This window comes from Nyctibius grandis, chromosome 1 (assembly GCF_013368605.1).
Source record: "Nyctibius grandis isolate bNycGra1 chromosome 1, bNycGra1.pri, whole genome shotgun sequence".
NCBI classification, from domain to species: domain Eukaryota; kingdom Metazoa; phylum Chordata; class Aves; order Nyctibiiformes; family Nyctibiidae; genus Nyctibius; species Nyctibius grandis.
This window is the reverse complement of record NC_090658.1, coordinates 31,291,048-31,579,405: the sequence shown is the minus strand read 5'-3', so window position 1 is coordinate 31,579,405 and position 288,358 is coordinate 31,291,048. Positions and strand designations below refer to the sequence as shown.

The 288,358-nt window shown below is 42.7% G+C and overlaps 3 protein-coding genes and 1 long non-coding RNA gene across 7 annotated transcripts; 3 read left to right on the top strand and 1 right to left on the bottom strand.

Annotated features, from left to right (window-relative positions):
* Positions 1–2,798: 2,798 nt before the first annotated feature.
* CALM2 (calmodulin 2) lies at positions 2,799–16,542 on the top strand. The gene is made up of 6 exons (XM_068400039.1): positions 2,799–2,906; positions 7,382–7,412; positions 12,863–13,006; positions 13,080–13,186; positions 14,075–14,210; positions 15,642–16,542. Exons 1-6 carry the CDS (start codon positions 2,904–2,906, stop codon positions 15,668–15,670), a joined length of 450 nt encoding a protein of 149 aa, XP_068256140.1. The 5' UTR covers positions 2,799–2,903; the 3' UTR covers positions 15,671–16,542.
* Positions 16,543–54,824: 38,282 nt separating this feature from the next.
* On the bottom strand, positions 54,825–244,653 carry TTC7A (tetratricopeptide repeat domain 7A). 4 transcript variants are annotated; one of them, XM_068423941.1, is made up of 20 exons: positions 244,491–244,653; positions 241,582–241,745; positions 239,757–239,925; positions 219,039–219,169; positions 217,246–217,367; positions 209,832–209,910; positions 206,430–206,590; positions 205,935–205,998; positions 195,696–195,833; positions 195,181–195,264; positions 183,517–183,621; positions 172,619–172,736; positions 165,413–165,470; positions 161,455–161,527; positions 150,889–151,049; positions 117,547–117,663; positions 113,502–113,599; positions 106,877–107,011; positions 95,184–95,386; positions 54,825–60,099 (listed from the first exon to the last, which is right to left on the bottom strand). In XM_068423941.1, the coding sequence occupies exons 1-20, from the start codon at positions 244,651–244,653 to the stop codon at positions 59,878–59,880; spliced, it is 2,565 nt and encodes an 854-aa protein (XP_068280042.1). In that variant the 3' UTR covers positions 54,825–59,877. The 4 variants fall into 4 exon arrangements, with proteins under 4 accessions (XP_068280042.1, XP_068280115.1, XP_068280280.1 ...); XM_068424014.1 differs by lacking the exon at positions 244,491–244,653 and adding an exon at positions 242,454–242,468; XM_068424179.1 differs by lacking the exons at positions 241,582–241,745; positions 244,491–244,653 and adding exons at positions 221,688–221,742; positions 238,977–239,033 and having other exon boundaries at positions 239,757–239,846.
* LOC137677055 (uncharacterized) lies at positions 177,105–183,345 on the top strand. The gene is made up of 2 exons (XR_011050212.1): positions 177,105–177,380; positions 183,213–183,345. It is a non-coding gene; the product is annotated as an uncharacterized lncRNA (long non-coding RNA).
* A 1,151-nt stretch (positions 244,654–245,804) lies between the features above and the next one.
* Positions 245,805–250,317, top strand: MCFD2 (multiple coagulation factor deficiency 2, ER cargo receptor complex subunit). Its single transcript, XM_068405033.1, has 4 exons — positions 245,805–245,888; positions 246,671–246,819; positions 247,532–247,691; positions 248,881–250,317. The coding sequence occupies exons 2-4, from the start codon at positions 246,677–246,679 to the stop codon at positions 249,010–249,012; spliced, it is 435 nt and encodes a 144-aa protein (XP_068261134.1). The 5' UTR covers positions 245,805–245,888; positions 246,671–246,676; the 3' UTR covers positions 249,013–250,317.
* The last annotated feature ends 38,041 nt before the right edge of the window (positions 250,318–288,358 follow it).

The window sequence follows — 288,358 nt, the reverse complement described above, 5'->3', positions numbered from 1 at the left end:
GACTCAGGCAGATGTGCTGTCTCAGTACAGCCCTTCCACACACTTTTCATCAAATCTCTCGGGACCCGTTTCACGTGAATGTTTATATACCTCATCTGCATGGATTCCTTGAGCCTTGGCACCTGAGTAACCTGCCTGCGAAGGTGGGTGTCACGATGTTTTGCCTTTCCAAGATACTGTGAGGATGAAGGACAGACACCAAGAAAAGGGCTCGGTGACTCAGGCCCAGCAGCATGCACCTGCGGGCGTTTCATTGCCAGGACCCAAGCTGGCATCTCCACAGACGGTGGTTTTGCTCCACAAAGATGCACCAGCACTCTGCTCTGCTCCAGACTGGAGGGTGCGACATACATGCACCCTGAGCGGTGCTATGCCACTTCTATCCCAAATCTAGAACGGGTGATGAATTCTTTGGTCAAGAACTTGTCTGCAGTGATTCACACCTCTGGGACTGTAAAGAAGTTGGGAACGTCAGAGCAATCCTTAAAACTGAACCAAGGGGGGCATGGGGAGGAGTAAAACCGCTTGAAGCTGTCTTGATGCCTCATCTATCTGCATTGAGCGTAGCCTGACCATAGGTGGGGATTTGCTCCTACTTCATATCGCAGGGGTACGAGGAGGTGTGCGTAACAATAACCCTGGCATTTATTGCTTTCTCTGGAAAGTATTTTATTCATCTAGGTATATATTACACATTTTTTAAACGTTATCAGAGTTTGAAAGGACAATAGTTTAGATGTGCTTGATTTGTAGACTATAAATACATCTAAGCGGAAAGGAGGCCTAAAAAGCTAACATACCACAAAATAGTAACTTCAGATTTTAAGGCTGAAGGCCAAATTTAAGTATACAGTGTTGCTTTCTGTGTTCCCCATGATCATAAAGTGAGGTTGAGAGGAGGAGAGGCACTGGGCTTGATGAAGGGGTCTCTGACTATGTTGAGAAACCAGGCCTGGTTTTTCCCTTTTGTTCCTGAACTCAGGGGACACGTGATTACCTTTGAAAAGACAGTCAGCCTGAGAATTTAAATTAATATTCTGAGGGAAAAAAAAACAGAATTTTTGTTAGGAGTTTGTTCATGCCAGTCCCCTCCCAAGCACATCCTATTTATACAGCCTATAAAACAAAACGACTGCGAAGAGCAGAGATGAGTGAAATCTCGTTAGTGTGTAAAGTGAGAGCCGTTGCTCTAGTTTGTGTAATAACAGTAATGAGTAGATAGGTATAAAACACTATTCATTTATAAGTACTTTTTAAATATCAGCTAAATAATAATTGCAATAGATATGGAAGTAGGTAATTTTGACTGTGACTGATAATGTTTTCAAACTTGGGTCATAAAACTCAAGACTTGGGCTCCCAAAGTTTCATATTTATGGTCCCAAAATAAGCCCTGTGGTTTTCGGAGATGACAGGTAGGGCTTTCACTGAACTCAGCCAACACTGCAGCTATTTGTTGAATTATCTGTTGATTTTAAGTACACTATATGCCTTTGAAAATATATTTGCAAGTTTGACAATCTTGTCTGAAGTAATTTGCCCAAATACATCTTAGAGAAAACCCTGGTAAGTCTCGAGATTTTAGCTCAAGAGTTGCTGGCCATCCGTCCTTTTCAGGCACAAGACCAAGGTGTACGTTTGTAACAGGGGAATCTGTTCTTTTAAACAATGCTACCAGCGATGAGGCATCTCTGACTTGCAGAGTGAGGTGGGAATTTTTCTGGACTGTGCTGGATTCAGAGGGAGTCTCATTTAGGAACGCTGTGTGTGAGGCTTTCCGGAGCACACCGAGATAAGTGTGTGATTCAGAACATTCTTGAAATGTTCTGGCAAGGCGCTCTCGGGGATACATTTCTCAGGTGCGCTTTGCTTAGGTCTCAGGGGAACGCGCCATGAGAGGCTGCAGCCAAAGCCGGGCCATGGCCCCGCTTCGAGGCCTGCGGCGCGGGGTCTGCTCCCGCCGGGCCTTCCTCCCCGCCCCCGCAGCGGCCGAGCGACAACGCCCGCCGCGGCCTGCACGGTTTGTCCGTGGAAGGAGGCCGCGTCAGCCGCGGGGGGCTCCGCTCCGGAGCCCGCCCCGCCGCCCCGCTCCGCCCCGGGCCCTCTGCGGCCGCCGCCGCTCCCGCTCCCCGCGCGCGTGTCCGCCGCCGCTCCCGCTCCCCGCGCGCGTGTCCGCCGCGGCAGCGGGGCGCTGGGGCTCTGCCCGCCCGGCACACCCTGCCGGCCCCACAGGCCGCCCGCCCTTTGCAAGCGCTGGGAGTGGGACAGCGGGGCAGGCCGCCGGCGGCGCCCCCCGGGTCGGGCCCGGCCCCGCCGCACCGCGCCGCGCCAGGCCAGGCCGGGCCGGGCCGGGCCGGGCCTCGCGCACTGCGGGCGTGGGGGGAGGGGTAACCGCTTCCCAGCCCAGACTGTGCATGTCCAAGTGACGCATTGCAGGTACGAACCCGCCAATCAGCGCCCTCCTTCTGGAGTCGCCGCACCCCTCGGCATTTTTTTTCTAAAATCCTCTTCCACCCAGAGAAATAGTCCCTCATCCTGCCCCCTCCGGCACCTCCTCCCGCTGTTTCACAAGCGCAGCCCCCCTCTTTCCCGCACCTCACCCCCTCCTGCGCCGGAGCGTGGGTGACCGGGGGCAGAAAGGGGACTCGCTGGGACTGCGGGGGGGCCTGCCGAGAAGAGCGCGAAGAGCCGGGACTTCTTTCGCAGCTCCGTTCCCTGGCGGGGAAAGGAGAGGGGGGAGGGAGCGGCGCGGAGCGATCCGGGCGGGCGGTGAGGAGGTTTATGAGGCACTGCTGGCGGCCGGGCAGGGCTCAGTGTGAGGCGAGCCGTAGAGCGGGCGGGTAGCTCCTGTCCCCCGTGCAGTCGTTAGCTTCCACCACACCCCACAGCCAGGCCGGGCCACCATGGTGAGTCCCTGGGCATCGGGTAGCGACAGGGCTCTGCGGGTGCTGGTCCGGGGCTCGGTGCGGGGAGGGGGGGGGGTGCGAGTGCCTGTGGTTGGGTGCGGATGGGGGGGGGCAGGTGGTTTGGCTGCTGTGGGGCGAGGTCGCCTGCAAAGAAGGGTGGGGGTAGGGGTGAAGGCGTCTCTTGGTGTGGCCGGTGGGCTCAGCGCGGGCAGGCTCGGGTGGAGGGTCGCGCTCGGAGGCGCCGTGTGTGTGGGAGGAAGTGGCGGGGGACGGATCCCGCCCGGGTCCCTTTCCCGCCCTGGGGCGTTGGTGCGGATTCAAATTTCAAACTGCCCTTCGGTGCGGGCGCCATGACGCTTTGTCGGGCGGGGGGGGAAAGCGGCAGATAACGGTTCCTCCTGGGAGGACACCCGCGTAGGGGGTGCCGGGAGGGGGAAGGAGGCTGCCACGATGGCACCAGCTCCACTTTCTTATCTCTTCCTGCCCCCCCTCCCCGGCAAGCCGGCGTGTGCGGCTGAATGGGGCTGGGGAGGCGGCGGCTGCGGCGGGCGCCCAAGATGTCGGGCTCGCGAGCGAGGTGTGTTGCGCCTGGCAATAATGCACTGCGGAGCCCTGCAGCTTCTGAGCAGCATGATGATGAGGGGCAGGCTGCCTCACTGCACCATCTCCCTCCTTGCTAGACCTGTTGTCAGCTCGCGTTGCAGCCGCTCTCCCCTGCCGATTTCATGATAACGCCTTGCTGTCGGTGGCTCTATTGAACGAGGGATTTGGATTTTTTTTAACAGTTTTGGCTTCCCGTTTTGGTCATTGCGGTGGACAGTTCTGCATTTTGTTGATCAAGCACAATTTCTTTTTCCTAGTAGTACATTTGTTTAGGATTTTAATCAATTATTGAGATAGAACGCATTTTGTGGAATTGGAGAATTGTTTCAGATTCAATCTAAAGGATATGAGTTTAGCTTTTTTTTAATTAAAACAATTATTGAGTTGTTGGATATTGAAACACGTACAAAAAGGAAAACTGTCGCAAAAGCAAAACCAGTGACCACTGAGTACTATCTCTGCATTAAGAGAACACGCAGTATAGTTGAATTGCCTTTTCATTCATTACATGCTTTTAAGGAATCAGATCACTATCGTCTCGCCGCGTCTAATGTGAACGATGGGTACTTAAAATTAAGGTTTTTTTGTAGTGCCCTCTCTGGGCAAAGAAACTAGGTGAACAGAAGCCCGAGTTTGTCGTTTTGTTTGAATTGTGAACCTATATAGCAAACCATCTATAAAGGAAGAAAGCAGTGACTCTAGCACCAAAAGACTTCTACTGCTTTTAGTTGTCATCTGTACAGAACCAAAAATGGAGTATCTTCAAGCAAGGTCTATATAAAAATGGGTGTGTCCAGGAGGCACAGTGACACTTTGAATGTGGTTATAGTTCATCCTGACAGACCAGACTGGCTAAACCTGTGAATATATGTTGTCCAATACTGCACATGCTAGATAAAATAGAATGCTTTGCTCCTAAAATAAACTAACCTACTAAAAGCATAATTTTAGCTCTTATACGCTAGTCTGTCTAGTTCTCGTTCTTCAGTTAATCTTGCCAGAACAGAACTGTCCATTCAGATCTAACACCTGTGAAATATACCAAAATGCCAAGTTTCGGAGGGGGACAGTGTCATCTGTTCTGTGATTAGCTGATAGCTCTCTATCAGGCAGTGTTAGTCGGCTCTGTTGAGGATCTTCCAAACTGATTACTGCATAGCAACTACAACTGTAATGAAACACTACCTCTAGAGGCTGCATGTGCTGCTGAAACTGCTGCATACACAACAGCTCCCCTTCTTTCCGAGGAGGCTTAGATTCTTTGTCAGGCCCTCAACATAATCTGGAGGCGGGGGGATGGGAGCTATTTCAGTGAAAATGAAAGTGCTGCAACATGAATCGGAGAATGCCGTGTCAAAGCTGTGGTTGTCCAAGGAGATTTTCGGGTGGATCTTGGACATACTAAGGAGCATATCAAAACTGCAGCATAGGCGTGTTCCAGTTGTGATTTAACTGTTTGTTTCTGAAGTTGGGTTGCATTACTGAAGCTGTGTGTACTGTCACATGTATGGTGTGTGAGTATCTAGCTTAAGTTCAGGACAAAGAACTCTGGAAGACTGCTGTGGCCTGTAGCTCACATGCATGGATCCGGGCTGATAGCCCTCCACCTGAGTGGCACGGGAGGGAGTGATCTGGCAGACTTGCTGGCTCCGCCTTTTACCGCTGTTGCGCAGAAGTCCCTGCAGAGCCTAGCACTGCAGAGTACAGATGGTGTTTGTTCAACCTTGCCCCACCTCCTAGCTTATCTTTCAACTGCCATGTACCTGTGGCTTCTAATAAGCTTCGTGCTCTTGTCAAACCCTGTACCTCTTACAGGTACTGACAAAGCTTATCCAAATTTATGGTTAGTGGCTGTAGGATGTTTTAAGTTGCTGGAAGAGTTAGAGAGGAAGAGTTCAGGAACACTTAACAGCTTAAACACTGCTTAATGTCATGTCTTTATATAAAACTGTTTATATAAAACAGTATGTGACTCAACTTGGTAACCCATAAGTATTGACCTAAATAAACTAGGTTCTTGCTACTTAAATCTGATCTACAGCTTTCTGTGGATATAAATATCCTACAGAAATGTAGCACATCATTCTCTTTACTCGAGCAATAAAAATGTAAATAGCATGCAAAGGTATGGATCTGTCTGCGTTAATGATATGCTCCAGACAAGTGGAAATCTGTTAGGCTTCAGGTAATTGACCAGCAGAACGCTGCCATCTCAAAGCCTAATGTTGAATTGGTGATGTTCTCGGCAGTTTTGCTGCCACCCTAGACTGTCTCATTATTTTTTTTTCAAGATTAAAAGTTGGACTTGCATGGAAATACTTCCTACAGCTAGTGAAGTTGGAACAAGTAGAGTCCAGAAGTGCAAATACCCATTGGCTGCTCAGTAGTGTGATCTTGATTCTCAGAGTAGGTGGGCCATAGGTGGTCTGAGAAATTGCCGAATGTGGCCTTTATTTTGAGCTGCTGCTGTACCGTATGCATATTTTTGTAAGCAGTTTAGCTATTGTATGGTTGCTTGAGGAGCTAACCTCACTTCTGTTACAGAAAGAATAACCAGAAGCTGGTAACAGAAGTTTGTACGCAATATAGAAATGTAATTCAAATTGAAATTAGTAAAGTAAAAATTAACACGTGGTGTATATCCCTTTTTCTAGGTATTTCCTTGGCAGGTGGCTAATGTGTAGAGAGACCTTTGGGCACAGCTAAAGACTGAAGATGTTTCTAACTGTCAATATTGCAGTAATTATAAATAGGTTGTTGTTGAAATGGTCACAATAGGAACAAAACTAAAAAAGCAGTGTTGAACTTAGGCAGTGAGTGTGTCTTTTCTGTATTATAAAGGGGTTTTTTTGACTCTTCAATGGAGTACTATGGGGTAAAGAGCCCAAGGAGCTTCCTTGAAGGAATTGTATGGCCTTGTTACTGCAACTCAGCTGAAGCTATTCAGAATTTATGTGAAGAATCAGCTGACTTGAAAACCTAAGGAAAGAATGTCTGCAGTCCTCAAACACCTTTGTGGTCTTTCAAGAGTGAAGTCCACTTTGGGTTTGGCCTCAAAGGCTGAGGTTTTTGTATTGCTGTCGAATCCAATTGATTCAAAACTGTGCAGTGATAGAGCAAGATGAGGTATAAACTGGGGCTTACCCAACTGATACTGAAATTATATGCCTTACACCACTGAACCTTCCTCTGTTGGCCCTGTAAACTATCTTATGCTACTTGAGTCTGTAGAAAATAGTCTTAAAAAAAAGTCTAGACAGCCTTATGACAAATGCATTGAAATTACCAGTTTGCGCTGAACCTGCTAGTACTGATTATATGGACTCTGTTTTTTACAGCCATGTCTTGGACATGAAGGTTCATGTTAGTCAAAGGGATGATTTAATTCTAGAGGAGTGTATTTTTCTAATTATAGCATTGTAACTTAGCAAAAGAGACTAGTCTGCCTTAAATTTGGGATTTGGGGGTTACTGCTGCATTACTTGGTCCTGAAGTGTTTCGTGTTACAAATGAGGCTAGTTTGCCCAAGTATTACGACCACTAGTCTGCTGTGTTAATGAGTTTTTAAAACTGGTCTAGAGGGACCTGTGTGCCTTGGAGTTTGCTAGTGTTTGGGTAATTGATTGATACATATGATAATACATTATTTGGGTGTACTAGACACTGCAGGGTCAGGAAATGAGGTCAGGCTGCCAGTTCTTACTGAGCAAGCAATCCTGATGACTTTTGAGCTGTGTTTAGTTATAACTATTTCAGAATGCTACAGATAAGTCCTGAAGAGCAGCTGCCATATTCAGAGGTCTCTACAGGTCTGTGTCTTATTTTGCCTTGAACTTTTGCCACAACTGTAATGATATTCTCTTTTATTGCAGGCTGATCAACTGACAGAAGAGCAGATTGCAGGTAAGGTTTTTATGTGCTGTGTTGCTACTCCTACTTGACCTGGCACATCTCTTAATCCAGTGACAGTCTGTGTTACACAAGATATTTAGCGTTCTTAGCTACTAGAGAAGTATTGTGGAATGTTTTAATTTGTCACCTAAGTTTTAAAGGCTTATCTACTGTAAAAGCACCATGGATATAATGAATCTGAAGTTTTGTCCTCTAGAATAGTTAGACAGTCCTCGGAACTTTACTAGCTAGTAGACTTGGGACTCTTTTTTTTTTTTGTCATGGCTATAGAATTGTCCCAAGTGCAGACTGAAAAGCAGTGGCGGGGGTAAATCTTGGGGCAAGACTTGGAATCTGGAGTGCTCTTCTGACACAGGGCAAAAATAATTTTACTTTGCAGTCTCCTATCAGCAGAGATGTTTCAGAGTGGCTGTTTTTGATGACAGCAGAGACCTGCTTCATGATGACAACTGTTGATATTCCATATTTGGAACTGCATTGTGTACTTGGACACAAGTGTTCTGTGCACTGCTCTGGTGGTCTGGTGCTTCCTCTGAAATGCTTAAACAAATACGCATCTCTTGCATCTTAGTATTGGCCCCCTAACAGTGGTTTCTATGCACTGACAATTGTCTGCTAGTGGCTAAAACTTCTTGTTATGTTGCCTACTCATGCAGGCTGCACAAACTAATATCTGTCACTGCTCTTGGAAGACTGATTTCAACTTCAATAATTGATGTGACTTAAAGCTGGTAATACAGAATTCTGTACTGGGGGGAGCAACTCTGCCTGAGGAGGATTTCCAAGCTCTTGATCTTGGTTTTGTACATATTTGTATATATTTGGTTATTTCTATTATTATTGTTATTATATTCTTTTTCATTATTATAGTTTATTAAAACTGTTTTAACTTTCCAACCCATAAGTCTCTCTCCCTTTTCCCTTTCCCTTGGGGGGGGGGAGAGGGTTAACAGAGAGCATCTGCCACATGGTTAATAGCTGGCCCAGCTTTAAACTGTGACACACATGTACAGTGTTAATACTAGAAAGTCTCGGTGTGCATAACTGTCATGTGAAATGATTTTAGAGGGTGTTAGGGTCTGCTAATCTAATAGTACTAGGTCAAGCATACGAATAACAGCCTGGAAGAGATGTTGCTATTTAACTATGATGTATCTCTTGAAGACACTTTATTAAACAATAGTGTCATAATAACTAGTTTGTTTTTACCATAATTGCCAAATTTGAAGTGTAAGAACATTCTTCTGTAGCTTTTAGACTTCAGAAGCTTGCTTTAACTCATAGGGGACTAATTATGGTTTTGTGGAAAGTCCTTAGTGTATTTACTTGTTGCCATGGTACTGTCTTATGAGTAAGCACAAGCCAAATCTAGTTCAACTCAAGATTTTTTTCTGTAAGTGACCTACATATCTTAAGGGTTTTGTGATCAGTTTAGTTGGAGCAGGCTTTATCAGTTGTCACTGCTGTCTTTTCAATAATGGTTCATTGTTGCAGTTCTTAACTGTAGAACCTGTATTAGTTGATGTGGTTGATTATAGGATATAAACAGGAAGCTTATTAACACTACCTCAGGATTAGTGCAAATGTTAGCTATTCAGTAATGATAGTATAGTTCTCAGAGCCCAAAGTGAATATTAATAAGTTTGTCATACTGGAATAGAGGGTTTTCATCTGTGTGGAGAGAACAAAAGTATAACTTAGTGTTAGTATCCTGTGTAAAATGGCCTGCCACTTTCAGTTCAGCTCTGGTATTTCATGAAGCGGATGTGTTTGCAAGTAAACCATAAGCCTCTGATGTGAAGACAAGCCCACTGCTGGTCTGTTAAGGAACCATCCCTAGTACTGCTTAGGAAGAGTTGCAGCTGACTAAGCAGTCTGCTTAGTTTCTCTGAAGGCCAGTGTCTTGCATGGGAAAACTGTTACAGATACAGTTTGCATGTTTTACAGAGACTGTGGTTTTAAAGGCTTGAGCCCTCTACCATTCCATTTTGGCTTATCTGAAGATACTTAGCTTTTGATTTGAGGGTGGGCTTAAAAAACGGTAGTAAAAGGTAGAGACAACATTTCCTTTCTTAAATAGAAGGTGAAAGTAGTTAAAGCAGCCACTTCTGAGCTTAAAACAAATCTTCCACCTCTGCTGTGAAGCACCAGAATACAGTTGTTAAAGATTCCAGATGTTCTTATTTCCTGTGGTAACTCATTCTTATAGAACCGAAGCTTTTTATCGTTATAGGTAGGGGTGAAAGACTTCCCAGGTTTTGTTCATGTGAAAGACTGACTTTGAAAGCTGAGTAGGTACAGAATGTGAATGCTAGTTGCAGCTTCATTCAGTGAGAATTGAAGTTAGAGTCAAATGGGTATCCCTTTGGTTAAGTATTGTATTAAAAGAGGTACATGGGTCAGGACCATTTGATGTGAGTGTTGGGGCGGGAAAAAAAAAATCTAAAGATGCTTTTGTCCCAAAGCAGCTGATCTAGTGAGCTATACTTACTTCCACTAGACCTCAAAGTGGTCTAAATGGTCTCTCTGAAAAAGTAAGTCTATGTATGGTGTTCATTATGCCTTGTTCCTTTAGTGTGCTGTGGTTCTCAGTTGGGGATCTGACCACAAGAGTTACTTAGAATTTATTTCATAGTAGAAATAGTCTTGTTTAAGTGTTGAGCTCCTGGTAGCTGTGAAGAAAACAATTGACATTCTCCTATAAAAGTTCCAGACATAGCTGGCTAAACTGTGTGAGAGTCAGAATGGTAGTTCTGGTTCTCTGAACATATTGGGTCAGTGAAGATTGCCACTTCATCTGGAAAGGTGATGTGTGCAGAGGTGCCTCAGAAGCTATTGTTAAATAGAACACTTAGAGCTAGTGTTAGAACAGCTCACATTCTGTTGGCCTAGCCTTTCTTGTGTGGGACCTGGAAGTACTCTTTTCTCTTGATGCAGTGAGGTTTTCAGAAGGAAGGAAAGGCTGAAACCTCGTAGGCTGGCCTGAAGCTGAGTGGTTCTGCTGGTACTGTCCTCAGGTTTCTGACAGGTTAACCTTACCTAGGATACAAGAAAATTTCCATTTCCGTTTGATATGGAGGAGTGTTGAATAGAGGGAGGATTTGCTTTACATGCTACTTGGAGTCATAAGGTGTTTAAGTGTGGGAGGTGTGTTTTATAATCTCATGCTGCAGGAAGCCAGAATTGAGTTGCTCACTAAACTTCAGTATTTCATAGCTGCCTTCACTGGCCATTGTGGCAGATCCTCCAAAGCTATGCTAGGGTGTTCTTCTGGTCTAAACTGTATCTGCATAGGTTGTTAATCCTTTGTCCTAATTACTGGAGGTGGTTCCTAGAAGTGGTTAAAGAGGTATTTTAACTGTATTCCTAACTTGATTCAGTATTTCAAACAGGAATATGCTGCTGATTTTTGACTCAATTTACTTTATGGTTATGATTTATAACTGGTTGGTTGTTAGCCTACAGCTTCTTTAAGTAAAAGGAAGGTAAAGAGCTGTCCTTTGAGTGGTTCATTTCAAGTGTTCAGAATATACTGCTGAATGGCCCATGTTGTAGAAAGCAAATCTTTGAATTTTGTGTAACAAGTCAGTATTACTTTTTCTAAGCAGGGTCATTGCAGTACTGTGAAGTCTGCTTCATATTTGGGTTAGTGACAGTTGACATTCAAGCTCAGGATGAAGTGGTTAACAGCTAAACATTTTGAACAACACTTGAGTACCTGACCTTTGAAGACTCAGTGTTCCCCTTTTGAGGTCCTTCCATGATACACTAGGAGCTTCTCTACTAGGCTTGACCGAAAAGCCTTTTCTTCCCTGGTGTAAAACTTTACTTCTAACAAACCTCTCTGTTGCCTCCAAGCTGACTGAAACTAGCCCCAAAGACTGTTTGGAAGTTACTGTAGGTAGAGGTTATAGCTGTCTGTTTGGGTAGGCCTGTTTCTGCTTTGTGATTATACAATACTGGCTTGAAACTTTTGTCTGGTCCTGTGGCAGCTTTGCTCTGATTCTTATGTGCTGAACAGTGGGAGTTGGCTTTTGGAACACTTTAAACTGTTAGATGTAGAAGAGTGGATTTTTCCTGGATGGGACTCAACTGTGGCTCTGGTATTATAGCTGCCTTCATGAACTATAAAAAGCCTGGTTTTGTAGTTGCATTTTCAACACTTGCCAGCTTGTACTAGTCTTGAGTGTTTCAGAGTACGAAATGGATGAAGTAAGACTTCATGCAGTTCATGTGAGAACACAACTTTTACTGTTGTCTAATTCTGGTCTGTGAAACCCACCATCTGGAAAGCTGGCTGCTTGGAAGTATTTCTCATGCAGGAGTACCCTTGAGCTAAGGAGTTCTCCAAAGGCATGATCTCTGGTGCCTTGAAAGCTATAAAAGAACTGAACTATACAAGGGAATAGATAAGTTGTTCGTGTTTAACTGTAATTTGTGTATGAGCTACTACAGTCCAGTGAGCTAGTTTAACGTGTGTAGCCAAAGACAAACAGATGGTGTGGATTAAAACCAATTCCATTTTTGGACTGGACAATTAAACATTTTATGCTTGTATTAATATTGCTGGCTACAATACAGCCATTGTAGGGGGTTAAGAGGTAGCATTGAAACACAGTTAAGCAGTCTTAAAACTGTTTTTGACTAGTTCCATGAAGGCTGTTTCAGGGTACAGCAGGGCTGAAGCCGTTTTCTAAGCAACTTTTCAGAAATTAAGACTCCAGTGATTTTTCTCCTTAAACAACTGACTGGAGTCGTGTATAAACATAGGCTGAAGAACTGCAGAAATCCAATGGGAGAGAGAGCTGGGAGAAGTTCCTTTTTAGCTAGGTATGGCCAAATGCGCAGACCTGTGGTGCTGGGTACTGCAGCTTCATGTAGCATATACTGTTCAGACTTGCATGTCCAGCGGAAGTGAATTATAATGAGAAACTATTTTTAGTTTGGTCTGATTATACCTTTTCCCATTAAGTCGTATCCTCTTTTAGTAATAGAAGTGCGATTAAGCTGTAGCATTTGTATTTTGAGTACCATTTTTCATCTTAAAGTAATTTCATATTGTTTTCTCATGAGATAAAGAGTTCCTACCAAGGATGTGGATTATTCTAGTTGCAGATAGCTGTTCCTTTCAGCTCTGTATTAGGGATCCTTGTTCAAGATAGATAGTTAACAAACATCTGAGTACTTCTGAAATGGATGAGCTACCATCTTATTTGGTCAAAATGTGGTTGACTGGTAGATTGGCAGGTTGTTTTCCAGATGCTGGTGCTTCCATATTGGTGTTACAATTATAGCAAACTGAGCAGTATACTGAAATTTTATTAAGATAATGAAATCAAGTTTTGTAATTTACAGCAATAAGCAGCAGTGGATTCTTATGTGATTAAGTAAACTGAACATTTCAAAGCTGAAGGGATTAACTCCTTTTTTTTGTCACACAGAATTCAAAGAAGCTTTTTCACTATTTGACAAGGATGGTGATGGTACTATAACTACAAAGGAGTTGGGGACAGTGATGAGATCGCTTGGTCAAAACCCCACAGAAGCAGAGCTACAGGATATGATCAATGAAGTAGATGCTGATGGTAAGATTTTACTAGTAAGTAATTTAATAATGTGACTAAAACGTGTTTTTCTAACAAAGTAACTATCTTGCAGGCAATGGCACAATTGACTTTCCAGAGTTTCTGACAATGATGGCAAGAAAAATGAAAGATACAGATAGTGAAGAAGAAATTAGAGAAGCGTTCCGTGTGTTTGACAAGGTACTAAAATGTTTATCTTAACAAATATTTCTGTCAAAAACTCAGTTTGACTTCTAATGAGCTTCCTCAGTGAATTGATGGGTATCTGCAGTCCTGTCATCTAGAACCTCTAGGTTCACTAGTCACCCTAAAGTTCCAGTCTACTGTGGTGCTGTACCTGAAAGTCAAATAAGTCATTGTGATAGTGGTGGGTGATACTTTTAAGCTACCATTTGCTATGATACTAGAATACTTGTACAAGACTGGCAGGGAAGTTGCTTAAATGTTTAAAATCGTAGTCTTTTAAATCTTTGACTTAGTTTTTTGACTCATTTAGCAATTTACTTAGTAAAGTTACTCAGCTTCTTAAGCAAGATGTACTTTTAAACAAAATCTATGATGTTAAGTACCTTGGGGTGTGGGGGGGCAAAAAGTCAGTCCAGACTTTGTATACACTAGTACTTAGATATCCAGCTAGTGTCTCAACTAGAATGAAATATGTGAAAGTGGTCTCTGAAGGCCTTGTGGCTTTGTGCTAGACTCCCATGAAACAGGTGAATGAAATAAGTAGCTTCTGTTCTGAGAAATAGACACTTGAACCAGGCATCTGTCTCCTAAAAGGGTTGCAAAAGGTGCTGGTTGCTTTGTCAGTGATTAAAAAAAGTCTCAGGATAAAGTCTCAGCCAAAGTAGACTGTATTGGGTAAGTTGTTTTTAAAATGTTTTTAAGACTAAAATCCTGGACAATAATGAAGATATGCTTACAGCTCTCGCTTGCTGTGTGCAAATGCTAGCGATTATAGCTCTGCTAACTTCTTAATGTTCAACTGTTCTGCAATATTCTTAAGTTATAGTTAAGTTACTAGGCCTTACACAAGTCTATTCCAGTCTTCCTTTTTTCCCATACCAGGATGGTAACGGTTACATTAGTGCTGCAGAGCTCCGTCATGTGATGACAAATCTTGGGGAGAAGCTAACAGATGAAGAAGTTGATGAAATGATTAGGGAAGCAGACATTGATGGTGATGGTCAAGTAAACTATGAAGGTAAGGAGTTGTTAACCTATTCTTTTTGTGTAGTGCTTTCATGCTGGTGACTGTGTAGATGCTGTTAGCTGCACCGAGTTTAAATAGGGCAATGTTCAGATGGGATCTTCTCAACAGTTAAGTGTTCCTATAAGCTAATGTCTTTTAGTATGTACATCGTGTACATCTAAATAGGTTTAAGTTTGAGTGGGTTATTGCTACCTTTGTGCCAAAGGCAAAAAATGACTATTCAACGGTGCAGTGTAAGAAATAACTTTCTAAATCTAATGATGTCTAATGACCATTAGAATAAGGAAGCTAGCAGAGATGGTCATGTACTGTTCATACTGTTCTGTTAACTAATGAATGTTGATCTGACTGTAGCAAGTCACTCACTTATTACTGCTTTTAAAATTACTAATTAAAGGGGGAAATCCTCTAAAATATGCAGAAATCTCAAGGCCTTTAGAAGACCTTTTAAGTGATTTCACACAAATCAGCTGCAGCAGTAGCTTATTTCTATTTCCTTCTTTATGGCATTGACGAAGTCATGCAAGCAGGAGGAGTTCTGTTAAACAGTTGCTTGCAGCTCAGAAGCACTAAGCTTGTTTTCATTTTAACTTCCTGAACATCTGAAAAGAGCTGCGTTATTTTCAGATAATACCCTTACTGTTTCTGAGGTGTAGGTGTGGCTTCCCTTTAAGGCCTTTTTGGTTGTGGCCTCAGGATGAGCACCCCTGTGAGTGAAAAGGTGTTTTTGTGAACAAGGCTGCTACTCCATAACTGCACTTGCAAATAGGCTGTTTAGAGGCTGGCACTAGAGAGGGTAGGCATCCTTGTTTCCAGTTGCTCTTTTGAAACTTGAACAACTAGTTAAGCCCTCTTAAGTTCCCAGTTTCTTTTTGTTATAGTACCCGAAATTATGGTTCACCAAGATAAGTGAAGAATCCTATTTTGTGGGATCTAACTTCCAATGTGCTGTGAATAAGCAATGATTCAGTGGCTTAAAGCCAGTCAGGCAAAATAGTAAGACTTGAGCTATTCTGCTTTGAAAAAAATTCAAACCAACACAATGTCTTGCTTGTACACCTGCTTAACTGATTGTCACTTCAGCAAGATTTCTACTGATCTTAGTCATTCTTGGATAACTTGTCCCTATCTGTATGTTGGTGGGTATGAGGACCCTGTAATGTTCTATTTTGGAAGTAAGGCTGTTCACCAGTGCACTGAGGGACCAATTTTTTTTGATAGAAGTAGAGGCCTTTTGCCATTAAAAACAGGTGGGTTTTAGTGTGATTGGTGGAAAAGGGGACTGCTGTGAAGATGCCTTTTTGAATATAACTGAAAACATAGTTTTGAAACTGTTCAGCACTGGTAAGGCAGGTCACTTCTCAGATCTTGCAGTTCACTTTTTTCTCTGAATAACTCCTATGCAACTCTTTCCTTTTACAGAGTTTGTACAAATGATGACAGCGAAGTGAAGACATTGTACAGAATGTGTTAAATTTCTTGTACAAAATTGTTTATTTGCCTTTTCTCTGTTTGTAACTTATCTGTAAAAGGTTTTTCCCTTACTGTCAAAAGAATATGCATGTATAGTAATTAGAAGGCCATTCCTCCATGTTTTTCTCCTTTATCTTACTGTCATTGTTCTGATTTTTGGAAAATTGATCTAAGTAACAAATGTTGCATGTGGCTTACTCTGGATATTTAAGCCCTTCTGCACATCTAAAGTTAGATGGAGTTGGTTAACTGAGGGAACATCTGGGTTGTCTGTTTAAAAAAAGTAGCTTTCTTAGACTTAGGTATGACTAGTGTAACAAGTTACATAAAGTCAGCTAGGGTTTAGCATGCATTAGCAATTCCTTAGTTAAAGCGACATGCTGGCTCTACTTCTCCAGTACATAAAGGAGTTTATTCCACTTTCTGTGATGGAGGATAAGAACTCTTGCAGCTAACTGCAGGATAAAACCATGTGAATAGTATATATATATATGCGGCTAATGCACTGTAAAAATAATTCTCCTAGCTTACTTCAGAGTAACTTGTTTGTGGCCATACCTGTAACATGTTGTTGAAATGTGGAGTCTTAACATTGTGGACGATTGACAGTCAACAATATGAAACTTAAGTTGCACTAATGCAAAACGGGTGATTTATCCAGGTACTCGTACACAAGTTTTTTTTGTACTGCTGGTCCTGTACCAGAAAACATTTTCTCCTCTTGTTACTATGCTTTTTAAACTTTGTTTAGCCACTTATTTTCAAAAAAATCTGCTTATGGCACGATTTGCCTCAAATCCATTCCAAGTTGTATATTTGTTTTCCAATAAAAAATTACAATTTACCCATACTGTTTCAATGTATCCTTGAATTATTTACAGGAATTGTTCAATAGAGTTGCTGCTCTCTGTGTTTCAGTATGTAGCAGTTTGGTTTGCTTATGCAATGGATTGGCTGTCTTAAAATAGCTTGGAAGGTGAAAACTTAGTCCTTAAACTCTGGCCCTTAATAGTATTGTTGACTTGAAGAAGCTTTCTTACTAGTAGTTTAAAATGTATTTTACAGTCTTGTGTGGAGCTTGGTGCTTCAATAAACTTACCGTAGTGACTGACTATGCCCACTATCTGTAGACGTTGTGAACTGGATGTTGACCTAGTTCAATAGTTGACCTAAAATTAAAATTCCTTGTTCGGACAACTAAACCTGTTTGCTTTCTTTTAATTATTTTGGAGTTTATTCCCTGTCAGCTGCTACATTGGGGTCTCTTAGTCTCACACCTGGGCTTTTCTGGAACTGCTGTGTATGAGTTGCCATTCAGGATGCAGTCAGCTCAAAGTACAAAAGGAAAACATTCTCTTACTGCTCTGCTAATGAGCATGATTGTGCTTCTAGCACTAGTTTTTTGTCAAGGTTTAAATTTTTTTTTAAAGTGGAAAACAAAGGACAAATTCAAGACCTCAAAAGAATGCTAGAGGCTGTTGTGCCCCTTGCCTCTCTACTCTCCCAACAAGAATTGACTGATCTTGCATATGATTATCTTGTTTGGGGATTCTGGTTGCCTTTAAACAAAGCATTGGCCCCTGCATCTGGTTACCCTCACTTGTCCCAGCAGAGCAGTTACCTAATGTTTTAAAACTGTTCTAATCATCTTTGAGTTATTTATGATTACAGTGAACATGTAAAATTAGGACAGCTGATCAACCTGATTTCAGAAATACTTGATCAAATGGTTATGGTCACTGATCTTAAAGCCCTAAGGACTATAAGCAGCTCCATTGGTTTTCCAAAGGAGGCTTGCCCAAAATGTTTGAATTGCCAGCATCAGAGTTCCTTAGAATTGTTGTTTTGCACTGGCAATCTGATTCAGGAAGCTTATGCAGCCTAAATATTCTAGCAGTTAAGGTTTGCTTTCTACAAAATGAGTGACCAAATAAACACTTCCTATCCAGTCTTCATCCTGTGGCCTGGGAGCTTGGGGACAAGACATAGGTGCTTAAACCGGCACAGGATGAGGAGAATTTGATGGAACCATCAGAACAACCACTTCGGAGTTTGAATTGCAGGAGTATTGGAAGTGTCCTTTTTAAAGGTAAGTAATGTAAACAAGGATCTGACAATTTGTACTTGCCAATCTGGTGTCTTGACTTTCAGTAGCCTGGGAATCACACTTTGACCCATAGTCTTCTGCTACAACTTGGCATGCGTTTGGAAGCATCTGACTAAGGTAAAAAGGAGAGGGTCCTCCCTGTTATGAAAGACTGCTTTGGCTAAGATAATTGCCTTTTGTAAAATGAATGGGTGAAAAATGTGTGATGAGAAGGCCACCTTTATTTACTGTCATTTTAGGTGCTCCCTGTTCAGAGTGCTTAGTCACAGGAATCAAAGCTGATGTTTTGTTTAGTGTGTCTGTGTTGCTGTTACCTAAATGAAATGCCTGATTTCTAGGTTAATACTGAAGTCTTGTAGCCCAGTTTACATCATATTTCAACTGTAGAATGGGGGCAGGTACTTTTCAATACTATTGCTAATGGAAGAATGTCTTCTGAGGTATAGTCTGTAAAGTGTGGTGGAAGTTAATGGCATTGATCACTGGAACCTTTTGGCTGAGGTGTGTTTGCAGGTGCTTTTGCTATTGTGAAGCAGGTAGCCCTTAGGTCGCTCTAGGCAGACTTCTGGATATGTGTGTATGTAGGAATATTCCGAAATTTCAAGTTCACCACCTGGTAGCTTGTTAAGATACAATCCTTCATCTTGTTTGTTAAAAACTAATGGTACAACACTGCAGTAAAACACCTGGTGATGCTGTTTTATTCTAAACTGAGGGGCGAGGTGAGACATCTTATGTGTAAAGACTGCCGTTTCCCTCATGTAGACTTAGGGGGAGATCCTATCAATGCCTATAAAAACCTGATGGGAGAGAATGAAGACAGAGGCAGAATCATGTCAGTAGTGCCCACTGTTGGGACAAGAGGCAATGGGCACAAATTTTAAAAGATTAAGTTCTATATGAACAGGAGAAAACACTTTTTACTATGAGGGTGGTCAAAGATGGGTTGTGGAGTCCCTGCAGATTCAAACTCCAGCTGACAAGGTGCTGGGCAGGTGGCTCTGGCTGACCCTGCTTGAGCTGCAAGTTGGACTACGTGATCTCAAGAGATCCCTTCCAATCTAAATGATTGAGGTGAAAGTGCCCCTGCTAGCTTGCTAGGCTTACTGTGGTGTGCAACCCTACCTTCATATGGGGGTGTTTCCCTGTGAAGGAAGATGTGTAATTGCTTGTGTGTCTCTAACTCATTCTAGTAGTGTTAGGAGGCACCAAGCAGGACTGTAGAAGACCTGTGTACCTCAAGGCTGTGAGCTGTCCCGAAAGTAAATACTTCCTTAGTCACTTGTATCTGTGGAATTTTGGTGGGGGAGTGTATCCCTGGATGAGGAATAGTAACCGCTAAGCTTGCAGCCTGTGAAGATATAGCTAGTAAATTAGGCATGGCTAATGGGTGAAGGAGACAGTAAGTGAGGATTAGGAGCCTGCTAATAAGATCAGTCTAATTATTTGAGGGAGACTATAGCTCAGAAGGTAGATGAGCATATAAGGCAAGAGCACAGCTGATGGTACCCCCTGGAGGTAATGCAGACTGGGTGGGTATTTAGTCTTTCAAATGGGGCCATTGGTCTCTAAAGCCTTGACTCTGCAGGAGTAAAGTAGCTAAATCTGCTGCATCTGAGTGGCCACTTCCAGGAATTGTTTGGTAACAGCCTGGACACAATGAGTAGCAAAATGGTTGCTTTCTTGTATTTAGGTATATCACCTCTGTTATATGACTATACCATGTTCCTTGGATGGCAACTCAGTCCAATTAAGAGAAAAGCTGGGTTAAAATGGTTTACTAACTGTTGTGTAAGTAAGGGGAGCTTCCATAGTTCAGGATTAATTGTTACTGCTGGCCATTTCCAGTGGGGGTGAGTGGGAAATACTAGAGAGAGTTTAAAAATTCTCCTTAAAATACTGCATTTAAAAATGGCTTTTCCATTGAAGTCTTCATATTGTAATGGATACTTAAGGAAGTTTCATTCTAATTCAGAGTTAGTCTGTCAAATGATAAGGCTTCTCAGTTAAAAATTGTTCAGTTTATCAAAGAACTACTGTAAAAATGAATCTTGAAAAGCAATCTTTTTTTCCAAGTGAGAATAGTAGGTATTTGAGATGACAATGTATATGAATACACTGGGGTGTGCGGTCTAAGTATAAAAAACCTGTCACATTCAGCCAAAAGGGACAACGCTGGAAAAACTTGCATACTGCATAATAGATCTATGCTTAACAGAACTTTGAAAAGGGGAGAGAATTATTTTTGTGACAAGAGAGTGAGCATGTGATACTGGACTCTATGATACAATAACTCTTACACCTAATATTATTCAAAGTCCATTAGGAGTGCCGGCATTTGTTTTCCCAAGTAACTGTTATGCGTGATGGAGCCCTGCTGTCCTGGGGATGGCTGAACACCTGCCTGCCCGTGGGAAGGAGTGAATGAATTCAGTGTTTTGCTTTGCTTGTGCGTGCGGCTTTTGCTTTACCTATTACACCATCTTTATTTCAACCCATGAGTTTTCTCACTTCTACCCTTCCAATTCTCTCCCCCATCCCACCAGGGGGAGAATGAGCAAGTGACTTGTGGGGCTTAGCTTGGGGGTTAAACCAATAAATAGCCTTAAAAAAAAAAAAAAAAACCAACTTAGTAGCCACTGTTTCTCCTAATATTAACTAAATTTGAAGCCTTTGAAAGAGACCATTGAAGCTCCCTGTGTCCAAAGTGGAAAGGCAGAGTCTTGTTGCTGCCAAATCATTCACACAGAATAGGAAAATCATAATTTAGACACTCATGCGTACTCCAAAGCTCTATGGTCAGTGTAGTCTTTACATTGATTCAATTGAATATGCTTAAAAATAAAGCTGCTTAATGGATTAGGATGTGTGAAAATCTCCAATAATTTAGAATTGATTCACAAAGCAGTGTAATGTGTCACTAGAATTTTTTTCCTTTCTGACTGGTAGAATTAAGACAGACTTCATAATTGATTTGCATTTTCATCTCTGAGAATGCTAGGCATTTTTCCATGGAATTAATATTGGCATTTATTTATATGTACGTTACTTTTTAAAAGGCTGCTGAAATAAAAAGTATTAAGAGGATTGTCTTCTGTTGACTTTTGCTATGAGGAAGCCATCCCCACCAGCCAGATTAATGGGCCAGTTTGCAAGACCATCTGAAAGCAAGAGCAAATGAGCGCTTAGCAATTCTTCCTGTTGTTTTAATCATTTGTTGTTATTAATTTTTGAAACAGGCTGTGATGCCCAGGCTAAACACGGAGGAAAGTTATGCCTCTCTGCTAGCTTTTCCATCCTTTTCCCACCCCCTTGCTATAGCATTGTAACTGGATTAATGCTGTGGGGGTTTCTGCAAGCAGTGGCTTCCCCTAAAACCTTTTAAAATCCTTTTGTGTTTTTTTTACTGGGCTTTGGAAGAAATGCTACCAAAAAATGTCCTTTACTTCTGGCAGCTTTTTCTTTCCCTTGAATTTGCCCATGTTCTACTGTTCCTTAAGGAAGCATTAACTAAGGAGACACATCTCCATGTACCCTGAGGAAACCTCCATGTGGTCTAGGCTGGAGGTCCCTCCTAGAATGGCCCAAATTGCCATACTGTAGATTCATCATTTATCTGGCATAAATTGCACTTGAGGATGGGTTTTATTACCAAGGTTCTGATAAATCCTCTTTGGCTACTGAAGAGAGGTATAAAATGGTTTTGCTGTTTTGCTCTTATTAAAAAGTAATCTTCACTACAAAATCAATGAAATTGGGGAAAATTGTGGCGGGGGCAAGGTTTCATATCCATGGTCCTTACTTTCTTGGCTGCCTCTATCTAAAGGTAAGTCTGCCTGCCATGTTAGCAGTTAAAAAAAAAAAAATCATTTGTTTTCTAGTGAAGCAGATGGGAAGCATCTACATCAATCCCAAGATCTTATTCTGCATCTGAGAGAAAAGTACCTCCTTGCAATCTATCTGTGAAGTGTAGGCAAGCAGCTATTGAGGTAATTTGCTGAATAGTCTTAAGCAAACTGGCAGTTTTCAGAGAACATCTGATGCAATTACATTTTTATATTGGAAGCCTGGGGAAAATGCATCCAGTATTCAAATATGTGTTTATTTCTTCCTTCAGCCCTCATCCAGCCTTCTCTTCCACACCTAGCCAAAGCAGGATGCTTTCACCAAAAATGCTGATAGTTACATCCATTCACTGTTAGCACAGTAGGATGAAAGGAGTCTCATGAATGGTGTCCTCTACTTTAGTCACACTTCGTTTCCTCAAAGGGGAGAGGCAGACCCTGCCTTGCCAATCATGTTGAAGGGCAAAATTTCCCTGCTGACATATACCTCTGGGGAACACTCTTGAGCCTTTCCAGATGAGAGATTTCACTTAGCCTGTAAACATGTACATAGTGCTGGATTGATTAGCTATTTCAATAATTTTCATAAGAAACCACTCTCCTCCATTTTTAATAATTTCACTGATGAAACAATTAGGATCCAATATCAGTTTGAGTTTTCATCAGTCTTTGACTAACTTTTAATTAAAATAAAGACAAATAGAAATGAGGGTTTACATTTCCAATACGTCTTCAGAGAATAAAGTGCACAAGAGATTCAACCCACCTGCTTACTCAGCCGATGCTAATACTAGGTAGCTATGCAGTATAAGATTTTCTTCAAGAAGCCCAGCTCAAATGAGTGAAGCCCACACAGTTTTAAAGGAGAAGGCAGAGAGTATCTATAAACCAAAAGCTAATACCTCGCTACAAAGTGTGCTTCTGTGTACTCTCTTCCTGCTTTTGTAGATTTGACAGGGAAAAGCCACATACTCACTTAAAAACACCAAGAAGAAATCCCAGCATCTTACGTTCTAAAGACAAGGTAAGCATTTATGTAGATACGTACATATGAGAGAAACAAGTTGTGCCTCACTTTTGGAGTTTAAGTGGGTGAAAGCTCTAGGGATCACTCTTAGTAGATAATACGTGACCTGTATTGTCTACTTCACCTGAGCTTTAAAATAAGTTCCTCAGAATATTTTGCTTTTGTGTTTTCACAATTTTCATGTACAAGAAGTATTTTTTGTTCTCCCTAGGTAGAGATTTGAGTGGTGTAGTCAAAGGTCCACATTCTTGCATACTTGCCCTGTTTCCTCAGTTCTTGCTGCCGGTCTCCCCTTTGTGGATGCAAGCAATCCCAAAACAAACCTGCATATTCAACTTCTGAGTTTTTCTGCGAAAAGCACATCTCCTTCCTTGACTTAATCTTATTTTATGTTCAAAATATAGAGCAGGTGGGTACTTCTCTGGTCCATGGTCATTCTTGTGAGAGAACTTCATCTTGCCAACAACCAGAGCAGAGGCATCGGACTCTGTTCAGCTGCTCTGAATGCCACTGCTCAACAGTTGCCTTCATTGTGTCCTCTTGGATGATACTTTTGTCCTGAATCTCTGTGCTTGAGAGAGCATGGGCAGCAGGTGACTGTCTCGTATGATGGGTACCCAGCAACAAAACTCTTCACCTCTTGACCAGAGTTTTTACCTCTTCAGTGAAGCTTAGAAGGCTCTTCAGGGCACCTACAGAGAACTGTTGGATACAGCCTATGTAAACCTGTTGTCAGGCAGAAAACAGCCCTGTTTCAGATCCTTAATATTGCTCATGATGCATGTATATTCTAACTTGCTCATCAGGGGGAGGGCCTGTCCTCTCTGCTAACTTACAGCTCCAAAGCAGATCCTAGCCAGGAAATCCTTTTCCAGACTTACTTGCTCTTTGGCACAGCACAGAAATCTCAGTAATGTACGGATGAAAACAAAAATGGCATATGAATTTTGAGCCATTCAGTCAAGCTATCCTGCAGCAATGAGTCTGACAGAGTCTCAGCTCAACTTAAGAGGTTTTTGGATTTTGCCATCTCTAATTCTTCCATTTTTGCTTGAAGACTCAAGTATTTAATTTTTATCCTAAGTGTTTTTTTCCCTGAATGTCTTCTGATAAAGGATGATTATGGTAAAATAAATATTTTTCCACTATTCAGAGCAGTTTTGTAAGATCATTTAACTAACACTTTAGAAAAGCGTTGGAGCCTCAGCTTTATGGGGAGCTGTGCTTAAGCAGGATCAGAACCTTGGAAGATACCTATGCAAAACCATGGACCATACTTGTGAGTCAGATGCTACCTTCAGCTCCACCATATTGTTCTTCTCTGTCATGTGAAGTCTGGGAGGAATCAGTAGATTGAAGGTCCTATCCTCCTCCTGTCTGTGATGACTTTTTCTTCCAGGATATTAACACTACACCAGGACATTAAACCCTCAGCTCTCTTCCAGTTACCAGGTTTGCATGCAAGTAAGTAAATCAGATGAAAATTACATGGTAGGAAAACTGATTTATGTTTTTCAACATTGAAGCACACCTGTGACTCCCATTTATATGCTTCAACCACAGGCCATTGAAGTCCCCCACTAATTTCAGTGGTATCTGGATCAAGCCCTCAGTCAGTATCTTGACCACCTATGGGGTAGGTCCTGATAAGTATGTTTTTAAGGATATGCTTAGCTTCATAGATAGAAACCGTTGCAAGAACAGAAACAGTACCAACAGTGCCTCAACTCACCATAATTGCTTCTTTTTCAAAGTCCAGGCAGTTCATGTTTCATTCTGCTGTCCAGAGGTCCTCAAAAATTTACTTCAGTAAGTACGATGCAAATGAATATTTCCACTAATAAAATATGCATGGCCATCTCAAATGCAAAACATGTACATAAATTGCCATGTGTCAGCTGAGGCATAGGAGCTCTATGTATGGCCTGAGCACATGCGAAGTAATTCAAACCAGCTTAGTCCTCTGGATTGTCGGCTCAGACAGTGCTAGGAGGGGCTGCCTTATTTGAATAAACTTGCCTGAGGCTGGAGATATTGATAAATGAGATCCAGTGAATCTCTCTGTTACAGCCTAAGAAGCTGCCTTCCCCAGTTATCGACTCTAGTCCTGGCTTGGAGGTTGCCCCTTTCCACAGCAAAGCTAGCAGGACAGGATGTGTGCCCCACCTCAGCTGCTTTATTGCCACAGTCTGCTCCTTACTTTAAACTGCAGGTGAAGCGAAATTTAAGCTAAACCAATGGACTTCTCACTGAAGCTGTTGAGGCATTAACTATATTCTCTTCGTTTGACTTCACTGTGATCATGACAGCCTCAAATATGGGGATAGTAACTCCTTAAATTACTGCAGAAAGGCATAATAAGCTCATCTATTAACACCCCAACAATCAACAGTAACTTCATCTCAACTGGTGCGTGAGATCCTGTTACCCTCATGACCCTTTATTCCTATGCCTGTGGCCTTTGCAGCACATGTGGTCATTGATCTCTTAGCACAGCTGGTGAAGAACTGTATAGCAGGAATTGTCTTTTTAATGGCAACAAGACTGCTGCTGGAAGAAAGGTGACACATCAGCTTGAGGTTACAGGATTTTGGCCAAAATGTCTTCAGAAGGCTACTAAACCGCTTCAGCTTTCTCTTTGACTACTTTATCTTGAAGGCCCTTTATGGTGTGCATAGTGAAAAGTAATATATATTGTTGCTATTGTTAACCATCCCTATAAAAATTGACAAACAGTATTTTTTTCTTTCCTTTTAAGGGTTTAAAAGAACTAAAAGCATCTGCCAGATTTAGAAGGTGTATTTTGGCGGTGTGGCTAAGATGAATTCAGATTGTAGATGAGCCAAAGTATGAATATGTCCGCAGCTGAAAACAGGAGCGAGTGGACTGGATGCATATCATGCCTATGTGGCAGAAAAATTATTGTAAAATTCCTTTCTTTCTTAAATTACAATTCCATAAAATTTAAAATGCCTTCAGCCCTTGAAGTATCAAGGCTGATCCTAATCACTTCAGTAGTAGCATGACTTCTCTGGCCTCTGTAATACAATTCCTGATTTACTGCAAGAGATCAAATTCAAGGCCACCGCAGCTCCATTTTACTGCTTCACTCAAAATATCCTGCATGTTGTTTATTAAATTGCCAGCTATCCCTACACAGGCAATCCCAACCTGGGTAACTATGAGCTAGCTGTACATCCCATCTATAGACTCTCTACCTCACCAAATAGCCCTCTAGTCACACAACTTCCAGTAAAAAAAAAAAAAAGAAGACAGTATGATGTATTCTCACTGAAGAATGCTCAAGTTACTCTACCATTGGAGTATTACAGAGGGGGCAATTGCTTCAGATTAAACAGCTGGTATCTTAAGTTTACCTGACTGAACTTGCTAAATTGGAAATGAAAGTATTACTGCAGCCTCTTCTTCCAGCAGAACTAAACGATGGGCTGCGCTGAGCAGCTGCAATCAGCACCACGCTTCACAAAATGAACATCTGTCATGGCCCGAGTTAGGCACCTGAGGGAATCTCTACATGATCTTCTGCAGGAGGGCTTAGGCTTTCTCTGTCCACGTCCCATGCAGGTGCAGGCTCTAGGCTGGAGAGAAGCTGAGCAGCCATGTTAGGGTGGCAATGAGCATGAGCGGATATTCCCAGCCTCCCAGAAGGATTATTGGATCAGGTCTGGCACTCTCCTGATGAGGGCTACGCTTCTGGCTCCAAGTGGCTAATGTCTGGGAGATGCAGCTCAGCAGAACCGGTGTGTGACATAGGAAGGATCGGTGGAAGAGATGGCCAAAATATTGCCTGGCCTAAGCATTTCACCTCCCACAACTCAGCATGCTGTTGACTGTAAATCTGATTCCTAGGTGCTTAATTCCTCTCATTTACTTCACAGGGATGACAGGCACCTAACTCAGCATTGTGAATGGCAGCATTTCCTTTTGCATGTAGGTATGGCATTAAGCGTTACAACATCTAAGCCCCTTTTTGGACATGGCACTAAATATCTGTGTTATTTTGGATCTTCCCTGAGGACCAGAATTTGATTTTTTTTTTTAAAAAAAAAGTCATATTTTATTAGGAAACATGTGTTTAGGGCTCTATTAATCTCTCTACAGCTGACACTCAAGCCCATCTGTGCAGCAATTTGTTACAATGCTACTAAACCTGGCACTTTAATCATAGGATGCCAGTTCTTACTTCTCTGTTGTGAAGCGAACACAGAGTCATCACTGTTTTCTATTTTTGCATGAAAATGATTCACAGTGTAGAATGTACTGTACTACAAAAGGGATGGAAGAAAATAGTTCCATGCTACATGTTGGGAGACAGAAGCAATTGCTTGCTGCTGTGATTCATGCGTGTACTGCCCAGGCATTCCAAAAATGGCTTTCTTCACAATTAGCCACAAAAATCTGTAAACCATAAAAGGAAAACCATTGGTCTCACAGCAAGTGATTCCGGCTGGCTGCTTGAAATAAAGGAAGGTGATAATTCACAGAGTGGGTGAAATGTCAAAACTTATGGGACATTGTCTTGTGATGAACTTCATAACCGGGCAGCCCAAACTGGCAGACTTTGCTCTTAAACTGAACTGTGCTTCAAAAATCCGTACGGTCTGATGAGAACAGATCACTGATACTTAATGGTTTGACTATGGCATCGGTGTCCTGTATGCACCATTTGTTGAGGACAGGGGCACATATGGGATGGCTGAGCTGCAGCCCTGCACCTCTGGGGAGCTGAGGGGCTGCTGCCCACATATTCCCTGTGGAAGAGACTTGGCAGAGAGAAGGCAGTGAGTAGGCTGAGCCCTGGCAGATTGCTTTTCCCCAGCATGACTGAAAAGTGAAAACACCCCTGCTGAGAGCACTCAGCTGGATGTCAGCTGAAATGTGACTGATGCTTCCCTCAGCATGTCTGCATTTTTGGGACCCCCCCCTCAAACTTGGCATAACCAGGTGTGTCTCAAGCACAACATGCTCCTTGCAAGGCTTTATATGAGGTCTGAGGATCTGTCATCTTTGAGTAGGACAAGTGTGCAGTAGCTGGAGATAAGGTGAACTACAGCTATAGCCGATGATGCCCCTCTTATAATGTATAAGCAGAATATTAACGCATACCTCCTGAGAGCCTTTGACATATACTTGGGAAAGACTCTGGGAAAATATATGTATATACACAAATATAAGTATAGAAGGTCCTCCTGGAAAAGGCAATTTATTACAGCTGCTAATTCACTTTTTTAAAACCAGAATCAGCAGAGATAATGCTTGTGTACATTTTGTCTTTTGCCTGTCAGGAGTTCATGCCTAACTCAGCCATGGTCTTGGCTGTGTTTCTTACAGTAGATAGACAGGCCCTTTTCCCTTCTGGGGCTGAATCTCTCTGCTGATAAACAATCTCAAGGTACCAGTAACTTCTAGATATCCAATGGAAATGAGAAGAGGGTTTTTTATCCTGCAAAACAAATTATCCATTCTTTATCTGTCACGTTTATAGTTTTAGAAGGAATGGTATCTTTAAGAAATAAAGTAAACATCAGTACAGTTCCTCAGTGTTTATTTGAAAGTACAGCAAAGGATTGTGTTAACACAAATTATCATGGGACAGACTTTCTCAGTTAAGTAAACGCTCACCTTTTATTTGAAAATCCTTTAGGATCTCATTAACTGCTCCATGCCAGGTGGCCCATTGTGGTAGGAAAGCCATTCTGAGTAAACAGCAACTTCTTAAATGAGTTATAGGTACTGCTATTATACAATGATTTGCAACAAATGATCTGTAACACCCTTTAAAATTGCGCTTCCAGCCTTGGAATTCCAGCCCGAATCTGGTGTGCTTTATTGACGGCCTAGATCTGCTTGGCTGCTGATTTGCAGAACAGCTTTACACTTTGTTTATTTTGCTGTGTAATTGTTCTGTGCCAGAAACCTTCTCATTTGACTGCAAGCTAACAACTAGTTATAAATGGCATCCATGCTGAGGTTTTTGATCATATACCCAAAGTAATCTCATAAGCAACTGCTCCCCTTCTAAATCTCACCATAATAATAACGACACAAACTGATGCACTAGTGCAGTGCCACTGTCTGTGGGGGCTAGCTTTTCAATTTCATAAATGCATATCAACATCCTGTGAGTGGCTTAAAATACAGTTACGGTCAGGAAAAGGATTTTGTAAGAGCAACGTCTCTGTGTTCTATATTCATTCTGAGTTATAAACATAGCAGATTACACACAAGTCCTACTTTCCGGATTTTTTTTTTTTTTAACCTGGTATTAACTGTCAGGAGAAAGCTCTATGCTACTAACAGTCTCATGTCTATTGCTAAATGTCAGCTTCTCCACATATAAGAATATTTTTTATCGCTTCCACAGTTTATATTTCCAACATTCGTTTCATTTAAAAAAACCCAGTCTTTTAACAGTCATGACTGCAAGGGTCTGTGACTGTTGGGATTAAGGGCTCCTGTTTGTTTTTCTGGGGTCCCAACCATGCCAGGAAATGCCTTTCCCGTTAATCACATTTGCTTAACTAATCAACCTCAAGCCAAATTTGCTAAGCTTATAAATTAAGGGCTCAGTCTTTTGTTAGCTGTTACTCAAGGAAGTTGCAGCACTTTTTGGTTTAGCTCAGTGAGAAGGATCACAGGCTCCAAAACCAGTTTGGTTATGCTTTTCCCCTTCCCTACTGCTAATTGCTGAAAGCCTAACCAGGTCTCTGAAGCTGCTTTGTAGCTCCGGGACAGCCCTGCAGCTGCTGGTGAGGGTCAGAACCAGCACTGCCCCAGAGATGCAGGCTGCCACCATCCAGTAGGCTACGGGCTTGATCTCCTGCGTTTGGCACCCTCTTCCCTTCTCCACGGTCCAATTACAGCTGTCGTACTTGTGAGGCTTCTGCCTCGAGCACTCTAGTCCACTTCTGAAAAGCATTGAAGCTTGTTTTTGTAGTCAATGGTCACTGCAGGGTTCATTTCACCACTTGAGTGGTATGCTGGCTTGTTGTGGATTAGGTCCATGGCTGTCTTCCCTCAGAAGCTCTGCTGCTTGCTTTCCCCAGAGCACACCAGAAACTTGAGTTTCACAGGAAACCTTCTTACCCTTCCTCGTTCCAAAAGCAGAAAGTAATTTCTCTCCCCTCTGAACTTGCTTGATCAATTGGTCTTTTCTTTGATGAAGGAGAAAACATAAATAATTTAAGAACCATTCCCACGTTGCATAACAGCATCCAGCCAAATGGATTTGTTCATATCTCCCTCTGACCAGGATATTAAAATCTGCCAAATGTATATAGGAATGTCTCTGCAAGCCTTGCCACTTCCCTGGGAGGCTGCTGCAAGCCTGTTTCAATTGTTGGCTATCGAAAGTGGTATTAAGGTGCTTGTACCTTCTTTCTTATTTCTCTTTTGAAGCGTACAAAATAGCTATTATTAACCACCAGCAATTGAATCCTTGTCCTAGAATAATAACCCATTAATGAAGCAGTTGTAGAATGAGAATGGTAGTATTTGTAATGACAGGGTGCAGCATACGCTGGCTAGCTTGTAGGTTGGCACATACTCTACCTACTACCACAGCCATTTGAGGTCACAATGCTTCAAGAGCCAAGAGATGTATAAATATCATACTAAGTACTGTGGCTAAGATCCAGGTAAGGAGAACCTCAAGAAGGTATCTTTCAGGAAGGAAAATTGTTTATTTCCTATCTATATTATGAAAATTAATAATCGGCTTTTATGAGTAGTCCTTAAATGGTCACTGGGTCACGATCAGTGTGATTTATCAGCTGTGCAAGTAACAGTAACCATGTGCATGAGATCTTCCAAAACTCTGGTCTGTTTTGGAGAGGTGGCTTTTCAGAATGCTTTTCATTCATAAACCTGCTTTCCTTTGTCATCCACCACCTCTGTCATGCTCTTCCCATATTGCTTACTCTTTTTTTCATCTTATCTGTCTTGCCCATAGTGCTGTACTTAGCTTATTACTAATTTTTATTTCAAACACACCACCTTTGATCTGTCTGATCTTTTATTCTAAATGATTGACATGAGAAAAATTGTGACATGAAAGCTAGGGAAAAAGCTGCTGAAGTTTAAGAAAGAAATCCAGTAAGCTCCCTTCTTTTGTAATTATTTATTGTATTTTATATTTACTATTTGTCATAAGGTTGGTCTTTAGGATATGGGAGCCTAAGCTTCTCATCCTAGATGACAGGAGTACTTGATGGCACATTTGGATATTCAAGCTGATGGAGGCAAACTCTTTGTTAGACTGCAAAGGAAAGACATCATGCAATTTTTTTTTACTGTGCATCTTGTGACATTTTAGATTTAAATGGAGCTTAATGTGGTTCATGAATTGGCCTTAAATCATCTACATGCTGTCACTAAGCATTTTCTTAACAGCTGTTCTTTCCTTTAGTTAATTACTTATCAAATGTCAAAATGTGATGGCTGAGTGAAATGTCCTGTTAACTGAACAAACCCTAACTTCACAATCCTTTTCTGTAGACAAACAAAATGAAGTGCTACATGAAAAATCATGAGATGTTCTGACTGCACAAAAGCTTCATTTTTATGCCTGAATAAACCTGACAATCAAAAATAACGGAGGGGAGCAGGGAGAATTAATAAATATACATTACCCTACCTAATGGTTATGAACAGGCTTAGACTGGACCACAGCTGTTAAAGACCAAGTTGGATTTTTTCTCTGGAGACAAATATAAAAGGCTTTTATTCAAGATTATAACTCAAAACTGGCTAGTGGAAGTTGCTGGGTTGTTTTTTTTCAGTTGAGTATTCCAAAATCCTCTTGGTTCACACAGCAAAATGTGTGTTTTCATTCAAGATGGGACTCATAACCTGAAACTTCTGGAGAAGCAGGCACAGTTGTTATAGTTCATCAGCATTATCTACATCTGCTATGGCTATAAAATTATTGTTTGGCTTTGGTTTGGAACAGGACTGAAAATTGAAGAATCTGTTCAAAATGTAGGCTCTAGCTCATTTCCCAGTAAAAAATAACATGGCTATTAGAAAGAAACACATAAATACAAAGAAAATGCATTACATAATATGCTAGAGCTATTTTAACATCACTGTTCCCCCCCGCCCTCCATATATTTTGCTATATATTTTCTTAATGGCTGAGATCAACTTCCAAATATAACTAGAAATGCCTTTTCTGGATTGCTTTTGATCGTTTTGCTTGCAGAAATCTCAAGTTTGGGCTTAAAGTTAGGTGGGAATATGCAGAGGAAAGCTTGAGTTACAGAGTAGTTTACTGTTTATGTCTGCAAACAAGTGATGTGGATAGGACTTCAGTTTTGTATCAGGAGGAACTTTCCTAAATGCTGCTCCTAGTTAGTTCCCCTCTCACTCTGAAATAACAGGAGATGCTGAAATAATGTGAGAGTTTTATACCAGTGCCTATCAAGATTAATCAGAAATAAGCCTTTAATGTGACACTGACCAAAAAAAAATGTGAGGCTACAATCTGTTATATATATAAAAGTACTTTAGCTCAACAGGATGAGTCTACTTTTATTTTATACCTTGCATTTATTTCTGTGAATGCAGAGCAGGGATCAGAGCATTTCAAGAATGAAATACCTGTTTGTAGCTCTGCTCTGGAAAGTACAGATCTCATTCGTGCATTAAAAGCCTACAGGTTAAAAAAACTCTAAAGAAATGAGCAGAAGAACCTCGCTGAGCCCTGCAGCTGCTCTAGCTGTTCGATGAACCACAGCAGGAGGACTATGGTAAAAAAAGATGACAGGCAGCGTTTTGCTCTGAGGACCAGAAAAGAATGTGTCAGCATGAGTTTCTGTACTCTGCGACTGTGTTAACTCAACAAATGTGAGTATGACTCCCAGGAGAGGGAAAAGCAAGGAAGTAATATAAAATGGTCTATATCTCTACCGGTCATTCACAACACTAGTGAGGGGAAGGGTTATTGTCCGCAGTGCTGTGAGCAGTCAAGTTTTCCTTTGATTCTATATAAAAACATGAGCTTATTTATCAGTCTTTTGTTAGTTCTTTCCCCTCAATGAAATATCTTTCCTTGTTAGGCGGGAAGTATGGCCTATCACGGGAGTCCAGGGAAGATATTTTCTTTTCCAATATCCTTAGCAAGCATTTCAACTGGTAACAAAGGAAATCTTACTCCTTTTCGTTGCTAATTATACCTGAGAAAACAGTTGCATCTATTGTTTATAAGTAGCAAGTTACGCTGTGTAATCTGAATGCAGTCTAAACAATGATGAAGTATTTAGAAATCACTTGGTAGTGATGCACCAGCAGATAATGGAGTTCTCAGCTTCTTGTTTACATTACAGCATCCATATGTAATGCTTGATAATGTATTTGCTGTGACATTGGCATGGTTATCTGCATCAGTTAAAATGAGTGTTAATTTATAATCAGCTGTGATTGGAATAGTGTTCCAAGGCATTGAATTATTCACAACAAGAAATGTTCCATTAATCAATCCAAGAGACTAAAGGACAGGGTTTTTTTAAAAAAATATTTAGCTGGCTAGAGATGCTAATGATGTTCTTAGGCATTTTTTTAAATCCTGGCATACAGTGAGCAGCTACATTTCTTCAAAATCCCTGCTTATTCTGAAACCAGTACTCATAAGAAGTTTCTCCCTTGTGCATTGGTTTCTTTAGAAGTGCTTGCATCAGTAAAAGTACTGTAAGTAGTATGGAGGGCTCAAAAATTAAGATATTCTTTTAAAGTGCCACTTGGAAATTAAAGAGACCCCTGAAGTGAGAAATAACTATCTCCTTTTACTTCTAAAAATGCTAGTTTGGCAGATAGGAGGCTGTTTTTCTTTGGTTACGTGCTCATTCTGTGAGCTGCACTGAGGACGTGCGGGATGTGTAGCACACTGTAAAGCCAGGCTGCTAGAAACTGAATGCATGAAGCAAAAACTCTTAATCAGCATCAGTGCTCATTCTTTATTGCTTGATTGGGGCGATCTTGGAGTTTCTCAGAGCTACTAGGCGTGCTGTTTGTTTAAATAAACGAAGTAGCAACAAACAAACTTTCAGCACACCGAGATGATTCACATCACAGCTACTGGTGCTCAAAATACTGTGAGCTACATATGTTAAAGAATACATTTTAAGGGCATTTATCTAACTGCAAACAGCTTTTACTCTTGATTGGCAACATAAGGTCCGTGAGTCACCCAGCACACTTAATCACTGTGGCTAATAATTGGAGAAAAGTAGCTCCCCATGGAAGCAGTTGTGCAATGTTGATTTTAATAGGTCCTTGCCCAAGCCTACCCTTTTCCATGATGTGAGGGCTATATCCTGGTACCTCTGCCTCATTAATAACCCCAGTGACTTCATTGTGAATGAAACATGGAGTATTGTGAAAGCCCGACTCCACCAGAGACAGTGGTAAAACACGCATCGTGTGCAGTGAGGACAGGATCTCACCTGCAAGGTCTCACTCTGTCCAGCGCTAGCAACTGACAGATGAGGATCATGGGGCCAGTGTTCTCTTTTGTTCTTACTAAGTGAATAGGGTGAAACACTCACCAGCCAAGCTGATACCTGTCTCAAACGCAGAGGTACTACTTTATGTCTTTGAGTCTCAGGTGCTTTGTATTGGCTTACGCAATCTGTCTTTTTTATACTTCAGGCTGAATCCTTCTTTCAACCAAGTATTTCCACAAAGTCAGTGGGAGCTCTAATCCCTACTTTGAATCCGGCAGGATGGGGTTATGAAAGCAAATCTTGCAACCACTGCACTGAGACGTGCAGAAGTACCAAGTTTTGCCCAGCTGAGTCTCCCCTGTAGGACCACGGAGGCTGTGTGTGCTCAGGACTCTTGGGAGGGCTTACCTTAATCTGGCAGAGCAACGCCTGGTGCAGGATTCCTGCTGCAGCTCACTTGTAAGATAGATAGGCTTCGCAGTGCTGTGACTCAGCTGGTTTTATTTGTGGCAGAAATGTAAATGTCTGCGCTACAAGGCAGGAGTTACACGAGAAGCTTTGAGTTCAGGAGGCTTAGGAACCTGAGGCTGCCACTGTGTTCGGGCACATAAGTCCCTGAGTAAATTTAATTCAGATTTTACTCCTAGCTAGGGTTGTTCATTGCCTCTGTAAATTAAGCCACCTTATTTGGGTAGCCAGTATGGTTTTAGAAGACTAATATTAGATCCCCAGATTAGAAAACTTTGACCTCAAGTTTTATTTAGGATGTAGGACTCTCATGAAAATTGCAGCACAGAGTGAGGGGAAAAAATGCAACATCTGGTCTGTTTTTATAGCTTCTACATGGTGGCAAATCCATTTAACTAAGCTGTACAAAAAACATCATCACTTCTGCTTAATTATAAATCTGTTGCATATCATTTTGGTTTTTGAAAATGAATATGGATAAACAGACTTACCTCTAATCTATATTGATCTCTATCAAGAGATGAACAGATGATGAACTTAAACCATCCAGTTCTATCAGTTCTATTCCAGTGCATTTCCCATCTGTACAGAAATGGAAAAATGTTTACTGTAATTAAGACCAAACACTTCAAGTAAATGATTATGGTACTAAGCAAAAAAAAAAAAAAAAAAGAGAAAAGGAAAAAAAAAGTAAAGAGCAAAATCACGTGGGAGAAAATGTTGTTCTGTATTGCCAAGGTCAGAGACACCAGAATACAGAGGGCAGGAAACACGCTCGTCAGTTTGAGTAATGGCTTGTGTTCTTCCTCTTGGCAAAAATGCATAAAGGTGAGCATATTGCTTAACATCTATATGCTTCAGGTTTTTTACCTCCTAAACGGGGATAATAGCTCTCTCAAATGGATCTGGGGACACTTTAAAGGCATCTGGTTTGTTTTTATCCTGATACTGTATTAGTCAGAAGAAACACTCACTCATCTTCCAGGTCTATCACTAATTTGGGAAGGACACACAACGGGAGTGCTGGAGGAGTGGTAAAATTCAAACATGCGGCATGCTGTTACGAGAGACAAAACAGCAAATGACACCGATCATAAGCTGCAAAGGCCAAGAGGGCATCAACCTTCGTTCCTTGTGGGCAGATCCTCGCTGGTGTAGGTTTATAAATATCACAACATCTTGAAATTTCTGTCTGCCAGGAAAGCATTTAGTGCCTTTAGTGGATGAAGAATTCCCCACCAGGATGACGGAATTTCAGTTCCAGAGCAGTATGTGACCCGGTTGGCACTTGCGAGTCCTGTAATCTGTCATGCTCATCTGCCTAGATTTGGAGAAAAAAGATCTCTATTTCCTCTACTTTCTACTCATCACCACTTGTCTGATGTAACTTTTCTTCTATGTAAAGTATCTGAATGGCAAACAACTCGATTAACATTACATCCGTAGGGATATACCTCCAGAGATGATAAACCTCGGTGACGATGGGCTTGGGTCTAGTGAGCCAATTGTGAGAAGGAAATATGAACAAAGACGAGACTGTTTTCAGTTTACCCAAGTATAAGCACAATGAAGGCTTCCTTATCAGCTATGACTTCAATTCTCACAGGTGTCTGGATAGTCAAGCTAGCCCTGGGGCCAATTAGCACCTGCTGTACTCCACACCTCTGAATAGCCCTTCGTTTGATGAATGTTATTTAGAAAACCACAAAATGCAACACAATGATTCTTTCTCCAGAGACAAGAATCATTACAGCACATTTATTTCTTCCTTAGAGAAGAAAATATATACACAGCTCTGTTTTTCTTCTTGATTTCTGAAGCTGCAGAAGATCATTAGCTTATTTCAATGTCTTATTCCATTTACATTCTGTTTTACAGTCCTATAAAATACAAAATAACATGAAAAATCCTTGTATACCTATATAGATACAGAAGTGTTTTATGTAAGACTTTGCACATTTAAAGCCAAAGATTTTAAAAAGAAATCCAGTGTCATTTATTTGTGCTTGCTTACTTCCATTACTTTTCAGCTTGGATAATACCAATTAGATGGTTTATGATTATTTCACATTGAATTTCACTCCAGGCTCCCTCTGCACCAGCATAGCTCTTCAGTGGTTGAGTGGTTGCAAAGTTGCAAATCCTGTGGGGAGAAAGTTTATTTCTTTGTTGGAAGATAGAATTTCTTTTGGAATTTTTTAAAATTGCTGCTGCCTCCTGATTGATCCTGGGCTTTATCACAGACTCATTAACATGGAGGCCCTGGTACTGTAATAGATGCCTTGGCAAACCCCTGGTCTGGCTTGGAAATCCTTACGATGCCAAAGAATTAAATCCCATCCCCATTGAGTGCCAGGAGTGAGAAATGACTAAAAGAAAATAAGATTTAAAATGTAAGTAACTGAAATAAGAGTTCGGCCTTACTGAGTGAACCAAGAGCCCGGGAATCCCAAACCAGTGCACAACTCACATACAGAGAGTGACTTGCTGTGTGCCCTCAGCACACAACACACTGTGGTCCGGACACGAGCTCTGCAAAGGAGGCAACAAGCAGGTGCTCACTTTTAAAAAACTAGTATATTCTCATCTTGTGTCTCTTTCTTAGCCCTTGACTTTGCAGAGATTTGTGTCTGTGCTTCCCTCTAAGTGCATGAGTCGATGCACTGAAAATTGGATCATACATGCTTGTAAATGAATAAAATCTGGGGATCTTCCTGGACGTTTTTTCTGGGCTTTCTGTTACTGGGGGCAGTGTGGCTCAGCAGTGTACTCAGGGGGGACTGAAGAGCTGTGGTGACCACGGGCAAGTCACTTCATCTTTCCATATTTTGACTTCCCTACCCATCTATAGAGACGGTGACACTCTCACCCTTTGAAGACTACTTTTGAGATCTCTGGGTGAAAATAGCTATTCAAAGGCATTAATTGTTACTGACCAATACATTGCACAGAAGAGGCTCTGCTCTTGTTTGGAGCTTTCAGACCCTTTTGTAACACGATATTCCTAAAGGAAGTCCTTGTCTAACAGTGCTGGGAGTTTACTGCTTGCTCCTTCTCCCTTTATCTGATATTTCTTGTTTTCCATTTGTGCGGGGAACACCAGGGCCTGGAAGCTATACACCCACAAGGTGGTTTCCCAAGCAGCCATGAACTATTGCTGGCTTGGGTCAGGAGCACAGCACCTGCTTCAACTTGCAAACTAGTGGCAGGGATACAAGGAGGAAGGCAGCTATGTCCCTCTCTCCAGACACAATTTCTCACCTGAGAGAACCTGGGAGGTGGTTTGGAAATAACCACAAATGCAGAGGGAGTCACAGGCCATGGGGCTCGGGTGAAGGAAAAATATTCAGTGGTGTAGGAGGAAGATGATGATTGAAAAGTTTTTCTAAAAAAACCTGGACAGCCCTCTGGCAGGACAAGTAGAAATAAACCTGATGACAAGAAACCGTGATTAGGTAAATGTTAATCAGAAATGAAGGCTCTAAAAGTAAGGGAATGTCCTTTTAGATAGTAATTAAAGAAAGTGAAAACTCTGGAAGTTTTATTTTCTGGCCTAATTTTAGGGTTGTACTTAGGTCAATGTATAATTTAAAGGACTTCAGTGGGAATATTTGTGCTCTGAGAGCTGTGTGTGTGTTATGTATCTGTCGGAGCCAGGGGCTTTGGCAGGAGTGATGCTCTCTGTGCTGGTTAAGCTTGCTAAAGTGTTTTTAATTCTATTTTTGCTTCTTCTCTGGCGCTTACAATTGCTTACAACTTTCTGAAACTTCACGTACTGAGCTGAACTCTTCCAGATGGTTTGCTTTTGAAACTGGTTTCATGCATGTGGGCTTGAGGGAAACCAGTTAAGCCATTTTAGATCAGGAATGGCCTTTATTTCCATGTGCTGGCTTTAAATATTTCAGAAATGCTTTCTAACCCATACAGTTGTTTTCAATTAGAGGTCAGCCTTGCAAGGTGCACGGACCCTCTCTCCTCATACTTGTAAGACTGAACACTTCATAGGGATGTAAAGTTTACCTTTTTTGTTTTACCTTTTTTTGGTTCTTGTCATTTTCTTGAAGTAGTCCTAAAAATACACAATAGATTGTTCATAGGATGATACAGTGTGCTGTGTTGCCAGTGTAGGTGAAGATTTAGGTTTCTGCTTAGATGAGTGAAATAAATAACTGGGCCTTAATACTACAACTGAAGTGGGATACAGGCAAGGGAAACTGCAGAGTAAGCTTCTAAAACGCAATATATAAACTCACAGTGTATTAAATTCATCACCATTGCTCTTGCTGAAATAATTGAAAAATGTTACAGCTATGTAATTCTTCTCCATGCAAGGCTGAACAAAGTCTTGGAAAGCCTTGCATTAATGGAGAGGGATTGGTAGGACAGGGTATGTCTTTGCTGATGACAAGCAAAGGCAAGCAAGACCTTCCCAGAGGTGTTTTCTTTGTGTGGTTCCTGGTGATCCTCAGGCAGGAAAAGCTTTCCACAAAGTGCTGTGGCTGAGACTCACTTGGGAAACATTGAATGGCTTTTGAAAGGCAGTAAAGACTTCTGCTCTTAATTTGGCAATCGAATTTGTATGGTGGCTTCGGTGTTCTGCATGTGACTGTCTCATCTGCTGACTGGTGTTAGCAATGCAGGTGCCCATACTGATGTACTTGTATTGATGTACTATGCCAAGAAGGTCCCCAGCTGCTGAGAGGGGGAAAAATCCCTTCTTGTCTCAGCTGTTGCTTTACATCTTTCTCTGGTGGCACGGTTTCCTTAACAGTGGTGAAAAGGGCCTGTACCAGAAACTTTGGGGCTGCAGTGTGTCGTGTCCTCAGGCCACCATGCGGAAAGCAGTGAGCTGCCATTGGGAGCAGAAAGGTTGGTGCGGCCAGGGGTTACCACCCTGCCCAGGGAAGCCCTGTGAACAAGCCATCACAGAAACGCCTTGTCCTTGTTTCATTGTCTCTCACAGCTTTCCTAAATCATCTTCTCTGTGAAGTTCCTCTCGGCTGATGTGGTGCTTTCCACCTAGCCTGGAGTGGAGGTGGGTCCCCCCGATACACCCACGGGAAAAACTGTGTTATTTCTTTTCCTTATGGAAAGGCAGAATGAGGGTGGAGCAGCTGGGTGTAGCTGCCTCAAAGGAAAGTAAGGACAAATGGAGAAACAAATGTAGGGGTGGGAGAGCCACCCTTATCAGGCATCATGAATCTCTCTTTCATTGAGACACATCAAAGCAGAGAGCCGTAATATCTGCTGGTATTTCTTGCTACTGGAAAACTTCAGAAGAGTTGGAGCAGCCCAGAGCAGACTTGTCCCCAGTATCAGGTGGGACTGGTAAATGTTCCCGTCCCTGGGATGGACAATGTCTTTGCAGCCTGTGAATTCATAGTGATGTTATTGGCTCTGGTAATCAGTAACTAGCTAAGGATATGAGATAAAGTGGTTTCTGCACTTAAGCACATGGGAGCCATTTTATGTACTGGAAATAGCGTGGTCTAGCGCTTATCAACCCGTTCTGCCCGTGCCCCCCCTTGCCATTTTTGCAGCACGATGGTCCTAAAGGGGCAAGGGAAGAGGCTTGCTGTGGGGGTCTGCACGCTTCCTGGCTTGACTGCAGTTCTGCGTAGGTATTAAGGAAACGCAACTTGTATTTCAGCCCCTCTCTGAGCCCTGGTGCTTGTCCATGGACAAATTGCATTCCCATTCTCTGTTAGCAAGCCCAGGCATTATCTGCTTAGGCTGTGAACACTGGAAGAAAGGCCCCTGCGGCTTTACAACGCCTAGCCCAGAGGGAATCCAATCTCGGATCATACTTTGGCCTTTCTTGAAATTTGAATAATTCTAAAGGTCGCTCCTCCTGTGGAGGCTGGGAGAAGCTTGCACACGAAGGAAGTGGAGAGCTTAGGTGGCCATCTGCTTCTGTGTTGTGAGCACTCGTAACATGCAAGTTGCCCAACACCACATTTTTTGTCAATCCCTGTAAGTAATAGATTGCTTTGTGCTCCAGCTAAATGACTGGGATAAAGTGTATATAGAAGAGTCTGATTATACCTACATGGGCTTCTGCGCAGACGAATTATATGCTGCTCCTTAGTGTTGGGCAGCACAAAGGTTTCTTGACTTGCCTTACTGCACCATGTCAGAGCTGCCGGCTGAGTTGCTGATGGGACAGGTCTGTCCAGGAGACCTTTTGCTCCTCTAGCACATAAAGGACTTGGGAGAGCTTTCAGAAATGCTGGTCCAGGAAAGGAAATTAAGTCTGAACACTGTAGCCAACCTGATCCTTTCTTTGCTTGCACTGGTGTTAATTAGGTGTGGCTTCACTGTGGTCAGCAGAGTGTTACACTACAGAGACAGTAGGAGTGGAGAAGAACCCTGAGCACACGCTCCCTGCCTGCTCGGTGGGACATCCAACAGCCCAGTGAGCTGCTGTCCTTCCTGCTAAGTGTCCTTAGGCTTGACTTAAGTTTTCTAGGAAAGGTACTAAGATCCTGATTCTGAAGCCCTCCCACCCACCCTGACTTGCCCCAGTGTGGAGAAGTCAGTAGCTTACATACTTGTGCCTTACCACCAACAACACTTCGGCTATTGTCCACCGAAGACAGCTCTTGACTTGTGTCAGGTTAAGGGCTAGCCTTTGCTCTCAGGTTACCTTTACTGCGAATGGATCTGCGGTGCCTGATTTAATGAGTCCCTGAATGGAAGGAAAAGACTGATGAATAACTCAAACCTGCAATCTGATCTGCAGGGTTTTGTGCCACCGCTTATGTTTCTGCTCGTGTAACCCTGGGGTTCCCCTTCGAGTAGGGGAGGTGGTTCTGCTGTTCCCTCATCTCCCCTTTGAATACAAACCTCATGGTCCATGATACTGGTATTCCCATCGTGTAGTGAAAATACATGCTCTGATGGCTTTCAAATAAACAGGTAGCTATAGAAAATAGTAGCGCTCAGCAGAGATCGACAGAGATAGGTGCCTGTGAACTTGGTACATTCAACCTCCTTGTGTTGCTGTTTGTCTGAACGTGGCTCCCACTGTACTGATGTGGCTGCCTGGTAGGTAGCAGGGGATGCATGGCTGAGTTTTCTTTATAGCTGCTTTCAAATATTTATCTGCAGGAGCATAATGGGAGAGCTATGTTTCCTCTTGTCATCAGAATTTCAGAAAGGATTTTAATCCCCTGTGCTCCTTTTGCTCATGGAGCCCTGACAAAAGTGGCTTGATCCTGCTGGCACAGGACCATCCCTCCTTCTTCCGCTCTGTCCTCAGCAGGGATGTACTCGACCTTCTCAGACTGAGAGCATACCAGGAACATATCTATGTTTCGGAAACTTGGCTGAATCTGCTTTTATGAGCCATAGGGTACAATCAGTGAGATCTAGAATCATAGAATGGTTTGGGTTGGAAAAGACCTTAAAGATCATCTTGTTCTAACCCCCCTGCCACAGGCAGGGACACTTTCCACTAGACCAGGTTGCTCAAGGCCCCATCCAGCCTGGCCTTGAACACTGCCAGGGAGGGGGCAGCCACAGCTTCTCTGGGCAACCTGTCCCAGTGTCTCACTACCCTCACAGTAAAGAATTTCTTCCTAATATCTAATCTAAATCTACCCTCTTTAATCTAATAGGGGTTTTTGCTCTTTCTCTTATTTTTCTTTTCCCTATTCCTCCATTCCCTCTTTTAACTGATAAGAAAATGAGTAAAATGGAGGATATACAACTCTGACTCCAGTGCAAGATGTGTGTCCAGCACATCCCAGAACTGAGCACCGATTTCACTCTTGCCAGCACAGCCATTAACATCAGCATGTCTTAAGATGATACAGGCCTGACTGCAGCTTCTGTTCTAAGTGCTTATGGCTCATGAAGGGTCTCAAATGAATTGTCTGAAACCTGGATTAAAACCTTAAAAACTGCTGCAAGCCTGGTGTACTGCTCAGTTTTAAGTCAGTGCTGAGATGATACCGGTTACAATAGAGCTGTCCACAGAGACCGCCTTAATGTGCTGTCTGCTCATTACTGTTTAGTGCTTCACATTTCCTCCAGTCTGAAGGGCTTCTCTTCCTTTGCTGTAGCTCCGACCGGGCATTAAGAGTTTCATTGTGTCTTTGGAAGTAGCTGGCACCGCAGCAGCCGGAGCATCAGCGTGCCTGGCCTTTGCGTTAGTGATGGTGTTACAGGCATGTGCTAACAGAGGTAAGGATTGTGTGGGATTGTCCTCTGCCTCCCCAAGCCCTCGGTGTGATGATGCAAGCTCTTAACAACGTTGTAAAATATAGTTCAGCAATTATTGTGAAACTAGCGCGAGAGCCCTACGCCGAACCACCTGCCTCTCAAACTGCCCCTTTTGCGAGGCGCACGCATGGCTGCGGTGCTGGTGTGCAGAGGACGAGGCACAGCAACGTGCGTGTCGCTGTGTTGCAATATGCCATGTTGCGATACGCCGTGTGTGCACCCGTGTTTTCTTAGGGCGTGTGAGCGGAGGGGCTGCAGCCTCATCACCTGCCGCCCCGCACGCCAAACCTGGCTGTTTCACAGCTGCCACCCCCTGCCTCAGTCAACACATCCCATCCCTGCTCTAGGCAGGAAAGCGGTTCTTCTCCCCTCAGCCCATACACGAAGTGAAATTGATCTTCCTGTTTCACAAAAGAAACTCTGCAGAGGAGGGGATCCTTTAGCTGCAGAAGGCCACTGCGAGCTCTCCACAGCGAAGCACAGTCGTCAGCCCCTGGGGCTGGAAGGCCCAAGGAGGTGAGAAGGGCCTGTGTGTTCGCCCGTCTTTCCAGGCCCAGTTATCATATAGATGTGTATTACATATTTACATTGTGGCTTATAGTGGGTAAAGTACAGCCTGGTAACTGGAAGGGAAAAAACTCCACTGTACCGTAACTGAGAAGCATAACCTTGGACTGGCGGCTGCCATCCAGTTTGAGGTACAGTACTGGTGTTAAAGCTTTGCCTTATTAACTGCTTGATAGAATAGCTGGGCTGGTAGATACCAAGATGGTATCTAAAGTAATGTTTAAGAAGTGTGTTGGTTTTTTTTTTTCCCAAAACAGGGCTCCTTATTAGTATGCGCAGACGTAGCAGTGTGTCAGGGGAACACCTAACGCTTGCTAGATAAACACGTACATTGCTGCTCTCCACGTGGGAGGAGCAGCCACAGAACTGCATCACGCTGAGTCCTGTTGGGTGCTCCTCCATCTGCAACCTACTTGGTATGCAAAGACACTTTTTCTGCAGTGAAAAAGCTTTGATTCATCCAGGTCGAGATCACTTTATTAGCATTCCAAAAATACTAAGAGCCTATACAGCTGATAACCTTCTGCTCAGTTTGATCATCTGCTACATATGTGATCCCAGCAGAGAGATGGTTTGGGAGGGTGTGTTTATTGCTTTGCACTTAGCAGATACAGATATGCCTGGCAGTTTCACAAACATGTCCTTGGTTAAAGTCTGTAGCTAAGCAATAGTTTAAGATAAGGAATATATACAAATCCCCAAATGTTCAGGTTTTAGGGCTTTGGGCACTTGTAGGAGAGAGAGAGGTCCTGCTTTTGTCTGAAGCACCTAAAAGAAATGTTAATATTTGTTAGCCTGGGAACAGCATTAAATTGTAAGGATCTGCAGTATGTCCCCCCTCCTGCAGCCAGCTGCAGCACACAGCGGAATAAGCAGGTCAGATGAGTAACCAGCTGCACTCCCCATCTGAGGTGACAAGGTACAGAGAAAGGACAACTCCTGCTACCTATGCCTTTATTTATGACAGACTTTTGCACAGGGAGATGATGGGGAGGGAGCCAGAGCCTTTCACCTCTTATCGCTCTTTCTGCTTCTGTGCATGCCATCTGAGTGGCCCCTGTAGCTAAAGGCCACCTCGGCAGTACTTCTGTCACCCACATTGCCTTATGCCCATCAGCCAGCAAGTCACTTTGTAAGGAAAGGGGAGCCCTCCTCCAATGGCTGTTCTGTGCTGCTCACATCTCATGGATCATGTCATAGACTTGGGCTGATTTAATCTAAAAATGAACCTGCTTCTGCATTCTCCACCTGCCCTGAAGTCACCCGGTTTCCACTCATGCCCCCCCAAGCAGTTTTCTCTGCTTTACAGCCTGCCTTCAGTGGATGAAAGCAATGCGGCGGGAGCAAGAGGTGAGCTCCATCCCTGCATCTCAGCAAGAAGCCTCATGGAAAGCCTTCTTGTCTTCTGCTCTCCCCGTTTCTCCAGTGCATGTGAGGGAATCTCCTGGTAGCTACCGGAGCTCGGCAGCTGCCGTGGGCTTGAGCTGAACTGACACATAGGGTGCAAACAGGGGCATAAAGTATATGTGGCTGTGTGATGCATATTAAAGCGATTTCAGAGGGTAATGTTTCCCTGACTATATTCTTAGTAATGGAGAGAAGTGATCTTCCCACCTTAGCTGTAGGCATGTTCCAAGGCCCACTGAAGAGTCTATCAGAAGCTGGATGCAGTCCTGGCTCCAGAAGGCCTCAAAGCCTGGGTCTGCAAGGGCCCCGTCCCTGATCCACATGGCCAGCCTGCACCCTGCGACTCTGCTCCATGCAGAGGCCCCATGCCGTAAACCTACGAGCGAGCACATGCTGTCTCCTGTTGCTGACTCTCAGTGGCATATATAAAAACATGCCCAAGAAATGACTGTGTTCCTTTGGGAATAAGGAAGGACCAGCCTGGCTAAAATGAGAGGAGAAAGTTTTATATCCGTGTAGTTACTAACTCTTTATTTGGAAAAACAGAACTGTTTGTCTGGTGCTTCTTGGACCTTTGGCTTAATATTAAAATGGCCTTCGCACAAACCTTCTCCACCTTCTTCCCAGAGAAGGCAGAAGTTGCAGTTTTCTTTCCATCAGCTCTTGCTTCAGAGCAGATACTTAAAACTGGGCTGCAGCTGCCCTCTCTAGTGAGGCCACGAATGAAGCAACTGCATTTTAGCTCATGAGATGTTAACCTCTCAGTCTACAAGAGGTGTCACTAAAATGCCAGCTGGCAAGAGGTCTAGCGAGCCTCCCTCAAGTATGTCCTAAAGCAGGCAAGGGGTCTTCCTTCTCATGTGCTCTTCCCAGGTCTGAGAGGTCTGAAGCTCTGGCTGGTGGGTCACTTTCTCTCCTCCCTCCCTACCTGCTAGCACAGAAGGTGTGTGTTGGGGTGGGAGGGACTGGAAAGAAGGAAAAGAAGCTCTTTTCTTTTGGTATATCTACATGGTTCCTCCAAAGCCTGCTGCCAAACACTGGCAACATCATATTCTGCCTGTGGCCTTGCTTTGCCAACCTCCTTTTCACAGAATCACAGCGTGGTTGAGGTTTGAAGGCACCTCTGGAAACTACTTAGTCCAGCCCCCTTCTCCAAGCAGGGTCAACCAGAGCAGATTGCTGAGCTGGTGGGATTTTTGACTATTTCAGAGGGTGTATGCCCAACAACCTCTCTGGGCAACCCATTCCTGTGCTTGACCACCTTCACTGAAAGGAGTTTGGTTTCATGTTTAAATGGAATTGCTGGTGTTTCACTACCACCACCAGCACACCCTCGTCTGAGCTGGGCCAGGAGTTCCTGCCTGCAGGTACCTGCTCAGAGAAGGAAGGATTGCCTGCCTTTGCGTGCTGTTTCTGGGATGCTACATTTTTTCCTATGTCTACTAGCTACTCTTGTCTCTTCCAAGCAGAAGAAAGTGGCAATATCTCCTCTTGGTTTCCAATAGATTTAAAAGTCTGCTCACAAGTTTCTTACAGACATGTGAATCGTATGTACAAAACTCTATTTGAAGCACAAGCTTATCTATTTACTATGTACTTTACAGTCTCTGGTGATGGTGTTCTGGACCACCTTTGTGCTTTGCTGCCAATGTGAATGAAGGCATCTTGAGATTGTGCCCTACCTTTTCTGCAAGTTACTTCTTAACCTGATAAGAATACTATTATCATACAGCCTCTAAAGCCCAAGAACACAAATGCCTGGGCTGCTGTTAACAAACATGGTGAGAGCTTTCCTGTGTATTCTCCCGGGAGGGTTTGATCATGAAAGTTACTTTTGTTATACCCTATTCCACTAAATACATCTCCAATTTTCCTGTCTCTACATCAAATGTTACATGTTAAGGAGCCTAGAATAACAGCTGCTGCCACTCATGTTAACTGAGAGGAGCACAAGACACTGAAGTGTCTAGTTTCTCATCACTTACGGGACGGATAAAAGTATCTGTTGTACTGACTAGTCCATCAAATATGAATGATGCAGATAGAGTGGCTGTTTACACACAGTGATCTATTTTAGTTAAATTGAAAACACACACAGGGGAGTGTTTCAGCTTTGTGGATAGAAAACACTGGAAACGTTTTTTTTTTGTTTCGTCGTTTCCGTTTGCTGGTAACAATTAGCTCTCAGGGGTGCCCAGTCTGCGGCTGGGGGAGGATGAGCTCTCTTCTTCTAGGACGAAGATCCAAATGTCGTTAGCTATCCAACCAAATCTGATGAAATTGAGGACGACGTGCTTGCCTCCCTCCCTTTAACACTCTAATTTTACCCGAATACCCAACTCTCTTGTACAGTGTTAACACAAGCATGTACAAAACCAGTCCCTCTGGAAGATGACAGCAATTGTTTTGTTTAATGTTTAATGGCTTCCTCTCCCTCTGGACTCCGTGCCAGTGCACATTGTAATGAACAAGCTCTGGAAGAATATTATAGCCTCACTTCATCTATTAGGACACTTTACATAGAAATCTATTTTGCACTACTATGAATTATATAAACACACAAATTAAAGATACATATGCAATAACTGCTCACAGAGACCATGTCTGCAGCAAACTCATTAGGAGAACGAATTACTCTGTAGAAAATCACTTAACCTTTGTGGATTTCCTGGTACTGTGTTTATTAATGCCCTTGCTTTGTTTTGAAGTAATATCTCTGTGTTATCTGAAAACATGCTCCAGATTTGAAAATTAATGTACGGCATTAAGGTTTCCTCTGAACATACTAATTAGGTAGAAAGCAAAAAGTGAGGTCTCATTCTGCTCTCCCACATCCGTGTATAAAAGAGTAAGGATGTGTCCCCCTGTGCAAAGACTTTCGAAACCAGAACCAAATGATGCAGGGCTAAACTCCTTTGCAGGAGGAAAGGAAAAAAAAATAAAGGGCTTTGGTTCCTGTGGGCAAATGTTGATTACAAGTGGAAAGCTTCACAGAATAGCCTTTATCAGGATTTGCCCACAGGGCTCTGTGGCTAATGTCTTGCTGTGGAAAATATTTCTCCAACAGCAAATGGAGAGGAGGGAAAATAGTAGACTAACTTTTTGGCAAAAAGTCTACTTCGGTTAGTCAGAAAAACAATGCTCAACATGCACATGTTTCTGTCAGGAAGACTGCTAGCAGGAATATGGCAACTCTGGTCATTTTGCAAGCAGTGAAAACAGGATGCATCAGGAATAGCCTGCTCGGTACAGAGTAACCCACACAGAAATGCGCTGCCGCAGGAAGCTGTGTGTGTGCAGAGACCTGCACCGGTAGATATTTTGAGTGGCAAAGCATCTCTGAAGCTTTATATAGTATTTTTGCAATAACAAAAGCTAGTGATTAGTCACTGAAAACTCCAAGTGACCTCAGTAACATGACTTAAGACTCGTGCTGTGGCCTGTCCTGTTTAGTGGGAGAGCTGTGACCCGGGTAACTGAGGAGAAGCTGTTGCAGGTTTATGTCAGGGTGACTCACTTGCCATCATGCTGCTGACTGTGTGGACATATGGGACTGTGCAATGAAGGCAAGGGGAAAATTTCATTCAGCAGGTTTTAAGTCTGTAGCCTTATTTCAGGGACGTACTAATGGAAATGAAAGCAGGCAGTGACTGATGCATATTGGAGCAGACTGACACTCCTTGAATCTGTTGTATTTGGGATTTGTGGCGTTGATACTGCTTCGGTGGCACAGAGTTGCTTCTACCTTTGCTGGAAAAATACACGTTGTCATATGCATGCTACATCATGCTTATACTTTATATAGCTGCAATTATAACCCTCCAGAGTAAGTTAGTAGAGAGCAAAGGTTATTGACTTCCACTGATGTGTTCCAGGTGATATTAATATAAATAGAATAAAACTTGGCCTTGAAGGGAAAGCTTCAGCAAAGGGCTACTTGGAATAATTAAACCTATCATACAAGCCATGTCATCCTGAAATGAATTGACAAGCAATATTAGCCTGACCGACGCTCCAGCTTTCTTACAGGTCCGAAGCCCCGGCACTTACTGAAAAGGCAGCCATCAGGGTGGGTGTGGTCCTGAAGGCCAGTACGCTATAGCTGGCAGCATGTCTGTCTTGCAATTACTTAACTGGAGAATAAGTAGGAAACCCCAACTTTTGCTGTTTCTGCACGTCAGCATCATCTGCTGCTTTATCCTTTATATGTTGTGAATTTGGTATGGAACAGCTGATGGCAGGAGAAGGAGGGTTGGGGATGGAGGGTGTTGCATATACTGCCCATAAAGTAAGCAGAAGACCTGGAGCAGGGGGAGGAATCAAGGTGACAGAGAGGAAGATCTGAATTCCTGCAACCTCTGTGCTCTGCTCTTTCACTTCCACCTTAGAAAAGGAAGAAGCTCGTAAGAGACTGCTAATTTAGAGAGTTTATGGATTAACAGACTTCAGTCTCCTATGAATTATGTGAATGTTCTTATTTATTGCTGGAGGTTATAACAGGTTAACCCTGCATATTGGGATCATAAGATTTCTCAAGAGTAATACAAAGTGTTTTACACATGGGCGGAACAACTGAAGTGTCTAGTCTGTAAAAGCTCTTGATCCAAATGCTGTAATTTGCAAAGACAAGTGAAGCAAGGTTACTTATTTCTGGTGGAGGCTTACAAGACGAACATACCTGGAACCTATTTAGATTTTTCTCCTATTAGAGGAAAGGGAGAAGAAGATGATATTAAAGTAGATTAGTGGTATGTCAACCTTTTCTCTAAGAAGAAAATATGAACTTTAGAACTGTTCTTTCTAGTGAAAGCAAAACAGCTCCGATTTTGAAACAGATTTCATTGTCCTGGAGCTGATGTCCTGGAGTACAATGATTTGGAAGTTGAAACTAAAACATATCTTTGTATATCTATTCAGCGTTATCTGATCACAAATGAGTATTTCCTAACTATAGCAGCAGAATTAAAGTCTTGAGCAAGAATGCTTCCTGGATACTGAGCATCTCTTTATATATTAGCTTTTGCATAATGAAGTTATGGGACCCACTGTATGCAGATGAACATTTCTATTTCCATAGTAGGTTGGTAACAACATCTTTCTTTTATGTGGGTTGACTGGAAGCACAGCTGCTTAGTTGGCATTTCGGTTTTCCTGGTGTAGTTATCAACATGAGTGATAATGTGCATACACAGACTTGAGAAAGTGGACAGACTGTCAAATCCATTGATCAAATGTTCAGAGAGATAAAAGTTGAAGACATTTTTCAATGCTGTAAGACAACTGTTAGTCTCTAATTCAATAGTGAATGGTGAGCCCTATAAGGTGAATCCTCTAACCATTCTTTTGCAAAACATGCATGCTCCTTGTTTTTACAGAAGTTTGGGGTTTTTTGTTTCCTTTTTCTTAAAGCTCTTCAACATGCACACAATCTCATCTTCCACCTCACTCTCCCAAATGCAATCATCTCTGTGCTGATTGACCTAAGTGATCACCATGGTTTCCAATTTAATTCAGGTCCCCAAAGAGGCCTTTTAATTAAGAAGCTCGAATAGAATCTAGGAGAAAACTTCTAAGGCCTCAGTCTTCAGGCTGTGAGCTACAGATCCCGGGGGGTGTCTATGGCCAACTAGTATGGGACCCTGAACACGTCCTTTTTGGAAAGGTCATATCCTATGCAGAAATCTGCATAAGTAAATCTTACAGTTGTCGACATCCCATGGAAAATTCCTAGGGATCACAAGAAGTTGAAAAGCTCCATAGTAGGCTGCTATTGAGCAGTGGGTAGCGACCGAGAGAGCGGTGAGTTGGAAGCAGGTGCACATGGAAATGTCTGCATGTGAAGCTCTAACCAGTCTGTGTAAGGTACTCAGCCGAGCTCACAGCCCACGCAAGCACCGGCACAGCCAGGGGAACTCTGCCCGTGTTGCAGGCGCTGCAACTATGGGACTTTGCTAGTGCTTTGCTATATGTAAAAGCACACTTGTTTTGGTAGCAAGACTCAAAATATTCAAGAACTAAGTTTTACCCAGTGTGTTTGAGCCAGCCACAGACGTTAAGCACTATTACCTGAAGTGCAGATGTGTACATGGGTGGGATTTCCAAAAGTACTTGGGATTGGTCTGTATTTATTTCGGTGGGGACGATCCCACCTTGTGTGCGCGTGCGCATGGAGCAGTGTGTGCTGATGTTTACTCAGCAGCTCGTACTAATCTCCAGGAAACAACTTGTGCTTGCTGGACTGCGGGTGCAATGTTTGGTAATGTTGTGCAGAAGCACTTTCACACCGGGAGCTCCAGCACTAGCCGCATCTGAGAACAAAAAGTGGGACTGGAAAACACTTCTAAACTCTTTCAAGTATGGTATTTGCTGAAAAGTAAAGTTCCAGAAAACTGGAGCCACGTATAAACTTGAGATAACTTTGGCGAATAGTTCTTGGCTGGAAGACAAAAAGGAAAATTTAAATGTTCTGTGTAGATTGTTTCAGGATTAAACATCTTGAATTTTTGTTTCAAAATGCTCTCCCTTCTGGCAAGTCTCTCAAAACTTCTGGTCATATAAATCTGAGTTATTGAAGATACTACTTGAGGACTCCTGTCAGAACAATATTTTGTATAATTGGAAGTTTTTTTAAGCTCTTTATTTAGTTGAAAATCTCTGAAGTTTTCCTTTGAAATGTAGCTTGAAACAAATTATTGTTTTTCAGCTTATTACTTCTTGGTTAGCTGGCTGAACAAAAAGCGCTTTGCAAGTACCCAAGAGGGAATGATGGGAAAACAGAAGCTGTTCATAAACAAAAACTTTGGTTGTGCTAAGCCATCCCCTTCACACAGCCGCACTCCAAGACCAGACCTGGATGACTTGTGCAGAGGTACCTGTACCTTCCTGTACCTCCTAGCTGCACCAACAAGTGTCTAATGTGGGCCACTCTGCTGATTTATAGAAGAAGTCACATATACTGCATGAATATAATGAATGAGTGGAAACTTCCCTTAGCTTCGCCTCTGCAGAAGAAACCTGAAAAAAAAAGGGGGTTGAAGGAGGCCCGTGCCATGCTGTGACCAGGGCATGGTAGTCACGGGTGGGAGGCAGACTGCGGACAGGAACAAAACCCCAGCCATAGCAATTTAACCATTTCTGTGCAGAAAACCACCCCTCTCTCAGCTCAACTTCTGGCAGACTTAGTTTTTCACCTGGTGAAAAATGGGGATGAAACACCTCCCTTGCTATCCTTCAAAAAACACTTCAGTATCCTCCAAGGAGATACAAGAGCAGCATCATTATAACTGGGACGTGAATTGCTCGCTTGCTGGATTTAGCAGCTTCCTGTTTTGGAAACCCAAGATATCATCTCAAATTTCTGTTTGTCGTCAGCTTAGAAGAAGAGCCTCCAAAGCTGCAAAGCCTCTGGTGAGGCAGCGCTTCATTTGCTAATTGTCTCTGCCAGACAATGCCATTTACACTGCGCACAAAAGCACCTCTAACCTCCACTGACCAGAAAAATAACTATATCCTTGAACTCCTAGCCTTCTGAAACGGTACCTGGCATTGCAAACCCAGGCTGCGTTATGTCAGCTGCTCTCACAGGACAACAAAATACAGGAATGCTCATTGCTGATTGATTATTTTACAAACATCCCTGTTTCCAGACCTAATTATGATATCGTAAGCAACTGCTTTATAAAAAAGATGCCTGACTTGTCATACAAAAAGGTAATGAATCTTTTGCTTCGAGGTGCGTGCTGTCCTTTGAGAGGCAACGAGAGCTGGGCATGGGACTGGCACCTGCCGTAAGCACATGGTGGAAGAGTCTGGCCCCGGGCTCTCAGGCTGCACTGGGGTCTCTGGCTATGGCACAGGGTAGAGGCAGAAGTAAGATTCAGAGGGGCCTTTGCAGTCAGGAGGCTGGCGAGGGGCTGCTTGACGTTTGCTTTTATGCTCACAGCCTGTTTTTTTGTTGCGTGTTTCCATCAGAAAAGCCAGCAAACCTGGGCTTTGCCTCTGTGAGAGCTTTCCAGTAAGGAAAATGTCTCCTATTTTACAGTTTTCATTGCGCTTTTTTTTTTAGACATGTTACAATGCTTGCCATTTTTGCTGTATAAAATTCAAGTGTTCTGTTCTGTTATCATCAGCCAGATGACCACAGCAGCTACATCAGTTCTAAATGGGACCAGATCTGAAAATGGCAGCTCTGCACATGCAGGGGAATGACCTGTAGGGGTTTTTTCCTCCATAATTCAACACTTACTTAACTTGGAGCACTGAGAAATCCTTTGATTCTTGTTCTTCAGTTGGTGGACCTGTGGGGACATTTTTGGCTGTGAGGTGTTGCTCTTTGTTTTGGAGACAACATAGCAGAGGAAACTGGCTCAACAGCCACACAGCTCAGTTAAATGCTATAGTGACTGCTAATGGCAACAGAATAAGCCAGTGATACCCAGGGCTACTTTCTCTAACACCAGTCTTTAAAGATCATTAGGCTACATGTATTTTTTTTTTCCTTGTTCCAAAGAATGGTTCAGGCACATCTGACTGGGATATGACATCTCCTGAGGGATGTGGTTAAAGACAAAGTCAACATTGCTGCTTCAGGGACTCCACAAAAAACCTGACAGCCAGCGACTATTGTGGAAGTGAGCATCTGGGCAGCAGCGGCGCTTCTCGTCTCTCTTCCCTTGCTGTTTATGACTGCTAAATATCAGGGCTTCACACACGGCAGGAATATACTGTATTTATCTGAGCTGGTTTTACCCATTCTGCAGCAGAAAGACAGAAGCGGAGGTATGAATCAATTATTAAAAATTATATAAAATATATATTAAATTATTAAAAATTATTAAATTACTCATAATGACCTTTCAAGAGTATCATGTCAAAATTACCACTGAAATATAACTTGGTCCTCTGCAAGGGAAGAAGTGATTCTGAATTAAGGGTGGAAAGTACCCAAACTGTCTGGAGCTCTTCCTAGCAAAAATGAGGGGTGAAAAAGCTTATTTCTTCCCATTTAAGCAGAAAGGGAATATAAAACCCCTGTGTGATACAGAGAGGAGAACAGGCAATGTACTGGCGTTATGATGGAAGCAAAGAGAAGTGGTTTCCCTCGGAGGGGAATGAACAGTGAAATTCGCCAGTTTCGCTGGGGTTCAGCTGTACGCCTCCAGTTGGGCTCCTGCTCGGAGGGGCCGTGGCAGCCTTCTCCCTCCCTCTGCCCCCGCAGAAACCCCACACCACTGTTTCACTTTCTCTCTGTATTGTGGGAAAGAGAGGGGGAAAAGTCAGAGCTAGTATTTTGTTCGCTTCAATTTCCAGTTTCGAAGACTTGGTACTAACAGCTGAAGGACTTAATTCTGTTATTGCCGCAGAGGAGCCTCGTTCTGCTTGAGTTATACTGAACACACTCATAAAGCAAAGCAGCCACAGTTATGAAGAAATGCTCTTCAAAAACCCTGTCCTTAATCTCATTTGAGTATGAAACTAAGGAGCTGGCTTTTTAAGAAGGCCCTCTTGAAGCTTGCCCAAAAGATTAATGTGTAAATGTGAAGAATGCTCTGGAAGCTCTTGAATGCAGGCATTTTGTTTCCAAATAACCACAGGAGTAACTGTTTGTAGCAAAAAGATGATTAATGGCATTGTGGCCAAAATAAGGTGAGTCGCTAAACTTGACAACATAGTATTTGCATATTACCTCGATGTTAGAGTTTCTCACACTACCTTTGTTTATTTTTACTGGAGGAAGCACAAGAAATGCATGATGCTTGCTTAAATCTCCATAAATCCAAACATCTGAAGCTACATTATTCCTTTTTCCTGGCTCTGTTCCTCTCTGAAAGCACGCTGCTTGCATGCTCACTCTCGTTTTTCCCATGAACTACAGGGTGTAGGCCAAAATACCCTTTGCAACTGGTAACTTGCTAGGCACACTAGGTTCCAGTTAATATAACAAATGGTTGTTTCATAATGCTTGAAATATCCGTGGCATGAATATATTAAAAGTCCTGACATTGGCAGGAAATATGAGGAGCATTTTTTGTTTTCCACAGGGTCAATTTTATTCATCATCTGGTGAAAATGTCTTGCAGTGACAAAAAAAGTTGTTACACGGAAAACCGATTCCGACAACCACGTTAACAGTACGCGAGTGGTGGGTAGGAAACGCTTGCGTGCAAAAGCTGTGCACCTCTCTGCGCACCGGCTTGGAGAGGCTCTTACTTGTACCATCACAGGCAACGGTGCAGTGTCGCATCCCTATCAGTGGTTTTAGCCACAGACTGGCATGTGTTTCTCGGGGGAAACGAGCCGGATCTTTTAGCATCCAGTTACTTGGGAACCTGCCTTGGTCTGCTGGAGCTGAAGGCACGAGCCAGTTCATTAAAGGCAAAGTCAGAGGAACCATCTCTGCAGCCGCTGGGTCAGTGGTTACCTCCCCACCTGCCAACACCACCAAGCTGATGGATGCGTCTGCATCTCATTTCTAAGACAATAACTCTTTATCTGACCAGGCACTGGTATCCTGCAGCACTGAACAACAACAGCAGGGAGACTATCACCTGAGGCCAGGCTTAGGGAACAGTCAGAGGGTTGGGTAAGGCAGCATGAGCGAGGGGGTGCTGGCCAACAAGACCAATGTGCAGCTGGTGGCAGCGGCCACCTCGCAGGTGAGAGCAGGCACCAGGGCGGTGCTGATGGGCACCCAGATGGGCACTGCAGTTGTCTCTTTGGGCATAAAGCAGCTCTCCTTAGCCAAATATGTGACATGCTGGGGGAGGGAGAGACATCTCAGCTACACATGCTCGTTGTGTAAATGTCAAATATGCCTGTAATACAATTCCATCAGAGGCAATTACTGCTGCACTGTGGTTGCTCTGGGGAGCCTTCCTCTCCTAGGCTGAATTGCAACTATCAAATCTCTGTTGGTTTGGCTGAAAAAAGATCACGGCAGTGATGTCTTTTCACTAAAAAGGATCGTTTCCCACTCTGCTGTCATTAAAACGAAATATAAACTAGCCAAACTCTGTCTTCACCAAGACTCTCTGAAAATGGAACATTTTTTGGATAAAATAACTGTAATTCAAACTGCAGCAGTCAGTGCTGTGCCTACTTTGGTACCCAGCCAGTGAATTTTAAAGTAAACACCCTCCAGGACTGTTCTCCATTTGGATTTATTAGTCATTACCAAGAAAAGATAATTAGCGCTTCTGAAGCGTTGTGATAATCAGTAGCACGAACTGTTACCAATAGAAACGGACTGGGGTAGGTACTTGTGTGGCGCAGGAATATGGCAGCACTGTTGTACTCCCTGTACAGAATGAGTACACCGGTGGGCAGATCCTCAGCTGGAGGAAATGCTCATAAATACCAACAACTCTAGTGGAGCTAATGGCAGTTTAGACGGGGTAAGGCAGGGATGGGGGGTTGTTCCCTGGCCTGTTGGGCTTCTCCTCCTGTTATCCTGGAGGCAGAGACATTTTTGTTACAATATACAAACCTTCTTGTTGGTCAAAGGCAAGGGCAAATACTACTCCTTTACTATGTAACGGAAATACAGGAGCTAATTATTTTTCTTTTGTATGCACTCTGACAACACAAAGGAAAATAACCTTGTGGTGGAATGAGAGGAACCTGGATATACCTGGATCCTTTAGGCAACGATGCCTTTTTTCTCTTCCTCTTTCTAAACGAATGAGAAAACTCTGTTGGACTCAAGTCAGTGCTAAAACTCAGAGAATTGGTATTTCACTTACTGTTCCCCAAACCTCCATTACTTGTGATCATCTGTAATAATCATATGAGGGATGGGATGTAAATCTTGTGTTCTTAGTCTCAAACCCTGAGCATTAAGCATGCCAGTCTCCCTGCTACACAAAGTATTACTTACTGAGCTGAGGAAAGCAGATCTATTACATTTATCAACATTGCTATCTAAATAAATACTACAATACATAGGCTTGTCTGAAGTAGTAGCCTTTGTTTTTCTCTACCTGGAAGTATAAACAAAATCCATGCTGAAGAACAGAGCTAGTGTGTAAGCTTGGGAAGGCTTCTGTTTTGGTGAGCACTAATAATAAATGTAGCTAGAGGATTTACCCACAAAATACTTGCAAGTCTGAAACCACCACCCTTTCCTGCACTGTACAGAGCATTTCAGGTCAACGTAACACCCCTCCAGCCAACTGGTGCTTTGTATCCTCTGGGAAGCATGCAGCAAATCTCAGGATCGAGTCCAGTTTGTACTTTGTCTGCAACTGACACAGGGGCTGCAGTGTGCTGTGCTGGTAGCGCGTGTAATTCCTATTGATGCTGATGGCATTGACTTGTGTACGTCTCCCTTGCCACACCTGACGCAGACTCTTAGGACTGCAATTCCTATGCCAGTAACACTCCTTAGTGCACAGGACAAATACGGGACCACCCTGGCAACGTCTGACTGGTTGATACACTCGAAGCACTCATGCACGTTTGTACCTCTCCTAGGAAGACGACTGCTGTGCAAGTCTGATTATCACCGAGATGAAGTTCATCTGATGGCAACAAATGTGACGGGCTGGTGGCTCTTTACAAGCTATGCACGCGTAAGTTTGTGAGTGTTTGCTTCTCAGCTGCTGCTGAGAAACAGGCGCCCTCCTGCCAGGTCACAGACCAGCTACGTTACAGACTCTTAAAGCGGTTCCTCTGTCACAGGGGTGGCTGCATAGCTTGTACCCAAACAGCTGTCCAGTACACAGAAGTTGCTACGGCAGCGCTTTACAGACAGACGTTGCACAAGAAAGTGGTGATGTCAGACCACACTGACTCTTTTTTTGTGTGTTATACAGAAGGCTTGCTCCCACCCTGGGAACTGTGGAGCAGAACAAATACCAGAATATAATATCTATCTACCCATCTATCTCTACTTAGGTCTATTGTCAGATTGCATCTGACTGTGGAACTGGGTTTAAAACACCTGGGTACCAATTTACATATTATGTCAACAACACCACCTCTCCCCCTCCCCTTCCCCCTTTCCCACCTGCAGTGCAGAGTAAGCCGACTTCATAGCATCCTTCACAGCAAAATGGGTCTCTGCTGCGTCTTTCTGTCTTCATGAAACTCATTTAATTCTGGTACTTTAACACCTACTCCTTCCTCTGCTGATGGTGCTATTGCAAATGAGAAAAGCGGCCGGGTAACGCTGTCTCCTTGGAAACCTGCCTCTGGCCTAAAAAGCCCGGTTTGGTGCCTGTGTGGCACTGGAAAACCAGACACCTCATGGCCCGAGCACCTCTCATGGCTGGGCTGCTTTCACTCCAGATCCCTCAGTGAACAGAAGAATAAGCTGGGCTATTGCACCAGCAAGATTTAATGGAAAAAAAATAATATTAGCCTGGCAGTGCCACAGGCTGCTGAGAGAAAGCGGAGGGCAGCGTACTTCACTTGGTGCGGACGCCTCGAGGGGAGGCTGGGGGCAGGAGCTCTGCGATGGTGTAGTCTGGGGGCAGTGCAAGGAGCCCACCTCTCCATCAGCCTGCAGATTTCCAAATAATTGTAAACAACACTGACTTCAAGTCTGCTGCCATAGCCTCAGGCTCTTTAAGAAATAACCCCCACTCATTTATTGCCTGAGGATATTATTATTTCTGGCATGAACTAGTTGCAGATCACAATACTGGGCAGCATTATAATACAAAGTGTGTTTTAGTGCAAACCCACTTACGAAATAGTCACAAATCTTCTTTGGACAGGAACGGGCACAGAGCCCCAAGCTTTTGTGTAGAAAAGTGCCCGCAGCTCATTTCTGCATCGTCTTCATCTTGGGACTGGTCTGGACGGGGTTGGCTCTCATGTGTCGTGTGACAGCACAGTACACCTCTACCTCACTGCCGAGGCCCGGGGGAGGTCAAGCAGAGCTAAGGAGCAGCTTAGCAGGGGGTATGCCAGCTGCGTCCCCTGGCCGTGCCAGTCATGGGGAGGCTGCACAGATTATGAGCTGTTCAGATGGCTCTGGAGATCACTCTTACATCTGATACCATATGCAAAATGATCCCACTCCGCTGAAGGCTCAACTCCGTACCCCTAATGTGAAATTTCTACAGTCGATCCAAAGATTTGGTTCTAAGAAAGAAGTAATTCATATATACACATACTGCCTTCAGCATACTTTCCCTTAAAAGACTGCTGCCATCTTTTATATAATGAAAAGATGGATATGAAAATGTTTTGTGCCAGGCATGGCAATGCAGTAAAGCAGAGAGTTCAGTCACTATATACTGGTAATCACTATATTCCTCACTAAAAGTGATGCAATAGGTGATTAATAACAATGAAGCCCAGAGTTTATAATTAGCTACTTCATGTAAGGCCTTTCAAAAATATGTAATTTCAGATACATAAATGTTTTTAATACTGGTTCAAGTGTGAACTGATTTGGTCTTTGGTCTTTCTGCTTTTGTGAATCATACTGCAATAGCAGCTTTAAAAAAAAAAAAGTATTTTTAATTTAAATTGGTCTAGGCAAACGCCACACAAAATATAGTGAGTACATGTAATATATAAGAGCAAGGCAGGAAAAAGGATTATCAAAATAGCTGAAATAATTATCTAAATGGCATATACTGCATGTCTATGAGGTTTAATTGTCATTTCTATCCTGTCAGGTCTGTGTGGAGGCAGCCACATGCTTAAGCACAACTTGGCCAAGTTAGCTGGTGCATTTACTGTTTAGAGCAGGTCTGGGCTTTAATTCAGGGCTTGGGGTTTTTATCTTTAATGAAAATTGAAAGGTGCAAATGCTTAGAACAGCTATACCCTAGCATGATCTATTCTACAGACAGTCACCTTGAACGAACACTTTGGTTTTAACTTACACAGGAGGTGAGCCAGGCACCCGTGAAAAAAAAGGCATTCTCTATTTCTGCCTGTTGCATATTCTTCTACAGTTAGGCTTGTCTCAGCTAAGTGTGTAGACCTGAGCCCTATCCTGGAATTATTTTGCCCAGTTCCAGGTTACAATGGCACTTTTCTGTTGGGCTTTTTCTTTGTTTATTTGTTTGGTTTTGGTGTTTGTCCATTGAATGAAGGTGCTTAGCTGCAGGGCAAAGCTTCAGAGCTCCCTGGGTATGACAGTGAACGGGATGACAGGACTGCTGGATTCGAGGTCCAGAGCGGTGAGGAAGCATTCGATGGCTGCTTCATTTTTCCCCTGAGCTTGCAAGACCTCTCCAAGGCTGTTCCAGGCCCTGTGACTGGTGGTCTGGATCCGGATGGCATCTCTGAGGACTTTCTGGGCCAGTTCCCTCTGCCCAAGTCTGCTCAGCACCAGGCCCTGTCAACAAACAATAGATGAGGAGTTAACAACGGCACAAAACAGAGGAAGAGACGGAGCGCCCTGAGCTCCCAGCAAGCTGGCAGGTGTATGAGTGCAGGCACAGGAGACCTAGGAGGGGATCTCCACCTATTTCTGGAGAAGAGTATTAATCAGCTGTTAAGCTCTGCTTTTTTTGATTGTGATGTCTAATTTAAAAAAACAATTGTGAAAATAGTATTTTTTTAAGCAGAGACTGATTCAGCTCTGCAAGTGCTCCTGCTGCATGTTACTGGGAGAGCATATACTAGTGTTATAGAGAGAAAGGCTACAGGCCCTTTAAGCATCCCTCTCTCCTTGAGAAGGTTTCACTGGCTTCTAATTCCCAAGAAAATACACACAGTTTCCATTACACTGAGTATCTAAATAACTCTTGCACATCTGGAACATCCAGCTGAGGATGAGGTAAAGTCTCTCAGCTCCTACATCTTGACAACATAGAAAGACTTTTCCTCTTGACAAATGGGGCTAGAGGGATGTGGCCCCCTTCCAGCCTTCTAGGGGCAGGCTGTACATGACAGCACGGGGCCCTCTGTCTTCTTGCTATTTGGACTCTGATGTAGATCCTAAAGCAGCATGGGGGAGGAGAAGGATGGAGGAACCTTGTTTAAAGAGCTGTCCTTAGGGTAAGAAAAGACACAAGTGGGTGTAACCATCTGGAAGGAACAGGAGGGGGAGGATGAAAGAAGTGGTAGGAAGAACATGTTTTCCTATAGGGCTTGCATGGATGCATCTGAACCCACGAAGCATCTAATGAGCCAGACTCCCTTTTAATTATACAGCAGTCAACCACACTGAGCCCAGATGGTCACGAAGGCTTTGCAGGCCACAATGCATTAGTGGCATTTTTCTGCTTCCTTCTGAAGGTGCACACACCAGGATAGACCTCCCACCAGTTTGATCCAGGTGTGGCCTGGGGAAGAAGCAGCCAACACTTCCATGTCGTCTGCAAAGCTCTGCATGGCCTCTGCCTCCACCCACCCGCGGAAACGCTGGGAAGTGAGATGACTGCCTGACTTCATGCTTTTCCTGGGACTACGTAGTATGTGGATGCATATATATAAAGAAAAGCATTAGCTTCATCTTTAATGTGTCTAATTGCCTTTAGTTGGTATGAAAAGACAAAAGAAACCTGAAATCTCTTGCAACTAGAACCCAAGTAAATTTCTAATGGAAGAAGGGTGATACTTTTGGAAGTAGTGAAGAATTTTCTTTTGACTTGTTTTGTTTGCTTTTCCATTAGACGCAGGGTGCATCAGCATTACTAAGACCCTACAGCCAGTGACGGTACTAATACCTACAGAAACACATTACGGTGCCTGAGAAAAAAGTTAAGAAACACCCATTTAATCAACTATCGGCACTACTGTGAAAAGTTTCACTGCCTCTTTCTTGCCCATAACCTTGACCTGAATAATCAACTCAGTATCAAATCTGATCATCTAAAGATGCAGTGGGGATATTTTTTTTCTTTAAGTTTCTCTTTCTGCTGGAAAATGGCGAGACAACAGGGCCTAATCTTACCATCCCCTTGCGAGCAGGCACAGGTAGCACAGAAGTACCCTGATGGGAGAGGCTGGCTCCTCAGAGGTAGCTGCCCGGAGACGACCACAGGCATGTAATGACAGACGGGAAGGAATTTGTGCAATTATAATTTGAGTCACCCGCTTGACAGGGATAATGAGGTACAGAAAGGGCAAGTAGTGTGGCCATAGCAAATCTGCTGCTGAGCCAAGAATAGAAGGGAGCTATCTCAGCTCATGTTTGTCCTCAGCCACAAAACCACTCTTCCTAAAAACTCCTCCTGTTGCGCTGACCGAGCAGAGCCGACTGTGCTCTCTGGTGGCCGGGGAACCATCGCTGTCCTTACCCTGACGCTAAGCAGCATCGAGCCTCTTGACGCTCCCAGCCGGCTCCTGGCCCTGGAGGCATAGGGGCGAGAGAGCCCGTGCAGCTGCTGTTTGTCATCCCTTTCCAACGAGGAGGGGAATTTCCTCCCCGGCTGACATCTCGCGCCTCTCAACAATGTTGCAGTGAAATCCACCTCATCGTAAACCGCTCGTGCCGCACAGCTCCCTTGTCTGCCCCAGCACCCTTGCTGGTCAAGGACCAGAGGCTGGCATGGCTTCCTCCTCTACAGCTCCCCAGCGTGGAGCCGCTGCATTTATGTTGCCTGTACTTGAGGACCCTGCAGATGTTCTGCAGCACTGGGAAGAGGCTGTACGCAAACCCCAGGTATTGTGTTCACCTGGGGAAGATGCTGAAGCTGATGCCCAACAGTAAATGCAGCACATGTGAACATTTGCTCGTTGGTATTCAGTGCTTTCAAGCATGCCAGTTTAGATGAAAAAACATCTGGGAACCCTCAGAAAGGGTGATCTAAGGCTCCCCAAAGCCAGCAGAAAGCCTCCTGTTGATGCTGCAGTATACTGCATGAGTGAAAAACTGCTACATGTTTTTGGGGAGAAACATAGGAGGAAACACTTGCTAAAGGAGGTAAAGATTGCCCCCCCTCCTCCTTGCTTACATGTATGACTGTTAGTGCCAAAGGCTGCCCAGGCCCATGGCCCTTCCCAGGCATGCCCATCATCTTTCTTCCCTCTTGTTCTGACTAGGAACAGCCCCATGTCTCCCTCTTGCCCACACGCCTGGATTTCCATGTGGTGTGGGCAAAAGATGCTGTGCTTTAGGCCTCAGCCCAAGTGGATGTTGGGCTGTGGCCAATCTGCTCTCCAACCCAGACCTGACAACGTTGTCATACCCCAGCACTGAGACCTACTCCTTCACCCAGCGTGAGCCGCGACAGATGGTGTCAGACTTTCCAGTGAGGCTTAACTGAACCGGCAGAAATACGCTGCTGGATGTTTAAAGGAGAGGTTGAACATCATTAATTCTGCGTGCAGGAGTGTTTCTTGCTTTGGGTTGCCTCTCTCCCCTCCTCCCCATCCTGCTCCTTGCAAACCACAAGCATTTTGTGAGAGCTGGAGGCTGCACAATCCACAAGCCTCACAAAGACGCAGCACTGAGCACTTCAGTTTCTTGTTTCCCTGAGGTATTTGCACTTGAGAGCTTCTCCTTGCTACTGAATTTCTTATTTCCCCATGGAGTCTGGCTTGCTATAAACAATGCCTGCATGTTGTTGCTATGTAGGTCCAGCTGGAATCTGCCTACAGTGCAAAAGAAAAAAATTATATATAAATTCAGAAAGCCACCCACTGACAGGCAATTTGCATTTTTATCTGGAAGGTTTTTTTTTTTAAAGATTTTTCTAATGAAAGTTCAGTTCCTGAGTTTCTATGGAAACTCATCTGCTTGGTGTGCATGCATAATTTCATAAAGTCAGATCTCAGGAAGATGAGCAATTAGTATAAATACAAGCAGGAATGTGATTAAGGGTTTCATCCTCTTATTCCTGAAGATGGAGGGTGGGGCTGGGTTTTGTTGTCTTTCCTTGGTTTGTATTTGTGTTTTTGCCAAATTAATACAGAAACTCGTGTACAAGGTGGCCTTGCTCCTCTGCCACCTCCTGGCTAGCACCGGCACTTCTGGTTTTGCCCTCTAAGTATGGTCTGCTCTGTCATTGTTGTTGGTACCAAGTCAGGCCCTAAGGAGCAATGAGGACAGGCTTCTTTTTAAACTCAAGCATATTATAAGTAGTAAAAAACCCCAAACCAACCCAAAAGGTGTGTGGGAATCATTTTGCTTATGAGGTCCTGTGGGCAGCACGTCACTAGGGCTTGCACCAGGCCTGTGCTAGCCACGCGTAGGCATTTCATGAGCTGCTCGTATTAATATAGCTGTATAGCGCTTGGATGCTAACTCACTCACTCAGGGAGGTCTGAGGGTAACTTGTGCAGATTGATTTAGTTTTCTTCTTTAGGTCTGAAGACATACTTCAGATCTTGTAAACAGAGACAGAGTAGTGAAGGTTGCGCTTTCAAGCCAGACTAAAAGACAGCGCTGAAAGCACCGGAAGAAATTCATTTGAGGTGAAGGGCTGTGGCACAGCAGAGCTGGTACAGTCTAGCGGTGCACGAAGGCAGAGGGGAGATAGCGAATTTGGTTTGCTGATTTAGGGTGCCTTATGCTAGCAGCTGGACTCCTGAATTTATTGTTTTTAATTTCAGGGGACAGGGGGTGCATATGGGAAGCTTTTTCAAAGGTATTTTTGACCTTGACCACATGCAAACCAAACAAAATCTAAATCACTTCTATAGAGACACCAGTGTGTCTCCCTTGGAAACTCCCTTGGACTCCCTTGCCTTCAGTGATGTGATACTTAGTAATTGATACTTGAGTGAGGCTATTTTTGTTTTAGAATACCAGAGCCATATTTCAATTTAAGTTAGATGAGCAAAAGTGACTTGTTTTCAATTTCCACTAATAAAGAAAGTGAGCATAAGCCCCTCTTGAAGTCCCACTTCAGAAGGTTGTGAAATTTCTGATCTGTGCCTTTATTTCCTTGAAGTTTGACAAAACCTTCTCAAAGGTTGTTAGCTCATAAAATTCCCAGAAAATAGTGCAGAAAAGACATTATGGAAGACTACAAAATAAGCCTCATGTACAAGCTAGAGTTTATTTTTAGTAACGAAAGTCAAAACTTCCTTTGAAAATGTTTAGTTCAAACACCTGATGAGCAGCAGGGAGTTATCCTGAATCTTGGTATCCTTGTCTCCTTCCACTAAGGTGGCACAGATTTACTTGTTCTTTCCTTTGGGGCTTACATTGGAAAGGCATGTCCAGAAAAACGTTTTATTTCATACCTGGAAGATTGCTTTTTGTTTTGTTTGCATGGTCAACTCATTCTTGGAGAAGCTGTATAGGTGGTCTAGCCTCTATCTTTATCATTTACAAATTGATTTTAATAATTACTTTAAATGCAAGTTCTCTCTTTCTTTGCATGAGACTCAAATTCCAAAGTGAGGTTGTCTCTGATGCTTTTCTCAACTGAGCCGAGCATTTTCGCCCATTATTGTCTAAATACCCAAAGAAGTTTCCAGAACAAATCAGACTTTGCAGGCTTTCCTGTAGGGCTTCTGCTAGTGCATTAGTTAATTAATTTCAAGGTAAATGGGGTATCCTTACTGTCTACTCCAATCTGTAATACGGACATGTCACTAGTGGTTAGTAGGAGGGCAATCAGCAGCTGGCAAGATGAGGGCAGGCTGCAGAAAAGTGCTCGTTCAAAAGTGTGCTTATTCAGCAGAACCCTACAAAAAGCCTTTCGAGATGCATTTGGCATCTCACGTATACAGTCTCATGTAACAGAAAAATCTGCACTGCTACAGGGCAACACGCTTCTGCAATTATTTAGCAATCAGAATAAATTGTAAGCAAAATCTGTTGCATAAACCATGAAATATCAGAGTCCTTTTAGAAAATGGCAAAGATTAACCCTGGAAATCCTAGGTCTCCTAGAATAAAGACAGACATGTAAGTAGCCAATTGCTCTGTGATTCTTTCCCCCTGCGTTCATGACCTTTGCATTTCTGAGGAGCCAGGATTTTTTTTAAGCTGTGAGCAGTGAAGTGAGTTTTTGTTGTACTGTCACTTAGCCCGCAGCGGCTGGCAATGTGCGGGGTAGCTAATCACCCATTTTGCTGATTCAGTCCAAGGTGTGGCAAACCTGAGCTACACATCTGAGCTTTGTTCTCTGAAAATACACTGTAGGAATACATGGAGCAGTCAAGGTCTGCTCACCAAACAGACTGAATTAGAGACCGTATCTTAATTTGCTGCCCTAACGATGGGTGACTGAGATCAGCTTCTGGAGGAAAGCTCGTCTTTCAGTGTTTCTGCTGCCTCTTTTGTTGAGAGCAGCTTTTCCTTCTCTTCCTTCCCCCTCCCCAACTCCTCCGCCGAAGCTGCTGCATCCCCTGTCAGTCAGTGACGCTGAAGTGCTGCATTTGATAAAGCAGAGGAGGGGAAGGAGAGGGGAGGAGAGGGAAGGGCAGGCAGGGCCACTGCAAAACACAGCATGTGGAAAGGAAAAACGAAGGAACAGCACCGGAGGCGGGGAACTGGCAAGTGCTGGGAAAAGCGAAAACCAGAGTTTGCATCACGATTTGTAGCACTTGCAGCCTGTGGGTTTCAACTCAGTAGGTTCAGCCTGGAGATTTCAGGTCTGGTACTGCAGGCACCAAAGGCAGCCTCGCAGCAGATTGCTGCTTAAACTTCACTGCAGCATCTTGGGGCGCTACAGATAAGTGTGAGCTAAGAGAAGAAATGAGACTGCAAGGAGATATCAGGAGAGACACTAGCTGAGTGTGAAGGCCAAGTGCAAGGTCCTGCACATGGGTAGGGGCAATCCCAAGCACAAATACAGGCTGGGCGGAGAATGGATTGAGAGCAGCCCTGAGGAGAAGGACTGGGGGGTAATGGTTGATGAGAAGCTCAACATGAGCCGGCAGTGTGCACTTGCAGCCCAGAAGGCCAATCGTATCATGGGCTGCATCAAAAGCAGCTTGGCCAGCAGGTTGAGGGAGGTGATTCTGCCCCTCTACTCTGCTCTGGTGAGACTCTGTTGGAGCAAGTCCAGAGGAGGGCCACAAAGATGATCAGAGGGCTGGAGCACCTCTCCTATGAAGACAGGCTGAGAGAGTTGGGGCTTTTCAGCCTGGAGAAGAGAAGGTTCTGGGGAGACCTTCTAGCAGCCTTCCAGTACCTGAAGGGGGCCTACAGGAAAGCGGGAGAGGGGATTTTTACAAGGGCAAGTAGTGATAGGATGAGGGGGAACGAACTGAAAGAGGGTAGATTTAGATTAGATATTAGGAAGAAATTCTTTACTGTGAGGGTGGTGAGACACTGGAACAGGTTGCCCAGAGAAGTTGTGGATGCCCCTTCCCTGGCAGTGTTTAAGGCCAGGCTGGATGGGGCTTTGAGCAACCTGGTCTAGTGGAAGGTGTCCCTGCCCACGGCAGGGGGGTTGGAACTAGATGATCTTTAAGGTCCTTTTCAACCCAAACCATTCTATGATTCTATGAAGACAGAGATGTCTTAAGCCCACCACAGACTTGGGCATGCAGCTATGCTTTACCAACCATACCGAGGTAGCTTTGGCAGGAAGAGAAGAAAAAGCAAAAGAAAGAAAAGATCAAAACTGGTGAAGACCCGAAGAGAGGCACATCCTGTTCTTTAGCTTGCCAATGTGTTTTTCAAGGCAGTGTATAATTGCAAAGGCACCATATCACCCAGCCCCCCAGTGAGGCCAAGGCAAGCCCCCCACCCTGCAGAAGGGAAGCACTGTGCCAATGCTGCACGCTGCCCTCTGCCCAGGCTCGCTGTCTCTATTTGAGTTCATCAAATGTTAGCAGGGATGTTTGTACCGTGTTTGAAGCTTAAATGTGATAAAACATTTATTGACATAAAAAGCAAACCCTAAGGCAGTGTTTGAAACCAGGAGGCTCTGATCTCTTCATAGGGAGGGTCATACAAGCCTAGGCAGAATGAAGAGTTTTTCTGCCTTGTTGGATTGTTGTCACTTAAGCTTCATCCAAAGCAAAATTGTTTGCTGCATGCTGAATATTCTCTAGATAGTTCTCCCGTTCCTGAGCCCTACATGGAGATGAAGCAGCAAGCAAGGAAACCTAACAGGATGCCTCGACCACATGTTTGAGACTAACTAAATGCAGCATTTGTTTCGCACTCTCTTTTCCTAAGGAAGGCAAGTTTTCTTCCAGCCCTGATCTTAGCAGTTGTCATAGTAATGCTGCAGTAGAGCGCACAGTAGCTTCAACTCGGACTCAAGCTCATGGTGTCATCTGTAAAAACGTGCACTAAGAGAAGGTCTCAAACTAATAATAAATAGTAATTTAGAATAGATAATTTATAATTTAAGGTCTCAATTCTGTTATGCACTGTACCTGCTTCCCTGGCAGAAAGCCGTGTTGAAATTAGTGAGATTCAGCCTAGATATATCCAAGTATTTCAAAACGTGCAGAATCACAAGCATCAGCAACGAGAGAAAAGGCATGCAACATACATGCAGGGTGCCGAAGAGTGGCAGGTAACCTGCTGGCTAAAGCACTTGACTAGAAAGCAGTTGCTGTGCTTCATTAGCTGCTAATGCATTTTGCATTGAATAATCTGCCATTACTCAGGAACAATTCAGAGAGCAGGGACAGCATTAAGGGACAAGCTTTGGGAGGCAGAAGTCCTGAGTTTAAGTGTTTGCAGGCTGAGGAGGGTTGAGAACTTGCCTTTCTTGTGCTCAAGGGGTGCATGCTAATAACTTCTAGCAAATATTTTTAAGAAGTCAGGGCAGCAGGTAAGCACCCCGATTGCCCCCAGAGGGGGAAACAGCTCTCGGTCTCTATTTTGATAGTAAGCAGGTACGTATGTTCTGTTGCACATAGCAAGATGTTGCTGCATATAGCGGGGGAATGTCTAGGCGTAAGACTTGGTCACCCAATTAATCCGAGTGCTCACAATGATGTGCTGTGGCTGATGAACAAGGAATTTCTGCCTGCTTAGGATTCTTCCAGTGCCAATGTTGGATCTTTCTCCAATTTTTAATGCACTGCTTTGCAACACAGGAGGGGCTGATGTGCACATTTCCCATGAGAGTTATCTTCCCCTCTCTGTACAGAGTAAATCTTGTCTGAACGTATGAGTCACGAACAGGTTCTCCTAGATAACAGCTTCAGCTCTGCCAAGGGTCTCTGTGAACCTCAGTGCCACAGAACTAATCGCCAGAGCAAGCACCGCATTCAGTAAGTCTCTGAGGAAGGGTGTAGCGCGGCGAAGTCACGGCTGACAGAAGCACATAGCGTGCCAATGTAGATCGCAGCAGATGTCTTCTGAAAGGAGAGTTGAGATATTTAAAAAATCTTAATTTGCTTAGTTTTCCACTACTGGCAGTCTCTGGGATAGCACGTTATTAATGACATCCTCCGCACAACTACAGCCGGAGCCTCAGATTGCAGTATCGCAGCTGAGCGCTAAGCTAGCCGAGCTGCTGGGAAACACAGAGCGAGCTGGGCAGGAACACACTGCTGTGGTCCAGACGGTGCCTCTGGCTTCTGCTCCGGTGCCTCTGATCCCACAAGGAGCATGTTTCCTTATCATCTCTTAACATAAAATCTCTCATAAATCATGAATCTCCATACACAAAGAGATTTTGCTGAATCACAGATAGCATTTTCTGTTACATTCTCAGAAGAGGATGAATGATGAAACTCATTGAGAAATAAATAATTAAAGACTTCTGATAAATACTTCACATAACATCAGCGTAAATGGAAGCTCCAGCAACACTGGAGAGCTGTTATGTTTTCACGTTTCCCATTTGTTTGGCAAGAAGGGACTTCTGCTTCCTTCTCTTGACTGCGGCCAGCTCAGTGTATTGGGACAGCTTGCTGAACACCTGGAGGTCTTGCTAGTTCCCATCCCGCCCCTGTTTGTGCACCTATGTCTTATGTACCAAAAGGCAACATACTCTGTTATTGTGTTACACACTTTTATATACTATATTACTACAGTCTATCACTCTGTCCTGTCTTTGGTATGATAACAGGTAGCCTAAATAGCACAGAATTTAAACTAATTTAACTGGTTTCCCTGTTTGTGAAAAACAGTGTTTGAAGGTTGAGTATAAAGGGGATAGTCATTCCACCCCTTCTGACAGTTCCCTGAGGACTTTCTGAAACACCATTTATGAGTTCAGCTGTAGACCATCTTGACTGCTACAATTTCTAGGTTTTAATTTGATCTCAGAGCAAAGCACAGCATGAGGACAATACTGATTAGTAGAGCTGCAGTGGTATCTTGAGGGCTGTGAGTGGTAAATGACAACTAAAGCTAGTAATCTTCTGGAAGATTAGGCTGGAGCTCAGTGGAGAGGCATCTGCTGCATGGAGAGATCAGGCCAAGGACAACGTTTTTAGGCCTGGATGCAAGTTTTATTCTACAGAGATGACTGAACTACCCCAGGAACTCAAGGGGTTTAAGAAATGTATCCGGTTCTTCTCTTGTAAGGTGTTACACACACTTTAGAGAAGGGATCAGAGAAGAGCTAGGGAGTTTTGTCTTTCAGGAATTTATTTTGGTTTCTAAAGTTATGTAAACAGCCTGAATAATGTGGTAATGAGCACCTCAGGGACAGGGAGAATAACTTACCACAACAGAGGAACGCAAATGATTGGCACAGATAAACAGGAGCTACAGATTTCCTGGAAACCAGGATAATCCACCTCTGAGAAGCAGAGCACCAGCCCTCCTGCTAATGGGCTGAAATGTCTGCGCTTCGCAGTGGATCAAATTTGCTCCTTCCAGCGACCCCAAAGACCCCAGCAGGTCTGGTCTCTCCCTGATGAGGGAAATGCACAGTTCCCTCAGGAGAGGAAATGCTCACTTGTAGTGTCTAAGTGACAGCTTTGATGGCTTCAGTGTCAGAGAATCACTTATCACCTTGCTTGTGATGGCTCCACTGTCTCCTCTGGATGGAGGAAGGAAGGCTGGCAACTGCAGAGGAAGAGAGCAGACAACAGACCTGCGACACAACTCTGTCAGCTCCGAACTGGTGCTCAGGAGCCGTGATCCTGCTGCACAGCCAGGGAGTTGCTCCGCTGGCTGGGCTACTGAAGCTGCCAGCTAACCAGTGGATTTGCAGGGAGAGTGGCAGGGGAGGAGGGAGGTTTCCGCAGCAAACACAAACGAGGAGAACAAAGGGTTTGCAATTCCTTGGACAGTGAATGTGCTGACACGCAAACTTATTAATGTAAGCATCCAAAATGTTCATTTCTCCTGTGGGAGCCAGTGAATAGAGGCAAAGACAAGTTCTCTCCCTCAAGCTCAGCTGCTTCAACACAAAAAAATTGAGTTAAGAGGCTGCTCTAAGGATCGCTTTTCCCCAAGGAGAGCTTAGAGCAGTTATTTTGGGATATCTGAAGTGCAGGAACATTCCTGGGATTCTGCAATAAGCCTCAGAGTTGGGAAAACAGAATCTGCTAACCAGCCATGGTTTGGAAGGAGGCTACCAATCACCTCCAAAAGCCAAACGCTGCTTTACCGTTGTCCTGCTTGGTGGAGCTGCAAAAGGTATGTGCCAGACAGGCATAATATCCATTGGCAGAGCTTCTCTTAGGGTCAGATTAGAATTAGTTTTGATCGCCCTCTCCTCCCCAGCCCATAACCCACTTATCTGGGACTTGGAGAGTACCACTGCCGTACCAAAGGGCAGAAAGCAGCTGTCCTGATCACACTCAGCACGACTGGGGATGCTTCCTGCAACCACAGCCTTACGCACGACGAGCGTGTGATCACTTGACGGGGAATTCCAGTGGAGAGCACCGTCCCACAGGAGGCTGCGCTGATGGTCCACCAGCAAGTGCTGCGCTGCTGACGTGCCATTTTTGGGAGGAGGTGTAACTAGCTATGTCACCCTGCAGAGCAGGCTGAAAATAGGATTGCACTCACTGTGCCATGTGGCTCAGTGGTATGCCAGGACATGTATTTTTAGGAAATTCCTCCTTTGGGCAGAAAGGGTGAAGTGCTTGGCCTGGTTTGCAGGCTGCTGGCTTTGCCCAGATCTTTCATATTAGGGTGTGGGAGCATGTTAGCAACCAGTTGGACTGTGGATGCCCTTAGTGCCTGGATACAGTGCTAATCCTAGTTACCTATTGATCAGGGTGGTTGTGGAAGGGTAAAAGATGGCTGGTCTGCTGCTGTGCTTTTCTTTGTTTCAGTGCATTCATGCTTGTTTGCTTTCTTTGCTGGTGCTTTTCAGAGAGGGAACTGACCTCCAACAGAGCAGGGATGGAGAAAAAAGTGAGGAAGATCAATGTCTTGGGAAGAATATGGTCTCTGAGGAGCAGCAATAAAAATGTACCTTGCAGAATGAATGTGTGAGGGGAACAGGGAGCTCAGAGAAGATAGCTCATGCAAAGAAAGAGAGAGAGAGAAGGACAAGCAGACATAAGTAGGGGATTTAAATAAGCTCCTGGAGAGGCAAAGAGGAGTCTGACTTGGTAAGGTACTTTTTGGGTGCAGCATAATGAAAAAATGCAGTACATCTCCATGCCCAGCCAGTTACTGACGCACAGACAATGCTGTGACTTGTCTGACCGCAGGAGAAGGACGAGGTAAGGCAGTGCTGGACTCAAAAGCAAATTCTTCTCTCTGACAGACACTTGCCAGCTTCCTCTTTTCCCCAGAACATCATTCCTATCAGGCAGCATGTGTTCAGCTCCAGCATCTGGGTTGTGATTTTTTGGCAGCTGCACAAAATCTCTGCTATTAAATCCCACCTGCCAGTCTCATGTCTGCTCCCACAGACCTTTGCCTGTTAGCAAATGTTTCAAAATCACACTGCCAGGCACAGAACATCATTCTGCAATCCTACCTCAGGCAAAAACCCTCACGCAAGGACTCCTTTGAACTTCAGTGGGCTGCAGGAGGGAAAGGCTAGAGGACAGGCCTCTGGATTACAGGCAGAAATATTCATTTAGGTCACGGTTGCACTGCATTCTTTTCAGCACTAATGTAAAAGTTATTTTTCCCCTGAATTATCTGAATAATACTATTTTGTCTGTGACATTTTAAGAAGCTTTCTTTTGAGACGTGTTCCGTGCTATAGCTGTGCAGTAAGAGAATTTGTGAACTTTGTTCACCAGAATGTGTTCATGTGAAGTCGTTCTCTCCTGCTTTACAAATTCTTCCTTTCCCTTCTCTTGCTTCTTAGCAGTCTCAGATGAGCAATGCCACCGATGTGATGGGTGCATACTGTAGATCGCTTCATTGTTGAAACAGTTCATTAGTAAACAAAATGCTGAAATACAGCTTGCTCATCTATCCTGGATAAGAGAACTATCCATAGAAATAACTGCAATTTTTAATTCTCTATGGGGAGAAAGGACTTAAATTTCCACATAAATCATCTGCTATAATATTTCACAATCTGACTTTCTTCAGTGTGAACCCAGGCAATGAGGCTGCGCTTTTGGTGCAAAGGACAATCGCTCTTGGAGATGGTCTAAGCTACTTGATTATGGTATCTCTAAAATTGCAAACAAAAGAGACAATCAGTGCTTTTTGATGTGGACATCTGTCAGCAGAGAAACAACTGCTAATTGTCATGTAATAACCATGCCAGACACTTCCACAGCAGTCATCTTTCTGGAAGTCAAGCATGAAAAAAACTGTTACTCATCCAAGCACCAAGCATATTTTGTCAGGATCTGTCCGCATTTCTGTAACTGTTTAAAACTCCAAAGTGATATGATGCTCTTTTATAGATGGATACTTGAGATCAAAATATTTACTCAAAATATAGCAGTCATAATTGTTTCGTTGGCATGTGATTTAAGGTATTTAGCTTTATACTCTAATACTTGCATTTTTGTTTTAGAAGCAATGTAGGTATACTGTGAAAAGGTGCTGATATCCTCACATAAATAGAAGCACATGGGATTTATAGAGAACTGGTTCAGCAGCAGAACTATCTAGTTGCACTTCACCATTCAGAGAAGTCCTTGCTCCTACAGAAGCACCATAGGGGCTGTCAGTTTGGCAGGTACATGGCTCTACATGAGCTCTGAATAATGTTAAAGCAGTACAGCACAGTCTAAAACCATGTGCAGGGAGGAATAGCTAATTCTATTTTTATGAAAGGATTGACTCTAGACAGCCTGCCATCTATAGAAACCATACACGTGATTTCCTGAAGCATCTGCATACCTCCTTTGCAGGCACGGGCTCATCTGCCTGTCACTTAATTCAAGAGAATGGAAAAAATAGTTGCAACCTCTCCAGAGACAACAGGTAAGGGGATGACTTGTAATGACTACTAACCTGAACCAGGTTTGAATTGACGAAAAACTTCTGTAAAGTATCTCTTGTTTAGACGGCACCAGAGCTGCCTGCGCTACAGACCAGTTATTTTGCTGCTTACATAGTTTGGCAGTAGTCTAATGATGGATACTGTATTTGGAGGTGGGAAAAATGAATTTTCTGGAGAACTGACAGAGGAAAAATACTGGATCATCAGGAAAGAGGGTAAAATGAATCTCTCATGATTTTCAGCAAACCAGTGACAAAACTCAACTTCCTAAATATAATGAACTGGGTAGCTCCTGCAATCACACAGAAACATACACATAAGATACATTTTAGTGCTGCCCACAGACCAAAGCAAAAAAAAAAAATCACAAAGATTGTGAAGCCTTTTTAAACCATGTAGAGTGAAGAGGACATTTACAGAGCAGTACAATCCCTAGCATTGCATCCATTCCTAAGTCTAGCAAAGCCCTTTCACTTTAGTGAGGCTGGTCTGCCTTTGTGCTACGAGGAACGGGCATGGGTATGTCCAATGAACCAGCCTGCATCTCTGAGATGCCCAGGGAAGCAGCAATGTGGAAAAGACCCGTCGTGTATCAGTATGACATGAGTCCAGCACTCATGTGTCGGGGGAGCACTGGAGACAGCAAGTGAGGGAGAGGGGCATCCTCAGTTGTTGTTGTGTCAAAGCCTCAACAAAACACAGGCTCCAGCAGCAGCTGGATGGGGATGATGCCCTTGTAAAACATTTACATTTTCAGCAGGATGTTTCTAATTAAACTCAATTGGTTTGCACACCTGCTGGGAATGACTGCTCTGCACCTCATCTCCCTCTCCTACTTGAGCACAAAGAGGATGCAACTGCCTACATAGCACACATGGCTACCACATAGCACTATGTTCCTTTTGTGCACTGACAGCAATTGAGAAAATGGATGGCAACAGACGTGTTTTGTGTTTCCTACTGTTTTAGGAAGCACTTTTTTTTATCTTCTTTTTTTTTTTTTTCCCCCAGAGCATAATACTGCTCAGGTTTCACATCCCTTTTGCAAGACTGGGGGATTGACAGGGCTTTGTGTATTTTCCCGACTGTAGGGCATCATGATTGATGCCGGTAATAAATCCCTCAGGACTGAGGAAAGTACCTGTACGGATCCTGACTACTATGATCAAATCGATGGGGAAAGGATGGCACTGAAGCAGGCTGTGGTTAGTAGTGCAAGTCAGAACAGCCAGCTGTCACTTACTAAACACTTCTTAGCCTGTCTTATGAGCACAGCCTGATTTGAACGTTTTAAGAAAGGGTTTTATGGATACTGTGTTATATTGTCTGAGGTATTTATGGTTTTGCCCGGGAAGGTCTAAGACAACCAAACCTTCAGAGAAAGATGCTGAAATTGTGCGCACAGGCAGCAGGACTTCTAGTTTGTGATTGCTGTCCTAGGCTCCCTTTCTGCATCTTTAGGGAGTCAGCACTTGTCAGTGAGATGTAAGTCATGCCTCAAAAGAATACTTGAATGTATTGGCCTTGTTGTACTGCGGCATTGCCCTGCTGTGAAATGAGAAAAATGCATTTGCTGTGCCGTGGCAGCAGGTCAGCATCCCAAATGTTCTTCCCTCCAACAAGCTCACTGGGTCAGAATAATTCTATTTTGGATTGTACAGGACAGTCTCCTGGGTAACACGCTTCACAGCAATGCTTGAGGGGAACACGCCCTTGAATGCAAGGCAGTCAATGAGATTCGTAATTACTGTGTTTTATAACCTCGTTCATTCAGGCAGGGAAGGATACTGCTGAAGAGATCTCAAACAAGAGAAATGGTAGATTTGCAGCCACATAAATAGTTGTTAGTGTGATTTGAAACCTGGATGGCAGAAGGCACTCTTTTCTCCACTGTGCTGTCCAGAGTAACACAAAAAATGCACAGGCTAGTTTTAAACTCAGGCAGCAGTAGGGCATAAAACTCCCACTTCAGCTACCCTCTCCCAGAGAAGGGGGATGTAAAATCCACTCTGTATCACCGAAATCTTCTGACTGCATTAAGCAAGGCCTTGGCTCAAGGCCAGGTCCCAGCTGTCCCTGTAGTGATAATGACCACCCTCCCTCGGGGTGCCCAGCACAGGCAGAATCCAGCTGCATTTTCACACACGCACACATATAAATTGTCTGAATATGGTGGTGTTAATGCTTCTGGGATGATGAACCAAACCTATAGATGTCTCAGCAGCAGTAAGCTCCGTGCAGAACACGTTTTATTTTCGGAAGAGCCTGGAGGTAAAAAAAATAAAATCTCCTGGTGCAGTTTATCTGATGCTTTGTTTTTGAGTGTCCTTGATGCATAACAGCATGCTATCATCTCTAAAGATTAAAAACAATCTCTTCTTATTGCTCTGCTGGGTATTTTCAAAGAAATTCATGCACAGATGAAAACAAATAAAAACAATGCCGAATGGCTCTGCAGAGATCCTGGGCCTCTAGTTTCAGGTAGTCTGGAGACAATTTTAAACAAACACAGATCTCTTAAATCCTTGGCCAAAGCTCCAGTGAGGACGTGTTGGCCAAACTTCAGTAGCTTTAATGGGGTTGAGGCTGGTAAGGATTTTCAACATCATCTCCATTTTGCATTTTTCAGGGTATAGCTTAACTAGGATCTAGAGCTTATCACATGCAATACTGGATTTTCATTATTTTTTAAACTGGAGCTTCAAGTTAAACAATAACACCTTTGTTCAGGCTTGGTTTAAACAAAAATTTAGAGTACCTAGGTTGGTTTTCATGATGTTAAGGTCTGGGTTTTTTGATGGACTAAGGCACGGGTGGAGAAAGTCACCCTCCTATCATCAGTGCAGGATTGGGGCCCAAAATGACAGAATTAAACGCAGCATAAACCGAGAGCGCCTCAGGCACTGACGAAGGAACAGTTCAGCTCGCTTCAGTTAACATGTCTTTTGCTTCTACTCACTTGGCTTTATTGTTCAGAGGATCTGGCCCTGTACAAGAATGAAATCCCTCCCACAGCCCCCATTCTGCTTCCAGCCTTTGCTTCTGACTAGCTCTGATGGACAGCTGCAGGATTTTCTTAAGGAGAATCCTGTGTGACACTGCTGCACCTAGGAAAAGTCTGAAAATAGACTTTTTTCTTTTTCTTCACTCCTGCTTAGGCACTAACTTTGCTCAGGCTGAAAAATTCTCTGCAAAGATATACTTGAGGGTTTGGTTTTTAAAGGCTGGGCAAACTCGTTCACAGGGTCACCTGCAAGGCAAAATCACTCCAGACAGAACTAGCATAAGATACTTGTGCCAAACACATGATGCAAGTATTGATTTAGGGGTGCTGGTGGTATGGAGGGTAACAGGGATAATGTTGAATACGAAACCATACTCTGTTGCTGACGAACAGCCGCACAACGCAGTGTATCGCAATGCATAGGAAGGAAGCCACAGCAAGTCACGTTCAGATTGTACCTGCTGCACAGTTTCACTCCATTTTTTAAAAATCTTTTATTTTTAAATTAACTTTATACCTGCTATGTGTTCCCCACCTGTTTTACTGCCATTGAAGTTTGTTTGCTCTTAAGTCTGTTGCTGGCTGGGTGTTGAAACTGCCCTCAAGTTTTTGGACAGTAATATCTAAAGGAAACCTCTCATGGCGCTCCCTCACCCTCTTTAAGGCATTAGACTCGTTGCCTATCAAATACTTTATCCTTGTTAACCTTGGCCATCGCCTATCCTTTGTTGTGAGGCAGGGCTGCTGACCACAACTGCTGTTAGTGGGTAACTTGTGGTGTAAGAGTGCTAGCAGGAGCACTTATGATGTACAATATCCAGAAAGCCAGTTGCTTTCAAGGCTGCCTTTGCCTCTTCTCCTTCAGAGGGGAATTACTGAAAGCAGAGCTGCTTTGTTTGGGATAGTTACTTTTATCTCTTCCCTGGTTTACCTCTTTAAGTGCTGATTTCCCAACATCCTGGAGGAGCTGTGGAAGCATCAGGTTCTTGTGTTGCGTGCAGTGAGGGACAGTAACATTCAAGCATGGTTACCTGGGCTTGTCAAAGCAGTGCTAGCCACCTGGGGAAGGGGGTGGCATCCACACCTACACAGCTTCTTCCCTAACCCTCTTCCTTGGGAACAACAAATCCTATCTAACATCTCAAGCCTAGGTAGTGTTAAAGGCAAAGTGTAGGTTTTTCTTCCTTGCCCTAAGGGATATGCTGCCACAGATACCTAAAAGCCATCATAATTCCTTTTAATTTGAAAGGTTTCATCTTTCACCATCAGCTCTGTGGTATCGGAGCAAGGGAAATCTCTTCTAAAGGGAGCTCTTCTAGTAGGAGATGCAGAGTAGCAGTCCCTCTGGTTCTTCTCAAACTGTGACAGGCTCTATGACCACTGAGATGGAAAAATTTTGCAAGTTGTCTAGTTCAGAGTATGCAAAATAGCAGGGCTGAACTTCCAACAAGGCTGCTCTTCTCTCCCTGTTTGATGCCAACTTGTGCAAGTGAAATTGAGTAGTGCAAGACTATCAAGATTTAATGTATTTGCAGAATTTCAGTTGTATGAATTTGATTTGAAAGCATTTGCATTACATGTATATATCATGACTTGTCACAGCTGCCTGCATTGACACTACATTATGTGAGCGTTCCTATCCCAGAGACAAGCTACATTGATAAAATCACTTAGTCCAGCTGACCAAGCTAAAAATAAATTTATAAAAAATAGGCTGCCTTTTGCCTCAAGGGTCTCAATATATGCCGTTTTCACTTTGTGATGCTGCTATTTTTGATGTTGCTGTTTTATATTTGCTGGTTTGGGAAAGCTGCTTTCAAACAATGGGTTACTTCCAAACCATTTCCTTTGATTGTTCTTCATTCACTATTGAAAGTAACAGTTTAGTTTAAAATGGTATATGCTTCCAGTCTGTCTGATTTGCTGTGTCAGCCAGCAACTAATATGTAACAGAGAATTTCTCAGAGAACACAAAATCTATGAGCTGAGATAGTCTTCTAATCACTGTTGACTATGGTGATATTCAAAGAAAAATCATTTAAAGCTGCAGAAATGTGAAATTAACACTCATCTCAAATACTTGCACAATCATTTATCATTCGCGAAAAGCAGTTCTGAGCTTTCAAGGTTGCTCGTTTGACCTATTTGTGGTATTCTAGGAACAAGAGCAAGGAATCCTAAAGTGAGGGTTTCTGCTCCTGAAGCCTGGAAATCTCCAGGGCTTGTGGGTTTTATCAGTCTCTCTCTACATTTATTTACTTTTCTTGCTCTCAAGGCAAGACACTTTTCAAGCAAACAGGATACCAAATGGTCCATGAACCCGGTGCCGAAGATACTTCAGGCAATTTTGCTCTTAATGTGCATGAAATATGTGCAGAATCTCTTACTCTCACTGACGTCACAAAGAGAACTGATATCTGCTTGTACCTGCAGAAGCCTGTCCTGAACTATCCTCGTGTACATAATCTCAGTTCAGAAAAGATTTAAAAGCTGTGGGGTCTGGCTGTATGTTAACAAGTCTACAAACTCTCCTACAACATCAAGCTTTGGGCCTCATAATGCAGTATGGGATCATTTATGACTTTAGAAATGTTTTACTGTGGCATTTCTTTAATTTGACCTAGCTTCATTTGTCATTATTAGTCACTCCTGTACTCTGCTGAGCTGCAAGTGACAGCCTCAAAGAGAAAATATCACTGCCTGCCAATCTGGCACAAAAATGACTATAACTAGAAGTTCAGAAATTCTTGAGATTTTGTTTAGATGCAAGAGAATAATACTGCTCCCTTATTAAAAACCACACAATCCCATAGAAGTGTCAAACTTGCTTGTCATTAGCTGCTTTGGGGAACACTGCCTCGGGGAATATTTACAGGAAGGACAAAGCTAACCTTTCTCCTTGTTCAAAAAAATAATCACAATCTTGGAGCTGCTTGAGAATTTATATTAAATGCAATTCATAGTTCATCCTTCGCTACCAATTAGGTTTGGCTGGGTTGCTATGTTATGCATGAATGTGCTGAACAAGTGCTATCTTTCAGCCGCCCGCTGCCTCTTTAGTGCTGGTTCATGTCATGTTCAATGCAGGTGTTAAGGTCTGCAATACATAGATTGGCTTGACAGGTTGTGGAGAAGAAGGGGGAGCTGTTGCCTGGACCACAAGGGGAGACAGAGACCACAAGGATTAAGTTTACCACTGAACGGCAACGGCGTTTGCCATGCTAATAAATGGAGTAGCAGCTTTTCATGACCCGCAGGGTTAACTGCCCCAGATACACGAGAGCACGGGTAGTGGTTTACCAGTGGCTCTCCATTTCATGTATCCAGCGTTGCCCTCACTCAGCCTCCTGCTCTACTTGCTTCAGGATCACTAACTGCTTACAAACAAGGCTTCACTCTTTCAACACATTAGAATCCTCCTGTCCTGGCCTGGCTAGTTCTGCAAGGAAAGTCCTCTTGAGAATCTAGCTCTTCATTTTCTTACTCTGCTCCACCCTGGGGCACAGCCCACTTACCAAATGACATTGGGGATCTGTCCCCTTTCCAAAGCACCAGACTCCAACCAGAAGAGATTGCTCAAGGGATGCAGGAGATGCTCCTTCCATCTAGAGTTTCATAACCAAATTTGAGCCTGTTAAACCAGCTGGCACTGCATTTCTTGTAGCTCTGAGGTACACAAATGTGTGTGTGTACACACATACACACACATTTACTTCCCTGCTGTAGGCCACAGCAGATGCCAGAACCATTCCCACAGCTTGCCTGTTTACAAACAAACACTGAAAGCACAAAATCACGAGATCACACCAGGGTCCCTCCTACCAAAGGTGTCTTACTGCAACAGCTTTCCAATGACTAGTGACTTCCCAACAGGCTTAATTTTATCACATTTCTCTGATTTTGTTCATGTTGCCTTGGGCAATACCATTCCTTACTGTCTACAATGTGGAAAAAAATACTGAACACTGTGTGGCTTTCTGTACAAAGGGCTCTGTGGATTACTGAAAAATTCAGAGTTGATACCAAAATCTCAGCGTAACTCAGAGATGGCAGCTCTATATTTTATTTAAGCACTGACCAAACTTAATCTTTTACTTATTCTGAGTGTAAAAGTCTTCCTCGTTGTAACTGATCATTACGTGTGATTTGCCTCCGGTCCTTAATGACACAGGTCTTGCTTGTCACTTCAGTGCCGCAGTCTTGCTGGAGCTTTAAGAGGAATCGCATTTGCTGAGCAGTGACATCTTGCACCTGGGATGGAATAAGCCCATGCAATGGTACAGGCTGGATGCCAACTGGGGAGAAGCAGCTCTGGAGAAAAGGACTTAGGGATGCTGGTAGACAATAACTGAGCAGGAGTGAGCAGGGCACCCAATGTAGTGCTGAAGGCTAATGGCATACTGTGCTGCATTAGGTAATACAGCACAGCAGACTGAAGTAATTATTCCCCTCTAGTTGGCATTTGTGAGACAGGATCTGGAGTGCTGTCACCAGTTTTAGGTTCCCCAGTACCAGAAAGATGATGACAAACTGGAGAAGGGTAGGTGGAGTGCCACTGAGACGGCTGGAGGGGGACCATGATATTATGAAGACTCTCAGAGAGGAGCATTTATTCAGCCTTTCCCTCTCCAGGCTAAGGAAGTATCCAATTGCCATCTTCAGATACCTAATGGGTGACTGGAAAAAAGATGGGACTAAACTTTTCTCAGAGGTGCTCAGTTGCAACAGATTAAGGTGCAGCAAGGGAAATTCTGGTTGATTAGCTATTAAGAAAAAACTCTTCACAAGGAGTGGTGCAGTGTCAGAACATAAACCCAGAGAGGTGATGGAATATCCATCCTTGGAAATACTCAAAGCTCAGCTGGACACGGCCCTGAGCAATCTGCTCTATATTTGAAGTTGGCCCTGCTGTGAGCAGGAGGTGGGACCAGACCACCTCCAGAGGAAAAGTCCTTTCTCACCTAAATTCTTTTATGATTCTAATGTGCCTCATGACATGTGCGCTAAGACATTAAGCACACTTAATATATCATCACTTGTGTCAGGTATCATAAATACTTTCATCAGCTGGAACACTGCCAAGCTGACTCAAATACTGCACACGTTGTCTAAATTAAAAAGGCACATGGCAGTTTCTGCGTATCTCAATTAGCTGTGTACCATGCACGTTGACATTCAAAATTAGCTGACTTCCCATTAGTGAGGCCTGTTCCCCACTCAGTTCAGGGCTTATATTGAGCTTGCCTGGTTTGTTTGTTGTAAAACTTACTAAGGCCCTCCTTCAGAGTCATGTTAACCACAGTTTGGATTTTGGGGGAATCAAAGCAAAGCTCACACAGTACAAACCTAATGAATCAAACCGTAAAAGATTAATGTTCCTGAATAAAGCAGCAAACCTCACATAGAGCTCCACAGACCTGCCTCTTCTTTTATTGCTCTGCTCTTAGGATGTAAGAGGAGCAGTGGACAGTGATGTCTCTCCCACATTGGCATTTATTATTGTAATGCTAAGTGCTAACTCCTATCACCCCAGTAATCCTGTTTGAGAAGCTCTGCTACAGCATTTACATTCTTATCTTTGTTTAGTCAATGCTGGCAAATAAAAGCACAAACAAATAATCTCCACTGGACAGCCTGGCACTACTGAGATGCTGCCATGTGTGTTCCAGTTGATTTTTATTTGCAGTCTCTTACGCTGGTGACAATCTTGGAGAGCAGATACAGCTCAGTAAGTGATGCAACTGTAAACCTGATGTTTTTATGAGCCTACTCTTTGTATTAAAATGAATGCTGAACAGGTGAGTGTAAGCAATGAGAGAGCTGGGCTAAATACGAAAACGCCAATGCAGTAATTTGTCTGGAACAAGTCAATGTAATTTCACCTCATTTCCTGCCTTAGCCCATGCACCAGATGCTCAACTGCCTCACTTGTCTAATTTAAAGAGCTATGTGATCTATACAAACACAGGCACCCACTTTAATTGCACAGTCTCCTTTTATCTTCAGGGGAAGAACAGAGGTAGACTCTGCCACAAAGCCATGCAGAGCAGGAGCCTAACAAAAGGGGCTCTGCACCAACCTTGGAGAAGTCCCTCTCTCTGGGCAACAGGTGGAAAGAGTGACCAATGCATCTACCTAAGCTAAAGGCTGAGAACTAGGCAACATGAGTTTTTACCTACGATTTAAAAGCACTTAAAATGGAACTGTCACCTCAGACTCTCAGAAGTGAAGAGGAAGTATAAAAGCCCATTGTTTTGTTTATTTCTTACAAAGCCGATGGCTGTTAAGTAAAGCACAACAGAAGAATTCCTACCCACCGAACTTCTAAAAATACTAGTAATGAGGACCGAGTTAGGCAAACACTATATTTGACAATGCCAGTGAACTGCATGACTCCAGAGAGCAGCCCCCAGACAGAGATGCTCAAGCCTGTTTCTAATTAAGCAGTTCCCAGTTGGTATGCTGCACCCAATGAGTGTCTCCAGTCCATGCGCTTCCTGATGGAGGAAAGGCTTGGCTAACTACAAAGGTCATAAATCTCCCCACTGAAAGGTGATCAGCTTGAAAATCCCCTGTTGTTCTGTCAGAAAGCCATACAGAAGAGTTGCAAATCCATTAAATTACATCTTGCAGATATGTATCTAAGGAGAATACATGGCATTTGGTGATATATGGAAACCACCGTGTTATACCTTCAGACAGCTTACACAAGTATCTCTTTCCAAATTAACATTCTTGCCATCTGATTCTCATTAAACTCACTCAACGGTTCCATTAATCTTGTATTTCTCCTCCCAAGGGATTAACATTGATTTTTTTTGTCTTGCACACACACAGGAAGGTCATTCTGTTTCCTACAGGGTGGATTCATTCAATAAGGAACTACACTATTAAATCTGACTTAACGTTATTGTCAATAGAGCTGAGCTGCCACAATGCTGCTTATTTTTAACAGAATTTCAATGCAACTCTCCTGAGTCCACCTACATCCATCATTCCACTCCATGATATACATAAGCCACTCAACAACTCATTAAAAAGATATATAAAAAATGGAGGTCAGGGCTGTGTTCCAGGGAAGCCCTACCAACATTCAGACTCTACCTCTAATTTAAAAAAAATAATAAAACTCAAAACAATTAAAAAATGCTTCTGGGAAAAGAAGGAAATAGGAAGACAGGACAGCAGGTGGGCTTCCAAGACATTTTTAGCTGGACAGTCGAGGTTTCAGGTCACATGTGAGGACAGTATGAATTTGGTCACTGATGCAGGGCAGCCTGCATGCCTGAATGGACAAGCACTGTTTTGGGTTTGGTTAAGTCCCACTTACAAGGACCTTCAGGGCTGCCCCCTCCCTCCCTTGTAAACTGATCAAGCTCCAGTATCAGAGGGGTCAGATTGTTCTTCCCACATCTTGCCCTGGAAGTCTGCTCCAGAACCAATCTGCACCGATGGCTGGGAACCCTCTGCAATCTCCAGTGCTGATTTATAGCAGATAAAGCTGCATCCTTTAGTTGATTCAGCTTTTCTCTCCCCACAGCATTCACTATTTGTTTCCACATGTACCTGCAGAGAGCAAATGTATCCCTTCCCAGTCTTTGTTTTGCTACCCTGACAAGTCAAGCTCTCTCTTGCCCATCCCTGACCATCGTAGGCGGTTTGGTTTTTTTTTCCCCTGCTTTTTCCAGTCGGGGCTTCTCCCTTGTGAGCACTTTTGCAAAAAACATAGGCAAAAGTCACATTAGCAATATTAAAGAGCAGCTCATTGATAGATTGGAGCTTTATAGAAGCATGGGAAGGACGAGAGGAAAGGAGCAAGAGGATTGTTTTCAACATGTGAAAAATGCACAAGTTTAGATGTCACAAAGAACAAACAGGAAACGTGTACTAAGTTCCTGCCTCAGGAGCTGAATTTTCCAAAGTGCTGAGGAGTTCCTCCCAATTCCTTGGTCCTGGATTGTTTGTTCTGTTGTTTTCAGACGCTCCTTCAACACCACTGGAACAAGTTTCTGACCTAAGTGCACTTTTGGATTCTTTGTAGTGAATTTTACCTTTCTTGGATGAAATAGCAAATAAATAGCATTGAAAGAGCATTCTGGGGCAGATCAAGGTTGGGCTCACCTACTGCAGAATCCGCAAGGCAGAGAGGGATGGAAAAGGAAGAAACAACCTGTTGAATGGCTAATGGAAGAGAAAAGAAGTGATTTTAACTGTCTCTGAGCAGTCAGTGCTTTATCTCAGTATTTTAAAGTAAGCAGCAGTCTGTGCTGGCTCTTCTACGTCCCTTCCAATTCTTTCCCCTCCCGTTCTCTCTTATACATATATGTATCACCATTTGCCTGTTCTCCAAGCGTACTAGAGAAATGCAGTGCATTGAACAGAACAAAAATTGTGAAAAAAACCATTAACAGCATATAGGGATTTCCCCACATTGAGGGAAAACTTATGGAGTGGGCTGAACTGTTTAAAAGTTTTGTACTATCAGAGTAGTCCAAAAATACCCTGCTGGAGACTAGGACTTAGCAAATTCACCCTTCCAGTGTTTTCTTGTACACTCCATATTAGGTAGACCTAAGAGAGTCCCAGAGTCTGTAGCTCTTCAAGCTGCATCACAGAAGACGTCACTGGTCTTCCTCTGGGTTGCTAGAATCTCCTGTTGACTGTCACTATTACTTACTTAATTAAGAAAGGAAGAAAAAAAACCCCGCACTTTGTTCAAGGTTGCTCCATTTTTGGAAAGGCTGGTAATGACTGCCTACTCAAATGCTTTTTCTACATTTAGGTCTGTCATGTCGCTCTTAAAAATCCAAACCCCTTCTCACCAGGGGAAACTGCAGAACTGTACTGGTACAAAGATGTTCTGCTTGCACTGAATTTGCAGAGCAGAAGGATACATTCACTGTCAGAGAAAGGAAGCACCCTCCCTCCTGCCCTGCAAAAAGCTATTTTTTGCAGGCGTTGTCATATCTTATCCCCAGGAAGAGAAGAAAAGAGGGCTGTGCTAGAAAGTCGTCAGAGTCACATTTGTTTCTGTTTACTCTCTCCTTCACAGCATCGCTGTAGCAATTTATCAATGCAATGGGGGGCAAGGCACAACACACAGGCAAGGCAGACTCCTCTAATGAAAACAAATCCTTGTGAGAGGAAGAAATAGTTCACAGATCTGTCTCCTAAATCCCACTCCCACCACAATAATGTTTTCATCACTACTTACATTTAGGGACATAAGGGTACTCAGAGCTGTAAAGCACGTCATTTGTGCTGAACAGTTGCAGTACCTTGCCCAAAATAATTTGTGGTCCAAAAGCCCAAATGAATAAAGCACCACAGGAATCAAGACATAATTAGAATAAATAAGATTTTGCGCTTACAGAGCGCCTGTCATCTGCAAGTATGCACAGATATTAATTAAGCTCCACAAACCCCAGATGAAGTAGATTAGTAGCTTCATCCCTGTTTTACAGAGGTTTAAAGTGTGACACATAATCGGAGCTGGAAGTGCAGCGGAGCTGGCGGTGCCAGGGATGGTGAGAGCCAGGGCTCGTGAGAGCCAGGGCTCCACCTCCGCTCCAGCCCTCTCCACTGAATTGCCTTCAATGGAAAATGACCGAGTTGCAGCTCTTTACTCTCTGGAAGAGGAAGGACCCACCCTGTTGCACAACAGTAGCAAAGCCCTACCCTGAAGTGTTTTGATAAAAAACATGAAACAGTGCTCAGCTTGGGAAGAGAAACCAGGAGGTCGCTTGCTCTCATACATTTGCTTTGGGTGCTCTACCTCGCTCTTTCTGAAACGCCAAGAGATCACCTCTGCGTCAGCATCCCCCACAAACAGTCCTAATAATGTGGCTCGTGGCTTCTCAGGACACGGCATACATAACATCTTAAGTACTTTAATCTGTGATGTTGTTTTTTATTTTTCTATTTCTATTGCATTGTATTATATTAGAACTCAGAAGCCACACTGACCTAGTATCACACAGACACCATGTAATTAAAAACTATAGTCAATACATACATCAAAACCCTAAAATAACCCTCTCTTGATGCACGTTTTACATACAGAAATCCTGGATAATAAATAGAAATAATAAACACATCTGATACCATCCAAAAATATTTAAAGTAATAAACTCAATGTATATATGTGTTTAAGAAAAAAAACAACACTTCAAAAATAGTGTTACTAGTAAAGCTTCAATTGTTTTGTATGTCAAAGAATAGTTAGAAATTCATTTTCCTGTCATTATCTACTGAAATTCAAGTTCTTATGACCGCAATTTCTTAAAGATTCTCTTCAAGTCTTTAAGTAGTAGCTGTGATAATGAAAAATATTCTCAGTATCATAAAAGTAGTACAACTGTCCCCTTAATCAAAATTACCCAGCCCCTAACTCTGCTTCTCACCTTTGCAAAAACACGAGCAGGGGAACATCAAATGCAGCTAGGAAGAAATATCCCCAGAACAGATAAAAACAGGTTGCTCATTGTGTCTCCAGATACAATTATCCACCTAATTACACTTAGGATGAATGCACAGTTTTCCTAACCACAGGGAGATGCATTTTAATTGTGACGTTTGATTCTCTGTACACAAATACAAAAAACTGAGCAAGCAATGTCACTAGAAAATGGAAACAGATGACTGCATACTTATCGACAAAATAGCAAACAAATTGGATAAACTATGGACATAAAGCATAAATAACACTATTAATGTGGAAAGTATGCTCTTTTGTTCCCACATTTAAGCACAGAAAGCATTCTAACTTCAGCTTTCAAGGTAAAAATGCTTTTACTTAGGTCCTAGCTACCTTACAAGACATACAGACCTCGGTATGATGGAGCTATGATAATTTACCCATGCTGAGAATTTGCCCCATGATTTATATGATTACTTCATGGCAGCATGAAACAAATCCCCAAGGAAGTAACGCATGTCATCCTTAAAAATATTAAGCAATCAAGCCGTGTTTTTATTATAGGAATGGATGCCTTTGAAAACAAGGATGCATGCACCATACTGTGAGGTAAAATGAAATAAATGAACAGAAATAATTCATTTCCATGTTCTAATCAGTGGAAACTGTAGTCTTCAAATTATCCTGATGCTACCAAATGCGAGTCTGGAGACAATAGTTTGACTCTTCTGCTAAAATGAACATGAAATTGCATCCTAAGTACACAATGAACACCAAATTAAACAGTCCAAGACTCTTTGTAAAGGCTCTTTTTATTCAGCCCTTGTATCCAACTGAACAATTAAGAGCAGAAGATTTAAACAAAGCATCATATAGCTCTTAAACACTCAAATCTAATCAAAAGCAGTGTACTTATCTTGGGCAAAAGGAACATAATCTATACAAAAACCTGTTCTCAAGCAAGCTCTTCAGCTTCTAGCACTACCAGCAGAGAGAAATTTGTGTTCCACCAGCTAAAAGGATGTCTCTGGCAAGCAGAATGAAGAATATATATCAAAGACTATAACTGCATGCTTGCTGGCTGTGTTGTATTCACGGACTGGGACACTGACATCTCTGCAATGACCCGAGACAATACTGTTATACTGCTCACTGCTATTATAAATCATAATCCATTCATTAGAGATGCTGACCGTTCAGAAAAAATCTAGCCCCTACAGGCTAGAGGCTCCCTACGAGGAGATGGAAACAGAGCTGTGATAATGAGATCAGGTTAATACAAAACATTTGAAATAGAACATTGTATTTGTATGAAAATGTATATAGGTAATAATTATATGAATAGAAGACCATGGGACAGTGAGGGTTTTTTTAACACTGAGTCTACAACACTGCATTTGAAGCTAAGCTAATTTTTTGTAAGTGCATTATTCTCTCTAGCCTTCTCATCTTAAAAAGAACTGTAAGAAGTTCAGAGAGAGGCAACAGCAATAATCAAAGGAACGGGACTGCTTCGGTGATAGGTATTTATAAAATCAGTAATGGGAAGGGGGATGAATAAGAATCAGTGGTGTGTTATGTCTTCCAAAATAAGAACAACGTGCATCAGTGTGCCTAGGAAGAGCTGCATCAAGAACATACAAAATTTGGCAATTCTTTGTACAGCAGAAAGCAGACCTGTGGGTCTCCTTGCCGAAAGGTACTGTGAATGCTGAAAGCTAACACAGACTCAAGACAAGTTCACAAAGGAGAAATCCATTGTGAATTATTAAGCAAGCAGAATCTATGTCTACTTTAGGATGTCCCTGAGCTAAGTCATAACTTTAGAAGTACCATATATGCCTGCCCTGCTCTTATTCTTTCCTAGGCACTTCCTTATGCTGCTGTTGGGAGAGAAGGACTAGTTGAACCTCTGGTCTGACCCAGTACAGTCATGCCAATGTTACGTTTAGTATCTACTTGAAGAAAAAATTCCTGGTATTAGCTTCAGATTCACTTTGGGGGGATGACTAGATGGAAAGCAGCTTTGCAGAAAAGGACCTGGTGGACAACAAGCTGGCCACGAGCCAGTGATGTGCCCTTGCAGCAAAGGCAGCTAACGGTATCCTGGGCTGCATTAGGAGGAGTGTTGCCAGCTGGTTGAAAGAGGTGATCCTTCCTCTCTACTCTGCACTGATGAGGCCACACCTGGAATACTGTGTCCAGTTCTGGGCTCCCCAGTACAAGAACAACATGGAAGGTACTGGAGAGAGTCCAGCAAAGAGCCACTGAGGTCATTAAAGGACTGGAGCATGTGTCATACAAGGAGAAGCCGACAGAGCTGGAACTGTTCAGCCTGTAGAAGAGAGGTCTCAGGCAGGACCTTATCAATATGGTTAAATATCTGATGGTAAGGGGTAAAGAAGATGGAGCCAGAAACTTCTCAGTGGTATCCAGTGACTGGATGGGCACAAACTGAAATACAAGAAATTCCATTTAAACATGAAAAAAGCTTTGTTTATTGTAAGGGTGATAAAACACTGCATCCTTGGAGATACTCAAACCCCAGCTGGACACGGTCCTGGGTACCATGCTCTAGCTGAACCTGCTTGAGCAGGGGGTTGGACTAGATGATCTCCCAAGATCCCTTCCAATCTCAAGCATTCTGTGATTCTGCTATGTGGCTGATACTTCCCAAACTGCATTTACCATAGGAACTTCTCCAAAAAATAACCAGGCCTTCCTAGGGAAAGGCCAAAATCTACACTAATCTCAGAAAACAAGGGTCACAAAACAGCCTGCAGTCAATTTGTTGGTGCAGCTTAGGTGACTTAAACTCAGGTGAGTGGGAAACTTGTTTTTCCAGCTTCACTTGGAAGATACTGTATGACCGTAAAGCCCTTGGTGTGGCTGCCAATCTTATGTTTTGTGGCGCAAATCTCTCTAAGAAAAAGCAGAACTCTTACGATTAGCACAACTGGTGTTACCTGTGTATTCTACTTGACTTGATTATGGAACAAATCAAATATATTTTCACTAGATTTTGTTTTCCACCCATTTATGTGGTCACAACAGAACGCAGAAATACATTATGAAGAGTGCTTTCCATTTTCACCTTCACAAAAACTCACCAAACAAAACCCAATATATACTTTACTTTGTTTCGCTATCAAGCATAAGGATGAAGCAGTGCAGACAGCTACGTGGCGTTCTGATAACAACATTATCATCCTTGCCCTGGCCTTCAAGAGAAGTGAGGAATCATTACAGTCTTCCACTGCAATCAATAAGACTCAAGTATGAAAGAAGCAATTTTTTTTCTTTGATTTTTTTTGTTGTTTTCATTAAAACTGGCACAGTGACGGACATGAGGATGGCCATTTCCTTCCCTTTTAAATACACAACTCTTTTTCTTCTTCCCTGAACTAAAACATGTTGAGAGTTGCTCTAACTCGACAAAGTGCTATGTGAGATGAATGCTGGGCAGGAGTCTTCTGCATATCTCAGTATGTTTTTAGTTTATCTTGCAGTATTACATATGGAGCTTTAGGACTCAAATCCAGCACGCTGGCATTGATTTCCTCCTCCTCTGAATCAAAAAGGAGAATGGTACTGAACGCACTGGGGCTGGGAACTAGCGAATTTCAATGTCTTTAGTGACATACAGGTAGGTGGATTTGTGTATCGTTTTGCAAGGAGGTGTCATCTGACCCAGCTTACGTTATATTTTCTGACTTGGTTGGGCACACGCCAGTTTTGTTATCACTGTCCCAAAGCTGTGTATATCATGATGTTATATAACCAAATTTGGTACATACTGAAAGAAGTAAGATGTAGTTATTTGGTTTAGAAATGTGCTGTCAGAGATTAGCATCTGACATGGCTGACTAGTCACAGTGTAAGACAAGGGGATGCGAGCTAAGCTCTTGTTTCTGGACCAGTGAAGATACTTACTCAGTGGAAACTCCATCCGCCCCCCTGGAAGGGAGAAGTGCTCTATGATCTTTGCAAGCAGGCCCCAGAAGGAGCCTGTGAAAGGGAAGAAGAAGAAAAGAACAGAGCTAACAGAAACGCGTGAGACAGAAAAGGAGAAATGTGGCAAAAAAACCCTAACAAGTCGTATTTCCTAAAGAGAGCTGTGCTCTTACAGTACGTACAGTTTCTAAGGGCCAAGCCAAGCTAATTGTTTCTGACAGCAAACAGTTGTTCAACCAAAGGAGTAGCTCCACACCTCACCAGGAGTACTTTGGTACCTAAGTAAGCTCTCAATAGCCCCAAAAACTGATTCTATGTAGTTTTTTTCCAAATGAAAGCACAACTCCTCCACAAATGTGCTTCCTTAGATTAGGTATTAGCCAGTAGTATTTACTTTGTAAAGGCCATTGGTGGATTCTAAATACAGGCTTAAGGATCCTGTGGCATGACTTGCAAACTGCAAGCGCTAGCAAGAAGCCGGGTCAACTGTGTGGTATTTTCAACGTGCCTGCAGTTTGCTTACCACAGTATTGGACACCAACTGCCAAGAGACCCCGCTATGAAGCGGAGCGTGCTACCCACCTCATCAGATGCAGTCAGCACTGCAGTCCTGCTGTACGGTGCTGCTCTTCCACACAGCAGTGTGCTTTATATGGAAAGCACACTGATTTGACAGCTATTGTAAACACCCTACAGTCACAGTAAAACGCCACCGTTTTCAGCTACGCAGAGAAAGAACTTGTGTTTATTATGGTGGTGACTCTACCCTGTGTAAAAGTGAAGTTATTGACAACCAATGGACTCATTCATTGCTAGATCTGTGCCCTTCATTTAAAGCCAGCAACGCTCCTCAGGTTGGAATTTTCCAAATATAGCTTTGACAACCCAGTTCTGCGAACCCGGGGGAAGAGACATGACTACTTTGCTAATTGATGCTGATACACCAGGGAGAATCAGCACTGTCTACAGCACAGTTTTCCCTTAAAGTAGACTAGGTCAGTTGGATGGCAACTGCACTAAGTCAAATAGTAATTCTCACAACCAGATCCTCTTTCACTAAATTATTACACATCCACAATAGTATTACTACAGTGGGAAAAGTATGTACTCAAATGTTTGGGGAGACCAGCACTGAAACAGCATATGTGAATCTTAATTTCAGCTGCCTGTGCATGTGTCTTGCATAGTTTCAAGCCACTTGGAACTAGCTGATAATCTAGTTTGCCCTCTTGCATAACCCAAGACATACATTTCCCTCTGGTAGGGGACTGAACATACTGTGCTCAAGAACTTGTATTTTTAATAGCAGTACAGCTAGTACTTGGCTAATACATACATTTCAGAAAGGCATCCAGTCTTCTGATGGCCTCGAGGAGATGCAGAATGTACCACTTCTTACATTATATCCTCAATTGCATAAACCCAGTCTTAAGTTCTCCATGGGGACAACTGTCTCTCATTCAGTACACAGGACAAAATCACTTAGCTAGCAGCCATTCAGTATTTTATTTTTGCCCTTTTTATTTGATGCATAGCCCTAAAAGCCTTGTTTACTGCACATTATTCCAGCTCTGTTCTGAAGGCAGAATGATTAATTTCTTTACAGGCTTTTCTGTAGTGCTCATCAGATGCTTGTAACTTCTTATGTGCAATTTCCTAGCTTTTGGAAAAGCATACAAAGGAATGCCATTATGTGGCATCCTATAGCTACTGCCATGATTCATATCAGCAGGGATAGACCAGACCTTTGCTATCATAGCTAACAGGTGTAAACCACAGGCTGCCAGCATGGCCAAGCTAAAGGAGATGAGGCACACACTTAAGCAAAGTGATTTTCACCGATACTTGCTGGCACCAGGATGGGAAGATTCAGAATTTTAAGATGACTGAAGGCTATGGAGTAGAAGTACTCTTACATGTTCATGCTCCTTTGTCTCTCTCATAAGACTGGCCCCTTTAATTCATCCTTTCCAACATGCCCACCCCTCAACCTATGTGTCTCGGCCTGGTTCCTTAACCCAGCCTCATTCCTCTTATCTATCCAGTCTTATCCAGTGTTACCTATCTTATTTTCTATCTATCCTCATTCCTCTCACTTTGTAATTGAGTTTATCTTTCCTCTTCCCTACTTACTTATGGACTGAGTCTCTGCCCCCAAATTCCACATCTCACTGTCTTTTTCACCTCTCCTAAATTTTACTCCTATCCTTGACTAAGAGATGATGGAGCTTACTGGGGTTTGAGGGAAACGAGCATTCACAGACTCCTTAGAGGTTTCAGAAATACGTATCTACTAAGCACGTATAAAATGTGTTTTTTAAAGGTTATAGCTTGGATAACCTAGGAAGGAATTTCTTAAGGAGGGTAAAAAGCACATTAATATGTTACAAAGATCACCCATTCCTGACAAAACCTGGAGACACTAAGGCACAGTAAAGAAGACGTCACAGAAGCATTTAATGTCCTTTCTTTAGCCTTGTTTTCAGAAAGTTAAGCCATGTTGGGTGACATTTTCCAAGAGTAAACTGGGCCAGAGCAGATGGGCATCTCAGAAATTTTTATTCCAAATGACTAGTTTCAGAAAATTTTAAGCAACTGAAATGGGAGGACACAGTATGTGGTTCTGTCCATAAAATACGACAAAAATGAAAGCTATTAGTATCATGTTGGCATCTAACTCGATGGCTGCTCTGATATCAGTGACTTGTCTGAAATCATGACACTAAGCAAAGAACGTCATTCTATCTTGCCAGTTTCTTACTGACTGCTTTTGTAAAGGATGGATCACAGCAACAAAGTAACATTATTGCCTCATATAAGCCTGATATGTGCATAGCTGTTTTGTAACCTTCTCCTGACATATGCACTAGCTATTCATTTGCTGGTTTTGCACTGAACATTCGTTATTACCGAATATCTCATCCCTTGCCCGTAGATTCCGCTATTTTCTCTCAGTTATAGCTTCACTTTATGTTTGTCCTGTTATGCGCTGATATCCTTTCAGTTTTGGAGTTGCCTGCAAATCTCATCAGGACCAGATTTATGCCAGGAAATACAAATCTACTAGCAAAGACACAAAGTGGTCACACGGATACAGAATTCCTGTAAAAATGAAATTACTCAAGAAAGACTTCTAAAATCCCAGAGAGACCTAGTAAGGGCTACAGTTAACAAGACACATAATTGATGAAATATGATTAACTGTTCTGATTTCATAAGAGAAGTGGGTTTTGGTCTTCCACAAAGCTCCCTGTATTATTATTATTATTATTATTATTATTATTATTATTATTATTATTAAGGTCTAGGCCCTGTGTCTGTAAGTAAGTTTGTTTTGGGGATGGTGCAACAGAAAAAATACTTCCTGGATGGGAGTGTTACCAAAAAAAACCACAAATGTGGAGTCACTTCGCCTACAGAAGGCTGGAGCTAAGCTGCAGCTTAAGATAGTAACAGATTAATTTTGTCGTAAATGCACAGTTTAGCTTGATTTGAGTAGACACAAGACTCCAGCCCAAGGTTTGCAAACCCCATGTATATCTATATTCTACAGTTATTTAGTTCAGATCTTTCAAACATCAGTGTACTGCTTATTTAAAATGTGTAACAGTTAGTAGGAAAAGCAGGAAAGACGAAGCAGTGAATTGACTTCCAAAACTATCAGCCTTTGTCAATTAAAATATTTGCTTTTGACATAAGTCCTAATTAGTTAAAAACATTCAATCCAGTCTTAAAATAGAGGTTCAAGCTACCCAATTTATTCTTGGAACAGCCACTTGCTCTCAGGATTATGAAGACAATGGCATCCAGAGCAAGCATGAGCCCTCTCCCCTCTTATTACAGTTAATCAGGAACATAAATACTATAATGGAGCTGAGCCCCTGCAAACTCACCAGGCTGTGCATAATTTCCACTCCAGCTGGATTCACTGTGAGCGCTTCATCATACAATTGCCTAGCCTCCTCCAAATTGCCTTTCATCTCTGCAAGCCTCCCACGCATGTACAGTACAGCATGAGATGTGGGGAAAAGACTAGCTGCCTCCTGGATACAAAAGCCCGCTTCTTTGAGATGCCGTTGTTCCATGAAGAGTTCAGCTAAAAAAATAAACAAAAACAAAAACCAAAAACCACCCTACCATTAGTTGAAATAATTCAGAGACCTTTCTTCACATTAATTACATATCATCTCCCTTAAGCATATTAAAACATGAGGCCATGATCCTGCACAGTGCTTACTACTATGGTTAGTGCTTATTATCACGAGCTGATTCACTGAACGGATCTTTTTTAGTGCTAAAGGCTCCGTACAGATGTTCATGGACATCTTTAGGTGTTGTCCTGACAGAGGACGGCCTTAAGGATTCCTCAATCAGGAATGTAAACAGTGCTGAACTGAGCCCTAAGGAAGCAGGGCTGGTAGCCACTTGGAGCCATCATATGTATTTCCAAATAATCTGGGGAAAGAAAGAACAGAATAAGCCATCACTGTCTACTGAGAACTTTAAACATGTCAGAGTAATAGGATACATCTGACTGAGCTGAACATTAGATAACTTATTTAAAAGAGTATTTCCACATTTTAAAAGACGATTAAAAGTTTTTCTCTCTGCTTATTTGTCTAGTTTATGAGATAGCTGTTTCTTAACTTTTCAGAGACTATTAAAATCAAAAGGCTTTTATCACAGAAACTTATTCATATTGTGTATTCACACATTTACTTCCTCATACATACTCTATAGAAAAACAAAAGAGAGCTCTTGGAAGAGACTGCTTAGTCATTTACTTCTTCAACTATCAGCAACTATCTTAGTGGTTTTCTTAAGAAAAAAAATGTAGCAGGCATACTAATGTGCTTGACTCAATTTGAATCAAATAATTTCTCATGTTAAACATAAATTTCATAACATATCTCATGGTTAAAATTTAACATTTCTCAGGATCTGGACTAGATCATCGGTGGACTAGATGATCATTGTGTTTGACTAGCTGATCATTGTAGGTCCCTTCCAACTGAAATAGTCTATTCTAATTCTAGATTTATAATGCATTAAATCCTTGCAAAAGGCTTCAAAAGTGATACTCAGTTTTCACTGCCACAAGTAACTGAAAACGGAAACTGTGTTTTTAGAGAGATACATACGTATGCATGTATGTATGTATGCACGTATGTATATAAAATAATTCTTCACACAGCAGCCATTGCTTTTTGGTCCATAACCTGTTTGTGTTCTACACATTATCACAGCAAAAGCTCAAAGTCTAATTTTTTTCTTAATGGATGTATTAATGCAGTATTGACAGTTCAAGAGTCCAATTTGAAATGACTACTTCAGGCTCCAGATTTAGATAAATAATTCTGAAATTAGGTACAACCTTAAATGCCCTGACTTTTAAAGGCAGTGAATATTCTCAGGAAGTCTCGGGGGGGGGGGAAATTACCCTGAAAATTCATCTTAAATAGCTTTGAAACTCAGCCAGTTTCAAAACACTGGGAGACCCAGATGACTGTGGGACTTGGCATGCTAACAAGGAGCTTGCTGGGTAGAGGTGAGCAGAAGGGCATCTCAAAGGCAGTTCTGCTTGACCATGAAAAGGCCCTCCTTGGCCTATCTTGACACGAGACGGTGACCACAAATAGCACTTCTATTGGCACTGAAAATGACTGTGTACTGAAAGTGACAGCATGGCTGAACACCTTCCACGTCTGAAGGGGTCCTTCCAGAAGAGAGTGAGACCTGTCGAGAAAATGCTCGAATATTTCTTAGCCATCCCTAGGTTGCACTACAGATAAATGTCATTCTCCAAGGGCTGTCAACATGAAGCAAAAACATTAGTTCCTTGGTAAGAGCTATACTCTTTAAGAGTGACTCATATACATTTCTCTCTGGTTAATCATTGCAAAATCTCAGCATGCATCCTTCTCTTGGCTCCAAGAGGCTGCAGCTATCTATAATAACAGAAAGCAAGGCCATGTACCTTGTCAAGCTGAGTACGTGCGCAGCCTTATTCAAATGTTTGTGGGAGGACAGTATTTTGCTTGCACTTCCAAGGAATGGAGCATTTTCCTGCCAAGTGCTGCATAGTAGTTGACGCTGTGCATGTGACAATAATGAGGATGGGGATGTGCAAAGTGACGATTCACAGCCTGAACATAAACACTTCATTTGCAAAGTTAGCACAAACTTTGCGGCACAAAAGAAGGGGTGAAATCCTGGCACTGTTTGAAGTCAGCAGAAGTTCTCGATACTGCCGTATTAAAAGCTCTATTAGCAACTAACAGCATAATGAGACCGGGTTCAGTTTCAGAAAGAATCAGGAGCAAGGGGGTTTAGATGTGAAATCACGCGCAGCCGGTGTTTTAATCCATACAAAATGGAGAGTACTTATTCTTTCTTTCAACAGTGCCTGTAGATCTTCTTCAGTAATAACAATTATTTAGAGGAAGTGCAGCTACACAGAATCTAAATAAGATCTACGAATTGTATTTTATGGTATGGTAATGTAGCATATTAAAGTTCAGTCCATTTCTTTGCAGGCTCAATAGTCAATAAAAAAATGATTTAATGGTGTGGGAGGCCTAATTTGCATAAAAAAAAGAATGAGAGAGGTGCCTTTGGGTTATGAAAGGAAAGGAGTGCACCCACCCAGCTAAAAATAGACATTAAGGGAAATCATTTAGGCCTGCATTAAAATGTGTTTTCTGTAAACTCATTTTTCACTTCTATTACATACTCATTTTATTTACAGATTAACAAGACACATTTATGCAACATGGTATAAAAACACAGCTAGAGGCAGAAATCAAACCCAAAAACAAGGACTCATTAAATTTATCATGGTAATACTACTGCCTCCTCTATGGTACTGAAAGTACTGAAACACCTGCCTTTGCGTTACCTGGGTCAGCAGCTTCCTGTCCACTGGATTATTCAGCATATCACCTAATCATGCTGTAAATAAGCATCTAATCAAATTAGCAGCCCTCACAAGGAAGTCCCTATTATAGAGATGGGGCACCCAATTCCACTCCAAAGAAGAGGGTTATCTCCTCAGGCTGACACAGGTAGAGAAGATCTGTAATTCTTATCCTGTGAAAGGTTCAATGCTTCAGGGAAACCATTTATGAACTTCCAACTATTGGACTACATTGTGTCTTGGACACTGACATTTCTCACAGCTTTGAAGCCAAATGCCTGTTTGCAAGCTTCCTTGCTCTCACTTAACACCATACTTCATAAAAAGAAAACAAATTACTTTCTGTTTTGAACCAAGTATCACCAAAGGCTCTCTGAATGCTACTAGGCAAAGAGAGATTATCATCCTGGATGTACCACCTCCTCTATTAGCATCTCTGGAGTAATGCTAGAAACTCTGAGTGTGAGTGATTATTAGGAAATATTTCAGCATTTTTACCTATAGGTATGGGCTGAGACAGTGCACTGCATGGATGGGCAAAGATGGGATGAACCATGCACTGTCTCCTTTCATTCACTAGCTGAAGCTTGAGTCTTCACCCACTGAGACCACAAGCAGCTATGCAGCTGACTCCAAGGTCCAGCCTAGCTTGATTCATTTCTTTCCCATATCCACCTTATGCTTCCCATCCTTGCTCTCTTGCAGTAGTATCCAGCCTACTCTGCTGTTCTTCCGAACAACTGTCATCTCTTGTGGCTATTGCCTGCCTCTCTCTTGACTTGCAACTAGACTTCCACTGACACACCAGTCTTAATGCTGGGCCCGGTCCCTGAGAGCAGCACGCATCTCCACTCAGATTATCGTTAACTCCTAATATGAGCTCCTAGTTCTTCCAGCTGTTTCTGCTAGCACTTAAGCTCATCTACAGTGAAGATCCTTAATCAAGTGAGAATTGCCAGAAGGGTATCATCAACTCACTCTCCAAAGACCAGTAACAAACGCACAGACCGAGAGCATTTCCCAGAACACTGACAAAGCTGGGCCTCCTGCAGTCAGGCTCCTTTTTTCATCTCCAAGATAAATTACTTGACAGACCTCTGTTAGAGAGTCCATCAGAGGAGTAACAACAGTGTAATCTACTCATGTCTGCATCACAGTGCTAGTCTGAGGAACAAAGTTGCCTGCCATCACCTTGAACGCTGACTCTATTCCCCGCTTCCTAAGTGTTTCAAAGCAGTGTCAAGAGAGATTGTGCTTGTCACCACAGAAGCAGCAACAACTGTAATTCTAGCCAAAAAAACAAATGGATTTTAAATGTATTTCTGCGATGTGAATAACCCAAGAATTAAAATTTCATTTCTTGCGAATCACGTTCGGTGTTATCCAAGACGCAGCACTTAACTCCCACAAGCAGACTGCTCCACATCACTCAGCTGTGCGTGCCTGCTGGATCTAAAGCACTTGGCTACTCTTGTCCACCCCAAAAATGCTCCTGCATAGCAATATAGCCAGGGCAATGCAGCCAGTGACCAGCAGGATGGTACAGTGGGGAGCAGCCCTTCATACTTTAAGAAGGTGAGAGCACCTGCGGGGATGTGTAGGGATGTGATTTCTGTTCCACATCATCTGCCTTCAGGAGCTATTAATGCTTGTTTCTGCAGCAGCCCTTAACCAGCTGGAAAGACCCACTCCTCTGAGACAGCTCTGCCTTCAGCAATGTATACAGAGCTATTACCGTGACAAAGGGTTCCCCCACTGCCTTTCCTTTCTGGCAGGTGACGGTTTAGTCATTTTTCTATATTATGACACTACCCTGCACGCAGCAGCTTGACAATTCACAGGCAGATTAGATGGAAGATTCCTCAAGCCGTATCCTGAGTGCAATCATTTCATTTGATGCAAAGCTTTGATACAGAAATGAAGAACAGAAACTGCCACATGTTCCCATACACCTGAGCTCAGCTGCTTGCTCTTTTGAAAGAGGCAACAGATCTACATTCTCAGAAGCCGTCTTTGCACGCAAACTGGTAGATAACTGGAGCCCAGGGACCTACTTTAAATTTCCAAGCTTCGGGTGTCACAGGGGCTAAAATGGCCACTAAGCTTATTTACAAATGCAGCATTAGAGTGAAAATTTCTGGAAGCAACATAGAACTATCACAAGCTACCTTCTATACTAAACAGTGCAGTCAAAACATCACTTGAAATACTACAAGATAGCTGGTTCCTTTATGTGAAGTGGGGCACTGCTCACTGGTGAGGAAACAGCTCTTTCCCAACTGGGAGAAGCAAGCCACCATCTTCTAGGCAATAAGGCCACCACCGATAAGGGTGACACAAAAATGCTTCCGTTGGAAGGGCACCTTTTGGGTTTTCTTTTACCCTCTCTCAAAACACGTATTACTGGCTATAGTCAAAGAAAGGACTTCTAAGTCTTCATATTCCAGCACAGTCAAGTAAAATTCCTATTTTCTGTCTCTGGTATGAATAAATGTTCTGCTTCCTTCCTCGTGACTGTGTACACTTTATCACTTGCCCAAAAGTTAATATGCAGCTGAAGAAATGCTAGTATTTGGTACCCTCTGTCATTCTATGGGTACCACTGGCAGTGCAACAGGTTTCTCTCCATCTCTCAGCAAAGCATCTACAGACTGCTTAACAAAGAGCATTGCTAGCTGCTGCCTGTATCCTTCACATGCGAGTGTTCACGCACACGTGCATGTTTGCATGTCCCAGATTTCGAGAAATGGCATGTGCTCTTTGAAGACCGCCCATGCCAACGGATTATCAGTCCACAAAGTTTCACATCCTGCTCCAGCAATGGAAATATCCAGAAGCCTCAGGAATGGGGGAAGCAATCCAAAATGCCAAGTGCCGATATAAGGCCATGACTCCTTTTGACTTTTTAAATTCATTGTTGATAGAAAATAAAATAAACCAAGCTGGAGAGTATAGATCAAAACCTAGTATCCCCCTAAGGACATTCAGATGAAGAGAAATGGGGAATTTGGTGATCCTTAGCCTGCACCAGAAAAGCCTAGGACAGAGCTTGCTAGACCAAGAGGCTTAGAAGAACCACTGCTGGCTCTTAAATTCACTAGTAACATTTTAAAGGGGACCAAACCACCTCACTTTACCATTTCTATCTCCAGTGTGAAGTGCTCCTAATCCCTCCTAGTAAGTAAACACTGCAGGGCAGCCATCTTATGCAGTATACCTTTATTCTCTTCAGTAATAGCTGTGTAAAGGACTACTCCCTCCTGGCTCCCCCTCGCCAGGCTCCAGCTTTTCGTACTGCTTTGTGTCACTGTAAAGAGCCACAAAAATCAGCAGCGCTTACGGAGCTCAAGAACTCAAGCAGTGAATGGGGAAGTTCTAAATTTAAAATTCGAAAATTTGAAAGCACTTTTTTTTAAAAACAAGAGAAAGAAAAATATTAGAATTGCTTCAACAACCAGTGCTGCATCACAGGACAGTAGCTGATCCCAGCTATCCTGGCAATATCAGTAAAGATGTCTCCCAAAGCTGATAAACACCTTTAATATCAGAGCTAATAACTTGAGGGGGCTTAGGATCGCTAAAAGCTTCGGGAATGAAGAGCATTTAAATACCCATGTGTGAGCTGTGCAAATACAAGCTGTGCTGGGTGAGGCGAGGGGCAGCAGGGGAGGGCCCGGCTGTGCCCTTGGCTGCTGTCAGGGTGCCCGCTGTGCGGCTGTGCAGCCGCGGGCCAGCCGGGGTTGAAGATTCCAGCCCGCTGGCCCTGACAACACGTTCTCGTGGAACAAAGCCCATCTCCTCTAACACAGCTTTTTCCCAGGAATTGGCCCATACAGAATAAAATAAATAAATCACAAGTGTTTTGTGAAGGGGGAAAAAAAAAAGTTCCTGCTGTACATAACTCGGGGAAGCAGATGTTTTTCCATTAGCTCACTGTTCTCTGCTACACTGGCTCTCTTTACATTTCTTGTTCATGGCATGTTCATTATAATATTTTTTTTCCTAGGGTAAACTTTAGCACGTTACTGAGACAGCAGGTAGCCCACTCCAGCCCCACTGTGAGTACATGGAATAGATATCCTAGTCATTTTTCTTTGAATGCTCCTTTAAATTAGCCTTAGGTCTACCTGGTGAGGTTCGCAGACTACACTTAGCAGGCATTCAGCCAATCTTAGATCAAATTACCAGACCTACTTTGCTGTGAGTGGCCATATTTGGTAAAGCACTGGGTTAGTCAAGAAGCTAAATTGTCAGATATAAAGCACTAGTAAAGACAAACAAAGTGGACATTGTAGTTAAAAGTAAAGCTTAAAATAATATAGCAACAGGAGCTGGAATATTAGAACTCTTATTAAAACTGGCTTGCAGCATTCTAAAATGCTCCATATAAATAGAGCATACAGTTATTACTGCCTGGAAATATAATCACACATAATTCAGATAAGAAATCACTCCAGTTACCTAAAGAGCTTAAAACTATTAAAACTATTCCTTTTCAGTACTAACACACTTTGCTCTCTGGGTCAAAAGGAATCTTAGAAAAATGTCGAATGAAGGTAAATTTTGGTCAGAAATTTGAACCATTTCAAGTACATTTTCCTTAGTCAAACAGCGTGATGGTATTTTCTAAATAGAAAGGAGGAGCACTGGCACGATTTTAAAAAGGAAATAAGGGGTAGAAATAGTTCCTAGGTCAGACATTTCTCTTGGTAACACATGCAGTATTATCACCAGTAATCTCTAGGATTCCCCTTGCAGCTCTTCCTGCAACAAGAGGTGGAAGGCGTTAACAAGCTTTACCAATGCCACAGAAGTTCCTTCTCTCCTCTTGAATTCAAGCTCTCAGTCATGAAAAGTAGAACAAAGAGGAAAAACAGGCATATGGATTGCATAAAGACCACCTCTCCTGGAGCTGCACCACAGCAGCATGTGCACTGCAGCACCCTTCCTGAGTACTCCCTGAAATGAGCTGTTTCTCAGACTTGGGACTAAGAATAACGTTCAGGCTTATTAATGTTAAAGCCTAATGAGACAACTTTCTCCTTTTAGGAAGCCGTTACATTTCAAGAGGACTGGAGGTTATTGTTAAAAGGGACCAGACAAGCCGTGTTAATCACAGTCTTTGCTGCAGAACACTTGAAAACAGAGTATGCCTATTAGTATTCCCCTAAGCACGCCTGCCGCAGGGAGTGGACAACCGCTCTGGTCTTTGGGGACAGCAGACCATGTACTCTTCCAAAGCTAATTGTGACTACCTGCAGGGAAAACAGGAAGATATGGAAGCCCACTGAAGAAATGTGCTAAGTTCCCTGCTGCAGATGACTGTAGTCCCAGCTGGTCCTACAAGAGATGGCTGGACATAAGATTAACAGTGAGAATTCACAGATTTATTTGGATGTGTGAAAGAGAAGAAGACGATTCTTTCCAGAAACGACAGATCCATCAAGTAGCTGTTTGCTTGCTTATAGTAAGTGACAAAAAATTAGCCTGCCAAAGTTCACTAGGCATTGCTACAGGGAAAGCCAAGGTGCAGCATCCATTATAGTGGAGCACATTTGGATGTAGCAGCTGCACTTCCAAAGCTGCTGCTTTATTATCTTCCCTACATAACTGTGCTGGTCATAAACCCACAAAAATTACACATAAAAACATTAAATCTATGCCCTCTTATGTGTGAGATAAGTGTCTTTATCACAGGACAAAAGAGCTTAACTATTTGCACAGAGTTCACAGCCTCACTATGCACATGTTCTCATGCACTAATTGAGAGACCCCTTAGAGGCGCAACAAGGGCTCTCCAGCTCCAAGGGACTGAGAATGCTTCTGCACAAGGCAGGAACTCCTATTGCAGATGCAGGTGAAGGGTGATACAGCAACAATTCCCCTGCATAAGCACCATCTGATATCTACCAGCCACTAACAGTCCCCTTGCAAGCGTATGTGCTGGCTTTGTGGGCTGGCCTGGCTGCTGGAGGGCTGTAAGAACAGCCCCACATAGCTGTGGGATAGCTGGTTTTGTATGCCTCTTTCCAAACTAAGTGCAGAAAGCTTTAACTGGATCAGTCGGTTGGTACCATTAGTTTTCATGCCTTGGGATACGAAGAGGCACGGGAACTGTAATGGCTCTAATGGAACCGAGACATGATTGCAGCCTGGTGCTCTAAATCCATACCCACACACAGAGACACGGCCAGCTGCGTCCTGTTAGTGTCTGAAAAGGACGGATGCTTTGATATAAATTTACTGTAGTATGAGGTTAGGAAATTGTAATAATTTTATCTAAAGATTTATGATTCATGCTAAAAAGGTTAAAGTGTTAACGACAACAAAAACAACAAATACACCAGTCATTTCCCAAAGGCAGATTAACATTTTTTCCCTTTAGAGATAGGACACTGAGGTATGAAACAGCTAGGCAGCTTGCCTAGAGTCACAAGATGAGTCACTGACTGAAAAAGGCCAAGTTATAGAATCATAGAATCATTGAATTGGTTTGGGTGGAAACGACTTTTAAGATCATCAAGTCCAACCATTAACCTAAGTCTAAGGTAAAACTGATAGAAATCTACAGCATAGTGGTGCAGCTCTGTCATGAATATGAAGCGACTCCGGATGCCAGCATTAGAGTGTTATGCTAATCTCCTGTTGCTTTCCTCAGCTGTTAATTTGGGGGTGGAGTTGTAATACAAAAGCATGTGACTATCTGAACTGTTTTTAACCACACATTTCTGTTTAATTTGTTGTTTATGAAATATCTCTATTTTGGAAGTTATTAACTTCTTACGACTATACCTATTCCTCCTCTCCCCTCCTTCCAGATGGGAAAGATTCTAGTACAGAGGGTCAGTGATACCCTTTTGGACTATTCCACTCACTAAGCCCACTGTTAGATCTGATCCACTTTAAATAAGTCCTCTAATTATTCAGGTTCTGTGCCTCCCCAAAATACCTGCATCTCTCCTCATCCCTCAGGATACCAGAACGCAGCGACTTTCGCACTACTGCGAGAAGAGAATGGGCAGTACCTCACCAAGAGCTCATTAAGCTGCATCTGTAACAATAACTGACTTCACTAACGAAATTACAAAGCAGTCACAGTATGTGTTTTCAGAATATCAATCCTGATTCAAGTCCAGTTAAAAGTAAGCACGAAACAAAACAAAGATTTAAAAAATCATAGGACAGAAAAGTTACAGTTTATAAAAATAAATTATATCTAAAAGAATTAATTAACACCTTTGAGAACAGCACTCAATTTACACTGAAAAGTAATCGTAGCAGTTCACAGCTAGGTCACAGCAAGCACTAGGTCTTTATTGCTTTTCTCTTTTCACACAGCAGCAAAAATGTAAACTGCCTAGAGCTATCTGCAGCACGATGGACAACAGACACCTGACTTCTGATCACAATAAACTCCATTTTTTTTGCTCCCCACCAGCCTTCTCTGCAGCCTTAAATCAGGAGTGTAAACTGAATAAAGCAAAAAAGCTAGTGATTTTGAAGCCCACAGCACATCACCGAAATTCACATATGCACAAGCCATTAAGTGAACACATGATTAACTTAAAGGATGATGCATTCCATAAAGTAACTTCTTTTGTTCTTTAATAGTTAGTCAAATTGTAACAAAAAGAATGTCACATATTTTGTACCAGAACTGAAGTCTAATTGGTAGGAAATGGCCCACAAAAACAGCTATAAAAATCTTTGCTGAGAAGTAGGGTGAGACTGCCAGGTTTTATGTGAGAATTGTCAATTGTACAGGTTAGCTAAATGAGAATTTGAAAGGTTCTTCTGCATACAGAACAGCAATTTATCAGCAAGGTTCCAGTGGGCTCTGCTTTTTTTTTTTTTTCATTGCAAATGGTAGCAGACACATCTAAGAAGCAATCACAGCGTTCAAATGTAATTTCAGGTGCACAAATGTGGGCCTGGTTGCGGAAGAAAAGCTGTGTCTCTTAAGAGCAAAATTGCAGGGTCAGAACTCTGTCAGCCCTGAAATGCAAATGGCAGAATGTGCTGTGCAACTCTGTTCCTCACCAAGTGTCCTACATAAAACCCTTTCATGAGTCTGGAGATCGCCTCTGGGTAGAGTTCCTTCTCACTGTTCTCTTTTCCCTTTATGTGCTCTGCTGTAGCATCTCTGCATGAGTGTCTCAAACTGACATGCAACCTACAAGTCCTTGTGAGATTCAAACAGTCAAGGATAAAATCAGTGGAGGACTTAATCTTTTTAATAATTTTCACTTAAACCTCAGCAAAGATTGAAAAGTTCCCAGTTTAAATAAGACTTAATACATTGTTTGCCCAGTCTTATTACAGGGAAGCACGTAGGAAAAGGAGAATGAAAACAATTGTGCCTACCAACTACCATTCGTTAATGAAGAACTACCTACCCTCTTCTTTTAAAAGCGTATTTTAGTGACGACTGAAGTTTTCTGTGTGTTATGAAAAAACAGAGGTGAGCTGACATACTGCACTACTCCAGTATTTTATTTGTTATATTGAATCAAATAAGTGGTATTTAAAAAAAAAACCGGCTAGGATAGATAGGCAGATTTTCTGCTGGAATAAGATTTTCAACTACTGATTTGTACTACTCAGTTAATACTGATGTCATTTCATTCACCACTGGAGGGAAAAAGGAACTCCAGGTGGTCCAGGACTTACCAGCTTGTAGCCAAATTTGTTCAAGAGCTGTCCACAGCTGCATAGGTCCTTGCTTCATTGCGCTGCTCTGCATAGTTATTTCAGACATGGCCTGTTCCAGTCTTGATGCAGCAAGGGAAGAGGCTCGCTGTGATCCTATGGATCAAACAAACAAGAACAATAATGCATTTTATATTTCTTTGGGATATTTCTTCGACTCATTGAGACAGCAGGTCTGATTCTCCACTCACTGCATCAGTTTTATGTAATAAGAACTTCACTGAATTCTGGCGTGACCAGCTGGGGAACCACGTTTTATAAAAGGTTAATTTACTGAAAAAAATGCCACTAAATTACCCGAGGGCTGCAGCTTAAACAAGTGAATTAAGAGACAGACAGTAATTTTATAAAGGTCTCCTTAGCATTCATCAAGGAAGCAACTGTATTTTGCTCATTTGGAAAGCAGAACTCAACCATCAAATATTTCCCACAAATACTTATCAGTAACCTGTTTTATAAGCACGCTGTCACCATACAACCACAAAATACAGCCTGCTAATGTAAAATCTTAGTACAGCATTACAGAGTAGCTTGGCACCATTCACACAGCACACACCTTTCAAGTGACATCAATATTGTTCTACTGGTTTAGAGGCAGCATGGCTTTTCATTTAACCTTGGGGAGCAGAGAGCTCACTGCTTTGACTACATTAACCTTTAGTATGGGCTGTAACATTTACGCAAGAATAAAGTATTTGGCGCCCACATCTCTGGGAACAAAACATCACATCAAAAACTACTCCCAGGAAGAACGCATGGGCAGAGACCACGTTCTCCAGTACAGCAAGCAGGATTATACTGGTGAGCAGACCTCTCAGAGGGGTACCAAGAGGATGGTAACAAAATAAGAAGCGACAAAATGAGAGTTCAGAGTTGGCTTCCTAAAGCTTTGGAAAATAAATATTTTAATATACATAGGTTTAACGTGACTTTAAGATTGATAAGCTCCTTCTCTGGAGAGCTGCTGTGACTGAAGCACTTGTGCTGATTAGCACCTTTTCTCTCACCGCAGCCACACTTAGGCAGCTGCAGAGCTTAGGAACAGGTACTCGGAGAAGCCGGGATGGCTTTGGGCAAGGAAAGGGACAGAAAGGCAAAAAACCTGTCACAGGGAGTATGCATTAAGTGGTCTATCTGAGACGGACAGCAGGCTTTTCCAGCTGGAGCGTGCTCAAGAGAGGGATGCCAAACCACACGTCCTCGCCAGCAGACCATCACCCCAGGGCCAGCGCGCCAGCAGGCAGAGCAGCATGGTCCCCTGGCCATGGTCCCCTGAACGCTGAGCTGGGACCCAGCCTTCTGCCAAGCGCGAGGGGAGGCACATATCTACCCCACGTGCCTTTGACACCTCTGCGGCGCAAGGCAGGATACGGCCCACAGCTCTTACCTGACCAGAGGCAGTGCAGCCTGCCTCTGAGAGTGTCATGGCTAGGGAGAGGCCGCAAGTGCAACTCGAAGCCTAAAACTGCTATGGGAAATATTTGTCCCATTATCTCACCACTAACTAATGTCATTCATTTTAAGCAGGAGAACTGCAAAACAGCCCTGCAGCGCAGGCGCCTCCCACGGCTCTCTTGGAAAATGCAAATGTGCTCTTCCTAGATGCATTTCTTAAATTCCTACATATTTTCAAAGACATTCCTGATCTAATATTCCAAGAGATGACAGTGCAGTAATGTAGCAGTTATGGCTTTAATGGCATGGTAAAAGCCATTCTGCTTTGCACCAAGAATTTATTATAGTTAACAGTTTATTTAACAGATCCATCTTCAGCCTGTTTCACTGCAAGGCATTCCTCCCCCTGCCCTGCCCACACACACTCCTCTCCCTCCATCCCTCCCTCTACCTGGGAGAAATTTCACCAAAACTTCCAGGAATCCAAGTCAGACAAGGGTTGTTTAACACAGGGAAAACTGCCAGGCAGTCACCCCCAGCCATCCAAAACACCGACAGCTTCTTTGCAGTGCAGAGGCAACAAGAAAATGGCCATGGGAACAGCTAGGGATGTTATTAGGAGCACTTTGAAGTTAGGGCAGACCTCTTACCTTCTAGATTGGCAAAACTGAAAAAATTACATGGGCTTTGGGCATTTTGCAGTCAGCCTAACCAGATACTTACATTAGTGCTCCCGATCATGTTAGTATGCTTTGAAAGCAACTTTCAATATTACATTTCTCTGCCAAGACTGCCCTCTTTCAGAAAGGCTTTCTGGAGCTGTATTTCTTGCAAGCACCCGTATGTGATGCTGGTCTGATTGCATTAGGTGGGCAGATGGGCTGGTGTTTTATTCACATCCACACAGAGCTCAGGTAAATCCTCTTTTCCTTGCAAATAAATCCAAGGAGACTATGTCACTGTAAGGCACCTTTGTGCATTTTGGAGAGGTTCACACTCTGCTGTGAGGCTGAACAGCCACTTAGGATCTACTAAAGCATCTTTCCCTCACAAAGCAGGCTTTACAGGAATATCACTATGAGCTAGTTGCACTTGAAGGAACATGAGTTAGCTGCTTCTCTTCTCCTTCTCTTCATTAGCCGGGTAGTTGCCAAGAGGGGAAAGCCTGCGATTTGAGACTGATCTTGCCCAGTGCTGTGGGCTTCAATCTGCACAGCCATAAAAAGGGAACCCAAGCTATTTAGCAATTTACAGCAGAGGCTCTTTGCATTTAACAGCCTTTGGCATTCCAGTCCTTTGATGTTTATTTTCTTTTCCATTTCAGCCTACGCAAGGAAGCAAACCACACTAGGCAGAGACCAGCCGATCCCTTCCCATCCCTGCCCAGCCTCAGACACAGATACCTTCCTTGTTCTAAACACACACACACCAGGTGATAAGGCGCTCTCCATCCCAGCCGCTACCCACACGTTTGCTGCTGCTGTTCTTACCCATCTCTGCTGCACCGCTCACAGAAACGCTCCTTAAAGCTTGTCTGCCCAAATATACTCTGTAAGAGAAGGTCTTTGCCAGCCTGGTCCTTTTGGACTGAAAGGGGCTCAGCCACAGCTCTGAACCTCAGGCAAGCAATACGGTGACCCTGGGGGTGGGCTGAGGGCTACTGGAGCCCGAAAAGAGTATACCTCTATCACACGCTGTCTCCTGAGAGAGGAGATAGGCACGTATCACACTGGTATCACTCTGACCTCAGGGTGGCAGGGGGAGCTGGAAAAACTTTAAGCGACATTAAAAAAATGCCTCTGAATGTCTCACTATAAAATATCTCTTCCTAAAGAAATGTAGATCTTTATACACTTAAAAACCCCACAAAACCTGTCTCACAGAACTTTAATGTCATGCCTCAAAATAAATGCAAATGTTGGCATAAGAGGATATCACATCAACTTGTTATTTTAGTGCAGTCTCTTTCTAACAGCTCCACTAGACAGAATATAAACTTCCCATTTTACAATAAAGCCCTCCACACATTTTGGAAAGAAATCATAAAAATAACAAAATTGATTTTGTTGTGATGAGCTCTGCATATAAGCCATACAAAATATATCTAAATAATTTTAAAGCACCGTTCTAGGGTTGTTATAAGACCAAGAAGGACCAAGTTTAATATTTTGCATCTATGAAAAAAACTGCTATCAAAATAGAAATGCACCTCAGTAGATTTATGAGGCTTATAAGAAACACAGAATTCCCTAGCCTAAATCACTTCAGGCAAGAGCATTATAAGATAAGACTAAATCAGAAAAAGAATGAAACAGCAATGCAGCTGACTGATACCAGTGAATTTAGTTAGGAACACTGCTTCACTTAGGAGAAGATGAAGAAAATAAAGAGGAATTAATCTTCCTGGCAGCAAACCTAAAATTCTGGCACAGCAAATAATCTCATTGTGGTCTAACTGAGGGAGAGGACAGTGTCAAACCCGGCCACAGTAGCCCCCCCCCTTCAGTGACAAGTCCAGAGATCACAGAGTGCCTGTGCATTACAGCACGCTGCCGCACGCTCCCAGGGGATTTCACGATGGAAACCAAAGCCTGTTCCAGAAAGGTGGGAAAAAATCAGACCTCCTCCCTCCTTCAAAGCAGGCAGCCACAGCCGCAGCTCTGGGGAGGCACAAGGGCAAGAGGGGCCAAAGCTGCACTCTCCAAAATCACCTCTTTATTGTCTTCAAAGAGGCTCCCAACCGGGACAACAGACCCAGCTGCCTCCTTCCTGCAGCTGGAGAACAGCAGCACCTAAGAGCCTGCAGAGCAGCGAGCCACAGACCCTTGCTGAAAACAGCCAGTGCCAGTCCTGCGCTAAGGCAGACGGTGTAATTTCAGTACGAGCCCTATCCTTACGTCCATCGTGGGTGCAGCCATGTTAGCATGGAAACCTAGATTCTTGAAGTGGAGGAGGAATACATTTCTTGGCTAAAACCAAACTGCAGTCAGTGCAAATCACTCTGTGTGCATTAAAAGCTGGTTTAAACTTGTACTTTACATTAATTTGCTCTTTCTGTCAGGCAGTACCATGGCATACAGTGCTTTCTGCTGAACTACAGCTGCTCCATTTCAAGCTGGCTGCTAAAACTGGGCTAAGAGCAGGCTGGAACAGGTACCCAACAGAGGTACTTTTTGAGAAGGGCACTACACAGAGACCAGACGTGCCTGAGCTTTGCTGTGACTCTGGAGGAGGTGCTTCAGGTCTGTAGCAGAACAGTGAGGAGGAGGCAGGAGTGAGGTCTTAGAAGGGTGGCACCCCAGCACATCAAAATATTAGAGGCTCTGCTGGTGACAATTTGGTCTCAAAATCTCAAACCATGCTGTGAAGTGGGTGTAGCCCAAACCTGGCCACACTCCTTTCTCTAGACAATTACAAAGCAAGGCAAGAGATCTCCAGAAAAGCATGGGATCCACACCCAGAATGCCTTTTACATACCATTCAGCACCAGCTAGAGCTGAAGGGGCAGGGATCAATCCAGGCTCAGCCCCACAGTCTAGGTACCATAAGCCACTCACTGTTTCAGCAGCAGAGTGGGAACTGCATGGATAACAGAAGTACAGTGGCAAATAATACTGTTTTTTATTGCTTTCCTAGTAATGCCTAGTGGCTGATGGATTCTGCAAACTACCTACAGTGTTTTCCAAGGCATTTTCATATATTCACTGAAATGGAAAGTCCATTTTACTGCCCAGCATCAGGGACGATAGGGGATATTTCACAAATCTTCACAACTATCAAAGTGATGACTATCCTAAATGATTTTGTATCACCAGGAAACTTTCATGTCATATCCACTCCTTTTCCAGATAATTTTTAATATGCCAAACAGTGCATATTCATTTAGTATATCCTCTTTATCTGTGCTGAATTTGGCCTGTTCTCTTTATTAAGCCGAAGACTATAGAACATTGTGATATAAACAATGAGAGAAAGGACCTATACAAAATACAGAGACTCATCTCAGCAAAGGGTAATAAAAGGGAAATGGAACAAACAGATTAAAATTACATAAATATATGTGTATAGAATCAGTAAGATTACAATGTCATAAATATAGACTCTAAAGGTTTAACATTACAAACAAAAGAGCAGACACACTGAATAACCTTTTGATGTTTGAATGTTTGTATGCTTAAGACCTAACCTGGCAATGCTTTTTAACCATTGGTGGGTGTAAACAGGGGTTAAAAACACATAATTTAATAGAAGTCATGTACTTAACACATAAGAACTTGTCCTCCATCTCAGCCGTATGTACTGAGCATGTGACTTCAGTTTTACCAATTTCATATGTTCAAGATTAAGACTCAGACAAACCCTGATTCCCTAGCCCCAAAGTATGAGGCTTGCTTGAATGTTAGATTTTTTTAAAAATAAGCTTTTATATTCTTCTTGTCCAGTTCGTGAGTCTGTGAGGTTCATTTTTTTTGCATTTCTTTACATACACAAGGGTAGAAAGTTGCTTCTCTAAAAAAAACCCCCAAACTAAAAGGCAAGTTTCTCACATAATCATCTGATTTTGAGAGTTAGGGTTTTAAAGGAAGTACCAAATATCACAAGACTTACGATAAAATCACAAGTCAGCAGCACTCTCTGAAAGCCTCCTTTGCCCTTCCTGGCAAGATTAGCTTTGATGTTTCAGTTACTTCCACCTGACTATATCTGTTACTGGGAATGTGTATTTACCATATAATAAAGCATCACAATGTTTATGTACAAATCCCAAAGCAAATCACCCTCTAACAGGAATTGACACTCTCACTCAGATTTCCCAAACCACAATAATAGCTGGCTTGATCAGGATATATATAAGGATCAAATTTGGGGTGGAAAGGAAGGAAAAGAAGGAAAAAAAAAGGACTGAATTATACAGTTCTTGCAGAAGTATAGTGAACTCCTATCTAATACCTTTCATGCTTGTCTCAAAGCACTTCATAAAAGAAAGCAGGAACCCATATCTTTGTTTTATGCATGGGGAAGCCGAGGAACAGAGATACCACAGTGACATGCTCTGCAGCAGAGATGGCCCCAGAGACAGATCCGGACCTCCTGCCCTCTAGCCCAGCAACCCTCCCACAAGAAAATAAAATATTCTTCTCTCACAAAAGTATGTATTTAGGATGGGAAAGCACAAATCTTGTTTCCTCACCAGAATCAGCATCATGAGCATCTGGCAGTGTGAGATGCAGTCCGTTATGCTTTTTGATCACCGGTGTTTCAGTCACACTACTTCCTCTCTCAGAGCCACTGTAAAGAAACAAAACCGTGTTACCTGGCCACCTTTCAGTGGAGAGACGACGTTTCCCTCGAAGCAGGCAATAGTCTCATCTAGCTGCCACTGGAAGTGAAAACTCAAGCTTTCCAGTCACAGGCAACCAGCTTCTTGAACGTGTTGTTTTAACACCTGCACCCTGCCAACAGACAGGAAGCTCAGAGAGACAGTGCCCAGCAAGGGCTCCAGAGTGCGTGCCACTATCAGCTTATTTGGCTGTTGAGGTCTTTGCAAACCACTGGACAAGGAACATGTTGGCAGCTAGAAGCCAGACCAGAGAAGGCCAACCAGCAACCCCACACCCAGAAAGAACCACCATCCCTTGGGCTTGCCTGCAGAAGGATTTGTTCGAAACAGACCAATTACCACCTTCCACCCAGGTGCTAATTTCTTAATTTCAAAGGGATTATTTTCTACTTTTGTTTCGTTCAAACAGAGAAGGAAGATAAAAGCTACCACACAGCACTGCTTTATGAAAGGAAGACTATCTGGTCTGCTCTTCTACTAGACTTCTGTCCTCAGAGCAGAGGTCTTCCAAAGGGAAACTCAAAAAAAAAAAAAAAAAAAAAATCATGCACTTAACACAAATCACTTAACGCAGATCTCCTGAGCCTTCCTGTCACCACATAGGCTGCCATCCCCCCAGGATCAGACGGTGATGATATCTCCTCTCATCATCCATTAAGGGACAAAATATCAAAAGGAAAAGTGACTGCCCTGGCTACTTTTTCTGGCACGCTTCCAAGCCTCCAGCTCAGCCTTTGGACAACATTCTTCCCAGGAAACAAGCTGTCACAGAGTCATGATTGATGTGGATGCCCAGTTTTCCAGTCTGATCAGTCCTTTGGTAGGGATTGCATAGGATTCCCTTGAATTTGCATTAATCTAGCAGAAGAATTAGCTTGGGACTGCTGTTTGGTTTTAAACATGATTATTCTGTTATCACAGAAAACAACAGCAAGAGATAAACCAAGTCTTGTCCTTCCCAGCTAACAATCTAGGACTGAAAGCCACTTACTGTCATTCATTATAGTGGTAATCATATTTACAATACCTAATTAACCTTTTACTTGGGTTTTGGGATCAAACTTTTCTGTTTGATTCAAATGTTTCTGTTAATGGACCCTAAATTCTTGGGCATTCGACTGTTTGCACAAATCTCCGGCCTTGACTGGGCCTCCCTGTCTTCCATACTGGTTTCCACACTGATATCTCATTTGAGACTATCACGTGGTGACAGATACAAGGGAAAATTAAATTCTCTGTCCTGTGCCTCAGCCTTGCCTAGCCAGGATTAACCCAAGTGTCAGTGCCCTGGCTGGGGGCAGCTGGTGGAACCGTAAGGGCTTTTCTGTCTTGCTGGTGCACTGCATGTGCAGGAACATGGCAGCTGCACTTCCAAGTATTACTCCCGTGAGGTGGGCACTGCTTCGATGCAGCAGCCGTCACCACGATGTCACTGCTCAGGCACATGGCCGAACACTGGCTTATATGCTATACTCCTAGACAAAGGACAGCTGGGGAGACTGGTGGATAGCATAAGTTTGGTCACAGTAAAAGCCGACCACAGGAGAGCAGCATCCAGAGAAGGCTTGATGAGGTGGCCTCAGTTAACAAAAATGCATCTCAATACAGTCAACAGCACGGCCTTTTAACTAGGAAAAGAGACTGAAATCCCAGCCTGAAAACCAAGTGGTCTGCATTATGCAAAACAGCCACTTCCAACGGCTTTATTTGTTTTGCTGGAGAAGAGCTGAAAATGGGCTGCTCCTTCAAAGCTGCAGTACAAGGCCTTCAGCCAAGAAACTTTTCCATGCACCACAGAAGGGACAGTAGCCAGATGATTTGCCTTCTGCATACAACACTGGAAGGCTGCCAGTGGGACATGTTGCCACTCCACACTGCCCACGTTTCTAAAAGGTAGTTGAGACAGTGGATAAAATGGTCACAAAAATTGCTGAAGGAAACACTTGATTGTGAGAGACTGCAGAGGCATCAGTTTATCAGAGAGAAGACAAGAGGAGACTTGAGCATGGCATATGAATAGCTGCCTGGGGAGCAAATACTGGGCCCTGAAAGGCTCTTTAGTCTAGCAGAGTCATAGTAAGATTGCAAAGCCAGGAAACTTAGGCCAGACAAATGCAACCAAAGTGCAACTTAATTGTGTGGGTGATTAGCTACTGATTGAACTACTGAAGAGTATTGGGTGCAACAGCTCTCAACTTCATGTAAATACAGGCTTCTCTTTTCCAAGAGGCCCTAAATATGTCTGTGTCCAAGTCTCACTGATAGGAATTCCCCTTAAGTTCCTTTGCTAACCCAACCCGGAATATTTTACATATTTGTTAGCTGATATTGCTGCAATTTGCTTAATACAAGGGGCTTCCCGGGTCACTGAATCCAAACTAAAACTGCAGGTACCAAGTTCATTCTTGTTACCTTTCAAGCAGTACTTCCCAATAGAAAATGCTTTATGAAGTATTTTTTGAGAAAGCCAAAAAGTCCCACTGGGAATAGCAGTGAAATACACATTAGAGTTCCTAAAAGCAAAAGCAAAGCAATTTGTTTTGTTTAGGCTTCTGTGGCTAAAGCTTATCAAAAGCCTCTAAAGCTATCGCATCTTGGGTTTTTAAGTATAACAGCCAAAGCACAGCTTGGGATCCGAATGCAGTCCAAATGGCTGAACTATTTATTTTTCTGTTTTCCAATGTACTCTTTTCAGTCTCAGGCTTGAGGCCCGCCATTGCAAGAGTAAATCTTACTCAGTCGCAATTGTTCAGTGTGGATTTGATCAGCTTCATGAGGACTACTCATGGGTATAAAGATTATTCATGTGAGAGGTACGTGATTGAATCCTTAGCTAAAGAGACTAAGGCCTAAGGAAATCAATGATTCCAGCCTGTAAGAGACCATTTCTCTGCTGCTATGTAAATATCTTGATTTTTGTGTTTGGTCTGCTGCTCATTAGCTAAACCAACAAGGAATTACTAATAATCCCTCAAAGACAACTTGTATATAGACATGCATCATTCTGTACATATACTTCTGGTGTTTATAAAGCTTATGTAAATGCATACAGAAACTGGGGAACAATACAAGCTTCATCAGTCTGCTGTCATGACTGTTGCCATCAAGCGTGCTGTCCTTCCCATCAACCACAACCTCTACGGAAATTATAGGTGAGAGATAAGTACAGTCTTGTGATAACACTCCCAAGACAGTTGTATCATGACTAGGACAATATTCAAAGGGTGTGAGAAGGAAGAAAACCCAACCTGGTAACTTTGACACTTGCTAAACTTTTCCTTTCGGAGGGGAAGCAGATGAGAGGAAGGGAACAAAGAGGGAACCTAGCGCTATTTAAATGCAGATTTACTAAGACAAGGGAAGGGAGAAAGGTGCTACATCCTTCACTCCTTTCCTTGCCCAGTTAGCACCAGGCTATGCAACTGGCATGCAATCACAGCATATGATAGAGTCTTGGCCATGTGCCTTTCCTTGGCTTACTTGGTTCAGGACTGTGTCACCCCCACACGTTTCTGGGTGGTGCCAACTACAGCAGACTGTGAACAATAGCTCATGGATGCTTAGCGCTATTGGGAAAAAAAATAAATCTGTTCTCCATTCTGGACATCTGAGTATGGATAGAGATGTTTAGACACTCAGATCAGAAACTCTTGTTTCAAACTGTTTCTTCAATCTTAAAATCTTGAGGTTTTGTTTTGTTGTGTGTTTTTTTTATATAATGGCTATTAAAATTTGCTTTTTTTAAAATCACGTTAGAAATATTACTTATGTTTCTTTTTAAACAGTACTGTTTATTACTCTTTTTGCAAAATAACCTAAGTATCTAGACAATTAAAGAAGGCAACTGCATCTCCATTATGAAATCTGAACTTGTTAGACAGTGGAGAAAGCCTACCTGTGCTGCAAAACATTATATACCATCTGCCACATCTGCAACATATGTCTGCACGTCACCAGAGCCTCTTCAGGTCCTTTATGTATCCATTCCAGTTTTACTTTGGTGAAGAGTAAGCTGCAAGATGAAAAAGAATATCTTCTGTTTTATTGGCGTCTCATAAAAGTGGAGAATCAGTATCACTCTAGCGAGATCCTGGCAGCCAGCTTTGTATTTTTTTTCACTTGCTTTGTATGTGCAGCAATAAAAGAAAACACTGTAGCACAAAACATTTCATTTGGCTCAACTTTGATTCCTCACAGGAAGATGAGAGGATTAACAATATTCCTCAGCTGCAGTCAAATTTGCGTCACAAAGCTGGCAGGACAGTGTTAAAAGCAACGCATTGCAAAGCTAACAAGGTGAAACATACAGTGGATCTCATTTTATTTTGGACAGCATTAAAAACACAATAAAAAGGAATTGCCACAATACATATGCCAGACTCTTTTTTTAGTCTGGCATCTTCCTATAGCACTGGCTTATATAATAAATTACAGACAAAAACCCCAACACACTTTATACGCAGACAATTACGTAATGCTTCACAGGAAGGAAATGCTTTTTCTTAACACCAGCTGGCAATCATCTCATGCCCCTAGGCAAGACAGCTGATAGCCCTTGTACATTCTTGTTCTAGGTAGTGTAACTGCTGCTACTATTCTTATACCTAGAGAATACGTACTTGCACAGACCACTGGAATTCAGCAGAATCAGGTCAAGCAGAGGTTAGAAGACAGATTCAGCAATGACACAACCTACCACTTGCTGCTAGCATGGCTTTTAATGCCATCCTTCAAAACACTAATTTTATTTTTTTTTAATTGCCAAGATAATTGGCTTTATTTCTTATTTACTAATGTAAACTTATCTCTTCTTTAAATGTTTTCAGAAAGTCCAACATCTACACATTTTGAATCAGCTTGATATGGCTAGTGATTAATCCGCTGGATGCACATATATGTACACACATGTATACAACATTAACAGCTGAGTGTTAAAAATCCTAAAACCAGTACTGTGAATGCGACCTGCAGGCCCCTGGGTAATCCCAACAACTTCAGAAAGAGACAACAGCAACTGCATAGATGATGTTAGAGAAGACTTCTCAGCTGAATAAAAGATCCTTCATTTGCAATAATTAGAAATCTGCAGCCAAGACTCTGTGGTGTGTATCTACAGTAACGTGCTAAAATGGCAGTCCCATTCTGCACTAACAAACATTAGGTTTTTTTTGGGGGGGGGAGGGGTGGTGGCGAGGAATCACCAAAATGTAGCCCAACTGCATCAACCGCTATAGGGAAGTCTGGTCATGGCTGCTGCTACAGTTTGACCTCACAAGACAAGCATTCAACTAAATTGCCCAGGTACAAATTTAGGGTAGGAATAGAAGATCAAGATTCATAATCAAGAGAATTTGTCTCTGTCCTTTATTATTTTATATCTCTACTCTATGTTTACCTTTGATTTTCTTCTTACTGAAGCAAAACAAATACTAATAAAAACATCCCCTGCTCTTGGAGATGCTGACCCCCTAACTGAAAGGAAGTGCCCTTATTATGATTCAGGTAGTTATTTTGGGGCTAGATCTATGGACCAATCAAAAATTTTGCTGGAACAAAGAATCTAACAGCGGACACACTCTTAATAAAAATGAGACTGACTGAATTCAAAGGAGTGGTTAGCAATGGAAACTGGCCAGTGATGCACGCTGCTCTGTATCCCTTAGTTAACCGGGCTCATAAGAACAAAGCTTGTTTTAATATAACAGAATATAGAATCAATCACTTAGGAGCAAGGAATATATATCTCACTAGAAAGATGGGAGGTTATACGCTGGAGTGCAACAGTATTATAACAGATAGCTTCATGAATGTGGAGTTCCTGAACAACAATGCAGTTAAGAGGTCAAGCAACCCTCAGCATCCATATATGGAAGCACCATCAAGTAGGAGCTGGAAGATGTGGTTATTCCTGTTCACAGCATCAGCAAGACACTTACTACAATCCTGTTTCTAGTCTTGCTCTTTAACTCCAAAAGATGACGAAAAAATGGGATAAGGTTCAGAAAAAGGTTATGCAAGTGATCTGAGGGCTAGAAAAACGTATTTCATCACAGGCTTAAGAAGCTCAATTTGGTCTAACCGAGAAGCAGTAAAGAAATTATTTTGCCTGCAAGCATCTACATGGACAAGTATATAATTGTGAGTCTTTGATCTAAAAGAAAAGGTATCAGAAAATCCAAGGATTTGTTGGAAGCTGAAACTAGTCAAATGGAGATTTATAACTAAATGCAGACACATAACTATCAAACCAAATAATCTTTGCAGCAACTACCTTGGGTGCATAGTAAATTCTGTAGTCTTTAAAGCCTCTTCAGCAAGACAGGATAAAATCTGGAAAGCAATCGTAATGCACAAATAGAAGCTATGGGTTTGATGCACAGGCTCGTGAACAAGCTTCTTTGGACTGGGCTGTGCAGAGGGGTGAGGCAGAAAGGGTCATTAGACATTGGAATGGGCTGCCCAGGGAGGTGGTGGAGTCACCATCTCTGGATGTGTTTAAGAAAAGACTGGACATGGCACTTAGTGCCATGGTCTAGTTGACAGGGTGGTGTCAGGGCAACGGTTGGACTCGATGATCCCTGAGGTCTCTTCCAACCTGATTGATTCTGTGATTCTAGGACTGCGTCATCACCTTCCTTCTGGCAATTACTTTATTAAAAATAGCTACTAGTCCAACAAACAACCTCATTGAAAAATCTATGCTATTTTAAGCATATAGAATATTCTTTAAGCCAGTACAAACTTTCAAAATGAAAGAACTTCTAAAGCACTGTATGACCCTCCTTGCAGCAGAAGAGTGGTGGTCCAGGAGCCTAAGGCCTAGAGAAGAAAATAGTCATATTACATCCCTGAATAACTCCATGCTTTTGAACACTGTAAGATACCACTCTTAATATTAAGAGAAGAACACAGGAAAGAATAATTTATTAACAGTCAAACTACTATACAGGAGGGTTATATTAAGGGTTCCTTCTCCCTTTCACATTAGTAGGGACATAGATGGCTTAGTTATCATCAGGCAATTAAAATCACTACATAGTATATTTAAACATACTTTTAAATGTTAAAAAAAAAAAAATCACAACTTGAGCAACTGTCTCTGCAGTGGAACATTACCAGATCTTGGAGATGCCGAGCATGGTTAGCTGTTGTGGTAATTCACCTTTGGAATAGCGCTGTTCATGTTACCATGTAGTAATATAATGAACCAAACCAAAGGGCAAATGGGAAGAGTATAAGTGGCAAAAGGAATCAAATCATACTGACAACAGTAGTAAACAATGCAATTAAACATGATAATTAAAAGGTGGAAATAAAATCAGGACATTAGGCTGTATGTGCTATACGCTGTTTGTATTTCTCAGCTTCTAGAAAGTTTTGTAACAGCAAAAACAGATAAATAAAAATATGAGGAAAGTGCTGAAGCAGGTGACAGCATTACTTACCTTGAGCTTATCATTTTATTACTGAGATAGCACTCTTGTTACAAATAAATCTAATTGGTATTGTGTCGTATCAGTGTCTGCACACAACTCTCAGGGGTATAAATAAAAATTACGCATGCACAGATCTCACCTTATTATATTTTCTTAATATTATTTTACTGTACTTTTGTATGATGCTTGTAATATTAAGCAGAGTAGACTCAAAGAGAATCAACATATAAAAATAGCCCCAAGATTATCAATATAGTCATTGGTAATTCTGTTAGCCTCTGAAAATGAAAACAGAGTTATTTGGGCTAAAGCAAACATAAACTGCTACTACATAAACATAGGAAAACAGAGCAAACAATCCACAGATTTCAGGGACAGTAACGATGGAAAATAACCAGTGCTTACTCTTGATACTGGACTCTAAGCTCCCTCTCAGAAGAGGCTTTCTTTTATCCTGTATGTGGACAGTAAGCAAAGGCTTCGATTCCCTGATGTAACGTCAGGTTACTGCCACAAGCAAACATACATATCTATCATAGTAACATTAACTCTGGCAAATTAAAATCTGTATACAGTTGACTTTGCTGAGATATGAAGCTCTGAAAATTCAAAATTAGGTTTCCCAAGTACCAAAATTTCAGTAGTATAAATGACACAAATATCACTATAATATGCCACGCATTGACAAAAAAATTAGGGAGTGGAATACTGGAAGGCCTATGAAAATTGTCAGCAAGCTACTTTGGTTGATTCCAGGAAGTATTCAACATTTGTCTCCATAAAGACTGATTTCAGCTGCTGATATTCACCGTGTTTGAAGGCCTGGCCAAATACACCTACGTAGCCCTCCTGAGAGTCTTCTAATCCTACATGGCTAAATGCTCAGCCTTTAAGTTGTTTAATTTTACCCATGAAGAAAAGAGGCAGTTCTTTACTATCAGTGACAATTTAATTACTGAGGTTTAACAGTTAATACTTATTATCAGAAGGTTTCACATGTGCATATGGTATATTATAAATGCTTACGAGCACATCTGTGGAAGAAGTTGTAAGTCGCTATGTTTAGTAATAACCTATTGACTACTTTATGGATGCTCTAGGACGATATAAAGATGTATTAATCAGTTAATTACTGGGACTTTTAAAAGCTGCTTTAAAATGGAGTTTTTAGTATCAAATGTAGCCCTTTAATTACACATTTATAAAGCATCACAGTGGCACCTCTGTGCCCTGTCATCTGACAAGCAATAAAAAATGCTAGTACTATTACAAACAATAACACATTCCATTCATTTCAAGGTTGAGAGACTAAATGAGGAATAATGAGTCATTTATCTATATGTTTTGCCATTCACTGGCTGCTCATAACCCTTCCATTTCTTCAGAGCTTGGCAGCAGCTGCTCAGAGATCTACATGTCTTTGAGCTTTACCAGATCAGGGCCATCATTCTCCAAAGTCTTTCATTATTGACCTAGATTTGCCTACCTACACATACAGCTGCTGGGTTATTTTGGATTTTGAATACAAAACAAAACATCAAAACCAGCAGCAATATGTCCCAATTCACAGAGACAACTGTGTACCTTAGCATGAAGATACCGAACTTCTGCAACTACTATTTGTACTTTGTTTCTTTTTTTTCACTACATGACAGGTTGCATGTGCCTGTTTATTTTTTCACAGACATTTGCCTGGAGAGACAAACCAGAATCCTAGTCACTGCTCCAAGGACAGCAAATGCACTTTATCCAATGACTGACTGATGGAGTGCTGGAGCAGCACGCAAGCACCACTGGACAGCAGAGTCCAGCTCACCCTCCTACCTCTTTGAAGCCCAGAAAAATATTCCACATCAGCTCCAATGAAAAGCAGGGGAATGCCACCACCTGGATGGGTAGATGGCCCGAGGATGCTGTCTGAGGAACTGGGAGGCATGGATTCAAACCCCCAACACTTTGGCCACTGAACTCGAATTCGTTTCTTCCCCTTTAAGGTAATGGATTCAAAAGGAGGATAGAGGTGGATACAGGACACAGACTGACTTAACAGAGCTGGAAAGAGGATGGAGAAGACAAAAACAATGATCAAAGTTTTGGAATGCTTTTGATATATGGAGATAGGAAACAGACTTCTCAGCCCAGAAAAGAGGCTGAGAGAAGAGATAACAGATTTATAAAAACATTAATGCCATGAAAAAGATCAGGAAATCAAAGCAGTCTGTGCTGTTTCAATTAAAGAAGTAAGGAATACCCAATAAAGCAATCAAGCAGTGGATTTAGAAGGAGCAAAGTAAGTGCTTTTTCAGACAACGCAAAAGTAACGTGCAAAACCCATTGCTACAGGATGTTCTGGAGCAGACACATAAATAGGTTCAAAAAGGGATTAGATAAATTCACGGATGACAGGCCCATCAGGGGCATTAAACACAACCTAATGCAACCTCTGGCTCCGAAAGCCTCTGAATCACTCAGCTGACAGAAGCAGGGATGACATACAAAGAGTAGAATCATCCTACTGCCACGTTTCCACATGCTTTTCCCTGTGCACTCACCAGACGCCCTGCTGAAGCCAGGCAAGCCCTTAGTTTGATCAAAAATGGCCACTCTTACTTTTTGATACAGCAGAAATGTGATTGCAGCCCATGTTCTTTTTATAACCCCCATTGTCTGGTCTTGTTTTATCTGCCAGTATGAGAGGACAGTGTATCTGGAGCTGTAGTATCTTCACAGCAAATTAGCTGCTCAGTGTATCAGTTGCTGAGTTTGGCTTCAGTGGTAAGTCACCTACACAAGCCAATTAGTTAATGTATACCCTTTCACCATGACCATTACGGTTTCATTAACCTTCCTAGAGCACCTGCTAAAGCCCTAGTCATGTTATCAATAAGAAAAAAAGTTGACAAAATTGGAAAGCTGCTTTTAATCTTCTGCTTTTTTGTTGCTAAAAATCAACATCAAAGTTGCTGTCTTCTCAAATAACTCAGTGCTTCTTGCAGTCTCCTGACATTTAAGGGCACATTCTCTAGTTAAATTAATGCCAGCAGCGCTGACCGCAACCTCCTTTTATAACTTCATGCTGTGCCATGTTATCTATCACTTTCCCAACAAAAATAAATTGATCATATACTTTTACAGACATACAGTCCTTTTTTTTATGGCTCCCTGCCCAGTTACCCCCCAATATGAACAAAAAACAACAACAAGCAGCCTAGTACCACGTCCAAAGAACTGTTGACTTCATCTTCCCAGCCCAGGAAAACTAGCAGACTCAGAGCTGACATCTCCCTTACAAGAACGTCCTGCTCACAGCCCCAGTCTTGCATGACAACAGCAATTCAGCTAATGCTGCTACATGAACTATGACTGCAACAGCACAGCACATCTTCCAGAGAGGTACATACTAGGCTATTTAAAAGTTTGCATGATGAAGACAATTTGCCAGGCTTAGCCTCATGACAACGGGCACCTAGAAGGCTCTTGCTTATAGAGTAGGAGGGAAACAGAAGAAAGTATGACCAGAAAAGCTAAGATTACAGGCCAGCCTGTCAGAGACTGCACAGCAAAAACAAAGGAGCAGCCACTGGCATGGCTCAAGCTCTGGGTGTTTTTTCTCAGACTACCTCCTCCTGTAAGCTGCAGCATGTGCCTGATGGCAGAAGGGCCTCCTGTCAGTCAGATGAAGGTCCTGCCGATGGACTATGCTGTGTATCTCTGCACGGACCCAAACATAACTTCCCAAGACAAGATGTCTGCAGCCACTCCCGCAACCTCATGCACCTATTTCAGCATTCAGGTCCATCAGATTCACTTGTGACGCAGAAGGCAAATATGAGTCAACGTTGATGTGGCCCACCCAGAAACTGTCACTTACATTGGAAGGAGTTCTTGTACCAAACCTCCTTTATCTGCTAAACCCAGGCAGGTTGACGCTCGAAGGAAAAACAGCAACTAACTAATAGTCTGCTGAAAGAAAAAGTATGCTGATTTGCTGGGGAAAAAACAAAGCCTTCCTTGTCTTCACCCTTCTCCAGAATCAAGCCTTATCTAGTCATAACCCAAGAAAAGAAGGCACAAAAAAAAATGATCAGAATTATTGTCTCCTTTTCTTCTAGTTAGATCATTCCTTTTGAATCCCAGGCTTATGGCATTTTGCTTTTTGTTAAGAATGTAAGAATCAAGCTATTGTCAGCAGAGCTGATAAAAACCCTTCTCCCACCCTGTGTTACACAGGATCCTGTGGGTGATACACCTGAAAAGAGTTTTTATCTTCCTCTCACCCTCATGAGGAACTGGCAACAAAATGATTTTGTGCAATCACAAATCATACACATTCCAGTCCATATCCTTCCTGAATAAAGACAAAAATAATTTTCACAATTATAAGTTTTACAGCAAAACCTGGGAAAAAAAGTGTTTCCGGTTTTGCTACGCAGAGTGTTTACATCAACTTTTTATAGGTAATTTCCCTCTGTAAGGACAGCATATTAGACTTACTCTTGCAACATTTCAGAAGATGTTAAACTGAGGTTTAATTTGCAAGTGTCCCCCCATGTTGTTTTATGAATTGTTTTTTCTCTGACAGGCTCCAACTACACAGAGTACTCCCCATTGCACTGGACACTGCACGAGCACATTCGAAAAGGGCGGCCAGGTCTCAAGCATCCAAGGCTTGGAGCTTAGAAGTCTACCTCCTATTTCATTTCAGTTATGAATTCGGTAGGAATTCAATGCACAGCCTCTCCAGCAGATCCGAGCCCCGGCACTTAAATTCAAGTGACTCTCTGGTACAGTATCTCATTTGTGGGTGGAAGAGGAAACCTACATGGCAATTTCAGGGGCATGCTGGAAACCGTGGTCCACTGTCTTTTGCCCAGGGTGGCAGTGTGGCCAATATCATATAGCTTGGGCTAGGGAGATGGGAGAGCCATGCTCTGTTTCTTGCTCTGGCATGGTCTCTTGGCCAGTCTTGGGCAAGTCACTTCAGCTCCCTGTGCTTCAATTCTTCCAACTGCAGAGCAGATAATGGCAATGACCTTTGCAAGGCATTCGGAGAACTAGATTCATCACTGCCTTCCCCATATCCTTTACATTTAATCTCTTAACACTGGTGCTTTCAACTTCAGTTATTTGTGGACAGAAAGGAAACTAGGTTGAGTTCCTCTGTAACTGACATAACTTTTAAAACATTTTCTCATCTGTTGGGCCTGATTCTTCAGAATTTCATCAGATGTGCCCCTAGTAAATGCAGCCAGCCCTGATTAAATAGGAATTCATTTGGAACGGCAGAGCTGAAAACTATCATGCTGTCACAGCCACTGGAATAACTCTCGATTTACAGAAACGGAAACCAGGCCTAGGGTCTCTAATTGCTGAGCTGAGATCCTGCCAGACAAGAAAAGAGCATTAACGGGACAAAGCTGAAGTACTTACTATGCTGTCAATACTTCCGATCCCCAAAGACTGCAGAACTGGATGCTTCACTTATACTTCTAAACTGTTGTGTTTTTCACAAGAGCTTCCAGGACATGCAGCTTAAGCGACTTTTAGAGGAAAGGATGCCAGGACTCTGGCTAATAAAGTAACATTTAACATCAACCTCCAAGTCACCTCAATCTGCAACCAAGAACACACCTGCTGTCTGGAAAGGTATGTCGGAATCCTGATTCACATATTTAAAATATTCACATATTTGAAATACCTCCTAATTAACCTAGTGTCAAGGTAATAAAAAGTGATAGCAGACTCATAATATGGTTGTATAAATTATGCAACAAAATACAGTAAAGCAGAACCCCTCCCCAGAGGATTAATAAAACATTTCTAGGCAACTTGACACATTTATGAAATCTTGCGTGTTACTGATACTTGGAGGCAACAGTCTGAAACTGCATCACACCCTTACTGTATTAGTAAATTAGAACCACACAAAATTCGGCTTTGCTATAAAAAAAAATAGGTTTAGTGTAAAATAAGCCTTTCTTTTTTTGAAATTCATTACGCAATGTTGTTAAATGGACCTCACTCTTTCTGTCATTTTATTCTGTGCCACTTTGGCACTACTCCAGCAAAGCACTTATAAAAGGTCTTCATCGTTAAGCGCATGAGTAGTCCTGCTGAAGTCAACAAGTCAATTATTCCTCTCCTTAAACTAAGTGCGTGCTTAAGAACCTTGGTAGATCCAGCTCTTTATGAGGAGAAGGATCATGAGAGTCTCTCCTAACTGCTTAACTTTGTGGAGGACAAAGCATAAATGTAACACAAGAAGGGCCAGAGTCTGACGATATTTAGCACTCACTATCTGCATGTCTCAGCGCAGGTGAAAAAGATAGAGATCGATCTGCCAAACACCATTGAATTTCACTACAGAATACTGGTTCTGGGGTGTGTGTGGGCATGTTTCAACCTATGTTCTCGCTAAGACAACCCACCACATAGTTACGACAGTTCAGAGGCAGTGCTTTTTATAAGATGAGCTTGTTCAGCAAGATACAGAGGAGCAGGTTTTCCATGTCAGCCTGCAAAAAGATGGGGAAAGACATGCTTAAAAGGTGAAAGAAGTGACAGAAGTGAAGACAGACAAAAGCTCCTTCATTTCAGAAAAAACCCCACATAATCTAGAACAAACCTGTGTTGTGATAAGTAGACAGAAAACTGCTGGCTTCACCAAAGAAAATCCTAGAGAAAGAAATTGATATTTTGCTACCAGCAGGAATCATATTTGTCTAAGTCTGCAAAGCAAAACCATGATGCAATTGCAGTCTATGTCAGCACCAGCGCCAGCTGAGCATGGCGCAGTAACAGCACCAGGAAGACACAGAAGCATGACCTTTAATGCAGAGCTAGCATTCAGCGTACACACCCAGGTCTGTACTTCAACAGACAGATGTGCTGAAGATCGTGCTACTGCAGTTTCACTCAATCCTTTACTGGGACAATTAAGTTAACCTAACAAAACCTGCACTTACCACTTGGCTTGACACAGCACACTGACTTACAAAAATTAGACAAAATTGTATTCATGGTAGTGCTGGGTTGCTTTTTCACCACAGACAGTGTTTTTGGAGATGCACTAAATTTCCTTATAAAATTCCTTTATAGTTCCTTTTCATCCCGTACAAAGCTAATTGCAGGGCAGGACTTGTAGCCCTTAGTCCTTGTCAGGTTTGAGACCATGCAGACTGGCTTTGGCAACGATAGCACTTTTGGTCATGTTGTTACCCTTCCACACAGTACGGGTTCCCCACAGATCTCAGGCAAGCCGGCTGAACTGGTGTCGTGATAGCTCTCCTTAACCATTACTCTGAGACAAAATCAAACTCACGATATAACAGTGAACAGCTCTGTATGTTTCTAGTCATGTTGAAAAAAGGTCACCATGATTTAAATACACACTAGAAGCACAGTCCAACTGACTGTATTTTTTTTTAATAAATCCAGCTTCTTCAATATATGTAGGGACACTCTTCTTTGAGTTAAAGTATGTGTACAGCCACTTAAGTATTTCAGTTTAACCTAAATATTCTTTGTTTTCTCAACACAAATATAATTAAACATAAAACAATTATTTAGATTTTCTTCCTTGAAATTTCCCAACTATACACATCAACCCAAGGATACTGCCTACTTACAGAACCCAATTCCACAGCTTGCATCCTTGACTACTGCTTCAGCACAAGGTTTTCCTAGCAGAGAGCTGTACCCAGTTCAGCTGAACACTAATATAGCTGAGGATCTTGCAGGCTGTATTTTAAAGGTGAAGCTTCATTTCTTAGCTTTGCTGGAAATGGTAACTTCACTGTTTTATGTATGACTCCAGCAGGTGCACCTTACACTGTACAAATAAGCTGAGTCACTGCTCATGAGTAACAAAGAAAAATCAGCAGTCTCTCAACCTGTCAGAAATACCTAACAAATTTCAATTAGAACTGCCAACAAAGACTAAATGCTTCAAGAGAAAGGTGAGAAATACATGGACGGTTAAAAAAAAAAGAAAACAACAACAAAAATAAAAAGAGAATCCATGGCAGACTGAGCCTAAAATCAGATTAATGGATTATTTTTCTGCGATATCTATTACACCCCATTATGACAGATCTTCCAGATGTGCTGAGAAAAGATGACACAATATTATAGATTCCAAGCACTGCATGTGTGATTAAAGAAAATCCTTTGGGAAAACATGCATAGTTATTACATTTTAATCATTCAAAAATAGCAATATTTGGCCTTCTTTCAATAATAGCCTGAAAAGACACTTCAGTGTAAAACTGCAAATACAATTTAAATGCTGGATAGAATAAAACAGGCTTGACTGTTGAAAAACAGTCTCATTCATATAGTACAGTGCAGGTGATAGGATTAGTGTTTTTGGGTTTACTTTTGGGTTCCTCACCCACAGATTACTGGAAGGCTTTTTTCTCTCTTTTTTTTTCTTTTTTTTGAGAAACAGTTCAGCACTTAGCAACCACTGACCTTTAAATATTTTTAATGCCACGGTGCTTTATAAAACTGAACTCTGTTCCAAAATTTAGAGATAACAGCTGCAATGAAACAGGTAAAAGGAACTAAACATTCAGGGCCAGACAGTCAGCTGAAGGGAATCAGCTCTGTTCAACTGAAATGAACGGATTTTCACCTTTTTAAACTGGCTGGGGATCTGGCGCTCAAGCTTCAAGTCAGAGAAGCTCAGGCAGGCTGACTTTAACTGCCTAAAAATGAGCATGCATCAGATAAACACAGAAATAAAGTGCAGGGTCAGTGCAGTTTGATCAGCTTGTACCAGCTGACTTCCTACTTTATCCCTTTAAGTAAACCATTCATTTGCAGAATTCTAGCCTGCAAATTTTTTTTTTAAAAAAATGAGTTGCTTGAAATATTCCCAGTGACTCACCAAAAAAAACCCCACGAACTAAACCACGTTCAGTTCTTCCATAACGATCCTGCAACTGAAGAAAAGAAAGGAACAGAAGCGATGACGAATAGCAAGCCCCAGCCTTTCACTCGATAAAGCTTTACACTTTCCATTCTCCTTTGTGGAGAGAAACCCTGTGCAGAAACACCTGGCTTCTGCGGGGCTGCCGGCGCTCATCAGCGGAGCTGCAAGGGGCCTGAGGTCAAACTCTGCATCTCCACATCTCAGCCAAGGAGGGGGACAGAAAGATACTGGACTGAACTCCTTCACACCCACTCCTGCTGACAGGACACAATGAAATCCCTGTGTTTATACTGTTTCACATATCCTGTTAATTCAGTACAGAGCTCTCTGCAGAGTAAGAGATCAGAGCACACTAGGATAAATCAGAAGTGTGTATTTATAATCTCTGCCTTCTGATAAGTTAGCAGCATGTACCAGTTTTTCCTTGAAATAAGTCTGAAGGGGAGGAACAGATGTCAACCTGAAAGTGTAAGAGTATTATAACTGTCCTGTGTTTTACCATTAGGCATAAAAAATGCTTTACATTTATGTATGCCTCTACTTTCCCTCTTAAAATACCACTGTACAAGCCAGCTGTAATTCAGAGCACACAATCTAATTTCTATTTCCTTTTCTTTCTAAACCAATATCACCAAAACACAGGTATAGCGTTCCTCTCCATTCCCACCACACCGAAGGCATCCTATTTGCATTATTATGTCCACACCTTTCCTGAGGTACCTTGCTGAAAGGATACTCAAAGTACCTGTGCAGAACTCCTTATTCCAAGTCCACTGAAAGCGCTCAGGCTTCTCTGCTGACCTGATTGGTAGTTTTGCCTCTGGAAGGCTTAACAGAGCCTGTCATTATGTATGTGATATGTCCTACCATAATTAATTCCCTTAGGGAATGACATCCAGAGAAAGCACGGTTCAAATACACAGCATGCACCTGAAATTTGACATTTTGAATCAGATTCCCAACACCAAGATGCATCCATGGAAGACCTGACATTTTTATTTTCCTCGACTGTAGGCACATGGCATAGACTAAATCCTGTCATAAAGAGATTGGCTTAAAAACTGTTGAAACATACAGATAAAAATCAGTGTTCTTTGTTCTTGAACAGATTTGATTTAATTCATTAGAAATCCAGAAGGTGTTTAAAATTACCACGTGCCATTTAATATAAGATGAAGTAATAACTTCCTTAAGCCTTAGTGAAAAAGATTCAGAGCTGTAATCTTTTTTCAAATGATTACTGTTCATCAGGCTTCAGCACAAGATGACTCCAAGTAGAAGAGAAACTGAGACCAGCTATGAAAGCCTCAGTACATACACGTACCAAGCTGAATGGTGATGAGAGCACTTTGCAAGTGTTTGTCAAGTCACAGGCCTGAATTATACTAAAATTTGAACTGCGAGGGAAGGGCAAGAGCACGTGAAAGTACCAAGTCCATCTACCATATAAAAGGGTCTTTGGAGAAAAAAAGTAGGGAGGGTGGGTAGGGATGCTGACTGGGTGAGGTAGCTCCTCAAAGCTACAGCAGTGAATTAACGCTTTCACACGCATAACCTGCGGTTTTGACTCAGCCATGAGCTGCTCTGTGTGGCTACCCAGGGAAATGAGCTTCTAGAGCAGGGAAAGTTAGTGGCTGACATGAAGAGCTGGCACAGCTTACTGCTACCCGGCCTGCAGAGGCACGTACGAAAATTTCACTTGTGCAATTTCCAGGACAGTGCAACTATATCCTTACTGAGGATAACTATAGTGTTTGCTGCCCAGTGCTCAAGGAAATCCTGCATCAGCTTGCGTGAATGATTCTCTCCAATAGAAATGCAACATAAAATCCAACATGCTGACTTAATAGTACTGCAAATTACATCCTTGAGGCCAATTCCTGTACAGAGTATTCAGGGCAGCAGTCAATAAACTTCCTGGGCATCTTTTTCCTGAAGGAACTAGAGAAGTTAGTAAAAGCATAGACATGTGAGCTTCAGTGTACTTTTAGCACGAATGAGACAGAGAATTAATTAATTTGGAGAAACATCAGCTTTGCTGGAAGCTGAAAGATTCCTTAATGCATCAGATTTGTGATTGCTTATGGCATGACTGATTTTTTTCCCCCTGTGTGTTTTTCTTCCACTTTGTTTGTTATTTATAATGAGGTTCTATAGTATCTACATTTGGCAGATTTGATATAGATACAGGTCTTTCCATTAAATTTTCCCCAATCCCCTTCTCCTCCTACTCTATGCCAAGATCACAGTTCTATGTGTCAGGTCTCTCCAGGTAAAAAATTTATTCTTCAGGTAATACCTGCCATTCAGTCAGCCTCAATGCAGAATTTTTACTGTGATTCCAGTTACCCAGTTTCATTTCTCCACAGAAATCTGTAAATAATAATGTAATGTGCTTGATTCACTCAAAGCCAACCGTATCTGGGGCTGCATCAAAAGCAGCGTGGCCAGCAGGTTGAGGGAGGTGATTCTGCCCCTCTGCTCCACTTTTGTGAGACCCCACCTAGAGTACTGCATCCAGCTCTGGGGTCCCCAATGTAAGAAGGACATGGAGCTGTTTGGAGTGAGTCCAGAGGAGGGCCACGAAGATGATCAGAGGGCTGGAGCACCTCTCCTACGAAAGCAGGCTGAGAGAGTTGGGGCTCTTCAGCCTGGAGAAGACACCATGGAGACCTTCTAGCAGCCTTCCAGTACCTGAAGGGGGCCTACAGGAAAGCGGGAGAGGGGCTTTTTACAAGGGCAAGTAGTGATAGGACGAGGGGGAATGATTTTAAACTGAAAGAGGGTAGATTTAGATTAGATATTAGGAGGAAATTCTTTCCTGTGAGAGTGGTGAGACACTGGAACGGGTTGCCCAGAGAAGTTGTGGATGCCCCCTCCCTGGCAGTGTTCAAGGCCAGGTGGGGCTTTGAGCAACCTGGTCTAGAGGAAAGGTGTCCCTGCCTGTGGCAGAGGGGTTGGAACTAAGTGATCTTTAAGGTCCCTTCCAACCCAAACCATTCTATGATTCTATGAAATCTGGTGAAGCCTGCTTCAGTAAACCCTGCAGGATCCATGTATTCCAGATTGCCATCTATTCTGAGCAGTTTGCTGTCCAAGGGATACAAATTCTGACATTTTTATTCAGGATTACAACTAATGGACAACTGAAGGCTCAAGTACAAAAATATCACCTTTGCAAAGCCACTACAGTCACAACTGTAGCACATAAATTCCCAAGTGCATCTAGTCCCAAAGCTACCATCTAGACACTACTTAAGTTGTAGAACACATCATCTACTCAGTTTGCTCTGTAATAGTTCTGTAGGAGTTAACCCAGAAAACACTACTCTGGGAAATGGATTAAGAAACATTTTCCCTCTCCATGTAAGCTGTGTGTCCCCTTTTGTTAAACCAGCTAATCGCATTGATGGGGTAGCCTGGTATGGCTTGGTACAGCTCTGTACCACTGAGAATCACTCCATCCTGACTTAAAATACCATGCTTCACTGCGGGCAGCATCTGCAGTAGCAGACAGGAGAGGCTCTGTTCAGATACACCAGCCCTCCCTGCCTAAACTGTGTAACTGCAAGACTCTCTGTATAACTGAGAAAACACAGCCAGGGCACTGGACTCATCCCTCTCTCCTCTCCCATGAGCTCTGCCTCAGGACACATTCATGTGACAAAATTTTCTTTTGCTGCCATAAATAAAAGTTAAATTGCAACTTACCTTGTTAAGTGAGTCATTCCATGGTTTATTATTGCTACTTAGGAAGTAGGCCTAAATTACAAGAGTGAAAGAAATACTTTGACTGCTCTAAGTTGTGTCTCCGCTTGGGTCCTCAGCCAATTTTTCTTAAGTTTTAGAGCGCAGCCCAGTCCCAAAGCACCTATGACTACTTTTTATGAGCATGGTGGACTGGCAGAAGAAGGAAGGGACAACCTTAGTAGCAGCGATTCCAGCTATGTCTCAGGCCCCTGTATCCATGGAACTGAGCTATGCTGGCTACTGTATTGCAACGTGTTTTGAACACTACTATCATTCTGCAGGGAATTGGGATCTACAGTTTTAGGAATTTTGATCTAGAGAATCCACGGGATGAACCTGTCCAATCCACAAGCATTAGTTTGTGGACCACAAATCACAAGCAGTTATAGAGGAGACACTGTGCAGAAGCCGCTATACAACACCACAAAGTTAAATACTCTTGGGAAAACAATACAAACTGATGTGATGTAGAATGAAGCCTGAAACTTACTGCCTACATTAACTCATCCTATTATTAATTTATTAAAAAGACAGAAAGGCAAAAGTTGAGTTTTTCATTAATAATCCTAACCAGGACTGTGCAGCAAAGATGGAAAACCCAGCCAGTTCCACTAATTTTAGAACGTTTCTATTATGGGATTTAGTGCTGCAGCTGATTTAGGGGGAGTAAAAAAGTATCTTTCCAACCATCAAATGAAAGAGATGGATTCAGTTATACCTGGCCATCTTTCCTTAACACATTGAACGAAATTGCTTTTAGTTGGGTCTTTAAGATTACATTTCTCCCCTTAAGATTCATCCTTTTTAATACCTGTCCTATCCCTTGTAGTATCACTAATGCATTTTTAATGAAATGTAAAACCCAAATTTTAATTAACTGAAGATATTGAGGAGCCTATGTCACATTTTTGCATGAACACAGCTGTTAGCTGATATGGTATGGTAAAACTCCAGCTCTGGTCTCTACATTCTGCCTCTCTACGACCATCTTGCCAACTTCAACTAGGCAGATTATTCTTCCTGACTTCCCAGCCTAATCTGATACATGCTATTGTTATTCCCTGTTAAAAAGCTGTTCTACTCTCCCCCAGTCACAGCTGCATTTCACTGGTGTACAAAGTGATTACAAGATGTCTGATGCACCACAGGGCTGCTGGGAAGTTCAAACAGAGTATCATTGCAAGGAGTCTGGGGCTGAAATGGTTTACTACAGTTATACACCATCTAGGAAACATGCTTTTGCAAAAGAACATCTCTTTGCTTCCTCTGTACTGATGGACAAACAGCATCTTACTATGTAGGTTTTCTGATTCGCAGGAACAGCCCCACAAACTATGTAAAAGCTTCAGATGGATTTTGTACCTTCCCTCAAGTCCAAAGAACAGATTTTGGCTTTCTCTCACTCTGTTTTCCTTTCTATTTTCCACACCTCCGTTTCCTTGCCTAGTGCTCCAAATACTCCGCCACCAAATGGCTAGAGAATTAGTAGAAGCAAGAAGCTGTTGCTTGGAAGAGGAAATACATGGAATGGGAAAATCCACTTCAGTGCAGTAAAGCACTTAGTTTTATTGGAGGCTCATAATGTGAATTTACATCTCATCCATTTGAATAGAAAGTTACTGAACTTTAGAAAAGACAATTATTCACAGACAATAGAAAAGAGGGTCAGGGATCTCTTTAAAAACTAGCACTTTTTTGGTTTATGAAGCCGGGATAAGGCAACTCACACACAGACCGTCCAAACGCAGTCACAGCTTTGGGGAGACAGAGCCAGGGCGCAGTACTGTGCTTTCAGCTTGCTTCAGCAAATGCCATGCTTCCTTTAAAAATGTCTTCCTGCTCCTCATAAAACATCGGTTTGGCAACAGAAAAGCTCTCCACTGAAGTTTTACAAGACCTTTTTATTAATGGAATAATAATTCTTTCTGCTGTTATTTAACCAGGCTGTCACTTTTAGGTTAGGATTTCTGTGAAAACCTAAAAGAGGTGCGATCCCCTGGTTTCCAGGGGAGGCTGACTCCTGAGGGCCGTGCGGAGACCCCAGCCTTTTACTGCACCTCCAACATGTGCAGATTTGGTTAAGCTGTTGCTGATTACCACTTGCGGCATCCCTCATTACCTTCCTTACTCATTCTGCTACCGCTTGTTACACATGCAAATGAGCATATAAGACACAGAAACAAACAGTAGGTATTTATATACTCTTCACTTCCATGCCACAAACTCTCCGTTCCTAGGCGGTATGCAACTTCCTATGGATTTGCATCCTCTGCCCCTGTCTCCCATTGCAATCTGTCTCTGTTCCCCCCGCCAGCCCTTCTCCCAGAGCCCTCTGGCAGACCTCGTGACAGTGCTGCTGCCATGTCCCCGTGTGTCGTACCCACCTCACGTGTGCTCGCCGTCCCACTGGTGGCTGCCAAGCCGGCACAGCACGGCTCGGCTCTGCCTGCCCCCTCCAGCCTGGACTCAGCCAGCTGCTTTTAGGAAACTTGTAGAAACTTATCTCCAGGATTTCCAACACGCTGTCAAAACTTGTTTTAAATCAGCCAATATTTTCAAAAGTGCTCAAGGTATAAAAAGCCCAACTGCATAATCCCCATTTCTTTAGCAAAACAAGTTAAAAAAGCAGGAATATAATTATAATGTTTCCATTTGAAGGCAAAAGGAGCAAGTCCCTCCATAGGTTTTAGGCAAAAAAAACCCCAACCCACACCAAAATCAAACAAATGAAAATTTCTAAAAAGCTTTGAAAATACAGTAGTAGCTATTAAAATAGCATTGCACACAAAACTGATAAATAAGCATATTTCAGAGGCTGGATTAGAGACTGATGTCCTGCTCATTGGAAATATTCCTTCCCTAGCCAGAAACTTTGTTTTGTTACTATAGTTACTCTCACTACAAGTGGCCCTGACTAAGGCATGAGGTATTTGTTATATAAAACCTCAACGCAACTGCAGCCTTAAACTTCAGAAACTACCAGCTCTGTGCTCAGTCCCACTTGGAAATTCTATTCCAAGCCCAAACTCAAAATGCTTTCACACCGATTAGGGCATACTCTTGAGCAGTGGTTTAATGGCACTATTTAAGTGCTGAAAACATAATCAACATTGTTCACAATATACACTAAAACCGTGAAGGAATTTAGATGGACTGTGGACTGAGTAAAACAAGCAGTGACTTCCTCCCCAATCAGTTAACGCTGTTAGCAGTGGCTGTCATGTACAAGAGAAACTGGCAATCAAGTTTAATAAAATTTGCTGAGAGGCTGGTTGAATTTGACGGAAAAAAAAATGCACATAGCCAGTTAGAAGAGCACTGAGTAGAAAACACATATCCTGCAGCACTGTGATTTTTTGTTTTGTTACATTTTTGTCAGCTCAGTTTGATAAAGTCTAACATCAGTAAGACAAAAAATAAATATCCTCTCTTCCTCAGCCTTTAATGCGTTCTGGTTTTACTAATTTTTTTTTTTGTTGTTGTTCTTCTGGGGGATATTTTCAGCCAGACAAACTGCTATTATGGATAATCTCAGAAAAGTGGCTTATGAGATCTCCAGTGAAAACAGGGAGATGGCAGGACCTCACTTTTTAAGGTAGTCAGCTGACGCTGATACTCCAGTACTGTGTGCCAGTCTGATTCAGGCCATGTGCACCATTCTCAGCTGTATTTTTTCCCCTACTTGGGTAGGGTAAAACAGTGTGGCTTTCCTTCTCTTCAGCTTGAAATCTAGACACTAAGCTTTTTCTTAAAAGGCCAACAGCCTAAACAGAACCTGCTCGCAAGCGAAGATAAACCCTTACAAGTGCTGAGGTCAGAAAATACATCTGTTTGTACACTTGTTTTCCTGCTGTAAGCATCGCTCAGGTTGGGGCCAGGCCAATGACGAGGGATTTTTCTACTACAGCACTGATACCTGGCTATTTAGTTAACTTCTGAAATGGCAGATGTAGCCATTTATGCTGCATAGCTTAAGCTTTAAGCAATTTGAACGCTACAGAAGACTGGGAAGGTGTCTTTCTCTTTCCTTTCCCTTCCTCCCTCGGTGCTGACACCCTGTACTATTCTTAGTGTGCAGAAATCAGTGGTGTTAATTTCAGAGTTCACACATCAGAGGAAGCATTCAGAATTTATTAATTTGTGAGAATCTGTATATGGCTTTGTCCTTAATGATAGAGCAACACTTTTTTTTTTTTAGCTGTGACATTATTTGCAACCAGTCTTACAGCTTATTACAGCCTCATAAGTGCTAAAGAGTAAATCTGCCCTACCCTGTAAGAAACATGATTTCCTTAAGGTGCTGTTTGGATACAGAATTGCTTCATCGGTTCTTCCCTGTAATAACAGTGCTCGCAGTGACACCTAAAACCATGACTGCTGTCTCTCCAACGTCTTGCAACTAATCCCAGACTAACAGCCTAGTCTATGCAGGCAAATAATGAGTACCTGCTGGAATACATAATTTCTGAGTGTTGCTTCTAGCTTTTCATGGCACTGCAACTTTGCACTGTACCGTTGCTTATACTGTGTTAGAGAAAAAATAAATTACTGTTCAGCTACAATATTGCCTACATCCAGAACTCCCAGATTCAGGGCACATATTGATATGCCTTATAAAATGAGACACCAGCTCTGCCATGTGCAGGGGCCAATTAGATGAGATCAGAACTGGATATTGCCATATCTGAAATACAGTTTTTGCACCAGAAGTTTGCAGGCAATCTAGGCAGAAAAATGAGCAAAGTCTAAATTAATACCTGATGCACATTCATGCATCAGATGAAAAAAACGTATTGCAAGGATTAGGTATGATCTGAGCTGGTAAAGCATTGGAAGAATTTATTTCATTCTTCTAAGACCAGTTTGACCTCTAGAACATCAAAAACCTGTACTAGAATTCTCTGCATGCTTTTCAATGTTTCTATCACAGCTAACGAGCTGAATAAAATAGCTCCGCAGCAGCTTATCTAGATACTGTCCTTCACAATACCATGATAGGGCTTAAATAATAAACTAACATTGCAGAAGTTTAACATGCGTTTGTTTCTACATCCCCCAAAAATTTAACTGAAAGGGTAAGTCTTAAGTCAAGCTTGCTTTGCTCTCTCCCTTTCTATATATTTGAGTTAATCCTTTTTAAAACAATGAGGTTCGATTCAGGTGCGTTTCGCCTCTGCAAAAATTTTTTTAAAAATTGTAAGAAATGTAATGGGGCTTTGCTCAAAAGCAGTCTTAGATATGTGGGACAAAATATGGCTATCAAACTAAGAAATGCACACTGTCTAGGGCAGCACAGAGAGAAGAGAAATAACACCAAAGACCATAAGCTTTCGGATGCAAGTTTTCCTGCCCTGCAAAACCGCAGACAGTGCACACCACAGACAGTGCACACCACAGACACTTGGACACCACTATCCTACAGGACCTCCTCCCTCTTCCCCACAAACATTTTGCACAGGACTATGCCCCTGCTATACAAACCCTTGACAATTGCAGGTGGCCAGGCAATTGCTGGTTGCCACCAAGAAAGAAGCAACATAATCCCAGAGTTGCTGGTAGAGCAGGCTTCAACCCCTATCATATTTGAAAATCATCTAGTGTGAAGGCTCCAAAGAGTGCATATATATTGAATCTTTTTTTTTCTTTTTTAAAGTGGACTTGAAAAATAAAACCTTTTTCTAGTCGGCATTTCCAAACTGACAATGTGCAGCCTCGTGATTAAGAAGTGATGTAGTTTATACCCCTGGCAACAAAGGAGACTCCGAGGATTTCCAGCTGCTTTAACACTGGAGCAATAAACAATAAAATGTACCATCCAGTTTAGTTTCAGAAGAATGTTTCTGATTGAAAGATAATTTAGTATATGTATCCTGACTCCTACATGCAATTGTAAAAGAAAAAGCGTTAATTCACACAAGCACTTCAGATGCAAAAAACCCCCTCCAAACAATGAACTCCCAATAGTACCGTGCACAGCTCTGAACAAGTCTTTCTACAGAACAGCATTACAGTGGTGGCTCGGAAAGGCAGAGGAAGTGTCTATGCCTTCAGGAGCCATTCCTTCTGGAGGTGTAGGAAGAGCACAGATTAAAGCAATCCCAGGTAGATTAAAAATCCCCCATGAGTGAGATCAGCACAGCTGACTGGCAGTGGCATGCACTACCCCAAATGAACACCGGACCCATGCTGCTTACCAGTGGCTTCCTGAGGTGCATATTACCAGTAGCTTTGTTTTGTTTTAACCCAGTACATGGGGCCTTGGGGACTGCTCTGTGCACTAGCACATGCTTGGTTTGTGCAGGCCCAGAAAATATCTGACCCTTTTGCTCTCAGAGTCTCTGTCTGCTACTTGGTGCTAGTTACCAGTGGTGCTTTGCCTGCCTTGCTGGCAGTCGCTGCAGCTCGATACGTTCAGGCTAGTTGATGTCTAGCTGAAGAACTGCTGCACAATTCAGGTCAGTCCACAGGGTCCACAAGGCTCAAGAGTGCAAGTGCAAACAGCCAGGCAGTTCGCCCACACAGATCCGTGTCTCTATGGAGACTCCGTCTGCAGCAGCCCAACGAACTGGGCTGAAGCTGGCTCAGCCACGTCTCTGCGAGGAGCAGCTCCGGCAGTGTGGACATATCCTTTGCAACTGCTGCTCCCTTTTATGCACCAGCTGTTTCTCGCCCCCAGTGAGGATGGTCTAGCAGCTGGCGTCTATGAGTTCTGCATCCTTATTTGGCAGGGCCGCAGCCCCTGGTACACACATCTGGGGGTGGGCAGATGCTGCACGTTCCTCTCCTCAAGTGCCATTTTTGCAATGCTGCATCACGGTGGCCTCTCCAAGCACTTCTGCTGAAATGGTCTGGGGAGGGCTGGAGAAGACTTTAAAGTAATGATCCTCACACCTCTATCATATCCCTTTGTTTCACGTTGAGTTATGTCATTCCTACTTTGCCACTATTTTTCCCACTTAAATATTACTGAAATTTATTAAGCCAAGCAAAAGATTTTTTTCCCTTTTCTCCCCAACACAGCAAATGCCTAATTTTTGAAGAATGAGACAAAACAACTGTTTGCTGGAACTCGTGGGGCAGGAGGCATGGCTCCCTCCTTCACTCAGTAGCACAGCTCCTTGCAGCTCCCTTGCCCACCTATGGAAGGACCAACTGGCCATTTCTCCTGTTCATCACACAGACTGCAATGGCACGCTATATTCTCAGCTGGGTTCAGAGCCCCACTGTGCCACATACTCTACCAACAGGGGAAAGACATTGACCTTGTCCTGAGAAAATACAAGAAAAACTACAGAATAACCACAAGTCACTGCAAGTGCTCAGACAGTAGACGCAAATGGCCAGATTCCAGGGAAAAAATATGTCCAGGAGTCTTTTGACTATGAATTTCAGTGCAACTGCTTACTTGTATGATCTTCATTTGAGGTGCTAGTGCCTCCTGCCACTCCTGCAGCTGACAGAGACATACGAAGTAGAGGTCACTGCGTTCAATTCCTAACCTGCTAGATCTCCAGCAGTTTGCATTTCCAGCCACAGTGGTGAGAAACACGATTCTACGTCACAGTTGTGTAGTTCTGGGTTGAATTTTCTGTTGGTGTATGTAGGAAGAACTCTGCTAATGACTGCAACACTCGATTAGACCATTTAGCTCTCCATCCTCATGTTCACCCTTCCTCCTTTTATGACAAACTTACTGCTGAACTATATACGTAATAGAAAGCTTCAAGACAAGGTAAAAATGAATAAAGCTAAGAGTAAAATGATTCATGTTATCTGTTTTGTGTTGTAAAAATGTCAGCATATTAAGGAATACATCTGGACGTTTTTAAAGACATGTTGGTAATGCAGAACTATGTTACAGTGTCTCTCTCTCGATTATAACATCTCCGTTCATCATTCTCTTTCCTTACTAACAGACAGTAAAATACTAAGTAACATGAATACTGACTAATATCAAATAGTATGACTGTGCCTGCTTACATACTTGGTTCTGCAGACATTAATGACAATGGCAACAGAAGTAGACTTATCATCTAAGATACAATTATTACCAGTGTTTCTGAGAGAGTGATGGGCAAGGGCTTTCCCTGTTTTCACAACGTAAAAACCACATTTGTGGCTGAAAAATTACCATATTCTGATTCTGTTCCCTGGTGAGTTCTTCAAAAAGTCTGAATACTTTCCCCTCCCTCTTCTTTTTGAAGAAAATAATAAAAATCAAAACATTTTGTGCTCTTCTCATTAAATAAATATATACTCCTAGGACCTTAGAGTAGAAGTCACTCAAGTCTGGAATTTCCAGCTGGAGATGAAAAAACAAACCTTTTTATTGAGTGATCAGAGCATTATAGTCATCTGAGAGACAACATGGTTTGACTGCACTGCAGGCTTCTTGGAAAGACATTTACTGCACTGAAAAACAATTCGCTAAGCAAAACATCCATGCCTCCTATTTCAGAACCTGTGTTTTCCTGAAACGATTATCAACAGTAATTCTCAGTGAATGCTAATAAAGCTGATGTTCTTCACTCTGAAAAATAAATTCGCAATCCAAAAATGAGACTCTTGATCATCCTTGCATTTGAAGCATCTGGAAAGGCCTTGTAAGAAAAAAAACCCCCAGCATATCTTCCTCTACTCCTCTGGTGATCTGCTTCCGAGAGCCTCAGGAAACAATTTCAGATTATCATATCTGTATGTTTGACAGCAGACTTTCCACAGCCTTCACCTTCGCTAGATGTACAAAGATGAAAAATAGCCAAGCAGGGCATTTTGTTTCCTCCTTTATCCATACAATAAGAGAGCCTTGAAGGTGTTGAGTTCAAGAAGGTTCTAACCATGTTTTCCAGCAGAAACTGATGTCTGAAGCTGCTAATTAATGCTGGCACCCTACGCAGCCCCTCTGTGTACGCGTGTAGCCCCGAAGCAGTAAGGGAAAGTTTAGAGCTAGGCTTCCCACACTGGCACCACCCTTCCCCCTTGGTTCTCTTTTTGATTTCCAGGCAGCAAGCATGCCTCAGGTCCTCCTTCTGATCTCCGCGACCCAGGTCTACCTTTGGAGTTCACAAAACTGCCTGGTAGAAACACAGTGATCCCAGTCACCAAGTCCCTCCTCACCTTGGATACCCCCCCCACCCCAATATGTACTACAGCTAAACTCCACCCCACAGAGTTCCTACTGGCAACTTGACTCTGCTGCCCAGATATTACACACATGCTATTTTTTCAATACATTCTGGCATTCAACGTAGACAGTCAGGGCTCCTAAGCACTTCCTTTGAATATAAAGCAGAACACCCTGCAGCTGTTCAAAAGAAAATGGCACTGAGAGGGAGAAAAGCATGTGTTGGGTGGGCTAACTCACTGCTATGGCAGATATATACAATGCACTGAAGTGAGCCAGCAGGAACCAAAAAGCATCCATTTCTCCATCTAGGTGAGAAAGTACTGGCAAGAAGTTAACTGCATAAGATAAATGCACGTAGGGGAATATAAAATTGACATTGTGCTGTTTCAAAAACCAGCTGTGCTGAACGGTCAGAGTTTATTCTATTATGGCCTGACCCATCAAAGAAACAAATTTTAAAGATCAACAAGTAATTTAGCCAGTTATTACTACCACAAAGTGGTTTACAGGTCTCATTTTCCTCTGCCTTACCAGTAGTCACTAAGCCTTAAATGCCATGTCAAAGACAAGCCAGCAGCTCCAACAAACACACAGCAACAATCTACAGGAAAACCTGCAAAATCTGAGCTTGAAGTCTCAAACACAGAGTTACTGACATTCCCTCATGGAACTTCCTGCTTTTACACAAATAAATTGCTCTGAAGTACAGAACCTGTGGGTGGTAACTACCTCATCTCAAATCAGCCATGCTATTCTGCATTTCGGAGTTTATTCCTAAATTTCTGAAGTGAAGCCTATGTATTTGCAGAACCTGTGTTACTTCTCCAATGGCAAAACCAGCATTTAGAAGCACTGCTGCTCACTATAAAGGTCTTAAATGGATAGAGGCAGTAGCCATTTACTCAGGAGGTAGAAAAAAAAGAAGTTATGAAATAAAACTGATTTTTCATCCAGAGGAAAGACTCAAACCATTGCCGCTAAGGTTGGAAAACTGCATGGCTGTTCCTTCCTTTCATAGCATACGAAACAAGTAAGTCTGCAGGTTTCCTCTCTAAGCTCTGTTCAACTCCTTTTATCTATATTCTGAACCCTGTGCTATGAGGGAATAGAATTCTCCCCAGGTGCCACTGAATCCATCCATATAATTTAAAGACTAATTGATATGCACGCTAACACAAATCCATTCCTGGCACAAACGGACACGAACCAGCTAGGGGGATACTTCTTCTCACTGCATTAAGATGGTAGATAGAAGGCTATCATGCTCATTTGCTTAATTCTTGTCTTAGATCAGACGGTGATCCTTGGAAAGAGGTGAATACACCTGTTTGAACCTGCCAAAACAGGAATCCAATCTTGGATAGTGTAACTCAAGAATTCATTCTATTTCCTCATCATCCAGGGCAAAAAAAAAAAAAGGAAAACAAAAAAGCTAAAAATGTTGAAACAAATCCAAACCAGAAAACCCCCTCAGATTTCTATTTCTAAAATTCTTTTAGCTTTAAGTATCTGTGTTATCATTAATACGAGTCAGGAGACTAGCTTAAAGCTTTCCCTTCATATATTTGGCATACAAATACTCAATATCATTACCAGTTCCACAGAGTATAGTCCTGATTATTGCAATACATCACCAAGGTTTTTTTAGGTTAATTTTATAAAAACAACAAGGGATCATAACATGCCAACAAAAGCAAACATTCATGGTTACCAGAGGAAAAAACCCATCTCAACCCTTCTAACTCCACATAATACATCTCTTTCATTTAAGTGATCACAGAAACCTAATATATGTTTTGTATTCTTGTGGCACAGTACCGTCATATCACAGGTCATATCACCAGGTGCATACTTCCATTTTTTATCACTTTGTATTATTGTCTGGGGCATCAAAACAAAGATAAAAACATTTGTGGGTCACTCTCGCCAGCTAGGGTGTGAACACATCACTACAAGAAGTCAACTTACAAAAGCTCCACCCTTAAGAGTTTTGAATATCGTAGTTATAAAAGTTGTCTAGCATGATCAAATGCTACAGCCAAAATATTAATTTATCCCTGCTTTAGATCCTCAGACCCTGCACCCTTGAGGAATTCAGCAAACAAAACAATATTCTGAGAATTTTAACAAGCTTTTTTATCACAATGTCCACTCACAAGATGTACCAGGTTTCCTTGCCTCTTGCCTAATGATGAACTGGAATCATATAAACAGGCTGATCTGATTCTCTAAAGCCATACTTCTAAATCTAAGTGAGGTCACACCACCACTTTCATGAGAAAAGTGGTAAAACCATTCTACAGCACACACAATCGTATTACTTGGAGGTGAGGTGGGAGGGGTTGGAGGTACAACTATCTTGACACAAAAATTGTAGTATAGATTGGGAATATCACAGCATCGACTGAGAGACAACTGACTCCTTATTCCCTATGAAGATTATAGGCAAAAAGACAGCTCTACTTTATGGCTGTCAACAATACTGCAGTACTCCACTAGTGCCCATAAAGATACTGCTCAAAGAAGGAATGAGTTGTTTATTTTCAACATACAAGAAATAGCCTGACAAGTAATGGAAAAAGAATTCAAACTGGAAATGCCAGTTTAATCATGCACTTTGAGATCCTGATTTTACATTGGGTTTTTTTTGGAGCAAGTGGAAGCACCTGGTAAATGACATTGCTTATATACCACAGAAGAGCTCTCCCCACAGTAAGTCTGCACCAGACTATGACAAACAAATCTTGCCAGATGATTACTTCACAGGCCCTTAGTGAAATTAGTGATGAAGTCAAGGACATTTGCTGTCAGTAAACCACTTCTAATCTAGAAGAGGACTTTGTATTTTGAGGGCTGGCTGTAGCAAAAAAAAAAAAAACTTTCTGCTAAAACAACACCAAGACAACAGACACAATTCCTCATGCGAAATTTACTTCCTTTTTTATTGATCGTCTCCAAGATACACATTTAATATTTCTTGGCCTTCTGAGCTTTTTTGCACTACTTTTACCGTTATTACTTTTGTGATAGCAAATATGTGGGTAGAACAAAAGCATCTGCACCTGACAGCTACATTGATCCAAAACACCAACCCACCTGCTTCTTTTTGAGTCTTTATGTGCAGAATAGCAGCGCTTCCCAAAAGTTTTCTGTTATTTCTCTTTAAAATTAGTTTTGAGACTCCAAAAGCAACAGAATGGTGACTTATAGTTTAGAAAGAGAAGGAATACTAGCAGCTATTAATTTAAAAGAGTTACGACTCCTGTGCCAGATGCAGAACTGCTACAGATACAAAGACGCTATCATTTAACAAAACATGCACTGTCACATTGGGCAGCGATTAGAAGTTGTTGTATGTTATGCCAGAAGAATGTATTGTTGTAACTTAATGGGGGGCCGTCCAGAAGACAAAAAGCAAGCTGGCAAACAACAGAATAGGTTTTGATAAGCAGTCTGGGAGCAACTATAAAGCAATAGAGTATCCACAAAATTGATATCCTATTTCCAACCTCAGGCTAGGTACGGACCTTAATTTTTTTCCAGTGCTGGGAGCTAACCAATTAGAGCTAAAAGATGACTAGAGAGTAAAAGTCTCTGGAAGAGTGGGCGAATCAGGAGGACAAAGTCAATTTTACATGAACAAAACAGGAAGAAGGAAATATTACTAGCTGGAGATAAAGGACTGTGTCAGCCACACTCTGTGGGGGGTTCTGCAGGCTGCCAGACCTATGGGACTTCTGAATGGAACATTTTGTGATGTGTGAACATGGGCTTTAAAGAGGGAAATTCTTTCTTTCTAAATAAACAACGCATTATTTTAAGATCACCTGAGGGGCAAGAGGGGTGCTCACTAATATTATTTCTTCCAGGTAAAAAATCTATCCCTAAGACAAGCCAGGGGAGGTAATCACAGTCAATCCCACATAGAACACTGCCCAAAAGGCTGGCCTTTGAGCTGGGAAAAAATTGACAGAATCCATCTTAAGAAAGGCTTATGATCAGAATCACTGACCTGGAGGGGAGATACCTGATGCTGTCAGGAGTCCTCTCTCCCAAATGCGCTGGAGATAGTGCTTTGAAATAATATACCAGAACCAACTGTTGCTGCTGCATCCATGAACTTCTTTTAAAAGCGTACCAACATGGACAGGATGTAAGAACACTAAGTTTTATCCTGGGTAGTCTGCCTCCACAGGAGTCAACGATTTTTCAGGTGACACCTCCCCATGTAAAGGTTGCTATTATTTCTATCTTTTATAGTCATGGCAAGGCAGTGTATTTCTTCCAGTTCACTCTATCTTGCAATATGTCCAACATAGCTAGCTCTCATTCTTCCTCTATCCAATCTTCCTCTATCATTGCTTGCAGTACATCCAAGTGCTCAAATTCAGTCATTCTCTGACTGTAACATAGTGCGTTTGTTACTATATGCCACCTTTCAAGCAGAAGCGATCTTCCTAAGTTCATTTTTCGAAACAATTTGTGCTTTTGGATATCCAGCTGTTTTTCAACATTCTTCTCCAACAGCTCAATCCAAAACATCCCAGTTCATCTCTCACTGTACTCAGTGTCTAGCTTTCATATCCCTCCTCCCTATGCACCATATCAACCACTGAAAGGTGAAGTAAACGTTTAAGTTTAAACACTCCAACAAGGGGCACTTCTAGACACATTTGGGTCAGTATCATTGGGCTCATGCCAAAGGATGTTGTATGTTAGCTGAGAAACGCAGTATATTTTTTCCAATTGCTTCAACCACTAAACAACTATGTGACATTCTGAATGATTCCTTCTTTAAAATATATAATGAAAGAGTTTAATATGAAAATAAAAAAGCAGGAACAAACTCATCTTAATTACATACAGTCAGAGATCAATGAAACAGTATGAGATGGGCCAGCTATGACCTTAAGTTTTTATGTATTATTCTTTCTTTTGTTTAGGATATACATCCAGCTACATGGATGCCATCTACAGAGCCCTAAGGTCCCTTAATGCAGCTTTCATCTTCTTTTCTTGATACATGCCATCAAACTACGCTTCCCAAAAGAGTTGTCATTATGAATGGAGCCCCCAGGCACCACATTACACAGCTGCCTGGTTCATATCAATGTGAATTGGAAAAAATAACCAACCACTTTTAAATACAGCTTTAAAATCATGCAGTTGAACTTGCCTATACTATTTACATGAAGCATCCTGTACTCATTCCATGCAGTAGTAAAATTTACTACAGTTTTTCTGTAAGGCAATAACAACTGGAGATACACAATAGCATCAGGTCTTTCTCTCTTCAAAGAGGTTTTACAAAGCAGCAAAGCCCTCCCAGCATAAACTGTACTTTAGACCTCTAGAGTCTGGAACAGCTTCAGATTTGATACAAACTATAGGTGTATTCTGTTACTCTTCTTGCTTTCCCTGCCATTTGATTCCTGTTCTTCTTTTTCTTCAGAAATGCTTTTTCTATTTTTTTTTTTTTGTCCTGCGACTCTGATGCTCCTTCTTTATTCCCTCACTCATTGGTTATTTGCTGGCTAGTTTAGAGAAAGACACACCCTGACACAGGCTAGTCATAGAGGCAAGAAGCCAGCCCTTACTCCTGCATCCCTGTGTACCTGTGAATGAGTCTCACTGTCAACTGTGTTACGTATCACAGTGCACGCAGGAAGCGAAGAGGGGTTCCTCTGAGAGCACACACTATAGCAAGTCTGTGTCTAAGAGTAAGCATGAACTTGTGGCTTTCACTACCAATATTAATTGTTTCTACCAGAAAAAACCTGTTCTGCTACTCCTTGCAAGGTCTTTCTGCACATGAAGATTGGCACTGCTAGAAGCATAGGAGATAATATTCTTTCCTGCTTTGGGGAAATCAGATTACCAGACAGCATAAAGAAATGCACCCAGCAGCCCTCCAAGCTACTTTGCACACCATCTTTTCTCTGTTTTGTCCTTCCTTGAAACATAAGCAAGTGCTGGAGTAAAGATCCAGGACTTGATGGACCAGTTGGTTGATCTGACATGGCAAATACTCTGTTTCTCATGTAAACAACCAGTTTCTTCTTCCTCTTCCATGTCTGTCTTATCTATCTTCTAGTGTTTATAGTCCTCAATGAACATCTGACCTTTGACTGTATGATGTGACCTTTGACTGTACAATGAGGTTTTTTACTATCCTTACTACTTTCAAACCACAAAACCCAATTTAGCAGCCACTGGAGTACTTCCTGTTTCAATCATACCCATGTTCACACTCTGAAGAGATGCTGGCATCATTTTAAGAGCTTTTCCATTACTAATTTTCACTTAATTCTCAAAGATGTGCACTGACAGTCTTAGCTCCTCACATACACAAAGTAAGTAACCTCAAAAACACAGGCAGCAGAATTATTTTAAATGGCAGCATGCAGCTTACAAGGAAAAGCATTATATGCTGATATAGCACCATAGTTCTAAAAGATCCTAAAGCAGGTCAAGGAAGGTTTCTCCCACTCTACTCTGCTCTCATGAGACCCCACCTGGAGTACTGCATCCAGCTCTGGGGCCCTCAGAGCCCATAAGAAAGACATGGACCAGTTGGAGTGAGTCCAGAGGAAGGCCATGAAGATTATCAGAGGGCTAGAGCACCTCTCCTATGAAGACAAGCTGAGAGAGTTGGGGCTCTTCAGCCTGGAGAAGAGGAGGCTCCGGGGAGACCTTACAGCAGCCTTCCAGTACCTGAAGGGGGCCTACAGGAAAGTGGGAGAGGGACTCTTTACAAGGGCATGTAGTGATAGGACGAGGGGGAATGATTTTAAACTGAAAGAGCATAGATTTAGATTAGATATTACGAGGAAATTCTTTACTGTGAGGGTAGTGAGACACTGGAACAGGTTGCCCAGAGAAGTTGTGGATGCCCCCTCCCTGTCAGTGTTCAAGGCCAGGCTGGATGGGGCTTTGAGCAACCTGGTCTAGTGGAAGGTGTCCCTGCCCATGGCAGGGGGGTTGGAACTAGATGATCTTTAAGGTCTCTTCCAACCCAAACCACTCTATGATTCAAGCTCACATTTAGATAGCCTCAACAGATAGAGAACATCGCACTCAGCTGCTGGACTACACCTGTGGAGGCTGTTCCCTCTCTCCACTGAGAAAGCAAGCTGTCTAAAGACAATGCTGCATGGATTTAAAACATCAGTTAAATACAGGCAATTCTGAATGGAAATTTGTCTTCCAGCAATACAACAGGATTTTCTACAGTTTGGCTGAGAAACTCAGCTAGTATGCAATCACCAGAAAATATTACAGTAGCTTTAATTTTTGCACAGAACAGACAAATTCATTGTTTTGAAAGGTCATGACAGTGAAATTGCAAGGAATTCAATTCATCTCCCTCAGATGGATGAAGGACTGAGTCAAACATAGAACAGTGGAAACCTCTGGCTCCAAGAAGTCTGTGCTGGTTCAAACCTGCTCTTAGGCAGCCAAACCATCCTTTCAGCTATACATTACTACAGCTTGTAATTTTCAACTGATCTTTTTCCCCAGCTGTGCTACTGCAGCAAATTGTGCCATACATGAGCATCAAAAGAACTGTCAATACAAGAAGAATTTGTTTGTCTTTAATCAGGAAGTTTACCAAATATGAAATTATTTGTCACACAGACAGACATCATCATAGTTGTCTTACGCTCATTTCTCCACGTGTAAAGTGACATATGAAAAAGTACAGGGAGATATATGGGAGAAGACATGATCAGCACAATATAGAAAGACAAATATCGGAAAAGCAAACAAACACAAGGATTAGTTTTAAAAACAGAAAGACCAAGAAGACAGAAAATCAAAAGAATACCCTGAGCCTCACATGTTTTAGCTTCACAGTACACCCAGAAGGAGAATGACGCACCAGTAGCATACCTGATTTAACAGGCTCCTTGTGTATAACTGAGAACAACAGAGCTACTGAGCACATAATTCCTGACTGGATGTACCGCATCATGCAATAACTCTTACCTAAAGCTTTCTGGGTATTCAACAACAGCCATGTTGATAACATCCAGTGCATGCTGATAGTGTTTCTGAGCTGAAAACAGGAGGGCCAGCAGATGAAGTGAATTCATGTCATCTTTGCACAGTTGCAGTGCTTCTTGAAGATGTTCTATAGCATCAGAAATCTGGGAGGAGATGGGGCAGAAATAAAAAGAGAACACATTTTTTCTTCAGTCCTACATTATATCCCAAAGGTAAGAACAAATACAGTCATTAGAAATTCTGAAGAAATCCTACGTAGGCACCTATGAGAAAGGCTTCTCTCTGAACAGTTTGACAAAATTAACAGACTGCACTGCTTGAAAAAAACCACACGTTCTAGAGAAAAGAGTCTGCTGCATTACTAAATCACTGCTTATAAAGAGGAGCGGCAGACCTGACCCAATCAATCCCTTCTTACTTTGGCATGCTGCTTCTATGCTGTAAACAGATTCACTATATATGCCCAATTCTCAGCTCCATTTTCTAGGATGAGTGGCTGGCTCTTCACTTGTGGGAGAGCATTACACATCTCTGTTGCATTTTGTCTCTTGTGATGGCTGTACAAGGCCTTTCATGATTTGAATCAAGAACATAAAAATTAAGTTTGAATGTTCAAGGGTAAAAGAGTCAAGATTCAAAATGCTGTCAAAAAAAGAAGTATCTTTGCAAGCAGTGATGTAAAGAGCAGTCCTGACACTCACAGCAGCAGCATGTCACTAGAATCAAGTCTCACTTGGCAGAAAACTTAACATCTATAATGAATGCAAGTATATCACATGCTCTTTGTGATCCAATACCCTATTTTAGGCTGTCTGTTCAAAAGGGAACTTCTTAGTCGATTTTCTTTCCTTTAGCTACCAGTAAGTTTTATATAAAGGATTTTCTTTAAGATTCTCTAGTGTCTGAAATTACTGTTACTTAAATTATTCCAGATCTGTGTTTGGCCCTGGAAGCCTGCAGAAAACAAAACAGAAAAATGTATACATTTCTTTTCCTCCTATATACCTTCCCTTAAGAGATGGAGGACGTAGCTCCTTCTTTCCTACTATGAGAACTGCCCACCTACAGAATCACAGAATCACAGAATCAGCCAGGTTGGAAGAGACCTCAGGGATCATCGAGTCCAACCGTTGCCCTGACACCACCCTGTCAACTAGACCATGGCACTAAGTGCCATGTCCAGTCTTTTCTTAAACACATCCAGAGATGGTGACTCCACCACCTCCCTGGGCAGCCCATTCCAATGTCTAATAAACCTTTCTGTAAAGAAATTCTTCCTGATGTCCAACCTGAACCTCCCCTGGTGAAGCTTGAGGCTATGCCCTCTTGTCCTATCGCTAGTTGCCCGGGAGAAGAGGCCAACTCCCACTTCACTACAACCTCCCTTCAGGTAGTTGTAGACTGCAATAAGGTCACCTTGGAGCCTCCTCTTCTCCAGGCTAAACAACCCCAGCTCCCTCAGCCGTTCCTCATAGGTCAGACCCTCCAGACCCTTCACCAGCTTGGTCGCCCTCCTCTGGACTCGCTCCAACACCTCAACATCTTTCTTGAAGTGCGGGGCCCAGAACTGAACACAGTACTCAAGATGCGGCCTCACCAGTGCTGAGTACAGAGGGACGATCACTTCCCTAGACCGGTCGGCTACAATATTCCTAATAGAGGCCAGGATGCCACTGGCCTTCTTGGCCACCTGGGCACACTGCTGGCTCATGTTTAGCCGGCTGTCGATCAGCACCCCCAGGTCTCTTTCCACCGGGCCGCTTTCTAACCACTCTTCCCCCAGCCTGTAGAGCTGCATGGGGTTGTTGTGGCCGAAGTGTAAGACCCGGCACTTGTTCTTGTTGAACCTCATGCCGTTGGTCTCAGCCCATCTATCTAACCTGTCCAGATCCCTCTGTAGGGCCTTCCTACCCTCCAGCAGATCGACACTCCCACCCAGCTTGGTGTCATCTGCAAATTTGCTGAGGGTGCACTCAATCCCTATGTCTAGATCATCTATAAAGATATTGAACAGCACCGGCCCCAGAACTGAGCCCTGGGGGAACACCGCTAGTGACCGGCCGCTAGTTGGACTTTGCCCCATTCACCACCACTCTCTGGGCTCGGCCATCCAGCCAGTTTTTAACCCATTTAAGAGTTCACCCATCCAAGCCCCGGGCAGCCAGTTTGTCCAGGAGGATGCTGTGGGAGACAGTGTCGAATGCCTTACTGAAGTCTAGATAGACTACATCCACAGCCCTGCCCTCATCTACTAAGCGGGTCACTTTGTCATAGAAGGAGACGAGCTTGGTGAAGCAGGACCTGCCTTTCATGAATCCATGTTGGCTGGCCCCGATGCCCCGACTGTCCTGCATGTGCCGTGTAATGGCACTCAGGATAATCTGTTCCATCACCTTGCCTGGCACCGAGGTCAGGCTGACAGGCCTATAGTTCCCTGGATCGTCCTTCCGACCCTTCTTGTAGATGGGCGTTACATTTGCTAATTTCCAGTCAGCTGGAACTTCTCCAGTTAACCAGGACTGCCGGTAGATAATCGAGAGTGGTTTGGCAAGTTCGTTTGCCAGTTCCTTCATTACTCAGGGGTGAATCCCATCCAGGCCCATAGCCTTGTGGGTGTCCAACTGGCACAGCAGGTCACTAACTGTCTCCTCCTGGATTACAGGAGGTTCACACAGCCCGCCGTCCCTAATTTCAGGCTCTGGGGGCCGAGTCTCCTGAGGACAACCGGTCTTGACGTTAAAGACTGAGGCAAAGAAGGCATTGAGCACCTCTGCCTTTTCCTCATCCCCTGACACTACACTACCCTCCTCATTCAGCAAGTGGTGGAGGCTCTCCTTGACCCTCCTTTTGCTGTTGATGTATTTGTAAAAGCTTTTTTTGTTATCTTTGACTGTAGCAGCCAAATCAAGCTCTAATTGAGCTTTGGCCCTTCTAATCTTCTCCCTACACGACCTGGCCATGTCCCTATAGACCTCACAAGTTACCCGACCCTTCTTCCAGAGCAAGTAGGCTCTCTTTTTTTCCTTAAGTTCTAGTCTAAGTTCTCTGTTTAACCAGGCTGGTCTTTTTCCCCGATGGCTTGTCTTCCTACACACCGGGACAGCCTGCTCCTGAATATTTAGCAATTCCCTTTTGAAGCATGTCCAGCCTTCCTGGACACCTTTGCCCTCCAGGACCGATTGCCAAGGGACTCGGTCCACCAGCCTCTTAAACAGGCTAAAGTCAGCCCACCGGAAATCTAAGGCAGAAGTTCTACTCTTGCCCCTCCTTACTTCCCCCACTATCGAAAACTCTAACATTTCGTGGTCGCTACTCCCAAGACGGCCACCGACCCTCACATCTCCCACTAGTCCTTCTCTGTTCACAAACAACAGGTCAAGCAGGGCCCCTCCTCTAGTGGGCTCATTTACCACTTGCATGAGGAAGTTGTCCTCCACACATTTGAGGAATCTCCTAGATTGCTTCCTCTCTGACATGTTGTATTTCCAGCAGACATCCGGCAAGTTGAAGTAGCCCACGAGTACAAGGGCCGGCGACCGGCCGGTGTAGTGTCGATCTGTTGGAGGGTAGGAAGGCCCTACAGAGGGATTTGGACAGGTTAGATAGATGGGCCGAGACCAACGGCATGAGGTTCAACAAGAACAAGTGCCGGGTCTTACGCTTCGGCCACAACAACCCCATGCAGCTCTACAGGCTGGGGGAAGAGTGGTTAGAAAGCGGCCCGGTGGAAAGAGACCTGGGGGTGCTGATCGACAGCCGGCTAAACATGAGCCAGCAGTGTGCCCAGGTGGCCAAGAAGGCCAATGGCATCCTGGCCTCTATTAGGAATAGTGTAGCCAGCTGGTCTAGGGAAGTGATCGTCCCTCTGTACTCGGCACTGGTGAGGCCACATCTTGAGTACTGTGTTCAGTTCTGGGCCCCGCACTTCAAGAAAGATGCTGAGGTGTCGGAGCGAGTCCAGAGGAGGGCGACCAAGCTGGTGAAGGGTCTGGAGGGTCTGACCTACGAGGAACGGCTGAAGGAGCTGGGGTTGTTTAGCCTGGAGAAGAGGAGGCTCCGAGGTGACCTTATTGCAGTCTACAACTACCTGAAGGGAGGTTGTAGTGAAGTGGGAGTTGGCCTCTTCTCCCGGGCAACTAGCAATAGGACAAGAGGGCATAGCCTCAAGCTTCACCAGGGGAGGTTCAGGTTGGACATCAGGAAGAATTTCTTTACAGAAGGGGTTATTAGACATTGGAATGGGCTGCCCAGGGAGGTGGTGGAGTCACCATCTCTGGATGTGTTTAAGAAAAGACTGGACATGGCACTTAGTGCCATGGTCTAGTTGACAGGGTGGTGTCAGGGCAACGGTTGGACTCGATGATCCCTGAGGTCTCTTCCAACCTGGCTGATTCTGTGATTCTGTGACTGGGCGGCTTCCGACAGCCGCTTGTAAAATGCCTCGCCCGCCTGCTCATCCTGGTTGGGTGGTCTATAACAGACTCCCACTGTAATGTCCGCCCTGCCGACCTTCCCCCTGATCTTCACCCATAAACATTCAACCTTGTCATCCTCACCATCTTCCTCAATTTCAACACAGTCCAAGCACTCCCTAACATACAGCGCTACCCCACCGCCTCTCCTGTCCCTCTTAAAGAGCCTATAGCCATCCATAGCTGCACTCCAGTCATGAGAGTCATCCCACCACGTTTCTGTGATGGCAACCACATCATAACCTTCCTGCTGTACAGTGGCTTCTAGCTCTTCCTGTTTATTGCCCATACTGCGTGCATTGGTGTAAACACACTTCAGCTGGGCTAGCGGCCTTGCCCCCGACGCAGGCCTGTCACCCCTAGGTTCATTTGTGGCTGCCCTGGTCTTATCCCCCTCCCCCACCTAGCAAAGCTCTGCAGACATTCTCCTGCCTTGGCATTCCACCAGTGTCAAATACTCACCGCCTCCACAGATCATGCAGGAAAACAGGTAGCACATAACTAAGGAAAGCAACAATTACAGAGGTTGCTGATTATCTAGATCCCAGGTATACTTCTGGAGCCATGGTACACATTTTGTTCATGGGCAACTTCATCCTAATGTCCATGTGACATTTCAATCTTACTGTGCATATGCAAGCCAAAGTATTTAACTACTCTGTTATTGGTGACTCCATGCAAGTCTGGAGATCAGCACGACTGCTCCACGGACATAAACCCAAACTTGCATCTGGCTCACAGCTTCAAAACCGCTGAACGTCCTGTCTTAGATTCAGGTTGGGATATATGACGTGAGTGCTCAGCTTTAAAGAATTACTGCTTGTCGTTGGAGCTACTTTAACCACATGTATTATTATAGCCTACTGCAAAGGTAATCACATTGGCTTAAATCACCAATTATCCTTCAGCAGTTTACTAGGACACATTTTCTTACAATGTAGAAACACTAGCAATGACAAGACAACTTGGAACCAGGACAACAGGCATGAGACTGTGGTGGGCTCAGATCCGCCCGTCCACGAAGTTCTTCAGTATGTATACCAGAGGTATATAAATTTGACTTGCTAAAACAAAGCCGCTATCAAGACTCTTCTTGTTCTCAGGACTAAAAGCACCTGTATTTTTTCTATTCCTCTGTCTCAGACCTGCACAAGTAGTCATAAAGAAATCCCAAGTTTGGCGAAAAATAAGTTCATTTAGAAGAAAAAGAAAATATGTAAACCAAACTGGAGGGAGCTTTGAGCAACCTGTTCCAGCTGACCCTGCTTTGAGCAGGGATTGAACGGAGTGATCTCCAGAGGTCTCCTCCAAACTCAACTATTCTATGATTCTATTCAAAGACTTGGGAAGGTGATCCTATTTTGCTAGTAAGATTCAGACAAAGAATAATACTTGCAACTAGTGTCTTTTCTGAGGGACTTTGAAATTGTAAGGATACTTGACCTTACTTGCACGTGAACATGCAAACTAAGTCACTGAGACTTTGCTTTATATGTGCAAATGTCTGATGATCACACAACTGCAAGTTCATACCCCTAACATAGGCCAGCTATCAAAGAAGCTCTCCAACTCCATTGCAATATACACGAAATAAAGCAGCACAAAAGTAAGTTCTGGTCGCTCCTGCAAACCTGTGCCTGCTGAACAGGCAGTCACATACTGTTGAGATAGATATAATCTAAAATAATTTTCCCCTCTTCTGTAGCATAGGGCTTGCAATGGTTACATCTCATTTCAGTGCTTCCCTCTAGTACCATCAGAGTCACAGGCAATGGTTGTTTTTGGAAGTTAATCATGCTTCGCTCACACCTGATTGTTTAACTTGAGCCCAAAAAGATTCCTGAGTGCTGTAACACCATTAGTAGCCTACGCAGTACTGCTGCATAATTAGAAACAACGGACAAAACACAGATAAGAAAAAAATACGCTCTAATAACATGAAGGAACTATATTCCTTTATAGGAAGCACTATACAAAACAACAACCTGCAGCAGACCAGGTGCAACAAAATACAAACTAAATTTCTAGAACAACAAAAGCAAAATATTTGGCATCAGTCAACACAAACTTCTTTTGAAAAGCAGAGATCATCTATTGACAGATGCCACAGCTTCTTTATTTAAGTAACTATGTAATACGAGAAAGATGGAAGGTGGCAGCCCAGATGGCACCCTGAAACTTCAGAGCTGTATCAGAGGTAGGCTGCCAGTTTAAATTCCCTACAAGTCCTGTGCTTTAAAGTAACCTTATTTCAGCTGGACTGCAAGTCCGAGTGGGGCCTGCAATTAGAAGATGCTACCCTTCTCCGATTCATCTTTCTGTTAATAAATATACCACACGTATTCTGCATGGCACACAGGTATATTCAGATCACACTGATTAGGAAGCAATGATACTGCAGTAAGCCAGAAATAGCATCTTGCAGCACTACCAAAATAATGCCACAATATGGATTGTTTAGGCTGCCTCTTATATAACGGGATTTATTTCAGTAATGCTATATGCTTCCTTAAAAACAATGCTGGGATGTTACAATTGTAGGTATATAAAGGAAAACAGTATTAGCGTTAAAAATAATTCCCAAAAGTAGAATGCACTTGCATATTTAGAATAGTAAATGAAACAGGATCTTGTAAGAGGAGTTTTCAGGCCTTATAATTTCACATCAGTTGTGAGTTACAGTTATTTAACCATTAAAACTATCCTCTCCATCTCTTTTTATAACACAGGGATTATAGAAAGGAGAAAACTTTATTGACTGGCAAGAGCTTCCATTGAAAACAGACTTGCTACAGTCCTCCAGAACTTCAGGAAAGCAGGCGCAGACATATCTGTGAGTTAAGTTATTGCTTAATTCTTACTACAAGCTGGTTTTCATCACCAGAAAAATCTAGACCAGGACCTAGACAGAAAAGCAGCATTTTACTGTTCAGCAGAGAAGACACTAGCTGGTCTGGGAGAAACACAGACCAGCACTACCCACATCCAGCAGTCACGGAAAGAAGTGCCTCTTGATACCTACTAAAACAGAGCTACCCTCCTGGGCCAAAGACAAGAGAGCAGCCTCTCCTTCCTGAATCTAGAATAAAAACTGTGGAGAAAACAGCTGAAATATTTTCTCTGGTGTCTTAACCGATCTTTGTTTTATTTTTACATCCAGACACTCTGGAAGGCAGTAGGTGTTTTTTGGATATTGCCACTTGAAACTTCAGGTCTGCTGGCAGCCCACAGATTAAATTGAGAAGGGAGACCTCTAATTCTCAGCTGCTGGCCCCTGGCTGTCTTTCCCTTCCTATTTTCATGCAAAGAAAGGTCAAATCAAATCAAGTATTAAAATGGTACGAAACCCCCATATGTTGTTTTTATGTAGCTGATACTGATTTACATGGCATTCAAGGTCAAAAACACCACCACCCCCCAAAACAAGAGGGAACCAGCACTTAAAATTAACAAGAGTGCTGACTCTCTAGAGTCATTTCCATAGAAACTGGCCTGCTAAAAAACAAGGCAAGGCATTAAAATCAGTGAGCTTTAAAATGTTCATTCTACCTTGTTTTTGCTGATCCAAATGCTGTTACCACAGAAACAGGAGAAGCAGCCGTACCAGCTGCTGGGAGTTGGGAGTTACAAGTCTCATTTGTTGATCAGCTCGGTGGGCTGCCAGCCAGGTGCTACAGATAGAGATAGCTACCACAGCAAATGCTGACCTTGGCCTCGTGGCACTTCAACTTTGGGGGAAAATCAGATTGAGACCCTCCTTACAGAAGAGGGTATTCCACTCTGTATTTTGCTGAAAAATCCACCCTAAAATGCAGTGGGGCTGACCTAGACCATCCAGGAGTCACTGGTATCTTCCTGTTGACTCTGGTGGTCTTTTAAGACACAGAGCCACACACACAAACACAAGCAGGAAGCACATCATCATCACCTTTCATGCTGGTTGCTGGTGGTTTTCAACTGCCAACTTTGTGAAAAACTTTTATAACCATTCCTCTTGTCATGTTCTCATCGCATGTCAGAGGGAAGCTTAGGCTTCTCCATTTCCCCTCTCCCTTGCCCAGTGCTGACAGAAACAAGTACTATTGGAAGTATTTTACAGAGTCTTCCAAGGAAGAGGAATGCTCCAGCTTTGCCTGGCACTCTACTGGTCAGCTGCCTCTCTTGCTTTGTTCCATGAAAACGCTCTCTTATCTATGCAAGCTGATACCTACATTTTTCCTTGTTGGGTAAGGTTACCTCATTTATTGACCTTGACTATGGAAACAAAAGGGCCTATTTGTTGAGAATAACATTCAGGTATTACATTATAACCTACTGTGTAGGAATGGCCTGATTTGTTGGTACTGTAGCATCGCCTGATGAAAGACCTGACTGTGACATTCAATAGTTAATGCAATCTATCAAAAAAAGGTATCATTTATCTTTCAGTTAATCAGAAAGAGAATATATTAGATACTTTCAATAATTAAAGATATTAAAAATGCATTACCGAATGTTTATCATTAAGTAAACTGGCAAAAGAAGAGTAGGATATTTTACAGCAGTCTAAAAATAAAGATTTGTCAGGTGCCTCCTCTCTCTCCAAGCATGTGTTAAAGATTTATATCTCACTAGATGGAGAAGAGCAGGACCAGCATCACAGGGGTCAGGCTGACACTACATAACGCACTTAGATCACACATCTATGGTAGCAGGGGCAACTGGCAGAACATCAAGGATGAAAATACACAGGTGAGGCAGACAAAAGAGAAAGTGAACATGAGGATAAGAGACTGAATGGAAAGAACAGGAGGGAAGGGAAATGATGAAATGAGATATATGAAACAACACTGTAAAGACAGGCTACAACTGGAGAAAGAAAGGGTAATGAGTTAAAATGCAGTGAACCAATAACAGTGAAAACAACAAAGAGCCAATGACCACAAAAACCTTGATTTTTTAAGGACAGCAACTGAAAAGCTGTAATGCTTTTACTCATGGCAAGATGCAGAAGAGGCAGCAGATCAGACAATCTCCCTAAAAGGCAAAAGCTGTGAGAGGAAGAAGGGTAGCTGGGTATTTTTTAATGAAAGACCCTGAGCAAACTGCATCATAAAGCAGCCAGTAGGCAGATGAGAAAGTTAAATAAGCCATTTTAATTATCCTTTCTTATTGCAGGCTTCCTCACAGCACACTGCTGTCATTATGAAAGGGTTACAAAAGTGACATTATCAAGAGTGTGCTCTCTTGGAACAATTAGTTTAACCTAATGAACACACAGCTCCCCTAATTAGCTCAGGAAAGTAAGAAGGATCCAACTGTTTGACTCTGTAGTGTAGACTAAGGAGAGAAAAACTGCAGCAAGCAGAAAGCTTGCCAAAGAAGGAAACTATGATGATGAAATTTCAAATCTAGCTAGAGAAGCTTTTAAAACATAGGGGCTGTTCCAATAAAGACTTTGGCTTTTAAGCAGAAGGGACAGAGAAATAAAATACATCCCTATTATAAAAAGAAGGGACAGAAAAATAAAGCACAGCCCCAATGTTTTTTCTGAAATGCAGTGCAGTGTATTTTCTGATCAGCTTTATTTTTGTGAGTTAACACCTGCAGCAGCATTCAAATGCCAACTGATCCCACTCACTGCAGAGCTCCAGCACCCAAAGCCTAACACCAAACGTGCCCAAGTATGGAATAAACCAACCCCCAGCGCAGAGGCATGCGATCTGGTGTGATATAGAACCAGGAAGTAATGAGAGAGCCTTTGGAGTGGCCTGCAGCAGGACACAGCATGATACCCAGGGAACAGGAATAAACACACCTGGCTCACCCCACCCAGACAAAGTTGCTCCAAGTGGGAACAGCACTGCTCACAAGTTAGAGCTGAATGCATGCCCTAAGGAAGGTCATTCCATGTGCTATAGAATTACTATTTAAAAAATAATAATAAAAAAATCTTACACGATCATATTCTGATTGATTGTTATCGATTCCAATGCAGGAAGGAAAGGATCCTGTTTAGCAAGGCTGGGTCTTGCTCAATTGGACTGTCCTTCTCCCACCCTCTCATGACTCAGTGGTTGTCAATTATTGCACCTACCTGTCTGACAAGAGCCAGCTGCAGTGACAGGTAGAGGATGATTTGGTGATCTTCCGGGGCCAAGTCACGTGCTCTTTAAGGACGACCACACAACACAAAAAGAAAAGTGACTGTTAGATTGTGCTTTGCAGAACTCCTTCACCATGAGTCACACACAAGCACAGAACAAAGCCCACTCCTCTCCTACAGAAAACTAGTCCAGTAACGGGGGGGGGAGCACACCGAAACTAGACAAAAAACACATCAATGCTGGTGTGGCTGAGCCAGGCTCATAGGAACAAGTATGAGAAACACAACGGCCAGGATGTTATACAATTTACACGCTCCTTCATTAAATGCCACTTAATGTTTTGGAAGTCGGATAACTGATACGGAGAAAGTAGCTCTTAACTCATGACAAACCCATTAAAGCATTATTTTAAGTAATTGAGGTGACAGAGATAGTTGTCCAACTTGTTCCTATATTGCCACTTTTCAAACAATAGGAGAGGGTTAGGTTAGCACTGAGAAAGTAATAATTGTTTCTGCTATTATTGTGACTGCGAGATGGTGCTCAAACACACAAAACATCCTCCACCCTGCAGCTTATAGTCTAATCATGGACAGTAGTCTCCTAATTTGGAAAGGGAAGACACTGAGAGAGGAATGAGGATTTGATGGCAGGAGCTGAGCCTGGACCAAACCCAAGGCCCTTACTTCTCAAGCTTGGACCTCTTAGAGATTACCTTCTAGTCCACAGCAGGCAACAGCGTGCACTGCAGAGATCCTTTGGCTAGTGAAGGCTGCAGTGTCTCCAGAAGTACATGTGGAGGCCCTTCACACAGGCTTGTGCAAGGCAGGGAATAGGGACGGACAACCAGAGCAGAACTGTCCCTCTCAGACTATGCTAAGCATGAAACTGCAGTCTGAGCTTGCTAGCCTGTGGAAAAGCCATTAACCAAGGCAACGTGAAGACAGCATTTTGGAGCCCTAGCCTAGGAGCAACGTGGGGCACTGGCTCATGCCACATTGGCAGCCCAGTCCAGGGACCAGTGGATTATCCCCTCACTGACCCACAGAGCTCACTCCTAACTCTGTGGTACAGGGAAATCATTTCACACAGGAGAGATGGGGAAGAGGAAGGTCCCTCATAGCCAACCGACGTTCCTGACCTCTTTCTGGGCTGCATTCCAGGCCACCAGGGAAGCCTGCACCTGCATCGCCCTGCCCAAAGCGAGCACAATTACCATCCTTATGAGGAAGAAATGACAGGCTGACAAGGCTGGTGGTTAAAAACCCTGCCAAAACTATTCATTCAATCAACAAACAAATAAACAAACAAAAATCAAAGAATTACTCCAGGAAGCAAACCACACACCATTTTAGCAGCAGCCACCTCTCAAATGCTGACTTGGCCTTTGAGCAAGAAGCTGTTGGAGTTGACTTTTATAACTAATGGCTCTAGAACTAATTAATTTAATATGGACTGAATGTGTCCTGTAACTCTGCAAGTCAAGGTAGCACTCAAGGATTCTGAAGCAATGCCAAAACCATCAAGGTGCAATTAGTACAGGCAAACCACTAATTTCTCCCCCCACTTTAAAAGAAAAAAAAAACCTAACAAAACAAAAACCCACAAAAAACTCCCAAGAACAAAAACAAAACAAAACAAAACCCAACAACAAGACTCCACTTACAAACATGGCTACAGGCCAAATGATGGCCTGAGAGATCATACATGTACTTTAAAATAGGTGAAAAACAAGGAAGAGAAAAAAAAGAAACCAAACTCAGGCATTTAGGAAGACCCTAGTAACCAGCTCACTGTTACACATCCCTGTTGGCTGAAGTCTGAGTACCTAATGTTTGGCTAGAAGCTTGTCTGCTTCCTAGCTAGAGTTAAGATATCATGAAAACAAGCCACAGCCAGCAGAAAAGGTCAAAGGATAAAAATAAATGCAGTTTAAAAGCACTGCAGCACTGCAATTACATCAAATTTGGGCAGTAGTGAAAGTATTACATTGGAGTCCAGGAACTAGTGTGACTTGAAGTATACTCCTGATGTAAAAAGTGACCAAATAAATAGCTTTTTAAAATCTCATCTTTCAGATCTCCATAGGGTAAATATCCAGAATTACATCTGCAGTTTCAGGTTACTACATGCTCTTGCAACCACTGCAAAAACAGTGCAAGACAAACATGCTGGACTCCTCCTTGCTTACCATCAGAAAAACAGCTAAGACCCAGTAACATGTTGAACTTGCTACATCTGTACTTTGAGATACCAGAGATCTCAAATTTTCTTCACTTTTGTAATGTAATTATGACCACACCAAACCCAGAATTAGATACTTCAGCCCAAGACTTAGACCATATAAGCTTCCGTTTAGTTGCCATCGGAACTGCAGGCATCTACATTTACAATGTTAACTGCCCAAACACCACCTAGTGTATTTTGGTGGTGCAACTTAGTCATAACAGGGCCAGGAAGCTCACATCTCACCTCTTTACCACAACAGAACTGACAAAAAAAAGGTTTGTAACCCAAGCATTTTTACGTGAGGTAACTATAGTTACAGAGGAGTTTAAATCACAGATACTTCCAGGGCAGCACCATTGGATCAGACTCCCCCACAAAGCACAGTGGTGAAGAACAGGTGAAGGGTGACTGCTTTGTACTGCTGGCTCTGTAGCCCCTTTTTCATACAATAGCTCATGTAAACACTCGTTAGGACAGCAATCATCCCCTTCCTGGTAAGTAAGTGCACCCATGCCACGCCACCCCATAGCAGCCTACAACCTGGTGGTGAAGGTACTTTCCCACCATATGGGAAACAGGAGTTTAAGCCTGCTTCACACAGGAACAGAGACAAATCCAGCTTTTCACACTTGCCTGCTGGCAACACGTGAGGAAGGTGCATCTCCCAGCGCTGTAGATCTCAATGCAGCTAATTTGGGGCTAAGGTTATTTCTGTTTAGTGGCAGAACAGGTACACTTACCTTGGATATTCAACCAAATAATCACTGCATTTAGCCATCACAGGAATGGTTTTGACAGACTATTGCCGAAATCTACTGAACTGTTTTTAAACTTTCAGGCAAGGAAGCCTTACACAGTGTCCTGGTTTGGCCTAAACCAGGCCGATTTTCCTTTCAGTGATTTTTACTTTCAGCTAAGTCTCCTCTAAGTAACTGCAATTTCTGAAACTAACTGCATGTTTTGCAGACAGTGTCTGCTTCCAGGACTGATAACGCTCGAAGTTTGTAGTTATCACTGAGGCACCGGTAGGGATGTTGTGCAGAAAGGCTCTTGCTGTACTTATTCTTAGAGAAACCAAGGTCACTGCTAAATTCCTCACTGGCTTACGAGTGAAGAGTCGAAGGGGGGTCGCAGCTGCAGGGGGGAGCAGACAGGGCAGGTGACCCAAAATTGACCAACGAGGGTATTCCATCCCATACACGTCATTCTCGGTATAAAGCGGGGGGATCACGAGGGTCTCGCTCTCTTTTTTCTGCTATGGCCGGTGTCCAAGGAGGACTCCGTCTGTTTTCCTGCTGCCCCCGATCCGAGCATTCCTGAATCCAGCTCTCGACCATCGCTAGGCCCAGCCTGGGCCTTCCCGGAGCCTGCCCTGCAGTGCCGGTGGTGACGTAGCTGACTTCAGGGGAGCTCAGTCTTGGTTTTGTATATATATTTGTATATATTTGATTATTTCTATTATTGTTATTATACGCTTTTTCATTATTATAGCTTATTAAAACTGTTTTAACTTTCCAACCCGGAAGTCTCTTTCCTTTTTCCCTTTCCCTTTCCCTTTGAGGGGAGGAGGGGGAATAACAGAGAGCATCTGCCACAGGTTTAATAGCCGGCCCAGCTTTAAACCGTGACACACAGGAAAAAAAAACATTAGAAACAACAATCATTCTGAATTCATCCAAAGAAATACACAATGCAAGTATCCGCAATATTCCTACTCACCTCTCCAAAGTCTGAAGTGCTTTCTTGTTTAATTCATCCTGAGTGCCCTTCAGAGTAGCTGTAGGACAAGATACAATGCCATTTAAGAGTTGAATTCAATGTTTCAGATTAAATAAATAAAGAGTTACACATGCACAGAGTATTTCAAACTGGGAGCATAAAAACTGTGGAAATCTGGTGACACCTGTGTTCATGGCTGAAAAACATGCCATTTTGTTTTTAAAGAACAGAGCAAAACCAGTATTTTAACCTGAATTCCCAATTTCATTTTTATTAAAGACTCTTACGACTCCCTTATCTGAAATGCTAGAGCATTTTTTATTTACATATGCCACTGAAAGGGTCTGGGAGGAGAAGGGAACATACGCTAACTAGATACTAAGAGCATAAGAGGCCCTCTGCCACGTTCGTGTACATGCTAAAAGCAGTAACTAGCAGCATATTCTGACTCGGTTACAGATCGTCTCCACCACCATCTTCACGTCGGAGGGTGTTGCAGGTTGCACAGGGAACACCAGGAGCCAAATTTATAGCTCTACGACAAATCCCTTGGCAACACACCACCCTCCCTTGAGACCACAAACAGACTTTTAGGCTACTTCAGGTGTGGCATTAGCCACCAATGCCCTCCTTGGTGTCTCTACTGGCTTGACTAAAGGATTCTGCCCACTACACTCACTTTTCAATGTGTGATTAATACCTAGGCAAAACCACAAAAGGAGGAGAAGAATAAAGTTACTCCAGGGTATCATAAGACATCATCATCATCAAGAGCAAGGGGAACAGAGAAAGAGCTTTCTTGGATCTGGCTTTCTCAGATCCAAAATATCTGGAAAGCTAGTGTTAATTTTCAGAAGCACGTTGGCTGTCTTGTTTCAGTTCTTAGTTTTCAGATTTGCATAGCAGTTGTTTCTTGTTCTACCTATCCTGAATTTGAGAGTTATGGATCAACAGCACAAAAAAGTGATGAGTAGTTAAACCATCAGCAAACATCCACCTGTGAATATATTTGACTTCATACATCAACTCAGTGTAAGCTCCAGAACAGAAAGTCAGTAAGCAGTATATACTTAAGCAACAAAACCAGATAAAATTCAAGTATTCTTAAAAGTTAAGAGGAAAGAGTTGTGTTCTTCTACAAGACATAAAGGTAATCAGTTTCTTTGGATTCTGCAACACATTAGCAAGTGAAACTTTGAAAGTAATTTATTTTGCTAAAGTAGTTATAATGATCAGACCTTTTTTATTCCTACGTCTTCCAACAGTTCTTCAAAACACCAAGCTCATTTGGGAGGAACAGCAATCTTCAGGATTTCCCAAATCATAAAAATAAAAAATTGCTTATGCCACAAAATCTACTCTAAGTAGTAAAAACTGAACAAAAATTTGCAGTTTAAAGAATAAACTTGAAGACATGGGCTTTCATGCAAAACGCAGCATTTATTAGAAGTAGCTGGAAATACTTCACTCTCAAGAGCCTAAAACTGAGCATTCAGGTCCACTGCCAAATACTGGAAAAAGGTAACAGAGGAGGAAAACTTAGAGAAAAAAATTAAAAGAATCTAGATTGATGCAAACATAAAAATGCTTGAGGAGACACTGGAAAGGATTTGATCATAGCTATAAACATTCATCCAGAAAAATATGTCAGATTCTGTTTCTCATGGAAATTACATGATTCCTTATGTAAGTTACAGAGCACTTCTGGAGATGCCACACAATGAGGAAAACTGAAAGAAATTTTACTATTTGCCCCCAAAACAAACATCAAATGGAAAAGCTAGGAGAACTTTTAGGTTCCACCTGGTAAGACATTTGACTAGTGTTCAGTTTGTAGTCAGAAAGAGTGCAAAACGTGTTATGGAAATGAAGCGAATATTCTACAACCAGTCAGCTTTGTCTGCGCTACTGGGAAACAGCATGCAAGTTCCACCTCCCACAATATGAACTGCATCTTCAGCTACAACTAAGTTGGAAATCTGGTTGGAAATTTGGTTGTCCGTCTCTAGATTTGTGTCTGACTTGGATAAATAGTTGAAATCTGTCTTTGACAATATTGAAGAATGATGCTGCAAGTTAACCATGCCACTTACAGGGCCTTTACAGCTAAAGGAGGTAAATTGGAAAAAAAAGCAATGAGAACTGATTTTGGGAGGGATGCATAAAAAGAAACTTGGCCAGCAGGTCGAGGGAGGTGATTTTTCCTCTCTGCTCTGCCCTTGTGAGACCCCACCCGGAGTACTGTGTTCAGTACTGGGGGCTCTGGGGCCCTCAGTACAAGACAGTCATGGGTCTATTAGAGTGAGTCCAGAGGAGGGCCATGAAGATGATCAGAGGGCTGGAGCACCTCTCCTATGAAGACAGGCTGAGAGAGTTGGGGTTGTTCAGCCTGGAGAAAAGAAGGCTCCGGGGAGACCTTATAGCAGCCTTCCAGTACCTGGAGGGGGCCTAGAAGAAAGCTGGAGAGGGGCTTTTTACAAGGGCATGTAGTGACAGGACAAGGGGGAATGGTTTTAAACTGAAAGAGGGTAGATTTAGATTAGCTATTAGGAAGAAATTCTTTACTGTGAGGGTGGGGAGACACGGGAACAGGTTGCCCAGAGAAGTTGTCCTACCTGTGGAACTGTTCAAAGAAGTCATCATCACTGCAACCCACTTGTATTACTGAAAAGTTCTCAATTCAGACAAAGAAAAGCTTGCACCAAGTAGACAGAATTAGGTGGGTCTGACTAAATTTCTAAAATTTGTGCTCCGTTCTCCGAGGTTGACAGCAGTAATGAATTCTTCAGCCGCTACCCAACTTTACCCACTGTGAGCATGACTGCTACAGTTCTACCAACTAAATGCAGTATGACTTATTACTTAGATTAAAATAACCTGCAAAGCAGAGTCTGACCAGAGTAAGGCAGAGAGCACAGGGGAGTTTAAGTTTCTGAAACTTCAGGAGTTATTCCTGTAAGACACAGTACTTTTGCAAATGCCACCTTAGGAGCCCAAAATTTATTTTCTAAAGCACTCCGGGTTTTTAAAGGAGCTTAAACCTTACCAAAAGTCAACAGGAGCTTCAGCAACATTTTGGTTCCTCAATATGACGCTCTAAAGTCACATTTGAAAAACAGAAGAAGGCAGGTTCTGTGTTAGTAAGCAGGTGCAGCACAGTAGGTGTGAATGGATGGAGTGAAACACTTAATGCTGAGGACCAGCATCAACACTGCAAACACAAGGACAGGTCTCTAGTTCTAGTCTTGTCCCACAGACTGAACACCCATTAGCAGATGCAGCATAATCAGGTCTACTTATGTAGCACATTAGTTTTATGGGAAAGAATTCAGTTTGTGTTGTGTAAAACTGTTCCATTATGTGAATCACAACATAAAAAGTGAGGATGACAAGAGAGATGGACTTCAAAAATACATTTCTGATCCAAACTAACACACCAACACGCACGGACCCTTTGGCACATATCAGTGGGTTTCAAAAAACATTCCCTTGTGTTAAGACACCTAACACAGCAAAGTGTACAGTTATAGCACCCAGAATTATAATTAAAGATTGCATGTGTTGACTGTTATCTCCAGAAGAAAAATGGGTTTGTTCACTAAAAAGCACTGTCTAAATTATTTTTTTTAACATTAACCAATGCTACCAGTATACTGATTATTTATAAAATCCACAAGGATTGACAGAAAAAGTTTCCAATTCAGTCCTTGATATGTGGACTTATACCAAAATTCTAAATGAAAATAGAGACACTGCACACTCTCTCATCTCCAAAACAGTGAGGGTCTGTTAAATCTACAAAGACTTCACAAGATGTGAGGTGGTGATGTTAGATAAGAAGAGCACTTGTATTTCACAATGCATTGTCAACCTGGTCTTTCCTCTTTAGCCTTTGTTAAATTCATCTCACCTTCCCCTGTCTTCAATGGGTTCTTCACCAGACCTAAGGGGAAAAAGTTGACAATACAGCTTATGTCAAAACTGGAACTACAAGAGGAAGGTTTGCTGTTGATATTGACCCACTGGGAACAGATCTGCAGAAAATTTAGCGTAGCAATAGATGAACATTCTGTATGAATGTCTGTATGAACAAGAGATTTGTGCTAAGAGTGAGACAAAAGTGGCTCACACAAAAGTGTCTGAGGACACACCTTTCAGCTACTTCAATGAGACTTATTTCAAGAAACATGTAATTAGACATTAAGAACAAGGAAGTTACACATACTGCTACTCAGCATAAGTTTCAGGAAGTCTTATTTCATCCAGGAGTAAATCTAATACTTATAAAGTGACTTTATCAAATGCTCCCACAAGTTCTTTGAATTGTCATTCAGTAGGATTTTCTCTTCTGACTCCACTTTTTAGCAAGTGTTTTTTTCAGGTTCACAAAGGAAAGGCTTTATTACAATTCCTCAGCGCCTTTGCCACACAGGAGAAATATTTACTAAAAGGATATATTAAATAACCATTAGGAAGAGTGTAGCCAGCAGGTCAAGGGAGGTTATCCTCCCCCTCTACACTGCCCTAGTGAGGCCACACCTGGAGTACTGTGTGCAGTTCTGGGCCCCCCCAGTTCAAGAAAGATAACTGGAGAGAGTCCAGCGGAAGGCTAGAAAGATGATCAGAGGACCGGAGCATCTCTCCTATGAGGAGAGGCTGAGGGAGCTGGGTCTGTTTAGCCTGGAGAAGAGAAGACTGAGGGGGGATCTTATCAATGCTTACAAATACCTTAGGGGCGGGTGTCAATAGGATGGGGCCAGACTCTTCTCAGTAGTAACCCAGTGACAGGACAAGGGGCAATGGGCACAAACTGAAACACGGTAAGTTCCATCTGAAAATGAGGAAAAACTTCTTTACTTTGAGGGTGACAGAGCACTGGAACAGGCTGCCCAGGGAGGTTGTGCAGTCCCCTTCTCTGGAGATATTCAAAACGTGCCTGGACACGACCCTGTGCAACATGCTTTAGGGGAACCTGCTTTGGCAAGGGGTTGGACTAGATGATCTCCAGAGGTCCCTTCCAACCCTAACCGTTCTGTGATTCTGTGATAAGAAAGCCTAACCTTAGATGGAAGGCATCTTGATATAATGCTGTAAGCTTTATAAGTCAATTGGTCAAGTGTCTCTGAAACACTTAGCTACCATTGAAAATGCTGACTCACTGAAAGTCAGCTCAAGTGGAAAGTTATGAAAGTCATATATATATATATACACAGATGTTTGTGTGTCTGCATATGTCACTGTGAACTGGTATAAACACAACGATAAACAAGATTGACAGTATGATGCAGGATTACATAGGGGAGTTGCTATGTTCCTTTCAGCATGTTCTACTCTTGCTTCCTCACTGTGGTAAGCTATCTTTTAACGAAGCTTATGAAAAATGTCTCATTAGTGCAAATTTGACATTTTCTAGTAAAATGCTGTTCCATATGCATGATCATCACAAGTGTGCTTCTGAAGGACTTAATCCATTTTATTAAAATATAACCTGAAAGATGGAAATATACTCTTCAGATTTCCCTCAAATAACTGAGTGACTTGTCCTATTGACTTAAAGGCCAGAGATACGAGGAGAAGGCAGATATTCCACTGTTTCACAACATAAATCAGATGCTAATCTGGAAGAAAATCCAAAGCAGTTCTTGTGAAGACTTGTTTCTTTTACATTAAAAAGGACAGTTATTACAACATCCGAACTAATCTCTTGAAAACTCAGAGAAGATTTCTCTTCCAGAAGGAGAGTTTCCAACTTGGATTTTGCTACACCGAAGTATTTTTAAGGCCAGAGGACAGCACATGCCTCTACAACTCCATTCTTTCGAAATCACCTTTCCATACTGAGGATAACAAATAGATCGTAATAGGCTAACACAGAAAACCTTCTATCTCTGAAAATAGTCTCTAGGATCTTGTATAGCTTTACGGATAGTTTAAACAAAATCTAGGTAAAACACCCTAAAAAGCTAGGCTGTTAAGCAGAACTCAGTGTTTAATGAACTTAAAAAAAAAATACATATATGAGAAAGTTCAGGCTAGGAAGGACATATGTTTCTTGACACGAACTTTCTAGCGGGAACTATTCTGAGGCAGAGAAATGCAGAACTGAAGAGAGCTATAGTGCCTGTTAGCCTCCACATTGGAAAGCAGTTCTCAGAACAGCTCATCAGATACGGCCGGCTGAAAAAACACACCAACTTGCTCTACTGAAGAGCACAAGCCGTTTCATCATACACATGCCTTGCAGAATTCTGGTGTAACTTGCAAGGCCAGCATACTTCCATGATACCATACAGTCATTTTAGCTTTGTTTTAGGCTCATTTGCTGGAAGAATTTGGTTCGTTCCTATGCGACCCATCTGACGGAAAAGCCATTGCTTGGCATGTGGGCAGGACTGCCAAATTGATTAGGAAACACACTAGCTTAGCCATTATTCAAAGAAACGATGTTAGACGGTCATCTACCTATATTAGAAGTCATAGAAGAAACAAAGACTGTTCCCACCTGTAAGCCTGATGAAGGTCAGAGCTAGAACTCTCCCAAACACTGGGACTTCAAGCCCTTCTGGCTACCAAGCACCAAGTCTGCAGGAGCCCATTGTCTAGTCATTCAAAACCCAAGCAAACGGCATCAAAAAACCCCCCCATACTTCTTACATTCAGTGGTCTGTATCTAGTCAACATCGACACGTACCAGTGAGGTAGATATTTTTATCTTGTTTACTTCTAAGCAGAGAAAGAAACGACATCACAGAGAGGTTGAATCTCTGTGGGGAATCAGTATCACGCCAGGAACTGAAGTCAGGCATTTCTGATTCCAGTTCTTGGATTGTATTTCTTTACGTGATTTATGAGTGGGTGACAAAAATATGAAAACAGATGGAAAGTTTGACTTTTTGTTGTGTAAATAAGTGAAAGAACTGTATTACAAATATCCAAGTAAAGCACACCAAGCATTGTTGGCTACAGTCTGATTATCACCTCCTAAGTAATGATTTGCATGTCTTCCTTTACCTAAAAACTTCACTTTTATTACCATAGAAGACAGTTCTCTGAGCAAGTGAACAGTCCCTGTTTGTCTTGCAGTCTGATTGTTTTCCATGTCCAGTCAGCACTAAAAGCAGTGTTTCTAATAAATTTCCATTGCTTGCACTGAAGATTTTGAATATATGCTTTCTATATACATACTTGACAAACAGGATAACTCACCATCAGTAGCTTGAAGACTGTATGTCAGGCCCAGTGCCAAGTAACCCTTTGCTAGGGACTCTCCAGCATCCTCACCCAGGTCTGTCACCATTTTAGCAAAGTATTCTCCTTCTTCCAGCTGCAAAAAAGGTAGGTTGAGACTTATAGGCATTTCCTCTATACTTGCTTCAATAAGATTATCCCATGAAACCTACCTTTAAGTGATCTCAGAGCCATTCATACAAGGGCTTCCAGTGACCGCAGTCAACACTTATAGAAAGGAGGCTGCAGAAGGCCAGATGAGCAGACCTTGTGCACATGGCAGAGTTTGGAGAAAAGTTTTCTTTTTGTTTTAAGCATCCACTCCAAACTATTTCCAGATGTTTAAGGTTAATGAAGGATACCATCTTATTTTTATATTTCCCTTCAGGCATGCTTCAATCATGCAACCTTAAATACAAATGTTGGACCAACTGGCTACTTACATACTACCCTAGCAGTACATTGAAAGGTCTAACAAGTTTCTGCCTTCAAAGGAAGACCATCTAGTTTTGCTGTACAATGTTTTTAAACCTTAGTAAATTCTACTTCCTTTTAAAACGTTACAAGAGTAAAACAAGAAAGTATTCCACTGCAAGCTAAGTTCAGCTGCTGCTTGCAGTTCTGCTGCCCCAAGGAGGAGGCAGCAAATTCAGGACACAAATTTTGATCTGAAATACCACACTACCTTAGCAGCTCATGCTGCACTAGCCACATTTTGCATCTTTTGCAAAGACACAATTTCCTTGAAAATGCATTTTATATTACAGAATGTAATGGGAAGAGAAAGCGGTCACGACCTCTCAGGATCAGCCTCCAAAATGGTGAAATAAATGAGCTGGTCTCTTCTACTACAGTACAGACTGCTCCGCCCAGCCTTCCTTTCCAGCTGACCACACAGACTTAAGTCTAATGAAAATACAAAGCTTTAGTATCTTTGAAATCTGAGTTAATGAGAATTTTAAACAAAAAATAATTTGAATATTTTATTACAGAATAGAGTGTTCCTCATTTCTAACCTTAAACTCTCATTAACATCACTCACCCATCGTAAGTAGAAAAGACTAAGACCTGTAGACTGTACATTCCTGGAAAGGTATAGGTTGAAGAGGTAGAGGCAAAAGCTGTAGATAATGTTTGAAAGACACAGAGCCTACAGGAAGACCTCATTTCTGTACAACACAGTCTGCAGATCCTGTCAACCGTAACTAGAGTCATCCCTAATCAAGAACCAGACAGCATTACACTATCCAAAAAATCCTCCTTTTGGAAACTTTTGTTACCTGACAACTGACTTTCTGGGATGGCGTTGTTTAATTTTGAGAAAATACATTTTTGTTTGAAATCCAACTGTTTTAGATTTAGTTTAGTACTGCAGATGTTAACTGAAACACGCTCTCTTAACACTCAGCTTTGTCAGATTTCAGCACCTCATAGTTCCTTAACATCTAAAAGGAGTCACCCATAACGAACTGGAATCAAAACGTACCAGCAGACCAGAAACTGCCCTTCTGCAGTGATCCGTTAATATACTACTTACAAACAGAATCTACTTGGCTTGAGATACTATGCTGTCAATGGGCCTCCTAGTTACATCATTCATGTGACAACATTAACTAACAGCTTCATAAACAAAGGAGCTGGTATTTGTTCAATGATATCAAACATAAGAAAAAATTTACTGTTAATGTAAGCAAGAAGAAAGGCTGAAGAGTGTGAGTGAAGAAGCGATCTCCGTTCCTTGGGTCTTTTCCTCACTTGTACAGCTTCCTGAGGCCACACAATTCAAACTAGATGTAGACCAATAGTTCCCAAATTTCTGAAACCTCAGATCAGTCAGCTTAATGACCAACATATATTTTATCATCAAACTCTTCCCGGAAAGCACTATGAAAGCATTACAATCTTGCTGATTGCCTAGTCAACCATGAATCTGGAAACTACTAATTGAAACAGGAATACCTCCTTGGGGCATACTTGGGGCTAGTAACTAAATTGCAAGGACTATCTTTAACTACATAATCCAAAGTCTACTGAAAACACTGGAAATAGTCCTACTGACTTCAACCGTGTTCAGATGAGACCCTTCAAACTCTGATCACATCAGAAAGACAAGGTTTGTTCCAGGAGATTTCTTAATCCTGTCAGTAGCCCTAATGACTTCCCTGTCACAAACTGAAGCGTGTTCTGGACCAGAGCCTAGGACAATGGAAGAAGAAAGTGTCCCATGACTTGCCACACAGGGGGAAAAAAAAAAAAAAAAGACAAGAAAAAAAACCTTCCCATGAAACAATAACTGAATTCTTCAGTTCTCAGGAACTTTTATGTAAGACATGAAAGCTCTGCAGCCAGAAAATTAATTATGTGGCTCTTTGCCACCATGAACAGCTATATTTGCACTCTCTTTCTTCATTGTTTCTCCTCTTCTCCCCACACACACTTTTGTCCAAGAAGTCTCCATTAGATGAAGAAAAGAGCTATACAGGGAATTCTAATGACTAGCGAACAAGGGTAGGGGTGGGTAGAGTGTATGAAAAAAAGAGATTAAATGAAAGGTTTGGAGTTGAAATGGAGACATTTAAAATTGGAGAGGTTTTGCTCCATTGTTTCTCTGAATGGTCACCTGATGGTGTTTCCAGTCTCTGACTGATGGCCTATGCTGCATAAATCAGCAGCACACCATTCAGCTTTCTTGCCTGCCAGTTATCCAGGGCCACCTGTGAGTGTCAGATTAATCTACTCTATTAATAATTAAAACCATAACTTTTCAGATTGGCTGGAAGAGCACTTCTAGCATAAACATTCTTGTAAACATTTATTTGTACTAACACTAATGGCCACAAAGATTCTCATGAATGCAAACTTGGGTCAGATGAAGGCTGCTTTGAAAATAAGTGGCCTTACAAACTCCAGCACAGCTGGTTCTGTTTATGAGTGCATTTACTTTTCCTTCTTACTGCACTCAGCCACTTCCCCTGCCAGCCCTGCTGTGGCTGCCATCTGCCCCCTCTTCTCCCACTCTTCAATCACTCTGGGCAAGTGTGAAAAGCCAAACCTTTCACTCATATCACCCACTGTGAGGTTTCAACTCTCCCATGCAAATTGCCCTTACTGGATTGCAGTCTGGGTGAAAATGCCTTCTCCATACACCTGAGGGACCAGTAATGAGCCTGAGCTGTAATCTGCCAGTAAAGCTGTGTCCGTGGGGGTCCTTAAGCATATGAGATGTCTCCACTCTGTGCTGCAGTGATGGGAAAGGGAGGGGAGGAAGGCCTCCAAATGAGGCATCAACCCCTCTGGAACCCCACCAGATACAACCATTCTCAGCTGCAGCTCCTGCGTGCTGCCATATGACCTGAAGCAGCAGGAGCTGCTCCCCCTTTCTCCTCTCCCCATGTGGTGCCAGGTATGTGAAGTCTTACCCTGTGGGACTCCCAGAAGTTGTGAGCTTGGGGTACTCAGAAGTGAGCTAAGTGGCAGAAAGCTCATCAGGATAATCAGATGTCTGTTCCTACTCCTACGGCACAGGCCAGGGGCCAGCCTCAATAGGAAGGGAATCCTAAATGGTTCATTCACTTCAGAGAACTCCAGCCTTAAGGTGACATAACACAGCATTGGAAGGGCAAAGATCATGGATGAAAACTTGTTTCAACTTATAGGCCCTTGCTAGTAAGCTCTAAGCCACAGGATGCCACATGTCCTCCCCCACAGCAGGCATGGCACAGCATCACTTTGTGATTAGAAAATGCACAGCATACTGCTGTTACCTGATCGCTAGCAGCACCAATGGCAGCTCCCAGCACCATACAAAAGATATTTCTTTGGGCATCAAGAGTGTCGGTTAACAGCTTGAGTTCAGTTTCCTTAGAATCACTACTTGTTATTCTCTCAAATGCAAGCAAAAAACAGTCTCAAAGCCACGCAGATATACCTCTGATTTGGCCCTTACTGTTCTTACATTTTCCTGCGAGTTTTGCACCGAATAGCTAGTGGAGAGAAGGACAGCACCACAGGTTGAAGGGAGATGTTCCCTGTCTCCAAGACCTGCATGGAAGAAAGCTCAGAAAGCAGGTGTGGGGGGAAAAAACAACCTAAAAGGAACTTTTTGTATTTTGAACTCAAGCTGTATAAACTATCAGGAGGCACCTGGAAACACTAGCTAAGCAACCTCTCCACCACACCAGAAACAAGCACACACGTGGCACCTGGAGAGAAACAGGCTGCCAAACTGTGAGTTGACACCGATAAGATTGTAATACTGTGGGGTTGTTTGTTTTTTTTCCCCCCCTTCCACCCCCTCCATCATCTTTGATGGAAAAGGAACAGTTGTTAGGTGCATAACCCTGAGGGATGTTTTCCCTGAAACAGAGAGTGGCTGTTTCAGCCACCCTTGTTATTTGACTGCAGGTTTTGGTGTGTGCTCGAGCCAAGCCTGGGGGCATACTGACAAGGGAGTGGGGAACAGCAGGTGCTGTCCCCTGGCCTGTCGCCACCCAGCTGGTTTCCAACTGCCACCCAGCTTGTTTTTAGAAAAGCTCAAGCCCTACCCCACTGAATCAACACCCTCCAGTACTATAAGTGGGAGCTACAGTTCTCACCAGCATGGATTTAGAACAATTGAGGACAAGCAAATTGATGATGTACAGCAGCATGGAAATGGCATCTCACTGCGCTGAAAGAGGAGTGCACAAGGGAGGAGGCAGGAAACACATCAAGTGACACTGGACTTAAGGCAGCAGACAAGGTTAGTGAAGCAGGGTAGTTTGAAAACCGGTGAGACTGAGGCATACCCAAGCACATAAGAGACCCAAATCCTACAGAAAGCATATCTATGCAAAATTATGCATGTAACTAGTTGGATTGACCTCTTCTTATCATTTTCATTATACTGGGTTGTAGCTATAGAGACTAATTCAAAGAGGATAAAAAATGAAATATTGGGAAAAGAGAATGAGAAGAGGAAAAATGCACAGAAAGAAAGTGGCCAATAAGGCATAGAATGATGGAAAGGTTTTGTCCCACAGCTGTTTACAGCATACAGAGTGAATCATGTTACATATGTCAGGAAAAAAAAAAATCCTGTGCTTTCTGTTTGTTGGTCTAGTCAGCATTTTCTCCATGTGTCACCAGTACTAAGCCCAACTTACTCTGCATGTAAGCACAGACCCCAGCATTTAGGAATACTTGGGCCTTTCCTCCACTGTAGCAAGAGTGGTTTGTTCACAAGGGAGATGTATAGAAGGCAAAATTCTTGGTCATTTTTGATGTGTAAAACCCTCGGGACTGCCCCAATAACAGTAGCTGTGAGGTAAGCGAGAATGTCTTTTAAAAGATGGAAGAAATCTCTAGTAGCTCCTTACCATTCACTGCCTTCTCAGTAGCCTCTCGCTCTAGCGATGTCAGTCCTCTAGAGTGTCTGCTCAGCAGGCAGAATAAATCCGATAATGGGACTAGATTTGATCTTTCAATCTTATTCATACTGCAGTAAGACCTAAGCATTTCCATGCAACTCCAGGGCTCCTAGGCAACTGGGTACAGGCACATGCACAGCATTTATCATCTATAGTGACAGGGTCAACAACGGACAGAAGGAGAGAGAAGCACTCTCGGATTAAGTGGTCTGTGAAAGTAATGAATGATAAGCTGTTACCTCAGAAGTATGCAGCTCTAAATCTCCATCCTGCCAACCTCCCCTCCCACCCCCATGATGTATTGACCTCATGGTATGTCGTACTCACTTTTTATGACTCCATGCATAGCCTGGACTGGCCCAGCCTGACCCCACTCTCTTCTCCCTTTCCCTAACTGATGGCATGATCTCTGTCTTCCAGGCAAGGTACTGGATCAGAGCACTTCACTGTGCACACTAAGATTGGTGAGTTAAAAACAATGAGGGGAATGTCTGGGATGCACAGCACCATCTTGCGCTGCAGCTTTTGCCATGGGGTGAAGTCCCTCCAAAAGCTCATACTAGCTGGCAATACTGGCATCGTTTGGTGCTACAGAAGTTTAGCACACTACTACTATTTCTGTGGTATCGACTGTGGGGCAATGAAAATAGTAAGAACATGCCTCATGTCTTCCTACTGTCAGACCAGACTCCTAGAAGATTCAAGCCTATCCTAGGACTATAGTCTATTTGTCTTTATGTGTATTTACAAAGTTTTCAACGTGCCTCCATTGAAATCAATGGATTAGAAGGCACAAGAAAGCATCATAGTAACCATAAATGCCTTTAAATAAGGCTCCTAAATGGAGAAAGTCAGTATATAACACTTGCCTGTAGGCAGAAGTTCTGGTTTGAGTATTTTCACAACACCTGCCATAAGAGGGTCCTGGAGAACCTAGATTAGTAGTGAAATTAACTGTACTGCACTATTAAAAACAACAACTCATGCTGCAACGCAAAGTCACTGCCAAAATAGGCAAGTGAGCATTCAGCTGAGGCTGTGCCAGGGAAGGCTGAGTGAAAGAGGAAATTGCAGCAAGCCTTTTAGTAAGTGGAACTCTAAATTTATAGTTGACCAAGGCAGGACAAGCTCAGTATGGATATATTCTACTGTAAGCTATATCAATTTTACTATGAAAATTTAAAACAATACTCTGAACTCCAATAGTCAAAACCTTCATAGTGCATTCTGGAAAGCTAAAAGACAGCTGGCTAAACACAAACCGGCTTTGTGTTCACTTGCTAGAATCATTCACATGTGAGTTCAGCAAACTGTTGTGCTGACACCCTAGCAAACTGGAAGGCTAGGCAGCATGATACCTTAAAAATAATTCTGAGCCCACTACAAAGACATTTAAAACACCCGTGTAATGCGCTAGATACAGTATAAAAGTCCCAACTTTGCTGAAAACTTTTGTATCTCATGAGCTTTATTAAGTACAGGTCCAGACACATCCTAACCAGACAAGTGTGGTCTATATAGGTGCACTAGTTTTGGAGCTTTTCTGGTGCTCCAAGACAACTGATATAAGCTTTAGAATTAATGAAGTATTAATTTACTGTTCACTCTGCATTTTTTTTTTAATTTGTGAAAACCTGTAATTCTGAAAACAGTAACCAAAACATTGCTTATATCAACTCAGTTGTTTACTGCAAGCCCAAACCTGACAGCTAACGGTTGATGGGGCAGATGATATGCTGATGTAAGCCAGCGTGGTGCCAGTAATACACCCGTGGAGTAGTGCCAACTTACATCAGCTAATAATCTGGTCATATTGTCACAACAGAAGCTGGAGGCGTTTAGTTCTTTTCCACATCAGGCTCTGTTATATATTGATTTGCATGGCACAGTATGAATGTATGCATATTTCTACTTAGATTTGTTCTGCATTGAGAGATTATTTCGTAGATGAGATCTGAGCATCCTCAATGTTGTAAATCGCTATGGTACATTTCAATTAATTTTTTGTTTTCCCTGGTTCTTAAAGTGTGCTGGGACACCATGTACAAAGCCAGAAAAACGAGTTAAATGACCACTAGATTAATCAGGAAAGAAACTGTTCTGTGCTCCTTATGACATTCTGTAATTATCCAGCTGCATAAGTGTTTTGGTTTTTTTTTTTTTTTATTGCTAGTAACTGAAATAAGACTGAAGTACTGCTTGTCCATGGACCATAAACAAACTGAGTACAATACTGCACCAAAAGCACATAGTAGATAGATGCAGGGCATATAAATTAGCTGTTTCATTTAGATAAATGGTGATCTGATTTTACCCTTTTCCTGCCTAGCCAGCAATCAAGTACATAGATATATTTCCTAACTGAGAAATTAATCATATTTTATATGTTCTGAAAAGCAAGATATATTTGAGTATTTGTAACTGTTAATATTTGTCTGTTAGACTGTTCCCATGCCATGTCTATCCTCCTTTCTGTTTATACTGGCATTGATCAGCTTGTTCACTTCCAGTTTAAATGATTCAATTCTGATTTGATTGCCATGTAATTTAAATGCAAATAATTACTGTAAGGATGACATTTAGAAAAACAGGTCTGCTAAGCAGGAAGGTCTTTATTAGGCACAGGAGTTTGCCCATAATATCAGAAGCATCCCTTTGACTATGAGATGTAGGAACCTATCATTTCAGTTCTTTTAAAACATGCTCCGACTTCCCTCTGAATCCCTTTAATTAAAACTCTTCTATACTATCATCAACTTTGGTATCAGGGTAGAACATAGGTCACTAAGTGAAAGGAAGAGGGAAGAGGAATCTTTTTAATTTGGTTTTAGTTCATAAGGTTGCACTCTAGAGAGCTACAGTAAAATTACCCTCTTGTGAACTCATGTTTGTATTTCATACTGCCCCCCAGCTCTGAGCCAGGGTCTGACTGAAAAACGCTAAAAAGTGTTTCACACAATGAAAAAGCAGTAGATAGACGAAATCACCCTCTTACTTTGCAATAATCAAAACCAGCTCATTTTCCCGTTCTTTCTCCTACTTTTTAGTGTTAGACTGTTGCTTTATCAGCTCTGCCACGTATGAAACGTCTGGAGATACTGGATTGCCTGAGGACAGAGTTGACTGAATTACAGTCTCACCTTCTTTTCTAAATGTCTCTATAACAAGGTATTCTTTATATGCTAGCTGTGCTAGAGGATCCAAAGAGATGTTGGGGAAAGCACCAATGAGAACGACAAATCCTGACTCTGCCCATTTCCTGGCATAGCAGCATCTTCAATTTGGGCTCATAATTTCACATTCAACTCCTCATCCATCAAAGTTAGTGGACCTTAATGGCACCATTTGAAATGTAGTCCTCAGTAGTGAGAGCTGCATAAACACCAGGGTAGCACATGAAAGAAAAGGGATTCTACGACATTTCTTTTCTCAGAGTACAGAAATCTTGTCCTTTCACCTCAACACACATCAATGACCCAGTGTTTGGTAGAGTACCTCCGTCAAAACTTCATTGCTCCTGTTAAAGATAAGAACGTTCCAGGGATCTTGATTTTAGCATGGAGTCTCACAATATGCCTTCACTGTATTTCAATTTTGTCCAAAGGCTAGGTATGGCAGAGGTCACATGTTTAGCAAGTATCAAGAGACCACAGACTTCTTGAAGTCACTATTTGTGTTTAGAAGTGGTCAGAGTCAGTCAAAGAACATCTGAACGGACCATTCTGCTATTTGCCTTGCTGCCTTCTCTCAGGATCCTGAACTTCACCACCCTGTAGTCACTGCAGTCAAAGCTGCCCCCAAACTTGACGTTCCCAAACAGTTCTTCCTTGTGTGTAAGTACCAGGTCCAACAGAGCATCTTTCCCCATTGGCTTCATGGCTCCAGTGCCTTCCCCTTGTTGGATTCATGTTCACAGAGCAGGAAGGCAGAAGAGTAAAAGATTTATTTGCAATATGGAGATCCCAAGTTTGTCTCCTATATGAAAATTCAGGCTCCTAGACAAAAACTAGCCTGATTGCAAAGAAAGGTTTTCCTCACATTTAACACAACTGTTCTGCTGGGTTTTAATTTTTTTGCCTCCTGGCAATCACTGAGACAGCAGAACTGCCAGGGGAAGCTGTCAGAGTCTTGCAGTCCCTCACTATGGCTCCAGGTGAATGCAGGAATTTAGCCCATGAAGTTCCTCTAGCTTCAAGGTCTACAGGGTAAAAATTATCAATATACTTGCTGAAGTTTTAGACTAATGACAAGTTGACCTTGCTTTGAAAACTTTGCCAGAGATACTAATAAGTGTTCAACACAGCTGTAATACCTGGCTTTCATATTGTTTTAACATCCCTGAGAATCAGAAAAAAAACCTTATTTGCTTTATTAAAAAAAAAAAACAAACAACAAAGCATTCACTGTGTTATTTTATAACACTGTATGACTTTCAGCCCTCAAAATTTAGATACTGAGCTAGGGATACAAGAGAGTTAAATTGCTCCATATAGAGAAAACAGGAAGGTTGGGTGGGTTCAGCAAGGATTCCCTTCAAGGCCCTCAGACCTGTAAGATTTTTCCTAGAACAAGATACCAGTTTTTGCTCGCTCACATATGAGTTTAACCATTGTAGTTTGAACAGCATAGTTCATTCAAAAACATACTTAACCAGATCTCCTCACTGACTGTAGTGTAAACTGACACAGCTCAGTTAAGTTCAGCTGAATACCAACTTTCATCAGATAGGGATGTAGAAGATGGGGAGGCAGGGTGGAGGAGGACACAACAGCAGCAAATCTAGCCCCTACAATTTTTAATGAAAATCTGAACAGATTCTTCTAGTATTTTCTTTCATGCTTTTTTTTCTATCTTTGTTTTACTTGTAATAGCAATTATAATCCTTTCCTGACTGCAGGGACACCTCGTGGTGAGGACAGGTGAAAACAGCAGGCTGCCATTCAATTAATTAAACCAAGCAGCAAAAGACTGACAGATGTTTCTGCTCCTTGGGATAATCAGAATTTCACAGGCGCAGACTTCCACTCCCACTCTGCTTCTGGGGCATACATTAACACATCCAGAACAGAAAACACTGACACAGCAACTTCAAGAACAAAGGACTGAGTTGTCCAGCAGACCTGAACTATCTGACAGTCCACTTACTATTACCTTTTGTCTTCCAGGGGCTACAAGAGTGGCTGATTCAACTCAACACTCAGTTGAAGAAGCAGTCCCCAGAATAGCTGTGATGGCTTCCCCCTCCTCCTCCTTTGTTTAATGTGCCAGTGAAACGCATTTCAGTGACTCACCGCAAAATTTCTTGCTGGGTTATTCATTTTTCTTTTTGTTTTTTTTTTTTTTTTAAAGGCATGCATGTGTGTATGATTTTTAACAGGGATTCCCTTTCTCCCCACTGCAACTACACTGTGGCACTGTCCCTGCAGCACCTGATCCATTACATAATAAGAATTGCATCAGCTTGCTTACCCAGTGCAGCGACCCAATGCAGACCTTGGCAGCCAGAAGAGGAACGGTGGGATCTGTAGGTCGCAGTTTAGCACACTCTTTGAGCACTGACACAGCATATGCTGACTGGAGGAGGAGAGGGAGAGAGGAGGAGGAAATAAAAAAGGCTGATTAGACAATGCTGTTACAGAGTCTAAGCAAGATATTTCAGTGAAATGTACAAAGGAGTGCTATGAAGAATCATGTCAGCAACAAGTTAGCAACTTTATTCCCACCTCCACACACACAGACACACGTGTGCACGCATGCGCCCACAAACACACACTCTTCCCACGCTCAGAGGAAACACGCCAAAGAACAGCCCTGGCTGTGCACTTTACAAGAAACAGTCTTCCTCGGCCATTAACACACTGGGTATTTTAACTCTGCCCTCTCAATTCGCAAGAATTCTGCTATAGTTTTCCTCACGCACAACCATCTTGCAGTAAGCCAGAAAAGATCATAGAGAGCTCATCCCCAGTACGTTAACATTTTAGGCCAACTCTACTCAGAAAGAGGTATGTGCAGCTCAAGTAATCGCCTCTGTAGATTTTTTTGTGTCTTCTCCAGTTTCAGAACATACAAGAATACAACTGACATCTCACCCCACAAAGGGCGGAGCAGGCAACTGCAGAGCAACACACTGTTCAGCGGGTGGTCCGAGTACCACATGTTGGAAAGAAAGCCCATAAAACTCTTGCTGTCTTTCTGGTGTTAGCTTACCATTAATGAATCATGTTTATTAAGATTAGCAGTTACACAGACCTTTTGATTCGATGTGCTCTACAAACATTGCTTTTTACAGCACATATTCATGGCTGCCACATTTCAGAAGGTTTAAATGGGAATAAGGAAAGCTCTGGTCTGAGATGCTGGTGAGAAGGTCTTGTGAGCTGATGAGGAGGTGACAGTTTCCCTGCCACAGTCTCCTAGCCCACCCCACCTGGACCACAGTTTCTTTCACGTTTCCAACCCTCCTCACTGCTGACCCTGGATCCCCCACAAATTCTCTCATCCTTGAGCTCAAGGGGAAGTTTTCTTCTCTCAGAATTTCTCCTTACATGCCCCATTCCTCCCAAACACTTCCACATGGTCCCAAGACATACACAGGCCCCTCCCACTCAGTGTTCCCTCTCAGAAGCACATTAAATAGTCATGGACTTTCCATATTAGAGGAGAGAAGCAACAGAATCTTGCAGTCAACTAACCACTACTCCTGTCAGGTCCTGGCCATGTCCTCTTGCCCCTGACCCCCAAGGGCTCTCCCCACCAGAGCTGTGACCAGCACATGTGGCGGGGTCTGGTGCCTGCTCCAATCCCCCACAGCCCTGCACCGCAGCTTCATGCTCCCACCGGCCATTGGCACTCCCCCTCCCTCACACCACACCAAAGCAGGCTGCGCTTGCCACCTCCTTTCTCCATAGGACTGAAGGTCCACTTCTTGCTATGGGATTCAAAAGTCTATGTAGAAATTTGCTTGGAAGGGAGCCTTGGAAAAGGGAGAAACAGATGTACAGCAGCCCTGCCCATGCCTCGGCAAAGATGGTTTTCGTAACCAAAGACACGAGCTCCACAGCAGCGGAGAGCAAACCCTCCTGCTTGAAGACCTTGGGTACCTGCTGCGTGGTCTGAAGAGGAGCAACAGCACGCCCTATGTTCTCAAGGCTGCTCCCACCTACCTAGAGCATCAGGTAGCATCAATAAAAGTAAGGAAATATTTGCTATTTTACAATTCCAAATGCACAATTTGCTTAAAGCCAGAAGTAAACTTGTCTCAGAGCAAAGATGGGAATCAATAAACTTTGTCCTAGAGCTTAAACCATTACCTCACTATTCTCAGAAACAAAGACTTGGGTAATTCAATCCTAAGCAATGGAAGAAACACATCGCTGTGCTCTGCTGTCACGGGGTGACCAGCATCCCTCAGAATGAACCTCCCTGACACCTATTTGTTCAGAACAAGTACTGTCTCAGGTTTTAATGGCATCTTATTCCTCTCTCTCACAGAACACTACCTGCACTGCAGGCAGCTGGTATTCCCAGTAGCACTGCCGAACATGTTGGAAATGCAAGCATAACACATAAGGGTCCTAGCCTGGCACATCATCATCTTGCCCTCCTACCTATATTCCAGCCTCACAGGTGTTTCCAGACAAGAGAAACCCAAGAGTAGAGCAGGACAACATGCACCTTGCTCGTCGGTGTATCTGCAGCTGAACCTCCCCCCCACAACCCTTGTCATCTCAACATGAAAGTGAACTGAAAAGGCCACGTATGTAAAAGACTGTACACTGCCCAGTGCCAATACTTTCAGAAACAAACCGAACTCGGTGGTGGTTTCTCAGGTCCCCATCGGCAGTGCAACTGCAGGGAAAGCAGGATGCACCTGGGAGCTGGTGACAGCTGCCCCACTGGCCAGCACAGCCAGCACTAGCACAAACTAGAGCAGTCACAGGCCTATCCTACCTTGGGCCATAGCTGCAGGACCTTCCAGGGTCTACATACACCACAAGAGAAGTAGTACAACCCGGCTCCTTGCTAGCTCCTCTTGAACTCCGCTGCCTCCCCATCCGCAACCTGTCCATTGAGTAAGGCTGGTCCTCAGGACACGAGCCAACCCTGCAGCCTCCGCTACCCTCAAACCCCGGAGCACTTCTCATGTCTGTCCTGAGTCTGGTCAGGAAGTAACTGCAAAACAGTGACTGCTGAATCCCGCAAAGCAGAAAATCCCACCCTGTGCCTACACCTAAACACCTCATGTGCAGAGTCACTTTATCACTTGCACTCATTTGCTGCTGAACATTCATTTACAGAGCAAGAGCCACAGTTTCCACACTGCTTCTAAAACATTTACAAAGTTATGTAACTTTAAAGAAGTTTATAAAATTTGCAATTAAACATATGGGCAGAAGTGGTTTTAGAAACAGGGTAGCATGAAGCCTTTCTCCCCAGCTGCATTTTAAAAATTAAAGAGACCTAAAGAGATAATTTCACCTTGAAAACTTTACGCAGCAGAAATTATATATAGATGATGAAAATGTTAGCCAAGGAATGATGGTAGAAAGAATATCCCACTCCCACAGTGACCTTACTTAGGGGAGACTGGTGTGACATATAATATCAAGGTGTTTTAAAGATATTAATTACAGACATTAATAGGCAGAGAACAAATATCATCCACTCAGTATTGATTACAGATGTCAATGGTATGTAAAAGTATTTAATATGAAACAGTGTTTGTGTAACATTGAAATAATCTGATAATTAAAATGTACATATTCTTTCACTTAGAGTGGGTGGACCAGGCAGCCAAGCGCATTGTTTGTGAGATTCACTGCAAGGCAACAATAATTAGATTTATTGGTGAGGCATGTTTTGAGAAGAGAAGAGCTTGAACTCCAAGCGAGTGCATGCTTCCTACTCACAATTCTGAGCTTCAGAGGGACTCACATAAAAATGCAAGCCAGGGTTTCTGTTTAGCTTGCTAATTGCTGGATTATAATGACTACACTGGAACCAGTTCCCAAGGATTTCAGAAAACTAGGTATTTGCCTCTGGGTCTCATTTTGCCTTTCTCTGGGAAAAAGGCTTTTAAGTCTCAAACACACATAAACCCGTGAAACAGACACGGTTTGAAGAAATGGCAAGCTTGCCAACAGCTGCCTCATGGGGGTTTCAGCTTTGTTTATGGGAGGTCCAATGTAGGATTTCTCAGCCTTGGGAACCTGATCAGGGTTAAAGAGATTCATGACCATCCTCCCCTTTGTTATGACCAACAAAGCACAGAGCTCAAATCAGGTTATGGAGTGAAAACGCTGCTTTAATGGGAATGTTCAGCCCTCAAAAAGAAAAAAAGGTGAACTGTGTAAGGGACTTAAGAACTTCAGTTACCTGAGTTGGGCATCTCCATCCTTCACATACCAACAACTCTGTTTTTTTGCAGTGGAGAAGGGGAAGGGAATGGCACTGCTGTTCCATATTTAAATCCAGTATCTATAGGAAGCTGGTCTTCTCTGTCAATGTTCTCCTCACCTAATCTACTTGCATACGATACTTTTCTTCTGCAGAACGAAAATTAGGAAAGGCAGTCGCTGGGAAGTAGCAAGCAATGCTGACAAATGGCTACTTTCGATATAGACCTCTGAAAGAGCTCTATGTACCACATCCAATACGGAGAGGGGCACTTCTCGATCTGCAGTGAGAAATCACAAGGAAGCTATGGGGAAGGAGAAGGATGGAGAGGACACCTCCCCCTAAGTAATTACAGCAGCCTTGGTTTTGAATCCTATAAGGGAGTAAAATGTAAAGAAAAACTTCTATCCAAATACAACTCCCATTCCCCATTTACTAATTATATAGTAAAGCATAGTAAAGCAGCAGAAAATGAAGAATAGTCTACAGTTAATTCTCTTTCTTACTTTTCCAAAAGGCTCAAGAGATCTTGCCATCAATTATGGTAAACAGACAGATGCTGCCCAAATGCTGGTTTTCCTAGCTCACTCCAACACAATTTTCATTCTTTCCCCTCCTCTTCTCTCCCACCATACCAAAGCAACAAAAGAAGGACATCAGAGATTCGTTTCATATTTAGAAGATAAAGAAACCACAAATGTAAGTAAAAGGAAGAAGAATTTCCAGACAGTAAATCATGCCAGGCAGAGTTGACACACCATAAACAGTTGCTCTTCTCTTGCAAAGGTTCCAAAAACCTTTCTACTTTTTTGCTGCCTCAGTAATACTTTTCAGCCAGAGGGAAAAATGTTCCTCAAGGTGGTAGTTTTGGTAGACAGCCTCATTCCCAAGCTGGCAGTTTAATACACAGATGAATCTCCACAACTAGTACTGCTTTATTTCTAGCATCGTCCTGTCTGATTTTAAAAACCGCACTATCTCAAAGGGATTGTGGGGAAGGGGGAGAAATCTTTCATTATTATGTAAGAATTAGTATTCCCTCTGTCCTGGGATTCACAGCCACCTAGCTATAAATGACCTTGAACCAACACAGGAAGATGACAGAGCGAGCCAGCAACTGAGGATTCTGGAATTAGTTGTTTTGGTGTTAGCTTTCCACTGAATTTCTAGATTTTTGCGAACCCCTCAGCATGAACATTATTCCCTTAAGACATTTACTTCTTTCAACACAGGGACCAGTTCTCCCCCTTTTCTTTTACCTTGTGTTGCTAAATCAGAGCATTGGAGTTAAGCAGCTTCAAATATTCACTTTTAAAAGTACCTCTTAAATTCTAAGATCTATAAGCATAAATTTGTCCTTGCAAATGTGACAAACACCTCACTTCACAATTTCTGTCAAGAAAAGAGAGTTAAGACTGAAGGCAATTATATAGCCCACCTAGGTATTCTGCTCCACAGTCAGGCATCTTTGGAAATTTCCATTTTTTGTACTATCTACAGCACACAGGCACACCCCCTTCTAATCGTTCTTTTCACCAAAGGAAACCAAACTATAGAATATTCCCTAGATAGCCGACCTTTGTAACAGGATCTTTAACCAATGAATGTTCCATATTTTAACTTTCATTCCCCAGCAATGCTATTTAAGGAGCCATCCAAGGCCTCTGCTGCTCCCAAGGTTCCTGCCTGCAATGCAAAGAGAAATGTACTTTTTTTTTTATGCCAGTTGCCTAGCAACCAGCCTAAGCTTTTGCAAGGAAACCAACAGAAGGAACAGCCTAAATCATAAAATTCGTCTGCTGTTGCTGCAGAGTTATGTATTAAATATATTTATAACTTTCCTTCTAACCTTCTGGAAAGCTGTATGTTGGCAGTACAGGCATGGCTGAGTCAAACTTGAAGCTCCTTGAAGCTGTTAGAGACATCTGCTTTTGCTGCACTGTTTAAGTAATGGGATACATTCCTCTTTTTGGGTGCAACGCAGATATGAGCAGCTCAGACATTAGCTTGTCATTATTTGGCTATGACCAGTATGTATCAGCAACTTGCAAAGGGCTCCAAAATCAGAGTTCATGTCTGTGTAAGACTGGTTTCAAAACCATAAAAATGCTGCCAGCACAAGCCCTGGGCAGGGCTGCAGTATCTCCAACTGCAGAGCAGCAAAGGGGAGCACAGCGACACTGCAAGATTGGCTCTGCGAAGAGCTGGAGCTGACTCCCCCAGAAAAACAGCTGAATGACAGATGCCAAGAAGGATGTGATTATTTCCCTTTGTAGGGAACACCAGACACCTCTTGAAGCGTTATGTTATTAAGAAAACCATTTAGGTAGACAAGCATGACTCTCTCTTCCTCTTTGCCTTAAAGATGAACAAACATAAGGGATAAGAGCAGAGAGAAGCATTTTGCGTAGCTGAAAGCAGCTTTATCTGCCGGGGTTTGCAAGGTACCATGCTTGGCGCTTAAATCCCCCCACTGCCAGCCTATCTTCTCTATATGGTAATGTTGACCATTATCCCTATGGTGTCCTCAGTATGGGCTAGCAGGGGCTGGGGTAAGGTCAGTAACAATGCAGTTGTTTCTAAAGTCATGCAATTGCTGTGCTAAAGGCAAGCACTGGGCTGGTGGTGTTCTGTCGACACTGGACGAGAGGGGCTGGATAGCTGCGTGCCAGGCACCCCAGGAACACATAACCATCATTAGCAATCCCAGCACAAGGCCTGCTGAGCGTGGCCCTTGCCTCCAGGTAACTGCTTCAAGCTCCACTGGGCCCTCACAGCAGCTCTTCCCCACAGCCCCTTCAATTGCTCCTGAGCTCTTCCTTTATGCACATTTTGCTGCACTTCATCCCCTAAATGAGTAAAAGGGGTGAGGGGTAAGAGCAGATTTATCCTCTCCTAGTAGATGCTCCAGACTTCCCTCAGCTGGCCTGAAACTCCACCACTCCCCACCCCTCCTCTCAAGAAACACACATCCTAAAGCTTTTAAATCACTAATCAAGTTGTGTTCTGGGTTTTTTTTTTGTGCAGAAACATTAAATATGAGCATGAAAATGGTTTTATGCACTGCATACACTAATAATAATAATAAACATCCACTGGACATGAGAGAGCAGTGTAAGACTGCTGCGAGTTGAATGGCTCAATTTGGGTACCCAGCACTTTTAGACTAAGACTCGGTGTTCACAGAATAATTTCACATCTATGCTTGAAGAATCCCTCCCTCACTACCCTGAGGAAAATTGCACATCATTGTCACTAAATACAAATCTTGTCCTCTTGGCTGGTAGGTAGAAGAGAGGCATCAATGTTGCCTCACTTTGCTCAAGGCACATATTTTATCAGTTTATCTTTCCCTTAAGCAGATTGACAGGTAAAAAAGATGCTCATGATGCAGATCTAGAAGACTTTCTGGAGTACTGTCAATTTAAGCTAAAGCTCAATCCCATGATGCACTTCTGAGTCTCTACTCCCAGAGAGCTCCAGTGACACTTTGGGACACCCAGGCTGCATCCTGTGTGAGGCTGTTAGGTGTGGAAGGGGACAGAAATCTGAACAAGGGAACACATAACTGATCCAACTGGTCCAAGGCCAGGGAAATGCTTGCAAGTGCACAGGGACCCTATTTTATATCCCTTGTGCCTGCAATACATCATCTAGACACTATGACAATTTTGCCTCCAACTTCAGATACATTAGTAGAGCTACCCTAGTCTGCAGGTGTGCTGTGTGCTGGTAATCTCCACAACCTCCAGTGGAAACTGTTCAGCTGAAAAGCAGCAGCAGAGAACAAATCTGCCTCAAACAGCTGTCTGTCTCTCCACTACTGTGAAGACCATGAAGTCTTTTCTATAGGAGTTTGCTCCTTCCTTCCCCCATTCTGCTGAATACAGGTTACTTTTTTAAAATCTTGAGACAAGCAGATGCAACCTACTGCACTCATTTTACTCTGGCAGCAGGACAGTGGCTCATCTCATTGCCTGAGGACTCTGCCAGATGGCATCCGGCTATCATACCACTCGCCACTCAGACTCCAGCCTGTCTATGCGTGGCAGCAGAGCCAGGGAGCTGCTATGCCCACTCAGCCTCTTGCTGTCGTATTTTCACATTGTGAAGGTTATTACCAGCAGAAGCAACTTAAAGCAGCTGTGAAGATTTCAGCATTCTGTTTTCCAGCACCAGTTCAGAAGAACAGGGGTGCTGCATTAGACTGGTTTAAACCTTTCTCTTGCCTATCCAGAACTGCGCTTGATGACATCGGACATCTCTCACTACTGTCCTTCTACAGCAGACATATCTTTGCCATTGTCTCAGCTTTCCCAGCATTTCATCTAAAATTCCCTACAAAAGTACAGAAAATATACAGCTCAGTATACATACATGCCCAAGAACGGGTTAAAAAAAACCAGACCACACCATCTTACTCATTACACAAGTTGTTGAGAAGCACAGGAAAGTGAAATTGCTGTCACTCCATTATTTCCACCGCTTAAGTGGATAGAAGACAGACAGGAAGGTTACGCTGCTTTGAGCTTTTTCATTCACTGTTTTATGAAGCCCTAAGGCCTCACTTGCTCTGTAAGCACTTACTGAAGTGATGTGCCTATTTTTGTTAAGACACATGCTTTTTAAAATAATGTGTAAACTCAAGCATACATACTGTAAAGAGCCTAGGTGGCCGGCCTGATATTCAGACTGATCACTTGTTAAAAATGACAGTCACCATTTGGCAATTTTTGGCTGGCAGAGGAAGAAAATAGTTTGAAGTTCAACTTGATTGACTTAACCTGAAGAAGATGAATATACAAAATGAAAGTAACACTAGTCAAATGCAGAGTAGAATAGAGGGCAAGATCAGATTTTACAGCACTTAAGAAGGTCAGAGTTTGCAAATCCTAAAGGCATGTTTAAAAACAGAGAGACTAAAGTTTCCAGCATTTACAGGTTGATAAAACTGTTCCTGTCATACCCAGGATTTATGAGCATGATTTGCTGTACTGCAGAACAAGTAAAGCTGCAGGATGTGAGATTTCATTACTGAGAAATAAGATCAGGAACTGGCTGTGACTGAGACAGGTGAAAACAGATCTTTTACTTATAAAAGCTCAAGTGTACTCTGCATTCTGCAGTCTAGACAGACCACACTGTTTTCTCATCAGTTCTTTCTGCTACACTGGAGCACTTACTTTTAAATGAACTCTGTCCTGCTATCAAGCTGCGAAGCAGTATAAAATGTATGCCACATCTCCCATTAGCAAGATGACGCATTGCAGAGTATAAGACAGGAATCCTCGGGGAATACTTCGGGATTAGAAGTGAAATACTGCACAGATGGGATTGTTGGGTATGGGAATTCCCTCTGATGCATATAGGGCTCGGAACATTTAGAGCTTTTACATCAATAGGCAAGATCAGGCCATTTTACCTTGTAAATATTTAAACTACAGGCAAAAAGACATGACATACTTGAAAATCTGAAAAGATAGGACAGTTAGAGAGATACAGATACTTGTGTTGCTCTTTTTTTCTCTGAAGTACCAAATATTCAGTAACTTCTAGGGATGCTGAAGAGGTATGCAAACAAATAAGGAGAAGGACAGAGTTCTCATGCAAATTGTTAGAAGCTAAAGATCAGGTCCTATTTTTCGCCTCCATACTAACCTAAGATTGAACCACAATTACTCTCTGGATACCCTCACTCTCTCAACCACCAGCAGTTAAAATCAAGATTTGCTCTCCAGCAGATTACTAGAGCTACAGCATTGTCTGCTGTTGAGAAACAGGTTACACAACCTGTAAAGCCAATAAAGCTCCCAGACAAGTCCTGTGAGTGTTTATGGGAAGCATCTTTCCATCATAGCCTATCCAGTCATTGTTGTCCTCAGTATCAAGAGATGTGGTATCCGAAGGATTTGCAAAGGCACAGAGGGCAGCAACGTGCTAACTCCAGCTGAATGCCAAGGGGAGCTGGACCTGACTTCTAAACCCCTCACCTCATATAGGCCAGTGCAAGGTATTAGCACCATGGCACCAAGCTCATTGTTCAAGTATTCCACCAGTAGCTTTAGGTTTCCTTACATATGACTGAGTCTAGCCATCATTTTCATACTTGGAATTGGATTATGAAATGCTTTTATGGAACTCACATAGGAATCTGTAAGCCCCTTTGTCACTAAACATTTCCCTTCAGCTCCCCGCTGATCTAATACGCTTTGTCAAAGTTCTGATGTTTCCTTTTGATTATAACAGATCTAGCTGACTTATGAGATAACTGTGGAGTCCCACAACAGAGTCAGAATTTGCAAGGTCCCACCTAGCCTACCCCTGGTGCCTCACAGTGGTGTCACTGCTGACCAATATTTGCCTAGGGTGTTTCACAGATCCCTAGTGACGCAGGCTCCACAGAACCTCCACAGGCAATCTTTTTCCAGTTTACCACTATCATTTTTTTGCCTCTTAATAGGAAACGTGAACTTGTGTTGCTGCAACTGGAAGCCATCACATCTTGTCCTACCCACCACAGACAAGATTAACCCCTTCTTCTAAGAGTTGTTGAAGACTTGTTTCTCTTGGACTTTTTTCTCCCCTTTAAGGCAAAAAAATTCAATTCTTTCAATCTTTCTGCAGTCCTGCTTACTATACCCTTAGTAATCCTCAGTGTTCTTTATTAGGCTCTCTCTTGTTGGTCTCCAATTTTCTTGAAGTGTAATGCATAACAACAGACAGGTGTCCAAGATAAGGCTTTGCCTATGCTCACAGAAGTGAACGAATCCCTTCAGACATCTTCCAAGCTTTGCTGGCACTTCTACATCACAAGATGACAACTTCCTTGCAAAAGCATGCCACTGTATATTCATCTCCAGTTTCCACTACAAAGCCACTGTTTCCAAGTCAGCTTATAGTCATAACAGACCAGTAGTAAGTTATCATTTGGCAGATGACTGCTAGTTGGTGGTCTCTGCCCAGTTCCACATGAATTCCCCTACATTCCATGGGCACAGAATACAGGACCATATTAAATGGTCTACTACTTCTCAGCATTTATTTGCTCAATCTCCTGAAAGTGTAGGTGGGGACCCCCAGAATGAACAGGCTAAATTTTGCACTATCCCCGTTTCTTGCAGGAAGTCTACTCTTTTAAGACTAATAAAGAAAAGCTCTTGCTGCCGTTGCCTATCTTTTGCAACCAGACTTCAGCCATTGCAGTGGTTAACTGGTAACTTTGACAAATACTATACTAATTTAAAAAAAAACTTATGCTAAAACACATGTCCATGCAAACATTGACACATCATTTATTTTTCTATAGTATCTTTCGCATCAAGCACTTCAAAAATACTAATCCTTGTAAGCTCTGTATGAAAAAGCATTAACATTTCCTTAATCAGATGGAGAAATCACAGCTTAGAGAGAATTTAAGTCAACTGCCCAAAGACATAGTGAGTTGATGACAGTTTTAGACATGAGTATCTTTCTTATGCTAAGCACGTTTATGTTGAACCTGCCAAGAATGGACAGCTCTATAATGCCTGTCAATCCACAGCTATGCACAAAATCTGTTTTCTCTTTGATAATAAGAAGCAAACACTACATGGAAAGAAGAGTACTCAATACCAAAAGCACATACCTGATCACAAAGTGCAATCACAGTCTAAAAGGAGAGCACTGTCCTTCCACGTAGGTGTCTGATGGCACCTACCACCACAATATACATGACTGTGCACATTCAAACCTTACCTTTCCACAAGCCACCATGGACAGGGCAAGCTGGTACCAAAGGTGAAATTCATCAAATGCAAACTTCATGGCTCTCTCCAAGCACTGAGAAATAAATGTTGGGAGAAATGTCAGATTTTTTTTTTTTTTTTTGGGATATCTTTTGTCAAGACTGCTGCTTGCTTCAGTAACCAAATCAGGTGAGACAATCTGTTGCAGTCCAGGGCCCAGGTGGGTTTTGTTTTGTATTTTTTTTTTAATGACACCACTTTCCTCTCCTCAGTTAATAGGGCTTGCTAGCATACACTGTCACTTCAAATGAGGGCTGCTTTGTTCAAGTGCCTACATATAAATTATTCTAATGTCTCAGACAGTTCTGTGTACATTTCTGGCCTGTGCTGCCATAGGTCTGTAGCTGTTTCTACTAATTGCCAACTAGTGTGCTTCATTTCCACCTTCCCCATCAAATTACTGCAAAGACAGGCTTTGCTTGCACATTTCAAGTGGAAGTTTCGGCAGAAGCCAGGAGGAGGTACCTCAGAAAGCATGACATACTGCCCTCTTCTGCCCAGCGTGATACTGAGAAGGTCGTAGACTGCAGAAGCATCTCGGAGGCTGACAGCTCGGTCATCCTGCTGGTCGGGGGCTCGGCTGATCACTGCGTCCCGGTTTGCCTGGGCACAGACACATATGGAACATCAGACCGCAAAAGAGCAAGAGACAACCAACTCCTCCATACGACGTTCCACCCATCACCCATGGCATTTTGTTTACAATCATCTCGAGATTTCTTTTTAACTCATCCCAACATAAGGAAGGTGTTTCCATAGAGCTACTTTTTATCCACATGAAGCAAACTCAAGAAGATAGCTGTATGTACGGAAAGGAACTGCTAGGAATACCTCATCTGGATTTGTTTCACAGAATTAGAGCACTAGGAAACAGACCTAGCAGATCTGATTTCCTCAATAATTAGAAATTCAAGGCCATCTTTAACCCACATTCCTTATTACTTCAATTGCCAGCAACTGTGATAACTGCTTCCATGGTTGATATTTTATCTTCTATGTCTGCACTTGGTTTCTTCCCAATAGCATGTGTTTTTGTTTTTCTTTTCTGCTATTTACTTCTTATTTTTTAATTCGAGCATGTTGCCTTAGTAATCAGATTTGCGTGTCATCAATTTAATGCAATTAGAGGCCTGGGCAATGCAATAGCAAATAATTTTTTTTTAAAAAAATCTTATCAGTGTTAATTTTGCCTAATCTACCAGTGCATTGCTCAGCCTAGATCAAAAAGAAACATCACTTTTGACATAAAATGATCAGTCGAGCAATTTGTTAGGATGTCCCAAAATACCATATGCCACAGACTCAGATTTGTCTCAAGATCCCAGCCTCTCTGTTTTCTGAGCACAAAGAGGGAGATTTCAATCCCAGAGTAAACAGAAAAGTCCCTCTGATTTCCAAACACAGAGGACTTCACCCAGACTGCCGAACCTCTGAGAGAGGCAGTGCTGGATGCCACTGAGCGCTAGCACTGACTGATAGCACAGATACACTTCCCCGGGCTCCTCAGCTGAAAGGGGTGCAATATCAGACATTCAGGTCTAGACATCTAAAAGATCAGAAAAATTAGTAGATTGCCAGCAGTTTCACCTGGGGCGAAGACATACAAAATGCTCCCTCCCTGAAGCAGGAAGGTTATGAAATTTATTTTATAATACTTACTACTATAAACTTACATCTATTTCTTTCTAATTGCAGGGAGATTTTTTTTCCTAAAAAGGTTAAACATGGGAATTAAGTGTAATAAAAATTTCCAGAATATGCAGCCCTTAAAGCCCACGCATATTTCATTACGATTAAGCTGCAGCTGTTTCATCATGATATTATCTGTGTAATGCCCCAGTTCCAAGCACTCTTCATCACAGCCTCCAGTTGAGACAGCAAACACAATTACTGACAACTAACACAATCACAACCAAGAGCTAAATGGCGACTGCAGTTAAAGGCAAACTGACAGGTCAGACTCAGTCTAGCGTTTGCACAAATAAACTTACACTGACTCTTGTAGCCACAAAAGTGTTTTTCTTTTTCATGTTACTGCAAAAGACATAGTTTGTGATTTAAAATAGTTCAGAACAATAGGTTGCATGAGAGAATGAAACCAACATCAAAGAGAAAATCCTGCAACCAAAGTACAGAAGCATAGCTCGTCTACCTCTATTAGCAGAACTAAACAAGTAAGAATAAAAAAATAAATAGATGTTTAAGCTTGTTTGTATTTAACCCAAGACTGCTACTTCAAAAGGGAAAAAGGAGTTAAAGCAAAGGCATGTACAGAACAATTCTGAGATTGCTACTTCAGAGAGTTAGAGACAAAGCATATACAGAACGATCCTCATTGCCAAGTGAATCCTCCTACGTATATACAATAGCATTAACTATTTTTTCTGCACTGGTTACATTGTTATGACAATTGTTTGTACAAAATAGCTACTGAGATAGCACCTCCATGCTCTGTAATCTCACCATCAGCCTCCCATTAGAGTCAGCTATAGCCTGATGCTTTTTTGGATATCCATCTAGTACCAAGCTATGATTTTTAAGTTGATGCATTAGCACAGATAGAAAATTAATCAGGATTGGTGAGCGCCCATTAACGTCTGCTAACAGATATTGGTACTAGAGGGAAGAACATGTCCAAATCCTGCAATAAGCAGGGTTATGAGACATATTACAAGGACGCAACATTCTAGAATTGCAGTCATACTGAACATATTGTACATACCGTACTCTACCTGGGCAGACAGCAGTTAAAAACAACATATGCATAGGCATGACTAATATTCTTTCCAAGAAGGTCATAAAGCTGCTTATTTTGTTCAAGCTTTCAAATCTCAAAGCCATAGGTCTCTGCAATCTATCACTCTCTGTACTTACATGCATAAAAGTTGCCACTGAGCAAATTCATCATCACTTCTATCCCAAAAATTTTTTTCATACTGAACCTATTTGCAGTTGCTAATTCCAGCTGCTCAAAAAAAATCAAGGAGTTCCCTCATTATCACAGAGATCTAAAACAAAAACCTGCAAAACCAAAAGGGGCAAAACTGACAGAACAGTAGCAAGAACATGGAGTGTATCTAACACAATAACATAAATCATCATCCCAAGGCTCAAGGTATCATTTACTACTGCAGTGTTAGATACAGGAGGGTGGAGAAGGGAATGTGAATCACTGTTTCTTGAAACCCAGTCAGGGAAACTGGCATGTTTCTGTCTCCAGCCTCTCACAGAAGAAGGGTGCTGTGACCCAGATCACCATCAGCCAGTTTTTTTTTTGTCTTTACCTTTGTTGATGGTTTTGTAAACTTCAGTTTGGCAGTGAGAAATCCTGACAGTCACTGATTAAGTACAGGTGCAAAACAGTTTCAGAGTTACTGCGACACGGCATACACCGATTCTGTTGGATGGGGAATTTTACTTACTGAAACATACACAGAGAGATACTTCATTTTGCATTTGACAATGCACAAATTCTAAGCCATTTACACCAAAAGTTTTTCAATACCTGTGTTTCTGTTGCTTCAAACCACTAATTTTCCTGAACACAAATGGAAAAAGGGTTATTTGTATTTTATCTCCAAATAGCATATCAATAACAAAAGCAGCAATTACCAATTAGTCCTACTGCGTTACTTCCTCCTCCTCTGCTATAAGCGGCAGTAAAACATAGCTACAAATACATTTTCAACACCCCCAGCCTGACTCTTCCCTTTAAGCTGTTCACACTGTCACACAGACATACCTCACAGCACACAAGCAGGATGGAGAGAGTTGGTGAGTCACACCACTGAAGGTAGAGAACCTCTGTTCAAGGCTGCTGCGTGGGATGGAGAAGGTCACTAATGGTACCAACAGGAGTTTCACCATCGGGAGTCAGCGTAACTTGCATTATACAGAGCAAAAATACACAGTCAATGCCCCTCTGTTTGATGTACTCCTAGATAATGGAGCAACCCAGAGGTGCATCGCATTTGCATATTTTGGGCTGTATTAGACACAATTAGCTGTGCATGCAGGTGGCTCAGACATGACACCAATTCTATTTGAGGAGATAAGACACAGTCTGCCGTCAGCCCAGACCGAGCAGCACATAGGATAGCGAGCACCTTCAGCCCTCCCTTTCCGCAGCCCAGGGACACAGCCCATCTGCAGGCCACACACATCCACAAGGCTCCAGCACAGGCTGGTAGCCCCAAGCTGACCCAACACTCAGCCATGCTGATGTCTCTGTATCACGCTTGAAGCCCATCTCAGGTGTTCAACCTGACCGGGCACAGAACTAGCTGGGGTTCAGCAGGGTTTTTTAGGTCCAGCAATATAGCAGTATGGGACTTTCAGACCCATGCTGGCTCTGACAGCAGGGAAGAGATCTGCCTTTCTCGGGATCTGCAATTTAACTAACGACCCTGCTGAGCTACAGGCAGCTTGTACCTTCCTATCCACATATACAACACACTTACCTGCAAACTAGATAAGCCACCTATACACAGCGGATTTGCTGTACATCGATGGCCTGATAATTACAGCTTATTTATGGCATGTTTATTACACGTAGAAAGGAAGAGAGCCACAACAGATCCAAACAGCCATTCCTTCAGCAGTTATTACGCATGCAGTTACGCTGCAGAAAATTAAATTTTACCACAGTACAAAGATGTGCTTTTTAATAAAACGTCAAGCAATCACATGAATTATGGTAGAGCATATTCCACGTAGCAGCCCTTTCTCACAGCGATTAGCTATCAAGCATCCTTTAATTGCTCACTTCGAAACATGGCTCCCCCTGCTTTTTTTTCAAAGAAGAAAAAGAAAGCAATTAAAATCTTTAATGAGTGCCTGCTGCCTGCCCCCTAATTCACGGGCATTCTAATGTTCAACTTGTGTCTTTTCATAATAGACATAATTGCCAGATCCACTGCAACCCATCTATACAGAACGGCAGCATGTTTTGCACAGTGTACTGTAATAAGGTAATTGGTGTGATTCAATACTAGCATTAAGAGAGGAAAACAAATGCTATGTGCCTAAGATTGACAACAAGCCTTTGAAATCACGCAACTGATGCCTCTGCTGCTAAGAGCTGGGAAATATTTAGCCCATGTCCTTTGGATCTCCATTCTGGCTGTTCTGCCTGTACTACCAACAAAATGAATGAATTCTTCGCAATGGCAAGGACCCATTCACATGGAAGAGGCTACTGACTTTTCACCTACATTACTGATGATCTCTATGCAGCACCTGAAGGTTCCTCTCACTAACATGTACAAAGAAAATATTCAGGGTTCACTGCAAAGCTGCTGTGAAAATAGGAAGCAGGTGGAATAGGGCAGAAATACCATACTCCAGCCACTCCCCAAACCACTCTTACAGATATACCACAACTTGCTCTATCTCAGACCAGAAGCACAGTGAATGAAAACTTACTGCCTTGTGAACTGTGTGGCATCTGTCTCATTTCTGGTAGGCAACAGATCACCAGTTACTGGTACCCCATACAGATGTCTCAGCAAAATAGCCCATTATTATTGGTTATCAAATATGACCACATAGATACATCTTATCTCTCACCAGGTATATTTTAACATCTTGTACTGTAGCAGAACTAATTCTAGAAACATCACTGAAAGCAAGACAGACATACCCACCCAGCCAAAACAGCCCAACAACCCTACACAAAAGGAAGAAAGAGGGAGAAAGTAATTAAGTTTATGGATACTGTCTTGGGTAACAAAATCATATACTTGCTATCAGTAATCTGCATTTAGAAACTGATCTTCCAAGAATTTGCATCCTCCTTGCAAGTTCAGAAACAAGACTTCCTACTGCAAAGCAGAAGAAAAAAGCTCTCCGTCCTGGCTCCAGCAACTCACATTAGAACTATTTACTCAAGAAGCAATTAACAGAGGTGGTGTATTTCCCACTAGAAACATCCTGCAATCCACCTTTGCAGGTCCCAAACACATAGCTTTGCCTTTCAGACCAGTTAAAGAGATAGTCAGGCTTGGTATTGTAAGTGCATGTCCATGATTTGGCAGGAATCAACAGAGCAGGCAATCCTGTCCCCAGCTGTCTCCTTCAGCTGCCGTAGTCCGGTAGCCCTCAACAAAATACTTAGGATTGTCATCCAGCTGTTGTATCATCACTGGGCTTGGTGTCATTCAAAAAAAAAAAAAAAAAAAATCCTACAAAAGCAACAAGAGATTCTTCTCCTTTGCCAACCCATCTGTTGGACAACATTATTTTATAAAGCTAGGAACTGTACAGTTAACAGGCTTTAATTACTTCTGTGCTTAAAAATACCTGGGTTTAATCTTATTCCATTAAATGCATGCTCGCAGCCATGAGTTTGCTCTCATCAGTAAAAAGAACAGGACAAGTTCCAGTATCTTACTTCCCCCCTCACCATCTGTTATGTGCTCTCAGGCTCTCCAAGGTCAAATCGCCTTTAGGGATTCAAATCAGAGATAAGATGGGGATGACATTTCTAATCTTTGTTACACAGGCACAGAATTTATTAGTTTTGGATATAAGGAGCTTCATTTTCAGTATGAGTGAAGTGAACACAGAGCCAAAAAAAAAAAAAAAAAAATATCCATGTTACCTGGTATGTTTGGTGGACCACACCAGCCAGAATCCCCAGTTGTAAGAGCCAGAATTGCCAAGGGCTGAATAAAGCGATTTTAGACATACATTGGACCTCAGATTCAAGAAGGTAAGGTTTCTAAGTGCAAACAAAGAACTTTTTGTGTTTGCTTTTGAGGTAAAAAAGTAGTAGAAAGTGTTCTATTCCTGGCTCTGAGAAACTTCTGGCTGACTTTAAGGGGCAGTGCAGTCAACTCAGAATACTCCTGAGAATGGTTATTAAAATAAACAAAACTGCGGCTACGGGTTAGTCCTGCCAAACCTCCCTTGCCTACGCCCTGCAGCACAAAGCACCAGAGTCCCTGATGGCAGAACCAGTGCCGTTCCCCCCAGTAGCATGATGCAGAGAAACCACACCGCAGCAAGTCACAATATGCCCTTGGATCTCCCCACAAACAGTGCCACTAGTTTTGATTGGTTAAATGCAATAAGAAAGAGGACTAGTGATTTAAAAATAGGCCAGTCCATTTTTTCCAACATGTGATAGGAACACATCATTCTACCACAGCCTGAGCTTGTAAAGGCTGTCACCAGCTGGCCTTCCCCTTGGTCTGAAGGAGACCATTTTCCTCCTCTCACAAATGCAGCCCATCGATATCATAACTGAGGCTGTGCATAAGGAATGAATTTAGCCAGGAGGCCACAACCCCCACTAAAGACAGCCCTGACTGTGGTAATACTCAGGCTGCCTGATTTGTTTCACTAGATTCCTTCATGAGAACTCTACAGCCAACCACCGTGACTAAATAACAGCTGGCAGAAAGGAGGAGTACTTGCCAAACTCAACAACTGGGATGCTTTTCATTGTTTACTGAGATGCCTTAACTTATGAAAACAGGTTCCCATATTCAGTGGGACAGAAAGAATACAAGAGGCAACTTCAGGAGAGTGCTATGAGGACAGAGGCCCCAGGCTTTCACTGTAAGGGTTAATATACCCACAGAAGCATCTTCAACGCTATGAAAGAGCCTACCACGTTATTTGGCTATCTGAAAAACTTTTACATACTGAGGCTCAGAGACAGAGTGAGTGAAATACTGAAGGAACCCTCAATTTACCCCTTTAGAAGATATTCTCCTGCATCCCGCCAGAACATGTAAAGTGGCTCCCTTCCAATGCAAGGTAAAGGGGTAAGAAGAAAAGCTGAGGCAGCATCACAAGCCAGAACCCAGCACCACTAAGAGCCAGAGGTGTGCTGGAACATAGGGTCTGGCTCTCAACACCGTAAAGGCGATCTCTTTTCTTCCTTTCCCCCTTACAGGAACAGTTCTTGTAACCCCCGTAACATCTTCTGGGGAGTTGCACAGATCCTGGTGAAGGGAAGTTAGCTTCACCTTAGGAAGGCAAGACAAACAGAAAATAGAATGAATTTCAGCAGCAAACTACCTAGCACTGATCTACTCCCCCACTGTGTGGCTTGGGGGCGGGGAAAAAAGGTGTTCCAGACAGATTCCTCTTGAAAAAGCTACAATGTCTCCTTTTCATCAAATTTATCACATATTTACTCTTAGGTTCTCTGATGATTTATGCTTCTCCCCAGTACATCTTTGCTTTATGTCTCCTTCATGTGCTGACAATTCTTCTGTCCCTCCTCCCCCCAGTTTTGTCCCCCTTGAGCTCATTTTGGAGTGGCAAAAGTCAGGAACAGGCACGTGGAGCAGCTGTTTGGCTTTACGGTCCAGCAAAAGAGTTATAATGGCATGGTCGCTCTTTTGCCTCTTTAAAAATCAGACAGGAAAAGTACCTTTCTGGTGAATTTTGCTCTGACAGAGCAATCAAAGTGTCAGAGAAGCTGGAGAGCTCCGAGCAAGCCAATCTAATTGTATATTTCTGTTTCATTTTACAGGATTCATAATTGTAAATACTGAAAGAACGCCTAATCCAGCCAAAATCCAGGAACACCAACTATATTGCTTACTGGCCTAGAGAAACATATCATTATTGCTTGCCACTGACACTCTCTCCAGGAAAGAAAATATGTTTTATTCAGTTGTTAACATTATATCATTAAGGAGACCTCAACTGGAAATCTGCTTCTTGTTAACTCATTTTCCATGAGCTTCAGCAAATTTTAAAAAACTTCAAATAAACAACAAATCTGTACATGAGAAAACTCACTAGCCTGCAACAAAGCTGTCATGGAAAAGATGTCTCATGTCATAAGTTGAACAAAATTTCTCCTTCTTAGTACCATAACAGTAAAACTACAAGAAAATATTTATGGACTGCAAACATACATAAGAATCAGATTGCTCCCTCTGTTCCTCCACTTAGGAAGCAGATTCCTGTGGTTCCTAAGCGTATTTCTACACGCAGCTGTATTTCTATAGACTTGTCCTGTATTTTTCTTAAAACAATAAACTCATGGCCAGCCTATTGCTAATGCAAGAGGAAAGCTCAGGTGTTTCATTTCCCAAAAAAACCCAGAAAGACAGTTACGGTTCCTGCAGCGCTCTACTACAGGATCTTTGATTATTTAAGTGCTTCATATGCAGCACATCAAAATGCCTTACATCTACCTCCAGAAAGTTCCTATATATAGAAGACAGCACTTAAGCAAACACAAGCTTATTTATTTAGCCTTGAAGTTAGCACAGCAGTCCAGTTCCTATCAACAGCATTTTCACATTGCTTCATCCATAACTCAGTTACAGGACCAGTTCGCCATTTTACGCACTGTTGAATAAAACAGGGATAACTTGCATTCACCTCAGCAGAAGATTTTAGAGTTCACGGTCCCACAAGGCCTTTCTGACTGCAAGCCCAGTCCCAGAAAAGGCTGGAGAAGCCAGTACTGTCGTTGCTCCAGAGCTCTGATCCTCCTCCCACTTGGATCAGCCCTGACAAGCAACACTGCCACTGGTTCGTCCGATTTTAACAGAAGTGCATGTGGTGTTCTACGAGCCCTCACTCCTGGAGTCTCCACTTCCAATTATGAAATGCCCTTCTAATTGCAGAAAAGCCCCTGAAAACACAAAGCAGATGTACTGTAGAGGCTTAATCTAGAAAGCACTAAAAAGCACATAGAGGCACTCAGATGTAGGTGATTTTTAAGTCAATTTAATATTTTGGGGTGGTTCCACCTTTTCAAATTTTCCTCAGATTTTAAAAGCAAACAATATTAAATTGCCATGTTCTGAAGAAGTCTGCAGGAAAGAGGAAGGATTTGAGCCAGAAGAACCAGACAAAGAAAAAGTGAAGGAAGCAAAAAATAAAACAAAACAAAGTTTCCACATTATCTCTTTCCAACTTGTCTGAAAGCCGTTTAAAAGTTCCTAAGAGGGTCATTGATGCTCCAAGGTTTTCAAATCTCACTTCGAGCTACAAGTGACCACCCAGTATTTAAAGCACAGTAATCTTCCTTACACGTTTTCAGAAAACATTCCTTACATGTTTTCTCTATGTTTGCATCTTCTAAGAACACGAAAATCATAAAAGGTTACCATGCAGTTTTCCACACAGTTGTTTTTCTCCACCTTTTTCCTTACCTGTTAAAGGGATTTTTTTAAAAGCAACTAATTTTCTAATTATTTTACTGTAGATCACTGTGGATGTTTCTGCATGTGACAAAACTCCCTGTATCATCAGCATCAGAAACTGTCAAAGATTACTTAGGACTGAAACAGCTAAAATTTTATCCCTGCAGACTAAGGAATGTAAGCAGGATATTGTATCCTGCAAATGCCAAACAGCAGGTACCACCATCATGCCTGGCTTTAGGCAAGGCTCCCTTCCTCTCATTCTTGATCATAAATCCACACAGATGTTTTGAATGGAAACATCTGTCTACTAACAATGTATCGATGTCAGAACCTGCATGCAGCTATGGTGAATGCAGTCACTTCCTCTCCTTGAGGATTCCAAAAACCTTTCACTGACATTCCATTTAATAAAAGTGGTGTCCCTAATAAAGGAACAAATAGCATTTCTTGTTCAGCAGTGGAACCCTTGCTTCTGTTTACCTAGGAAAGATTCTGTAAACAAAACCAACCAGAAGACTTGATGTGGAAACACAAGATATTCCTTTGTGATATTAGTATTACAAACTCATTTTTGGCTTACCATGGATTCACTGATTAAGAGGAGAAGAAGAGCCTCTTCTACGTTGTCTTGAGGGCAGTACGCACTGAAAGACAGAACATATTTTTCTGAGGAAGGTCAAGAAATATCCTGTCAGCCTCTTTCTCGTTTCACAAGAGGAGCAGTAACTTGAAACATCTCATGCATAATTCATTTGCTAGGCAATACCTTCTCCTGCAGGTTCACACAATTAAGAGCTCTGCAATATATCCTAGATGAACTATACTGACCCATAAATAGATATCATAGCAAACATAGCTATTTGGTTGGATTTTCTTCCTTCCTGCTGGGAAAAAAAAAAAAATCAAACACTAAAGGTTTAATGTGTTATTTTTCCAGCAGGCCTTTTGATGGGAAGTTAAAAACAAGAACACACAAAACTACTACATGAATCAGTGACATAAGTAGCAGTACCAAAGAGTGTTCAAACACTCTCCTTCCTTCTGCCAATAAACTGAAATAAAAAAGAATGCTTACTTCTCTTCTGTGTACAGCTCGGGCCTCCGACAAAGAAGACTGCTAACGTAAGACTGATCTTCCTTGTTCATGAACTCAGGAAGGGGATCAGATAAAGGGCTCCAGTAACAGTCTTCACTGAGAGAATGGAGAAGTACTTGGGCTAGCTGTTTGGCTGCAGTCTAGAGATCAGTGAACAGCACAGAAAAAGACACATCAGTGAAGCCTTCTCCAACACCTCTCCCCATGTTCCACCTTGGAAAGGAGATGTACCAACAACATGACAGTACCACTTTTCAGAAAGCTAGAGCAGCTAGAACAGCTGCTAAAAAATCTACAGCAGTGGCAGTTTCTTCCCTCCTCTGGAAAGGCCAGCCTTCTGCATTTACATGGTCTTGATGCAATGCTGTAGGAAAAAAGTATCAAAAAGGCCTGACAGCAAGGGACGCTTTGGTGAATGAAGACAACTGCCACATGGACCACTGAGGCAATCTCACAAACATTACTGTACTAGAGTATGATGGCACTCCACTGCGATCTCAGCCTCAGAATTTTGTATGCAAGTCTCAGCCCAAAGGCTACTTTTGTATTAGGTTTAAGAGATCAACCCTATATCTGTTAATATCGCTCTTCCTGCAGCCTTTTATAGCTTCATCTCAGTACCGCTTCTCTCTTCTTGTCACAATAATGGAGGGAGGAGAGAAGAGGGTTAGGAACTTTATATTGAGACAGCAACATCACGTGCACTTTTTTGACCATCAAGTGGCCAAGGATCCTTAAATACTCCCTTTCTGGTTTGTACACATAGCTGGCAAGCTCGGGGGCAAATTAGCTTGACTTTGCAAAACTACCTTTGGCATTTGTCGTTGTCCTCCACTCAACAAATCTCTAATTTTTTGCATTGTAAATAGATGAGCACACAAACAAGCAGAGAGACATGAAAATGGGTGGTATCTTCAGTGAATTCTAAGCAGCATAGCACTCTAAGCTGTAAAGTAAATACTGCACAGAACAGAGGCAGGCTGAAACCTCAGCCCTTCTGTCCTAGTACTTGTGAATATTATTTTGGAACGTCTCTGACTACTGCATATGTATTTTCTATGCAATTTACACTTTGAGATGTGTTATGAGGCCAGCAAGAGTCATTTTCTTTTAAATATCATGATAGGTACTATTGATAAACTGAAGCATTACTCCCCTTGAGGTATTACATCTATAGGACCAAATGAATCATACTGAGGTTAAAGTTCCTGTTATCAGATTCAGAAAAATAACTTCTTTTGATGCAAGGTTCTTTATTTCCATCCACTTCACCAAACATGAATTAGTCTAAAATGCAACCATAGTAGCGTGCACTGTTTCTTAAACACCAGAAAGGAAGGTTTCATAGATGTACCTAGCAAATGGCAAAGTGATCTGAATGTATGATGGTGCCCCAAAGAAATATTGTCACATACAACTCCCTGGAAACCCCAAGACGTTCCATGCAACCCTACTGACAAGTTACAGAAACGCTTGTATCTAACTAGGCTTTTCTATGCTTTTTATGGCAAGTAACCACGAGCAAAGTGGCCTAGGCCCCTGCGACATTAGCCAATATCATTTATCGTCTCAGTGTGTAATTATTTAGTCAGTTTTAGCCTGTGGGGCCAACTCTCCTGTATTTTTTCCTACCGTCTTAGAGGGGAGGGAAAAATAATATGCCAGCAACAGAAGGATCTCTACTGGTTCACACAGAAGTAGAGTACAGTTTGTGATAAGCCTTTCAAAAGGCAAGCACCAAATACTTTTAGTGTCTTTGATTTTAATATACAGTACAGTAGCTGTGTAAATTAGTTTCACTCTTGTTTTGAATAAGACCAAACAAACCAGAACAGGCCAAGACTTTGATTTATGTTATTACTGCCTTTGGCTAAAAAAAGCATCACTATGCTTGAAGAACACTGTGATCCCACAAACTAACAAAAAAAAAATCCTGTGTTTCACTTTCATGCTTGAAAAACTTGTTTAATTAAGCACGTTCCTCCCTTTGCCCTCTTGACAGCTCTTTAAAAATAAGCAAGAAAATGAAAATACAACTTCCAGTAAAACGGAAATCCCAAGAAAAACTATTGGATGAACACCTTTGGATTTCCCCTTAGGGATTAATTCCCCAGGGGTGTTGTAGAGCTCTCCCCAGTTGCACAGGGACAGGAGCATTTGAGTGTCACGTTCTGTCATGGTATAAGAACAGCAGATGGTTAGATTCATTTCAGCAAAATGATAAAACAGGCGAGCAAGAAAAAATCCCCTGAACCCTGATCTCAATCTGGAAAAGCATGCAACCATTTGAGTGTGACAATTACTTAAGTCACCTCTTCTAATTCCCTGCACAAACTTACACACGCATCTGTATTTTCAGTTAGGCATATAAGGTGATCCCAAGGCAATGAGAAGATTAATTTCCAGAAGAGAAATTCCAAAATACACAGATGTGAGGAACGTAGGCAAAAAAAAGCACCCAGGATACCCTTCCTGCTCGCACTTTCATTTTGGCTCTGCATTTGCATGTGAGCTAGACACACAGTCAGTCCATCCATTGGAACCTGGCACTCTCCATTTCCAAAATGCTATGCAAACCCATGCCACACATCTCTGGATTTACACAAAACACAAAGCTGAACAAGCACAAAACAAGTATAGTTGTATCAACGTCAGTGCTTTTAGGATTGCGAAGTTTTCATTCATGTTCTCAAGACTGCTATTCTCCATGCTGTTGACCTTGTCACCTCCTGAGTAACCTCAGGACAAGATCTCTTAAAGAGGAGATAGGGAAGAACCAGTTAAAGGTCTAAAAAGTTAAACAGGCACATAAATAACTTTCTTCACGATTTCTTTTCCAGATGCACTCAGGATAACAGGATGCAGAATGTCACCACCAACAACAAAAAAAAAGAATAAAATTAAAAATCACTCTATACTGTACTGAAGGGAGTTTTACAGGAAGAACACTGAAACACTTGGGTCTAAAAAAGCACTGCTTGTTGCAAGAGCCAGAAGTACTTAATGCTTCTACACGGAAATGCAAAAAGCTGTGCACGCACACACTGAAAAGCAAGAAAGAAAACAAGACATTATCACCTGAGGACAGCACAGTCAAACTAAATACACATCCTTATTTCTACCAGGGCTAGAAAATGCACTGAAAAAAACCCCAAAAGTAACCCACATGCCCAGGTGTGAAGGCTCGGAGGTTTCAACTGGGCAGGTCTTTGAATTAAGTGCATCACTTGACACATCACTTCTAAGGAGGGGGGGAGAAAAAAAAGGCAGCAATCAATCAAGTGATGACAAATATATTTTTATCCTACTGCACTGGTTAATAAACAGAGAGAATTCCTGCACAGCAAATTACCCCACCTTCCCATCTCCCATTCCCCTTACCATTTTGAAGGTCTGAGTAGCTTTTGTTTCCACAGTCCGTAGTATTTCTCGCAGACTCCTCATTCCTTTCACAATATTTCTATGGGGAAGTCAGAAAAAAAAAAAAAATCATAAAACCCCAGCACATTGGAGAAAAAATATTTTTATGATGGGCCAAAGCTTGGCAACAAACTTGACATTCAAACCAACCCATGAAACAATCACTAATACTGAGTATGTAGTAGCAAGACAAGTCACTCTGAGGCACAGATAGGACAATGGCACCGAGCGAGGCAGTGACTGTAGCATGCCTACTCCAGATGGCTTCCTAGGAGAAGATCACATTCGCATTTCATGAACAGAGGGGACATTTGGAAGCCTTTCATAGCTCATATTTATAAAGCAGATGCTGCTTCTTAAAAGCATCCACATCTCCTCTTCATACACACAGATTGTACTTGTTTGAATTATACTGAGCTTACGTGATGCTTTTAAATGACGATTCCTTTTAGGTGGTGCTTAACCGCCTTGTGTCTGATGGTCCAGACACATGATGAAATTACAGTGGTTTAAACAGTCTGTTATCAGGCAGCTAAGTTGCAGTAAGTGTCTGCAAGCACAGCTTAACCTGCAATAAAAGAGGGTTTGGCAAAAAAAAAAAATAAAAAAATAAAAAAAAAAAATCGCATTACTCTGTATACACCATGAGCAATTAAGCCAGACTAGTTGCCAAATGGCATCTTAATCGTGTGTCTGAGCACGAGAGAGATGCGGAGAGGAAAGATTAAACACTGGAAATACTAGTTAACACACTTGCAGCCTATAAACGCTTCAAGGCTAAGGACATGGCCCTACCACCACAGTAATTACAAAATGGTTCAGCTCACTTTGGGTAGCTGCCACCCTGCAATGAAAGAAATACAAGCTAACAGAAAAGGAGCAATGCTGTACTGAAATAAAGACAACCAGATAAGCAGTTGTGCTGGTACATTAACTGCCACTTCAGCTTATTCCAGGAGAATTTTCTGTGCAGATGAAATCTAGATTCCATAAAAAAAAAAAGCCATACACCATAACAACCTTTTCTGTTAATCTGATTAAATTTTGAAGGTAAGGAGTACAGACTGCACTTGTGCCCACTTTCATGCACTGCAAACCTTCTTGCACTCCAGAATCAACGGCAAACATTTGAAGAAATAAAATAAAAAAAAATTATTTTTGGGGCAGGGAGGAATAAAATGGGATCATGTTTATCATGAATATTGGCTACATAAAATGCCACCCTAAAGCTTATGGTCACCAAGTCACAGAATGCAAATGCATGCGGCCTTACTTCTAATCAATACTCATCTCAAAATTTTGAACTTTGAGGTCATCTGTAGATTACCTAGTTGTGGGCAATCTACAGACAAAGCAACAAAGTAAGGCAAGAACAAAAACACTAGAAACTTGCCCCAGTGGAGAAAGTCAGATTCTGTCCTTCTTTTTTTCCTTCCACTTTCTCCTAAGTAAAAGATGTGCTTTGAATTTATCAAGGGAAAAAAGCTCAAGGAAGTTTTTGTAAGTTGGACTTTAATGCTTCAGCAAGCTGTCCAATTACAGGACCAAGACATCTGGTGCTTTTCTGTGGGTCTAGGAAAGAATACACCCACAAAGATGCAGTTCTGAACCTTAAACTGAGGAAAACAATAAAGCATGTGGTGATATTTATGCATGAGTAGTCACACCAAGTCCAACAGAATTGTTCATATGTTATTTATTATCAGATAGTCAAAATCAATAAATTCCCCCATCTACACAAAATGCACCTGCCCAACTGCTCTCCTCAGGTACTGAAAAGTACTGGCATTTCCTATGCTTCTTGGGCTCCTTAAGAGGCTGGACAGAAGAGTTATGGTGTATAACAGTTCTACAACATTTTCAAAAATGCATATGTTTAGATTTCTTGTTAGGATAATGGTATTTGTCTAAATAAAGTGTCAATGAATTCCATTAACTCCATCAGAAAGAAGATTAGTGACCACTTGCAAAGCCAATTAATTCCACATTTGGCACATACTTAAGAGATGAAAAACCTAGAGAATGTGCTAAAAAGAGACAGTTTTGTTCCCAGAGAACTGGAGCACCATTTCAGTTCCACTTTCTAGACAAGGCCATAAACCATGTTAAGCTTCATGGCAGAAACACCTTGCTTTGGTAGGAAGGGGAGAGGAAAAGGAACACCGAAGTGAAAGAATAAAAGGCAAATTGCTGCCCATCTGCAAGTAGTCAGGGTTGAAACCATGAACCACATGACAAATGCATAGGAACACCTTCAACAGAAGGTAGGAGTGCAAAATGGGCAGCACAGGAGGAGCACCCAGCACTCACCATCTCCCAGACAGGTGCTTGTGCAGTCAGGGTCTCTCAGAGAGCACCTGCTCCACGCTCTGAGCTCTCAACCCTGAAACATGCAAAACATCTGACAACAATACCGATCCTATGGGACTGAGCAATTGGTTTGGCAGCTTTTAGATTTTGAACTTTATTGAACATTATTGAGCCGTGACACGAGACAGAGCACACCTGCCAGCAGTCTGCAAACACACCTCACTACAGGAGCTTGCCTTTCAGCTCTACTGTTCCAAGCCAGGAGGCCATCTGAGCACACATTTCATTTTAAGCATATAAATTGCTCTACTCATAATGATAAGGAACTTACTGTTCCATTAATAGATGTCCTTCATATACCAAACGTGCACTTGAAGAGATTTTTTAAAATTACGATCCAAAGAAGTTAACAAAAAGAAAAGTATGTATTTGAACAGAAATACATGTACAGAGATACATGGATGAGGATGCAAATATAAAGCCTCTGGCAATCCATGGTGAATCAATTTGATCTTGTCTAGATCAGAAACTAAGCAATCTTGAGCCTCTGCAGGACTTGGATAGAAGACTATCTGGAAATCCCAGGTACTGTTGCCTCAAGCCATGGCATCATAAGTGAACATCAGATCATGGAAATTAAATGAGTTGGAAGAGTACATGGGCCTTGACTGCACTGCTAAGATGCCAGAAAAAGAAATGAGGAAGAACAGGAAGGGAAAGGCACATGGTCATTAAACGGCCTTGGTTTTAGCCACAAAAGTGGCAAGAGAGGCATTTAAAAAAGCATTATGAAATGCAGTTTAGAATTCAATTATAGCTAATCTAATAAAGAGGAACACAGAAAACCCTGGGCACAAACTGTGACAAAGAGTACCTTGAGTCCAGTCAGTCCAGCTTAACATGAAAATGTGTTTTGTTTGTACAAAAAGTACTCTGTTAATACAGGGTAATTAATTACCAGTCCATGAATCAAAGCAGTCGTACCACATTCATGTCATATTGTTTGGTTAACACTACATAAAATTTTAAGATACAAGAAAATAAAGAAATATGCTGTTTTCTATGCAAATTGCTGGGAAAAATATTGATAATGAACCAGAGTGGACTGTGGGTACAGAGATCTGCAAAGACAGGCCCCTAACAACATGGGCACCAGAAGATCATGCTCTTATCCCCATTCATTTAACTGTTAAAACAGCTGCTAACAGATGGAAGACACCATCTTGAGACGACTACATGGCAGCTTGTAGAGCCACCTCTCCAGGGGAAAGCGGTACCCAAAGCACACAAACAGCAGCAACACCATTGCCTCTGCCCAGCTCCTTTTGCATCTTTGCATCTTGCCCAGGTTTCTAAAAATTCATACTCCCTCCTTAAACAGCCGTTCATGCACAGGCACAAAACACACCTGAAGAAGTAAGCCTCAGATTCTCAGATTCCTGTGAATGAAGACACAAGACAAGTAACTACAAGAAAGCACATTAGAGTTTCCTAATGGTAGCCTGCCTAACAGAAGTGGGGTGCTCAAAAAAAACCCCAATACAAAATAAAAGCTTAGCACTTATCTAGATCCATCCAGTAGGCAGTAAGACTCGCTCCCAAACTACCAGCTGCAGTGTCTTGGATAAGGTGCTAGATTGTGAGGACTGAAGAGGAGATAAGTGACAAGAAAGCCCACATAAATTCTTCAGAAGAGATGAATAGTCTGGCAGACATTGTCCTGCCTGCCTTTGTACATTAGATTCTACTGTAAAACAACCCATACATGAAGTTACTCTTTCAAATTGCCCTTGCAACAGAAGCCTACAAATTTCAAAAAGGGAACTGAGCACTCTAGAAAACTGACAGGAGAAGGGAAGAGAGAATTGTGTAAGCTTTCCCTACTAGGCATTTTCATCAGGGTTTTCCAAAGTAATTTAGGTCCTAACTTGAAGGATCATAAGGAAATCTGATTTTTAGTAAGCGATTAATATTTATGTTTCAGAAATTCATTTTCTTCAAGTGTCCCATCTAGAGCTTCCAAAACCAACCACATCCTCTAGAAAGCTCTGACTTTATTTGTCTTGCCTGTGAAACTCCACACACGCTTCAAGTGCCATTAAGAGAACAGCATACATATAACCATTACTTCACAGAGGTGAAGCCCGCTTGCCCTAAGAAAATACTAAGAGCATCTTGACAAAAGCCCCCATAATAGTATAAAGTAGTAATACTTGTCCAACACCCCGAAAGGAAGGGCAGTCAGAAATAAGCCTAATCTTCACACATCCACATCAGAAAAAAAACAAAACAAAACAAAACCAAAACCCAGTGCAGATGCTAACACGAAAGACAACTGGCTGCCTCCTACAGTACAACATCATCTGCCTGCCTATATTCTGCATCCACAGCATCAGCATTGCTCCCTGAGAGAAGAAAAGAAAGCTTTCATGGGACGCAGCAGGGCAAACAACTGCAGGAAACGTGTTTTCAGCAAGACCATATTTTTAAGTAAACATCTTATTAAAAGCATCTGGGACTTCCACAGCTGCAAGACTTGCTGGTCCTTACAGCTGGCGGCTCACCATCTGAAACAGAGATCGGACCTTTGTTTTATATTGGTGTCTTCTTCCCACTGCAGACTGCAAGAGAAAAGGGCATCCCTGACCATGCTCGGAGAGGAGCATGCCTGTTCCTGCCAGCAGGAACAAAACCATGACAACACCACTCATATCCCTCAGCCCTTCTGCCTGGTGAGACAAGAATAAAGGACTCGCTATTTCTTTTGTACACATGTGCCACTGGGGAAGGACATCCCACCTGATAGGACCTACCCCCCTGCTAGCTTAAGCATTTATCGTCCAAGGCTTATTTCCTACCTGAACACGCTGGAAGCAATAAGGAGAACAAAAACATTTCTTTGAGCTGTTCAATATCAGGTGGAAAAATTTATTATACACATGAAGCATCCTAAAAAACTTCCTCCCACTTTCTTCCTCTTTCCTTAATATATCCCAGTGCTGCTTATGCCCTCTCGTGGCAGAAACCGCACATGAATACCAGCTGGGGGGCAGAGACAAGCTGTGGAGTCCCACGGGGCTCCTTTTCCCCCCACCGGACCTTTCATTTCCCTGGCTGGTGTTTCTCACTTGCACTGGAGGAGGTGAGGAGCGCATGGGGCTCAGCTCCTGTCCCAGCCACAGGAGCTCCATCACACCGACCGGGATGCTCTTTCATCAGGAGACAGCTACAGAGAACATTTTGCTGCTATTGCAGCAATTCAGCTTGTAATCAAAGCGCTAATTCACACATGTATTTTGATTCCAAATTGTTTTCCTGTAGGGTTTTTTTGTGGTGGTTTTTTTTTTTTTTTTAAAGGCTGTCATTAACATAACGTGGGAAGGGAGCAAGCAGGGTGCACACTAATAGCTAAAACAACCTACTGGATATATTGAACTGATGAAGACTGAACTTAAAACGTTGCTGAACAAAATGAACATGAGTGAATTTGATATTCAAAAGGTGCCTAGAGGACATCAGTGCCATATGTTCTAAATGAGATTTTATTTTATTACATAGTTAATGAGCTTACTGGCAAGACCTGAGCTTTTTGTTTGCCATGAGAATGGCAAAAGGCTAGTAAAGCACATGCTGTGCCACAGCTGGTCAACCACCACCTCACCTGGGAAAAAAAACATACCTGTCCCCTACTGCCGAGGTGCTACTGAGACTATGCCTTATTCTTATCAGTCCATACTTTACACATAAACTTGTACTCACCTGACTAAAGGGGTCATTTCACGACATTTGGGCTTTGTGTGTTTGTAAGCCTTTGAGTTAAACAAGACTTACCTGAAAACACCTCTCATAGATATGCTTACATGTACAGCTTCACTGTACATGCAGACTTTTAATGAAAGAATAAGGAACATAGAGGCTATTCACAGTTGCATTTAAAATCATTCTTAGGGGGGAAAAAAAACTAGCAAGAAAGCCCTAATCAAGAAGCAACCCCTCCTCCAGAGTCAAAAAATGGTATCAATTTTCTACAGAAGAATTTAAACTGATTTTTGCTGTGATTTTTTTTTCTAGTTTTCTTCCTTTCAATCTCCCCCTGTTTTTTTACTTTCTTCTCCATTTTAAGAGGGAAGAAAATTAGAGAAAATATCTTTGACTGGGGGTGAAAGTAAAAAAACAGCCAAAATTTAATACTTTCAAAAATGGTTTGCTTAAAAAAAGTTTATAAAACTTTGACCAGCAACACTACACAGAGCAGTGAGAAATTCGGTATCTTGATTCCTTGAGAACAAATGTGATAAAACAGTGCAAGGACAGGACTAGGGAAGGATGGATTCTAACAAGTACTGTTTACACATGGTGAAGAGACACTCTCCCTACACGGCAGTCTCTCCATCAGCTAAACGGAGTTAATTATGTTTTGAAGGCACGGCCTGTTTTAGGGGAGAGTGTGTCCTCACCAATGGCCTTTGGAAGTGGGCATTTACAACGTCTTTTTTATTTTTCTTAAGAGGTTTTCCTCAGGTGAGATTCACTGTGAGCTTGCAAATACCAACTCCTCTCGCCCTTCCCAGGTTCACTGGGAGCTGTATTTCAAAGGCATGATAAATGCCCTGGAGCAGCACTGTTCCCATATGCATTCTCTCTAGTAAAACCACACAGATTTGGGGTTTTGATTGGGACATTTAAGACCATAAATAAACAAACAAATAAATGAAAGAAACTACCTTCAAGACTTCACAGAGCTCTAAAGCAGGCCCTGTGGCTGAACATTTTAAAAGCACACAGCAGTGTAAATTCCTCTCTCTCTTTATGGTCAAACGCCCCTCATCTCCACAGGGAACAGAGCTGAGTCAAGACAACAAAACTGTTCTACTCCACCCTACTTGTGGGTCTGGAAAAACGAGGCTTAGGACTCTAAGACAGACAAATAGGAGGGAGGGAAGGACACTGAGGGGACTTGAGGTGAGCCAGCAGCAAAAAGTCACAAAAGAACAAAGAAATAAGCCTTCATCTGTTCCGAAACATGCAACATTATTTATTTTTATTAACATCTGCATCCACCTACCCCTTCTTTAAATGAGTCACATAGGCACTCTGTAGAGCTGCTTCCAGGAAGTAGGAAAGTTCAAACTCAGAGTAAGTCACATTGCTGCCCTTGATACTCCTTGAATGGGTGTTGTTTAAGGTCTGTGAGAGGAGGAAAGAAACATCTGGGATTACAGAGAAACGTCTGAACTGATCTCTGGCTCATGAGGAACTGGCATCTCCAACAATACAATGTTAGCTTCTGCCATCAGATTCCTCCTCAAACTACTTGAAAACTTACCTTCATTAGTTATTCAAAAACCTTTCAAAGTCAACTTTAAAATAAACTATACAGTGACTTCCACAAAATATTCTGCATGCAATATGAGTTTTGAAACACCATCCCTTACTACTTCCCAACCTTTAATAAAGTAAGTAGAAAGCTACACATTAATACCAAGGGCTGCAGAAGTACTACTCCAACTACATAGACCCAGGATCTTGCACAGAAATATTAATGCAGTGTTTGAGTAGGTATGTCTACCTTAAGATAGCTTACTAACTTTTAACAAGTATTTATAAGGAGCCCTGATGGAAGAATCTCAGCCTTTCCTGTGTTTCTCCTATCAAACCCTTCTTGCTTTTCCTTCCTTACTGGTAATAAACAGCTTTCATTGCTGAAAGTGGCCCTGTGTGGACTCTCCAAAGCAAGGTTTTTACATCCAGGACTGGAGAAGGCCTATGGACTTTTAGTACATCTATCAGTAATTCTGCACCCTTGTCTGTGTCCAGAAGATGAACGAATTACATTTCAGACTCTCCCTTCTTCACAGACACAAGCTATCAGTAAAAACATTTACAGTGCCCACTACTGGCAGGAACTCATCCTTCCACTGGGGAAGGACAGTACTTAATTTTAAATAAAAAAGCCATTCAGCTTTTTCCTACAAAGAAACAGACCATACAAATTGTTAGCTGGCTTTCTTAATGAATTTTTATATATGTGCTAAGCTCATTTTTCTTGTTTTAATGCAATTAAAACCAAAACTTGGAACAGACACACGCCTTTGCTACTAAGAAGAGCAGAAATATCTGGTCAGAAGGTCAAAGGCCATTAAGCTACAGAAGAACATGTAACATGCATTGCCATCAGTGCTGCTGGTATCAAGCATAATGTGTGGCAAAGGAAGGCGATGGAAGCACATGGTGTGCCCTGCTAAACTCAGCTAGGCTGGAGATAGAGACCACTAAGCATGTGCCAAGCAAATTAGCGGCACGTATTAGAGCGCAGTGGAGGGCTCAAAGTACTCATCATACTCAGCATCCTAGCCAAACACTGACTAAGCAGTTACTTGCTACTAATGATCTAGGTTCCTCCAGTTTCACTTGGAGAAGGTGAAGCACTGGCAGATAAACTGCTATGGCTGACCCAAAAGGTCATTTTCAGCTGGTTAGGGATCTCAATATCCACTACTGTGTATCATTTACACGGCAAATACATAAAATGTCTTGGGTTCCTTCATGCTGGCGCTTGCTATGCAAAGTTTGTAGTCCCTTTTTAGTAAGAGCTAAATTTGAGACACAACCTGAGTGCATCTGAAGTATTAAGTGCTTTACCACAGGCAAAACTGGTTTCCAGACCTCATTCTCAGAGGAAAGAGGCAGACACCAGATAAACTGCTGTTTTGCAACTGCTTATAGTGAGACACCTCACTCCTTAGACTTGTTCTCATACTCCTTGTTGCCTGTAATCGCTTGGCATTTCCCCACCATTTTTGCTGTCAAAATCCTGGAAATTCCACCCAGGCCACCAGGTGGCACATTTCTTCTTACCTTTTCAAGCTCCTGCAAGTACACCTGGGCAATGATACACGCTGTCTCAAAACAAGCCATGACTTCCTCCTCCCTTTCACACAGTCGAGCACGTGAAGCAATTGAGTTGGTTGAGCGCTCCAGTGACAGACCTGCAAAATAGCAACATCTTCTTTAACTGGAGCCCACCAACAGCAGCACGGCTGTGTTATTCCTTCATTTACCAGCTGGCAGGGAAGTTTTTCCACAGGTGGGTTTCCCTCTTGGTTTTGTGACTTTCAAGAAAAGACCCCCAGGAAAATATAATTCCTACACATGCAAGGCATTTTTGTCATGCTGCTCTAACACAGAGTGCCACTGCACACTTCTACAGTGCCTTTCACATACTTTATGAAGGAAGGATATACAATCCTTCTGGTAGGGATGAGCAAGCAGAGAAATCAAGGCCTATATTTCCAAAGATGGCTATAGATTTTGGGTGCTTCAACATCCTGGCACTGGATTTGAGAATTTCTAAGCATCCACTATTCCAAGTGAAGCTTTCAATAAGCAGCAGTTTTGAGGGGAAAAAAAAACAACTGGAAAATTATAATAAAACAAAATCGGAAAATCTGAGGCCTCTCTTGGAAAATCTGAGCACATGCAAATTGCACATGGACACACAGCAAGCTCTTGGCAAGGCACAAGAGACTCCTAACCACAAGATCACCCTCTTTTCCAAAGAAAGGAAAAAACCCTGGGGTCTGTACTATTCAAACTCTTTCTTGTATCACTATCCAATCCCTCTTACAAACAAAGAGCATGTGAATTGGAGACCTACAGCTGTTGTCCCTACATGAAAATCTTTTATTATCAGATCCTTGTCTGCCATCACACTACTACATCATTTATATCTCTAGATCTGTTTGGAGAGGCTACACGTCTACATATCAATGTTACTCTGTTCAGTGTAGGTTCTTACGCCACACCAGATCTCCACAACACATCACTGCTTGGAAACTCTGGTCTTCTACACCAAACCCAACTGCACGGATGCACAGTAGCCCAACACAGGTTGTAAAAAGTTCAGCACATGCTTCCAAATAAATGTTACATATAACAACACTCCCTAATGCTAATGAAAAATGTATAAGATGTAACACAAAATCCTAGTGTTCTGACATAGATCCACAGAGGTGACAAAAGAAGAGTTCATCTGTCTGGACAGCCTCTCCAAGGAAGCTAGTTAGACTGCTGCAGCATACAGCAAAGGATTCTGCTCCACGTGAGGAGCCCCTGCACATATGAGGAGTCACGCTTTCCTGAGCCCCCACAATCCTGGGAGGCACAGCACCTCAGCACAGCGCACTTCAGGAGTCTGACAACAAACCACTGTGAGGCAGCAATGGGGAGCCAGGTTTCCCCATGATGAACGATGTGGTACAAGCACTCATGCTGGAGGAGCCTGTGGTTCCTAGGCAGTCTTAGCTTTGTTTACTTCTCACATTCAGTGTTTCTGCTTTGTCCCCTTGGTTACTCTGCTAGGAGTTTCCCCATCTCATGTCTTACATTTGAGCCAGATGTGAGCAGTTAGCTCACTGGGCTGAGAAGATGCCCCACTGGTACAAGCTCGGGAGGTGGCTCCCCACTTCTTCTGCCCTCTCCCAAGTCAGAGGTGCATGGCATGTTCCCTCAACGAATGGTATCTTGGAGGAACACGTTAGTACCTTTCACCTTTGAAAATCCTGACTAGAGTAGGGCAGGGGGAATGGATTTACTTCAAACTGACAGTGTGTGGGGGACAGGGACGATGATTATTTTGCTGCTTTTAACTAATGTCCAGTCTGTGTTTTCTCCTTTCTACTGACATACACCTTGTCCAGCATCTGACATATAACAGATTTTGTCTTCTAGTCCATCTATGAAGTATCTGGCTTCATATCATGGGTTGTTTTCCTATTATTTCAAAGCTGCTGTTTCCTAACCCTGTTGCTGTGTAATGAAGGGGAAAAGATGATGTTAACTCTCTATACAGAAAAATAAACCATCCAGTGCTGAAGCTAGAATAATCAGCCTACAAACATTATTCTTATATCTGTCTCAGTTTTATTTACCTCTCAATTTCTAGTCATTCCCCTTAACTGAAAACAAATTTTAAGGTGTTGCATTTCAGAGTCACCACCCCCTTAAGTGCAAAGTGGGGCTGAGGACCCTGAAAGAAATCCAGTACAATCCACTGACATTCATAAACATGCAGCATCTAATCAAAGTGCAAGAGTCATCCTAGCACAGTCTGTATGGAGGTGGTTATCATGGGAGATGCCACACCGAGGGAACAGGCTGATAAAAAGCCATTTACATACATGCTACAGCCCATTGCAAGAAGCCACTATCTCTAAGCTCTGACTTGGGGGAGGAAAGCAAGCAGCCTTTGTCAGCACCAAGTACCGACAACAAACGTGCCCATCCATGCGGTCAGAAAAACAGAGCTGGGGCTGATCAGAGACAGGGGAACGAAAATCTCCAAAAAGGTTTATTGCCACAGTAAGTACAGAGCAATATACAGTGTATTAAAACAGATACTATGCTACATTGCACACATTTTTCTACTTGTAAAGGGCAAGAAGGAAAAATGACCCACATGATGTGACATTAGTCATGTTTTTTTCTGCTAATGCCATATGCACTGACCTGATGTCATCAGAGTATAAAATCTTCCACAGAATCCAAACAGGGCTATTCTTCCCTACCACAGAAATGCAATGAAAAGAAAAATTAGAGAAAGCAGACTGCAAAACCAGTAGACAAAGTGAAGAACAGAAGAATAACAACAAAAGTTCCATACTCTTGCAGCCACCAATTCAGTTCTCACAGTGCAAAGCTCCAACAATTACAGATTTGCTCAAGGTGCAGTTGGACAAGACTGTTTACAAGACCTCCAGTCCTGAGAGCACAGATTCCACTAACTCTTCTGCATCCCCTAGTTATCAGCACAGAAAAAACTTTGCAGCACAACATACATTTCAAATTCAACTCAGTTCTCAAAAAGTGTCAGAAAGACATGAAAGTTCATGCTACTTCCACACTGGATTTAGCAAGAAAAGTGTAGCTGTTGCTAAGACAGAATTAGCTTCTGAGTAAGGCATAAAGCCGTATGCTTTCTTGGTAGCTGGTTACGGTAAAGCGACTTGGGTATTTTTCACAACCAGTTATGGTAAGATAATACCAACTTATAACTTATCTATGCTAGGGTTTTTCTCATATGAATCAGGTGCCCGAATTTAAGTATATACACACATCTATACCATAAGAACATTTGATATAGTGAAGGTAGAGATTTCTAATAGAGTATGGCCCAAGCTCAAGATTTAGAGAGACATGCTTCTAGATTATCCTTTTTAAAAGAACAAACTCTTTCTACCCACTTCAGAGGCAGTAACTTTCTATGTATAGATACACTGCTTTTCTTTCCTGCATAAAGATAAGGCTTCCATTCACCTCCTCTAGTTCTCCCAAAGACTCATCTCTGGCCTTTGATCTCTGTATAACCTTTGCCCCATCTTCTCCCTTTCTAAAGCTAATCTGCATTTATGTCAGAAAAAAACCCAAACCCATAAGGTTTGTAAGAGGTGTCACTGAACTAATTCCTTCCTAGAGCTGAAAATGCGCACTGCTCTCATTTATGGAAACCTGAAAGGGGAAATTTTATGAAGGCTTATTTCCACTTTCATCTCAATCCTTGCCAGGGGAAGACAACGTATCATGCAGCTCCAATGCTCTGGGGTGATGTTATTACCAGAATTGGAACACACATGTGCACGTGGACATGCGGTATGAGATTCTCAGCAACATAAATGAGACAAAAGTCCATGCTGGAAGGGATCCCAGTAGGTCCATGGTCCAACTCTCTGCTCAAAGCAGGCCCAGCTCAGAGCGTTACTGAGCCTGGTCTTGAAAGCCTCAGCACATAGAGGCTGCACGACTGCTAGGGAGAAGAGGAGGCTAAGGTAGCTTTCTTCTTTTCCTCCAGTTCATAAACTAGTTCACCAAATAGCAGCATTTCTCCTTCTGTGTAGGAGGCATATACCAATCCACTCACAGGTTCTTTTCCTTTTTACACAGACTTCTGGTCTCCTGTATTTGGATGAATTTACACAACTGGGGAATGGCAGGTTCACAGGTGGAAGAATTCAGGGTCAGCAGCAGCACAGTACTTTCACCAACAGCATTAGCCTGCAGCTGCTAAAACCGCACACCCCAGGAGCATCAGAGCTACCTGGCATTCTAAGAAAAGAATCAAAGAAACACAACAGCACACAGACCATGAAGCCTACCTGTTGTGTTGCGTCCTGGTGCTACACTCGTGTTGAACACAGCTATGGGAACCTGAAGCAAAACACAGCTTAGGGTGGAACTTACAGCCCTGCCAACAGCATCAGCCCTAGTCTACAGAGCAAGGTTACAGCAGCCTCTATGATCCTGTGCCACACAGACAGGCCACCCTGGCCAGAAAGCAATATGCTGCTAAGCTGAGGGCATGTAACAGTTTTACTCTAGCTACAGGAAGATAAATAATTCATCTTGAGGTAAGCTGGGTGTGAACGTATTGCACAGCAACTGCTGCAAGGAAAATGGTTGCGTGCATGTTCTCACCCTGTGGTGAAGGCCAGGTCACTCCAGGTAGCTGTCCCCAAGGGGAGGGTGCACTTCATTTCTAGCATGTGACCTTCAGCCTAGTTCAGAAGCATGGCTCTAGAAAATCAATTAGCACTGAAAAAAGACTATTTTTACAATTAGCGCCTCAAACATATACACTTGCACGCTGGCTAACCAAAGTTCAGCAGAATACTAAACACTTTCCAAAGACACCAAAATTCAAAGGCACAAGCAAACCATTTTAGAGATGGTATTATGGCCAGCCTGCCCTGACAGCTAAGGTTTGAACATAAGGGCACGGCCCTCAATCAACCGATTACATTACAGTGTCTTGGAATGCAAAATAGCCTGAACCTCAACAAGCCAAAGCAGCAGGCGGGATTAGGTTGACAGAGGCAAGACCCAGCACTATGCATTATTTCTGCCACAATTCACAGCAGTTTAAATAATTCACATCATGGGTCTTGACACTCATCTCCCCAGCAATCAAGCTATGACTTCTCAGCAGGATTTATTTGCAATGTAAATAGAAGAAGAGGGGGAAGAAAGGCCTAGAAGCCCTTGGTTTTGAATACATTCATGCATACTGCACCTCATGAAAGGTGAGGAGGTGGAGAGAAGTTTCATTTTGCAAGAAAGCTGCACAAACTTCTTTCACCATTGCTTCCTACTATACAGGATTATTGCTACACAACAGCCCCGTATATTCACAGCAATCCGGTATAATCTTGGGGTATTTTTCATGCAAAAGTCTCAAAGGTAGAAAAGCAGAAAATTCCACTAACCCGAAATAAAATTATCTGAAGACCTTTTTGTCCATAAGTGGGGAATGAAGCCTGAAAATTTAAGTGCCTTGTGCAAGGCTGCTTAGTTTCATCAAAGCAGAACTCAAGACCTCTACTCCCAGCCTTCCCGTTAGATGCAATAAACCAATGCTAACAATGTTATTCCAATTATTTTCAAATGAAGAACTCTATCTGGTTAGACTTTTAATTACAGCTGACTGTTAAAACTAGGACAGCTTTTTCATTGAGTGTCTGTGAAGCCAGAAGGTGGTAAGCACTCCCCTGAGATGCAACCTCAGCCACCTACCCCTGATCAATGCCGTGTACACTCTGCGTCACACTGCATATCTTACTGCACAGCAGAGATCAGCCACCACCTTAATCCAAAGATGCTAATTTTCCTGAGCATATCAAGACCTGCTGCCTATCAGCCAGCTGCTCTTAAGCTTCATGGCAGATCTTTGAAGCGTAGCTTTAACCTGTAAATACAGTGGTCTCCAAACTTCTTTGATCATACACCCCATGAGTAAAAGAAAAAAGAAAAAAAATTATTCAGCATGCACACCAAACATGTATACAGTTATATACTTACACTGCTTTACAATGTATTTATTATATATTTATGTGTTTATTTTTTCAAAAATACCTGCTAGGTAGCACGCTACTGACAGCCACCTGTCATCACAGAAAAGGTCAGCAAATTCAGAACACTTGACTTTTTGTAAAAGCAAAAAGGCATAACTCATCTTTAAGTTTGACAACTTTTTTTAAGCACTTTGCCATGAGTCAACCAGTGAGCTCTGGTGCGGTACAAAAGATTTTCATGGTCACTCCCCATCTCACTACAAAGTATTGTATTTAAAAGCCTTGTGTTTATAAAGTTAAACCCACTGATGACACCGTATAGTACTTTGTACACTTCTGGGTCCCACTTTGCTGCTAAGTAATTTGTGTATTTCATTGTTGAACCAGAATCTAGCAAACTCCTTAAGCTGAGATGCATTAGAAGCACTTGTACTTTTGTGCAACTGTATAGCAAACCTCCCACACCACATAATTTGTTCTAATACTTGTTTCTTCAAGTCTTTGGCAATGTCTTCTATGTGTCTTCCAAAGGAATGCATTTTAGTTTTCTGCCATATTGTCTTCTGCATATTATTTCAGCCATTTTGCCACAGCAGGAAGAACAAGTGTTTCCCAGTAGTATGTGGTTTTTCATCTTTTGCTCTCATGTAAGACACCTCAAAAGAGACTTCTAAAAATTAAAAAAAATCAATAAACTTAATGATAAAAATCCTGAATTGAGTATTACTGGACTTCAAACATTGCTGATGCACCATCATTGCTTTCACCTCGTAACGTGTCTGATGCTAGCTCATGCTAGGAGTAGTGTCAGCTCTGCCATTTTCTAATTGTTCACTTGTGCTCATGGTATTAGCATTACCTGCAATCCACAGTTTCTTTGATGGAATCTTTAAGTTACTTGTCTATCTCATGAGGGTTAGTTTAGTTAAAACTAGATAATACACATAAATCCACTTAACCAGGCGCATGTGAACTGCAATATACCAGAAGTGAACGAACAAGTGAGGGTGCCCCTTTGAGCCTCTCTGCACTGTGGAACACCCACTCTTCTGCAAGACACTTCGTGGGCTGTATGTGACACAGGACTCTCTGACATACAGACTGAGTGAGGGCACCACTGTCAATCTAGTTTTAAGCTTAATTTTAATGAATTTTAATTTTTTTAAAGAAAAAATAAACATAAAAAGAAGTTCTAATATTTTTCTCCTGCACCTCAGTTGATCATCTTGCACATCCCCTGGGCACACGCATCCCACTTTGGGGACCACTGCTATAACATTAATTGTCCCGGTACAAGGGGCCACCTTCATTCCATGACATATCTGATAGCAGTTAAGGAGATACCTCTGCTGAAGCGATGCTCTGGGGCACAACAAGCATGGAGGAGAGCAGCAATCTCTGACAGCCCCACACGTAAAGGCCTTTGTCAACACCATCCACATCCATAAATTTTCACGTCAAGCTGCAAGAATTACATTTTTTCTCTGGTCTAAATACAGCAGGCAGAAGCAGAAGAGAAAAAATAAGAAGTGGATGGGGCACGAGGGAGAGAGATGACCAAGTACTGGGATTTATTCAGCTTGAGCTCATTTGCATGAGCATGCATCATCCTGCTGCCAGGCAGCATCAACAGTGAGAAAGTTCTCTTCTAGCTGCAGTCACATGCACTGAACCAGACTACCCCACCTTCATGTGTACTTTGGGAGCAGGAGGGAGAAAAGGGAAGGGTAATTCAGATTTTACTATGCTGATTCATATCACGCACTGAAGTCAATTCTACTTAAAATTTGTTAGAACAGACACAGCCTGCGAGGACTAACAGGCTTGTTGCCCTGTCACTTAAAAGATGGTCAAAGACATCCAGAGCTTACTCCAGGGTAAACCAGCGCATGGACATCTTCCCATAGCAACTGGACACATATGCTACACAACACAGCCCCAGCATGAGGACAGCATCACAGCCACCTAAAAGCTACCTCTAGCTTAGGCCATGTGAGAGAATATTTGTATTTGGTTTCTTTTAGTAAAAATATAAGAGTGTAGCATGCTGTCTCATGTTATGACACAAGCATTGTGTGCTCCTTGTTCTGTTTCCTCAGAAAAGGATGTACAACTATTTTTGTATCTTCTGATGCTGCCGACCCCATAACTTTAAATCATAGTGCAGGAGGTGGAGAAGGTTTTGTGCATGTGTGCAACCAGCATGTGCAATTGTGTGTGGAGAAGGGAGTGGAAGACTAACAAAACCTTACCATCATAGAAACCAAATCACATTAACAAAAGGAACAAGAAGGTATTTTCTTTTTCCACTTTCCAGTTATTTGCATTCAGTACCCTGCAGCTAACTCTCCTCAGTCTAAATCACAGAATCACAGAATCACAGAATGTTAGGGATTGGAAGGGACCTTGAAAGATCGTCTAGTCCAATCCCCCTGCCGGAGCAGGATTGCCTAGACCATATCACACAGGAACATGTCCAGGCGGGTTTTGAATGTCTCCAGAGAAGGAGACTCCACAACCTCTCTGGGCAGCCTGTTCCTGTGTTCGGTCACCCTCACCATAAAGAAGTTTTTCCTCATATTTATGTGGAACCTCCTGTGTTCCAGCTTGCACCCATTGCCCCTTGTCCTGTCAAGGGATGTCACTGAGAAGAGCCTGGCTCCATCCTCATGACACTTGCCCTTTACATATTTATAAACATTAATGAGGTCACCCCTCAGTCTCCTCTTCTCCAAGCTAAAGAGACCCAGCTCCCTCAGCCTCTCCTCATAAGGGAGATGTTCCACTCCCTTAATCATCTTCGTGGCTCTGCGCTGGACTCTCTCTAGCAGTTCCCTGTCCTTCTTGAACTGAGGGGCCCAGAACTGGACACAATACTCCAGATGCGGCCTCACCAGGGCAGAGTAGAGGGGGAGGAGAACCTCTCTTGACCTGCTAACCACACCCCTTCTAATACACCCCAGGATGCCATTGGCCTTCTTGGCCACAAGGGCACACTGCTGGCTCATGGTCATCCTGCTGTCCACTAGGAGCCCCAGGTCCCTTTCCCCTACGCTGGTCTCCAACAGGTCTGTCCCCAACTTGTACTGGTACATGGGGTTGTTCTTGCCCAGATGCAGGACTCTACACTTGCCCTTGTTATATTTCATTAAATTTCTCCCCGCCCAACTCTCCAGCCTGTCCAGGTCTCTCTGAATGGCTGCGCAGCCTTCCGTTGTGTCAGCCACTCCTCCCAGTTTTGTGTCATCAGCAAACTTGCTGACAGTGCACTCGATTCCCTCATCCAAGTCATTAATGAATATACTGAATAGAACTGGTCCCAGTACCGACCCTTGAGATACTCCGCTAGATGCAGGCCTCCAACTGGACTCTGTCCCATTGACCACCACTCTCTGGCTTCTTTCCTTCAGCCAGTTCACAATCCACCTCACTACCCGATCATCCAGACCACACTTCCTCAGTTTAGCTGCGAGGATGCTGGAGGAGACAGTGTCAAATGCTTTACTGAAATCGAGATAGACCACATCCACAGCTTTACCACCATCTATCCACCGGGTTATGTCCTCATAAAAGGCTATCAAGTTGGTTAAGCATGACTTCCCCTTGGTGAAGCCATGCTGAGTGCCCCTAATGATCCCCCTATCCTTGATGTGCCTAGAGACAGCACCAAGGACAAGTTGTTCCATCACCTTTCCAGGGATGGAGGTGAGGCTGACTGGTCTGTAGTTACCCGGGTCCTCCTTCTTGCCCTTTTTGAAGACTGGAGTGACATTCACTTTCCTCCAGTCCTCAGGCACCTCTCCCGTTGCCCACGACTTAGCAAAGATGATGGAGAGTGGCCTAGCAATGACTTCTGCCAGGTCCCTCAGCACCCGCGGGTGCGTCCCATCAGGGCCCATGGATTTATGGACGTCCAGGTTGCTTAATTGGTCCCTGACCCAGCCCTCATCTACCAAGACAGATTCCTCCTCTATCCTGACTTCTTCTGAGGCCTCAGGGGTCCGGGGCTCCTCAGGACAGCCTCCAGCAGTATAGACAGAGGCAAAGAAGGCATTCAGTAACTCCGCCTTCTTTTTATCCTCTGTCTCCAGGGCCCCCACCTCATTCATCAGTGGGCCTACATTGCCTCTAGTGTTGGCTTTACCTGCAATGTATTTGAAGAAGCCCTTTCTGTTGTCCTTGACCTCTCTTACAAGGTTTAATTCCAAGGAGGCCTTAGCTTTCCTAGTTGCCTCCCTACATCCTCTGACAACAGACTTATATTCCTCCCAAGTGGCCAGCCCCTCCTTCCATGATCTGTACACCCTCTTCTTCCACTTGAGTTTGCCCAGCAGTTCCCTGTTTAACCATGCAGGTCCCCTGGTACCCTTCCTTCCCCTACCTGCTGGGATGCTCTGATCTTGAGCTCGGAAGCAGTCCTTGAATGCTAACCAACTATCTTGGGCCCCCTTACCTTCTAGTACCCTGTCCCATGGGATTTCCCCTAGCAATTGCTTGAAAAGGCCAAAGTTGGCCCTCCTGAAGTCCACGGTTGATTCTGCTAGCTATTCTGTTCCTGCCACATGAGATCCTGAACTCTACCATCTCATGGTCACTACAACCAAGGCTGCCCTCAACCTTCACCTCTTCAACTAGACCCTCCTTGTTAGTAAGGATAAGATCCAGCAGCGCTCCTCTCCTAGTTGGCTCATCCACCATTTGCATCAGAAAGTTATCATCAATGCACTGGAGGAACCTCCTGGACTGAGGATGGCTGGCTGAGTAGGCCTCCCAGCAAATATCAGGGTAGTTGAAATCCCCCACAACAACCAGGCCCTGTAATTGCGAGACTGCTCTCAGCTACCTGTAGAAGGCCTCATCACCCTCCTCATACTGATCCGGTGGCCTGTAATAGACACCCACAACAGTATCACCCCTGACAGCCTGCCCCTTAATTCGCACCCACAAACTCTCAACTTGCTCCTGATCCGCCCCTGGACAGAACTCAATACATTCTAGCTGCTCACTCACATAAAGAGCAACTCCACCACCTCTCCTTAGTGGCCTGTCTTTCCTGAACAGGACATAGCCATCCATGACCACATTCCAGTCATGCGAGGCGTCCCACCAAGTCTCTGTAATTGCCACTAGATCATAGCCCCCCGACCGAACACGGATTTCTAACTCCTCCTGTTTATTCCCCATGCTGCGCGCATTGGTGTACAGGCATTTCAGGGAGCGAGCTGAGCACACCGATTTCACCCCAGGGGGATGGGAGGCCTCCTGGTCTACCTCAACACTAGAGCGTTGCCCCAGTGGTGCAAGCCCAGCTACTACCCCATCCCCCTTCGAACCTAGTTTAAAGCTCTCCGAATGAGCCCTGCTAATTCCTGTCCCAGAACCCTTTTGCCCCTCCGACATAAACCTTTCCCATGTATTACCGTCACGCCTGGTGTCTTATAAAACCAGCCATTAAAATCACACCCATGCTGCATTTGTGCATAGAAGATGGTGCAAAACGAACTACTTCTCAAATGCAAACAGGAAAAAAACTAAACTACCCTATCTAACAGCAGAGAAGATCTCATGGAGTGCAGCAGCAAAGCCTGCTTCTCCAGCTGCCATAGGAAGCCTAAGTGCACCAAGAACGCCAGGGCTGGGCTTGGCAACTCTTTCACACCTGAGCTGAAAAGCAGTGGCACAGAGGCACACAATTCACCAACATGCAACAGCTTCAAAGTCATCAGTGTTACAACGTAGAGTGCAACTCCAAACTCTTGAATTATTATTCTGAAAACCCAAATAAGACATACTAATAACTAGGCCCTTTTATCAAGACATCAGCATGTACAAACTGGCGCTTTTGCCTATCAGACAGTTATTCTGATGCCAACATGAATAAACAGCATGCTTCCTGTCTAGCTGGCAGAACTGTGAACACTAGCACTTTGAAGTGTATACCAGGTATAGAACAAAGTCTCTGTCTCTCTCAGTGATGTGGATTAACATTTAAAAGATGCAGTTTTTGTCAAGCACAAGTGAAAACAAGTTCTGCCAACAAAATGCCTTACCCTCAGTTACTCAGTTTTTAATGCCATATTGCATCATACACCCTTGTGGCTGGGACTCTATTTTCCAAACAGAGAGGAAAGAAAATTAGTTTTATTATTTAGGCTCTGTTTAGAGGAATCCATGTCCCCACAGATCTTAATGCACAGAGATATGAATCTCACCCATTTTCAGTCATCAGAGAAGGATTCCAACACAAAGGAACTTGTGTCCTGCCCGACAGACCATTTAAAAAAAAAGAAAACTTAGAATTTATTTATTTGCTTTTTCTTTTCTTTTTTTTTTTTTCTCTTCCATTGCAGTTCTATTTAGTCATAGCAGCAGCTGGAAATACTGACCAAAGTAACCTGAGTAGCTGCCAGCAGAAGAAACAGCAGTTAAGGAACAGAGGGAGACTAATGCAAACCAGTATATCAATGGCCTAGTTAAAGCTTATAGGTTAACACAGCTGCATACTGCCAAGTGTCAATCATCCTCATGAAGCCAGTTACCACCCAAGAGCAATATATTTTTACAAAAAAAGTGAAAGCAAAGTTTTAGATAATTTTTCCCACAACTTTCACCGAAACCTATGCTTTTCTCTTCTTAACTTTGGGCCTAGCATCATTTTGGCTCTTCATGATCAAACTTTCCTAAAGACTATGAGGAATGCTGGTGTTGTCTATAGAAACGTCTTAGTTGCTTTCCTGAACACTACAAGTAGCAGCTAGCATCATCACTGCTGAGGTGGGCAGGTTCCAGACAGTAGTGAATTGGGGCCCCAGAGAAGTCAGCACACTTTACAGTAACAACTCTCCTGGTCTAAACAGGATCATTAGGGTAGAGAAGATTTAGACTTTCAAGTAAAGGCCTACAATAAGCATGCCATGATGTCAACAGTGCCTAAACAACATCATAATTGACACTGAAACTAACTGGGAGAGGTAAGGAGAGAACTCATGCTCTTAGGATTTTCCCTGCCCCTTACAACCTACTGCCCATTTCTGCTAAATGGGTACATCGTAGCACGTTGCCCCCATGTCAGTCAGTAGCAACGTGGCAGTATGAAAACTCAGCTTTTTAGCAGGGGGTCGGTTGGGCTGGAAGAAGGGGAGGAAGAACTGGGTTCCCTCTTTCTTTACCACTAGCAGATGTGGGTATTTTCCCCATAACTCATGTGGCTACTGAACAACAGTACAGAAATGGATCATCTTTATCCTGACATGTGCAATTACAACATGCTTTTACTTCCCCCTATTAGTGCCCAGAGAGGACATAAAGAAAATTATTTATTTGAACATGGAAAAAATGCCATCAACCTTCCATTAATCCATTTGTCTCAGCTGACAAGACAAGATATGTCCTTACATAGTAAGATCCCCTCCACTCTTTCTAGGTATTACAGCAAAGTTTTCCTTAGAGAACTTCAAGAACTCTTAAAAATCAGCCTGTGGAAAAGATTCCAAGCACAAGAGTATGCATAACCACAGGGAGGTTTTTTTTGGCATCCAAGAGGCACAATAGTATTTCAAACGCTCGTCCGAAAAAAGGAGAACACACCTTGCAAAAGGTTATGCCTCTGAAATGAGGAGCAAGCTCAGAAAGTGCACATATAGCTTAGAAACAGGCTTGTAAAATATGACCCGATTTAAAAATGCTTCCTGCAAAAAGAAGTTAGAAGTGTAAATTCACTTTCAAAAGATTATGACATAAATTATGACCCTGCAAAGCTACATAATGTTTCCAAACTCAGTTTATCTGAACTTGAAATTGTTCAAACTACTGGCACTCAAAATGATTCCACATAGTCTGTATTCAAGCACACTCAATAGTTTTGGTATTGCCATCGCATCCACCAAAAATCAACTGGACAAAATTCTCATCCCAGAGAAGCCAACTGGAAATTCTGTTTTCAGAAGGACTCTATTTAATAAGGCTGCTTAAGTTAAGCCTGTAACACACAATAACCCATAAACTTTATTTGAACGGAATATATCCTTGAGGGCAGCGCTGTGGATGTAGTCTATCTAGACTTCAGTAAGGCATTCGACACTGTCTCCCACAGCATCCTCCTAGACAAACTGGCTGCCCGGGGCTTGGATGGGTAGACTCTTAAATGGGTTAAAAACTGGCTGGATGGCTGAGCCCAGAGAGTGGTGGTGAATGGGGCAAAGTCCAGCTGGCGGCCGGTCACTAGCGGTGTTCCCCAGGGCTCAGTTCTGGGGCCGGTGCTGTTCAATATCTTTATAGATGATCTAGACATAGGGATTGAGTGCACCCTCAGTAAATTTGCAGATGACACCAAGCTGGGTGGCAGTGTCGATCTGCTGGAGGGTAGGAAGGCCCTACAGAGGGATCTGGACAGGTTAGATAGATGGGCTGAGACCAACGGCATGAGGTTCAACAAGAACAAGTGCTGGGTCTTACACTTCGGCCACAACAACCCCATGCAGCTCTACAGGCTGGGGGAAGGGTGGTTAGAAAGCGGCCCGGTGGAAAGAGACCTGGGGGTGCTGATCGACAGCCGGCTAAACATGAGCCAGCAGTGTGCCCAGGTGGCCAAGAAGGCCAATGGCATCCTGGCCTCTATTAGGAATAGTGTAGCCAGCCGGTCTAGGGAAGTGATCGTCCCTCTGTACTCGGCACTGGTGAGGCCGCATCTTGAGTACTGTGTTCAGTTCTGGGCCCCGCACTTCAAGAAAGATGTTGAGGTGTTGGAGCGAGTCCAGAGGAGGGCGACCAAGCTGGTGAAGGGTCTGGAGGGTCTGACCTACGAGGAACGGCTGAGGGAGCTGGGGTTGTTTAGCCTGGAGAAGAGGAGGCTCCGAGGTGACCTTATTGCAGTCTACAACTACCTGAAGGGAGGTTGTAGTGAAGTGGGAGTTGGCCTCTTCTCCCGGGCAACTAGCGATAGGACAAGAGGGCATAGCCTCAAGCTTCACCAGGGGAGGTTCAGGTTGGACATCAGGAAGAATTTCTTTACAGAAAGGGTTATTAGACATTGGAATGGGCTGCCCAGGGAGGTAGTGGAGTCACCATCTCTGGATGTGTTTAAGAAAAGACTGGACATGGCACTTAGTGCCATGGTCTAGTTGACAGGGTGGTGTAAGGGCAACGGTTGGACTCGATGATCCCAGAGGTCTCTTCCAACCTGGTTGATTCTGTGATTCTGTGTGATTCTTGCACTATGGGATGAGTAGCATTTAGTAAAAAAATTGATCTGGAGAAGTTACTGGCTTAGGATCTGAAATAAGAGTTTGATGAAGTACTGAAATGAGTCTTTAAAAATACAGAGACATTCTCTTCCAGGGAGGACAAAAAACAAGAAAACAACTCACCTTTCTTTCTCCCTTTCAGTTCTCTCCACTAATTTAGTTCAATGATTAGCTTTTCAAAGCTGATGAACTAACAAAACTTTGACTAAATAAAACCAAACAGGAAAGCTTATTTTTCCCATTTTAATCTACGAATAAAAAAAATGTACATGACAAGAAATTTACCAATTTTGACACTTAGCAGAAACACTTGAGTTAAAAAACACTCTGTAGCAAGTGAAATTCATTTGTTTAACTGAAAAGATTTTCTTAATCAAATTCTTTAAAGAGAGGAGAAAAAAGCAGATTTATCAGAAATTAGTTTTGCAATAAAGCTATCTTTAATGGTACATTTTATTCTAATTTCCAAACAAATGCAGCTGAATACACATCTTATCTAGGAAATAAATCATCCTGTAGAAAACCATATTAGAAAAACGAATAACACACAAGCAAACGTCAAAATTAAAGACTCCAATTAAGTATATGAACAAGCTGGTGATATATCCTATGACTAGCTAGAATGAATAATTTTAATACCAGACTTATGTTTACTGAATGCAAACCTACATGTTTTTAGTAGTTCTGCAAACCAACAAAATAAGAAATTAAGTGGCACAAGCACAAAGGACATTTAAAACAGATTATTCAAATTTCGAGGCTTCAGTTGGTCAATTTAAAATCACGATTAAAACCAAGTGGGTAGTTTTCAAACCAGCTGAGTAAAAGGTCAGTTTTTCTGTTTATTGTCTCTGTGTGATATTGCCATTTTCCTTTCAGGACACTACCATAACCTCCAAACAACCACCTCCAGTATTACAGAAGACAAAGATTTCACATGGGAAGAAAGCAGAACAATATACTTCCAAGCAATACTGACCTCGTTATCACTGAAGTTTTAAAAGATACAACCGTAAGAGAAATGGGAAAATGCGTAAGATCAGCAGTTTGTCCTAAAAATGAACAAACAAAAAACCCTAAAAACCCCCAAAGAGCTGGACTGAACCCAGAGCCCTGGATGCAGGCTCCAGGCTGTTTAGCATCATCAAGTTCAGGAAAAACCCTGATGTGGTGGATTCAGGGTTTTGCTTTCAGCAACTGCATTCACAGCTCTTAGGAGGGTTCTAAGGACCAGTGGCTCAATCCAGCAGAGTTTCGCATGATCTTATGGTTTTTCAGAAGTGTCACACTACAGATCTTAATCATCTTTAAATGACTTAAATGGGTTCAAGAATAAAATAAAGATTGCTCTGAGCCACTGAACTAACGAAGTCTCATTTCGTTGTATGTGTGACTTGCGGTTGGACTTGTTATAACAAAACACGGACTATGATCTAGGCTTCTTAGCACACAGTATCACCTTGTTCTCATCCACATGGATTTTTCGAAGGTCTAAAAAGGCCAAGCTCACACTGCAAGCGTTTCGATACAATGGATCTTTTTTCTAAAATTTTTAAAAAGAAACTTTTAGAAACAAATTTACAAGGGATTAATCTCACCCATCTTTAGACACCCACGAACAAGTTAGTCCACAGCCTCCTCTGACAGCCGCCAAAGAGGAGGCTGTATTGTACAATACCATGCACTTCATCCATATCAGACGCCGTTTGAAGAGGTGATGTGCCACCCCAGAACTGCCAGCTTCTGACTGTGCAGAGAGTTCAGACTGGAACTACACAAATTAAACCTACCCTGACCTGAAAATGGCCAATAACAACACAAAAATTACTGCAGGATGGACTGGGAGAAAAGGAGAATAAGAGGCAGTGGGACTGTTACAGCTTTAACTCACTAGAAAACCAGCTGGATACCATTTGCAACCCTATGTCATCGCTGCACAGATTTAGATAGCTACCTATCTCCAGGCTACCCCGTTCCAGGTGGAGGAAGTCTAGTGCCTGTCCTGACAGCTGGTCTGATGGGCACATAGAGCTCCTCCACACACGGCTGACTCACCTTCCAGCAGCTCTGATGCCACACATCCTGACCGCAAGCGTGGCTGCAAGCCAAAGGCACTCTCAGTCATTACAAAGACAGGACACATACCACATCAGCCATGCCTGAGCCTTCATCACTCAGGCTGGCAACAGTCTCCTTCAGATAACACTGCTCTCAGCATGCTCTCACACAGCGCAGCAAGAAAGGCTGGGCAACAAACATTGCAACAACACAGTAGCCTTTCTACAAACTTGGAATTTAGGCATGCCAAAGCCCTGGCTAGAGCTATACTTCGCTTTGTAAATGGTTCGGCTGTGACCTACCCTACTACCAGGAAGATTCATCCACTGGGAACAACAGAGATCTCTGCAAGGTTTCTGCAGCAAGCACAGCCAGAGGGAAATGAATGGTTGCTGGCAGTTACACACGTTGTTCTGAAGTCTTTTTTGCTTGCTTGTTTCGAATTGACAATGCCAGTAACGAAGCCACAACATGTCCCAAGTGAATTAGAAGCCAAACGAGAGCAAGTTTGCTTACTCGATACTGTTTTATGCAACAGCCAGAACTGCTTGCATCAGAGATTACCTGCAGTACCATGAACTGAGCAGAGGTTTTAAGGAAGAATTAACTTCACAGAGGATGGAGAGGAGACAAGCACAGACCAACCACCTATTAAGTAACTATAAGAGGTTAAAATTAGTCATTGTGAAAAACCAAACGGTTGTCAGAGCTCCACTCACAGTGCCCACAGAACTTCTCCTCTCCTCACAACACGGGGATTTAGAAACAGGACAAACAGAAGCAGTCAGCTGAGAAACTGAGAGAGTCTTTCCCTCTCTGTCATTTCTCCTGTGATTTGCCAACTGCTCAAGTCCCTACATTTATAAATAACTTCAACATTTACTGCTTGATACTCACCTTGGGTGGAAGTCTACTGAGCAAGGCAAGCAAGAAACTTTTTCCCTGTTCAACTTCTGCAGTCCAACCACAGGGGTGCAAATCCATATTACTTCTTACTGTAATATGAACCTACTACATGCTATGGACCATCAGAGGAACACCCCAGAGATTTAGCTCAATGTCCAACCTTCAGTGTCATGGAGCTCAAAAGGTGCTCTAAAAAAAAGCAAACTCCGTTTTGCTGGTTCACATTTAATTTCTACCACTGACTTCATCTATGTAGCTCCTATGTTGTTTCCAGCAGTAAAAGGATGTGACTGCCTTTGATTCTACTTTTCTTTCTTCCATGACCTTTCCAGCATAATCCTTAGTGTTTGAGAACCTACACTGCCATTCTGCATGCAGAACAATCCAGCAGTACTAGCTACACAAAACCAAGGTGGTTTCAGGTTAATACCAAGAAGTGATACAAAGTTCTAGTGTTCAGCTAATGCTGGATGAACAGGGATATTCTCTTAAACCAACTGCTTTCTCCCATTACTGAAAATCTGAATAAGAAATTAAGTGGGGAACCTAAGTTCTGCCCTGAAATACAGACAGGACTGTGGCTTTTCTGGATTATTGTCTAAACGATCCCTGCAAAAATTTTACTACCAGCGATGTTCAAGAGTGTCTTTCAAGAAGGTTTCAGCTTGCATAAGCTAACAGTAGTTCAGCCAAAGGCAATGATATGGTATGGATCAACAGAATTTCTGCAGAGATACCAAATGAAAAAAAGGAATAAGAAAAATCTTTAGCATAAAGTATAAATGAATTTTAAATAACTGAACTTCATGCTGTTACTTGCCCTGCAAAGGTAGCCTGGACTAACATGTTTTGAAATGAAAATTTAAATCCACACTGCTATTGCCATAGTTACCTGTACAAATTTCTAACACTTAAGGGCTTATTTCTCTCAGACTGAAGGTCAAGCACATGGCATGGGGGAACAGTGATCCTAGCTAGCAGTGAGTGCCCTCTCCAGACTCAGTTGGAGAAGCTCCACTCTGCTGTACCTCTCTCTGTAAGGAACTTTGGTAGAATACTGAGTGACTTACTATGCCCTTGTTACCTCGGCTAATCTGAAAACAATCATCATGGAGGATAAAAACTGTGGAATAGTAACAGCACAGAGGTTGCTCTGCTATGGCAGGGGCTCCTTACAGTTTACACACAAATACGGGGGCAACACAATATTTACCTTCTGCGCTAAACTACATGGGGAAAAAAAAATTATGGCCTGATCCTCTGAGGCAAACACCTCCACCCCCAATATCTTCATGTGCAAGTGAGGTAGTCAAAACCATAGGAGAGGCCTTACAGGAACAGTGTTATTCCTGCAGTGTTCGTGTACACCTTATTACATTCACACCTCACCAAGGGCCTTAACTAGTTCCCAGTGACGATAGTGCATCTCCTTCAGACTCCGGAGTGCACCAATAGTTGCTCTCAAACACACTGCTATGCGTGCACTGCCAGTTACTCACTCCTCTGCGCCATGCAAGTGTTAGTGCGAATTACAAGTAAATTAGTCCTGCTCCACAAAAGCCTGTTAATGAAGCAGATTCAACCAGTGCTACAGGAAACAAAACCAAAGCAAGCAAAGCAGCACAAACAGGTTTTCAAAAAAGCAGAATGACTGTGTGAGATCATGAAACATCCGAATTATTATCAGTAATACTAGCAGCCCAGTCAAACAGTATTTTGGGTTGATTTGGTTTCACTCTTTTACATACCAGTTGAAGGTATCTGATCATCAGAGTTCTCATTCACCTAATTAGCTGGTGGACATGCTGAAAAGAGTAGAAAGCAGTAGATAGGTAGCAGTACTTGAGCAACATTTATAAAGGAACTGAAAGCAAATGAAGATCACTGATCTTTTTTCCACCCCAAGTCAAAAACTGACTAGGGTCTTCCTTTCCCCCCACTCAAAAAGGAAACACAATTTCACTACCGGTAGAGGCACTTTTTATTAGGATCTCTCAAACAGTGCAATGTCTGTAAAATTACAAGGGGGAGGAGAGACTCCTGTTTGTACATAAGGTCTGATACTGTGTGACATGCATTGCAAAAATACACTAACTGCTTTGAAAGCACATATTCTGTTAGTCCAGAGTTTAAAACTTGAAAACATCATCTTTGCTTAATTCACAGAAATCATTAAAACTTATAAATAGATGAACTCTTTCTAAAAGAAAGCATAGGCCCCAGTTCACCCAAGTGCTTGATTCAGATTTTCCCAAAATGGATACACAAGCTCAAGTGTGTTGCTGACTTACAGCCAACAGTTAAAGATTTCCAATTTCAAGCTTTTCTTTACAAGCCAGACAAGTTTAAAAACCATGGACTAAGACTCCATAATGCCTTTAAGTTTAAACTACACAGATCATACCCAGTAGGATTTTCTAAAGCATACAGCATTGCCCTAACCCTGCTCCAATCAAATCACTTGGAGAAATACCTTCAGCTTCAACCTAAACACAGCATACTTCAAATATGCATACACGGTCCTTTACCTTTAATAACGAAGGCTTCAGTTACCAAACGCAGCATGTACAGAGGTTCATCTTTTGTTGAGAGGTCGTCAATTCCTGCTCTTGCATACATGCTGATGGCATCTCTGTAGGATCCCTCCACATAATGAAGCTTTCCTAGGATCAGCATAGCCTCTGTCATATACTTAGGCTGAAACGCAGTGGGGAGAGGAAAATAGTGTTTACATGGTAAAATACCAGACAGCAAGAATGAGGTACTTCAGAACAAATTAAGCAGATTCATAATGCTTTCCTCTCAACATTGCTAGCTCCGCAGGCCAAAGGAGGAAGATTTAAGTGTCTAGAGGTCTTAGTGCTATGCTCATGAGAGCAGCAGCCAACTACTTTGGAGCTCAGTTTGGAAATACACAGCTTACAAGCCACCTCTTTGGTTTCAGCTGACCTACTCTATTGATTCACCAGCCACAGATAGCACATAAAAGCCTGGCATTGTCAGAACTACCTACATACACACCAAGAAAATCCCCTGCTTTTATACTAGGCAGAAACCATCACTTTTTAGTCAAGTGCTCCCCTCTCCTCTGTACATTAAATTAAAGAGCAAGAAAGCTCCCAAATTTTCAGAAGTTATCAAAGAATTTTCAGGCAACAGTAGAAAAACAGAAGGCATGCCTGCTATTTCTAAGATCTGTTCGGTTTCTTAAGGATTGAAAACATGCATACAAATCCGTGTAACAAAAAAATCTCAGTAAAATACATCCGTTCAGACCCTTTTTATGCTTTGGAAGGCATGAAAAGGTTCCTAAGCCTTCATATTCATTTTTTTAATACATGCAGTCAACACAGGGTCAATGCTGCACAAGTAGCCAAGTCACCACTAACAAAGAAATAGTAATGGCAATTCATGCAGCCAAACTTAACACTAAGACCTGTAAGAATTCAGTGGTTCTGGCTGTTACTGGGGCTAAACTATAAAGAAAGAGGGTTGGATGGACTCCTCTTCCCTCCCCTCTCCTTTTTACTTTCTAAATACGCTCACTTTCAAGAAGTTAAGAACAAGGAACTCCCCCAGAAAGTCGCTGCACGCTCGCTCCCTGGAAATTAACATGATAAAAGTATAGCATACGCTTCCAAGCTAACTAGCCTGTAAGTTGCAGGACCACAAGTGATATAAGTCTAGAAGAGACTGTTGTAATTCACAGTCTTTTTAAAGCCAGTTATGCAACTGTGTGTCCAAGGAGACCAACACAGCAGCAGACATTGAGGCAAAGTCTTAAAACATTCCTAAAGCTCTGCAGCTGAGTTGACTGACAGCTACCAACCATGCACCCAAACCACAAAATAAGGTAAAAGCATAACTTGGCATAATTTCTCTATCAGAGACCGAAAGCAATGCAAGGCTGTAATCCTGGACTCACTACAACCTTAAGTGTCTGACAGCAGCGTGAAGCACATTTTACCTCTGATCTGGAGCTGACCAGGTGTACACAATTGCCTCAGACCAGGAGCAGCAGTAGGTCACTCAGCTGTGGAGCCTGACAGCACCGTTATGTGGCCATGCCCCACCACCCCAGAGAATTCCAAGACATTTATCCTACTTCTTTCTAATAAAAAAATAAACATGATATATACTCATTGCACATAATTTGTTTGCATATAAAAAAGCAAGTCTCCCAACAGAAGACACTGCAAAGGGTACTGAATTACCAGTCCATTAGTAATACCTGCAATACAGCACCCTACACACAGGGACATGAACAGGCAACACCAACAACTTGTATCAGACTAATAATCACATGGAAGCAGCATCCAGTTGGCAGGAATTATGACGACAGAGCGTACTTACTCGTAGTTTTCCTCTGCTTAAGATATTGGTCAGATACTGTTTAGCTTCATTCAGTTTTGGCTCATTCTTCTCTGTCAGTGGAATGGAGTCCTTCAGTTTAGCAAAGTTTTCTTTCAAACATTCTTCCAGCAGAGCCTCTGCAAGCAGCATACTCCCATAGTCCTCTGAAACAACCAACAAGAAACACCGCTTACTGCAGTAGTGCTGATAAATAGCATTACAAAGCCAAAAGAAAACACCTTCCAGACATACAAACAGTAACTCAAAACAAGGGGGTAAGAACTAGCAGACAGAAAAAAGTTCCATTAAATTCAAGCTATTGGAAACAGTATGCTTCCTGTGAAAAAATGAAACATTTCCTTTTAACTTGAAGATTTTCCCTAATGAATCCTTTTATTCCGACAGCACAGTTTGTTCTTGTGTTGTCACTAATATACTAGTTAAGAATTTTCATCACAAAACTCACTTTCAAAAGTGTAAGACCAGTCTTTGCAAACATTAAAGTGCATGCTTTAGATTTACAAATGTACAAGCATGAAATGCATGCTTCGGCTACGGGTAAGCTATGAATTTCACTGCAGAACAGTAACCACAGCAAAAACTTTTAAGATTTTCCTGAAAGTTCACGGAAAAAAATAAAAATAGAGAATTTAAACACATTCTACTCATCTATTACTAAAGACACAGAAGGCTTGATCCAGTGACATAACTGACATGCCACATAAAAGTCTTTTCTACATTAAAATCCATTCCTGTTCACAGTTCCACAGAAAAACACAAACATAGCTAGTAGCACTGGATACAGCATGAAGCATCATGCGATGTTGCAATCATGCACTGAAGAAAAAAAAAAGTTTCATCTGCCAACGTACTTGGAGTTCCTGCATGACAGCTCCAGTTCTGCAGTTCATTTATTCATAAAAGTAGTACCATCAGCTGACTAGTGGGTCAAGTAGGGTAAGAAAATCTTTGTAAACCAAAGACCCAAGCCCTACAATTCATATATATCACATTTCAAAGTCTGAAATTCTAGAATGCATGAAACACGATAGTGTAACTATTACTATATCTTCAGTCCATGGGACAACTTATCCCCACTAACTATCTAAACATTACATATGGTATTAATAATCAACTTGCGGGTTTTTTTTTTTGGTTTAAACTTTTTTCTGGTTGTGGCTTAAGTGTTCAGCTGCTTATCAAATTATAACCATAGCTCTTCAGGCTCAATTGCAGGTCTACAACTAACTTGCATGAACAAGTATATGTACATAAAATGGGAAGTGTAAACGTTCAAGTATATTTCCCCCCAATCTCATATGCAATCATTTCTATGCAACGCTGAACAGCTTTAGGTAGCCACTAATCTCTTAACCAAACTTAAGGAATTGCATAAGACCATATACAATTAAGAAATAAATATACACAATCTCTCAAAGCAAATACTACTATTAAAAAATCTCATCCAGACACACTATTGTTTCTAGAAACACAAAACTGTAGCTAGTGCCTTGCTGGAAGAAAAGTTCTGTAGCAATAACAGAGCATTACTCTTTCATAACTAGAAAGTTATGAGCTGACATAGCAGCAAATTAACAAATAAGGTTTTTACAGCAATTATACTGCTGTTATGCCTCTTAATTACAAGGGAACAAACTAATATGAACTCTTCAACTATTAATGCCCCCAAACTTCATGATGATCTCTGCACCCAGGGAGCACTGCTGAAAACTGACTAAAGTTCAAAGGTTGGCTGTGTGGTTCTCAACACAGGGTTCGATCTGCATCATGTATACACTTGGAAAGCCTTGTAAATAAACATGTGTTAAGCTACCAACGTCTCCCCCCACCATGTTTTCCCACTGTGAAGTTTATTGCACGCCAGCCAGCTTCAGTTAACTCTAGGGCCACATCCTAGAAACTCCTCTAAAGAAGCAGGTTTATTCATAGAAATAGCTCCTCTGACGTCAACGGCAGAACCTCTTGTACCAGCGCAGTGGCTTGGATCAGGTCCTCTTCACAACTTACTGCTGTTCACTGCAGACACAGAGTTTTGTATTTCTAAGTTTGGCTGCCTCACTTCTTAGAAGAGATTTAATTTAAAAGAGATGCAAAGCAGTGTGTTGTAACAGGAAAAAAAAGGTAAAAATACATTTGCTATTTATGAAACCTGTCTTACATGTGAAAGGATACTTGGGTGAGCCTAAGCCTTTGAATAAAGCAGTCCCCTTCAGAAATGCAAGGAGATAATTTAGGGGCATCCACAGCGGGCAGGGAGGGGGTAAGAGGGAATCAGCATCGCACGTATTGAGAAGCTGGAGAGAGACATTTGCAAGCACGGAAGATTTTGGTCGGCAGCCTGGCCGCAGCCCAGCCGAACTTGTTAAACCAAAGCCCGGAGCTCAGCCGCCACCTGCGCCCGGGTGCTCACTGAGGCGAGGGCCACATCCCGAGCGCACAGAAGCCGCCAAGCAAGCGCTGCCGCCCCTTACTCCCGCTGACAGCCCCAAGCGATGCGTTTCCTTTCGCAGCCCCACGGGCTCGGCAGCGCTGACATGACGAGGAAGCACAGAGTTTTCTTTCTGAACGCCGTTTCCTGAGCTCCCGCCGCCGCGGATGCATCCCTCCCTCCTTCCCTCCGTCCGGCGCCCACGGGGGACACGGGACGACACCCCGCTCCCTCCGCCGGCACCCCGGCGCTCCCCAGACCTCTCCCGCAACCCCGGGAGACGGGGCAGCCGCAGCTCCCGCCCATGGCAGCCCACCGGGCCGAGGCTGCCGATCCCCGGGCGGCGGCCCGGAGCGACAAGCCGGCCCCGGCCCCGCCGCCGCCCCACGCCTGGGCGGTCCGGTAACGGCGGCGGCCCCACCGCTCCGCCCCACCCTGCCCGGCTCTCTCCGCCGCTTACCCGCGTCCTGAGCGCCCCCCGCCACCGCCGCCTTGCGCGGGGGCTGTGCCGGCGGCAGCAGCTGCTGGGCCAGGTGCCGGAGCTGCCCCCAGTGCCCCTCCACCCGGCACCGCTCGATCTCCCCCTCCAGCTTCATGTGCGAGTGCGAGCCCTTGGCCGCCATCTTAGCGCCGGGCTGGGCCCTCCTCGCCCCACCCGCCCGTCGGGGAGTCCCAGGCGGTAGCGCCCGGGAGATGCTTGGAGCGTGTGCGCGCAGAGCCGCGAGCTCGGGGACGGCGGCTTCTTCACGCAGCCTCCCGGCTACGGCCGCCCCTCACTTGACGCCCGAGCCAGAGACGCGTGCCCGGGCACGGGCAGCCGCTCTCCCGGCCTCGCGGCCTGCCCAGGGCACTGCACCCACCCGGCTGCCCTCGCGCTGTCACACACAGCGGGCCGGTGGGGCCTTAGGAACGCTGCTGTGGCACTACATCTGCACTGAGGCCCGGGGCTCCCTTCCTTGGCAGGGAGGGACAAGGGTGCTGCTCCCTTACCAAGGGCCTCGGGAGTCACCTGAACCCCGGGCCTCTTCTGTCAGCTGCTCCCACAGCCACCATCCCCCTTCAGCAGGGTTTCAGCACAGAGTAACCCCCCCAGCGCACGGGTGATGAGCCAAAAGCCCACACGGCTTCCCGAGGCCGGAATTTGCTCTAAGGGTTATCCCGAGAGGCGAAGGCAACTGCTGTTTAGTTGTTAAGTGTAAAATAACGAGGCCTTCGACATTTGCTGCGAGGCGGGAGCAAAGAGAACGAACGGTTTATAAGCTACAGAGGGTAACGGCGGTGAGGCCGGGAAAGCACAGCCGGCCGTTGGTGGCAGGGGCTGCGAGGGGAAGGCGCAGAGCAGGGCCGGCCCGGGACAGCCCCATGAGCGGGCACACACTGGGCTTATGCTATCGCACTTCCTCTCAGCTCCGCCGCGGGCACCTGCCCTCCACCCGGGGCATCGCCGGTTGGATCCTCTCGGTGCGCCCTTGGGAAAGGCGGGTCCCCTCCCCGGAGGCCGGTAAGGGGTTGGCGGAGGGAGGGCAGAGCCGGTAGAGACCACCCGCGCTGGCAGGTGACCGGCGCCCCACAGCCCTGCGCGCCCACTAACACGGCCGCGCCGACGGCCCCGCCCCGCGGTGGGCGGGGCGCCCCACCTGTCCCTCCGCGAGGGCTCCACGTGGAATTCTGCTAGCGGTGACGTAGCCCGTGCTCGGCGGAAAGGTGCAGCCAATGAACGGGCGGAGGGGGCGGGGCAGGAGCGCGGCGCGTGCGCCGGGCCGGCGGTGACGCCGGAGATGGTGGCCGGCCTGACCCGAACTCAGTCCCACCTGCCCGCGGGAGGGACGGCGCGGCGGCGGCGGCATTCCGCCGGAGGGTGCGTAGCCGGGCGGCGACGGGGCCCGTCCGCCACCCCGGCAGCCAGGGCTGGAGCGGGGTGTGCTGCGGCCTGGGCTGGGGTTTCCGCAAGGGCCCTACCGGGCGGGGGAGCCGCGGGTGGGTGGTGGGAGGCCAGCGCGGTGGCAGCTGTCAGGGCCTCCGGCACCGCGCCGCGCCGTACCCCGGCACGGCTGCAAGCCGGGTGTAGCTTCGGCGGGCGCAGCTGGAGGTGGAAGAAGAGCAGAGCAGCCGAACCCAGCCGTCGGCTGCTTTGCTGGCCTCGGCTGGGCGCCCCGCGCCGCTCGCCCTGCTGCCGCGGCTCGCTTGCCTGTGGCGTGAGCGCGGCCGTGACCGCTGCATTTTTAAAGTTGTAGTTATTTAGGGCATGCACTCTTAACAGATCTGCTGATTAGATGCAGCCCGTTTGATACCGTGAGCGCCCTTTGCTCCCATAGCTGTGGGGCAGGTCTGTGTGAAGCTGGCGTGGTTGGTTGTCTAGAAGCTATACGAAGTCCCAAGCACGGCTAAAGAGTGCACGTTCACTGCATGAAAAGAAAGTAATTCTCTGAAAGTTACTGCATACTGCCTTGAAATGGGGACCCTCATAGAAATTCTTAATTGGAGCACTTGGGTTTTCTGCTTGCTAAATGCTTGAAATGAAGCAGGTTCTTCTATTCTAGAACTTAGTGGGGTTATTTCTAAACACTCTGTAAATCTGCTGAAAGTAGATTGCATTTTTCATCTGTTCTTTTTTGGGGGGCAATGTTTTACTTTTTGTAGGAGATCATGATGTCCGTGAGGATTTTTAGAATACGTTTGCTGTTCTGCTTTCTGGCTGCGTTCTTCATCTCTACCCTAGCTGAGGAACACGTAGGAGAGAGTCAACATGCAAATGTTCGCCTTGATAAGAACTTGGTACAAGATAAAGAGTACGTGTTCCATGTTCTGAAAAGATAAACTTTACTTCTTAATGATTTGCTTATCTCTTAAGTCTTGTTAAGTGAGTTGGACTTAAGCCTAGGGCACCCTTGTTTCTCAGGATGTTGTATGACTAGCTGAAGTCAGATATGAGACATGCTGGCTCAATAAGTTTGTAGAGATACTAGACCTAGAAAGGTCTCTCTGGACCCTTTAGCCCTACTCATACTATAAAGAATTTCTTACAGGAATCCTACTTACCTAGATCAACATACCTGAGGCAAAATCATATTCAGGTAGAGTGCGAGGTTTTTTTTCTCATTTGCTGCTTCATACAAACAAAACAGTGGTAGCAGCAAATAAAACTCCCTAGAATACTTCATGCTTGGCTAGGAAATATCTTCCTCCAGTTCCTGTGCTTTGGAAGACAGCCAAAAGGAGATTTTGGGCACTGCTTCGGTTGTTTTGATAACCTGCTAAGTAGGCCAGTAGAAAGGGAAATAGCTATGTAACATACTAGAGGCCACTGCAGCACCTGTAACAAACAACCTTTGTGCCCCCTTCATCTTAGTATAAAACTGTAACTTTTGGTTATCCAGGATGCTTTTAGAGATACGGTATTTCCTGTGTACTTCATTGTCTGATCAAAGACTAAATTTGATGTAAACAAACCATTAAATATTAACTGACTGATATGTTGTGGATTTTGTTTATTTTTCTTAGCCACATCATGGAACATTTGGAAGGTGTTATTGAGAAACCAGAATCTGAGATGTCTCCACAAGAGTTGCAGCTTCATTACTTCAAAATGCATGATTATGATGGCAATAATTTGTTAGATGGGTTAGAGCTTGCTACTGCTATATCACATGTCCACAAGGAGGTAGGTGGAATTTTGTAACAGTATGTGTGTTTGGAAACAGTTATGGCTCTCTAAAAGCAGCTTACAGTAGAACAGAACAGTTACAACACATCTTCAGTGCAGTTACAGTTTTGCCTGAAAATGAGATTATTTTTCCCCCTGATAGTTTTGGTTTGATTTATAAATGTGCCAGCTTTATCACAGCTTTTCATGTCACATTGCAGTTTTCAAGAAGTCTCCATTGTAGTTTAAACTTTAGAGTGAGGAAGGACTGTAGAGTGAAAAGGATTTGACAAAGGGAATACTTTCATAGGCAGGGATGGGTAGAAAGGGAAATTATCCAAACTGGGATAATGCTCGCGAGGATTTATAGAAACAGCATGTGGTATGATGTTGTTCAAGGTTGTAAGGCTGCTGTTCTCAATTCCAAAATGTTACTGCTGTGGATACATAATCTATAAGAGACTTCTTGCACAAAATTAGTATTAGAAGAACCAGTCACGGTCTGCCTTTTTCTAAACACAAATTCTCTTTCCAGCTAGGAACAGTTAAGGGCGAAGTAGGAAGATACAATCATGAGGAAGACAATACTGATTCATTTTCTCATACCGGCCTTTTGGAAGTTACAGTTCAGAATAGCCTGACTTCCTGCATACACCTGTGGCAAAAACATACCTAGCTGAGAACAGAGTGATGACTTGCTGTTTCTTGTGCAAAGGCACCTCTTTGTATTCTCCTTTGCTCATAAGGGGTGATACTAAGAATTTTACTGACCTTAAGCTACAGTGCTGGATTTTTTCACTACTCTGTTACTGTCAAGCTCTGCATTTTGCAAGTTCTGACACACAGGAAGATGTTTCTCCACAGTGTAGAAACTATGGTGTCTATACTACATCAAGATCCAAATTAAGAATACATCTGTTAGATTATTATCCATCATTATACACTATGCTATTCAGCTTTTAGAACTTTTGTCTAAGAATATTAACTGGATACAGAGTGCTTGTTATGAAGTCCAGAGAACTTGGACTTCATAGCTCGCACCAGTAAAAAGTTGCTTATATTGGTATAAATGATTACATAAAACTTAGTGCCAAATTAGGCACCAAACATGAATAGCTTAACAAAAAATTAGTTGTCAGTAATCTGTTATGTGTGTCACTAGATGGGAAGCACTGCTAAACTGTTCGATGTGGTTTTGTTTTTGTAGGAAGGCGGTGAGCATACCCAGGTAATGAAAGAAGAAGAGCTGATTAATCTAATAGATGATGTCTTAAGAGATGATGATAAGAACAACGACGGATACATTGACTATGCAGAATTTGCAAAATCACTGGAATAAGGGTTTGCAGGGGGCTTGTTTCTCCTTCTAACTACATAGAAATGTGAACTAGTATAATGTGATTCATTACTGTCTCATATCAACCTCTGTGCTGTGAGAAGGAGAGGTGTATCAGTTCCAGCTGAATTTATTTGAAAGTTGTATGTGGTAAGAAACTGGCTAACTCAGAGCAGGAGCTGTGTTTGACTAAACATAGCTACACATTTGAATCTTGAAGCACGGAAGTGTCAACAGTATTCAGACAGGGTACAGCTGGCAAACTCTTCAGTGGCTGTGTGTGAACACTAAATAGATCCTATACAACCTGAATTTCAGTTTTTCTGTCATTGGATTATATAGTACTTGTTTGCTTACATCTTCTATTTAAACTTATAAAATACCTAGAAAGCAAGAAAAGATTACTGCATATAGTTGTATTTCAAGGATAAATGTCTTTCCTTCCCACTAATTTCAAAGAAAATTTGCATATGAGTACAAGTGCTTGAAACCGCAATTGTAGAGGAAAAGCATTTGAATGTGGCTTATGTTTGAGGTACACATGATACCGTATGGACTTTAACACAGTCTTTGAAGAAATTGAGTATTTTTATTAACTTCCTAGCATACCCTTACATTTTACATATATATACACGTGTTTTTCAATTTCTTCTTGTCCTTCACAGATTTACTTTTTATGTCTTAATTTACTAATTTTTTTCTCTACCTTCTGTGGTGTTTTCTTAAGAAAATGAAAGTATTTTTATTACATTTACATGTTGTATTAATGCTGTATAGCATTTACTAGACTAGCTTCTGCTATCTCGTTTTGAAGGTCATGTTAACAGTAAACCACTTTAATATAAAAGCTTCTGTTCAGTTTGGGTTTTACAGTATTAGCCAGCAGGATAATCTAAGTGAGCAGGTAATGCTGCCTTGTTAAGGTTTAAGTTCATATTCCTTGACGCTTAAATTATGGTATTATTTTCAGGAGGTATTTCATAACTAACAGTTTCAAGATACTTGAGTGTTTGCAAATTAGCATGGTTCTAAGAATGTATTTCACTGTCTTGACTCAGTACTGGATAGGTCAAGCAGTTTAAGGATATTAGAGAAGTGATGTATTGCTGTGTTACTGATATTTGGTGACTCTAAAACATAACTGAAATCTTAAATTGCATTCAATCATTATCCATGAATAGAGAATCTAAATGTTAGCGTATTTCTGTAAAATGTATAAAGAGTTATTTTCTGTAAAAAATTATTCTTATACGAGATAAACACATTTGTAAAAAATTATTTCCTCTGTTTAAATGTTTGTGCAATGAATCCTGAGTGTCAGACTTTTTTCTTGTACTGATTATTTATTTTGATACCTTTGTGGCTAGGGTTGTGCTGGTTGTACAAGCAATAAAAATAAGTTGGGGTTTATGTACTCTGGAGCTTGACACACAAGGCTGGACATCCTAGTGAGAAACGCACCTAATTTTCTGACGTATTTTTAAGCCCGTCTCTGTTACTGGCAGTCATCTTAAAGTTGTTCTTTCAGTGAAAGCATTTTTTAAGTATCTCTTTTGAGGGTAATTAATCTGGAGTAATATTGAATCATAAGAAAGTATAGAAAATGCTTGCAGGTAGGAGGGGAGACAAGGTTAAGCTCCTCAGCTTCGAGCACTTAAAGCAGGTTGCCTGTAGACCTGCCAACTCTTACATGTTTATTGCATAAGCTTCTGAGTTTTGGATTTGTTTGGGATGAAAGAGCAAGACCAAGGAACTGACTTTTATGCACTGCTCTTAAAAATCATAGTTTTCTTATCAAGCACAGTCTGTAAACTTAGTCCAGCAACCATCTGTGGGGCACATTTATATGCATATGTTGTATTAATGTACATATTTATTAACTGCTATTGTATGTGGCAAAAGACATGCACCACAGAAGCTTTATATCAAATAATTACAGTAAACACAGGTAATGTGGACGTTGCTTATCAACTATTTCAAACTTCTTTTTAAGGGTTCAGAAGTATGTCTAAATAAAAAAAATAACTTGCCAAAAATAAAGAACAAAATTGGCACCTTTGATTTCGTGATGCATGGAGGAAGATCAAAACAAGATTTCTGCTTTCCTAGAAAGAACAATTCAGGGGATGATACCCAAGCTGAAACCTGCATCACTGTGTCTTTAGTCAGCTTCCTAAAGAAAATACACATAATTAAATGCACTTTAAAGATAAATGGTTTAACAGCTGTCTAGGAAGCTTTCTTGGTTATTAAGTAGAAAAGTGCAAAACTGCTGAAAGCAATGGTGAGTCAGACTTTTTTTTTTTTTTTAAGTAGAACTTGTATGAGCTAGTTGTAGCTCATGGGATACCCTAAATACTGGTACAGGTTATATATACATATAGTATTTTCTGTTTCATATATATAAAAGTACAGAAAATACAGCCTTTACAACAGAAGTACTCATCAACTATGAAGCTCTTTTAGCATCTGTAGAACAGCACTATCTCCATTTCACGGGTAAGATAAATAAAGCAGAAGGGGTGTATGATTTACTGAAGGTCAATCGCATCCCTGGCAGAAACAGAAAACTGGGAGAACACTGTAGTGCGTGATCTTCACCTCTTCCTAGTCTATGATCTCAAGGGATGGGGATTAGTTTTCCGCGTTAGAGGAGAACACATCTCGCCTTGTAATACTGCATACTCCAGCAGCTAAAGAAAATACCTAAAACTTGTTCTTGAAGCACTCCTAAACAGAGCAGTTTTTTTATTAGTCAAGCTAGAGCATAGTCTGTATATGAAGGAGAAAAATCTTAACTGCTTGGCCAGTGGCCGTGAGAATGCTGTTAATGACAAGAATAATTGCCAGAACTTCCCAGCAAGAGTTTTGCGTGCATATTCGCACAGACTTTACTACCTTTTTTTTTTTTTTTATGAATCACCTATAACCTCAAAATGTCTTAGATTCATTAAGGAATAGTTACAGACTTACAATTCCTGATTTCATCTAAAGTATTTTTTAATACTACAATTCACAAGTGAAAGAACAGTAATTCAGAAGTAATGTCATAATCGATACAGCCACTAGATAGCGTATTGACACTGCACATTCGTTCCCTGTGGTATGTAACTTGGAGTGATTCAACAACCTGAATTTCTCTAAACCATCGCCACTACTCTGCTTAGAAGCAAGGCTTGCTACTCTGTCTTCCAACACCACATTACCAGTATGATGCTCACATTTTAATTAGTTTACACCTGTCATAAAAATTGACCATAGCTGGGACTGGTTACTGGTAATTACTTTTCATTGTTCAGGAAATCCAAATCGAAGTGATAGTAAAGGAACTTGAATTGTAATATTGTCAGTAAAAATAATTGTGTAACAGAAGGGCTTTCTAATAGAAGCACCAGGCTTGGCCTGACCTCTTGACCACCTCTAGCTGACCTGTGAGAGATTCCATGAGGCATCTACAGCAGTCTCAACCAACATTAAAGAATAGTAGAGGGTTTTAGTAGGACCTGAAGTCTTACTGGTTTTGCATTAGGCGTGAGTAAGAGCTTCTGTCACTGTTCTTACAAGGCATAGGTCCAGTGTGGTCTGATCAATCATTTTTGCGTAAGGTGAAATTGCTTTTTTCTTCCTCTCCTCCATTACAGTCTCACTGTCTGCCCATTGCACCATGAAACAGCTGCATAATGTTCCAAGTTTTTAGTAAAAAAATTAGGGCAAGGATCATTGCAAACCTTACTCTGGATTATTTATTATCACAAGGAGTTTGTGTTCTAAACGTTTCTTCAGCACAGATCCTCTGTCCACATTGAAGGAGATCCATTATAAGGGCAGTTATTAATGCCTTACAGAAGGTTTCTCTGAAGTTACATTTTTCTTCCCATTCTTCTCACTAAATCCTGAACAGCAGCCTAAATCTTAAAGGCTAGTACGTACTGTAATTGCCACTGCCTTCCTCAGCTGAGCAGCAGTGTAACACATAGGTAGAGGGCAGTGTATTATATGACTCGAAGTCTACTGCCAGCTATGACATTTTGCAAGAAATCAGTACTGCAGCGAACATAGTGTCGACTTCTGTCGCTTGATCCAACTGAGTGACTGACAGTGCTAGGTTTCAAGAAGGTAGATGTTAATAAACTCAGAGAATGGGTAGGGAAGATCTCATAAGAAGCAAATCTAAGGGAAAAAAATTATGGAGAGCTGTCAGTTCCTTCAAGAAATGCTAATAAGAAACCAAGTGCAACCTATGCCATTTTAGAGGAAAGTGTGGAAATTCAGCAGAAGTCAGCTAATTCACAACCTTTTAATTGACTGCAAGCATGAGAGAGATATATCTGTAAAGTAGGAACTAGGTCAGCTGGTTGAGAATCCAGCACAATTCTCCATTCATAGGAGGGCTGGCGGGGGGGAAGCATGTATACAGTCAGTAAAGACAAAATGCTAAGCAAAACTTAGCAAAAGTAAAAGAAATTTTACAGATAAGGTTGTAATAGAAAAACAAAGGGAAGTTTGGACCACTGCTCAAAGATGGGGGGGTGCTACCAGCAGAGGACGTTAAGGAAGCAGAAGAGTTTCATGTCCTTTTTTTTTTTCTCCCTTTTTCATCAATATTTACTAAAAAGATCAACAGGAAGCAGGCAGTGCAATTACTTCAAGGAAAAAGGGTAACATTTCAGCCTAAAATATGCAAAACCTGCTTAGAGAGTAACAAGTTAAGTTAGATGTTTTCCAGTTGCCTGGAGTCTGATCAACTTCACTCAAGGAGTTTTAAAGGGAGGGTGAAGTAATGGCCACAGATGTCATATAGCTTGAATTTATTTATTTTATTTTATTTTTTGCAAGGCCTTTAGTGGTACTTCCTATAATAGCCTCATGAACAGGCTAGTGAACTGTGATCTAAATGAAACTGCTGTGGGAAGGAGCAGGAGGTGAAGTCTGGTTGGATAATTGTAACCCATGGGTTAATTCCATCATAACCTAGCAAAATACATACGTTTTTGCAAGGAATTCTGTGGGCCTTGGTCCCATATCAAGTTTTATTTGATGTTTTCACTGAAGGCATAGAAGATGGAATACGAAGTACGATTATTAAACTTGCAGGTGGAGCAAGGAAGGACTGCAGATGTTATAGATGCTGAAAGATCAGAATTTAAAATGATCTTGATATGTTTAGAGAAGCCATCAAAAATGGATGGAATGCAATAGTGCAAAATACCACGCTTACACAGAAATACTCATCTGTACTTGCATAACTGTCTAGGTACCAGTTCACAAGAGGAAAAATCCAGGGACTATGGTGGAACAAGCTGAACATGAACGGCAAAGCCCTCACATTGGGATGTCTAAAGCATCTTAAAGACTACTGGAAGTATCCATGTGGGCTGATCCCCACTGTTAAAGGTTCACCTGGAAGACCTGTTTAGCACACTGTACTTCAAGAAAGATATGAACTAGCTGGCAAGAGGCCAGAGGAGATCAGCAAAAATGGACAGAGGTCCAGAAAACATGAAGGAAGATTGCAAGAAATGTGTTTTTTTTTTTCCTGAAGTAACAACTGAGAAGAAGGAAGGTTAATAGTTTTCAACTAAAAAGCTGTTGCAAAGAATAAGGAAATAATATGTTCTTGGTGGAAAGATCAGGAAGAATAAAACATAAAGAAGCATAAACCAAACAGCTTGGGAGATTTAGATTAGACATTGGACAAAACTTCAGTATCAGCTATAAGATACTGTAGCTTGGGGTGACGTGATTGTAACTTGGTCTTGGGATAGAAAGGTGGAGTTAATGACTTCTCCAGCTCCTCTCCAGTGAAAGCATGTCTCTCAGTGAGTCTATGACTGTCAGCATCTGTATGGACTCGTATTGGGAGGAGAAGTCCCTTATGGTGGGTTTCACAGCTAGAGAGCTGAACACAGGAACTGAACACAGGAAGCCTGTGCTCAGCTCCAGGTCTCAGAGAAGTCTTCTCCAAGATCACAGACTGTCCTCCTCTCTCCCTGCTATAAGCCTTTCCTCTTCTCCTTATTATCTCTGTAGACTCTTATTGAGCCAGGTATATTCCAGTTTTCCCCTAATCCATCTAGATGTCAGTTTTACATCTATCTTCTTACCATCATAACCTATTTTCCCTCTTGAAAGCTGCTGAAAACTTGGTCATCACTTCTGCCTTACAGTCACGCAGTTCTTCAGTCCCAGAAGACAATCCCCGTTTGGACAGTCCTGCTGCACTCAGTTCCTGTGCTGCTTGGCAGAGCAGTCTGCAACCAGCAATGTCCTGCTCAGTGCTGTCAGAGTATGCTCACTGTCAACAGCATCTAAGTGCAAAACCCTACTAAGTTTCTACCGAGCACATTCAAAATGTGTTTGTCAAGAGCCAGAAGTGAATGCTTTGAACCAAAATGGGGGAAAAAAAGAATACACCTGACTCCAAGATAATGCTTCGCTTAGGATTCAAGTCCTAGCTCTGGAGCACAGAGACACCAAAGCCTCCTCCCAAAAAAGAACAACAGTAAAAAGCCTGTTAAGAGACTTTAAAATGATGAAGTTAATTCCTAGCCCTGTTTTCAGCAAATAGTTTTATTATTTTTGTTGACACTGAGAATATAGTGTAAGAGCATCCACACTGAGTCAAAACCATGGTCCATATAGCCCAAGAGCTTGCTTCAAATAGGCGCCAAGAACAGATGCTGATGGAATAATAAACAGAGAAAGCATGGTGTCGTACTTCTCCCAAATACACACACGGGCTCCATCAGTTTGTAGGTCAGGGACTTGACTTCAACAACAACAAATCCAGCTAATGTTAGGAGCTCAGAAAGATCAAGGCTTAAATGTTAAAGTTAGCAACACTATTAACTAAAAAAAAGGTCTTATGGGACACGGGCAACGTCCCATGGTCAATGGTACATGTTGGGCAGACTTTACTGTTGACGTTGCTACGCTATAACCTTCAGTACAAGCTGAGAGAATGATGCAGTTGGTAAGCAGACATCTCAGGAGACCACATTAATGCAGTGGTGTAGCACAACTATACTGTTTCCAGATGTCACATTCTTCTTACTTAAAGTGAGAGACACTGAAAATTGTCTAATGAATCTGTTTGCCTCTGGTTTTGGTCATACTTCAAGAACAGTCTTTAAAAATGACCCAATTATAAGAAAGCCCTAAGCACATATTTTGAAATAAATTCTCTTTAAGAATAGAACATTATGCCTCAGAACTTATTTTGTCATAAAACCAGAAATAAGCCACAAAACATATATGCTGAAAAATAATATTAAGTCTCATCATGTGTGGCTCACAGCCATCAGAGACTGACAGATTGGCAGAAAACATGGCAGGTATGAATTTTTTGACCCAGGAAAGAGCACTGGGATGAGTAGAATGAGATTTCAATGCTGTTCCCTTTGGGAGAGGTCTCCAGGGACCGTGCAGAAGGGACTGTAAAGTCATGCTGTCAGCTTCAGCGTGGTTTGCAGTGGGAGTCAGGAAACACACAGGTCAGGATTTTAGACAGCAGTACATGGAGGTAGGACAAGTCTAGGGAAGGAACAAGAGAAGGAACATGTCTGTTTAGGATACATGCAGAGTTGTTTAGAAACCTTACATATGCCACCATAAATTTATGAGCACATTGGCACTGACTAGTTGAGTTAAGATCTCCAAAGAACACATAACACATATACGTACACACACTGAGGCAGGAACCACTTTCAGTAACCAAATAATTCTGTCACCAGACAGCCTAAAACTATTCAAAGGCATCATTTCTAGCCAAGACCAACAGATTTGAAATATTTTTTGAATCTCTAGGCAAATGAATTTTCAGGATATGACAAGCCAACAAGTCTTTAGGAAACTCTCCAAGCAGATGATCTCATTTTTTTAGCCATCATCTCTCTTAAACACCTTGACCAGTTTCCTTCAACTCTTCCAAAAAAATCTGTCCCAGAATAAGATTATGCCTGTAAAGTTGTAGGTGTATAGGGCTAATTTTGGCAAAGTGAGGAATAGGAATAAAATCAAGTTTATAGTGGAAACTGCAGTTTACTGAATACTGTTCAGTGTGATCTATATAACGCATGATCTTTCCATTGTAGCAAAAATATAAAGTGCTTTTATTATCACCAAGGGAAAAGACCCCTTCCTCCATATGAAGTCCTAGCTATGAGACAAAAAGACCTGGCAGGTCATGTAAGTCTTTTTGCTTCCTGCCACTAAAATGTTTATAGGATCCAAATTCGTTTCCTAAGGTCTGGCTTGAGGATTTGTGCGGAGTATGACACCATGTTGGCAGCGCAGAATGATGATGATTTCTAACTGCAGATGTGTCTCTACCACAGACCTTATTAAAATTGCAGCATGGCATTAACATACCCAACTAGCTTTAAATTAGCCAGCTAAGGTACTGCTAACACCATGGCAATGCCGTTACAAAATACAGCACAACTGCAAAACCACCATAAAAGCAGAGTACAGTAAATGGTCAGATATTTTTTGCAGGCCATCCTGACCACTGTCTTCCTGGGATAATGTTACTAACTGGACCCAGGCTATTTATTTTAATGGGAATTCAGGTTTGTCCAAGCTCTAAGTCATCTGAAGGTCCAGTAGTATGGGCAGTTATATGAAAATATTCTGGGTGGTTATAAAGTCTGCCTCTAGATAGTTCCTAGCCAATATGTCCTACAATTCACATTGATGCCCAATTTGGGAAAATGTAGCACACACAGAGTTTTTACTGAGATCTAGAAATTTTCTGTGTTGCGCAATGGTTGAGGAAAAACTCCTCTAGAGACCTGACACAAGCCTTCTCAGATTCCTGTGGCAGCTAGAGGTGCTTTCTAGGGGCTTGTAAAGCTCACTCTAATAAAAATATCTGTAGGGAAAGGAAAAGGGTTATATAGGCTGCAGATCAGAGAGCACATTTCCACCCAATGTGCAATTGAGCTGTCATCTGTGGATACTACTCCCAGAAGCAGCGTATCATCCTCAAAGTTACTTTAGGTCCACTAAACCCCATCCCACTCCTCACCTGCACCCATGCCACTTATTTCTGGTGACCAAGTGGCCTCCCAACACAACCACTTCACCTGAGGACAACTCAGTTCAGCCTGAAAACTCTTCCTGTTGACCTCTCCAGTATTGTTTGGAAATGCAGTGAAAAAAAAAATTGATTCAGTGGACCAAATTAAAGTAATTCTAAAAGGTGCCAGACTAACTCATCTCCAGGAATCAGCAACTTCAGCCTGGTGCTCAGAGCAGCAAGGAGATCTGAAAAACTGGTCCTGACCCTATATGACAGGGAATGCCATTCAGAAATACAACAACTGGACAGCAGTGGAGAAGGTAAAGGGTAAGCAGGGGAGAGCTATAAAGCCATCATACATACCCAAACCCGAGATACGCTCAGACTTAAGCCATTAGATGCCATCTTCCCGAATTGTTCTCCCTGGTAGCATAATCTCAGTCCGCTTTAAACAACTTCTGTCAACGGCATGGCCTACAATATGGGACTAAGTATGTCAGTGAACTGAAGTACAGCCTCAAAAGACATTGGTCATTTTGGAAAAGGTTAAAACTGTCGAGAATGTCTACCAAGTTGAGAGCCTTGAACATGGAACCTCTTGCACTTAGGCTGTTTAGCTGTGTCTCCAGCTTCAGCCTGAACACTGACCACTGGAGAGCATCTAATCCAGATGTTTTTCCTGCTCCCTCAAGAAAGGAGAAATGTACATTTACTCTCTGAAAATTTGTGTTCAAGTGACTTTTCAGTGATACATGAGCTTGGAAATGCCGTGACTGTTCATCTTGGCCCTTCCACACACAAAACTTCAGTTTCTGGTGACATACGGCATGGGAAATTTTGGCTCAAGCAGCTGAAGCCTGGCAAAATTATAAACAATCAGAAACAAGGCCTTCTAATGGAAACTGTTACACAGTATTAGCTGTTGGGCCGCTGTCATCTCCACAGCCAGAGAGTGATTTAATCTGTCAGTTATGTGAGCACTAGGAGTGATGAATAGGTCTTTGTATTCATTCACAGCAACCACATACCCAGAATGACATACGATGTGGGGTTTTTTTTTTTGCCTGATAGTCCACTGCATCTCTGAAGAGCCAGGAGTTTGCACAACATGGCTATCCAAAGCAGTGCCACAAAAGATACCATCCACGTTCAGAAAGAGGGGTTCCCAAGGTGGCTGACTAGTGTCCTTCCTCCCCAACTTAACCTGTCCATCCATTACCTATGCAACTTAAAAGCCCCATGTCAACAAAGTTGCCCAGTTTTTCCCTCAGTCTTAGCCATCCCTGATGGCTACATTTTATAATCAGGATGGCACAGGGGCACAAATGCAGCTTGTCCATGGCTGCCAGCATGAGGTAGAGCAGCCACAGGGCTCCTCTGCAGAGCCTTGCCACTTAGACCTGCCAGGGCCACTCTAGCAGCCCAGAGTTTTGGGTCACCATGCTCCCAGATGCGCTTAGCTGTGCTGGCAGCACAGGGAGCAGAGCAGGGGCACAGGGCCACCCAAGCCAAGTGACTCCTTTGCAGAATGACTTCTCAATGCTTTATCAGTGAGTGCGGTTTTCTGACTCCTTTTGTTGCTGCAGCAGCACAAAAGGACCAGAACAGGGCCAGCAAGTTGTATCGTGTTTTTACCTGGTATAACTGAGAGCAGAGTATGTTCATGTTCATGTACCATATGTTCAAAAAAAGCCTTTAAATAAAGCTGGTCACAGCTCTGCCAAGCTCTGGTGGACATAGTGGTCCACTCTTCCCCAGCAGCTGCCTGGGCTGGAAACTGGCTGGATATAATTCCCTGTGGAATAGAGCCACAGGGGCACAAGGGTGAGGTTTGCCATCTGGTCAAGGTCATTTATTAGCTTGGCTTTTCTAATCCTTGGGAAGCCACTGGCAACTAGTCCTAAGCCAAACTCCTTCTTCATTGCCATAGATAAAAATGCTAATGCACACCAATTCAAGCAGAATGAGATGATTGTAAAGCTTTCAAGGATATTTCCAAATGCCAGACAAAAACTCTCTGAGAAGTCTCAGCTTGAGATAGATTACCACATGCTACAACTGCTCCTCCCAGGATAGGTACAGCTTCTGAACTCACCTGTGTTGTAACTGATGTGAAAAACTGGAGTCTATCACCGACCACACTTCTACACATCCCATTTCATGTTGGCACCATGCTCAAAGGTTATTTCTACTGTTCAGATGAATAAGGCCTATTTATTTTTCTCTTATTCTCATGATCAGTTATTTCTTAGCACTTACTCTAGTGTGGACAAGGTGCTCAGACTTTGTTAGCTCAATCAGACCCTAAACAACAGGCATGATGTTTTTCCTTTATCTTTTTGCTTCCTGAGCTGCCCTTAAACATATATACCCTTGACTCTTAAGGGTGAGCTGATCCTGAGAGGAGGCAGAGCAGAGAAGACATCTGTGTGGGAGACTGGATGCTGGTATAGGATTTGGAAGGGATAGGGCATAGCTGCCCCCACCAGATCTGTGCTGGGGAATTGAGATATTATGGCCACAACACGAAGCCTTGGCTCCCCCCTGTGCTGCTGAGGTGTCCTGCACCTGCAGAGTGTGATACTACCAGTGGGCCACAAACAGAGAAAGTGAGGGAATACTTCCCTCTCCTATTTTCCTGCAGGTCAGACCTAGGCTACTGGAGAGCACCTTTCCTCCATCCTCAGTGAACAGCTGGACCTAAGGGCCCTGTCAATCTCTACTTTGGAGTATCATGAAAGGTTTGATTGGTGTTGTCCATCACTACCAGAAAGCAAACCATTCCCCCAAGCACAGGACTATCAGGGCTGGCTCCTAACTTTTATCTTATCTGGACACTGCAAAAGAAACTGCTGAAGTGCTGGCAAGCCATGAACTATGAGTAGGCACTTAAATCCATTCCTATTCAATGAAATGACAGGAATGAAGTGCTTAGAGCTAAGTGTGTGCTTAAGTGCTTCACTGAAAGACCTAAACCTTGAACGGAGATAAGGGGAGGAGGAAACGTTCACCTACAGCCATTACTTCTGAAGTCACAGGAAGGGGTCTACTGTCCAATGTGAGTGAAGCCAGCTGGGAACCATCACACCAGAGGTGAAGTTAGACTGGGACACTACACAGCGGTAACATTTGCCGTTTAAACATTGCAGAGAAAGACCATGCAGTACCGTACCTGTAAAGATGCAAGTCGCTTCAGGCGGTTAATAGGTTCATTGAACAACCATCAACCTCAATAATTAGAAAGAAGGTACCAGCTTCTCAGTGTGTTCTCTCTTTTTGATAGAAGGCTCCCAGAAGTCATGCATGATTTTTGTAAGGCAAGATAATAAGCTATTAGTCGTAGGAAGCCTAGAGTGTACCACAAGAAAATCAACACAGTCTGAAAACAAGAAACGTCAAACTGCAAAACCAGTTTCTTTCTTTAAAAATAAAATAAGGGAGTGATTTGAACAAGTAAGATTTGGCTTACAAGTAATATTCTAGCCATCAACAAAATAGGAGGAAATTATTTAATTGTATGATTCCCGAGTGATTTTATAGGAAATGTGCTGAAATTAACTCTTGATATGAATTTGCCCAGTGTCATCCCTTGCTTTCCAGGCTGCATGACTTCATCCTCAGCTCCTCTTCTTCCCTGTAGACATCAAGTTAGAAAGAACAAGGAGCAGAAATGGAGACCGCAGGACAGTGAGGTGGGAGGAAATTGTGGAGAAACAATACATAATACTTCTTTATGTTATATCCCGTATATCATATACATGTTTTGACTCTCAATAAATATACTTACTCGCGTATTTACTTACATAAGTGACAGGGAAGACTTAGATGGTCAGCGAGTCCTGTGACCACAGGACGTCATCTCGAACAGAAAACACATGAGAAAACTCACTTAACCCATGGCCATTGCCAGGGCAGCCACGTTGCCGCAGGTGGGCCCAGCTCGGTGGGGCCCATGGCCAGGCAGCGCTGTGGGGAGCTGGAGCCCGGCCTTGCTGTGTCATCGCTGGGGCAGGGCCTGATGGGCTCAGGGGGCTGACATGGGCTCCTGGTCCTTCGGGAGCGTGACCAGGGGGCTGGGCAGGGACCTTAGGGCCCCTTAGTGCCTCCAGAACCCTGGCAGCCATGGCCCAAATGCCATAGATATCCCAGGCCTATGTGAAGACACAAAAGTTAGAGGAAGGTTGTGCAGACATAGCTACCTTCAGCTGTTCTGGGGCAAATCCAGCAGTGCTGGTAAAGGGAAGATGTAAACTCCATTATCCTGATCTACATGGTGGAGTTGCCCCAAAGCAGGGCAGACGCTGTTAGCTGTGAAGAACCCCAGCACCTCCATTCCTAGCAATGGGGAAGAACAGGTTTTTCATGGCTGGGAGCCTCAGCAGAAGAAAAGACCAACTTGAGTCAAGCTCTGTCATCCTCCCCTGCTCCGCGCTCATCTCACACTGGGACTGTCCGTGACAGCGCTTCCCAAGGGGGGAGAGGAGGAGCTTGGAAAACTGAGGCTATCGCTGCCTTCTCACACATTATTTGTCTTGAGGAGGATTAGACACCTGGGTTTACTCAGGTGGAATACTCTGCGTGAGGCCTTCATTTACTTTTTTTTTCCCCAGCAGAGCAAGTCAAAAAATTGTCAGCAAGTGACAGTTTGGGTTGCTGGGCTTTAGTGGTTCTTATTTTTCTCCCCTCAGCAATTTGTGCCAACTGTTACTTCATGCATATGAAACACACAACTTCCAGCCTTTCCTCACTGGTGTGAAGTAAGAGTTTGGCACGTGTTGAAAACAACAAGCAGAAATTAACTTGCTCTCTCCCATCTTTAATGTCAATACCTGCCAGTAATTAGTCGGAGAATTACACAGGTAGTCATCTTGCCGTCACCTTAATTCTCCACATTAAAAAGGGATTATATAACAAATTAGCCTGATTTAGTCTATCTTCCAGGGACTTACCCAGTGGCTTGCTCTTCTTTCTTAAATTAGCAATCAAAGAAGCTTTTGGCTTTCAGACATGTTATGAAATCCTTCCCAAGTTGAGACCACCGGTGCTAGGAATTGCTGAAGTGCTTACTGCTCTGGAACCACCTCCTTGGTATTTGCAGAGCCTGAACTCCAGCTGACCCACCACACAGTGAAAACATGGGGGTAGACACTTGTAATCTGATCTTCCAGCATTCGCCTTCCAGTTTAGAAAAACCAATCCCCCAGTTTACCAAGGTCATAGAGTCTTCAGACTCTTTCCTGTGCTCGTTTAAATATAACCCAGGGTTCAGATTTGGGGTATGAGACAACAGAGTCTCTGCTACTTCCCTCTCTGGTGATGGCTTAGCGGGAAGCAGCAGTTGCAAAGCACAGCTAGATGCCTTTCCACCAGCTGTGCAAGAACATCTCCATTGCCTTCAGTGACGGCGATGTCTGCTGAACAGAAGGGTAAGTTGCAAAGACACAGAGCATCTTATTCCTCCTCAGCTGACTGTATGTTGGAGAACTAATGCTTCTTTCATACAGAATTACACAGAATGAAGTCTGCTGATTGCTAGTCATCTGAAAGCCTGATGAAATCCCCACTGAACCCAAAGACTGTCTTTCTTTGCCTTTCTCAAAACACTAAACCTTTGAGTATTTTAAGCTTTAGGGTCAAACCCCCTTATGTTCTGCATTCTTTGCTTTTAGCTGTAACAAGTCCATGTCACCACCACAATGCTAGATTTGATGGCAAACAGATCTGTGAATCATTACAGAAAAAATAATGTACTCCTGTTTTTTCCCTTTCCTTTCTTCAACTTCTCCCTTGAGGGTATAAACCCAACTGCTCCAGATAGGCCCTTCTCATACTCATTGGAATTGCAAATCCATGTTTTACTATGCTAGAATAAGATAAATATATTAACATGGCCAACATAACTTCTACTGAGACTTGCAAATATTAGATATTATTGCTTGATTTTAAGCAATAATTCCCAGGTTTCTTACAAAAAAATGTTTATTATGTATTTTAAAGAAAAATGCCTGAAGAAAAAAAAATAAAAAAATTATATTCTGATTTTTCCAAGACTAGACAGTGAGTCTGACCTCCTATACACATCTTCTCATTAGTCTGAGTTGTATGCCTTTGCAGCTGATCCTGAATTGCTTGTGAAAGGTGTTGGCCTGAAATGTGGGGTAACTGAGCTCACCCATGTATCTGCATTACTTTTACAGCTCAGGCAGGGAAAGGGTGCCTGTCTTCAATGTGCTTGCAGTGCTTGCCTGAAGAAGTCTTAAAGGACTGATTGCTGCTGAGTGCTGCCCACCATCAGGGTTTTCACATGACAGACATGCACTCATGGGTACCTCATGTGGGACTTCAGAGGGTAGTTAGGTGACCACAGCTTTTCGTCACCTCTGGTGGAGGCCACAGGTAAGCCAGAGGTGGAAGTACCTGTGCTCCGCTAATGATCCACTCCCCATTCAGTAGACAAAACAGAATCTGAAGAAAGGAGAAAATACAATCCTCTTGTTTTCAGAGTTATTGGTACTTACAGCTACTGACTGAAACAAATATTCTGGTTAAATCTGGCCTATACTACAGCGAACTTTCATGTTTATAGTTTTTTCATGAAAGGCAGGTCCTGCTCGACCAACCTGATCTCCTTCTATGACAAAGTGACCCGCTTAGTAGATGAGGGCAGGGGCTGTGGATGTAGTCTATCTAGACTTCAGTAAGGCATTCGACACTGTCTCCCACAGCATCCTCCTAGACAAACTGCCCGGGGCTTGGATGGGTGGATTCTTCGATGAGTTAAAAACTGGCTGGATGGCCGAGCCCAGAGAGCGGTGGTGAATGGGGCAAAGTCCAACTAGCAGCCGGTCACTAGCGGTGTTCCCCAGGGCTCAGTTCTGGGGCCGGTACTGTTCAATATCTTTATAGATGATCTAGACATAGGGATTGAGTGCACCCTCAGTAAATTTGCAGATGACACCAATCTGGGTGGCAGTGTCGATCTGCTGGAGGGTAGGAAGGCCCTACAGAGGGATCTGGACAGGTTAGATAGATGGGCCGAGACCAACGGCATGAGGTTCAACAAGAACAAGTGCCGGGTCTTACACTTCGGCCACAACAACCCCATGCAGCTCTACAGGCTGGGGGAAGAGTGGTTAGAAAGCGGCCCAGCAGAAAGAGACCTGGGGATGCTGATCGACAGCCGGCTGAACATGAGCCAGCAGTGTGCCCAGGTGGCCAAGGCCAATGGCATCCTGGCCTCTATTAGGAATAGTGTAGCCAGCTGATCTAAGGAAGTGATCGTCCCTCTCTACTCGGCACTGGTGAGGCCACACCTTGAATACTGTGTCCAGTTCTGGGCCCCGCACTTCAAGAAAGATGTTGAGGTGTTGGAGCGAGTCCAGAGGGGGTGACCAAGCTGGTGAAGGGTCTGGAGGGTATGAGCTATGAGGAACGGCTGAGGGAGCTGGGGTTGTTTAGCCTGGAGAAGAGGAGGCTCCAAGGTGACCTTATTGCAGTCTACAACTACCTGATGGGTGGTTGTAGCGGAGTGGGAGTCGGCCTCTTCTCCCAGGCTACTAGCGATAGGACAAGAGGACATAGCCTCAAGCTTCGCCAGGGGAGGTTCAGGTTAGACATCAGGAAACATTTCTTCTCAGAAGGGGTCATTAGATATTGGAATGGGCTGCCCAGGGAGGTGGTGGAGTCACCATCTCTGGATGTGTTTAAGAAAAGACTGGACATGGCACTTAGTGCCGTGGTCTAGTTGACATGGTGGTATCAGGGCAATGGTTGGACTCGATGATCCCAGAGGTCTCTTCCAACCTGATGGATTCTGTGATTCTATGAACAGTTCTTGACTGGCAAGGTTTGGAGATAACCACAGTGGGTCTAAAAAAACACATCCCTCTTAGTTTTGATTTCTGTCATTCTCTGCTATATATCTTTTCTGCCCATGCAGTCACCTCATGACCTGTTAGCCCATGTTGCTTTGAGAAAACTCAGTTAAGGAAAATTCAATATAAAGCCACATTTTTTTCCAGTACCCTCATGCTTTGCCTACCACAGTTGTCAAAGAATGGTATTTATCCCGCTGCACAAATTATCAGTAATGTTCAACTGACGTTGAAGTTTCCCTTCAAAAAGTCTTTAGGAGGGGTGCTTTTTTTTTTTTATGAAAACCTGACTCTGTCAGATGCTTTTTTTTATTCCCAACAGCCTCTGACTTAAGAGCAGCTAAACATTCTCATGGGAGGAACTTATTGTACCATGCCTCAATATTCATCAAAGTAATTGAAGTCCCCCAAAGAGGAATTAATTGGTCCTGAGACTATATACAATTATTGAACAATTAAGTAATATTTTATCTGAAGTTGTTCATAGTAAGCAAAAACTATGTACAAACATGCAATCTGAGATTGAAACTCCATGTACTTGCCTAAGGAGTGATGGCTTACAGCAGATAGGCTGGGTAAATAAAATAAAAAAACCTTAACCCTCAAGTGACAAACCACATGGGTAGCAATAGCGGTTCCAGCTGCCTTTGGGGATCTTCACACCCAGAAATGGATTCATTTGCAGTAATTGTCCTTCCAACCATGCTATTACGTGCAGTGTGAAAATAGCTTCTTTCAAAACTCCTCCCATCAAAAACTAAAAGCTTCTACCCACTCAGAGTGGATATATAAAATAAAGAGGATGCCTTACAGAAATGGACAGGGATAAAGAATCTGTTTCTATAGAAAGGATTTCTACACATATCGAAGTAATGACTCAATGTTTTGATAATGTAAATTTTTTCCTCATTTTTACACTTTTTCAGGATTTTACAATGCTGATTTAAACATCTCTGATTCTGCAGCCTGGTTTAATGTGATCTATATGTAACACATCCCACCAGTGATGTGAGCTACATAGCTCCCCTGTGCCAATACGCACAGCTTTACTTCAAAGCACAGCAGCTTGTACTTTTCCATCTAGTACTTTTGCTTTGGTCCCCCATGTCAGGCAGTATTGTAATAATGAAATGGAATATTGCAAATATTACAATAAAAATGTCTCCTGTTCTATAAAATGTGCTAGTCCTGTAAAAGTGAAACCCTGTTGGAATCCTGGTAACTCAACAGGAGGCAAAACAATCAGATGTTGGCAGTTTCTGTAGAATATTTGTGACCTTCATTTTTAGTCCAGCAGCATGGAATTGCATTGGCAAGCCCACACACTTGTCAAAAAAATTTCAGCCCCCCCCCCGCACTGTGCAGTTACATGGGATTCAAAACACCACAAACAACTTCTTATCTCTCTGAGCAGTGATCAACCCAATCATGGCATTCTGGAAACTGGAAAAATAAACAAAGAAAACTAAACTAAATAAAACTGGTTTTATACAAACCAACAGACAAACCAAAAATGTTTCAAAGGAAGAGACTGAGCCAAGCAGCTATGCATTAGTATATCTGCCTCAGAGAGATTTCCCATCCCCCCTCAAAAAAACCCCAAGCAAACCGTGCATTAAGTATCCACTTAGATGTCTTTCGTGCAATGTTTTGCTTGAAAAATGAGAGGAGTTGGAGATAAAAAAAAAAAAAGGAAAAGGAAAATCCCATCCTAAAATGTTGAGAGGCATATTGCTCAGTGAGAGATGTATTCAGAGAGGTTTCATGGAAGTTCCTCACATTAATCCTGTTGGCATCTAGCAGAACTTGTGTTGCATGGCTTCTGGGCTGGAGTCTACGGGTTTGCTGCAAAACACCTGAGCAACGCCTGTAGCAAGAACAGAAAAACAACTCTGGAGTACATAAGAATGAAACTAAAGAGAATGACAAGCAGATTTTAAGAGCAATATGTTGGGAAGAAGATAGGGGCAGTGAAAAAACGGAAATAGGAAAACCCTTCAAAACCACAAAATGCTAAAAGATTCATTCAGAAGTGTCTCCTCCAAAGCAAAATATTCCTATTGCCTCACTTCATTGACAATGCCATTTCCATAGGGTCTGGAATCTGATCTGGCACATCTAAATTACAGAAGCTTGTAAAATTTATTTACTATAACAGCACATGAACAATGATATACTATGGATTTTACATGAGTATTTTATTTTTCCACAGAAGTCAATAAAGTCGTGCCAGCAGAAAACTTGGCTTTACATTCACATAAAACATTTTATCCCAAAGAACAATAGAAACTCTAATCAGGCTGCATCACTTTATATTGTTACAAACTGCAATTAATCTACTCAGACTGAAAAGCCATACTAGGTTTTGACTGAAAGGCATGTCATTAAGTTTCCGAGTTGTTTACATGTAATGCAACATGACAGGAATTTGTGCGGAGATGAGAGAAAATGAGCTATTTGAAATTCACTGTTTGGAATCCTGTCTATGGCTGTTTGCTGTCTGCAGTGGATTGGCAGGGCTGATTACATGGATTCGTGTGGGATTTGTAGGAGGATTTCTCATATTGAGCTGTTCTTTAAGGAACACTTGGTGAAAACTCACCATGCCTTTGGGTGTTCAGGTCTAGGAGTGAGGAAGTCTGCATTAACATCCTTGGATTCTAGCAAGAGTAAATAATAAATCTAAAAAATGGAAATATGTGAATTGTATTAAGCAGAACAGGTAAAAAGTAACGTGACTCGTATCTCATATGTGAAGCAGGGCAGTCACCTCCCCCAGTCCTTTTACCATGGGATGCCAAGACAGGCGATGAAGCCCTGCAGAACAGCTGGGCAAGAAGCAGCAGCTGGGCACCACAGAGTCTCACGTATGATCACAGGAGACACTGTGCAGAAAGACAGGGAGGAGAAGATTTGTGTTAGGTAAGCACAAAGAAGATCTGCCAACATGCTTGTACAGTGAGTAGCTGGTGTTAGCATGGATGTAGAGGTGAGTATGGGATCTAGGGTCTGTGCTCAGGCCTGAGCTGTAAGCAGATATATCCTATTTAGGAAAGTTCCTTCAGTTGTGCAATTTTTTTTTAACTCCTTAGCCTAGCTAGTTAGTTAGTTAGTTAGAAAGCAAGGCGAGAAGGAAATCTTCTCTCTCCAAAAGCCAGAAAAAATTAGATTGAAAACATGAACCATGAAAGTTCAGAAAACAGGAAGCAATTAAAAAGATCCAAGTATTTATTTATTTGTTTTAAACTTCAACCTTGGCAACTTTCAGCCAACCTTCTGATCTGGAGCAGAAGTAGAAGTTTGGGAATGAGATTTTTGAATGTCTGAGACACATTTTGGGCCAAAAATGAGTGATGATCTTGTATGCCAATTTAGGATACCTCAAATAAATAGCATCAGGGATCAGAGGGCAGGTACCCAGCATTTGCTGTCACTTTACAATGTTTCAAACTTAGTACTTGAAATATTGAGAACCTCTAAATCACCAGGCACTTTTAAAATCTGCATTTAAGACCTTTTCTGTGTCAGAGAAGAATCTTTTTCCTCCAGAAAAGAACCTCCCCATCATCTGGGAAAGTGTATTTGATGATGGGAAGAGAAGAAGGAAAATTCATTAGACTAACCAAGAAGGCAACTGGAAAAACTGCATTCATTCTCAAAAAAATTAATACGCTCATGGAAAACCAGCTGAAAGTTAGGACTTCAAAAGAATCTATTTTGGAAGAGGAAGAAATTATATTGCTGGTGTTAAAAAGACAAGTCTTGAGACAGATGTCATCATTTCTTCCACTGGCAAAGAGCTGGTGCTGAGCAGTGATGAGAGAAGTCACCCTTGGTGGGTCCCACTCCCCTGGCAAGTTTTGTGACTGCTGTTGGGCACAGAAGGATGCTGCGGTGTCTCTGTCTCCCCCAGCATCACGGCTACCTTTCACCTAGGTGCTGTGCTGACCTCCAAATTACTGGGGGCCTGTGCCTAGTCGCTTTGCTGTGAGACTGGACCAGCCATCGGCATGCTCAGGGATTTGCTCAAGACACAAATGTTACCTGCCTTCACCTGAGAACCCTCCTAGTGCAGGGGCTGAAGGGCAACATGCTTCACCTTATTTACTTCCACCGGTTGTTTTTGGAGAACTGGATTAGCTACTGGATTTTCTCCTGGTTTTGCTTTTGTTTACAACTATTGACACACAGCAGCTATTGCTCATCATCCTCAGCAAATGCACTCCAAAGCACACAGGCGCCTTTCACTGGAGATGGATTCCCCCATACAGGAAAAATACAGAAATCTGAGAGGGAACCAGAGAAAGAAACACAAACCACAGAGCAAAAGTCCTGTTTATGTCTAAACTAGTTGTCCCTCAATTAGGTAATTAGATCTGTAAGAGACTGAAAATGCCTCTACAAAGACAGTGAGATGATTCTCTTCACTATGTCTCAGACACTGAAGGAAGACAGGGTTCAGTAAAGCCAGTGGAAAATTATTAATAAAAGACGTGCTTTATGTGCTACTCTTGTTTCTTTCTCTAGCTCATTCTTGCTGTTTGACTGATCTGAGTTACAGAAACTGGATCTGTAAGTATAAACATTGCATTTCTAGCTTTCATGCTTGCTTTGAAGCTTGAGTCCAGTAAGTGAAGACCAGTGAATTTATAAGGTGCATTCAAGCTAGCCCGTAGAGACAATTTTATGAGACTCTGAACCTCTGGCAAGCATCTGCATCTGTTCTATTTACTCAGATAACACGAAAGAGGCCACTCTACTAAAACACAGCATAAATGAGTTACTAAATTAGGTCATTCAGCCCCAGCATTAAGACTGGTAGTGATTATATATTGGTTTATTTTATTAATGTAGGCAGTTACCTCTCTAATGGGACTCAGATGAGGATGTTCCTGCTGGTAATGGGAAAAATAATAATCTTTTTCAGTTCTTACTGTCTCCTCCCTTCTCACTATGTATGTTAAATGGCTGAAATCCAATGGCTTCTGAAAATGCAGCCTCTAAAATAGTGTTTTCTTAAAAAAACCCAAAAAACCCATAAAACCCTAACCAACTGAAAAAACTTGGACCATACACAATACTGTGAAAAGCCTTCTCTCTAAATAGTTCCTCTGACGAATACAATAATGGAAGGAATCAGAGTACATCATTGAACAAAATCTATCCCATGTTAATTATATTGCTTTTTTCCCTTAGGAGAGAGTGTTGGATATATGGCAGAATACAAACTGCTGAAAATTAAAACGCGCTGCAGAGCTGGAATCTTGTTAGTCTCTGCTTAATGTTTAGCCTTTCACTTGCGAGCTGGGAAGAAATGGCAGTTCGTGTAGGAAACACCATGTCTTTGCCAGGCTATGCATGACAGGAGTGATCAAACAGTCTGCACACAGTGCACACACATGCACTTGTTCATGCCAAGACAAGAAAGTGTTGTTGGGGCACAAACATACAAGCAGCTGCTGTAGCAATCTGAGGTACTGTTGTTAGTGCCTCCAACCTCCTTTCTATGCTATGGAAATGCACACCTCCATGAAATTCTGTATTTTGAATATAACCAAAATAGGGATTTTTGTCCAAATTAAAGTACGTCTGCCCCTCTGTGTGGCATTTGTCCAGCTAGATAATAAGAAGTCCACTTCTTATTCTTCAGTTATAAAAAGCTGCTATAGGTACATCATATGGTTAACAAAACACATCTATAGTTGAGCTTAATACTTGAAGTTGTCACTCGCAATTTTGAAATGCTGTGTGACATACCAGAGTTCCAGTCATACCAGAGTATGAATTATGGGCATCAGTGATCATGTTCCCACATAAGGCAGATAAAATACCAGAGCTGTTCCTTGAATTTTGCTTTCCAGCGAAGAATACAGATATAAACAAGAATCCATCAACTCATTCACTGAGACCTAGAGCATTACCATTGCAATGAAGAGCCAACAGCCAGCTAGAACCAACCCTATGACAGAGTAGGGTGTAGCCCAGAACATTTGCTTTGATCTACCCAGCTGCCATTTGCTTGAAGCTTTTTCACTGCAGACCAAGTTTCAGCTGGGGAACTGGAGGCTTTGAAAGTTTGGGTCAGAGCATGCTGGTCCAAAGCTTCACGAAAAGTTTAAAGGGATCAGCTGCCAGTGCTGAATAGGATAAATACCAGCATTTATTAGTGATATGAGTCAGCAAATAATTTCTTGCCTTGCAGAGTCAAAAAGTTTGTGGCTGCCAGGGTCCCCATAAAATTTGACATACAGTCATGAAATACACTGAATTCATCAGTGACTCCAGCCTAGTCATGAGTCAGAGACTCATGCTGCCCCATCCTCAGGTATGATAGCCAAGGTCCTTCCATCGCCAGCTGTAGGAACTGACTCAGAATCACAGAATAATTCAGGCTGGAAGGGACCTCTGTAGGTTATTTGGGACAAGCACTTTCCCAGAGTAGAACCCACTGAGGTTACGTTTGTTCAGGGCCTCATCCAGTCAAGATTTGGGTATCTCCAAGGTTGGAGATCCCACAAACACTCTGGGCATCTCTTCCAGTGCTGCACCACCCTCCCAGTGAGAAAAAAAATCCTGATAACCGATGAGAATTCTCCACATTGCAACCTGTGCTTGCTGCCTCTTGTCCTGCCACCGTGTTCCTCTCAGAAGAATCTGGATTCAACTTTATACACGGGCTAGTTTCTTTTGCTGCCTCCAAGTCTCCTCATATTCTCCATCCTCAGACAAACTACTCTCTCTAAAAACTGACTCAAGATGACCAGGTTCCTCCTTGCTACAATCCTCATTCACGATTTGCAGTCATCCCTCATTGGAGCCACTACCTTGACCACAAAAGTGAATGAGTTCAAACCTGAAACAGAGCCTTCATCTTTTTTTAAAGCAGACAGACAATCAGCAGTGCTCTACAACTAGGCAAGCTTTTCTGAATCAAATGCACATGACCAGTCATTTGGGTAGCAGGATCCAAAGTTCCTCAAGCCAGAAAGCTCAGGCCAAACTTGATTAAGTGTTCAGCAGAAGATGGCATATTGTTTTCTTGATATTTTTTCCTCTGGGCATTTAAGATTCATTCTTTTCTCTCTTGCTCTCTCTGTAAACTTTTCCTCAGCCTATGTTTCTTAGGCAGCTCATGCTGGTGGGAATCATTTCTGCAATGCCAATGTTCCTTTGTTGAGTCTGCCTCAGCTCGAGGCAAAAAGAATATGACCCTATTCAAGACTGAAAGGCTATTCTGCATCACATCAGATCAAAAAGTACAAATATTCTCATGTCTTCTTGTCTTTCAGCATAATGAGACTTTTACCTATTTCCTCTGCTTATAAAAAGTATAAATAAATGTGGGGAAACAAAAGCATTCCCAGTAGTATGAAAGAATTATAAAACATTCTTGCATTCTGCTTATGGACACTCCATGATCAGTTTTTGATGTACACAATAGGGATTTCATATGTATCAGGAAAATTTAGCTATGGTGAAGTTAGTAGGATGAAGTTTCTATGTCCTATGGTAAAAAGCTACTGCAGTAGTACTGCAGTACTCTGAGATTGAAGTTCTATGTCTAACAAGTTCAGGCCTAGTAGAGACAACAATATGGTGTGAGATAAGCAATATCTACCCAAAGGGCTGCTACTAGTCACAGAATCACAGAATCACAGAATCAACCAGGTTGGAAGAGACCTCAGGGATCATCGAGTCCAACCGTTGCCCTTACACCACCCTGTCAACTAGACCATGGCACTAAGTGCCATGTCCAGTCTTTTCTTAAACACATCCAGAGATGGTGACTCCACCACCTCCCTGGGCAGCCCATTCCAATGTCTAATAACCCTTTCTGTAAAGAAATTCTTCCTGATGTCCAACCTGAACCTCCCCTGGCGAAGCTTGAGGCTGTGCCCTCTTGTCCTATCGCTAGTAGCCTGGGAGAAGAGGCCAACTCCCACTTCACTACAACCTCCCTTCAGGTAGTTGTAGACTGCAATAAGGTCACCTCGGAGCCTCCTCTTCTCCAGGCTAAACAACCCCAGCTCCCTCAGCCGTTCCTCGTAGGTCAGACCCTCCAGACCCTTCACCAGCTTGGTCGCCCTCCTCTGGACTCGCTCCAACACCTCAACATCTTTCTTGAAGTGCGGGGCCCAGAACTGGACACAGTACTCAAGATGCGGCCTCACCAGTGCCGAGTACAGAGGGACGATCACTTCCCTAGACCGGCTGGCTACACTATTCCTAATAGAGGCCAGGATGCCATTGGCCTTCTTGGCCACCTGGGCACACTGCTGGCTCATGTTTAGCCGGCTGTCGATCAGCACCCCCAGGTCTCTTTCCACCGGGCGGCTTTCTAACCACCCTTCCCCCAGCCTGTAGAGCTGCATGGGGTTGTTGTGGCCGAAGTGTAAGACCCGGCCCTTGTTGTTGTTGAACCTCATGCCGTTGGTCTCGCCCCATCTATCTAACCTGTCCAGATCCCTCTGTAGGGCCTTCCTACCCTCCAGCAGATCGACACTGCCACCCAGCTTGGTGTCATCTGCAAATTTACTGAGGGTGCACTCAATCCCTATGTCTAGATCATCTATAAAGATATTGAACAGCACCAGCCCCAGAACAGAGCCCTGGGGAACACCGCTAGTGACTGTATCACAGGCTTGTTCTGTATCTCTGAGCCATGAAGATTATGTTCACTTACTCTATCAAATTTTACACAGTGAAATAATTTTTCATTATCTAAAAGCAGAATTTTCAGGACTAGCCTAACCCATATTTTGGTTCCAGAGTGGCAAGGCTTATTTATTTTCTATCCTGTTATTAGAAAAATAATTGAAATTTTTTTTCTTTGTCATTTCTAGCAGCCAGGAATTGATGGCAGTAGTCAATCAGCTCACCATTATTGGAAACAATAACAATGTTGTCTATAAGCCAAAGCCTGCACTACAGCCTTGAGGCTGCTTCTGTGTAGCAAAAGCCCTAGAAACCATTTGAGTGGCTTAGCGAGATTTCCACATGGCTCCGAAGCACAGATATTAAGGGAACTCTGCAACCTTTTGAAAGAACATCACATGTTCTCCTTCTTTTACCTCACCATTCAAACCTGTGAGGTTTCATGATCAAAGCCCCAGCTCACCCCAAATCATAAGGGAATCACCAGCCACTCTACCCTGACATCAAGATCCCGTTTCCCACAGAATTTTTGGCTGATGGCTGGATGGAGGCACAGGGATAAAGCAACACTCATGCAGCATTGCAGAAATCTAATCTGAAGTTTTCCACACTTCAATAAAGCCCAAGGCCATTTATACGCTTTGCTGTACACTCTGAGTTCAGAGTCTTTAGACTGAAAAGTACATAGAAACCAGCAGGACCCAAAACGTCAGCTCACCATAACTAACCACTGCAAAGCTCACAAAGGATCAGGGGTCACAGGCTCTGTCTATGCTCTACCTGCTAGAGTGCTCCCAAGGGTGCTTTGAAGTTGAAGATCTCTGATGGCCAGATTTTCTCAGCCTCAGCTTCGGCTGACTATAAATTTAGTCTGCTCTTGACCAAGATATGTCAGAGCCCTTTGGAAAGGCACAAGATCCTTGCAAAGAAGGATCTGGGTAATCCTTTCTGCCAGACATTGTCACCACAAGATCAAGTAGGATGGTGGGAAACTGCACAAAGTGCCAGGACCTCATCATGCTGCAGGGGAGCCGTCACGTAGCAGTGTGAGCAAGCTAGTGACTTCAGGCTCTGTGAGAGGCACAGTGTCCAGAAAAGTTTAGGATTATCTGCTCCAGCTCCACTTTAAAACCAGGTAGCTTTCTTCCTCCCATTTCTCTTACTGGCTCTAGATTGTAACAATTAAAAACTTTCTAATTGCCAATGTGAACGTATTCCATTTGGTTTTGTGCCCTTTGCTTAAAAAGGTTGTTTTACTTCTCTGTCCTCCTCTTAGCATCTGACCTTGAGTTGGGCAGCTAATCCCAATCTTCTCACTCTGCTGGAGGTGGACTAGAAATACCCTGTTTCCCATGGTTTCCTTGATCCCTGATAGTGATATGCTGGCTCTGACTGCTGCCCTCCCCAGTGGAGGCATCCTTCCAGGAAAAAAGAGATTTGAGGAAGGAGAATACACAGTGTTAGCAAAGGCCAAGATCTTCCTGTGCCCCAACTCCATTGGACTGACATACTCATAGCAGTGCTACGATGTTGCACTGGTGACACTTCTCCCCCTCACTGGGCAGCACTGTTCCTGTTTGGATTCTTCCTTCTTGCTTAAATAGAAGACACATCACCAAGTATTGTCACTTATTCAGGGAAAATTGCTATTATTGCTTTTATATGAAACAGATCCATATACCACAGACTTGGAGCAACTGGATTACAAAGTAATAGGAAAAAGTCAGGAAGATGAAGAGGAAAAAAATCCCCAAATCACAAATGAAACAACCCCTGCCCCCAAAATGCTAAAAAGCGAAATGTTGGGTTACATTTAAGCCAACATATATATTAAAATTTGTTTTTAACTTGTAAGTATTGGCAAGCAAAGCCAATCCCAGAGCAATCATGGTGCAATAAAATAACAGCCATTAAAAACAGATTAGATACTGTGAGATAAACTCCTGTACATCAATTTACACAATTAATAACTGCCAGAATAATTGCAATTCATTTAGGAGTTGGAATCAAATCGTAAATCAGTCCTCAGCAATGTGTTAAACAACAAATACCAATTTAAATACAGAATTGCTGAGTGTGGCATTAGTATTTTAAGGAGTGTTGTAAACAGAGACACTTATCCCTTAGGGTCGCTCACAGTATTATGTACACATTTTGCACTAACACTTTGTCCCAGTGGTGTCGCATACTATAGTGTTTATTCCCAGGGTAGTGTATTATTACTTTCAGATTTCCGTATACCTACTTGGCCTATTGCTCAATAGACTGCTGCCATATCATTTGCCCAGCGATTACATACATGGTTAGCAGCCCTTCTTTGAGTCGTATCAGAAAGAGACTTTTTCCAGGCTGCAGCAGTGAGTTTCTGTGATGGTAGAACAGCTCCCAGGTACCACTGATTGTTATTATGACAAAGCAAAACACATGATTCCTGTTTGCAAACTATTATTGTAGGACCTTAGCATGTGTAATTGTAAAGCTCAACCTTCATTAAAGGTTTTACTTACACCACAATACTTTGTGCTCATGGTTTGTTCCAGAAGAGAGGGAACGTGTTGTGTCCATGACAGACATGCAGTTTGCTGATGTGGTGAGGATGAGGCGAGGGTTTATGCCCGTTTCACTCATTCTTCCTCTGCTTCCTCATGGCAGGTATGGCATAATGGGTCCCTGTCTTTTTCTCATCTTGTGACTCAATGTAGAGAGCCTCACTGAATTCTCTGTCCCCTTGGATATAACTATGGGGAATGATCCAGAAATTAACTTTATAATCATATCCACCTTGTGAGGAAAAGCACCTCCTTCCTCCCTCTTATCCTTCATAACCCTCATGTAGAACAAGACTGAGGTTTAGTGGAATTCTTGTGTCTCTGCATTTGAGATAATTGTTCAAAAAAAGGAAGTCCCATAACACATGCAATATTCATACACCATGGGAAATTTTCTTTAGCTTCACTGAGCTTTGGATCAAGCTTTGTGTCACTTTACACTTCCACAGTCTCAGACCTCATCGTTATTGGCTCCTCTACAAGCCTGCAAGGGACCCAGCAGCACCCCCAACCAGAATTTCAATTAGCTCTATCTCCATCTTAACTCACTAGTTGATCTAATGATGTTTTGACTGAGGCCTGTTCCACATTTGCTCATCAATACTGCTTCTCACATCTCAGCCATAGAGATTTCTATATTTATCTTGCCTGGGATTACAGAGAGGACAGAAGGAGACTGTACATAGTTTGCACCATTCTTCTTGACTTATCAAGGGCTTCTGGTATGGAAAGAGTGCTGGCTGTTGTGAAACCAATTTGCTAAACAAGCTTACTTTCAGACAGCCACATCAAGTTTCAATACACTGTAATACAGAACAGAACAGAACAGAATAGGATAGAATAGAATATGGCTGAAAAATGTTTTGCTTACATTTGTTTACATGTTACCTAATTGTAAGATTCCTGTCCATGGCAAAGCAGGAAATGTACTTCTATAACATTTTCCTGATGAAAATAAGTACGTATATCCTCAGTGCACATCTACTATGAGTAACATTTCATGCATGCCATACAATAATCTATAGTTCAGGTGAAATCTCTAGGGCACAGACAAGGGCTTGGAACACTTACTCAGCCTCTCTTTCTTTTGGGATCATTCTGGATTATGCTATGTTGTTATTCTGCCTTTATATGATACAATTTTTAAGCACTTATTTGGACAGCTATCAAGTATCCTTTAAGACTCCCACAGATGGAGAAGCAGATGCACTGTAACCATCTGGGGCCAGAACTATGATTAACTTTCAAGTCAATGTGCCTGTAAGAATGGACTGCATGTTAGAAATGTTTCTTCCATTTTAACCAAGAAAAACAAAACAAGGTTTAAAAGTGGCCTCCGGATTTGGGTGCCCAGCATGAGAATTTTTTTCTGTTAGGCATGCGAAATCAGTGATACTTCTGAGACTTTGGAAGATGATGGTCTCCTGTCCCTAAACCAACATAGATTCTCACTTCTCTGCACTGGTGACTGAGTTGCATTCACAACTCTTACGGCAATGCCTTTTGATTGCCACACAGGAATTGTGTCAAAAACCACAATAGCTTTTTGTAATGCTAAGACCTACCTTTCCAGCAGGAGGGAAATGGCTATTTTTGGTATTATTGACCTGCAGGTTTTGGTCTCATTGACTTTATCTGCTGTTTCAATTTATGAAGGAATGAAATCAAGACAAGTACCTCGGCCAGTTGGAGAGACTGGGAGGGATAACTGCTCCTCATCTGCCTAGGAAGTTCTCTAGCTGTTTCTGCCACACTGTATGAATGTCTGGAGACCTATAGGATAATGATCTAAATTTGCAAGCTTTACTGATCCCATAAACCATCAGCTCCCTGACTCCAACAAAATATAATTTCTTCACTGTTGGACAGTAAGCACCCCTACGGTGGCAGCCTTCGTACTTTTACCCCTGAACACCCCACCTGCTCACACATCACACACATTCCTCTGGGCCTACCAGTACACCAATTACTCTCACCATCAGCACCCGTATCCATTTTAGCTTTCAGCAAAGCACCAAAGAATCTCCTTCCCTACTTCCTCCAGCCCAATTATCGCCTTAGGATACCTTTTAGCTTTCTGGTTCATTCAGAGGAGCATAAGCCTCACAGATGGGTGGTGAGGAGTCTATGAATGAGAATAGGTTGGGTGAAGTCCAAGTAATGACTATGTAGCCACAGGTAGAGTGGCCCAAAGGAGACGACCCTTCCTAAGTGACTTCAAGTACAGCTCGTTGTGCTTAGGTTGGGAATAGTCTCAATGCTTTAACGAATGTGAGAGAGCTTGTTTCTGACATATCCCTTTTTAGCTCCCTGAATTCTTTTCTTTCTCCCTCAAGCCCAATTTCAGTTAGATTACTCTTGTGCCAGCTTGGACTGGATGCAATCGTGGGTCAGAAGGGGGCATATGGAAATAACTAACATTTGTGGGGCTGACAGGTGAACCAAGGACTGTACAGGACAGCACATGTGAGGTGTGGTTGTACAGATGTCCTCTGGTCACCAGCAGCTAAGACTCCTTGCACCTCGGTGGAAATGGTGGGACTGAGGACAGGATGCTGCTGTTTTAGGTTGTGTCAAAGCACAAAGAAATGCGAGGGTATCTTATACCTTTGTCTCAAGAGCCCATGCAAATATTTGGAAGGAATTTGGCTCAGCACTTTTAGAGCCCACATGCCATGGAAATGGTAACAGGTGTCTACGATACTGAGAATAAGATGGCATTTTGCAACTGCCTACTCTTGTATGCCCAAAGTGCCAACAAGAAGCAAATCTACTGCAGGGATGAAAGGACTCCCTTTAGCCATACTGGTGTAATGCAAACAGTCGTGGCAGCAAGGCAGTGGAGTGGCTGTGTAACTGTGCAGCTCCCTCATTCTCATCACAGCTGTAGCGAGCCTGAGAGCTAGCTGTCTCCTTATGCCATTTATAGGCATCAAGAGCACGGTGTCCTAAGGCAAACTTCCCAAAACTTTGAGGATGCCTAGACTGAGGGAGAGCAGAAGAGAGTTTCTTTGGGTTGTCTCTGACATGAATTGGGATGAAGAACTTCAGTTAACACCAAGCACGCCAGCTTGTACAAGCATAGTTTCTCTTACAGACTCCTGCAAAAGTATTAGAGGCTGTAAAGGATCATTATCGTTGTATTTAGAGATAGCATTTTCAGCCAGGAATGTCAGAGTGCTTTACAATCTCTAACTAATTAATCTGAATTATTTCTGTGAAATAGAAAGGCCACATGGGCATGGATCACTTCATCCCTGCCTTGAAGTGTAGTCACCACTGGGGTAAAGAGCACCCACTGTGTAGTAACACACAATGAAATCTTACTCTGATTTAAAAGGAAGTGAAGACTATCACCTCTAGTTCAATTTCATGAGGAGTGTGGGAGGCCGGGAAGCTGCGTGCAAACACTCAAACAGGACCTGGCAAAGCTCAGATCCGCTTTCCAAAGCAGATGTTGCTCTGTCACAATAATATTGCTCAGGACTGACAGTGATCAGGGCAGCAAGGCAGGTCAGAGTCCACGCACTGCAAGAGCTTTTGTTTCTCTGTCAATGGCTTGATCAGCCTGGAAATAAATCTTAAGGATAAATCTTCAGCACCCTGCCAGGCTGCTGGGAGCCCACATGGGACCAAGAAGTGCCTGTTTGCACTGTGCTCCCTTCCCGCCAGCATATCTATGCACACTCACAGAGTAGGAGCAGTCTCTGGTCAGTCCTTCCCTACTTAGGGCAGTATTTAAGCATGTGCTTACCTGAAAGCCGGTTCCAATCCTTGTTCCAATGCTTCCCCATCTTGGGTCAATAATTTCTGTAACAGCAAGAGATGAAAACACATGAGATTAATGAAATCAGCACTCTCTCACATGACTAATAATGATTCCTGTTCAGCAGTCAGCAGGTGAAGAAACACAGAGGTAAAATTCTTCTGCACATACAGATCCAGGATGCGACAACTCCTGCCTTAACGAGAGATCATATGTATTGAATCCATTCATTTCAGTGAAGGGGAAGGCAGAAGGGAAAGTGTTAATTATTCTTTGTGGGATGAATGAAATGCACTGTACAATTAGCACCTTCTGTGCTCCCGCCTGATGACAGGCTTAACTTAAGAGAATTCTCCATACTGTCCTATGTATCACCTTTCCTCTGACATTATCTTCCTTTTCTTGGCTCTCTACATAGAATTTTAATGAGATCTTAATTGTTTTTCCATCAGCTGCAACGATTTCAAACCCAAGTCATATGTTAGTTGTCATTCTGCAGAAGGGGGTATAGGGAGCTGTGGAGATGTTCTCTTGCTAAAAAGGAGCAGTAGGCAGCCCCCACACCTCCCACTGCATCCCAGGGAAGGGCTGTCTCTGTATTTCCAGTGCAGGCCTAGAGACTACAGCTTGGTATTTCTGCAGTTACACAATGGGGACTGGAAAAATCAGTCACACAAATGACTGTCACCACCTCCCTGCGACTCCACTGCTTGCAAGGAGGTTTGAGGTGTTGGTTTTTGTGCCTGCCTTGCTAGGATTCACAGCGCTTAATGAGCAGTACAGCCCTTTGCTCAACACAGCCAGAGGACTCGTAGGCGCTGAATGAGCTGTACATCAGCCTCCTATTTTTTGTCCTTCGCCATCTACTAGTCACTTGCACACTCTCTTCTTTTGCTTCATCGTTCAAGTCATTTTCAGTATTGCAACCTATTTAAAGCATAGATTTACTTACTTCTCTTCAACCTTTCCAAGGGTGCTTCTGAAGATATCACAGATTCCCTGAAGCATCACGTGGAAAACAGGATGTTGCAAGAGCAACTGGATAGAGCTGGTGAGGCCGCACCTTGAATACTGCACTCACTTTTGGGCCCCTCACTACAAGACAGACATTGAGGTGCTAGAGTGAGTCCAAAGAAGGGCAATGAAGCTGGTGAAGGGTCTAGAGCACAAGTCTTATGAGGAGCGGCTGAGGGAACTGAAGTTGTTTAGCCTGGAGAAAAGGAGGCTGAGGGGAGACCTTATTGCTGTCTACAACTACCTGAAAGGAGCTTGTAGCGAGGCGGGTGTTGGTCTCTTCTCCCAGGTAACAAGTGATAGGACAAGAGGAAATGGTCTCATGTTGCACCAGGGGAGGTTTAGCTTGGATGTCTGGAAAAATTTCTTCACTGAAAGGGTTATAAACATTGGAACAGGCTGCCCAGGGAAGTGGTGGAGTCACTCACCATCCCTGGAGATATTTAAAAGACGAGTAGATGGGGTGATTAGGGACATGGTTTAGTGGTGGACTTGGTAGCGTTAGGTTAATGGTTGGACTCGATGATGTTAAAGGTCCCTTCCAACTAAAACAATTCTGTGATTCTATGATATGTACTGACCACACAGAGCACAAAGGGTTCCTGAGATACAGGCCCCATGGTGCTGTGCTGTTATAGAGAGAGATGCTACACGTTAGGATTACTCTTTACGGTCATCAGACTTCCTGAAGATTAACTTATTACAGAGTAGCTGCCCTAGAGTTCATTACCAAGCTATTACAACAGCTGATACTGCCTGCAGCAGCCTGGCACCAGGTGTGGGTGCGCAGGCAAGGGCGCTTGCCTGGGAGCAGTGGGTAACGGCCAGGGTGGCACTGCAGCCAGCAGGCAAGCCCTCAGCACTGGGGTTTGCCTGAGGCTGGCGGATGAAGTCCCAGACACAGAAAGGGAAACCCGGTCTCTATAGAGGGTTCTTACAGGGCTGCAAAGTCTGCCATCACACTGCAAAGGGCCAGGAGCCTAAAACAAATGATGGTTAATATGTTAGACTTTCATAGCTATTCACTCCAGGGTCCTAATATAACTTGTAACCGATATCTGACAGTGGTCTGGGGGCTATGTTAGCAAACAACAGTGTTTTAGAGATGAGAAAACTGAGGCACATGTTGCTGGTCCAAAGTGTATGAAATCAGTGGAAAATACGACTTGCTGAGATTTTAGAGAAAACTAGTTTCAGGGCCAGGAGGAAAACCTCAGCTTCCCTCTCTGAATCCTGTGTTCCTCAACTGCACAATGCTTCACAGGCTAGTCAGCTATGTTTAATTAATGCTTACATATTTTTGTTATTCATTCATGAACTTAACATTTATTAAAATATTTCTAACAACAGCCTTGTTCCTGCACACTACTCCATTTCAGTGCGTGGAGCATTCAATGACAGTTTCCATGTAGCTGTCTCACATAATCACGTCTTCTGCCCTCCCAAAATATCTCTCTCCCTTATGGGAAATGGTATGGAAGCAATAGCATCTTTTATGTCATAGCTGCTGTGTGACAACTATGTGGTTTCCATCCACACCTTACGCTCATTATAGACATTCACTTTTTGACAGCTAGATTCTCCCCTTTTGGGCTTTGGTGCCAATCCAAATCTCAGTAAAGTATAAGAAAACAAACTAATTATCAGGCACTGGAGAGTCTGAACGTTGCCCAAAGGTATACACTGTGAACTAAATAAGAGAGGCCTATAATGCTTATTACATGATTTGAGCTTGCCTGGTTTTTATTTGCAACAGCACGGCTCCTGCACCAGAGAACCATGGGCAGTTCTGCAGCTGGAAGCATGGCCAGAGCTCTGCCCTGCGTCCTTCTGCACGCTGGGCATGTTTCCCGCTCCACTTAAGGATAACATCAGGAAACTGCCTCAGCCCAGAACCAGAGTGTTCGAGGCAGACACTTTACATTTTATCAGTTGCTATAAACAAGATAGGCCAGACTCTCCACATAAACATCCAAGGCTGCTAGATAACCGCATGAAGCGAAATCCCCTTGGTGATGGACTGCTACCCACTTTGCCATCCCTAGAGCATTATAGCTATTTATACAGGGCTGTATTTTTGACCACATATAGGAAAAAGACACAAGTAAACTGATGGGACCTGGGAAACTTGCTTTGCTCCTGCTTTCTCAGGCTATCTTTCATTAACCATGACAAATATTTAAATTAAAGCAAACACTGCAGATATGAGGGAATTTTTAATTCACTGACAAGACACGCTGCCTTCAGGACCTCTTTCATGTCCATTATAAATAGAAAGCCATAGCACTGCAAAACTAAAATCAGTGCTGACTGTCCAGCTCTTGCCTTCTTCAAAGAAGTTGCCAAAATGTGCAAAAAATTTAAACATTCAGAGAGATAACACACTGCTTGCTGAGTGCACCTCATCTGTAATTTACAGATTGTTATTGCTGGCATCACTTGAACACTCCATACTTGCTTAAAAAATGTGTCCCTTGCCTAAAGGTTTAGACCATCTAATTTCCTAACGAGCCAGTAACACTCAATTGAGTGCTGCTACTGGAGCAGAACAAAATATGTTCCTGTTGTATCATAAATGGGGGACTGCTGAGTACAGAAATGAAAAGTAAAGGTGCAGGCAGGGGCTGATGCATTTGTCACCACTTACATTTCTGGGTGAACTCCTCTTTCAAAGCATAATTGTACTTCTGAGCATGGGAGATATGCAAAAGCAAGCAAAGGGGCAGTTACATCAGCTCTGGCCCACACTACCAGATACTTTCCTCCCTCCTTCCACTAGGAAAAATGTGATACTTCCCGTAAAAACCAAAGTCCAAAATATTTCAATTTGGAAATTCCTCTGACTGTCTTATGACAACTGTGATTCAGGCTCCTCATGCTCCCCATTCTCCTTTGCACACCTTACTCCCTCTCCCAGTTACATTTTCTGGTGCCGTATACCTTTTAACCAGAAGGAAGCACGTTCAATTTTTTCTACACCAAAAAACTCTCAACAATCTTCTGAAAGCAGACACCTTTCACAAACAACCCCAAATTAAATTGGAAAATAGTCCCACTTAAAAAGCGAGCAAGCAAACAAAAATCCATAAAAGTCCCTGAACAAGACCTGTCTTGAGAGAGAATGACCCGGCACTGGGTTGAGGGTGTGATTAAGCAGTGATATCCCCGGGGACTGGAAAGCTTCCCAAGGGATTAAAAGATCTTTAAACATAATTCTCTCTATGACTTAAACCAAAATTTGAACTTAGTTCTTTGGAAGTGAAACTTTAGTCTATTCACCCCGGTAACCTCATGTTAAGGCACCCGGTGAAGTGCCTGGCTTTTCAGCCTAAGACTTTCTATGTCTGTTGATGAAGAGCTGCAACACGGACGTCATCCGTGCGGAAGAGCTGGGAGGTCTCTGAAAGAGGCAATTAGCAGCAAGCTGATGCCTGCTGATACCTGCACAGTGCGTGAGGGTGAAAACGCAGGTAACGTGAATAGAGTAGGAGCCCACGCACATAGGAGGGGCTGTGGGCTAACGAGGCACGGACAGCTATGGAAACACTCTCTGGCAGGTGTAGCTGCCTGCTTGCACTGCCCTGCGGCAAGGATACTCCCCGTCTCGGGGCACCCACCACAGCTGGCAGGGCCTTTGGGTCCCTAGGAGGGTCCCTGCCCGGCTGCCTACTTTCCTCCTTTAAAATGTATATGTATAGCTGATGTGTGTTTGATCACGCAACAGAAATACATCTGGCTATGCACATATGTGTATTGAGCCCCCTGACCGGGGAAGAAAATGGCGTATGTGAATGTCATCACCAAATGGGATGTATAAATGCACACGTGGCTCATATGTGCTTTCCTCCATATGACACACAGGGCTCAAGGGGTGTGTGTGCCTTACCTGGCCTTATGAGAGGTTGCATAGGAAAGTGCTTGGGATCCTCAACTTCAAAGGAAGGAAGGGAGAAAATCTCCAACAGGTCTGAGATTCTGAAAAGCTGCTAGACCCCTCTAAAGCACAGAAAGCACACAGCGAAACACTGAACACGGTACTTTTCTTTCATTATTTGTGAAAAGGGTAATTAATGTCTTCACCTGTGCTGCAGAAAACAGACAAATCTGTCCTTCAGGTCACAGGAAGTGGTGACATACAGGCAAAAAAAATCAGCTTTCCGTTCAATTCTCATCTGTGTGGTTCCCACTGCTAGAGCCAAGATTTCTTTTTTTCTTTAATTTTAATCATGCATGCAGAAAATGAAAACTATGTAGCACACTCCCTCCCAGCCCAGAGTGACAGACACCCTGTCTCCTCTTCCCTACAAACAGCCTTCTGGGGCCACACCATCCCTGACCGCTCAAGAGCACAGCTTTACTGAGAGGGTACACAACTTGACAAGTAACAAGTATGAGATGGTGAAGGAATTTTCTTCTCTCTCCCGTTTCCCCCTCCCTCCCCCTTTTAGTTGCACTGAATCTATACAAACAAATTATATCACTGACTTTGCCAGTAGATGAGCTTTTCCATCTGGGAATAATATTCCATTAAACTAAGGGATTGGAAGCCCTTCACAAGAGACAGACAAAACGAGCACGGACACATCATTCCCAAATATACTGCTTAAAAATAAAAGGGGGAGGGAGGAGAGGGAGAGACTAAGGGACCTACGAGGGCTTTTCCATTTCTAGCTGCTATGGGCTTTCTTGGAGAGAAACCAGTTGCCATCTCCCAGAAGCAATGGAAACCCTGCCTTTGCCCTGGCGTATCTTGAAGCTGGGAGAAACTAGATGGGCAAAATAACTTAGAACTAGTATTGATTCCTCACCACCCTTATTTCCAGCAAGATGCTCCTCCAGCTGCCTTTGTGGGCCCCTGAGCAGCCAGGGCCCATCAGGGAGAGCAGTGAGGGGAGCAGAGTCAGGGCAGCGCTCAATTCCCCCAAGGGTCCTGCGGTGGCTGCACCAGCTGCTGGGGAGAAGCAAAGCTGCACATTATCCCCCCCGTTCCTCTTGCAAGGAGCACACTGGGCAAATGAGCAGCCTGCCCCACACGAGGGAGGGAGGCTCCCTTGCTCCAGCATGGCAAGAGTCAGTGCTCCTCCTTGCACTGTGAGAGGATTGGGGGGGGACTTGTGCCCCTACCCTGTCTCCAAAAGCAAATGCTTTTCTTAATCATTTCAGTATAATAACGAAACTTCTCACCCAGGCAGAACATAGGAAACCTTTCAGATGCTCTCAAAACTAAGCATCTTCCTCAGATTTGTTGCTGCAGAATGGCACCATAAACTACAGGCAAAACCACGGGGTTTTCTTGTTGGTGCTGGGGGAGCCCTTACCTTGGTGCATCCCCACTGGAACTTTACAAACCCTGTGAAAATCCTTCTCTCTTTTTTTTCCTAATGATGATGTGAAGCTAGGGTATAATGCAATCAAACCGCGGGTATCAAGCTTCAAAAGGTAACAACTTGTGTGACTTCTGACAAGCTTCCATGGGTGTTTTCTTTTACGAATGCTTAAACCCACTGCAGAGTCCTCATGCATCCATGTAAGTACAGTAGTCCCCAGGGGGATTTCATGAGGTACCGCAAGGTCCCCAAGAAAGGCATGGGCCACCTTGCGCCGACCACAGAAAGGGGAATACAGAAGGAGGTTACAAGGTCATTTACAAGCCAACAGCCATTTTTTTTCTGTTTTCCAAGATACAGTGACTAAATAGTCTCATCTTGTTTGAATTACCTTGATACAAGCATCTATTACAAATTTTTCTGTTGATATAAACTTCTAGAAAAGTTCAGCAAAAAATTTCATGTGAATTCAATCAATGCCCTGGAGAATAGGGGGTAAGGGGTATTCATTTTTTCCTACCAGTACTTCATATAAATTCAGCAAAACAACTGCACTTTACTTTCAGTCAATATACAAGTTCTTTGTATGTTTTTTCTTGGGGGGAGGGGGGGACAGAGGCTGAAATTGCCTAATTTCACTGATTCAATCCATCTTCTGCCAGTCAACAAGAGCTTTCAGCCTAGACAAAGACTAAAATAAAGCATACCAAATAAAAAACATGGACATGTAATAGTCATTTCCCAAAAGCTTCTTTCAGTCCCAGCTTCTCAGAAAACTACCCAAGCATTAAAGCTGCAGCCTCTCAGGGAAACTAATTATAACTCAAAAAAAAAAAAAAAAAAAAAGGAAAAAACCCAACCCACACATCTAACTGAATATGTAAAGGATAATTATGTCATTAAAACTAACAACATTTCAGATGATGAAAGAATCACAAGGCAAGAATGGATGTGTTGGACACCATCAGGCTCCCATCAGATTATTCACAATAAAAATGCAGCCGTCACCAAAAGAATCTAATCCGTGTTTCCACTGATATGGCTCAGATGTGCGCACTGGTATTTTTGAGCCCCAGCAGAGCTGAAAGTGTCAGCAATTCATTGTTTACTGTCCGGACTGAATTGACTCTTCGAGCTCCTTA

What these genes read in the sequence shown, in the direction of transcription:
- CALM2 (XM_068400039.1), top strand. An exon ending in CAATGAAGTAGATGCTGATG is followed by an intron (nt 13,007 to 13,079) that starts GTAAGATTTTAC and finishes ACTATCTTGCAG; the next exon opens with GCAATGGCACAATTGACTTT. An exon ending in CGTTCCGTGTGTTTGACAAG is followed by an intron (nt 13,187 to 14,074) that starts GTACTAAAATGT and finishes TTCCCATACCAG; the next exon opens with GATGGTAACGGTTACATTAG.
- TTC7A (XM_068423941.1), bottom strand. Translation starts at nt 244,653, where the DNA reads ATGGCGGCCAAGGGCTCGCACTCGCACATGAAGCTGGAGGGGGAGATC. An exon ending in TGAAGCCTTCGTTATTAAAG is followed by an intron (nt 219,170 to 239,756) that starts GTAAAGGACCGT and finishes GCTATTTTGCAG; the next exon opens with GTCTGTCACTGGAGCGCTCA. An exon ending in ACAAATTTGGCTACAAGCTG is followed by an intron (nt 95,387 to 106,876) that starts GTAAGTCCTGGA and finishes TTATTTTTTTAG; the next exon opens with CTGAACTCTTCATGGAACAA.
- MCFD2 (XM_068405033.1), top strand. Translation starts at nt 246,677, where the DNA reads ATGATGTCCGTGAGGATTTTTAGAATACGTTTGCTGTTCTGCTTTCTG. An exon ending in AACTTGGTACAAGATAAAGA is followed by an intron (nt 246,820 to 247,531) that starts GTACGTGTTCCA and finishes TATTTTTCTTAG; the next exon opens with CCACATCATGGAACATTTGG. An exon ending in TATCACATGTCCACAAGGAG is followed by an intron (nt 247,692 to 248,880) that starts GTAGGTGGAATT and finishes TTGTTTTTGTAG; the next exon opens with GAAGGCGGTGAGCATACCCA.